Source organism: Canis aureus, chromosome 17 (assembly GCF_053574225.1).
Source record: "Canis aureus isolate CA01 chromosome 17, VMU_Caureus_v.1.0, whole genome shotgun sequence".
In the NCBI taxonomy this organism is placed as follows: domain Eukaryota; kingdom Metazoa; phylum Chordata; class Mammalia; order Carnivora; family Canidae; genus Canis; species Canis aureus.
In genome coordinates, this window is record NC_135627.1 from 37,310,813 (window position 1) to 37,599,170 (window position 288,358).

At 33.5% G+C, this 288,358-nt stretch overlaps 1 protein-coding gene, 1 long non-coding RNA gene and 1 pseudogene across 6 annotated transcripts; 2 read left to right on the top strand and 1 right to left on the bottom strand.

Annotated features, from left to right (window-relative positions):
- Positions 1-1,696: 1,696 nt before the first annotated feature.
- On the top strand, positions 1,697-153,405 carry LOC144287923 (uncharacterized). 2 transcript variants are annotated; one of them, XR_013355746.1, is made up of 6 exons: positions 1,697-2,114; positions 74,333-74,442; positions 74,977-74,994; positions 122,258-122,330; positions 129,517-129,606; positions 153,011-153,405. It is a non-coding gene; the product is annotated as an uncharacterized LOC144287923 (long non-coding RNA). The 2 variants fall into 2 exon arrangements; XR_013355745.1 differs by lacking the exon at positions 122,258-122,330 and having other exon boundaries at positions 1,702-2,114.
- Positions 80,433-90,059, bottom strand: LOC144287921 (uncharacterized). 3 transcript variants are annotated; one of them, XM_077855420.1, is made up of 2 exons: positions 89,906-90,059; positions 80,433-81,574 (listed from the first exon to the last, which is right to left on the bottom strand). In XM_077855420.1, the coding sequence occupies exon 2, from the start codon at positions 81,378-81,380 to the stop codon at positions 80,616-80,618; it is 765 nt and encodes a 254-aa protein (XP_077711546.1). In that variant the 5' UTR covers positions 81,381-81,574; positions 89,906-90,059; the 3' UTR covers positions 80,433-80,615. The 3 variants fall into 3 exon arrangements, with proteins under 3 accessions (XP_077711546.1, XP_077711547.1, XP_077711545.1); XM_077855421.1 differs by lacking the exon at positions 89,906-90,059 and adding an exon at positions 82,654-82,901; XM_077855419.1 differs by lacking the exon at positions 89,906-90,059 and adding an exon at positions 81,978-82,083.
- LOC144287922 (ferritin light chain pseudogene) lies at positions 98,339-217,993 on the top strand (annotated as a pseudogene). The gene is made up of 4 exons (XR_013355744.1): positions 98,339-99,744; positions 211,469-211,515; positions 213,630-213,921; positions 217,709-217,993. The product of XR_013355744.1 is annotated as a ferritin light chain pseudogene (transcript).
- The last annotated feature ends 70,365 nt before the right edge of the window (positions 217,994-288,358 follow it).

Below are 288,358 nucleotides of genomic sequence, written 5' to 3' on the forward strand. Positions count from 1 at the left end.
CAGGAGTCTGATAAAAGATCTGGAGAATTGTTCATATCTTATACCCAGCAAATAGACAAAGTGAGTTTGGTGAAAGTTTGGTCATAAGTTCAATTCACTTCAATAAATAATTACTGAGTAATCATGGTGGGTCAGGAATATGTGCTGTCAGTCTGTAACTAATGAGTTATTAGGGGATTGTCTATAATTCAGAATTCATAATAATGTAAGCCAAGTTTAAATGGTTCTTAATATATTGATATTAAATATAAGGTTGATATTTTCTATTTTTATTTGTATTTAGGTTTTAAATATTAATTTAGCTTCACTGATGTAGTCTTGATATTTAATGTTAATCTTTTTTTTAATTGTTATTTATTTATGATAGTCACACACACAGAGAGAGAGAGAGAGAGAGAGGCAGAGACACAGGCAGAGGGAGAAGCAGGCTCCATGCACCAGGAGGCCGACGTGGGATTCGATCCCGGGTCTCCAGGATCGCGCCCTGGGCCAAAGGCAGGCGCTAAACCACTGCGCCACCCAGGGATCCCTAATGTTAATCTTTTATTCATTAAAATGTTCTGAAATTTAGGCAGCTGGGGTGGGACCATCAGGAGCTGGGGAGTCAGCCCCTGCAGTATTTGGGCATAAAGTTTGGAGAAGGAACTGGGCTCAGCAGGGTCTTGATACAGAGTGACAGGATTATCATTTCAATCTCTTGCACTTAAATTAGGAGTTTAATAAAGAGGCTACAGAGATCAAGATGTTTTGATCAATGGATTTATTTTTGGCTATCCTGGACAAAAATGACTGGAGCAAGATGTATGTTTTTCTCTCTGTCTCAACCTGTCTCTCCCTTCCCTGCTCTGGAAATTGTCTTTGCAGCCCTATATCTTAGAAGTTAAAATGCAAATAAAAGTGAAAAGCCAAAGTGTTCATTGTTACACATTTTTATCATAGTTATAATGGAAAGTAAAACATCTTTTATTCAAACTGTAATTGAAGGCTGAGTTAAATTTGTGATTGTAGTTTACCCTGAAGTAAATGGTAATTAAACACAACAAATTAAAACAACAAAAACAAATAGTGTGTCTAAGAAATATGTAGTATGGGGGGTAAAAAAGTCACCACTATCATATTTCCGACTAATTATTAACTGTTAGTACCTATCTGAATCTGTTGCTGAAATTTGTCATCATCCAAACTTGAAATTGCCTAGGTAGAAGTAGTTTGAGAGACAATGGGAATCACAGCAATCCCAAGGAGAAAAGTTACAATTCTTGTTATCTGTTATCAAACAGATGGACAAAATGCTTGTTACACTTTGCAATAAAGCCATGTATCTAACATGATTGTACATTATGAGATTTAATAGGGAAAATTCAGGATGTCAGAGTGGATTGTTAGCTTTTCCCCTTCTTATAGATTCGGTAATATCCTGTAATATAAGGATACAGACCGGAGTTAAAACCGACTCATTGAAAAGGAAAGGCATACTTTTTGCCCCTGGCCAACCTCCAAGGATGGCTGAGAATATAATAACCTGGAGCCCTGTTTAGATATAAAAGCTAAATTATTTAACAAAAAGCCTGTTAGTGTTAGCAGAGGTAAGGAAGTCTGAACAAAAATTGTCAATAAGATTGAGTTACGTGAGAAGCCTGATTCCCACAGGCCCTTTCCATGAATCTCCTGTTATATACTACCAGGCAGACCCAAGAGACAATTATTTTTATGGTAGAAGTGCAGATAGCAGGGAGAAGTGCAGATTAACTGTGCCTCCCCATGCTGAACCATTGTCTCAAATTGTCCAAAGCAGCTACCTCAGTAGAGGTCATTAAATTAAGGGCTAGGGAAGTGAACATATAACTGAGAATTGTTGCTAGGAAACACATAACTCCAAGTTCCAGCTCTAGAATCCGGAAACATGGCTTAACACAATATCTGACTTTAAGGGAGTTGCTTTCCCAGTGTCTGGGATTAAGAGATGATGTTTGAATTTCCACTTAGGAATCAATCCTCTATTCATCACTTGCTCTTCTCACACAGAAATGAAGACATATACACCCAAACCTACAGGAAGTGAGATGATGCAGAAAATCAGGACCCAGAATAAGCACTTGCCAATTTCCTCCCAGGTGTGGTCATGGATAACACTAAATAAGGGACTCCTTTAGAGGCCCAAACCAAGAGGCAGGAGAGGCTGGGGTACAAGTAATAAACCAAGAAACTTTTTTTCTGGAAAAATATCTAGGAGGGTTGCTCATGGAGAGGTGGGGTGGGGAGATGGAGTAACTAGGTTAATGGACATTAAGGGGGGCATGTGATGTGATCAGCCCTGGGTGTTATATTATATCTTGGCAAACTGAATTAATAGAAGTTAAAAAAAAAGAAACTTAAAAAATATCTTGGAAACATCCCACTACAGGGAAAAATTCTTTCAAACAGGATATGAAGTAAGGAGCAATGACCACTTGACTTTGTTTCCAATTAATTATTTCTCCAATGATTTTTTTTTTCTGTTGTAAGATCTTTATCCTCCATTTTATCCAGAAATATCTAAACTTTGCAGTTATGTGAAATAAAATATTTCCTTAGGTTTCAGTCAAGGTAGGTTGGCTTTTCTTTTAACCAATATTAAAAACTTTCTTAGAATGGAAATTCTGTTCTCTGATCTTTATGTTCCAGAGAATATCTTTGTCTTCTAACTTAATTAAAAATTTAGTAACATCCTTTAGTCAAAATTGCATTCTTTCTGATTTTTAAAGATATTTATACTTGGTCTGGAAAGCCAGGAAGATGTCTGTTTAAAATTTAATTATTGTTGCAATATAGAGGACCTGCTTTAAAAAATCTGGAAGCCTTTTATATCTATTTTTTTCCTCCTTGAAATTCTGAAATAGTTTTCAGGAATGAATTGTTTATACTCATCTTGGTTGGCCTTCTGTACATCATTTGAAATTAAAGACCTCTGTCTTCCTTCAGTTCAGAGAAATTCTTGATTAATTTTTTTTTTCATTTTTTACCCTGGTTTTAGTCTCATTGAGACATATTTTAATTTCTGGTTTGATTTCTTGTCTTTTCTTTTTAAACCTTGCCTTTCTCTTTTTGCAACTTATTCTGGGAGATTTTTCCAGATTCATAGCCAAATCACTGTATCAACTACATTTCTTTTTTTTTTTTTTTTTTTAGGATGGTGATTAAATATTTTTATATTTCTTTAAAGTACATTTTCTATTCCAACCACATCCCCTGCTGGACAAATCACCTTGTTTCTCCTAGTATAAGATTTAGTCCATGCAACAACCTCTTCATAAAATCCTGTTTCTACCTGCATTTACATATTTCCTACTTATTCATCATATTTCAAATAATATACCACATTCTCAGGGAATTCTTCAATTCCAAGGATGTTTTGTGCTGTTGTTAAATCTGTTATTCTTATCTTCATTGCATGTATAATTCGTAACTTAAATGTTATTTAATGATTTTTCTTCAACTAATTTTACACTTCAGAAGAAAAATGATGTGTGATCACAGACCATTGTAGTATCTGTGTGGAATGTTACAAATATGTGTGGGATGAATGAATTAACAAATTATGGCATGGGAAAGGAAGTTTCTTTTTCACTCCATCCTCTTCTCCAGTTCTTATATACTTCTTAAACACTCCTTAGCGATCTCTGCCATTATTATGGTTAGTGATTAATTTCCGAAGACCTTAGCCCCACAGTTCCTGTTAAGGAAATGCTTATATATATACATATATATATATATTTTTTAAATGCTGCTGAGATATTTACCCTCTAGCTTATGACAATCTTACCTGGTTTTTCTTTATACCCTAAACTATGATTGCAGTATTATCCTTATTATCATGTATAATTTATCTCTCTCTCCTCTAAGCATGGTATTCCTGACTTTCTCTTCCACCATTGTTACAAGGAATTCTTCATTGAGTATTCTCATAGTAGCTTTATCATCCTACAGTCAGATTTCTGTCTGAGAACATTCTCTTGATCATCTGTTGTAACACAGTAGCACATCTCCTCATTTTGGACTGTGCAGCTGCCATTTTCACATTTCTGAATTCTGACTGCAGCTTGCAACTATGTGCATTTGTTGATTTCTTTTATCTTTTGATTTATTATATGTCTCATTTAAGTCTCTCAGCAATGAGGAATCTGAAATTCAGAGATTTAAGCAAACTTCTTAATATCTGTCATTAATAAATGATGGAGCTAGCTTACTCATGCAAGTCTCTTTAGTATGGAAATCTATTTTAAAATCAAAATTTGTCCGTGTCATTCACTTCCCTGTTTAAATTCTTCAATTGCTCTCTGTCACCTAAAAGATTAAGTCTAAATCCTTAAGCATGATACATAAGCCCTTCCATGAATTGGCCTCTTTTTATAGATCCTGCTTCATTTCTTGCTCTTTTACACCACAAACTTCGTACAAAGTGCTTCACACAATATATCATTTCATACGGTTCTATTCTTTTATTCATACGGTTTCTTTTGACAGAAGTGCCGGCTCCACATTTTTCTTTAACATTTATAGTTCTTTTTCTTCAAGCCTCAGCTCATTTCTGCTCTTAATGCTTTCTAAGATTATCTGGGTGGTTTAAATGTTCCTCTTCTGCTCTTTTCAGCACGCTGAGTATTTGCCTTCTTACATATATTATATTACATAGGAATCAGTGATATTTTGTCTTTGTCTCCTCCACCGGGATATAAAGTACTTGAGGGGAGCACCTCTAATTTTACTGATTTATTTTATTTTTAAATTAAGATATAATTGGCATACAATACTACAGTAGTTTCAGGTACAACATAATGATTTGATGTCTGTATACACTGCAAAATGATCACCAGGAGTCTTGTTACAATGTTACCTTACAAAGTTAGCATAAGTTATTGACTATATGCCCATGCTGCACATTACATCTCCATGACTTATTTATTTAATAACTATAAGTTTGTTTTTCTTAATCTCTTTCACCTATTTGCCCCCCTGCCAACCCCCCAGCCCCCCACACTCTGGCAATCACTAATGCGTTCTCTGTATCTATGAGTCTGGGTTTTATTTTGTTTTGTTTTTTAGATTCCACATATGAGTGAAATCGTGCAGTATTTATTTTTCTCTATCAGAATTATTTCACTTAGCATAATCTCCTTAAATTCCATCTATGTTGTTGCAAATGGCAAGACTTTTTTCTTTTTCTATATCAGAGTAGTATTCCTTTTTGCATATACCACATCCTTTTTATGCACGTATCTATTGATGAGCAATTAGATTGTTTCCATATCTTGGCTATTGTAAATAATGCAAGAATGAACATAGGGGATCATTTATCTTTTAAAATTAATGTTTTTATTATAATTATTATTATTATTATTGGCTGGATACCCAGTACTGAAATTTCTGGATCATGTTGTAGCTCTCTCTGTCTCTCCTTTTTTTTTTTTTTTTTTTTTTTTGAGGACCACCATATTGTCATAGTGGCTGCACTAATTTACATTCCTACCAAGAGTGCATGACGATTCCCTTTTCTCCACATCCTTGACAACACTTCTTGATAATAGCTGTTGTAACAGGTGTAAGGTGATATCTCATTGTAGTTTTGATTTGCATTTCCCAAATGATTAGTGATGTTGAGCATCTTTTCATGTGCTGATTGGCCATCTGTGTGTCTTTTTTGTAAAAAATGTCCTTTCAGCTCCTCTCCCCTTTTTTTAAATTGGATTTTTTTTTAAATTATTGAGTTGTGTAAAATTCTTTATATATTTTGGATATTAACCCCTTATTGGATATACTAATACCATTCAGTAGGTTGCCTTTTTGTTTGGTTGAGGGTTTCCTTCACTGTGCAGAAGATTTCTGGTTTGATGTAGTCCCAGTCATTGATTTTCACTTTTGTTGCCCTTCCTTTGGAGTCAGATACAGAATAACATAGCTAAGACTGATGTCAAGGAACTGAATGCCCAGGTTTTCTTCTGGGAATTTTTTTTAAAGTAAGCTGTAGGCCTAATGTGAAGTTTAAACTCACGACCCTGTGATAAAGAGTCACATGCGTTACTAACTGAGCCAGCCAGGAGCCCTTCTTCTAGGATTTTTATGATTTTGGCTTTTATATTCAAGTCTTTAATCCATTTTTAGTTGATTTTTTTTTTATATTGGGTAAGATAGTAGTCTAGTTTCATTCTTCTCCATAGAGTTTTTCTAACAACATTTACTGAAAAGACTATCTGTTCCCCATTATATACTCCTGTGTTGTAATTTACTTGACCATATATGGGTAGGTTTATTTATGGGCTCTCTATTCTGTTCCATTGATCAAGGTATGTATTTTTATAGTGGTACCATACTGTTTTGGTTATTATAGGTTTTGTAATAGATTATTATAGGTTAGTAATATAGTTTGAAATCAGGCAGTATGATGCCTATGGTTTTGTTCTTCTCTTTTAAGATTGTTTTGGCTATTTGGGGCCTTTTGTATCTCTGTAAAAATTTTAGAATTATTTGCTATAGTCAGTGAAAAGTGTCATTGGATTTTTTATAGGTATTACATTAAATCTGTGGACTGTTTTGGGTAGTATGGACATTTTAACAAATATGAATCTTCCCAATCCATGAGCATGGGATATCTTTCCATTTATTTGTGTCTTTTTCAATTTTTTTCATCAGTGTCATATAGTTTTCATTGTACAGGTCTTTCACCTCCTTGGTTAAATTTATTTTAAGGTATTTTGTTATTTTTGATGTAATTATAAGTGGGATTGTTTTTCTTGATTTCTATTTTTTTTAAAGATTTATTTATTCATGATAGACATAGAGAGAGAGAAAGAGAGAGAGACAGAGACACAGGCAGAGGGAGAAGCAGGCTTCATGCCAGGAGCCTGACGTGGGACCCGATCCCGGGACTCCAGGATCGCGCCCTGGGCCAAAGGCAGGCGCTAAACCACTGAGCCACCCAGGGATCACTTGATTTCTATTTTTGATGGTTACTTATTAGTGTATAGAAATGCAGCAGATTTTTAGATATTAATTTTGTATCCTGTAACTTTATTGAATTCATATCAGTTCTAACAGTGTTACTGTGGAGTCTTTAGGACTTTTATATATAATATCATGTTGTCTGCATATACTGACTGTTTTACTTTCTTTATAATTTTTATGATTTTTATTTCCTTTTCCTTCCTAATTGCTCTTGTTAGGATTTTCAATACTATATTGAATAATAGGGGTAGTAAGCATTTTGTTTTCTGATCTTAGAGAAAAAACTTTTAGCTTTATACCATTGGATATGATATTAGTTGTGAGTTTGTTATACAAGTCTTTTATTATGTTGAGATACAGTTTCTCTATAACCACTTATTAAGAGATTTTATCATAAATGGACGTTGAGCTTTGGCAGTTTTTTTTCTGCGTCTATTGAGATGATCATATGATTTTTATTTTTCATTTATTTTTATTTTCTTTTATTTTTCATTTTGCATTTCTCATTTTTATATTTTCTTTTATTTTTCATTTTGTTAATATGGTTTATCACTTTGATTATTTTGAGTTGTTGAACCATCCTTGCATCCCTGGAATTAATCCCACTTGATCATAGTGTATAATCCTTTTACTGTGTTGTTTAATTCAGTTTGCTAATATTTTGTTGAGGATTTTTGCATCTATTTTTTTTAAGATTTTATTTATTTATTCATGAGAGATGTAGAGAGAGAGAGGCAAAGACACAGATAGAGGGAGAAGCAGGCTCCCTGTCGGGAGCCCAATGCAGGACTTGATCCCAGGACACTGGGATCATGCCCTGAGCCTAAGGTAGACACTCAACCACTGAGCCATCCAGGCATCCCTGCATCTATGTTCATCAGGTATATTGACCTGTAATTTTTTGTTTGTTTGTTTGTTTTGTTTGTTTGTTTGTTTTTGGAGGGTGATCTTGTCTGGTTTTGGTATCAGGATAATATTAGCCTTGTAAAAAACGAGTTTGAAAGCTTTCCCTTTCCTTCAATATTTTGGAAGAGTTTAGAGAAGGGTAAGTATTCAAAAACGAGTTTGAAAGCTTTCCCTACCCTTCAATATTTTGGAAGAGTTTAGAGAAGGATAGGTATTACTTTGAATGTTTACTAGAACATTTCACCTAGAATGAAAAAGAGAAGTGTGTATTTTATATTATACTCTTTTCTACCCTTCTACTGAATGGAATCCAAGAAGTATTTGAAAGGAACTATTTTTGCAATCTATTCTATTAAAAACAAGCAAACAAACAAAATACAAAAATGGTTTCTCTCTTAAAGTGATGAAAAGGATGATAAAATTCTTAATGTGACTGACACTAGAGCAGATGGTATAAATCAATAATTTTCTTTTTGTTTTAAGACTCCTGGGAAGTAGAGAGCTACAGGTATGAATAGAGTAAAATTTCAGTTTCTTTCCTTATATAAGACATCTAGCTCACATTCTCAATTGCTAAATTATATGGATTCAAGGCATATTACTTTTAGTACTGAGCTAGTCTATTTGAGAATTTTTTTTTAAATTATAAAATTTAAAATGATGTATTTCCAATGAAAAACCACATGATGTTATTATTCCTTTCAGCCTCATCTTTACTTCTGGACTTAATTTCTTTTGTAAGTCCATTTTATTATTTATTTATTTAAGAGAGAGGTGAAGAGGGGAAGAGGAACAGGGGAAAAGAGACAAGCAGACTCTGCCTTGAATGTGTAACCTGACATGGGGCCCAATCTCATGACCTGGAGATCATGACCTGAGACAAAAAGAGTCAGTCACTTAACTGACTGAGCTATCCAGGTGCCCCTTGGAAGCACATTTTAAAATAACTGTTTCATAGAAGGTTTTGAATTTTTTATTGAATTATCAATATTTAATTATTGATTTTAAAAAATAATTAGAAGGATATGTAATTATTTTATCTTCATATTGAAGATATTATTTCATTTATAGTTGATCTCTGTTTCTACAAAAATATATATTTCAAATCAACTTGATCCATTTTGTGAAATGGATCTTTTCATTTCCTTTAGATTCTAAGATTTTCTCTTTGTCTTTGATATTCTGCATTTTCACTATCATATATCTAGAAATTGATTTCTTTTTTATTTATCCAGATCAGAACTTTATAAGATGCTTCCATCTCTACAATTTGAGTAGTGATAATGACTTGATGGATAAAAATGACATGATGCATTGGCTTACTCATCCTAGAATCCCCCGCCTTCATCTCACACAGAAGATAAAGAAAAATCTTTGAAAACTTCTATATGAAATTGAGGTGTTAGTATTTGATATAACTGTGAGAGATTTATAAAGTTGAGGTAAAGTCAAGATCATCTACCTGTTCATTTGTCTTTTCTACAAGAAACAAGATGAACAAGATGAAGAAAATATTAAAGTTACTACTATATTATTTGGGGTGCCTAGCTAGCTCAGTCAGTAGAGCATGCACCTCGATCTAGGGTTGAGAATTTGAGTACCATGTTGGGCATAGAGATTACTTTAAAAATTTAATACAATATTATTCAAGTGCTCCTTTCCAGTTTTCTGAATGTCAAGCAGTTCTGGCAACTGTAGCTCTTTTGTTTTGACTTTCTTATCTCTTGATTTCCACTACATAGTGTTCTTTTCCTGTAACACAGTGTTGCATAAACAGGTGTCACCAAGCCTACATCTTGTCATCCTATGTGAATTGAGGCTTGGGAAACTTCTATAAATGGCCGATGTTCCTCTATTGCTATTGTGAGTAGTAAAGTTCTTTGCCTTTGACCTAGGAGTCTTATGTCTTCTGCCACTATTCAAGAAATTGGAAGACTAATTTGTTAACCTGCAAAGCTCAGTAAAATCTCAGACCTTTCACTTTTCATATATGGATGTGTCTTGATCTTCATATTACCAGATTGCTACTTGTAATTCTAATTCCTGGTAATTAGACATAGATTTTTGGTAAAAGGATTATATGATTTCAACATTTGGCAAGACAGTCAGGCCTATTAAAACAAAACTCAACTATCCATTATAGAATACAATTATAATATCATAGATTAGTGATGGATAGATAATAGATGTGTGACAAGATCATTATTAAAATGTTTGCAATGTACACACTCTATAAGCAAACTTTATTTCATTCAATATTTGTGTTTTACTACTGTATTATTTGGGGTACATGGCTAGCACAGTCAGTATAGCATGCAACTCTTGATGTAGGGTTGAGAATTTGAGCATAAGTAACATAAGAATATATAGTTTTGAATAAGAGTCAGTCTCTCTTCGAAAAGACTGTAGAGACACGTTAGGATTGAGAAACCAAATTTGCCATGTTAATCTTTTCTCACACAAGATTTGGCTCAATTTTTCACTGCCTTCTTGAAGGGAAAGTTTTTATTCATGCCTGATTCCCTGTGTATTGATGGAGTTGTGTTGGCATGGAATAAGATCCCCATTGAGACATTTAGGAATTGATGATCAAGGTCATGTGGACCAGAAACACCTTCCTAGATGGAGATTCATCTTCTAGGGTGTGTTTGAAGTTTCTGGTGTTTTTTCAATGCAAAAATGTTGCAGCTCTTTAACTTCTGATTTATAATCCCACCCATACTCAGACTTTAAAAAAATGAGTGTCTGTGTATAATGTGAAGGAATATACTTAGTGAGAGATACCAGCGCTTCAGTAAAAATTGTCAGAGCAGATGATTTGCTCACCAGGAATTGAACACACATTAGTGAGTGGACTGAGAGCCAAAACTGAGAAGTTTTATTTATTGTCATAAGTGATTATTAACAGTTTGGGTGAGTAGAACTCACTATGACAGGCAGTAAGGGTTAAATGCAGAAATATTACTAAAATATTATTTTAGAATAATCTAGGAGTTTCTAAATGATAGTAATATATCTAGTTGACATCTTCAAAATAATGTTGGATATGGCTTAGAACTTAGCAAAAATAGACTCTGTTTCCTTGATATCCATGATCATTTTGTCTTCAAAGATCTGATTTTTTTTCTCTGTATATCAGAGTTTCTGTTTCATAAGAGAGACTTGATTACAGTAGCTCGAGCAAAAAGGCTTTGTTTACATCATTCAAAAATAAATCTACTTGTAGTACTCTAAGAATGAAATTCTGCCTCAATAATGACAGGAAATGGTCTTCTATCTCTTGCTACATTTTCCTTAGCAATGCTGTTATATTCCCAGTTATCACTGGCGTTCTAGAAAAGGAAAATGGAAAAGCCATCAAGGTAGTGCCAGTTGACTTCTCCTTCATTTCACAGTTCAGAAGTAAGTCACATGAACATTTTTTTGCCCCTAAGAGATTTGAAAGAAATGTAGGGATTTTAAAAAAGATTTCTAGCCTCTCTTTTGGAGGCAGGGTAAAAAGCCATTTTCTGTTGAGTGAGCCAAACTACAGTATCTGTCATACTTTCTTCTGAAATGTCACTATATTTTTATCATTTCAAACCTATGGTTGACTTTTCTTATTCTATATTTACTGATTTCTCTGCATTAAAATTCATTTAAATGCTTTACAGTTGCAGTCATAATGCATATCACTAAAATTCTCAATTAAATACCAATTGAGTTAAACAAACAAAGTAGACATTGAGATAAATGATAAGATGGTGTTATTTTAGAAAAAACAATTATGAATGGCAGGCCTAGGATGGTTGAGAAATTCGTTTACAACCTATATAATCTTCCATGTGGGGGAAAAAAGCAGAATTAATGTCTATAAAAGAAATTGTAAAGAATATTTTATTAATTGTTTTCCTACTATAATATTGGTTCCTTCTAATGCAGTTTCAATCTTCTGCTGAGTATGACCTAAAATGGCCATTTTTTTCACCTGTCACCGAGTTATTTTTCTGCATCTACTCATAGAGTACAATGTATATGATATATGATATGATATGATATGATATGATATGATATGATATGATATGATACATATAGAGGAAAATGGACAGTGTCAATTCTGTAATGTTATATATAGTAATTTGTCAAGAAGCATAAAGGAACTTAGGTCAGTATGATCACAGTGAGCAACAAATGCTGATGATTTATTATTTTTTATACTGTACTAGTAAACAAAACAAATCAATAAAATTATCTTTAGGCACTACCATACCCAAAGAACCTGACAGCAGAATGATCCAATCCTTTGTTTCAGAGAACCTACATTAGATAAATGCTTTCCAGGGCCTGAATATTTCCTAGGGAGTGTTCATAGTGCACTCTAGAATAGTACTACTAAAAAGTGGGATATATGTGTGGCTAAGAACTATCCATACACCGATTTTATGCTGCACACTGACCTAGAAATACAGCTTTTCAAGTGAAGTTTTATAAAATATATTTTATACAAGATATAAAGTATAAAAGATATTTTATACAAGTCATAATACTAATCTAGAACTAAAATTCCTGAGTACATTAATGGCTAGAATATAAATTCCTCATTTTATCAAGGGAGCAGTGAAAAGCTGCTTCTTAAAAAAATGTTGTGATAAAGAAGTAAAATTTTAAGTTTTAAGTCTCTATGGCAGAATAGCTGGAGAGAGAAATTAAATTACTTGTTTCTCATCTGCAAGCTTCACATAATAGAGAAATTAAATTACTTGTTTCTCATCTGCAAGCTTCACATCCTTCCTCCATCTCCGTAACATATGAGAGTTTGGTGTCTTAAATGCTTCTTCATTCCATTTGGTCAAGGGATTATTAAGAATTATTTGTTTTTGAAAGTCATAAGCTGGTCATAAATTAATAGCCAAGAGGCCACATACATGGCCTTACATTTATTTTATTTGGCTTACATAATCTGAAAAAGTGAGCCAACATTTTGATTTCAAAAGACATCAAATAAAAATACACATTTCTAATTTTCCTATCAGAATCAGTAGTTTTGATTCTTCTGGTTCCACATTTCTGCACAACAATATTAACTATAGTTGAGCAGTTCCACTCCCTTTGGTTAACTATTTCCATGATATTTTCTCCCCATCCTTTCACTTTCAACTTATTCAAATCTTTGAATGTAATCTCTTGTAGATGGTGTATAAGTTGGGTCATATGTTTTTAAAAATCTATTCTATAGTTTCTGACGTTGGATTATGTTAATTGATTTATATTCAGTGTAATTTCTAAGAAGGTAGGATTAACATCTAAAATGTAGATAAAATTTTTTATGTCTTATGTCATCTTTGTGCCAGATCCAGGCTGGGTGAAGAGAGCTATTCATTATCTAGACTTTCTTGGCTTTAAGCTATATGCAGTAACTGATGGACTATTGAAGTTACTGTTGTTTACATACTTCAGTTTAATTTAGACAGACCAGTAGGTGAAAGAAAACAATTGTAAGGATTGTAAGAAAATGTAATATGGTATAATTGGTCCTCAGTTACTTTTTAGAGTTGCTCAAGGTTGAATACATGTGAAGTAAAATAAGTTTTAAATCAGATTATAGCATTAAGATTTTCATTTTCAAATTTCTATGCATGCTTATAGAATGCAAGGTAGAAAGAATTTCAATTTTGGTCTATTTCTGTACATGGGATAATAATCAGTGGAGGCATAATCAAATCAGTTTTTAAAGGATTTTTTTTTCTACATTCATTATGATGAATTATAAAGCAGGAAAGAAAGGTGCAACTTTAATTCAGCTTTCTCATGGTTGAGCATTTTTTAATCAACATAGCCACAGGGTGTCTAATTTTCTCCTTTTGGTATGATTCTTTTCTGTATTCAATAACAATTGCAGTTGATAATGGTTATGATAATAGAGGCTACATTTATTGAATTTGTACTCTGATCCAGGCTCTAAGCTATTAGTGTCACATTCTCATATGCTTGTATACCTACTCTTTTTAATCACTGTTTTTCTGTCTCTTCCTCTTCTCTCCTTCTCATTGTCTCCCTCTTTCTAAACTCAGTCTCTTCACTCAAACATAAGAGCTGCTGGCTATAAATGTCCCTCAGTCATTGGTAATAAGATGTATTGCAAAACAATAACAAAAAAAGTTGACAGTTATAGAATATTGTGTGCTGGAGTTAGAGATTTATTCAGTATAAGCAAACTACTGTGTTCTGCCACCATGGATGTATTGATGTTCTCCACTAGTGTGTGTGTGTGTGTGTGTGTGTGAATAAATTGATCTATTTTAATAAATTGGTTCATGCTATTGTGAAGGCTGGCAAGTCCAAAATCCTCAGAGTGGGCTGGCAGGCAATAAACCAGATCAGAACTGGTACTATAGTTTGAATCCAAAAGCAGTCAGGTTGAAGACAACAGAGAAGAGCTGATGTTGCTGTTCAAGTCCCAAGACCATATGGCTGGCAGAGTTCCATCTTTATCAGGAGAGATCAGTGTGTTGTTCTACTCAGAGGTTCAACTGATCACATGACACTTACTTACATTATGCAGACCAATCTGTTTCACTCAAGTTCACCAAATTAAATGTAAATGTTATCACATCCAAGAACTTCCAGAATAATGTTTTACCACAGATTTGGGCACCATTACCCAGCATCCTTTGTTAACTTGCCACTAAATGCATCTCCTTAAACCATATTTATTCTCCAAATAAAGATAATACCAACGTCATACTTCCCCTAACGTGATACAACTATTCTACATGGAGCAAAAAACATAGTCATTGCCCAGAGGAGGATGAAAAGTTGAGCATTGTTTACTATTCTTGACAGCTCATTACTTAAATACTATGATATAAAGTCAATACTTCTTATATTACATGATTACATGATATGAGCATAAGAGGAAAGAAAACAAAGATAGCTATACTACATCTGTCACACAAACACACACATGTATATATCACACAAAGTGAAGAAGAAATATGACAATTACAGTCCTTGGTTTTATAGCAGGACTATAATATTTATCATTACCTTCTTCCACAACCAATTCTGCATTCCCTTTGCCTTCAGCAAGCATCTCTTTTGGTAATGGTTCTTTACCTGTTGAGATGACCCAAACCTTCATTCCTTAAGGTTCTGGGATATTATTATACCTGTCTGAATTGAGCTGCTGCGGTTTACCACTGACTTTATCACAGGGTATGGTAATACTAAGAGAGACCCCAGGGAATATTCTATACTTCAGACATACTCTTTTTTATTTCTGTTGTAGAGGAGTAGTATCGTTGGTCAACAGGATCATTCACCCCAGCCAATACTGTAACTCCTTTTTTTTTTTTTTTTTTTTTTTGCGTTTTGATTCAGATCCATGAAAAATTTAAAGTGGCTGGGTAGCTAAACTTCTAGTTCAATGGAATCATTGTTGTGTGCCCTGGTGGAAGTGTTCCTCCCTCTGGAACTACATTTCCAGGCCAGGCTGCATGGACAGGGAGCAGGCATTTTGCTACTCTGTCGTTATGCATAAACTATGTGATAAAACTTCCTTTCCATCCTTTCATTCCTGTACCTATGAATCCTAGCTATCTGAGAAAGCATCATTTACTGGACACTGATTCAGAACATATATAATCTTCTAGGAGAATCTTGCCTCAGTTCTGTGAGATATTGTCATGTAGCTGGCACCATAGCTGAGCTGTTGAAAGGCCATTCCACCAATGTAATATTAACTTTATCTAAAACACCCTTATAAAAGCATCTAGAATACTATTAGACTACATTATCTAGGCTCTCTGGACCAGCCATGTTGACACACAAAATTAACTATTACAATGGACAGGATGCTTTCAGGCTTTACACTGAATTAAGAGTGATCTTCCATCAGTTAAGTGATTGTAGTGTCAAGAGGAGAGAGGGTGCTATCCACCACCACATACTGAAAGTGGTATTTTAGATATCTTTGTCTACTTCCTATATTTAAAAACTTGTTCTGATGGGCCTAAATCATCATGACTTGAAACTGTTTCCTTCTTCTTCAATATATTTAAAACCACATAATTTCCACTAACCCTCACTCTTCCTTGACACCAAGTTTTGAACTGATCATGAGTTTCATCTTGTGAAAACTTCCTTTCTCTTTTGTGACTCAAGCACCGCACATTTTCCTCAAACTATCTTTTAAGAAAATTCACATTCTACATAGGGACAGTCTCATATCTAACATGTCATTGAGGCATTTTAGTTATGTATGATATTGGCTGCTGTCAGAGGTTGTTGATCTGGAATTTCTTCAACTTATTAAATGTGTTTAAATAAAAATTTCTCTCATATTTCCACATTTGTTTTCATTAGAGAATCACCACTGATTCTTGTATTGAAGTAATTATGTTTATAGAAGCAATAGTCCTAGGGAGGACAAATAACTTTGTTTAAATTTCTCCCAGTCATTCCTTTCCCCAGCTTTGGAATTTTTCTGTTCTTGCATAGCTTTCTATTTTAATTGTAGCACCTGTGTTTCCTTACAATTATTCTTTTCCTTTTATGAAAGAATATGATTCAAAGTTTCCAGTTCTGTATGATCATACATAACATCGTTGAATAATTACCGAGCACTTAGTGTGTTCAAGAACTCTTTGGAAAAAAAAAAAAGAAGTAGAAGAACTCTTTGGGCAGTTGTGGTTCATCGGTGACCAAGGTAAGTAAAGACCTCTAGCCTCGTGGTGCTCTTCAAATTCCTCCTGCTCTATTTAGATTAGTTCAGTTGAATATTTTAATCTTCTTTTTACTTGGTCACTTTTCTACTACATGTGTATCTTTTGAGAACAATGGAAATGTGAAGCCATTTTCACAAAAACAAAGGTTAAGGTTTTATTATCAACAACATAATTTCACTTCAGGAAGAAATGAAAATATCATGGAAGAAAGACCTGAAATACAAGAAGGAATGATGGGCATAAACATTAGTAACAATAACAACAAAAAAGTAAAAATTAGCTATATAAAATTTTAAAAATATGATAACAACATATAATTAATAATAATGTATCACTTGAAGGAATATAAAACTTAAGACTAAAACTCCAGACAATATTAACATGTAAATCAACAAGGGATTGATTGGCATTAACGTTCTGTAAAGTATTTACATTGTAAAGAAAATAATAAATTTAATTAGTATTAGTTTCTAAAGTCAAAATAGTGGAGTTTCAAGGATAAACATTAAAAAGAAAAACTAGAAGAAGGAAATAGGGGAGCTTTAAGGAAAGAAGAGAAATAGAAGTATCTACTTAATGAAGAATAAAAACATAAAAAAATGAAAAAAGCAAAGTAAAGCTAGATATTAAAAAATGAAAATCTCAGCAATGAAAGCAAATATGAATAGATTAAACTTACCAGTCCAAATAAATATTTTTCAGATTGGATTAAAAATCCAGCTACAAAAGGAGACTCCCATGAGTAAATGCAAAGCAGGAGTGGAAAAACGTTACAGCAATAAATGAATAACTTTAAGGAAGCTGGCATAGCTATAAAAATATGAAACAAAGTAGTGCTTGCAAATATAAGAGTGTATGATTATGAAATGGATATATAGTGATATGATATCATACTTTTAGACTGAGGAAAATATAATAAAAAATGTTCTAATCTAGAAATCCTCTCCATAAAGGTAGTATAGAAAGACAGCACTTCTTATTGAATAAGCATTAACCATGTTGTTACTCATTATAGGCAATCCAATAAAGAGATTGCACAGACAGAAAAAAGTTTTCAACCTTTTGTATAGCCACATCAGTACAACCCATTACAGACATGTTCTCAAGATAAACAGTAACTAGTAATCAAGTAAGAGGACTTGATAGTACTATTTATCACACATAGTTCATCTTAACTCTACCTTTAACCGTCAGTATTCACTAATTGTCTTTATTCAGAGGAGAAACAAACTACATAGCTTTATGACAAGGAGTAGTTTTGTAATTTGGAGCAAGGCATGCATTGAAGTTAGGCTCCAGCTCTCCCACAGAAAATACGAAAAAGGGGTTTTATTTTCTTTGATGTTCCCAGGTCATTGAGAAAGATATTTCTGGGTCCTACATATGACAAAAGGTCTATATTTTCTTCAGAGAGATTTATTAACATTTGATAGAGAGGAGAAAGTACTTAGAATTAAAAGCCTCTAAAGTAAATGCCCTGAGGAAGAGGAAAGGGAACTATCTTACTATTTTTTAATTTGTATTTGTCCTTACAATACTCATCAGGACAATACAGAAAAAAAAAAAAAAAGGAAGAAAGAAAAAGAGGAGAAAGAAATAAACCTGTATGCACCTGATAAAATAACCTCACAATATATAAAGCAATAATTGATAAAATTATAGAATAAGACTACTATACCATGGCATTAAACTATTCCAGTATACCTCTTTAATATGGACAAATAAAGTAAATAAAAATGACATTAATCAAAATGTATTCTAACAATATACAAGGTTGATTTGATGGAAATATGGAGCCTTTCTGTTCTAGCATTGGTAGACTAGAAATTTTTATTCCCCAGATTCTGGTCTATAGAATGGTGAAGATACTCTAAAAGCACTTGTAACAAGAAAATGATGGACAGTTGTGAGGTAATATTTATTATCATACTGTTTGTCCTGATTAAAGACAAGACAATACAATTAATGATTTAAAAAGTAAAAGAAAGGAGTAAACTTTCTGCATTTAAGGCAATCATAATGAAATATAGTAGATTGAGTGGCTTAAACCCAGAAATTTATTTTCTCACAGTTCTGGAGGCTGGAAGTCCCATATTAAGTCTGGTAGTGTCAATTTCTGGTGAGGATCTCTTCCTGGCTTGCTAATGACTATTTGTTGTTGTTGTTGTTATTGTTGCTTTGTCCTCACATTATCTTTCTTGGCATGAGTGCATGCTGGAGGTAGGGATAGGAAAGGAGAGAGAGAAAGATACTGGCTTCTGATCTCTCTTCTTATAAAAACACTAATCCTAATGGATCAGGGCCTGACTTTTATGATCTCATTTAATTTTAATTACTTTCTTTTGGACTTCATCTTCAAATATAGCTGTACTTGGAGCTTCAACATGTATTTTAGGAGGGCACAAATATCCAGTCTATAATTCTGTCATTATTCTCATTGTATAAAATTTGTCACATAGAAAACAGAAGATAATCTATAGATACTTTATATGGTTAATAAGACAGTTTGTAAAGGTTATTAGATAAGATATTGGTAAACAAAAATCAGTTTTATTTATGTGATCCAGTGGCCAGAGAACAGTTAATTAATACAAAACACTATTTCCAGTGACAGCAAATACATATGTGATTTATCATAACTTTAAATAAATCAAGAAAATCCCATGTTTATTTTAGAAATAAAATTTTAAATATTACTTCACAAAATTATCTATTTATTCACTATCATTCCAGCCGTAATTTCAAAGGGATTTTCTAAGTAACTTGATAAGCTTATGCTACCCAGAAAACAAAATGCTCCAAGAGAATCTCAATGCACTGAAGATTCAAGAAGAGATACAAGAAGAGATAGAATATTTTTATTTTGGGGTATCAATATTTGTTACCAATTATAGTGACTTAGAAGGCTGTACAAATTAGCAAAAAACAACATACAGACAAACCAAACAAGAATATACAAGTTGAATCTAATGGTCCAGAGCAAGGAGCCTCAAAATAGCACATAGTTAGGGAAACTTGGTATTTGGTAGAAGTTATTGAAGATCACTAAGGAAGGAAAATGTAAGATCAATGTAAGTGGAAAAATGGGAAAACAAAAAGGAATCTGGCTACTTCCCCTATCATTCACATTCACAAGAATCAGTTCTTGACAGACTAATAGCAAAAAAATGACAAAGTTAAAAATAAATAATTAAAGAAAAATATCATTATAAAATTGGAAAAGACTGAAAATTGGATTACATTAAAATGAAAACATTTTGCCTCATAAAAGAGAACAAAAGTAAAATTGAAAACTTTACAGATTAATGCTGTACTTTAAAAAATTTAATAAATTTAGTCTATGGCATTAAAGTAACACTTATATAAACAAAATTAAACAAATGTAATAAGGTCCAATATAAAAATAAGAAAAAAAAGAATATGAACATTTCATACACAAGGAAACTCAATTCTAAACTATAAAGTGTAAAAAAACTTCTCAATTTTCTTAGTAATCAATACAATGCAAATTAAGACAGCAATGGTGTTAGAGTTTACATCTAATGAGAGTAGTGTTAAAAAGCTTCATAACATAAATTGGTGAGATTATGGAACAAGAAAATTTCATATGTTAGTGGAGGATAATTTGTTACAAACAGTTTGGAGAATAATTTGGCATTATCTTATAAATTTCAACACATACACACCCTTCAATCAAGCAGGATTTTTTTTATTTTAAAGATATTTGATTATTATTATTATAGTTAACAACGATGTTGTATTTCAGTTACACAACATAGTGATTCAACACTTGTGTACATTATGCAGTGCTCCCCACAATAAAAGTAGCAATTAAACAATTTGATTTCTAGGTAAAATACCCACATCAAATCTTGAACATAGACATGAAGAAAAATATTTGAGAATGATCATAAAATTATTCATAATAGAAAAAATCTGGACTAATGTCCATCAACAACATAATGCATCAATAAATTATGAATATTAACAAAATGAAACATTATAAAAGTTGAAAATAAATTAGTTTTGTAAAGCTAACATGGATTAATTTTACAAAATTTAGTAAAACAAGTCACAGAATGGCATTTTCAGTGTGATATTTCATAAAGCTCTAAAATAAGGAAAATGCTTGATGTATTAATCAGATATGCATATATATATACATATCCACACATACTATGAAAAAGTAAAAGAAAGAAAGGAAATTACATGCAAAATCTAGGCAAAGAGATGAGGTTGAAACAGTGTACACATTTAATTTTTTTATTTGGCGATGTTTTGTTCTTAAGTGGGCAGTAAATTTAAAGATGTTCATTTTATTATCACATGACATAACTTACATGTATAATACATGTATTTTTCTGTGGTCCATGTATTACATAATTAACTGTTCCATAGGAAAACATTAAAAATGTTTTTTGGGAAACAAAAACATAAATAAATATAATAAATATAATATATTATACATAAATACATAAATATAATAAATTATATTTATTTTCTAGATTGGGAAAATAAATATAATTTGGAGGAAGGTGGTTTTCTGTTATTTCCCCATGTCTGACACTAATTATTTAAAGGCCAAAATGTGACATAAGCATCTTTTGTAACCTATACCACCTTTAACATCTTTCTGGTCTTAAACCAAGACTGCAGTCCTGGCTGAGAAAAGAAAATGAAGTAGATAAAATTGTTCAACCCACTAATACTTGAAATTCTCATACATTGAAACTGTCACTTTTAAGGTGAGCCTTGTCTTGCATTAAAGACTCTTTCTAATCAAAACGCTGCCCTGTCTGTCCCCCATACCTGCAGAACCAGCTGTGGCCAAGTGCTGAGGCTTGTTGGACGCAGAGGTCTGCACAGTTTGTTCACTGAACCCATACAGCTTGCATTGCTCAAACCTGCACCTGTTATAAACATTCACCTGCCAGCACACACCTGCTGTGACAGCTGCATCAAGAGACTGGTTCTTACCATGGAGTATTTTGGTCCCAAAATATGACTCCTTTTGCCAGTTTTTCAAGGTTTCTTGCCAAGGCCCCATGTGTTAGAGTGTGGAAGTAATGATTTTGCATATACCCCTATAATCCACATTTTGAAACAATTAGGAAGTAGATATAGAATGAGATAGAGATAAAAATATACATGATAATGTTGTATTGTTTCATGTTGTGTCATGTTACGTTATAGGAGAGCACAGGTTGTACCTGAGACCAAAATGATCTTTTTAATATTTCCTTCACTATCACTCTAGACCTTTGGACCCACTGAATCAGATGATCAGCTTCCCAGTAAGTTTTATAAAAGATTGCATTCATCCTTGGATAGGATTATTAAAGATGTGGAACAAAAGTCAGCCTTATATATTTTTTTTAAGATTTTATTTATCCATTCATAGAGACAGAGAGAGAGAGAGGCAGAGACACAGGCAGAGGGAGAAGCAGGTTCCATGCAGGGAGCCCAATGCGGGACTCAATCCCGGGTCTCTAGGATCACACCCCGGGCTGCAGGCGGTGCTAAACTGCTGCGCCACCAGGGCTGCCCAGCCTTATATTTTTTGCTGGTAGTGTAAATTGCTAGAACCATTTTGACAAAATTATTTGTCATTATCTTATAAATGTGCATACCCCCTGTATAAGGTGAGGATGTTCATAATAAAATTATACACAAACACATAAATACTTGTAAGTCTCATATATATACCCCCATTATAGTATATATGAATATATAATACATATATAATGACTCATCTAATTATATGAGTATGTAATATTCATGTATACCCCAAAATAAATATACATATTTTATGTGTGTATTTTATGTATAATTTGTGTGTGTGTGTGTGTAATTATTGTTAGGTCTATGGAGAAAGTCGATAACCTTCTAATTATAGGTTATTTATGCTCTGGTTTATTATATATTTGTGTATAAAAGTATAAAAATTATAAGATGTATTTATTTTGTACTGGGAAACATGGTATGTGTCATTCTTATGCTCAACTATATCTTTACAGTATTTTATGTGCACTGAAAATTTGCCCAATCTAGATTGGGATCATTGTGATTTACTTTCACAGTGTACTTTGACTCAAGCTCTAAATATTACTTAATGACTTGTATGTGTCCCACATGTTTAAAGGCTGTAAAAATAATTAGAGATATTGATGTTACTTTGAAGCAGCTTAATGAGAAATAAAGGAAGAAAGACATGAAAAAATACAATAAAATCTTTTATACATGCTATGATATAATCTGTAGAAGGCTATAATAGAAGTAGAAAAGATGATAAGAACAATTTATGTTTGAGAATATTGTTTCAGGGATGACTTTTAAAATACAATGTAACTTGAATGGAATCACAAACTAGAAGATGATTTTCCTGGGCAGATTAATGTGGAAAATATTTTCTAGGAAGGAAATTAGAGGAATCAAAGACTAGAAAATTTAAATAATCAAAAGCCCTTTGAAGGCCATATTTCTGGAAAGACAAAGGTATTTTACTTTTTACTTCACAGATATTTTTAGGGAAAGAACGACGAGATGTATAGCTACATTAACTCATATTTCTTTAGTATCAGAAAGGTAAAGAGCATGAGGTAGCACATTGATTTTATTTGGACTTTACATGAAAAAGATTTAAAATGTTAAATCTTATGTATTGGCAGCAAATTAAAATTTAGTTCACTTTTTCCTAGAAATACACCCTGAGGAATTTCATCATAGCTGAGAGAAAAACAATATATTTTATTCTTTTAAATCAGATACTTTTAATTTTTTTTATTTTGTTCAAGATTTTTATTTCTTTTTAAAAAATTATTTAAAATCAGTTTAGTTAACATATACGTATTATTCATTTAAGAGGTGGAATTTAGTGATTCATCGGTTGCATATAACACCCAGTGCTTATTATATTAAGTGCCCCCCTTGAAGCCCATCATGTAATACCCCTTCCACTCACCCACCTCCCCTATAGCAACCCTCAGTTTGTTTCCTAGAGTTCAGAATTTATGTTTTGCCTCACTCTCTATTCACACCTTATTTTATTTTTTCTTCCCTTCACCTATCTTCATATGTTTTATTTCTTAAGTTACACACATGAGTGAAATCATATGGTATTTGTCTTTATGTGACTGACTTATTTTGCTTGGCATAATACCTTCCACTTCCATCCACATCATTGCAAATGACAAAATTTCATTCTTTTTGATGGATTTTATATATATATATATATATATACCATTTTGAACCATTCTGAAAAGTTACTTGTCATTATTATATTATATATTATATATATTATGTATTTGTCATTGTCACATTATATATATGTATATATACATATGTACATATGTTTCATCTTCTTTATCCATTCACCTATCATTGGACATTTGGGCTCTTTTCATACTTTGGCTATTGTGGACATTGCTGCTATGAACATTGGGGTGCATGTGCCTCTTCAAATCCTTATGTTTGTATCCTGTGGATAAATTCCTAGTAGTGCAATTGCTAGGTCATAGGGTAGTTCTATTTTTAAGTTTTTGAGGAACCTCCATACTGTTTTCCTGAGTGGCTGCCCCTTTCTCTGCATTCTTGCCAACATCTGTTATTTCCTGAGTTGTTAATTTTAGCCATTCTGATCAGTGTGAGGTGGTCTTTCATTGTAGTTTTGATTTGTATTTTCATGATGCTAAATGATGTTGAGCATTTTGTGTGTGTTTGTTGGCCATCTGTAGGTCTTCTTTGGAGAAATGTCTATGTTTTCTGCCCATTTCTTGATTGGATTTTTTGTGTCTTAGATGTTGAGTTTGGTAAATTTTTTATAGATTTTGGATACTAGCCCTTTACCTGAAAAGACACTTGAAAATATCTTCTCCCATTCTGAAGGTTACATTTTAGTTTTGTTTATTTCCTTTGCTGTGCAAATGCTTTTTATTTTGATGATAAAGATTTTTATTTTTAAGTAATCTTTAAACCGCACATGGAGCTCGAACTCAAAACCCCAAGATCAAGAGTTGCATGCTCCACCCACTGAGCCAGCCAGGTGCCCCAGATACTTTATATTTTAATCTTCAAACCCACTGTGATTTTTTTGCATTAATGTCATCCATTTGTATGAATGTTTTTTCCTGGAATTAGTCTATAATAAGACCATTGAGACAGAACTTGACCCTCAATAATGAAACTTAGTTTTTAGCCTATCGAGCCATCCCTGAAAGCTAACATGTCATTTTCATGGGAACAAAATAGTAATTAAAATATTAAATGTTTTATTATTTCTATCCTAACAGGGTAAAATAGCAACCAAATACCTTCAAGTTGAGTGTGAGAAAATATACAATATCATATGCCATAATACTCGACTTACCATGTAGTGGAATATTTAACGATTTGAAACACACACACAAAAAAACATAATATGGAGAGCAAAAATAAAAATATAATCTTTGAGCAGAAAATTGGAATAGGTCTTATAAAGCCCATATACTTATGCCTCAGTGTTTCCTTTTTATCTAGCAGCTTTTGTAATATTTGTAAAGCCAATTGAAGACATTTGATTTTATGGTTCATGTTTGTATCACATGGCACCTTTCCGGATAAAAGTTAGCAACTGAGAAGGAGGATTGGGCTTATGAGACATATCAGTAGTGAGAAGTGAAAAGTCTTATTGAGAAGAAATACATACTTTAAAAATCTAAGTTATAGTGAAGAAAACCACAAATGTTGCATCAATTGTAAGAATCCTAAAGCACAAGAGTAAAACTTGAATTGTGTTAAATATTTTGTGTTTACTAAAGCAACACATTAATAAAGCACTCTGATTCTTTAATTAACTTTTCAAATTGCAACCAGAATAATTTCTTCAAAGATGAGGATTGATTATGCTACTTTACTCCTGTAAATTCTTCAGTAACTTTCCATTGCTACTAGGAGTTAATCTCTCATGTTCAGAAACTTGTGCTCTTATTGCTGGAATACTTTGCATCTAATTTCATGTAGTAAATTATGTGATCTCACTTCCTCAAGGATATCTCCGCTGAGCCTTTCCAGACCAGGTAATTTTCCCTATCCTACAATCCCAGAGTATCTCATTTCCTCCTTTGAAATATTAATTACAGATACTTATTCAACTGACTGTGTTCTTACTGAGACTATAAGTTCCATAAAGTTGGTTACAATGATTGTTTTAATCCAACTGCTCCTTAATGAGTAAATAGGTACCTAAAAGATGAGATGAATAATTTTTATACCTTTGATTTAAAATATCCTCAAACTAAAAGAAAATCTGACATGTGGTTAGCAACATGCAAAGAAAACAAATGAGACTAACATGAATGAAACTTCTACTAAAGAAAACAAAACAACTTTGTTTGAAGTATTGACATTTAAAGTGTTGGTAAACTCTTAGGACACTTTTCATTAACTAGCAGGCTAATAGAGCTGTTTTGAAACAGTGAATGGACAAACCATGCTCAGAAGCTGCATGGTGATCCTCCACACCTAAAAATTCACTCACAGGTATTCCATAACTTTCCTAGTGTTTGTTAGTTTCTTTAGCCCTGTAAAATTGGATAGATAGGAAACAAGTTTTCTTTATACTATATGAAGGCTGTGTTTCAAGACACCTGTATTAATTTCCTATTGGTGCTGCAACAAATCAGAAGCCAAGTTAGTGGTTTAAAGCAACATCAAACTGTTATAGTTCTGGAACTCTAAAATAGGTAAGGAGCACCTCTTGGAAGCTTGAAAGGGGAATCTATTACTTTTTTCATTGTATGGAAACTGCTGTCATTCCTTGGATTGTGTTTATATGTTACTTCAAATTCTGCTTTTGTGATAATTTTTTCTTCTCTCTCACTCTTTTGCCTCTTTCTTTCCATTTTAAGGACCCTTTTGATTACATTGGGTCTTTTTGGATAATCCAAAACAATCTCCCCATTTTAAGATCCTTAATTTAATCACATCAGTTAAATTCTTTTGTCATGTTAAAGTGACATATTCACATATTCTGTGGGTTGAGACATAAATATTTTTGGGAGGTCATTTTTCAGCCTCTGACAGCAGGATATTGTGTATCTCAGTAATAACCATCTTCTTTCTCCATGTATAAGAAGAATAATGTAGGGTAGGAAACGTTTTCCACTACCCATTTTAGGTCTGCATAGCAAAAGACATGAGAAAAGCATACAAATTTAAGTTTTACATGACAGGGGAGCCCTCAAAAGGAAATAACCCAAAGAAGTGGCAAAATCCAGAGTAATTGGAAATACGGTCAGAATAAAGGAAGATGAAAACTACTCTAATAGCTTTTTGAGGAGAATTCTCTTGGTCTCAACTTCTCATCCTTGATAATACTTTCTTTCTGCTGTAGGGAGGACATCTTTCACATGGAATTTCATCTCCTGTCTTTAGGAACAAAGGGGAGATGAGACATGCTTCATCCATTTGTGTTTTTTTCGAGCATCTTTAGCTCAAAATAACCCTTTGCTGAAGTGGCATATTTTGGGGTGCCGTATTCTCATAATTTAAATACTACTCTCAGAAAACAATGTGCAGGAAATAGAAAACAGTACAGAAGGCATTCTGCACTCAGATATGCACAGATTACAAATCAAAGCTCTCTAAGCAAGACTGCAGACAGAATATAGCTGTATACCAGGGGTTTAGCCATGTAGGTATAGCATCAGTTCAGAATACCAGAACACAAAATTGTAACTCTATCTGGTTTCCCATTTCAGATTAGCAGAACTGCACTAATAATACAACTACCAATACCATAATACTGTTCCTTAATTCTTGTAAGGACTTTCTTTTAGCACTATATTCATTAAGTGTGTGTGTGTATCTACAGGTATATGTATATATAGGTATATACATAAATACATGTGCATATGTATTTCTAGCCAATATTTTTGAGCATTCCCTATAGGATAAAATAAGGTAGTGGCTTTAGGCAAGAAATGAAATAAACAGTAAATTTTAAGGAGATAATTGGCTACAGATAAGTACAAATGGTAAATTTTTCAAGAAAATGTAGTAAAAGGAATGAAAATTCAGTGATAGTGAACATTCTCACTCTTACTTGAATTTTAAATAACAGATTTAGTGTGGAAAATTACATTAGAGATATAAAGAATAACCTGAAACATTCAAAGTCTCAAGTAAAAAATGACAAAAAATTGTGATGGAGATGCTGAAAAATCTAGAGAAAAGAAAATATAGATTCGACTAATGGATAATTCTTATTCCTGAGCATGTACATGTGTCTGTAGGTGTGAGTGAGTAGTGTAGATGAGGGTAAGGAAATTGATAGGAAAGCATTATCTAAAGATATAAATGGAGGATTTTCTTGATATAGAATATAATGTGACTATGTGTATTTAAATAGGCACTTTTCCATAAATAGTTTTACATATTGCTTAATATGTATAAATATGTATTGCTGTGTGTTACAAAATACTGTATATACATGTATTAAGTTATTAAGTACTATATACTTTGCGCATTTTATATTCATTCCATTCTGATATACATATATTATATATAATATATTCTATATAATTATCTTTCTTTGAAAGATTATATAGTATACATATATACATAATTAATATGTATATTTGTATTTATACATATATAATTATATGTAGTTTATAATATATGCAATTATTTTTCTTTAAAAGATTATAAAACAGGACAGCCCAGGTGGCTTAGTGGTTTAGTGCTGCCTTCAGCCCAGGGCCTGATCCTGGAGACCTGGGACCGAATCCCACGTCGGGCTCCTTGCATGGAGCCTGCTTTTCCCTTTGCCTGTGTCTCTGCCTCTCTCTCTCTCTCTGTCTCTCTCTGTGTGTTTCTTTCATGAATAAATAAAAATCTTAAAAAAAAGATTATAAAACAAACAATTGAAATATACAATGAAATTAAATATAGGCCTCCTTCAATTTAAAGGCCTTATTCTTGAGCAAAGCAATCTGTCACCAAAATAGCCTAACAAAAATGTAGGATTGTACAAAACCACTAACACATACTGTTCATTACCCTTCTATTTTGTAGTGCAGATACCATTATACATTAGTATAATAGATTCAGAGTTTTATTTTTTTTAAGATTTTTTTTTAAAACCTATTCATGAGAGACACACACACACACACACACACACACACACACACACACACAGAGGCAGAGATGCAGGCAGAGGGAGAAGCAGGCTCCATGCAGGGACCCTGACATAGGACTTGATCCCGGGTCTCCAGGATCATGCCCTGGGCTGAAGGCGGCGCTGAACTGCTGAGCCACCTGGGCTGCCCCAAGATTCAGAGTTTTAAAAGGAAGTTTGTGCTATAACCAAACATTTTTTAATCCAAATAAGTTGACTTTCATGAATGATGACGGACAACATAGAACCTTCCAAGATGTAATTTACTATCTATATTTTTGAGGAAAAACCCCAAAACACTTGATCTTTTAATTTTACTGAGAGGTTAATAAAAAAATAATAAGGGGGAAATACTGAGAAGGGAGAGGCTAGAGTTTATAGTTGTCCTCCTTTTTCTGTGGTTTCACTTTGCACAATTTCAGTTACCTGAGGTCAGCCCTGATCTGGAAAGATCAGAAGGTGAACAGTAGCCTAACTTACATCACAATGCCTTTGTTATTCACCTCACTTCATCTTATGTAGGACTTTTATCATCTCACATCATCACAAGAAAAAGAGGGATGAATACAGTATAAGATATTTTGAGGAAGAGATCACATTCACATGACTTCTATTACTGTATATTGTTATAGTTGTTCTATTTTGTTTTTATTATGAATCTCTTACCATGCCTAATTTATCAATTAATCTTTATCATAGGTATGTATGTATAGGAAAAAAAGCATAATATACATAGGTTTTACTGCTATCTGTAGTTTTAAATACCCTCTAGGGATATTGGAAGGTATCCCACATGGATAAGGGGGGGGATTTCATTTGAACCTAATTAGATTATGTTTGATTGTATGAACTATAGCCAATAGGCAAAGCTTGATTGTACTCTTAGTTTTTCTTCTCATAAACCATACAGAAATTTTCCCTTTTAATCTTAGTGGCCTTTCTCTGTAATTTATGGGGACTTCTTTTTTTTCTTGTCTCATGACCACTTAACAATCTAACCAAACAGGGACACCTGGGTGGCTCAGCAGTCGAACGGGTTTGCCTTCGTGTCTGCTTCGGCTCAGGGCCTGATCCTGGAGTTCTGGGATGGAGTCCCACATTGGGCTCCCTGCATGGAGTCTACTTCTCCCTCTGCCTATGTCTCTGCCTCTCTCTTTCTATGTCTCTCATGAGTACATAAATAAAAATCTTAAAAAAAAAAAAAAATCTAACCAAACAGCCATCTAGACAGCCAAACAGTCTCTCTCCAAACTTGATCACCTGAGGTTCTTCATTGCTGACTCTAATAAAAAACTATTTATGAGATTGAAACACTACCAGAATAATTCCAACAAAGTACTTAAATCGTTCTTCCCAAAAGTAGATTCACTTAGAATTGCATAATTAATGGTTTTCCCCAGAGGATTTTGTAACTAGTATTGGATAACTTGAATCATGTTTCCTCCACTTCATTGGAAACAATAACATATTCAGTCAATGCAAATCTCCTCTGTGAATGATACTTCTTCTTAGTCTGATTGCTTCTGTAAAGTCAATAAATTTTTAGAAAGTTTAACAAATGAGTAAATATATTGGGTTCCAGGCTTCTCATTGTTGGAGAAACAAGTTCTAAATAAGTAGTAGAGGGGGGTGAAGTAGGTGGGTGGGTAGAGAGTGTAGAATGAGCTCTGTAATACTGGATTGGAGTCAGATATCATTGTGAACTCATGTTTTAATATACTGTTGCTGATTTAATGTACATTAGATATAGAAACATAAATATGTATGCATGGGGTTAGCATACAAACTGTATTCCCTAGCTCTACCCACTGAAAGGGCTTAGAATCAGTGATAATCTCAATAATAATAGTGTTGTTTTTTTTTTTTTTTTCTATAACAGCAAGGTAAACTCTTGATCAATTATTCTAATTTTCCCCACGATTATGGCTTTTATTTCCTTGATTTCTTCACATTCTTCCATTTTATTTCTTTGCTTACAGTATTATATTCTGTTATGTTATTAACATAATTATCATATCATCTTATAATTTATTATTTTAAACTTGTATTTATTGAGGCGCCTGAGTGGGTAGGTTAGTTAAGCATCTGCTTTTGACTCAGGTCATGATCCCGAAGTTTTGGGATCCCACATAGGGCTTCTTCTCCCTCTCCCTTTGCTTGCTGCTCCCTCTACTTATGTGCTTTCTCTCTCTCTGTCAAATGAATAATAAAATCTTAAAAAAAAATTGTATTTATCCCATCATGTTTTGCTAACTTCTGTTTTCACTAATACAGAACTGCATAGTATTTCTAATTCTTTGTGTTTAAGCTTCTAAATCTTATACATAAAAAGGAAAATTATAAAAGCCCCTAGAAAATCAAGATTGCAATAATTTTCCTGAGAATATACTTCCAAAATATAATTTCATGTATCTATATTTGTATTTACTCTTATGAAACTTAGTTGTTTATGTACTTCTTTTTATGGCAGGCAGTTATCTTAAGAATATTTATTAAGTAATATTTTTCACTGACACATCACTTTTATAATCTAACTAGACTTCTTATTTTGGGTAAATTTATGGATTCTACTTATTTCTATTCAGAGGCTTCTTCCTCATAGCTTACCTCTTTAAAAGTAATTACAGCTTTATAAGAATTTCTAGTAACTGAAAGATTAAACCTTAAAGTAGAATTTTAAATAACTTTAGTGAAATTATGAACAATACACATAATATCTAATTGGCATCTTATCTGGTATGCCATTATACACTTCTCTTTTTCCTCTTACATATTCTTTTTTTCCCCTATGTATAATGAAATATTTTCTTCCTGACATATTCTGTTTTTAGCACTGTATGTGAAAATTAACAAATTTTTATCCCATAATTTTGTAGTTGATTGCTTTAAGGATAATCTTATTATTTGACTGGATTTTCAAATTATTCTCCATAAGTTTCCAGGTGTTTTATTAACTAAAAGTTTTACATTTATTTCTGTAAAGAATATCAACTGAATAATTGCCTAGCTTTTTCTTATTTATTTATTTATTTTTTTTAGCTTTTTCTTAAAGTAAATATTTCATAAAGTACTAGAAAAAACTTTCTAGGTGATCCCTGGGTGGCTCAGCAGTTTAGTGCCTGCCTTTGGCCCAGGGCGTGATTCTGGAGTCCCAGGATCGAGTCCCATGTCAGGCTCCCTGCATGGAGCATGCTTCTCCCTCTGCCTGTGTCTCTGCCTCTCTCTCTCTCTGTGTCTCTCATGAATAAATAAATAAAATCTTCAAAAAAATTTTTTTCTAATTGGTGAAAGTATTACGTTTGGTCAGAATAAAAACTTCGAATATAATATTTAGTGGCCTATGAATAAATACAGTGTAGATGATTGAATAATTATAATTTTTCAAAGAAAAGGCATTCACTTCACTTTATATTTCTTATAAGAATACCTTTTAGTAGAAGGTTTTCCTTAACTTTGCTACCACTGACTTTTCAAAGTAAAACATTTGCATGCATATACTGACATCTGGTGGATATTTCAGTTTATGATCTGGAAGATACTCAGTATAGTATTTCTAATGTAAAGTGAAGAAAAATAAAAAATATGTACCATAAGAAGAACAAAGTTCTAGTTATATATATATATATATATAAAAGTAGTAAAGACTTATTGCTTTGTCTTTATTTTCTTAGGAATCTAAATATAAGAAAAATGGAAAGAGTGTCACTAGATTCTTAATATACTTATTCTAAACTATGTTTTCAGTTTGTAGCATGTGTAGAAAATTATTTATAACCCATTGTATTCTAGTGTCTAACATGTTTTGCACATTGTAGATGTGCTGTGTTAGTAGTATTTACACAAATGGTATTTTATATGTATGGGTAGCTAAAATTGTTTCTAGGTCAAACATTTAGATAGAAGAATTGATTGACAAAATAGAGGTGCTACATGTTTAGCAGTGTTTTATTAAATTAGGAAAATCTTGAAAGGTGGAGAGAAATGGAAAATGGAGTTTCATTAAAGTGAAATATTCCAGAAGCAAGGGGAAATATATATATATATATATATATATATATATATATATATATATATATATATATAAACTTGGAGAGATAAGCTATATAAAGCAAAGCACTTTGTTTTTAAATGGCTAGTTCTGTTGCATGAAGATCTCAGATGGGCCCCAACACTGCTGAAGATAATATTCTTTAAAACTGTTGTACAACTGAATTTGGGCATATTTTCCTCAAAAATATTTTCTTTCCCTGGTTTACAAATCTGAAAATAGACATGGTGGGGTTGAGGTATTTGTAAAGTAGTGAAGTGGAGGCAAGATTGATTAACTCATAATTTTCTTAGCTTTTCCTTTTCCTTAGGAAGCATGACTAGAATCTCTATCTTTGTCAGTCATCTACTGGTCCTTACATTTGAAAAATTTTATCTAAGTTTATATCTTTACTTCCATCCCTTCTCTTCTTATTATTCATTCTATCAACTTTGTACTAAGAGTTGCTTATTTCCCAGGTCGTATGCTAAGCCCTAGCAGAACAGAGGTGAAGGGAACAACACTTACCCTTAAGAACCTCACAGTAGAATTTGGAGGATCTCTGTTCCTTAAAATTTTCCACTCCTTCCACTTTCCTGATTGAGAAAACTCTTCATTATTCTTTCAGTTTTTCAAGTTCGTAGTGCCTTTGTCTCTTTCTCTGTCTCTCTGTATCTCTCTTTTCCCTCTCAAGGATTTATTTATTCATTCTAAAATTTGTTTCCTTGAAAACTTCTTTTCTTTCTCCATATACTACCTTTGGATGCTTTCATTGATTTACATTGTTTCAACTGCTAATTATATGCCTCTTTTTTTCCAAATGTATTTGTCCTCCTAGACCTCTCTTTGCAGTCTAGGATTAATTAATCAAACTGTTTGCTCACTGTACAAACATAGGCAACACACAGGAGCTTCAAAAATGTCAAAATTGAATAAATATTCTTCCTCTCAGGGCCTATTTCTTCTATATTTTCTTTCTTTACTAGCAGCACTGTGTTTGATCTATTAACACAACCTAAGAGCTACAAGTCATTCTTGACTTTTGGTTTTTTTCCCTATCTCCTCTTGTGATTAATCATAAGTTTCCCTGATTTTACTCTCCGTGTATTTTTTTTTAAGATTTTATTTATTTATTCATAAGAGACACAGAGAGAAAATGAGAGAGGCAGAGACACAGGCAGAGGGAGAAGCAGGCTCCACTCAGGGAGCCCGACGTGGGACTTGATCCCCGGTCTCCAGGATCACACCCTGGGCTGAAGGTGGTACTAAACTGCTGAGCCACCAGGGCTGCCCCTCCATGTATTTTTACAATGAATCCCCATCTCTTCTATCCTTATTACTTTTGCTCTCTTTCAGATCCCAATTTTATCATAACTGAAAAAAAACATAACTGTTGCCTTCTTTCCTTGTTCTTACATCTGTCCTTTCACACTTCATAGAGGTGTATTAAATGAAACTTTAATTATCTAAAGACTTTAATGGTTCCCTATTTTTTTATTGCATATATCCCAATCTCCTTAATCATACAGACATAATATAGAATATTTTATAAGCCAATGCCTTACACTTTACAGTCCAGTAACATTAAATTAGATTTAGTATTATATACATATTGTCTGAATCACATGTCTATGGCTAGAGTTTCTCTTCTGTAATCTCCTAGTACCATCTGTGTATTGCTAATCTTTGACCTTCCATCATGCATCATAACCAGCTTTGAACTGCATCTTTATGCCCCCACCTCCATATCCATTTCTAATAGACTATATTTTATAATCTGTGAGGAAGGGAATATACAGTATATAGTGCTCTATGCAAGACAGGCTGTCAATTATTCCACAAGTAAAAATAAAAAATAAAAATAATTACATTATGTTTGGTAATGATTTATTATATATCCTTATTTTTTTATTTTTTATTTTTTATAAATTTATTTTTTATTGGTGTTCAATTTGCCAACCTATAGAATAACACCCAGTGCTCATCCCATCAAGTGCCCCCCTCAGTGCCCGTCACCCAGTCACCTCCACCCCCCGCCCACCTCCCCTTCCACCACCCCTAGTTCGTTTCCCAGAGTTAGGAGTCTCTCATGTTCTGTCTCCCTCCCTGATATTTCCCACTCATTTTTTCTCCTTTCTCCTTTGTTCCATTTCACTATTTTTTATATTCCCCAAATGAATGAGACCATATAATGTTTGTCCTTCTCCTATTGACTTATTTCACTCAGCATAATACCCTCCAGTTCCATCCACGTCAAAGCAAATGGTGGGTATTTGTCATTTCTAATGGCTGAGTAATATTCCATCGTATACATAAACCACATCTTCTTATATATCTTTAAAATATCAATTTGATCATGCCACTTTTCTGCTTAAAACCCTTCACTCTGGGCAGCCCAAGTGGCTCAGCGGTTTAGCGCCACCTTCAGTCCAGGGTGTGATCCTAGAGACCCAGAATCAAGTCCCACGTCAGGCTCCTTGCATGGAGCCTGCTTCTCCCCCTGCCTGTGTCTCTGCCGCTCTCTCTCTCTCTCTCTCTGTGTCTCTTGTGAATAAATAAAATCTTTAAAAAAAAAAAAAAACCTTCACCAGCTCCTTATTATACACAATTTGTGTCCCTTAAGAATCTCCTTTTTTTAAGAACCCTTATGTGTCTGTGCATAGAAATTTGTTCTCCCAGATCTGAATGATGTGCTCCCTTACTTCCTTTTGATTTTGTTTAAATTTTGCCTTATCAAGAGTCTTTACCAGTCTTTGTCACATTCTTTTTTCCCTTTGCCTTATTTGTTCATTGTTTAATGTATTCTGATACATATTAAATAAATTTATTTATTTATGCATACCCCTGAGTTTATCAGGCTACATGTTCCATAAAAACTGGAATTTTATGTATTTTGTTTACTTCTATATTCACAGCACCCAGAGTGTTAATGGACTTATTGTAACAAATGTATTACATTCTTCTTTGTTTAGTTTCTCTCCCAGGTTAAAAAAAAAAAATATATATATATATATATATATACACACACATATATATGTAATTTCTGAAAACTTTATAGAGTTTTATCTTAACCCAAAGAATTTACCTTGGTTAGGATTTCAAATTCTGTTATATATACTCAGAAAAGAATTGTTTGATACTTTTGAGATGTTGGTAATCCCTCAAAATATTTGTATGAATTTGTCTCTGTCCTAGACTTCTACATAGGATTTTTCCTACTTAATACTAAGAATCTTTGGAGCTTTGACTATAAGACTGAGGCTATTAATAAAACCAAGAGTTACCAAAGTTTCTGTGCATAGAATAATAAATACTTCATATAGTTATTAGACTTGTTATATATATATGACTAGAGTGGTAGGATGTATGTATGTATTTATATCAGAAGGGATTTAATATTTGCTAACTACTCCATGAATAATTGGGATTTACATATTAGGTACCACTATATCCATTCTAATTTTGAGTATCAAGCCAAGATTCAGAGCTTACTTAAGCTTACTCAGATTGAAAGCTTACTTAAGACCCAATGGCTCTTAAATAGCAAAGCTAAGTAAAAAAATGGGGCATACATTACAAAACTACTAACATGTTGCTTGGCATGTAGGATATATGAATTTAATTATTTTTTTGGGAATTTAGACTCAAAACATTAACTTCAAGAAACATCATGTATTATTATTATTTTTTCTGTACTAAAGCTACCCAGTTACCTCCATAAAACTGGGGTTTTATGTAATACCTCCAATTCCTTCTTCTCATAATTATTTTTAATATTCCTCTAGGAGGCATTTATAAAATAATTAAAGAAAAAACATCAACAGAGATTTAAGGAAAGGCTGAATCCCTAAAAAAGGAAGAGTTAGAGAAAAATAAACAATTATAAAGTACTATATTAAAGTTAGGCTATTATGAGTATCTGTTATTTGATATTTATGTGGATAATAAGAAGCAGATTATATCTAGATGAATGTCAACATCCATAGAATTAACTAATAAAAAATACCAACATTTATTTTAATTAATTCCCTACATACTTTTTAAGTATGGAGACACTGATTTTATGTTCTAGAATATGTGAAAATATTCTTAATTGAAACTATTTTTGAATATGAAATATACTTGGAAAATATGTAGAATTGTACATAAAAACCTTTTTTAGTCATTAAACACATTTATGGTCATTTTGGTCATTAAACATAGTTTTGCTATAGGCAAAAATAGGTATAATGCCATTTAAAGAAAGATACATTGCTTTCTTTCTTGAGGAGAGGGTATTCCCAAATAATCTGTACAGCATGGAGCTTAAAGGTTTTACAGCTATATTAATGAAGGACATATTTGGATAGCTATTTAGGACATTTGACTATTATTTAAAGATTAATAGCAACATCAATGCCATAATTTCCAGATACAATTTACCAAAGACAATATTTTCCCTGAAATAAGAGTGTTTGGGACTTACCCCAGTTAAATTGTCTATCAACAAGTACAGTGATCATATGAAGAAAATTTTGTTTTAGAATCTCAAGAGTAGTTCATTTTCAGCAGCCTGACATTGAGAACTAAACATTCTTATTATGCTGAAGCACAGATTCCTGGAATCTCCTTTGTTGAAAGTTTTAGTACTTGATTCAGAGTTGACAGTGTTAAAAAACAAAAGCATAAGTGACCCCATTTTGGGCCTTTTGTCTTCTTTTTCATAATAGGCAGAAACTGCTTTGATACTGATAATGCCTTCTTAGAGTAGGAGGATTTGAATTATCTCACTTCCTTAGGGTTAGTATTAAAATCAAACTGTAGTTGTTATTACTGCTACTTCAAGTACAAGGATGTGAAATTGCAACTGGAGGCATTAGATGATGTGCAAACAGCGATCATAGATCAATGCAATAGAAAGGTCAAAACAAATGACTAAAATTTCTTTTGTTATGCCAAATAGTGAGGTTGTTTTGAATGAACTGGTTTTGCATGCTCTGGAATAGGGCTATAAATCTGGGAAAGTGGCAAGGTGGGTGAGATACTTACTCTTGGAAAATAAGTTAGGGAAATGTGCTATTCTTTATGAACATGGCCAACTGGTTTAGTGAATCACCAAGGAATAATAGCACTTCAGCATATTTCATTATATCACACTTCACATATGTCTGTATTGTGGGGTGGACTGGAATTCTGTATCCCTCAGAAACATCATTTTCTTTGTCCTCTCCTAATTGGTCTCTGATCAACAATTCTGAATAGATATTATTAGGATTAATGCAGTTCTGCTCTGGTCAGTCACCCTTTTCATGTCCAGCTGCTTCAGTAGAATTATCAATTTTGTATGGAAGCTACATAATCAAAAGAACCAAATTTCATGATTTTTTCTTTTCTCTTTGAAATGTAGTGTAGTTAATTTGATTAATAGCAGAAAAATAAATTTTTAACATGACTCTAAAATCCTAGTCATTGTAGTTGCTGATTTGGCTATGTCAGTATGAGGCATAAATATTAGTTTCTTACAGAAAGCTAATAAATATTTTAATATTGCATTTACAATGAAACAAAAATAGGCTCAAATATCATCTATTATTTATGTTAGTTTTCAGGTGGGGGTGAGTGTAGCATAATTTCTAAAACAATTTTTAGTAAACTAATAATACAATTCACATGATTCACAGATATATTTATATAATAGAGGGACCATTTTATAACCATATGATAGGGAATCTTTTATAACCAGTTAATACATGTGCTTGCATATATGAAGCTGAAAGATAATTTATTGAGGTATGGAGACTTGTCTATATGATAGGCAAAAGCTTAGATGAGGAATCTGTATCTCAGAATCACAAAATGATAAATTCCTTCTATGAGTAAAAAAACCTAACTAACCTATTAGAGAGGACCCAATATGATCTGAATTTTTACAAAGGATTTGAGAAAAGTATTTCTCAAATGGTTACATTTCTGACATTTTTTAACTATGTGGAGATATTATAAGAAAAGAAACCTTTCTAAAACACCAGAAAACAGAAAATAGAGTGAACTCTATGTGATCTCCCCTGTTACCTTTCTCATGTCCATAATATGAGGTTAAAACTCGAGATTCACCTCCCCTATTAACATCTGATACTAGAAAATTTTGGCTATATTCATCAACCAGCATTTAATGTCAGTTTTGTGCCAAATTGTTAAGACCAAAATTTTTAGTGAATTCCTCAAGAAATTTCATTATCTGTCCATATCCTGTCAGTTAAGCCTATTCCTATTTTTCCTTCAACAAACATCTATAGACCTTCCTACTATGTACTAAGTACTTTTCTAAATGTAAGAAACAGCAATGGATGCAGTAAACAAAACTTAGTTTCATCCATTAGTCCCACTTGTCTACAATAACTATACCAAGGCTCCAGCAGTCAACATTACTTCTACATATATTCTAGAGGTTCCCTCAAGTCCTTTTCTCTTTCTTCTCTTCTTGACAAACTTCTTGATTTTCAAAATCAGGGCATACTGCTGCCATTCCTCAGGATCCTTCTTTGATTCTCCTATGTAGAGTTTATTGTTCGAATTTTTGTTTACACTCATATTTTAAAATATATGCTATGTAATTTGTGATTTTTTGGTTTATCTCTCAGTTCTCCAATATTTGGGGTTATTGACATCTTTGAGCATCAATAGATGCTATAAGTAAACACTTCCTCCTAAGAAGTGAACATGTTGGGGCAGCCCCCATGGCGCAGCGGTTTAGTGCCACCTGCAGCCCAGGGTGTGATCCTGGAGACCCTGGATCGAGTCCCACATCGGGCTCCCTGAGTGAAGCCTGCTTCTCCCTCTGCCTGTGTCTCTGCCTCTCTCTCTCTCTGTGTCTCTCATGAATAAATAAATCTTTTAAAAAAAGAAGTGAACATGTATACAATATCAAGTTGAGTATAATTTCAAAGGATTCCAAATTTCTTGAGAGTTGGTAATGTAATCCAAGATTGGCACCATATCATGATTTATTTTAATATAATAACTTCTTAAAGTTTTATTTAAATTGCAGATAGTTAACATACAGTATAATATTAGTTTCAGGTGTACAACACACTGATTCAACACTTCCATACAATACCCAGTGCTCATCACAAGTACATTCCTTAATCCTTATCACTTATTTCACCCATCCCCCCCCCCACTTCCTCTCTGGTAACCACAGTTTGTTCTCTATAATTAAGAGTCTGTTTCTTGGTTTGTCTCTATCTGTTTTGTTTCTTAAATTCCACATATGAGTGAAATCATATGGTACTTGTCTTTCTCTGACCAACTTATTTTGCTTACATAATGCTCTCTAGTTCTATCCATGTCATTGTAAATGGCAACATTTCATTTAAATGGATGAGTAGTATTCCATTTCTCTCTCTCTCTCTCTCTCTCTCACACACACACACACACACACACACACATACTATCTCTTCCTTATCCATTCATCATTTGATGGACACTTGCACTGCTTCCATAATTTGTCTATTGTAGTTAATGACGCTGATTGCATATATCCCTTTGAATTAATATGTGTGTGTTCTTTGTGTAAATACCTAGTAGAGCATTGCTGGATTGTAGGGTAGTTCTATTTTTAACTTTTTTGAGGAACCTCTGTACTCTTTTCCAAAGTGGCTGCACCAATTTGCAATCCTACCAACATTGCAAGAGGGTTCTTTTTCTCCACAACCTCCCCAACACTTGTTATTTCTTACATTTCTTAATTTTAGCCATTGTGACAGGTGGGAGGTGGTATCTTGCAGTTTTGATTTCTATTTTCCTGATCATCAGTGATTTTGAGCATCTTTTCATGTGCCAACTGTCTTCTTTGGAAAAATGTCTATTTATGTTGTCTGCCCATTTTTAAGTTGGATTATTCACTTTTGGGTGTTGAATTTTTCTAAGTTCTTTATGTATTTTAGACACTAACCTTTTATCAGATATGTCATTTACACATATATCATACATTTCTTGAGAGCATGGAATATGTTCTATTTATTTTGAAATGACATTTTATAGGGAATGTTTCTTGAAGAAACGAAAGAGTTTATCAAGTAATGGCCACTGGGACTATTGGTTGCATTAAAACAATATATTTTTTTAGGAGCAATAGTTCCCACCAAACTTTTCATCTCATACTTCTAAAATAATTATGGTATATTAGTGTTTTGCAAGTTGCATGGTAAACATTTATTGTCTTTAATTTATGAATATTTCTCAGATTTATTTTTATTATTTCAATCATAAATTTAAAAGGAAAAGTTAAATTCTAAAAGAATTTAATGGAGTTTACATCTTCATCTCTATTTTAAGGTGCATAGGTGAGTCTGCATTTGGAAACTTGCATTCCTGGTCTATGAGCTGAGTTCCTTTTGTGAATGACAGCATTTGGAATTTAAGTCCATCTGGAACACCTCAAGCATTCAATTCATTTATTAACTTATTGCCAAGCTTGGCGTATGAATCCTCAGACTATCAGTGAGGCAGAAAACTTAAATTAGATAAACAGACTTTAATAGAACAGTATGTGTATTAGAGATATTGAAAAGAGCTTCCTGTTTTTCATTTTTAGGAGTGTCCGTATATTTATCTCTTTGATGCCAGATTAGTCATAAATTAGCTTTGCCCAAACTTTGCAGCTGACTTTGACCACTGTCTATGAAAAGAAATGAAATAACTGTTATAACCAGAAGAGGGAGATCTTGTAAAAATATTTGTAGTACAGGTTTAAAAGAATTCTGAGATTTGCATTTAGATAGAAAAAAGAAAAAAAAAAGATGACAATTTCAGAAGTTAATACTTTCTATAATTTTATTATTTCATTTTGCAGAATACTTCTGGGGAAAATAGGGCATAGCAATATACTTTATCCAACTTTATACAGAGAGCATTATTTATATTAGTATTTTTTATTAATGATAATGCCTTATAATATTAAAAATGAAATTACTAGATGGTATTGGTCTTATTTATAGGAGTTTGCTTTTATTTCCTTTAAATTAATATAAATTTAAGTCATTTAGGTGCAGCCTGGTTGGCTCAGCATTATAGCGCCACCTTCAGCCCAGGGCCTGATCCTCAAGACCCAGGATCGAGTCCCACATCAGGCTCCCTGCATGGAGCATGCTCCTCCCTCTGCCTGTATGTCTGCCTCTCTCTCTCTCTCTGTGTCTCTCATGAAAAATAAATAAAATCTTTTTAAAAAATTAAGTCATTTATATAAATAATTCTCAATAAAAACACCTAAAACTGATGGAACAGCATCTAAAGAAGAGCAATTTTAACTATTAATCAATAAGAATTAATGAAATATATGATAGCTTAAATACACACACAACTATTTGAGTAGTTGTTTGGGCTACAATATACATTCTCTTTCTGTCTCTGTGTCTATCTCTTTCATACACATGTGTATATATATATATGTCTATATATTTGTAACACAATGTGAAGCCATTTGTCTTTGCCCCTTTTGATGGTATTAAAATATATGAAAACTATCACAGATGGGGCGTTGATTGTACCACCTGGAGAGCTTAATTAGATGAATTTATGACATGATACAAAGAGAAGTTTGTCACTGATCATTATTAATCTTTTTCCACAGTCAATTCATATAACTTAGGGATTGACATTTCTTTTGTCTTGACTGCCACCAATAACACTTGAAAATTTCCATAGGTACTACCGAAATTTATGCCTATTTTGTAAAAGTTACAGTGTAAAAAAGAATTGGTATTATAGCCAAATATAAGTTCAGTTGCTGTTTATGTATTTGAACACATTTAGCAAGTTCAATGATACATTTATTTGCTTGAATTATTCGCTCCAACTGTTTTGGCCTTTTATTATAGGAACAGCGTTATTGCATCCCTTTTAATCTAAAATGAATACCTGGAACTTCAGATCAAGACTAGCATATTTGCCATGGCCAAACTTCTTTATGCTCATCCACTAGAGGAAGGTTCACTTGTTGGTTTGTAGTACTGGGATCCTTTCTATGCCCAGTGTAGGAACCTGTGTTCAGCATTGGTAGATGGAATACTGATGGGAGTTTGTGTAGTTCTGGAATCTATGTGGCCTTTCCTCTTACCTACCAAATCTCAGCCTTCTCTACAGAGAAGCAGTGCATTGGAATCTTACTCAATGGGGTCTTAGGATTTGACTTTGACTTTTGTTCATATAGTATAATGTAGTCTTCACTGAATCCTCCTCAAATACACATCTGTACCTCATGTAAACATTTTGTAAACTTCCTCTAAAATGATTTGTATGTTTTTCTATCTCTGATTATCATTAAATGTAAAGAGTCCTCCATATTTTTAATTCTGTACAGTTAGTTTTCAAGGTAAAATATTAAGTATTGTTAAAACAGCAATTATTTATTTCTGTAGAAAAATTTACCAGAATACAGAACAAATATAAGAATTAGTACTTTTGATATCAAATATGGGTAACCTAACCAAAATCCACTCCTCTCTATGGTGGCTGAAGAGGTAAGTAGCTGGAGCATGCAGTAGGATGCCATTATTATAATGTTACCGTATGTAAAACAATACTGTATATTGGGTAGAGATAGATATGTATGTAATGAAAGTATAAAAGCCTAGGAGAGATTGATGAACTACCTAATCAGCAGCATACTAGTCACCCTTCTGAGAAGTGGAAAATTCTAACTCTACTTGGCATTTAATTTTTTTAAGTAGGGATGGATACAGAGGTTTTCAGAGTGCTTTATATCTAGTTTCTTAAATGTTACAGAATCAATATAATTAAGATTTTAAACTATAATTTTAAGATATTGTCTCCCCTATTTTTTGCAGTTACCCTAAATTAGCATGCAAAATTTTCTTTTACATTTTAGAGATCAATTAAAATGAGTCCCCACTAGAAAGTAATTGATCCCAATCTGTAATTTGGGAATTACATCTCCTTGTCCCCCTTGTTGAGGAAAAGAAAAGAACAATACAAATGGAAGAGTAGCAGAGTTGGTATCATACACTGTGGCAGAGAAGACACTTCTCTGTTACTTTTTAAAATGGGCTTGCTTTGTCTATAGGCATTTAAAGATGTTTATTAAAAAAAAAAAAAAAACTACTTGATCTCACTGAGCCATCTGTGATGCTACCTCTATTTAGCATTGCTAGAATAAAATTAACCACCCCATTGTCCTTAAAAGCGTGTTATCTCTTTCTTTTAAAAAAATTATCATGGAGATTCCACAGACTTTATTAGAAACTCTGATGATGGTTGGTTTCTTTTACTTAAATATTCTTTTGATGCTATGTTTGCCAGTCATGTTAATTATGATTCCAAAGACCAGCATAGTTTCTCCTGGATAAGAAACATACCTATATCAGTTTCAGAGTCTAGTGGTTGGTAAACTTTCATGTGTGCTTGAGGGGAAGAGCATGTGTCTATCTGTATAGCTTAATTTTAGAGTTTGCTAAAATAAATTCTGCTTTTTAAATGGCCTGTGTTCCTTCCCTCTTGGCTATTTTTGGCAAGCATTGTCATTTTGTCCTCTAATAACTACAAATCTGAGAGGTGACTGTAAAGTTCAGCTGTTCCTGAAGTAGCATCAGTAATGGAAATAAGTCATTCATTATTTTAATTATAACCTAGTATTGAAATCAGACGGAAAGGAGTGATCTAATTAGCTACACAAGTATAGAGCAACAATATAATATAACATACTTCTTCCTTTATCTCATACATTAGCCAAAAATCAAATCTAGTGTTTTTCTAATACAGGGCATACTTCCTAGATGGAGAGTTAAGGTATGTGACAATTGTTCAGTAAAAAGCCTCTTTGTCAGACTCTGTGTCTGTGTGCATGTGCTTTCACTTTAGCCAAGGGATTGACCTATCTAATAACTGGGTAGCTTTTTCTAAAATGAAATAGCAAGAGATTAAATGTATATCGAGTGAGAGAGAAATATATTTCATGTATAAATTCCCTTCAATATATATATATTTTTTGGATCGGGAATATCTTAACAGTTAATTATTCACTCTTAGTTTATAGCGAGTTGATTTCAGAAACAATTTTATTTTATTATTATTATTATTATTTTAGATTTTATTTATTTATTCATGAGAGACAGAGAAAGAGAGAGAGAGAGAGAGAGGCAGAGACACAGCCAGAGGGAGAAGCATGCTCCACGCAGGGAACCCGATGTGGGACTTGATCCTGGGACTCCAGGATCATGCCCTGGGCCGAAGGCAGGCACCAAACCTCTGAGCCACTCAGGGATCCCCCAAAACAATTTTAAATTCAACTTTATAAGTGATTGTTTTATGTCTCAAACTCATTTTATTTTTAGTATGGATTCACTAGAATTTCCAAATATTTTTGTCTCCACACTATATGGTCCTATCAGCTCTAGTTTTGCCATTAGTAAACTACGATTAGTTTCAGTGGAAAGAAAAATGGTCTGATCGGGCTCCCTGCATGGAGCCTGCTTCTTCCTCTGCCTGTGTCTCTGCCTCTCTCTCTGTGTGTGTCTCTAATAAATAAATAAAATGTTGCGTTTAAAAAAAAAATGGTCTGAGTGAAAACACTTAAGTTTTAGTCCTAATTTACTACCTCCTAGTCATCAGGTTTTGAAGGAGTCCATTTAGATCTTTGCCTGTCTGCTACATGATCAGAACAAGGTGGCTAACTTGACCCATAGTTCCTATTTCTACTTATTAAATGTCAAAGTATTCATGCAAGCACATTAAATAAATTTAAAAAAAACTGTGCAACTAGGCATCAGATAGTGCAAAACAACACAATTTTTTGAAAAAACTTTTGGAGCTCTAATGTAGCAGATTCTAAATAAATAGGGATGTGAACAATTTATATAACTAGTGTTACTTTGAGTAACTTCTAGAACTGAGAAGAAAAGAGCAAAAGAAAAAATGAAAACCAATGAATTCCTTAATGAATATAGTAATGTTTCTCATCTTTGTAAAGTTAAGGAAAATAGGACAGTGAATTTGACTCAGGTTGATGATTGGACTAACTATTCTCATTTCTACTTTATACACTTCTTTCTGTTTTCCCTTTTTTTTATATGATCATTTGGTTTATTTTCTATACATTATTTTTGTTGAAACTGCCTCAATTCTCAATATATTGTACTGTGGAAAATATATAGAAAGTATCATTTTTTAACTTGCTCAATTATATTTTGGATGTTTTGTTATTGACATTATAATTTACTTTAGATTTATAAGTAATAGTGGTAACCATAATGTAGCCAACCATTTGGCATAATGTTACTTAAGTTATACCATCCGCCTTTTTGTGTGCATTTATAAAAGCTTATTGTTAATGACACATTTTAATTTTCTACATTCATTATCTTTAATATATGTGCTAAATTTGGCAGATGGTATTTGTGTATCTATGGAAATTATGTATACATTCTTATTTTGAACTTGATATACAGTGAAAAACATTTTAGAAGAGAAACCAATATATAAAATAATTGTCAATGATATATCACTTTTTTTTTTGTTTTTTTCAAATTTCTTCTCTGTCAGACAATTTTCTGGTTTGGGATAATGTTCTATAAACTGTGATCATTTATTTACAGCATTGTCTATTTGAAGTTTTCATGATTAATGTCATTTAGTTGGTAGCTATAGGAAAGGAGTAAAATTTAAATCAGTGTAAAAAAAAATATGGTCACTGGGAAAGTTCTTGCTCTTTTGCTTGATGATGATACAAATCTCATTATCCATGCTTAAATCTTTAGCGACAGCTATCCATATCAATGTCCATATCAATCTAGATATTTTTAGTCTAATATCAGTTGTCATAATAAATCAGCTTTAAAGCAAAACAAAAACTTTAAAAACACAGTAGTAACCATTTATTAAACATCTATTATGTACCATCCAGTATAATCTGTCAAAAAGAAGTGACTGGTACTATTAAAAGATTTCCAGATTTCTTGTGCCCAACTAAGATTTAATGGACCTTCATTCTTTAATTAGTACTACAGATTATTCTTATGTGATTATTCTAAGACTGTACTTTAGGAAACAATAAGCTATTATATTACATACAAGACTGTACACATTCACATAAATGGCTTCATTTAATTCTGATAACAATACATCTTCAAGATGATTCTTTCTGCCCTACTTTTAACAGATAAGAATATTGAGAATACATTATTTTGAAAATTTGCCTGCAATCACAGACTCAAAAATGACTGATATTCCCAAGTAAAGTCATTTTAAATTCAAATTAGATAGTTTTAAGCCATACAAAGTGTGTATGTATATATGTGTGTACATATTTAAATTATATTTCTTTTTCTGCACAGAAAAAAATGGAAACAACTCTATTGAAATAAAAATCAGTTCCTCGACTTGCTGTTTCAGTGGTAATGTCATAAAACAAGGAAGGTAGTATATACTTGAAGGAGTGGATAGTCGGTTATTGGAGCTAAATTTATATGGCATCTTCTTCTATTTACAGAGAAAGGTTTCTTCATAGGAAGAGTTACTTAAGCACTTTTAAAAAGCAAGGTAAAGTGGTGTGAGTACGACAAGGTCAAAAGAGTTATAAGAGGAAGAATTTAGACCACACTGCTCCGTTCCTATCCATTTATTCATCCTCTGTTAACTCTCTATATTGCATCCCCCTCATTGACTATTCCAAATGATTTTCATTCTTTCAGTTAATTTCCCAAATGAATCTTTAATATAGTGATGATTCTAAGCCAATGGCCTTTATTTCTATTTCTTCTTGCTTCATTTTAAAAAATATTTCTTTTAATAACTAGTATGTTTCTTCACCATCCAAGACATGACATGTGTATTCCTGATGCTATTGAAATTTATTATCCTGTTTTTGGTATATTATTTGCATTTCTAATTCTCCCTCACGTGCTTTATTTTGTTCTAAAAATACACAGTCCCTCTTAGGATTAGGATTGCTGCAAATAGCACTGACCTCAAGGTAGAGACTTGAATAAGCCACATTCTTAAAAAAACAAAAACAAAAACAAACACAAACACAAAAATTGTAGTCCGGCAGTCATGGCCATTTATAAAGCCACTCTCATATGTCTGGGACTGAGTCTCCTTTTCTCTTGATGCTCTGTGCATGGCTTCTTTTCCCAGTGTCACATTTATTATGCTGTTTGAGACACTGCATCCACATTCCAGCAAGACAAAGAAAGAGGAGAGCAGCCACTCCCATCTTTTTAAGATGTTCCAGAGATACAAATGTCACTCAACAGTAGCATCTCATCTGGGGTACTTGGATACAAGGCCACATCTAGTTATAGGGTGTTGTGTGATACAAGGATTTAGCCAGGTTTTAGAGAGCTTGGTTTAACATCTAGGCTCCCTTACTAAAGAGAAATGGCAGAATAGATCTTGAGGGGAAAGTTATGGTGTCTAACCATACATTCTAACTTGCTAAGAAAATACTAAATCCCTTAACTAGCTATGATCTCAAATCTTTTTCTTCCATTTCCCAAGTTTATAAATACTTTCTATTCTTACTCATTGTGCATACTCTTCTTAGCCCCTTGTGATATTTTGTGAAGAAAATAACCAGTGGGACGCCTGGGTAGCTCAGCGGTTGAGTGTCTGCCTTCGGTTCAGGTCATGATCTTGGGGTCCAGGGATCGAATCCAACATTGGGCTCCCCTCAGGGACCTGCTTTTCCCTCTGCCTAGGTCTCTGCCTCTCTCTCTATGTCTCTCATGAATAAATAAAAATCTTTTTATAAAAAAGGAAATAACTGTCAAAACTATTTAGAAAATGAATAATTTTACAAAGTAATTTAAAACTGATTAATGTTTTTTATAGAATTTTTCACAATTGAAGTAAGCGTACAGAGTTAAAAGGATTATTTGAACTAAATAATTTTGATTAGTGGATTAGAATTAAAATATTTGTTCAAACATATTGAACTTATTTTCTAGTGTGAAAGAATGATTTCATGGTGCAGAAATCAGTAGTGTAACTTAATCAGTAATAGAGAACTGACCTTCGATTGATCTTCAATTGACCTTCAAACTTCCTCCTTAGTGAAACTTTGTCCATGACAGTCTGGATGAAGGAGTTTCCTTCTGGAAGTTTTACATTTACACACATAGATTCCCCCTTAGATGTACTATTAACTAGATGGAATTTTTATTTTATCAAGGTTTTCTTCATTCCAGAGTCACTTGAGATCCATTTGTTATGTTCAAGACACGTTTTTAGGGTTTGAGTATTTAGTAGTGACTGGTTAAGTCTAAGTCTAGTAGGTCACATCTAAGCTTTTAATGTTTCTTTTCTTAACTTAGTTATTTTTTATTATAGCTACAGAAAATGCTACATATTTATTTTTTAATTGGCTGAAATGTGATGTTTTCTTTATATCTTGATGAAAAACTCATAATAAGATATGGAAGGCTAAGATACAATAGAGGGCTGAATCTCAGCAGATTCAGTAACTTCATTATATAATGACATTCTTTACCCTATAAGTCAATTTTTATGCTATTTAATAACAGTGTTAGTAATTGATTACTATTAATCATGTTAATGTTAATAATAGATTGATAATTTAATTTTCAAAGATTTACAGTGATAAAGGCTACATACTTTCTGGAAAATATTTACAAAATCAGATAAAATAAATTTTCAGCTCTTTTCCTCATATTTGATTATTTTTGATAGGAAAAAAAATGACCTTACAAGTCTAGATCTTCCATTCCAAAGCTGACTTTGTGGCAGAGTGTCTGTAACTGGGAAAACTATATTTCTCCTTTGTCACTTTGTTTCTTGTTAGGCTATTCCAATAAGGTGTTTAAGGAAGAAAAATGCAAGGCTGGAGGAGAGAGGGATAGATTTCTTTCTGTTGGATTTTTCTTCCTGTTTGTGCTTTCTGTTCTCATCATTGTCACTAGCCCTTTATCACCCCCAAACCAGCAGTTTGTTACATTTAGCAGTTTTCGGCCTCCCACAGAACTAGTCTTGTACCCTCTGAGACATCAGTACCACGTGGCTAGTGTTCCTTTCTCTGATGTTTGATCTGACTCCATGGCTGTTTTCTCAGCTCAGAGATACGAGTACAGTTGAGCAACAATACTTCCTCAAAAGTGTGAGTTTCAACTTCACAAGATCCTTTGTCCAGGTCTCTGAATTTTAATAATCAGAAACCCAACCCTAGGAGTAGTAGCTGTTTCTTGAATTTGCTACATTTGTTTCAGTGGTCCCTTTTGGCCCTTTTTGTTTTCCAGTATCTAGAATCCTTTATAGTAAAATCTCTCTTTTTTTTTTTTTTTTTTTTTAAGATTTTATTTATTTGTTCATGAGAGACACAGAGAGAGGCAGAGACATAGCAGAGGGAAAAGCAGGCTCCCTACAGGGAGCCCCGTGATCATGCCCTGAGCTGAAAGCAGACACTCAGCTGCTGAGCCACCCAGGCATCCCTAAATTCTCTCTGTTAAACCAACTAATGCAAATATCTGTCTCTGGATTATATCCTGAGTTTTTTAGTATTGCATATCTTAAATTAAAAATTTAGTGGATCATATTTTCATGCTAAGGCTAGTGTTTCACATATATATAAAATTCCTATTTATTATTATTATCATTAAAGGCATAACACCCAGACCCAATTAAACTTCCTTCATTACACTTTAAGGTAAAATGTAATCAGCAAAATAAAAGAAAGAAAAGAAAGGGAAGAAAGGAAGAAAGAAAAGGAGACATAGATAGTGGGAGTTCAAAAAAGGAAGATACCATTTCCTGTTGGAAAGTTTAATGTGGTAGATTTTGATGGGTGAGTAGAATTCCTATGAGCAGAAATTCTGGAATGATGGGAAGGATATTCAAATGAAAAGAAGCAGGATGAATAAAGTATAAAATGAGAGCTATTTGGGGAGAACATCAATCAGAGCATTTTGATTACAGAAAATAGAAACTGAAAAATATGGGATGTGAGTTGTGTGAACCATAAAATAGTAGTGCCTATAAAATCACAAATTAACAGTGGAAAATAATTTCTGGATAATAGAATATTAAATATTGTAAAACAAACTGATTTTTATATATGTATTTCAAAATAACAAACTGTTCAGATAGACCCAGAATTAAGGGGAGAAATAGGTCTGAGATTTTAGTGGATTTTTTTTTTTTTTTAAGATTTTATTTGCTTGAGAGAGAGAGGAGCAGAGGGAGAAGGACAAGCCAACTCCGTGCTGAGCCTGAAGCCCGATGCAGGGCTCATTCCCTCCAGCACAGGATCATGATCCAAGCTGAAATCAAGAGTCAGATGCCCAACAGACTCAGCCACCCATGTGCCCCTTAGTTTTGAGAATCATAGACAAATTGATATTAGTCACAAATAAAACTTTGTTTTATTGAGTTTTATAATGTTGCAATAGAAGAAATGGTATAAATCAGTATACATGTATGCCCCACCGACTTTAGGCTTGATATTTTAAATTTTTTCAGCTGGTCGGGGAGGCAATGTCTTGATAGTTGAGGATGAAACATGCTTATTTGGTGTATATATTATTCTGGTGCTCGTGAGATTTGCCATAGGAAAAATATACCTGGGTAGCAGCCAGAGTAAGAAGAATATGAAGATGACACAAACCTGATCCAAAGACTGAAGCTAAAAACAACTAATCTATAGCCTGGAACACAACTGTTCTAGCTGACTTACAAACATGTCCGAAAAAAAAAATGCTATTGTATACCAGTAACTTCTGGGGTGGTTCATTATGAGAAGTAGTTGACTAATACATGCAATACTTTATGATTTTGGGGGTGAAAACAAGGCAAATGGCTTAATTAAAACTCAGTTATGCAAACTTCAACTTTCTTTAACTTAGGTTAGGCAGTAAGGTATTTCTCCAAACCTCTATACATTTCTCTAATATGGTGTCATAATAGTTTATTGTTTATAATTTATCAAAATATATAAAATTGGATAGCTACAAAAATAAGTAGGACGTACCAAAATATCTTTAGGTTAAAATAGGATTATGGACTTTTTTTTTTTTGAAGATTTTATTTATTCATGAGAGACAGAGAGAGAGGCAGAGACATAGGCAGAGGGAGAATCAGGCTCACCACAGGAAGCCAGATGTGGGACTTGATCCCCAGACCCAGGGACATGTCCTAAATCGAAGGCAAACGCTCAACCGCTGAGCCATCCAGGTGTCCCAGGATTGTAGACTTTTGTATGTACACATATTGTGCTATGTAAAAAATACTGAAAAGATGGTGTTTGTATATATATTTTTAAAAATTTTGTTTGTAATAATAGCTTCTTTTTTTCCAGCACTTTAGGTTTATTATCCAAATATAATTAATAAACATTTCATCTATTTTCCATAAGAATCTGAAATGAGTCCAAATTGGGCAGTAATTTAACTTTTTTGCCATAGGTTAGCCAATTCTATTTCCCATGTCACGTTATAAAAAGATAATTTTCTCAATATAGCTCATTTGGAATTTTCCAGTGAATATAATAAAACAATTAAAATGCTTTAAACATGTATTAACTACTTTCCCCTATATTACCTGAGGAGAAAATGTCAAAGTTAATTTCCCATTTTAATTGATTCCCCAAGTTTAATTTAAATTTTCAGTTTAATTCAATTAAAAATTCAAAAATTTTCTCCATTTTTTGTTTTGTTTTATTTTCTTTGCTTTATGGGGCAGTTACAGAGGTTTTATTTGGATGCTCATGAGATTTCTGGATACTTCTTTTGTCTTTCTAAGAATACCTCCCCAAAATTTGAATTAAACCAACCTCAAGTTCCTCATGTCTCTGACACTCCACAAATTTTTCCAAAATTAACCTCAGTGCAACCACTATTCTACATTTCCAAGAAAAAGTGATGATTCAGTGTTATTAAAAAGTGGGTATAAAAAAAAAGTGGGTATAGATGAAAAGCATAAGAAAGAAGAGAAAAATTATTAAGGCTTCAGCTTTTACAAGATGCCAGTCCATTGTTTAGAATTTACAGTCAACGTGGGAAAAATCACCCATCAAAATATCAGTTGTGACATCTTGCTTTAAAAGTTGTGCATCCATCCATACATACATCCATACGTCCGTCCATACATACATCCATAAATACTCCCTTCTCTCTTAGCATTTGAAAAGGTTCTTTTTGAAATATGAACTTTTGCAAGGGCCCCTCTGTATGTCTCCTGTATTTCCCCGAGATTCCTGCATTCCCTTAGTTTTCACCTCATGTATTTATAAACCTGTATTTCAAAACAGCCATTGAATTCAAGGCACTGCACAGTTGAAATACATATGAGGATTCTGTAGGGCAACAGACTATATTTAATTCTACTACCAGATGCCCAGCATGTTAACTTAAGACCATAGTACTCCTCCAAGTCCCAGTGCCCTCTCATACCTAGGTTTTGCTGTATTTCCTTTTCTGGGAAGATTCTGTATCACTTTTGTTTTGTCTCAATATTATTGAGTCTACCGCAGATTTCTAAAGGATAATTCCAGGTCCGTGATTTCTGCTTCCTAAGATTTTTTCTTCCTGATCTTATCATTTCTGTATTTCAGAATCACACTCAACGCTATTCCTAATTATAATTGCTTGGCTTCGAAAGCTTAAGGAAGCAATGTCTAATGAGAACCTGTGTAGACTGTGCTGTAATATGTACAACAAAATCTTTTCTTTTCCTCAATATTTTCTTTTGTAATTGACAAGAGGATTAATTTGAACTATTTCAAAGACATTAGAAACATTCCTATCTATTCCATTCTTTCCTATTATTATGGGTTGGTTTATGTCTTTTCAAAAGATGTCCAATCCTAACCCCTAGTGAATATAGCATAATTTGGAAGTAGGTTCTTTGCAAATAATCAAGATAAGATGAGGTCATTAGGATGGACTCTAATACAATATGGCTAATGTCCTTATAAAAAAGGGGAAATTTAGACACAGAGATGGACATGAGTAGAGGGAAGACCATATGTAGTCAAGGAAGAATGCTGGCCAAGGAATGTCTGAGGCTACCAGAAGAAAGAAGAGGCATGGAGCATCTCAGAAGAAACCAATCCTGCTGACACCTTAATTTCAGACTTTTAGTAGTCACCAGAACTCTAAGACAAATCTGTGTTGTATAAGCCACTGTGTTTGTAGTAGTTTGTTATGGCAGCCAAAGGAAACTTTTACACCTATGAATGAATCCTTTATGTGTTTCACTTACTATTAATTTCCCATACCTTTCAAGCAGGACCTGGAAAAACTTTTAATAATTAACTTGCTTTCAACCTTAGCTCTATTCCTTCTCTTCCTGATACAAGAAAATACCATTTGCTATTGAAGGATTATCTTTCCCTTCTCTTTCTATTTGTTTTGAGTCTAGATGTTTGTTTTGCTAATATATTCTTCCCAATCCTGTGTTACAAGTCTTCTGGAGTAAGAGATTCAATTTTTGAATTTTGACTATGAAAAAACATCTCTTCTTTCAAAAAAACCCCCAACAACTCCTTGCTTTCCCAAATAGGGTAAATTAGAAGATCATCAGTTACTTGTCCAGAATTCCAAAAATCTGGATTTAATTTACTGTTTGTTTTAACTTGAGCATCTCATTATACAGGAACTCCGATTTAGCATCTGGTATTCTCTTACAGTTTAAGAATTAGTTGGGGAACCTGGGTGGCCCAGTTTGTTAAGATACAACTCTTGGTTTCAGCCCAAGTCATGATCTCAGGATTGTGAGACAGAGCCCCACATTGGGCTCCAGGCTCAGTGCAGAGTCTGCTTGAGATTCTCTCTCCCTCCCCCTCTTCTGTTCACTCATGTGTTTGCGTGCTCTCTCTCTCTCTCCTGCTCTCTCACTCTCTGAAATGAAAATAATTACCTGCTTTCCTACTTAGGATTTTATTTTTATTTTACTTCATTTATGATTCTGTTTTTTAAATTAAGAAACTCAAAAAATACTTGAGTTTCATGCTGATGTTTTCAAACTTTCTGAAATGTGTTCAAATTTGCCTAATAAACTAGTGCAATTATTCCAATAAACAAAGGACACTGTAAGAGGATATAATATATATTTTTGTAACTCCCTTCCTTTTTATGGAAGTCTTCTGATTGTTGTTGTTAACATCTTGATTCTTGTATATTAAATCATTTTGAAGCTTGACTCAGAAGGAAAGCATAACTTTAGCTTTCCTAGTTTTGATTTCAAAAGTGGTTAAGTATGGGCACATTACCTTTCTTTATCCCTATTTTGTATATTTCTATTTAAGACCTTCACCTTTTTCTAAGCAAATATCTTTTCCTCTCTTGCTAAATCAACATGCCTTCCTTTGCTTTTTTCTTTTCACTTTCAACACAGTTCAATTTTGACTAAAAAAAAAAAAAAAGGCATAAATAAACTGCTTTTTAAACTCTTTTCATTCTTCACTATGTCTCTGTATAATCTTAAATCCAACTGACAAAGTGTTATGAGAACAGTATTTTTAAATTATCATTTAGCCCATGGGTTTATAATAATTACAATGACCTTTTTTTTTCCCTTTATCTCAGCTTAGTGATATGATATCTCCTGGTATCAAATCTCCATTCCACATTTTCTGTTCGCCTAACAAATCCATCCTACTGTGATGTTGATTTATCCACAGACTGTGGGTTCCTGAAATCTACAATTGTAATCTGGGTGGATGTCAGAGCTATCTTGAAAACAGGGTGGGAAGTGACTACAGGAGCCTCTGGGAGTGCCACAGGGATTTAAGACAGTTCTTTCCTTGGCCTTGAACATAGTTCAAAGATACCCAGGAAAACTGTAGCAGCTAAGGCCCCATGCCACTGTAGATCAATATCTTAAACTTTACATATCCCTAAAATCATGTATTAGTGCTCTTTGCTTTTTTAAAATTTACTTATTTTCATTTTAAAGTCTCATTTTGCATACCTGAGTTAGGAAAAAAAGCCTATTCCACTAATCACTGTCATAGAATCTGCCTGTATTTGGCTTTTTCTGAGATGAACTTTATTAGAATGAAAATATTTTCATCAATAATGCACCAACAGACTTTTATATCACCTCTGCCACATCCAGATCTTGAGGCTCTTCTCACAACACTTTGATTCAAAGTTAATTTCTTTTAAATTCACTGATATGGTTCCAAATCAACCTGCAATATATAATTGGTTCAAATGGAATATGATATCCTGATCTTTGTTATTTTCTTTCTTCCCTGTCAAGAGAAAAACAAAGTATGATTTTTAAAATAGCTTTGCAAACCTTTATACCATTTTCCCTCTCTTTTCCCCTCCCTGGTTCCACCCCATTTTCAGGATTCTTTGGATTGAGTTGGCCATTAGAAGACCTATTTTCACTCATTGAATCCCTGCATTTTTAACCCCCCAAATTAAAGGTAAATTTATACCACTGCAATAAATGAAAAGACCAACCTTATGTGCAGCACCAATTAAATTATATAGCAATTAAAGCATATTTTCCCTACTTTGGGTATATGTTGTCTTGGAGAACCTAGCTCCTGATCCCTGAGCCTGTTGTACTTAGCTCAGAATTTGATAGTAGCTTAGCTTACTTGTAATGTTGGAGACATTATAGCAGTGAGGAAACATCTGGGACAGAAGAAAATTGTGAAAATATAGGGTCACTTACTTGAATCAAATTTGGAAACAGGAAAGTTGAGGAACAGTGAGGAATGTTAGCGTGTCTTTACGGCAACATGGTTCTACATGTTGTCTTTGCCTTTGCATATAGACAATATTTTTGGTGACAAGGGAGTAAGAGCAGCAGAGTATGGGTAATCATGTTCGTCCTTCCTTATGAGGAGAGGGAACAAAAAGTAACTAACCACCTTGCTTTTCTAAAAGTTATTCTTGCAGACCAAAAAATAATTCATACATATCAGTGAAATTGATATTGAACATATCTGTGGAATTCATTACAGAAAAAAAGGAGGCAAACACCTATATGTTTGTTTATCAGAAGAAGCAAAAATAATTCATTTAATAAAACCCTACCTTTATTCTTGATGATATGTTATAAAAGTGGCATCTGACATATGATAGGAAAATTGCCCTTGTATTTAAGTTGAATAATTTCTTACTCTGTTACCTCATGTAAATTGCTATGTATCTGATTCTTAATTTCTTCATTGGTAAATGAGAATAATAAAATTACCTGTCTTAGAGAGTCATCATTTGGAAACAAAAAAATAGCTTATGCAAGAAAATCTAGCACGGTGCTTTGTATATATTTAGTGTTCCTTTGATAATATTTACTTTTCTTTAGCCAATGCTGCATAATGTTTCAAGCACCTGTAACTTGATAGCACCTAATCTCAGCTATAGCCTATGTCACTTGCTTCTGGATAGGAGCTTCTTTACGGCCACAACCTGGCAAGCTTATAAGAACTACTAGTCATAAGGCACCTAACTCGCTCAGTGGTTGATCATCTGCCTTTGGCTCAGGTTGTGATCCCAGGGTCTCTGGATCGAGCCCCACATCGGGCTTCCTGCAAGGCACCTGCTTCTCCCTCTGCTTAGGTCTCTGCCTCTCTGTTTCTCATGAATAAATAAAAAATATTTTTAAAAAAACTGCTAGTCATTTCTGTATTCCTTAAGTAGATTGTGAAGGTGGTAGGTTATGGGCAGGTAAATGATGCTTTTCTCCCCCCTTCAACAGATAATTTTGAGTTACCCTTTACATAGATCATTACATTAGAGGTAGAGGGTTGTATGTACTTCCACCAGGATTAGATGTTAGTTTTTTATGGTTTATTGTCCCGTATTAAAACTTGCACAAAAACATTTTCTCAGGCTCTGCTATCTGGAGAAAATAACCTAAGACACTCCAATATCTTCCTGAAATTCAGTTTTTAAGGTTTATGAGGATAAACTGAAGTGACAATGAGCATTGTTGAGCCAGCCATGCCCTAGCAACTGCTAATCTTCTTTGTCTCCCTAGGTATATGCCTATTCTGAACATTTCATATAAATGATATCAAATAATATGTGGCATTTTGTGACTGGCTTTTTTCATTTAGCATAATGTTTTCAAGGATCATTGTGTTGTAGCATGTTTCAGTATGTCATTCTTTATGGCTGAATAATATTCCATTTTATGGATATACTACATTTCGTTTATCCATTTATAAGTTGATAGACATTTGGGCTGTTGTAATTTTGTGATTGTTATGAAGACTTCTCCTATGAACATTTTTTATGTGTTTTTATGCAGGCATACATTTTTAGTGTTACTTGATATAAACTAATAGTAAAATTTTTGGTACATACATTTAACATTTTGAAGAACAGCCAATTTTTTTCAAAGTGGCTGTATCATTTGCAATCCTATTCAATGTATGATGTTTTTAAACATCTTGTCAATTCTTGGTATTTTTTTGTCTTTAAAAAACTTAGCCATCCTAGTGGCTGTGAAATGAAATTTCATTGTGATTTTGATTTCTACTCCCCTAATGATACTGAAGTTTATATGATGCCTGTATTGCTTTTTTGTATCTTCTTTGAACAAATTAGATGTGTCTTTTTCTTTTGTTTCCTGTGTGAGTATAAAAATGCATCATTTTCATAATTTTTACTGCAGTAATGGTGAAGAAAATTCTTTTTTTTCTTTCTTCTTCTTTTTTTTTCTTTAGTGGGTTTTGCAAAGCATTTGGTTATAGCCTTCAGAACAGCAGGGAAGACCTAGTGAGATTATGCAATAATAATAAGATCAATTCTAGCTCTTTATTATTTGAATATGTTTTCCATATTAAGAAGGATGATGGGACAAATTCATTACTGGCTTCTGAGAGCTAATATTCAGGCCCTATGGCTCTGTTCTTTTACAGAGAAGGCAATTAGCTGAAGATATGTGGCTTGCCTAAGATCACCCAGCAAGTTATTGGCATAGTAAGGATGTGAACACATGGACTCTCAGTTTCCCATCTGTTGCCTAGTTCATTTGGCTGCTTTGTTGGGAGTGGGTGTCTGTATGTATATTTATGTAGTGTTTCAGGAATGAGCAAAGGAAAGTAGGATGGTTTGTGCATTGTTTCAAATAGACACAGGGAAGTGGGATGATAGCAATTTCTTTATGCACTAGCAAATATATTTAAGGTGGCTCTAACACTTTGAGAAATAGGATGGCATTGTAAATTATCATGCCCTACTTTAAGCATTTTGATATGTAACTCTATATTAATTTAAATATATTTAATTAAAGTAATGAATACTGACTTTATTGCCCTAACTTTAATTCTTATGTAGATATTTGAAGTTGAAGACAGATAAACATGTAGATATTTGAAGGTAAAGACAAATAAACATGTGATATTTACAGGTGAAGATAAAGAGTAAACCCAATTCATTCCTAAAATGCTAATTTTAACTGTTAAAATAATTATTTGCCTAAGATCAATTCCTCATGAAATGCTAAAATACATATATTATGTGTTTGTTATACATTATTATAAAAGTACTTGCTAAATCTACTATAATAGGATAGAAAAAAATAGGTAGTATAGTAGTGTTATGTATAGTTAGAAGAGAAGAAATTGTGCCTGTCCTGGATGGGAAGATTGAAAATAAAATCTCTTTATTCAACAACTACAGAAACACTGTACTAAACAAAGCTGAATATCGAATGAAGGGACAGGTGGAAAGTAGGGAAAAATATGGAGGAGTTTCAGTTAAAGAGAAGGAAGATATAAAGGATGATGGAGAATAAACCAAAAGGAGGAGGAGAAAATAAGAGGGTAAAAATGGGAGAAAGAGCGATATGTTTGCATATATCAACCTTTCTGCAACTTGGAAATGGTATTCATTATTTCATTGCGTTCTTTTCCTTAACTTGTCTTGGAAAGAAAGCCTTATACAGTGATACAGAATAAGAAGACTAAGTTTTGTGAATATTGGTGAATATTGTACCATTAAGAGAATGATCAGCATATATATAGATTATGTGTATGTTGCCCATATCTCCTCATTTTTTTTACCACCCCATTCAGCACTGAGAACAAGTACACAAATAAGAAAGAGTACACAAATATGGTCATATCATCCATGCAGAATAGACTCCAACCTCTCCAAGTGATGTTTCTCTCCTTTCAGCAGTATGAAGATCACAAGTCAGGGAGTGATAATCGTTTTTTTTTTTTTTTTTTTTTTTTTTGTGATAATCGTTTTTATTATACTGTACAAATGTAGGAGAACATGACCTAAAACTGGAGCACTGAAAGAAATATTATAATTGATGTATTTTGTGTTTTTTTATTTTTTTATTTTTTTATTTATTTATGATAGACACAGAGAGAGAGAGAGAGAGAGAGGCAGAGACACAGGCAGAGGGAAAAGCAGGCTCCATGCACCGGGAGCCCGATGTGGGATTCGATCCCCGGTCTCCAGGATCGCGCCCTGGGCCAAAGGCAGGCGCTAAACCGCTGCGCCACCCAGGGATCCCCGTTTTTGTATTTTTTAAGAGAAATCATTGTATTCATTTTCTATCCTTTTTTTAGTTTTCCTTTAAATTCCAGTTAGTTAACATACAGTGTGATTTAATTTCAGGTGTACAAATTAGTGATTCAACACTTACATACTATCTTTCTTTAGAGTAAAAATATAGTCAGTGATGAAGTCAGTCATTAAGATAGAATAAAAGACTGATTCATATAAAATGTTGACAACTATATGCAGTGTTAATTAGTAGGTGCTTCCTACTTTCAAATATCCCAAATTGAGAAGTTTTAAAGAGTAAAAATCTGTTATTGATGTTGATTATTTAGAATATAATGCAATTTTGTATTAATTAACCACTTTATTTTATATGTTTTTATTACTTTTATTCGAAGTGCATTATTTTAGAAGTGAATTAAAAAGGCAAACACTATATTCTAAGTGAAATTGAAGTCTATTGGGAATTTACTAGTTAATTCATTTCTAATAGTTGTTCATAACTCGATATAAAATTAGAAATGTATCATGTGAACCTCTTTGATTTTTGAATAAAAATCAAAATACTTATCATTACATTTTAATCTAATTACTTGATGAATAAATATTGTACCAGTAATCAAAATAAAATAAAGTCTAACTAAACTAATAATGTAAGTTGGGGAAGTATGGTAAACAAACCCTACATAGAGAAGCTAGAAAAATTCAACACAGCAGCACAACTCAAAAAATAATATTTCCTATTAGACTTTAAAGGTCTGTTTAAAGATGCTATTATTTTAAAGAACTATATGCAGTTGAATTAGGAGCCCAGATTAATTTGTTGGAGGTCTTCAGCATGACCCCTGTGTATTCTCTGGCCCAACCTTGTCATTGATATGTATCCTCTAGAGAATGCCAGCTACCTAAGGTATTCCTTAACAACCTCCTTGTTATATTATGTAGTTTCTATTTTTACAATGTATGTGTCAACCTCAAGGATTTTAAAGTGATTCACAAACTTTAAATTAACAGGATGAGTACAAATTCCAAAAACATGCCAAAGGGTAGAAACGAATACTTATTTTTGTTGAGTTGTAGCATTGTGCACAAAAGAGTGATTTGGCAGCAATGACAAGTGACTTAGCATATGACACTTTGAGGGCAAACAGCTTCCAGGGAGACTAGGATTCCAGGGTTTTTTTTTTTTTCCTGCTAGATTGGGGACTATGGTGTCTCAGACAGTGACTTTCAAGCCCCAGGCAGCTAACACTCAAGGAAACAGAAGATAAGTGGATTTGGCAATGATACCAGATAAAAGAATACAGTTGGACTTCTGATAGCCTATTTTTGTATATCCTACTGTCTGCTGCTCTTCCCTGGAGATCTGTTTTCTTTTTCTCTACCATTTTCTATCCAAGAGAGTTAATGGCACACACAATATCCATAACACAACTAATCTGTGAAGTAGACATGAAAAATCTCTCCTAAAAGAGGTCTAGAATTACAACATTGTAACAGAGGAATCAAGAGTGTAGATTCCAGTCCCAACTATTTTTTTCTTGGGAAGGTCACTGAATAACATTTTCTTTAATATCATTTTTAATGGGAGAGTTGTGGCATTTGATATATGATAACTTTTATCTCTATGATCCCCTTTTTCTTTCCGCTTTCATTTTTCATAAATTTCTAGAGTTCCTGTCTTTATATATATTGTCACTTGTTTCACCTACCTTTGCCATCAGCTCTCATCTTTACATTAGTTCTTTTAAATATAACATATCCCCAAATTATACTCTGTATCTTTCCATTTACTGAAACTAGACACTTCTTTCCAGGTAACACACCAGATGCTTTTATTAAAGTATAAATTCTAATTTTCTAATTACTTATGCAAAAGATGCATTCATATGATATACTTACAAAGATTACAAACATATTTTCCCACAAACACATATAGCCTGGTAATCAAATATAAAAACTAATATTTTTGAAATTTATGGACAGCGGGATCCCTGGGTGGCGCAGTGGTTTGGCGCCTGCCTTTGGCCCAGGGCGCGATCCTGGAGACCCAGGATCGAATCCCACATCGGGCTCCCGGTGCATGGAGCCTGCTTCTCCCTCTGCCTGTGTGTCTCTGCGTCTCTCTCTCTCTCTGACTCTCATAAATAAATAAATTAATTTAAAAAAATTAGAAAAAAGAAATTTATGGAGAGCATTTACTGAGTTAATATACATCTTTATGTAAAAAAATCACTATGTAACCACTCATGGAACAAAATGTTTTTCTCAATAATCCACCTCCCCTTCCTCTAATCCTGACACTCTAATGTCCCCTACACTAAAAGTGCTGCAGAATTTTACATTGAACCATCCTGCTAGTCTACGAAATATATTTTTAAAAAAAGAAGACCACTACTCCTGTTTTGAGTTTCAAAATTATATCTTTGCTTATCTTTGTAATAAAGTTACTTTTATTTTAATGAATTTATAAGTGTATTAATTGCTTATGTGCTTCTAAATTTAACAGTCCATTATCAGTGATGCTGCTCAACAAAATTTCACATTGCTTTGATATAATAGTCTCAATTTGAGTCTAAAATTATCCTTTTACTTCAAAGCATTTATTACCATGTATTGCTTAGATAGAAAAATTTACTTTATTTTACTTTTTATTGTCCATAGAAATTAAGTGACTTTTTTAATGTTTTCATTGTCATTCATATGGCACTTTCCTGGGATCCTTCAGAAAATTTTCTTTTTTAAAGAAAGGTGATAGTAAAGTAGGATCCAAGTATTTTATGATACTAATAACTGCAAAGATTTTTAAGAGAAGTATTTAATAATATTATTTAATCTTTGTGTCTAAATTTGGAAACACTGTTGATAATAGACATATTTCAATTGTAAAATACCAAGGCTGGCAGTTGAAGTAATAGAAAACTTGAAAGTAGGAGTAACTATTATGTAAAAGAAAATGTTAGAAAAAATACTTCTGCAACCCCCAAAATCTAAGTTCTATAGGCTTTTACAGGTGAATTCTACTATACTTTGAACAAATAAACAGTATTTTATAGGAATTTTCAAAAATATACGAAAGAGGAGAAAACACTATATTTAGTAAATAAGCTAAAGGAAAGCCAAGGAAAGATAGTCCTAAGCTAATTTCGTATATTGAAAAATATGCAAAATATTTAAATGCATCAAGTCCCTTGATATAATGGGAAATTAAAACTAATTAGCTATGATCAAGTGAAGCTTATCTCCAAAATGCAAAATTATTATCAAAAGTTTTATTAACATATTTCAACAAAAATGAACTATATTATGCAAATGAGAGTAAATGGTCAAATAGCACACAAACTGGACCTGTTTGAGCATCATTTAATAATTTGTTACTTTATATTTCATTTCATAAGCTACTAAAAACTTACAAAAACAGAAGTAGTAGCAGTTGTGTGGTTCCTCTTTGTCCATTCTACAGTAGAAACCAAGAGTCTCTAATGGGACTGAATATCATATTACAGGAGAGAAACTTTAGTCCTTAAGTTATAAGGCTTTTACAATCCATGAATGAGCAGGAGGAGTCAAAGCCTTGGAGTTAACAAAAGTTTACTGCTTTAAGCATTGGGTTGTAGTTATTTTTCTTGATTCTTTTAGGAGGGCCTAACAAAACCTTTATCTGGCTGTTAGCATGCAATTAAAGAGAAGTATTAACTTTATCTTTAATGTAAATTTTTTTCTATAAATTTCAACAATTTATTACTATTATTTTAAAGATAGAAAAACAAAAACAGAAATAGACTTTTAGAGCAGCAAAATTTGAGTAGAAGGTATAGAGATTTCCCATACACTTCTTGCCCCTGCATATAAATAGCTTGCTCCATTATCAGCGCCTCCCCACCACAGTCGTGCATTTATCACAATTAATGAATCTTCATTGACGTACCATAATGCTGCAAGGTACATAATTTACATTTGGATTCACTCAGTGTACATCCAATGGGTTTCAACAAATGTGTAATGACATGGATTCACCATTATAGTATGATACAGAAAAGTTTCACTGCCCTATAAATCCTGTGCGCGGCTTGTTCATTCATACTATCTCCACCCCCAAACCCTAACAATCATTTCTACTGTCTATATAGTTTTGCTTTTTGTAGAATTGTCATATAGTTAGAATAATAAATAGTATAGTATGTAGCCTTTTCAGATTGACTTCTTTCACTTGAGAATATCATTAAGGTTCTTCTATAACTTTCCGTGGTTTGATAGTTAATTTATTTTTAGTGCTAAGCAATATTCCATTCTTTTAATGTACCACAGTTTATCCATTTACCTATCAAAAGATATTTTGGTGGTTTTCATTATTGGGCAACGATGAACAAAGCTAGCTACTATAAACAGTGATGTGCAGGATTTTGCATGGTTGTAAGTTTTTAATTCCTTTGGAAAATCTCAAGAAGCACAAATGCTGAACTGTACGGTAAGAGTATGCTTAGTTTTTTAAGCAACTGCCAAACTGTCTTTCAAAGTGACTGTACCAAAAACAAACAAACAAACAAACAAAACAAAACACAAAAACAAAAAAAACAAAGTGACTGTACCATTTCATCCATACCACCAATGAGTGAGAGTTCCTGTTGCTTCGCATGCTTGCCAACATTTGGATGTTATCAGTGTTCTGGTTTGGCAGTCTAATAGGTGTAGTATCTTTTGTTTTACTTTGCATTTCCCTGATGACATATGATCATCACATATGTGGGCTATTTTTTTACATGTTTATATTAAATCTGCTTATATTTTTTGGTGAGGTTATCTATTAAGGTCTTTGGCCCTTTTTAATTGATTGTTTCCTCATTGTTGTGTTTTAAGGGTTTTTTGTATATTATGGATAACAGTCCGGTAGCAGAAATGTCATTTGCAAATATTCGAGTTTCTGGCTTGTCTTTTCATTTTCTGAAAGTGACTTGCAGAGCAGATATTATTAATTATAATGAAGCCCACCTTATCAATTATTTTTTCACAGACATGCCTTTGGTATTATATCAAAAACATGATTGCCAAACCCAAGGTCATCTAGGTTTTCTTTCATATTATCTTCCAGGAGTTTTATAGTTTTGCATTTTACACTTGTTTATACTTCATTTTGAGTTATTTTGTATAAAAGATGTAAGATTTATGTCTACATATTTTTCCTCTTCTTGTATGTGGGTATTCAGTTCTCCCCATATCATTTGTTGGAAAGACTTTCTTTGTTCCATTGTATTGTCTTTGCTCCTTTGTCAGAGATCAACTGACTGTATTCTGAGTGGTCTATTTCTTAGCTCTCTATTCTGTTCCATTGATCTATTTGACTAGTTTTTGTGTCAGTAATACACTGTCTTCATTATTGTAGACTTATTTAAGATTTTATTTATTTATTCATGAGAGACACAGGGAGAGAGAGAGAGTGAGAGAGAGAGAGAGGCAGAGACACAGGCAGAGGGAGAAGCAGGCTCCATGCAGGGAGCCTGATGTGGGACTCGATCTCGGGACTCCAGGATCATGCCCTGGGCCAAAGGCAGGCACTAAACCACTGAGCCACCCAGGGATCCCCCTGATTATTGTAGTTTTACAGTAAGTTTTGAACTCAGGTAGTGTCAGTCCTTTGACTTTGTTTTTTTCCTGTGCTGTTATTTTGACCATTCTCGTCTTTTGCTTCTCTCTATAAACTTAAGAATAAACTTGTTGATACGCATATAACTTACTGAGATTTTTTATTGGGTTACAAAATGACGTCTTGACAACATTGAGTCTTCCTATCCATAAACATGGATCATCTCCCCATTTATTTAGTTCTTGATTTCTTTCATCACATTTGTTTTTTTCTTCATATAGATATGGTTTATATGTTAGATGTATATAAAAGTATTTCATTTGACAGGGTACTAATGTAAATGGTAATGTGTTTTTAATTTCATATGTCATTTGTTCATTACTGATATATACAAAAGCAGTTGAATTGTTTTTATATTAACCTTGTATCAGGAGGGTTTTTTTTTTTTGTGTGTGTGTGTGTGTGTATGTCAATTCTGCAATTTTTACCTAGATAATTATGTTAGCTGGGAACAAAGTTTTATTACTTCCTTCCAAATCTACATACCTTTTATTTCATTTTCTTGCCTTATTTTATTCACTAGTACTTCTAGTACAATACTGAAAATGAGTGGTGAGAGGGAACATCCTTGCCTTGTTCCTGATCTTAGCAGCACAGATTCTTGTTTCTTGGCATTAGGTATAATGTTAGCTGTAGGCTTTTATGGATAGTCTTTATCATGTCAAAGACATCCCCTTCCATTCTTAGTTTGCTGGGATTTTATCATAAATGGATGTTGGGTTTTGTAAATGCTTTTTCCATATGTATTGATATGATCATGTGATTTTTCTTCTTTAGCCTATAAATATGATGTATTACCTTAATCTATTTTTGAAAGTTGAATTGGCCTTACATACCTGGGATAAATCCTACTTAGTTATGTTGTATAATACTTTTCTTTTCTTTTTTTTTTTTTGTATAATACTTTTCATACATTGTTGGATCGAATTAGCTAATATTTTGTTGAAGATTTTTGCATTTGTGTTCACAAGAGATATTGGTTTATATCTTTTTTTCTTGTAATATTTTTGCCTGGTTTTGATTTAGGGTAATGCTGACCTCATAAAATGAGTTAGGAAGTATTCCCTTTGCTCTTACCATCTGTAAAAGATTATAGAGAATTGGTATATTTTTTTCCTTGTTTGGTAGAATTTTTTGATGAACCCATGTAAGCCTGGTATTTTCTTTTTTGAAGGTTATTAATTACTGATTGAATACCTTTATTGGATATAGTTCTACTCAAATTTTCTTTTTCTTGTATGAATCTTTTAGTTGTGTATTAACAAGAATAGGTCCATTTCATCTAGGTTATCAAATTGGTGGACATGGTGTCATTTATAATAGTCTTTTAATTTCCTTTTAATGTGCATAGAATCTGTAGTGATGTCCTCTCTTTCATTGCTGATATTAGTAATTTGTGTCTTCTCTTTTTTTTTTCCCTGATTAGACTAGTTAGCCCAATAAAGTATTGAGCATTTTAATATTTTTAAAACTCAGGAAACTAGGGTGAGAAAGTAATTTTCTTATAATTTAATAAGTGTTATTTATAAAATCTGTTTTTAATTGGTAATTTTTTGATGCTTTGTCATGAAGGTCAGAAATGAGAAAAATATTCTCTGTTATCAGTATTGTTCTTATTATACTAGATGTCTTGGTCAATTACATATAATAAAAAATAAAATTAGAGATGTAAAAATTGAAAGAGGAGACATAATTGGCCTAATGTAGACGTAGTATGATATTTGACATAGAAGCAATACACAACAATTAGAATACAAAATTCAGTTAAGGTACCAGACACAAAATGGATATCAGTAGTAAATAGAAATCAGTAGCAATGACCAACTATACCTGTTTAAAAACATTAGGCTAATAATAACAAGAATATTATCTAGAAATTACACTAACAAAGAATGCATAAGAACTTACTGCTCAAAATGTAAATAACTTACCAAGTAAGAAGGAGCAGTAGGGAAGAAAATAAAATAAAATAAAATAAAGTACTCTTTCTCTCCCTTTTTTTAAGATTTATTTATTTGAGAAAGAGAGCATAAGCATGAGGGAGTAAGAGGGAAAGAAAATCTCAAGCAGAGAGTCTGTGCGGGGCTTGATTTCACAATCCTGAGATCACAACCTGAGCTGAAGAGTTGGTCATTTAACCGACTCTGCCACCCAGGTACCCCTAAACTACTCTTATTAAAATTATTAACCATACCTGCTGTTGTTATTTTTTAGTGGAAGGATAATAGAGAGCCCTAAACTATATGGTATTTTAGCAGGATGTATCTTATCTCTCAGTATGCTAATTGTTAATAAAGCCAGAATCTGGATTATGGATTGTTAATAAAGCCGGAATCTGGATTGTGGAACTTAATACCCTGGAATACAATCATATAAATTATGGGAATATAAAAAGAAGATATTTTACAATTGAAATATCTTCCTTTTTGTAATGTATGTCCTGCTTTAATCACTTGAAACCTCATATGTGAATTCTAAGTCCTGGTGCTTTCAGATATATGAATAAAGGACCCAGGGAGCTAGAGAATTCTCAGGCGTAGCCATGTTTATGTTCTTTGTGATTGCCTGGACCTTTTAGATTGCTGGTAAGAAATCTATAATTTCTTATAAGAAAAACTATAATTACTGTGAGTCTGATTTGAGTCTTCAGCCTTTTGTATTATGTATAAATCTTATAAAGAGGACCTCAGTAAAAGCTGAAACATGTTCATGGATGGGCAAACTTAATTTTAAATATATCAATTCTGCTAAAATGTATCCATATACTCAATGAATTTCCAACAGATTTCTAGGAGATGCTTTTGGGAAACTACATCTATACTATAATTTATGTATCAAGATAAAGTTAAGGGTATCTATTATAATTCAAAAATGGAAAGTTAGGGACACCTGGGTGGCTCAGTAGTTAAGCGTCTGCCTTTGGTTCAGGGTGTAATCCTGGAGTCCCAGGGTCGAGTCCCACATTGGCTCCTGCATGGAGCCTGCTTCTCCCTCTGCCTATGTCTCTGCCTCTCTCTGTCTCTCTCAGGAATAAATAAATAAAATCTTTAAAAAAATGAAAAGTTAAATATACATACATTATATGCATATAGCTGTGTGTCATTATTAGACAAGATACTTAACAAAGATATAATAGTAAAAAAGTGTAGTTTCTGTAAAAGGCTGAAAGATGAAAGCACAGAAACAGATCCATGCACATGTGATTACTTCATATTTGATAAGTGGTTGTATGTATATTGGGCCGTGGGAAAATTACACATTTTTACACATTTCATTAGTAGATGATATATGGAAATTTGACTCAGCATATGGACTTCAAAACGTGGATTACAAAATTGGGTGAAAGATTTCTTTACATAGATTAAATACCCAAATGTCAAAAGTAAAATTAAAGTTAATGACATAAGAAAATGGAGAGTTTTGTGACCACAGAGTTAGGAAAATTTCTTTAAAAACAAATCCTTATAGTACAGAGTGTGCCAAATAATTTTTACTTTGGTTAGGTAAAAGTGAAAGATCTTTAATAAAAAACTTCATTATAGGGAAAGTTAACTGCTCTATGAGAGACTGGGTGTGATATATGTAATGTGAATATAAGCAAATGATTAATGTATATTATAAAGGAAATCATTCAGTTCAACAACCAAAGGAAATATTTGAGAAATGTGCTGAGGACATGAATAAAGATAATAGTTAGCATTTATATAGCAACTATTGTGTACTAGACACTGCACTAAGCATGTATACATATTAATTTATTTAACATTCACAGAGTTATGGCTATCCTCATTACAGATGTATAGACTGAGGCATGAACAGGTAAATAATGTATCCACACTTATTTTTGTCTAAGTAATGATGGAGGCAGGGTGTGCCCTTAGGCTGTGTTGGTCCAACATCTGTTAATTTGTTACATTGCCTTTTGAGGAAATATCCACATAGCTGATATGTTCACAATCAGCTTAATCAGTAAATATGGAAATATATATTAAAACAAAAATTGCATACCTATCTTGCAAGCAGCAGATTGGCAAAATGTAAAGGCAATATGATGAAATGTAATGTTGGGAAATTGGAAACTTTAAGCATTGCTCATGGGAATATGAAGTTTTGCAGGCATTCTGGAGATGTTAATAATGTCTAGTAAAAACATATATGCAAATATCCCATGTGTAGCAATTAGTCTCATAGTAGAGTACCCCTAAAAATATTTTCCACAAGTCTACAGGGAGATATTAATAAAGATAGTCATCGCAGTGTTGTAGTTTTGAGTAGCACAGAGGTGTAGACAAATTACAAATCCATTATTGGAGAGTAGATTTATAACTGTGAGCTCTAGCTATGTGGTGGTATGATAAATGAATATATCAAATATAATGAATTATATTTATTATAGAAGAGCCTCAATATGGTTCAAAAAACATAATGTCGAATGGAAAAAGTAAGAACATAATATAGTTTATAGGACAATACTGTTTTTTAAAAATGAAAGCACATTTCAAAACAAAACTTGATTTTTTTTTGTTAAAGATTTTATTTATCTGTTCATAAGAGACACAGAGAGAGAGGCAGAGACACAGGCAGAGGGAGAAGCAGGCTCCATGCAGGGAGCCGAATGTGGCACTTGGTCCCGGAACTCCAGGATCATGCCCTGATCTGAAGGCAGATGCTCAACCACTGAGCCACCTAGGTATCCCAAAACTACATAATTTTTAAAAGACATTGTTATACCTAATTCAACATAAGTTAGATGGATTGAAAATATATACATTAAGTACATTAGAAAAGATGCCATGGTTGTGTGTGGCAAGGGTAGAGTATGGGAATTCACATTATGTGAAAAATGCAATCAAAAGCAGTTGAAAATGTAAGAAATTTTAACTTACAAACCTGAATGTTTCTAGAATATTCATATTTATATTTGGTTGATTGGAAAGAAAATAATGAACAAATTTAATATGTAAATATCCTCAAGCCCATTATGTGTTATGAATCAAAAGATTTAATATCTTTAAATAAGCTTTTATATTTATTTACTTTTTAAAAGATTTTATTTATTTGAGAGAGAGAGTGAGAGGGAGAGCACACAGAGGGAAAAAGAGAAGCAGATTCCCTGCTGAGTAAAGAGCACAAAGTAGGGCTGGATCCCAGGACACAAAGATCATGACCTGTTTTCTCTCTCTCTCTCAAATAAATTAATTAATAGAATCTTAAAAAGAATCATATTAAAATCAACAGCAAATGTTCTTGCAACAATTTAAAACTTACATGTATTTTACACTGTCATCCTTTAGCATACCTTTAACATATCTTTAATATTTTTCAACCTAAGGCTTCCGAAGCACTGGTCTTCCTTCAATCAGCACATTCACGAAGCATACATTTATTTTAACAGGAGCCTAGTGTATTTGTTTATTTTTATTTATTTTTATTTATTTTTATTTTTTTATTTATTTATGATAGTCACACACACAGAGAGAGAGAGAGAGAGAGAGAGGCAGAGACACAGGCAGAGGGAAAAGCAGGCTCCATGCACCGGGAGCCCGACGTGGGATTCCATCCCGGGTCTCCAGGATCGCGCCCTGGGCCAAAGGCAGGCGCTAAACCGCTGCGCCACCCAGGGATCCTGAGCCTAGTGTATTTAATTCGATTAACAATCAAGAAAAAATGTTTTAAAGAAAACATTTAAAATGAGCTTTTACAAATGTTAAGATAAAAATATTGTTATAATATGGCTAAAGGTTTGACATTTTAATATAAGGCACTATGAAAATGAGATACTAAAGTATCTATAGTCTTAATACATTTGATTTTATAACTTATTTATTTTAATGTCAACTGAATATAAACAGAATGAGAGTGTTTAATTCCTGATATTGCCTCTTGAGAATTTCCCTTGATTTTAGATATGATGTGAATACTGGATGACTCATTCAATATGATTCAGTGCCCTTGAGGAAGGTTGAATAGAATAGCTCAAATAGGGAAGATGAATTCCCTATAGCATCTCAGAATGTAGCATTTTTAAAAGCTAGAAATATTTTTCCACACAATTAGCACAAAATCACATTGTCAGGGATTTGCCTTCAGGTCATTAACTAATATGTTCACTAACAACGTGCACAAAGTAGATTGAAAAAAGATTTTTCTATCTGAATCAGAACTGTGGCTGATTCGGAATTAAACCGTGCTTACTGGAATTCTATCAATAGACTCCTACTTTTGGTATCTCTGTTGTAACTGCAATGACATTCAAAAATGTACTTTCTACCTCATCTATTTCTTTAATATCTAAATATGCTTTAAACAAAATTTAATTCTTTTATATTTGATCCTTCTCTTACTAGGAAAGAAATGTGTCATTTATCATAGAATGAAAAACAATGTGTATGTTCTCTTTGTAAAGCTTTAAGGTGTGTTAATGTTGTGGTATTTAAAGTGTATATAGAAGGATGATATTAAGTAATTATATTGTGACAAAGACAAAAAATGAGTCTTTAGGAAGAAAATTGTCTACAATTCATGATAAATGATGTAAAAATGTCCTCATTATTGTGAAATTTCAAAAAGCCAAAACTTTAGGGATGCTTTTGAGTGCTAATGTATCAGTTCATCCACTCTGAGTGGGATGAAAAATTATCTAAAATCAAGTCCTAAAAGGATTATCAATAGTCCTTGGATTGACATGGTATATCACTATAGGTAGGGCATGGAACAGTTTGGAAAGGGTCCTTATAGTGGCACAATCCCATGTTACAAAATAATAACTCAGTTCCTATTCATGTTAAGGGATGGAACCTGAGATTTTTACGTATGCCAAAACTAGTATATAATGTCTTCCTAGCTCATAGGGTTTTGTGAGAATTAAAAAGAACTCCTTTATTAGGAAGGAAAAAGTGATATAGAGCTGTGATTATAAAGAATCTGTAAGACCCACTCACCAGGAGAGTAACTAACTCACTTCCGTAATTCAATCATGTGCCTGAGGCATATATTTAAGAGTGTGCCTCAACAATATTGCAGTTTAATTGCCCTGGATAGTTAAAAAGCATTATAGCTCAAAGCTGGGTCAGAAACATTCTTCACGATACTACTATATCCTAGAGATGTCATATAGATATTCTGGAGTAGGTTGGAAACTTGAATCTCCACTTTGCTCTCTTTTTGATGTATTCATACAGACCACTGATACTACTAAGACAATCATCTGAGACAGCAGGTAATGGCAAGAGGCTGTGAGTGAGTCCCCACTTCCCATAAGTGAGCTAGAGTAACCAATCCCCTGCCAACTTGGACTTTCCTCCTCTGATAGTACTATCAGCCATCATGATGATGTCAAGAGAGCTGTTTAAGCCATTGAGACCAGCTAGAATAGGGAAGTCAGCATCTCAGCTTTCTCTACAGAATGGAATATGGTAGTTGAGAAAATTTGTCTTGACCAGAGAAGCTGATCTTCACTCAGAGATGCTTGGTAGGATTAGGTACAGTATCCAAAGGGTATATATCAAGCTCAGAAAGACATGATTTGTGACGAATAGAAATCTAATATATTGATTTTCCTTCTCCATTCTGCCCTGGTCCTGATTGTATTCTTTCTCCAAGGATCTTTGTTTTCTTCATATTAATATTTAGAGCTTTTTTGAGGAGATAATATGAGGTGTGTTTTGCAACTGCTTTTCTGAATCTTTGTATATTCCTCCATTTTGCTAATCATAAATTTTACCATGGGGAGTTTTTCTTTGTTTTTTATTTTAACAAATATATAACTCTTCCTTTTTGTATAGATTCTAGACTTTCTTTTTTATGATGATATGTTTTATGTGTTATATTACAATGTCATGTATTTTGAAGTATATCTGTGTCTTATGTGTGGTGTTATGGGCTGAAGTGTATTCTACTAAAAACTGTATGCTGAGTTCCCAACCCCCAATACTTTAGAATGTAACAGCATTTGGAGATAGGGACTTGAGTGAGGTAATTAAGGTAAAATGAAGTCACACGAGTAGGTCCTAATCCAATATGCCTGATACCCATATAAGAAACATTAAAACATAGTCACACACAAAGGGAAGCCTATGTGAAGACACAGAAGATGACCATAAGAAGCCAAGAAGAGACACCTCAGATCACAATCCTGCCAACATTTTGATCTTAGACTTGTAAGCTCCAGAAGAATGAGGAAATAAATTTGTTATTTAAAACCTCCAATCTGTGATACTTCATTATAGCAGCCCATGCAAACCAATGCATATGGGTACAGATATTGATGTATAGATATTTCACATACCCATACAAAAAATGGTGTGTTTTGTTGGTAGTGATGGAAAGAAGTGGAGAATGTACTTAACTTCACTTTATCAGATAATCTATTTTGAAAACCACTAAGTGGCTAATTCATCTTTTATTCAATGTATTAGATAACACTTATCATTTATTAAATTCCTTTATATACCTGCATCAGATTTTGGACTCACTTTCTGTACTATACAGGTGGCTATATGGAAGTTTGTCTCTGGAAAACCAAATTTTTGGACATGTCATCAGTAAAGGCGACTTGGAAACACAGTGACTGTTGTTGGCTCTCATATCTGACATCTGAGGTATTTAACTTAATTACAAAGTTTACCTAGTACTGTACTGCCTACTTTAAGATTGGTTCAGGAACTGTGGGACACATGACTTGATGCTATTGTAGGAGAAAAGTGGTTGGTTGTGAAGCCATTCAAAAACATACATATTATCTCTGATTTAATAATTGGCTATGTCTATCAGAAAAATAGATGAAGCTAGTCTAAAGTAACCCAGTTTTCTAGAATTAAACTGGGGGATCTCTGGGTGGATTAACGGTTTGGCGCCTGCCTTTGGCCCAGAGTGCAATCCTGGAGTCCCAGGATAGAGTCCCAGGTCAGGCTCCCGGCATGGAGCCTGCTTCTCCCTCCTCCTGTGTCTCTGCCCCTCTCTCTCTCTGTCTCTCTCTGTCTCTCTCTATATGTGTATAATAAATAAATAAATAAATAAATAAATAAATAAATAAATAAATCTTTTTAAAAAATTTAAATTGGCCCTTTTCATATAATGTCTGTTAAATGAGTATCAAGATAATCTTACAGAATATATGTCTGATTTTTTCCTAGGTTGAATGCAGATTAGAGGTATGATTTAAATGTACTTTAAAGCACTTGTACTTTTTTAATGTCCTATATAAATAATTAGTAACACATGTCATCTTATTTTCAGTTTAAAACTTAAAATACAGTATTCTGAAATTCCATTTACTAATAGCATTATTATTTCATTTAAATTGAAGAGCTTATGAAAATTTTAAATAATATCATCACTGCAGTTTTCACTTGACCATGACATTTTTCTGATTTGATAAAATGCATATAAAACAATGAATTTATCAGTGAATTTACTATTATAATTGTATACAGCAAAACATATCATTGCTAACTGAAAATGACAATTTTTTAAATATTAGAATTTTCAAACAAATATCATAAAATAACAGAAGGAAGACAAAAATTTCAGTTTATCAGATGCTTATTGTCTTTATTGTCTCAATCAGATTTATAACAAGCCCCATATCAGTTTCTAAAATTAATAAGCATTTATTTGGCACATAGGACTGTGGTTTGGTAATTTAGACTTGGCTTTTCTGGGTTCTTTTGGTTTATTCTGGACTAGTGCACATGCCTGTGCTCAGATGGTTGTTGGTTTATGCTGGGCTAGTGCACATGCCTGTGCTCAGATGGTTGTTGGCTTCCAGTGGGATGACTGGTAGAAATTGCATCTGCTTGATGAGTCTTCTACCTCGTCTCAAAGCAAACCTCAAAGCAAACCAGCCCAGGAATGCTCTGAGAGCAATGGTAGAGATAGAAGCATATAAGTAGAAATAGGTAAGTGTTTTGTTGAGGTTCTGCTTATGTCATTTGTTCACATCTCCTTAGCTAAAGTAAATCAGGTGGTTTAGCTAGGGTTCAGAGTGGGAGAACAATTGGAAGGAACATAAGGAGTGGTGACATAATAGATCTGTTTTTGCAAACTATCACACTTGGGAAATTGAATCCTTAGTATTCATAGAAAAGATTTCTAGAGGTTCTTTTGGTCTCATTTGTTACGGCATTATGTGTTGTAGTGATTCAGATTTTACCTCTAGTTTTATATTATAATGAGCTTAAATCACAAAGGTTTGAATTTTATCAAAGATATTAAAAATTTCCACTATGCAGTGGTATTAGTGATAGCTTCTATAAGCTGAATGTTAGATATTTTTAGGAGGTGTAAAAAACATCTATAATACATATAATTTTACTGTCTCAAAGATACATCCAATGGTTTTAGAATTTAAAAATAAATTAGAGCAGAATCATGTATAATACTAAATATTCTACTTTAATATTGTTGAGTAAACATATCTTTTTAGTTAATTTTTTCAGAAGTAATACAAATATCAAAATTAGCTGAATCATTATTTGTTTCATTTTATTTTTATTTAGTAAAATAAATAGCCCTAAATACATTCTCCTTTGTTGATCCAACTGTGTGTCCTTTGGCTTTTTACTATGAATTAAATTTAGTTTATCAGATCTCATTCAGTGCAAAAATCTGTAATTTTGGACAGCCCTAATATTTTCCTAGCATCTTTAACTATACAGTGATTTCTTTTTGGAGATCCCTAGTGAGCCATTTTCTTGGGATTGCTGTCTGGCCTATTACAGTCTCTGACCATAAGGTATGGCGTCCTGCACATAAAATAGCTGGTGATATATTCTGTTTCCTACCAAATTTCTGCAATTTTCCAATTACTTTTTGCTTTTCTTTCCCCATTTCAAAATTATGTACTAATTATATTTCTTAAGAACAGTAAAATGCTAGTCATGATTCTTAAGTAGTTACATAAATATTAAAATATTTGCCTTGATAAAATTAAAATAATAATAATGCTTTAGAGGAAAAAAGGTCTTACTTCATTGTTTCAATTATCCACTTATTTTTTTCTGTTTATTTTTTTTTTTAATTTTTATTTATTTATGGTAGTCACAGAGAGAGAGAGCGAGAGAGAGAGAGAGAGAGAGAGGCAGAGACACAGGAAGAGGGAGAAACAGGCTCCATGCACTGGGAGCCCGACGTGGGATTTGATCCCGGGTCTCCAGGATCACGCCCTGGGCCAAAGACAGGCGCTAAACCGCTGCGCCACCCAGGGATCCCTATTTTTTTCTGTTTAAAATATGAATCATGGTCAACAAATTATAGATCATTAATGTCTTATGAAATTTGTTCAAAAGATAAATAACTAATGTTATCAATATCTGAAATTAATTGGACAGTATTCACTAGAGTGTACAAATTCAGGGATTATAAAACATCTAGATTTTATTGTTTTCTTTAAGCAATTTTCAAGAACTTTGACTTTGCGTTAGTCTTTAACAACTAGCTTTACTAACTAAATAATAAATAAGTAAATAAACCCTTAATTCATGGTATACAAAATTGAAGATACCAGTGTGACATCATGAATGCCAAGTTGGGAAAAGATGTGTACAGTCGACCCTTTGAGCCAATTATTAATAGTCTCTCTGAGCAGACTTCAGTACCACTCAGTCCTTGAATATCTTGTCTCACTATTTTCAAATAATATAGCAATAGCTTTGGCTTATTCTTGTAGATCTCTGCCAATGAAAAGACCTACAGGGATTGATAATAAAGGTTGTTTCTGTGGACCAGGGGCTGTGACTAAGTAGGGTACATTACAGGAACTACAGTGAACAGGAGACTAGTATTCTTGCAGGCAAATATCACTCTAAAGTAGCCAGATAATTAAGTCAGAATCAGTGTACTTGCCAATCATAAAGGTGTCGAGGTACGACAATGAGGGTGTAGACCAAGGTGATACAGAGGAAATAGTTTTTGGAAATAAGATCCGAGATGCTGAGTGGCACATTTCTGGACTAATTCTCTACATGAAGTTTGAAGTCATACAGAAGAGGTAAAAGCAGGAGGGGAGAAAAGAAATATTGTAAACCAAATTCCAAAGGTTTTAATGTCTGAATGAGATCAAACAAAAAGTCTGAATATGAAGTATTACATAACATAGAAGTGTATCTCATATGTGCTTCATTGAAACAAATTATTTTGTAGATTTTGTAGGAGGAAACAGGATAAAATTTTTGTAAATGAAGACATGAAGAAACCTACACTAGCTCCATCTTTGCTAGTGCCTAAAAGCTTCACTTGCAAGGCATACTAAGCGAGCGCTATCATTGGAGTCTTTTAGATTAAGAAGACAAAGGAACTTACAGAAAAGAAGTAAAGATATTGGAAGTTTGATAAAATATTCAAGAGGGTGAGGACGGATGTGAAATTGGGATATATTAGTGGTTATATAGAGTATCATAGAGTATAAATCAAAATGAAGAAGGATGGACCTGAGATCCTGGAACTTAAATAAATGAAGATTAGTATGTAAGTTTTGACCTGATGGTGCCTTAAAGAAAGTTGAGCTATCAGTAATCTCTAAGTAGTTATTTGGAACAGTCATGCAACTGTTCTCTTCTGTAATTAATGACTACTGGCCTGGAGGAAGGGCAATCCCATTGGGAACATTAGGTATTCAGGTGACTGTCCTTTCTGGAAACGATGAAGGAAGATCTAGAAATGAACAACAAGAAGGAAAGTTCATATACACTGAAGTTCCTGCATTGTGAGCATCAAAATGCCCTTACTTTTCATCCAAAAGTATTTCCTCTTTTTAACATAAAATACCCACGAGATTAACATCTAACAAAAAAAATATAGAAGCTTTTTAATGTACATGTAAATGCATCCAACTTATATGGGAAAATATAATTTCAATATAGTGTTTCATAAATATGGTAACGGCATTTCAGAAGAAACTTTTGATTAGTAAGGGTAAAACATCAGACATGATAAGTGATATCAACATAAGTTGTTTTAACCTATTCCCTACTTACATAATTTCTCACTTGTAGAGTGGACTATAAAGATAAATCAAAATTTCTTCATAGCAGTGCCAATTTTCAAGTTAGCATTTGAATTCAAAGAGGAGATATTGAAATTCTGATCAGTACGTAATAAGCCTACACATTAGCCTTGCTGCTGATTTAACTATGATGCAATAATGACAGCTCTCTCACTAAGAGGAGCCACTGATAACTATACCCACCCCATGGACACAACTCTTCTAACCTCATCACCAAAAGGAAAAATAGTTTATTTCCCCTAAATACTACAGAAGGGAATTTGCAGGACAAGGACTCTTCTGTGAACATTATCAAAATTAATATGTAGGCAATAAAGCTATATATTCGTAAATCCCTAGAACATGAAGTTGGCCAATCTCCTGCCTGCAGACTTCTTCCATATCTTTCAAGTTAGAAACAATGATACAGGCTTTGCATTTCTTCTCTCTCCCGATTAAAACACACATCAGTCAAGCATATATCTACAAACTTTGCTTTTTAATCTTTTCCAAGGCTGATTATTTAGATGGTGTTATGCTTGTATAAGTCACAACAGTGATCAGCAAACTGTTTTCAGGTAGATAGTCTTTCTTAAAGGATAAAGTAATAACATTTTATCTTCTTTTATACTCTGTGGAATCATTAAAATCAGGGGATATGATTGTTTCACTTTTTATACCTAAGTGTAAACATCTTAATAGCGCTAATTACAGGTATTCGATAAATGTATCTTGGTCTTTTACAGATGTGGCAATACCTAGGGAAGACAAAGAAGTGTTCCCTTCCCGTAGTTCTCTTATTCTCCCATTCCTGGATACCAGATGATAATCAGAATGAGATACAGTTATATTTAAAAAAAAATAAACATTTACCCTGAATTTAGTGCCCAAATTTGCAATGGTGAAAAATAAGATATGGCATGAACCCTCTATGCAGTTGGTACTCTAGTGTTCTGCAACTTTTTGCAAAATTATTTTTTAAGGAGCATTCGATTAGATCCATTATCAACATTAACACTTATGAAAAATCCATTTTTTCCTTTCCCAATTTGCATCCATTATGAACTGCTTCATGCATTCACATTCCAAACTCTGAAACCCCTGTTTTAAGCTTGTTCTCTCACTCCTTCTTTGCTTTCTTTAACACATTGGTTAGGTAGAACAGCCTCCCTCCCAGCAAGCAAAAGGAGGATGATAACTGAAAGGAAAAATAGAGAGTGGGAAGCTGCGGAACACAAAATTTTTGTGTTATCGACTATTTTTAGAATTCCTCTTGTTATTTGATTGACCTCCTCAACTAGATCACCAAAATAAGCATAAAGAGGCAGGATGTTCTATACTATTCATATCTATTTTTTACAATACCTATGAATGAAGTATGTAAAACTTTATATTTTGTTCTATTCATAATTCAAGAGCAAGTTTTGAGACAAATATTTCCACTGTGCTGTTAATTTCTTACAATATTCATACAATGTCTTTGAAAGTAAAGGTCAATCCCCTTGTCTATTCAGTGTCACCTTTTAAGCAATGCATCTTTGCAAATTGTTCTAGAATAATATATGCCTCTAATAGTAGTGTGAAGTCTAAGTAAACCCAAAAGAATCATTTCCTTTTTTTTTTTTTTTTAACTTTTCAGAACTTTATTTAGTTTCCAGGACCAGATACTGAGTACTGTAAATTTCCAGGCTTTTGACTTCAATCCCAACAATAGTATTTCACCTTCAAAAGTTTTAATTGTTTTTACTGGAATGTCAATGGTCTTCGTGGTTCGCTGGTTACATCTTCAAATCAATTCTTTTGCTTTGTTTTATTCTTGTGCTTTTTTCCAGCAAGTGTGAACTGAAGAATCTTATTCCACTCCTCAAGGACCTTTGCCTCTTCCAGAAGGGCTTTTTCCTCCTCTTGAAGAGCTCGGTTTTCTTCTCTAAGAGCCATGTTCTCCTCACGAAGAGCCTGTGCCTCCTCCCACAGAGCTTTTTCTTCCATCTCTATTGCTATTCCTTCTTTCATGAGGGCTTGTTCCTCCATCTTGATTGCTCTCTCCTGGTGTTTCAAGGCTTTTATCTCCTCATGGAGAGACCTTATTTCTTCCTGAAGAGCTTTTGCCTCAGTCTGAAAGGCCTTCTCCTGTTCTCTGAGAGCCTTGATCTGAGCTTTTAGGCCTCGATTCTGTTGCCAATAAAACTTTCTTTCTGTGTTCAAAGCATTGATTTTTTCCCCTGCTGGATTTTGGCTCTCTAAGATCACATTTTTAAACTTCCATAGGACCTCGTTTTGCTCTCTCAAGGACTGATTTACCTCCGGGATCAACTGGTCCATTCGGAAGGCTTTGTTTTCTCGTCGAAGAGCTTTATTTTCTCCCCAGAGGGATTTGTTTTCTTTTCTAAGAGCCTTGTTCTCATCCCTGGACACCTTATTGTCTCTCTGAAGATTTTTTTCGACCTCGTGAGACTCATGTTTGAGCTTATTTTGATCTTGGGTACAAGAGAAAACAGATGAAAACAAGTGCAATATTCTGTCTCTATTTATCCACTTTGATTGAGAGACAGCCATTATTTCTTAGTGTTTTATCTGAGCAAAATATATACACTTCGAATATTCTGGGTTCATACAAAGGTGAACTAATGATATTTACAACAAAAAAAATGGTCCTAAATTTGTTGCAAATTTCTTCATATAGAATTGGTTGTTGTATTGACTTGTACAAGTAATATAGCAGGGATCTAAACAAGGCTCAGTCAGGTCCACTGCAAGAGAAAAAAGTCAAAATATGAAGACAATTCAGTAATTTAACTATCAGGATGGTGTAACAAAGTTTAAATCTCAACACATGTAAATTGCAAATTAATAATTCTAGGTTACGTGTTGAATATTGATCAAGGTTAACATATTGAATTGTTGTGTTAAACTGAGGTAAGTTCTGAGTTCAATTACTTCTACCAAGCTATTAATTCATCCTCTAATGTATTCATTATTTATAATTATATTACCGGTTATTGATGTGGAAAAATACCATGTATTTATAAAAACACTTCTGGCTTTGTAAGAATTAGAAAACATTTTTCAAAGAAGTTATACAACATAATTTTACCATATTTACTTAGATATTTGGTAGTGTTATCAGATATTTAAACAGACATTCATGCTTACATTTCTGTTGTCTCTAAATTCCCAACAAACCTGAATCCTCTTAGTACTAGAAAATAACTAGGCAACATTTTATGTCATCTATAGTGATGTCACACAGTGTTGACACTAATGAAATAATGGGTGCTATGTATAGTGTTTGGCTGTTTATTTGGTGTATATTTTAGTAAAAATGTAAGTTAAAATATAAGGTTATATTTAATGCTTTTCCATATTATTAAATAAATGTGTATTTAGTCCTTGATCTGATGTAAATAATTACAATTAATTTCAAATTTTAAGTTTTGTTATTATAAAGTAACTTTATTTTATCCTAGAATCAACAAATATTAGGAAACACTGTACAATCAAAGGTGAAAGTATTTTAAATGATTTTACAATCACTGCTGAATACTTATTATAAAATAAATATATATGTTATACCAAGGAAATAGCACTAGTAACATTTTAATTCTAATAATCTTATCTAAGATAAATTTTATATTATTCAATATACTTCACTACTAGAATATAAAGCAAAAGAATATAATTTTTTAAAATGCAAACTTTTGATGAAATATTAAAATATTTGTATTTACATACATGTTATGTTTTAACTAAACTTCTAAGTGTGTACTTAGTTTAGGTATAAGCTTGAAAATGGAATATGTAATAGCATGTATAAGGCAAAACCACTCACCTCTGATTAAGATTTGCCAATTTATTCACTGTATCAGGTTTTTTAGTAGCTGCTCACATTATATATGTTTAACAAGGTTGAAGAAAAAGTATTTTTTTTCACACATTCCAAACTCTGTATTTAACTTAAAAATAGTAAAACATAATAGCATGGAATGAGAGTTAATGTAAAACTAAGAAGATCCATGTGAAGGTTTTCAATTTCTTTGTTTTTAACTTGATGAGAGTGAAATATCCCTTTGATCATCTCTAGCTATAATTGAACTGAGAAAGTATTTTATGTGATTATGTGCCAACTTCTTTATATTAGTGTTTCTGCTTTTTTTGCTATTGCTACCATGGTAGCTAAAGATTCAGAAAGAGTTCCAAAAGATAAATAGCTCTGGACATTCTATATTGGAATGAATAACTTTTGAGGTTTAAGGGCAAACTAGGAAGGAAGAAAAAGATCTCTGTAGCCCTGATCTATTGGATAAATTGAATTCATAATTTAAAATTTTTCCTCAAATTAACTGTAGACCCAGATGGTTTCATCAGTGAATTCTTCCAAATGTTTAAGGAAGAAATATTATTAATATATCCCTGAATTTTTTCAGATGATAGAAGAAAAAAATTAACAACTCTTTGTTTTGAAACCACATCACCTTATATAAAAATTTTACAAGGATATTACAAGAAAGAAAAACTATAGCCTAAAGTATCTCATAAACAGAGTTGTAAAAATCCTAAACAAAAGATAAGGAAACCAAGTGCAATGACACATAAAATAAATTACATATTATCACCAAATTGGTTTTAATTCATGAATGTAAGATTGAGTTAACACTGGAAAATCAATTAATGTAATTCTACACTTACAGACCAAAGCAGAAAACTTACAGCTTGTGCCCAATTGAGAAAAGTGATGTCAGGAGATTCAGAGAAAAGCATTTGATAAAGCAAAACTTAGCACAGTTTCATGATTAAAAACCAAAACTAAGCCAACAATTGTCACCACAATTGTCACCACTAACAATGTTCTCAATGTAATAGGAATAGAAAAGAACTTAATTCAATTATGATTTGAAAAAAAAAACAAAACAAACAAAAACCTACAGGGGCATACCAGATAATGAAATACCAATAGATTGCAAATACATAAGGATGCCCACTGCTACCATTTTCATTTTTAATGTTCTGGAGTTCCTTATTGCTGCAAGATAAAATATACAAGATTGGAGAAATAACAGGCTCTCATAGTTTGCAAATAATATTGCAAACATTTATAATACAATAGCTAAGCAATTAAATTTAAATATGACTTAGCAAGCTTATTGGATGTAGGTCAATCTAGAATTCAGTTCTATTTACATATATTTAACCAAGAAACAATTGGAAAATGAATTTTGTAGTTATATATCATTTATATCAGCAGATAAAACTTGTGAATATAAATCTGTGCAAGACATCTAAATAGAAACATAAAAATTATTGAGAGAAATTCTAGACATATAAGTAAAAAGGAAGAATAAACCACATTTATGATTGGAAGATTCAGTATTGGAAAGATGTAAAGTTTCCTCAAATTGATTTATATGTTCAGTGGCTCCCCTTGAAAAAGAATCCCAGGAGTTTGTGCAGATGTGCATGTATAAATTGAAAAATTGATTCTGATATTTCTACTGAAATATAAAGAGCCAGGAAAAGCCATGACATCTTGAAAACAGGTTCATCTTTTTAAAAAGCTATATGGAGGGCAGCCCGGGTGGCTCAGTGGTTTAGCACGGCCTTCAGTCCAGGGTGTGATCCTGGAGACCTGGGATTGAGTCCCACGTCCAGTTCCTTATGTGGAGCCTGCTTCTCCCTCTGCCTGTGTCTCTACCTCTCTCTCTCTCTCTGTGTCTTTCATGAATAAAATAAAATCTTTAAAAAATAAAAAAATGAAAATGAAAAAAATAAAAAGCTATATGGAAAAGTAGGTATTAAAATAGACACATGGATCAATGGAATAGAACAAAAAACCCAGAAATAAACCACAGTTATATAGTCAATCTTTAACGAAGAAAGAATGAATACACAATGGGAAAAAGTCTCTTCAACAAATGGTGTTGGGAAAACTGGACCACTTTCTTTCATCATACATAAAAATAAACTCAAAATAATTAATGACCTAAATGTGAGACCAGAAACCATAAAAAATCCTTGAAGAGAGCACAAGCAGTAATCTTTGACATAAGTAATAGCAATGTTTTTCTAGATATATCTCCTAAGGCAAGGGAAATAAAAGCAGAAATAAACTATTGTGACTACATCAAAATAAAAAACGTCTGCACAGTGAAGGAAACAATCAACAAAACTAAAATATAGTCTATTGAATGGGAAAAGATATTTGCAAATAAGATAAATCTGATAAAGGATTAGTATCTAAAATATATAAAGAATTGGTACAACTCAATACCGAAAAAACAAATATTCTAATTAAAAAATGGGCAAAAGATGTGAACAGACATTTCTCCAAAGAAGACATACAGATAGCCAACAGACACATGGAAGAGATTCTCAACATCACTCATCATCAGGGAAATGCAAATCAAAACCACAATGACAGATCATCTGATGCCTGTGAGAATGGCTAAAATCAAAAACATAAGAAATAACCAGTGTTGGTGAGGATGTGGAGTAAAAGGAGCTCTCTTACATTGTTGGTAAGAATGCAAACAGGTGCAGCCATTATGGAAAAGAGTATGGAGATTCCTCAAAAAATTAAAAATAGAACTACCCTATGATCCAGGCATTGCAATACTCAGTACTTACCCTCAGAATACAAAAACACTAGCTTAAAGGAAACATACACCCCTATATTTATTGCAGCATCATTTACAATAGCCAAACTATGAAAAGGGCCTGAATCCACTGATATGTGAATGGATAGAGAACATATGATACACACACACACACACACACACACACAACTGAAATATTATTAAAAATTAAATCTTGCCATTTGTGATGATGTGGATACAGCTAGAAAGTATAATGCTAAGCCAACTAAGTTGGTTAGAGACAAATACTATATGATCTCACTCATATGTGGAATTTAAGAAAAAAAAATGAGCAAAGGGAAAGAAAAGAGGGAGGGGGATAGACAAACCAAGAAACAGACTCTTAGCTATAGAGAATAAGTCAATGGTTACCAGAGGGGAGGTGGGTCAGGGGAATTAGGGAAATAAGGCATAGAGATTTAAGAATACATTTATGATGAAAAAAATGATATTTAAAAATCCATATACTAAAATAAATTGTATAGTGTTAAATTCAAGGAAAGATCGGTAAACCATGGTTCAGAATAGTTGCTAAGAAACAGACCCACATATTCATGAACATTTGCTCCATGGAACAATGCTGATGAATCTCACAAACAATAAAGTCAAGTGAAATAAACAATATATACCATATATGACTTCATTTAAATAAGATCCCAAATCATGCAATAATGTATGATATTATAAGTAAAAAGTAGAAGTTACTTCTGAGAGTAGGGATGTGCTACTATTGGGGTGATGGTGTGTTCAATTTTGGTTATAAGTGGGGATTCTATTAGTTTGTTCATTTTTTGATCATTCATAGAGCAGCCCACATGATTTATAAACTTTTCTGCAGGTATGATTTATTAAAATGAAAATAATAATGTAAAAAGGCAAGAGAATGAATTCATGTGCAAATTGATCTACTTTTAATTTAATTATTTTTATAGAAGTCTACCACTTAATAGCAATGTTATCTTGGACAACTTACTGATTTTTTTTCTCCATTTCATCAACTGTCTAGTAAGGGATATCTAACCATGTTCTTATGCAGATACAATGCATTAAAATACATGTAAAGAACTTAGAAGTTTGCCTAGCCCATAATGAGTGAATTACCATCATCCACTATCATCATCCTTTTGTTTTTAATTTGCTTATAGTGAAAAGAACTTTATAGAATATCTTTACAGCTGTATCAAATGACACTGTTTTTCTAGTTCTTTGATTCAGAAAATTTACTGTGTTTCAAAATTTCTCAAAATTCTTGGTCAAATTACTGTGCCCATTGTTGGCAAATATATTCTCTTAGATCTCTTCTGATAAATCATAAGCTTCAGGATGGTCTTGCTTTTGGTATGATTTAAATAAATAGGGGAAAGAGAGGCAAATAAAATGACTTCTTAGCTGTTTATTAGAAATAGAAGACACAGACTCAATTAAAGGAAAACAAATGCCATATATAATAACAACATCATTTTAGATAGTTTCCAAGCTTTCAAGCTTTTTCTAAACATCTGTTTATCAATTTGTAGTTGAATTATCTGGTTTCAGACTTTTAATTTATTTTAAACTTTGACTGGTGGCATATTTTAAATAATGTAACAATGTTCATGTAATTGCAGACTGTAGGGTAAATCAGACTGTAGTAGAGATTGGAAATCATGTCTTCAGGAAGCTTCCCTTAGCTGGTCAGGAATCATCCAGCATCATTTTGTGATTAATATGATTTATTTTCTGTGTTCTTTCAGTTGAAGGCTTAGCACATGTTGATTGCATAAAAATATTTAAACTAGGGTAGTCTAAGCCTAGCTCTGTCACTTTCCAGTTCTAAATCACCACTATCAGTGAGCAGTCTCTGCTCTGAAAATCCGTAAACTCAGGCCATCAGAAGATGAACAGCCTCAGGACTGTTCAGGAACACAAGCCCAGAGACATTTGAGATAAGGATGAAGTCCTAAAACCTTAAATTGTTTGTAAATCTTAAATTTTGTGTTCCACAAGTGATTTGAGCTCCCAAGATTGGGAAACTAGCACAAAAAGAAACAAAGTACAAGCAGGAATGAAGCATGATAAATGTGGTGTCACTGGGGTTTTGAGGAAACATTCCCAATTAGCATTGTTTTGGTCTGAACTGGGTTCCCTCCAAATTCATGTTGAACTCCTAACCTCTAGTACTTGAAAATGTGAATATATTTGGAGTTAAGTCCATAAAAAGGCAATTAAATTAAAATGAGGTTATTGTGTGGGTCCTAGTCCAATATGACTGTGCCCTTATAAGAAATGGAAATTTGAATATAAGACAGGCACAGAAGGAAAAGAGTACCATGTCTAAGCCTCAGAAGAAATGAACATCTTCACCTTGAACTTCTAGCCTCCAGAACTATAAAATATATTTCTGTTGTTTAAACCACCCAGTCAGTTGTACTTTGTTATGGCAGCCCTAGCAAACTAGTAAAAGCATCCTTCTCTGCTTAAGTTTGGCAGGGGGGGGAGGGGGGGAGGGGAGGGGAAGATATTGACCACCAACTGATTGGTTTGCACTCCTACTTTACCATTTTGCACAATTTTCTAATTTCTATTCCTCCTTTGAGTCCTTATTTCTGACACCCAGTTCTGTATTAATTTTGGTCTCTAGCTAGGAACTCAGTATTTACACTGTGAGTGGGCATGTTCCATGGTGCACCACCATGGCTCTTTTCTTCTGTTGCCTCTTAGGGAACTGTTTACACTTAAGAAACCTGCCTCCTTGGAGTGGTTTCTTTCTTATATGAAGTTAACCAATTTAAAATCAACTTGAGTTTCTGTGGTTCTTTGCACCGGCTGGAAGACTCAGAGTATGTATGCCGTTTGTAGTTTTCTTCTTGACTGGGAATTAAAAAAAAAAAAAAAATGGGACTGCTAATCTAGCTCTCCTATATAGTCTTTGCATTTACATTTTAAAACTAGAACCTCCCTAGTGCTGTGAATACACACAAAATTTAGCTGGCCCATGATATAAAGGTAGCATGTATTCTATAAATCAGATTTTAAAATATCTCTAAAGATGTAAGATTCTCTTGCTTCATCTTTGCCTACTTAGAAAATGCTGAACTTGTGAAGTAAGCAATAAACTGTGCCTGCTGAAGCCACTGAATGAACTACAAATATGGTTGTTAGCTTGCAGGATCACAAGCAATCTAGGCTTTGCAGAGGGTAGCTGTGATGTCTCCATGTCTTTTGCTCACTAAACCCCAGTAACCAGCCTTTACTTATCAGACCCCAATCATGGGTTTCTGTTTGCTGGTAAAGCCCATGATTCTGTTTTGCAGAGCACTGCAGTGCCCCAGGTGGTCCCTTGTTAGCTTTCTTTGAAGCCCAAGCTACTTTGCCAAGTCTGTAGATGTCTAGCACTTATTCTGAAGTCTAGGCGTCTTTTCTTAAGGTGTCGCCTTGACTCAAGTACTTGTGGTCACCACAGAACTGGCTTGAACATCTTGCACAAGTCTCAGAACTTTTTTAAATAAATAAATAAATAAATTAATTAATTAATTAATTAATAATAAATTTTTAAAAAAAGCTCAACTGATTCAAATGTAAAAATATCACCTGGATAAACATAAGTCTTTTCCAGGTTTAAAATACCTTCCCCACAAAGTAAAATCCATGGCCTAATGCCATATATCCTGTACACATGGGTAGTCTCAATCACATCCTTAAATTTTGTTTTTGTTTTATGTTTTAGAATGTCTAAAGCATATATCAAATGTTAAGGTCTCTGAAATTAACTGCTTAAAACTGCAAATATCCCAGGGAGGGATAGGACCTTATAAAGCATATTTTTTTTCCAGGAAATCAATTAATAGTAGGTACTTCATGTGGGTAAAAAAAAAGTTAAACAAATAGGAGTTAATCACCTCACCTAACCAAGACAGAATGAGTAAGGTGGTGTCGATGGGTCAGAAAGGTTATTAATTGAGAACCTTCCAACAGATATGAAAAAGAAATGTCCCTCCCCACCCCCAAGAAGTAATAAATGAACAGAAAACTACCGTTGAGGAAAACTGTTGATGAAAGGCTGTGCAGGAACAGGTGTGAGAGACTCCAGTTCTGTAAGAATAGGGGATTTAGGATAAATACTGTCATCGTAAGTTTAGGGTAATAGAAAATCAGGAAACCTATAAATAAGATTTAAAATTGCCAGACCAGACAACAGCAGCCTTTCATTTTGTTGTATCTGTTTGAAAAGGTCAACATTGGCTTTGATTGTGGAGATCAGTTAGGATATGTTCCAATTTAAATACCACTTTCCATCCTAAAATTCCATTATTACCTTAAAAAATGACAATCAAAGTCAATAACAACCAAAACAACTTGTTTAATTTTAACTTGCATTCAAAGAACATTTCCTGAAGTTACAAAAACAAAATACAATTACCACAATGGTTTGTTTGAGTTAAGCGACTATCTAATTACTTTATAGAAAATTACCTTTCTTCTTTAAAACACTGTGAGGCTGCCAAATCTACTCCTGTTGTAGTAGGAGCCTCATGCTATTTGGCTTCTGGGCTCCATCTGTGTTCGTCTGCATCTGCTTTCATCCTCCTCAAACTCTTCTCAAAAGGAGCACAGAGAATCTGCAATTCATGTCAGGGCAGTCAGCCAGATTAGAAGCTGCCAAATATCAACATCAGGTTTTGTGAGAAAAATTAAGTTACTTAAGCCTTCTCTCTAGCACAGCAATAATGTTGGATGAAAGGTTATGCAGTTTGAATCTCTATTTCTACCCTGCTGGGTAAAGATAATTTATAAGTGAAAATGTGAGGTTATGATGTGATTTGGACATTTTATGGTGACCTAACCTTTTCAAGTGCTATTCTTACTGTGTCTGGTTATCATGTTAGTGAATTCTTTTTTTCTGTTTTTCTGCAGTTGTCACACTACAACATGGAAAGTAGAATGTGAATAGCTTCACATATTAGATTTTTAAAGGGTTTTGTGGTTCTCTGCACATCTTCAATAATTCTTCTGAGCAGCAAAAGTGCTGATATGCATGCATTTTCATTCTGGTTATTTTCTTCCCAATAAATGATTTTGGACTGATTTCTAATAACAAAATTTAAAATTCGAGAATGAAAGCAATCAGAAACTTCAAGGGCTAGATATTGAATGGGACATTTGATTAATATTTTCAATATTAATTTTGCTCATGAGTAAATGGTAAAAATAATAATAGCATATCCTCAGGTTTACTTTGAGGTTTAAACAAATTAATATATGTAAAAAGTTAATAATATATAGTTCATGATGAATGAAATTAGTTGCAATTATTATATTAATGCATATTTTTAAAGATTTTATTTATTTATTCATGAAAGACAAAGAGAGAAAGAGGCAGAGACATAGGCAGAGGTAGAAGCAGGCTTCCAACAGGGAGCCTAATGCAGGACTCTATCCCAGGTGGGATCATGTCCTGAGCTGAAGATAGGCACTCAACCACTGAGCCACCCAGGCATCCCTCTATTAATGCATATTTTAAATTCTAAATGAAAATTAAATACTGTTAGTAACAACAGCAGAAGTATTTTAAGTGTTTGTAATAAAGGTAACAAAATGAAAATTTTAAATTTAAATATCTGTTTATCTGTAAAATCTAAAAACAAAATATTTCTATGACTTTCTCAAAGTCACTTGGTTACTATCAAAAGGCAGAACTACAGGATTTGGTCTACAAATATGTGATGTTCTGTGTTATAAATTCTCACAGATCAAATGGATATCCGAATCTTAGAAGTCTTGGGTGAACTTTTTCAGACTACACTGTATGGAGCATGATTTTTATCTTCTTGAATATTAGATATAATTAGTTGACAACTCTAAAACACTTCATCATTGTTTGAGAATACACATGACTTTTATAAAATATCCCAGAATAAAGGACTGATACAGTTTAAGATGTAATGAAGTTAGAGGATTAGATATGCAGACATGCTGTAAACCAAGTGGCCTACTTGTTGAATAAAAAAAGAAGAAAGTCCTTATTTTATTCATGAATGCAAGCAATAAATTAGTATCATAGGCAATAGTGAGCTGATTTGGTAACTATCACTCAGGATCTTCTATAGGTCCTTAGTGTGTTTATGTCTGTGAATGTGTGTGCATATTCCTTTTTCTTTACATACACCAAAGAACAATTTTCATGCCTAATTTACTTTCTAAAGAAATTTTTCAAATTTTTTGAGAGCTTAGCTACAGGAAACTCTCATCATTTATTCAGCTTTCTCTCAAAATATGTGGTTAAGAAGAGATCTTAAACTATTTTTAGGAAGGCAAATTGCCAATATTAATGTATCTCATCATTTAATGAGCCATAGATCATAGATCGAATGGCCCACAAAATTAGAAGACTGAAATTATAGAATGGGTCTCTCAAAGTCTCGATCAAAAGAGAGAAGAGACAGAGACTTTGAGATAAACTATTGCAAACATTTCTTCATATTCTTTCTTAACCATTTCTGTCCCACAAATTCTTATGATGCAAAAGGCAGAAAGACAGGTTCATTTTGCAATCTTGTTTAGGTCCCAGGTCTCCACTAATATTTCATAAAGGGCAAGAGCACCAGTTGGTACTGCACTGTGCTTTTAAAAAATCAAGTTTTCATATTTAATTTTAATGAAGCTGTAGCCTAAACGTGAGATGCACAGAATGATTGTTATTCTAAAGTATTGGTTAGGGGAATTTAAATAATAAAGGAAATTAATTATGTAAATGTCCAGCTATTCTCCCCATTCAGCCTTGATAAGCTTCAGCAGAGAATAGGAAAAGTTGTGCATCTTCTTCTTTTTCCTTCATACCCTATGAGAATAATACTCACTAGCTCAATGAAACCGATACATCTCTAAAAATTAATATGCTGTAACATACATTATATACAAAAGATTATATGAATGTAATATATTTATAAAAACAGCTTAGATATTTAAGGTTGAAAGAAGTATATTTTTAACAATAGGGGTATGGTTTATAACTCAAAGTAATAATATGAAAGTGCCTTTTTATAGCATCTAGCATAGCTTGAAGGGAATTTAGAGGTAATTGAATCCACCATCTTCACTTCAGATAGAGATGCTGATGTGGAGAAAAGACTAAGCCTCATGCCTAAGGCCATATAACTGGTTAGCAACAGACCCTTCACCAGATTCAGGTTATTTGACATGGAGAATAGATTACCTTTCATTATATCATAGCTAATTTCAATTTGAGTGTACAGTTGTTTCATTTCTTCTTAAATAGTGAAAATTCACTAAGAGCTTTTATGATTTAAGGATATATTTTTTTCTGATTCCTAGTTTTAAAGGAGCTTGAAAAAGAAAATCCTTCTATGACTTGCTTAAGCAATCCATGAATTCATTTCTCTATGTGATGTAGGGTCACAAAGTACTTGCTTGTGTTTGTAAGACTCCTGTAAAAATCCTTAGCCATGATTTACACATTCTTGTATTTCTCTAAGGGAAGTAGAAAGGAAACAAAAGTAGTAATTTTGAGTAGACTTACGCTTGAGAATGACAACTATAAGAGATGAGGGAAAAGAATGAGGCAGTTTTCTTTCGACTTTACGATGTGAGGAAACCTACTTCTTTCAGGAAGTCAAATCTATTTAATAAATATATACTCAACTTAGATCAAAGGCATATAGAATATTCTTGGGGCACCTGGGTGGCTCAGTTGGTTAAGCGTCCGACTTGTGATTTCAGCTCAGGTCATGATCTCCTGAGATCCAGCCCTGGGTGGGCTCCATGCTCAGAGCCTCAGCCTCTGCTCTTTCTCTCTTTGCTCCTCCCCTTGCACATGCCTGCTGGCTCTCTTTCTCTCTCTCTCTCTCAAAAAAAAAAAAGTGCATAGAATTTTCTGAAGTGAATCAGATGTGATCTCTGTCTTTAAGTTATGAACAATTAATCGAGAGTATCAGGAAAAACATGAAGCAGAACAAAACTGAAAGCCCTCTGAAAAAGCACTGAGAGAGTACATGGCACATAGCACTGCAGTATTCTCAACTACTAAATGAGAATGAGATAAACACTGAAGAATGCTTGTAGGATAACGCAAGGAAAGAGGCATTTATGGTAGTAGAGCTGGAATAAATAGGTTAAGATTTTAACTTCTATAACTTGACAGAATGAACACATGAAGAAAGCAGAATGAGAAAAATTAAGAAGGCTAAAAAAATAGTAGGCACTTCAGTAAGCAAGATTAAATATATTTCTGAAAGCTCTCTTTAAGAGAGAATGCAGGTGTGTCATCTCTTACCTGAAACGAACAATAAGTTGGCCTATATTCTTCAGTCTTTAGTCTGTTTTCATTTCCTCTATAAAATTGCTTTCATTTCAGAATTGTGCTTCTTTGGTAATGCAGACCTAACTATATAATAATGGCCTTTTACACATACACAGTCATTGCTTTCCTTTCTCATGTTTCTTATTTTATGTATGTTACCAATGTTTGCATTATTTATATCTTTAGAGATAAAGCATGACCTGTAAATTTCCATGTTTGCTCTGTGACAGCCTGCTGAATGAAAGTAGACTAATTGTAAGCAAAGAAAATCAGTTCCTTCTTACCAAAAGACAAATTGCCTTAAGTAGAACAACAGTTATGAAAATTGAAAATATAAAAGCCACAAACCAACAGATGTTGCTGCTTCTGCCAAATATTGCTGTCTCTAAACCTCATTTCTGAAAAAGCGTGTAAATTAATCAGCAGAATATAATTTTATTTACACAATTCATATTGATATTCCCTATCAGTGTAATTTAAATTCTTGGAAACATCTAATTGTTAATACAGTTTAACAATGTCTTGAATTCAAAAGTTTTATGTGACCTTGTCATTGCACTCATTAACAAAGAAACTTTTTTCACCCATTAAATTGATTGAAGTATTTTGTAGTGAGTGTATTGTTGCTGTTGTTTTTTGAGTAGACTTAAGTGAGTTTTTTGACATTGAAATGTCTCTTTCATGAAAAAAAGTCATAGGCCCTATGTACACCTGCCTTTCCCTTACAAACTTCTACAAGTTACCAATTCTGTTTAGATATAAGTATGGTTTAGGCATACATTAGATATAGGTTGCTATCAATTTATATATATTTGAAAATATTCCTAGATAGATAGATAGATAGATAGATAGATAGATAGATAGATTTGGTGTACATTTATTTGCATATTAAGGAGGGTCAGTTCTGTGATGCAGTGTGGTGTCAAAGGTCAATAGGATCACAGCCTTAGCAGGAGTCAGGAGTTTTATTCAAGTGTGGGTGTGTTAAGATTTTTGGAAAAGGTCATGTTTTAAATGAGCCCAGAAAAATGTGGAACTGGATACCGGGAAGGATAAAGGAGTCATAAGTAAGTTCATGTTGAGAGTCAGCATTAGTAAACTTATATACATAAAATATTTGAAATAAGGGAGGAATGAAATTGTTAAGGAAAAGGGATCAAATCATGCCTTATTGGAATATATGAATTTTTATTTTTTAAAAGATCTATGTATTTGAGAGAGAGAGAAAGCAAGGGGAGGAGCAAAGAGAGTGTGAGAGAGAGAGAATCTCAAGCAGACTCCCCACTGACCATGGAGCCCAATGTGTGGCTTGATCCCATGACCCTGAGATCATGATCTGAGCCAAAATATAAAATTGGACACTTAACCAACTGAGCCACTCAGGTTCTCCCATAGATTTTTTTTAAATGGAAAATCATAAATGTTTTAACCTGAAGCATGACAATAATAGCTTTTTAATTAGGTAACATTCCAGTAGCCAATGTATATGAAGACCTACTATATCCCAGAATTTGGAGGCATATTGTGTATGTGGGTATAATCCATAAATAAAGAACTTTTGCACTTATGGACTTAAAGCCTAATAGAGAATACAGAAATTAAGCAATTAAAATAAACCTTGATCAGTGTAATTATCAGAAAATCACAGATTTCAGTGAAAAATCAAATCCATATAGTTCTAAGTGCTGAGTTTTGAGGTGCTTATAGGCCATCTAGGAACACATGTGCTTAGTCTTTTGGATCTGTGAAGCTACAGCTGAATAAAAAAAATGGGTTCTGGATATAGCTATTAAAATGTAATATCTATGAATTGAAGTAAATAAAATAGTCCAGGGCATGTTCACAGCAAGGTCCAGGAGAACAACTTGGTGCCAAGGAACATATCAAGGATAAGCACAGATAGATCGTTTCCCAAGCAGGACTGAAAGGCAAGGCCAGAGAAGTGGGAGGATATCTACAGAACAAAGAAAAGGGGTTCAAGAAATATATTATGGTCAAATTAAGTGAGAATTTGGAAACTGTTTTCTTATGCTTTTGTTAATCTAATTGCAATGAAATAGTATTGAAAATAATTATTATACTTGGTTGAAAAGTGAATGAAAGTTTAAGAAATTGAAGCAAGAATTGTACAGAATTATTTGAAGAGCTGAGCTTTGAAAGAAAAAAGTTACTAGAGGGTGTGAGTGAATTACTGAGTGAATGAATTGTTTTAGATTAAAAATTCAACTAATTAGTTAAAAATGTTCAACCATGTGCATGAAGTAATCCCATTGTGGAGAGGGAGAACGTATTTGTGTGTGTGTGTGTGTGTGTGTGTGTGTGTGTGTGTCTGTGTGTTTATAATTATGTAGAAATATTTAGAAAGGATTCTATGTAATTCATTTTCATTATTTGAGTATCTATCTTGAAGAACTGTAAGATGTCTATTACTTTTCTGGAACCTTATTTCCCTAAGTGTCCTTCAGTCCTACTAGTTGGATTAAAAGTGTATTTATGACTTCTAAGAGTTTTCTCCTTGAATTTGGCCATTGCAAGGATAGAACAAGGCAAGCTACATCAGGGAGGGAAAGTGGTTGAAAATAGGTGCCCTACTGCCACTGCTTTTATTCAACCTAGTATCAGAAGTCCTAGTCACAGCAATCAGACAAGAAAAAGAAATAAGAGGCACCCATATTGGTAAAAAGGAAGTTAAATTGTCACTATTTATAGACAATATGATACCATACATAGAAAATCTTAAACTCTGCACAAAAAAACTACTGGAAGTAATAAATGATTTCAGTAAAGTAGCAGGATACATAATCTAATGCCCCCAAATTGGTGATTTTCTGTACCCTAACAATGAAGTTCAAGAAAGAGAAATAAAAAAAAAAAATCAACATCGTATATACACTTGCACCAAAATAGTAAAATACCTGGGAATAAACTTAATAAAAGCAGCAAAAAGACCTGTACTCTGAAAAATATAAAACATTAATGAAAGATATGAAGTGGACACAAACAAATGGAAAGATATTCCATGCTTATGGATTAGAAAAATTAATATTGTCAAAATGTCCATATTACCCAAAGCAGTCTAAGATTCAATGCAATCCCTATCAAAATAACAACAACATTTTTCATGAAACCAGAACAAATAATTATTAAAATTTGTATGGAACCACAGAAGACCCTGAATAGCCAAAGCAATCCTGAGAAAGAAGAACAAAGCTGGAGGTATCACAATTCCAGATTTCAAGTTATACTACAAAATTATAGTAATCAAACAGTATGGTACTGGCACAAAAGTAGACACACAGATCAATGGAATAGGATAGAGAACTCAGAAATAACATTTATATGGTCAATTAAGCTATGACAAAGGAGGCAAGAATCTACCATTATTTTCAATAAACGGTGCTGGAAAACTGGACAGCTACATGCAAAAGAATGAAAGTGGACTACTCTATAACACCATTCATAAAATAAACTCAAGTGGATTAAAGATCTAAATGTGAGACTTGAAGCCATAAAAATCCTAGAAGAGAACATAGGCAGTAATTTCTTTGACATTGGCCATAGCAACATTTTTCTAGATAGGTCCCCTAAAGCAAAAGAAACAAAAGCAAAAATAAACTACTGGGACTATATCAAAATAAAAAAGATTCTGCGCAGCAAGAGAAACAATAAAACAAAAAGACAACCTACTGCATGGGAGAAGATATTAGCAAATGATATATTTGATAAGGGGTTAATATCTACAATATGTAAAAAAAATCATACAACTCAACACCAAAAAACAAGTAAGCTGATTAAAAAATGAGAAGAAGACCTGAATAGACATTCTTCCAAAGAACACATATAGTTGGGTATCATACACATGAAAAGACACTCAATATCACTCACCATCCAGGAAATACAAATCAAAATCATAATGAGATACCATCTCATGCTTTTTAGAATGGCTAAAATCAAGAAGACAACAAGTGTCAGCAAGGATGTGGAGAGTAAAGGAACATTTTTGCACTCTTGGTGAGAATGTAAATTGGCATAGCCACTGTGGAAAATAGTATGGAGGTTCCTAAAAAATTTTAAAATAGAAATATTATATGATCCAGTAATTCCAATAATTGGTATTTATCCAGTGAAAATGAAAACACTACCTCAAAGAGGTATATGCACCCCTATGTTTATTGCAGCATTATTTGCAATGGCCAAAACATGGAAGCCATTTAAGTGTCCATCAATAGATGAATGGATAAGGTTTATACACAGTGGAATATTACACAATCTTAAAAAGGATGAGATCCTGCCATTTGAGATAATATGGATGGACCTAGGGGATATTATACTAAATGAAATAAGTCAGACTGAGAAAGACAAATGCCATATTATTCCACTCATAAATAGAATCTAAAAAGAAATGAAGAAACAAAAAGAATCAGAGCTATAAGGACAGAGAACAAATTGATGGTTGCCAAAGAGGAGAGGGATGGAGTCTGGGCAAATGGGTTGAGAGGAGAGAGAGATACAGGCCTCCAGTTATGAGAAGAGTAAGTCATGGGAATAAAAGGCAAAGCAGGTTTTGGATGGAACAGACCCAGGGACGCCCCTTCTACCAGCCAATGGCCACCCTCCAACCTTTTTTCCAGTCGCAACCTTCAGAGCCATCTTCCTGGCCATCTTCTGCCACCGGCAGTGAACACCCAAGTTTGAATTTAATTCCTTGTCCAGGATCAACCATGAGCTCCCAGATTCGTCAGAATTATTCTACCAAGGTGGAGGCCGCCGTAAACCGCCTGGTCAACATGCACCTGCGGGCCTCCTACACCTACCTCTCTCTGGGCTTCTATTTCGACCGTGACGATGTGGCTCTGGAGGGTGTGGGCCACTTCTTCCGCGAGTTGGCTGAGGAGAAGGGCGAGGGCGCCGAGCGTTTCTTGAAGATGCAAAACCAGCGCGGCGGCCGCGCCCTCTTCCAGGACGTGCAGAAACCGTCCCAAGATGAGTGGGGGAAGACCCTGGACGCCATGGAAGCCGCCCTGCTTCTGGAGAAGAGCCTGAACCAGGCCCTTCTGGATCTGCATGCCCTGGGTTCTGCCCACGCGGATCCCCATCTCTGTGACTTCCTGGAGAACCACTTCCTAGATGAGGAGGTAAAACTCATCAAGAAGATGGGCGACCACCTGACTAACCTCCGCAGCTGGCCACCCTCCAGGCTGGGCTGGGCGAGTATCTTTTCGAAAGGCTCACTCTCAAGCACGACTAGGAGCCCCTGGAGACCAGCAGCCTTTGAGGGGCTCCTCTGGCAACCCCCCCCCCCCTCCGGTGCCAGGGCTTGTGCCTGAACCTTTTCCCATGCAGCCACTAGGCAGCTTTTTAACCATCCTGGAGCCCTTTCCCAAAACGTGGACCAAATGGAGACAATAAAGCTTTTTTCAGAAAAAAAAAAAAAATAAGGCAAAGCATAAGAAATATGGTCAATGACTATAATAAACTGTAATAACAATGTAATGGGACAGATGGTAGCTATACTTGTGGTGAACATAGCATAGTTCTTAAGTTTGTCAAGCCACTACATTATACACCTGAAACTATGTAACACTGTGGGTCAACTATAGTCAAAAAAAAAAATAAATAAATGAATAATTTTTATGAAGTAAATAAAACAATGAAACTAAAAAAAAATAAATACCCTGCTTTGACCCAAAGGAATCAAATTAATTACCTTTGACCTCATATGAATGCAAAACAAAGCTTAAGGAATTACATAGAAATTTAAAACAATACATATTTTTTTAAAATTTCTCAGCAATCTCCAGAGGTCTTCCAGCATGATCTTGTAAATGTCTTAGGACACAGTTGCTGCAGGAGAAGACTAAGTAGGGACAAGGATGTAAAGAAATATGGCCACCAAAAGCCATTACCCTTTGAACCCGATCCAGCAAATAAGAAGAGCTTTTGGCATATGCGTCTGCCAAGAACATCTGAGAGCTACGAGAAGCAGCCACTATAAGTAAGTACCAGGAGTTGCTACAGTGAGGGGAATAAAAGCTTAGTGATTCTGCAGGTAGCCATCATCAAGACCCGTTACTAACAGCTGCAATGGGGAAATAGTGCTGCCCATGAGGGCTCTCTCTAGGATAGAAAATTAATGATTTGAATAAGGAGATATTATTGCTCAGAAATCTCTGTACCACTGGCAATAAGGAAGGAATATCTCCTAAAAGAGATGGCCCACATTTTTTTTCTTTTAACTCTTGTGGCACTTAAATGATTTATTAGTATTATTGTTATTTTGTTATTATTCTACTTTATTCTATTCATAGATAAAAACTATTCAGAGAAAAATGAAAAACTCTTTTTCCTTACAAGCCAGATATTTTGGAGTCTTAAGTATATACTCAGTGTTAAAGCAATCTGAGACAGGAGAATAAAAGACATAGACTTTGAGATTGAGTTGATAGACCACACAGTCCAAGAAAAGATTTTATGAACTGTGATACACTGATAGATAATAAAAATTTCATGTTTTTATGTCTGAAATGTACTAAAAGTACAAATATCAGATTATTTTAATTGAAATATATTTTAAAATTTATAAGAAAAATAGGACTTTTTATTTTTTAATTTATTTATTTTTTTGAAAAATATGACTTTTTAAGCATTAAAATCTTTTCTAGAGGAAATTTTTACTTCTGATTATAAAAAATAACTTAGACCAACTAATCCACCCACTAAGAACAACTGTAGAGGTTAGATAAAATTATTTTTTTTTCTTTTTTTTTAATTTATTTTTTATTGGTGTTCAATTTACTAACATGCAGAATAACCCCCAGTGCCCGTCACCCATTCACTCCCACCCCCGCCCTCCTCCCCTTCTACCACCCCTAGTTCATTTCCCAGAGTTAGCAGTCTTTACGTTCTGTCTCCCTTTCTGATATTTCCCACACATTTCTTCTCCCTTCCCTTATATTCCCTTTCACTATTATTTATATTCCCCAAATAAATGAGAACATATAATGTTTGTCTTTCTCCGACTGACTTACTTCACTCAGCATAATACCCTCCAGTTCCATCCACGTTGAAGCAAATGGTGGGTATTTGTCATTTCTAATAGCTGAGTAATATTCCATTGTATACGTAAACCACATCTTCTTTATCCATTCATCTTTCGTTGGACACCGAGGCTCCTTCCACAGTTTGGCTATCGTGGCCATTGCTGCTATAAACATCGGGGTGCAGGTGTCCCGGCGTTTCATTGCATTTGTATCTTTGGGGTAAATCCCCAACAGTGCAATTGCTGGGTTGTAGGGCAGGTATATTTTTAACTGTTTGAGGAACCTCCACACAGTTTTCCAGAGATCAGTGGAACAGAATAGAGAATCCAGAAGTGGACCCTGAACTTTATGGGCAACTAATATTCGATAAAGGAGGAAAGACTATCCATTGGAAGAAAGACAGTCTCTTCAATAAATGGTGCTGGGAAAATTGGACATCCACATGCAGAAGAATGAAACTAGACCACTCTCTTTCACCATACACAAAGATAAACTCAAAATGGATGAAAGATCTAAATGTGAGACAAGATTCCATCAAAATCCTAGAGAAGAACACAGGCAACACCCCTTTTTGAACTCGGCCATAGTAACTTCTTGCAAGATACATCCACGAAGGCAAAAGAAACAAAAGCAAAAATGAACTATTGGGACTTCATCAAGATAAGAAGCTTTTGCACAGCAAAGGATACAGTCAACAAAACTCAAAGACAACCTACAGAATGGGAGAAGATATTTGCAAATGACATATCAGATAAAGGGCTAGTTTCCAAGATCTATAAAGAACTTATTAAACTCCACACCAAAGAAACAAACAATCCAATCATGAAATGGGCAAAAGACATGAACAGAAATCTCACAGAGGAAGACATAGACATGGCCAACATGCATATGAGAAAATGCTCCACATCACTTGCCATCAGGGAAATACAAATCAAAACCACAATGAGATACCACCTCACACCGGTGAGAATGGGGAAAATTAACAAGGCAGGAAACAACAAATGTTGGAGAGGATGCGGAGAAAAGGGAACCCTCATACACTGTTGGTGGGAATGTGAACTGGTGCAGCCACTCTGGAAAACTGTGTGGAGGTTCCTCAAACAGTTAAAAATAGACCTGCCCTACAACCCAGCAATTGCACTGTTGGGGATTTACCCCAAAGATACAAATGCAATGAAACGCCGGGACACCTGCACCCCGATGTTTCTAGCAGCAATGGCCACGATAGCCAAACTGTGGAAGGAGCCTCAGTGTCCAACGAAAGATGAATGGATAAAGAAGATGTGGTTTATGTATACAATGGAATATTACTCAGCTATTAGAAATGACAAATACCCACCATTTGCTTCAACGTGGATGGAACTGGAGGGTATTATGCTGAGTGAAGTAAGTCAGTCGGAGAAGGACAAACATTGTATGTTCTCATTCATTTGGGGAATATAAATAATAGTGAAAGGGAATATAAGGGAAAAGAGAAGAAATGTGTGGGAAATATCAGAAAGGGAGACAGAACGTAAAGACTGCTAACTCTGGGAAACGAACTAGGGGTGGTAGAAGGGGAGGAGGGCGGGGGGTGGGAGTGAATGGGTGACGGGCACTGGGGGTTATTCTGTATGTTAGTAAATTGAACACCAATAAAAAATAAATTAAAAAAATAAAAATAAAAATAAAAAGCTGTTTAGAAGCTGTCGTACAATAAGCAAAACAACCAGGATTGAACAAATTTGAGTTTTAATGTCCCCATTTAGAGAATGGACTAGTAGTTTATACTTTATAGAAAGTGATGATAATGATGTTGATGATTGCTGATATTTTTGCAATACATACTACATGTCAGGTATTGAAGTGTAATGATCACTTTTGTCCAGCAGTGCCATGTTACCAACTATTATTATAATCTCTATTTTAAAAATGGGAAAACATCGAATAAGTGTCAAAACCTGGATTTAAATATTATTTTCTCGAGCTCTAGGGATTTAGTGTTTAACCAGTTTGCCATGTATCCTATCCACATATCAAAATAAAATAGGTCAAAAAAATAAAATAAAATAGGTCAATCAACTAATGAGTTGCCTGGCTCACAGAAAATGCCATATATTCACAACAAACCTCTTCCACTTACATACCTAGCTCCTGGTGTTTCTTCTGCTCATCCCTTGTCCTGGAGTGCTTTTTACTCATTGGTTTTCAAGATTTGTCTTCTCATTTTATTTAAGTTTCTACTTAAATATCACCTCCTCAAAGAGTTCATTCCTGGCTCCAGTAACTAAAATAGCATTACTATTGTTTTCATCTCCTTACTTGCTTTATTTGCTTACTACACCAACCATCCCCTAACTTTATTATTATTATCTGAAAATATACAAATAAACATTAAATATATAATATGTTTCCATCACACACTATTGGCTCTATATAGTAAGAGCATTTCTTTATTTGTTTAATGTCATAATACCTAACACAGTATTTGATTTCTAGAACATATTCAAAACATGTTTATTTTATTAAAGTAACAGTAACTACTATAAAAAATTCAGGAATAGCAAAATTATAACTCTGGATTCAGTAAAAGAGCATTTATTAAGAGCTTATTGTGCATATAAGGACAGTTAATAAACTGGGAAATTTCTAATTTAAATTTCATTGATACAAAGCTCAGAGGCATGATGTTTCAGGATGACTTTGAAGTGAAAAATGAGGAAATTGTTTAACCGTTACAGTGATTGGTTACTATAGCTGCGACTTCCAGATGACAGAGGATTGACTAAAAGTGATTATCTTTTACTATTTTTAGGAAAATGATTTAATGTTTTTTGTTGGTTTGTTTTTTATATCAGAGGCATTTACAAGGAATAACGTAAATTAAATCTCATATTCATGAAATAAGCTAGATTCAATTTTGCTTATGTGGCTTAAATAGTTTTTGCTGCTCAGAAAATTTTTAAACACAGGCTCTACTTTGTATTAACACTACTTCTTTTATTTGAGTTATTATAAGTTGAATTAAGGGCTGATGTATAAGAATAAATAATAGAAATATTTTAGCACAGAATAAAATAATGGAAATAGTGTAAAGTATAATGGTTATATTAGTCAAGGTTCTCCAGAAAATAGAACCAATAGGATATATTAATTATAGAATTTGCTTATATGATTATGGAGGCAAGAAGTTCCATGATCTACCTGTCTGTAAACTGGAGAACCAGGAAAGATGGTGGCGTAATTCAGTCTGAGTCCAAAGGCCCCAGAACTAAGAACCAATATCTGAGGGCAGAAGACAATGCATATCCCAATTTTCACAATGAGAGGAAATTTTCCTTCCTTTTTTGCTCTATTCAGGCCCTTAATGAACAGACTGGTTGATGCCTACCTGTATTGGTGAGGATGATCTTTACTCAGTCTACTGACTTGAATGCTAATTTCTTCTGGAAACATCCTCACAGACATATCCAGAAATAATGTTTTACCAGCTATCTGGGCATTCTTTAACCCAGTCAAGTTGACACGTGAAATTAACTGTCACAATGATAGTAAACACAAATAGAGAAACTGAAGATGTTAAAATAGTCTCAATCTTTCAGAGTTTTGAGTTGTTTTGTTTATTTGTTGGATACCAAATAAAATAATTCAATTATTATCATTCTTGTCTGTCATTGTATCATTTGATTATTGACTATACTAATTTATAAATGAGGAAACTGGTATTTTAAGTAACTATTATGTGTATTTTAAAAGGTTAAACTTGTACCCCTGAGTTTGAAAATTTCTTTAATTTTGAAAAGTGCTATTAAAAATAGTACCTTCGGGGGATCCCTGGGTGGCTCAGCAGTTTGGCACCTGCTTTTGGCCCAGGGCGTGACCCTGGAGTCCCGGGATCAAGTCCCGCTTCGGGCTCCTGGCATGGAGCCTGCTTCTCCCTCTGCCTATGTCTCTGCCTCTCTCTCTCTCTCTTTCTCTATCATGAATAGATAAATAAAATCTTTAAAAAGTAGTACCTTCATACAGTATATAACACATCTAAATATTTCATGACCAAAGCATATATTGTGTGTATAAATAAATATATATATATATACACACATATATATACATATATATGTGTGTGTGTGTATATATATATATATATATATATATATATATATATATTTGCTTTCTGCCTAGTCTGTGTTAGTCTATTATATATTCAAAACATATTGTGTCAATATAGCATTTTCTCTCTCCTGTGGTTACAAAATGTAGTTTGTTTTTGAAGGGGACAGAAAACCAGGATCAAGTCACAAAGGCATTTTACCTGTCACAGACTAGGAACATACCACAGAGAGCAAAACTGATGGTACTGTGCATCTGTGCATTCAACATTTCATGGCTCAAAGCCACTAGACTCTTTTCTGCATGACCAACTGACTAATTGCTGTACTTGGCCTTTTCTATTCTCTTCAATTAATGCAATGCACAATTGCACATAGCAACAGAGTCACCCATACAGAACAGAATCTGGGCCAGAATTAGGCTCTAAATCCCAGAAGCACCTGTTACAAATATAAAGCGTCCAGATGGTCCAGTCTTTGTGGGGAAGTGTCAAGCATTGACTTATCTGTCTTTCTTACTTTTGGTTTAAGGTCAAAAACATGATCTGTTGGAAGTAGGGAGCCAAATAAAAATCAGAAAAAAATACCTAGGATTAGTGTAGAAACTTCTCAATTTGTTTATCTAAATCTTTATTGCCCAGTGGAGCTCATTGTTATCATTTTCTAAGCATACAAATGGATTAGTCTATGATTATATAGCAGGCTTAAGTATAATTAGATAGATTTATTTAAACACAGCTGTAAATCATAAGAAAATGTGAAATATTTAATGATTGTAAATTCAGCAGTTTGTGTATTCAAACTTTAGTCTTCAATCAACTTGATTGTTCTGATTTTGTTTGAGATTCTGGAAAATGCTAAGTATTACCTTAGCTTAACTCAGCTTTGTATTGTCTTCATTTATCTGAAGCATACAAGCAAAAAAAAAAAAAAATATGTTTCAAGTGAATAGTAACTCTCTCATTGATATAATACTTAAATTGTACTTTATTGTACTTTTGTCACATGCATAATCCTTAGCAATAATAATTAAAACTTTAGTGAAACATCTATTTTGTATGGTAAAAAAGTTAATATGATACATAAAAATATTGTTCCTTCTCACTGTCAGATTCTACATAGTTTAACATAAACTTCTATAATTATTATTTCATGAAATTTATCTACACCCTAGAGAACAAAATTATTTTCTGGAAATAACTCTGGCCATTTGTTAAAAACTGAGTAATTTTCAAATACTGCAAGCAGCAGGGAAAGTGATTTTTATTTGTTTGTTTTTCTATTTATGCCAAAGCTCTAAGGAATTTTGTTACTAAATGATCACACTAGCTGCCTTGCACACAACTGGAACGTACATGAAACATACAATACTTTCTATAGCTTTTATTCCAGATCACAGTTACCAATGGACATCAATTTAGTTCTTTTCTCCCTTTGATCTTTATTCTTATACAGGAATACATTTAAATATTATTTTTAAAAGATTTTATTTATTCATGAGAGACACAGAGAGAGAGCCAGAGACATAGGCAGAGGGAGAAGCAGGCTCCCTGTAGGGAGCCCAATGTGGACTCGATCTCAAGGACCCTGGAACCATGACCTGAGCCAAAAACAGATGCTCAACCACTGAGCCACCCAGGTGCCCCTTAAAGATTACTTTAATATCATATTAGTTGTCACTGGATATTCAGATCCCAAATAAATGCACTTTGTTATCATTTGGAAATGTTACATATTCTGCTGAAGTATATTATAATTTTAAGCAGTTGAATTAGAAGATCTAATTGGATCTATTAGAAGATCTAAACTATTCATATGGATAATGAATAGTTTAATAGGTTTTTTAAAAGATTTATTTATTTATATGAGAGAGAGAAAGAGAGAGAGAGAACATGCAAGGGTAGGAGCCGAGGGAGAGAGAATCCCAATCAGACTCTTCACCGAATGCAGAGCCCAATGCAGGGTTCAGTTTCACAACCCTGAGATCATGACCTGAGCTAGAAACAAGAATCATACACTCAATTGACTGAGCCACACAGGCACCTGAGATTAATGGATTTTTCACTTTATAAAACCATCATGTAAGAGCTCGAATAATTAAAAAGTAATTTACTTAAAACATTTAAAATGTATACCTATATGTACATAGATGTGAAATATATTTAGAAATCTATGTATTCTAATAGAAAAAGAAAATAATAAAAAAATAAAATAAATAAAAAATACAAAAAAGAAAAAGAAAATAATTGTACTGGGAACTCAATATTTTTCAGGATAAATTTATGAGATATTCCAATTTCTAACCAGCATTTGTTTGGGCCACAATATATTGTTTAATAATTGATTATGGGATTAGCATTGTTCTTAAATATTGACATTGAAAGTCACATTAATAGTGAAACTACTTTAATATTATAGCAAAAATATAGAGCTTTTGCATTGAAAAGTTAGATTAAAATTTATGCTCAAATAAAATCAAGTTTATTTTAATCTTATTCTGAAGATAATGTGCACATAGTACTTATTAGTGAGCTGGACATCCATACTAACCTCACTCTAAAATAACAGAAATAGAAATAATTTCTTATGGTAGCTCCTGGGTGTCTCAGTCAATTAAGTGTCTGCCTTCAGCTCAGATCAGCCCCACATGGGGGGTGGTGCTGCTCAGTGGGGAGTCTGCTTTTCCCTCTTTCTCTGCCCCTCCTCCCACTTGTGTGCTCTCTTTCAGTCTCCCTCAAATAAATAAAATATTTTTTTAAAAAAAGAAATAATAGGGATCCCTGGGTGGTGCAGCGGTTTGGCGCCTGCCTTTGGCCCAGGGCGCGATCCCGGAGACCCGGGATCGAATCCCACATCGGGCTCCGGGTGCATGGAGCCTGCTTCTCCCTCTGCCTGTGTCTCTGTGCCTCTCTCTCTCTGTGACTATCATAAATAAATAAAAAATTAAAAAAAAAGAAATAATATTTTATGTGTATTGCTTGGTATTTGTCAAAACTGAAAATGGAAAAATAGAAATTTGACTTCACGAGCTAATTACCAATTAAAGAAGGAGGAAACAGCTATCCACCACTTCCATCAATGACAGTTTGTTTTATCCCCAGATTTCTGCTGGAAATAACTAGAAAAGCTACACAAAATATATTAAGGTATATTTGAAGAAATCAAGGAAGTAGAATTTAGGAAGAAGTTACAGACCAAAATCTTTGAAAGGGAACAAGGACTACATAGGAGAATGAGGCAGTTAAGACATGTCTGTTTGTGAAAGCATGGTTGAAAAGACGAAAAGCTGAGCATAACTTTAAATAGTTTTGATTTGGGGGAAATGATTTACTATGAACTTAAATAAACCAGCCTTCTTAGGAACTGAGACTAATTTTTACACAACTGTAGCCCTCAGTGGATTAAAGTGATCTGATATTGCTAGCATCCATAGCCTTAACTTGTCTGAAATCCAGTGAAATCCTTTCTGGAGAAAGATAACATTACACATAGCCTCCTCAAATTATCTCTAACATTTTCACAATATCTAGTGTTGATATAAAAAATTATTAGACACAAATTGTATGATGAAAGACAAGAGGAACAACAAATAGTAGAAAATATAAAGGCAAGTAGGGGTGAAAACAGTATCATTCACAAAATTAAAAAAAGTAATTTTGCTTGATATGTCTACGTAATTGAAAGATAATATCGAGAATTTTGGCAGAAAATTAGTAACTATAAAAAACAACAACAACAACAACAAATGAGGGATACCTGGGTAGCTCAGTGCTTGAGCATTTTCCTTTGGCTCAGTTCATGAGATAGGAGTCCTGGGATCAAGTCCGACATCAGGCTCCCTGCAGGGAGCCTGCTTCTCCCTCTGCCTTTGTCTCTGCCTCTCTCTGTCTCTGTCTCTCATGAATAAATAAATAAAATCTTTTTAAAAAATGACAGTCTAAAATAAAGTACCTAATTATGGGTTTATCAATGAATTAGCACTGATTATATATTATCATATTGGGATTTACAGTCAGTTCTCACTATCTGCGGATTCTCATATTTGTGAATTAATTTACTTGGTAAAACTTCTGGGTAACCCCAAAATCAGTACTCTCAGTGTTTTCACTGTCATGCTTGGACATATGCTCATGCAAAATGGTGGAGACTTTGAAACACCCACGCTTACATTCCCTGGTGAGACCAAACAGGACACCCCTCTGCTTTCCTGTACTGGCTCTCATACTATAAGAAAGTGTCTTTTTATGGTCTATTTAGTGCCGCATTTCTTGCATTGTTTTGCTTTCTATTGATAATTTCACGGTTTAAAATGATATTAAAGAAGAAAGGGAAGTAGAAGAAGGAGGAGGAAAAGGGGGGAGGAAGGGAGGAGGATCAAGGGAGAGAAAAAGGAGGGAGGGAGGAAAAGAAAGAACGAGAAAGGGGGAAGAAAGGGAGGAAGGAAGGGAGGGAGAAAGAAGAGAAAAGAAAGAAAAGAAGAAAAAGAAAAAGGAAGGAAGAAATTAAAAAGGAAGGAAAGAAAGAAAGATGCCTGGGTGGCTCAATTGGCTAAGCATCTGTCTTTGGGTCAGGTCATGATCTTGGGGTCCCGGTGGGATTGAGCCTTTACCTTGCTCCCTGTCCAGGCTCCATGCTCAGTGGGGAGTCTGCTTCTCCCTCTCCCTTTGCCCCTTCCCCTGCTCATGCTCTGTCTCTCTCAAATAAATAAATGAAATATTTTTTAAAAAACCCTATCAGGAAAATTAACAGAAACATTGTAAAAAAATAATAAACAGCTTACTAAAATGTTAGACTACTTAAATATTTTAAACTTTTTTTGTATATTTTTTATTGGAGTTCAATTTGCCAACATATAGCATAACACCCAGCGTTCATTCCATCAAGTGCCCCCCTCAGTGTCCATCACCCAGTCAACCCATCCCCCCCCACCCACCTTCCCTTCCACTACCCCTTGTTTTTTCCCAGAGTTAGGAGTCTCTCATGTTCTCTCACCCTCTCTGATATTTCCCTTTCATTTGTCTCTTTCCCTTTTTTTTTAATATATTTTTTTTATTTATTTATGACAGTCACACAGAGAGAGAGAGAGAGGCAGAGACACAGGCAGAGGGAGAAGCAGGCTCCATACACCGGGAGCCCGACGTGGGATTTGATCCCGGGTCTCCAGGATCGCGCCCTGGGCCAAAGGCAGGCGCCAAACCGCTGCGCCACCCAGGGATCCCCTGTCTCTTTCCCTTTTAATCCCTTTCACTATTTTTTAAATTCCCCGAATGAATGAGACCATATAATGTTTGTCCTTCTCCGATTGACTTATTTCACTCAGCATAATACCCTCCAGTTCCATCCACGTCGAAGCAAATGGTGGGTATTTGTCGTTTCTAATGGCTGAGTAATATTCCATTGTCTACATAGACCACATCATCTTTATCCATTCATCTTTCGATGGACACCGAGGCTCCTTTCACAGTTTGGCTATTGTGGACATTGCTGCTATAAACATTGGGGTGCAGGTGTCCTGGCGTTTCACTGCATCTGTATCTTTGGGGTAAATCCCCAACAGTGCAATTGCTGGGTCGTAGGGCAGGTCTATTTTTAACTCTTTGAGGACCCGCCACACAGTTTTCCAGAGTGGCTGCACCAGTTCACATTCCCACCAACAGTGCAAGAGGGTTCCCCTTTCTCCACATCCTCTCCAACATTTGTTGCTTCCTGTCTTGTTAATTTTCACCATTCTCACTGGTGTGAGGTGGTATCTCATTGTGGATTTGATTTGTATTTCTCTGATGGCAAGTGATGCGGAGCATTTTCTCATGTGCTTGTTGGCCATGCCTATGTCTTCCTCTGTGAGATTTCTGTTCATGTCTTTTGCCCATTTTATGATTGGATTCTTTGTTTCTTTGCTGTTGAATTTCATAAGTTCTTTATAGCTCTTGGATACTAGCCCTTTATCTGATAGGTCATTTGCAAATATCATCTCCCATTCTGTAGATTGTCTTTTAGTTTTGTTGACTGTTTCTTTTGCTGTGCAGAAGCTTTTTATCTTAAGTCCTAATAGTTCATTTTTGCTTTTGTTTCCCTTGCCTTCATAGATGTATCTTGCAAGAAGTTGCTGTGGCCAAGTTCAAAAAGGGTGTTGCCTGTGTTCTCCTCTAGGATTTTGATGGAATCTTGTCTCACATTTAGATCTTTCATCCATTTTGAGTTTATCTTTGTGTATGGTGTAAGAGAGTGGTCTGGTTTCATTCTTCTGCATGTGGATGTCCAATTTTCCCACCATACTTTACTGAAGAGACTGTCCTTTTTCCAGTGGATAGTCTTTCCTGCTTTGTCGAATAGTACTTGACCATAATGTTGAGGGCTCGTTTCTGTTCCATTGATTCCAATGATCAATTCTGTTCCATTGATCTATGTGTCTGTTTTTGTGCCAGTACCACACTGTCTTGATGATCACAGCTTTGCAGTACAACCTGAAATCTGGCATTGTGATGCCCCCAGCTCTTGTTTTCTTTTTTTTCAATATTCCCCCAGCTATTCGGGGTCTTTTCTGATTCCACACAAATCTTAAGGTGATTTGTTCCAACTCTCTGAAGAAAGTCCATGGTATTTTGATAGGGATTGCATTGAATGTGTAAATTGCCCTGGGTAGCATTGACATTTTCACAATATTTATTCTTCTAATCCAAGAGCATGGAATATTTTTCTATCTCTTTGTGTCTTCCTCAATTTCTTTCAGAAGTGTTCTGTGGTTTTTAGTGTCTAAATCCTTTGCCTCTTTGGTTAGGCTTATTCCCAGGTATCTTACGGTTTTTGGGTGCAATAAATATGTCAAACTTTAAAGAATGAGGTACAAATAAAAACAGCTAAAATAGAAACAAAATGAAGAAATAACTTAAACAACTAAACAAATATGATATGAAGAAATTAATTTAAAATATTAAAAAAACCTCCAGTGGATTAAATACTAAAAACTAATTTTAATACTATAATAGAAGTACATACACACTTCAAATCTTGTATACTGTATTAAATACAAATCATTAATTTTCTCCTTAGTAACTTATTCAGTTACATTTAAATAAAAGTGTATGACATGCCTTTCTGAAAGTCAGTAGGTTTAAAAAATGAAATAACATTCTAAAACCAAAACATGGATTCTAGTACCTTATTATTCTCACCCTCTGTCCAAAGTCATCCAGCCATTCTCTTGGATGTGCATATATTTATTTCACATGCTTTAAGAGTATTGACATAAACATGAATATTAGTAATACCTACATTTGAAATAAAGATGCCCTTTTGGTTCTCTAAAATCTGTCATAAAATTATCAAATCCATCAATTTCTACATGGCATGAGACCAGTGTGGTGGATGATGCATGAAGGGGTCAGTCTATCACCTTGGCTATTTTTATTTGTGGGAATCTGAATTACTCAGATGCCATTATGGTTCCAAACCCATTTGTGTGCTCTTTGGTGAAAGTGGCCATGACACAGGCATCCTTATTTCAGGAATTCCACAGAGGATATTGTAATTAGTGCACATTTGGATAAATATTAAATGAATTATGAATTTTGAAAAAAAGCCCTTTTGGCATCAATAAAATAGTCACAGCCAAAAACTAAAATTCCAGATGTCTGGAAGGACAGTGAAAAAATGATTGTGAATACATAATTAAATACATAATTAAAATTATTATTAAGATGTAGAGGTAAAGAAAGACTGTAGATAGTATTTGGATAACTTCTTGATTGTGTTTTTTTCCTTATATTTATTTTCACAATATGTTTACTATGTATTTTCTTAGCTTCTTCCCCTCAAAATATTAGAAAAGCACATATTAACCAACACTCCTCTTTGCCATTCTGGCTAATTGAACTTCCCCGTATAACTTTCAAATAGAGAATTTAGGACAGAATAACATATTTTCCCCTAGGAATTTAAAGCAGTGATAACCAGGAAACACTAACAGCTTCATAAGGCCTTGCAAGAAACCATTTAAAGGCATCTTAATATTTCAGTACTTTTACTGAAAAATTTAAAACATAATAAGTAAATAATATCTAGAATAATTTGTGGCATTAAATATTATTATAAGATCTTAGCCAAAACATATTAGATAATTATTGCTCGGTATTATTGTATATTGATATTATATATGCTGCCATTGCTAATTTACATTCTGAAAACAGAATATACATACTTTTTATTTAATTATTCATGCCAGTAAATTCAAGAAAGGTACAGTAAATCTCCTTGATAGTGAATACCCAATCTACATGTATTGTGCTGCATAATAGCAGAACATATGTAACATTTTCAAGTACGATTTGCAGATAAAATTGGTAACAACAGCTTGATATAGTAAGAATGTTCTCTTTTATGTTTTCCCAAAAATGACACTCAGTCTTTAACTTCACAGATGTGATTTTTTTCTTCTTCTTGTTCATTTATGCTATTGAATTTTATGTTTTTTTCAGTGTATATCGTCAGATGATTATAATGGTATATGCTATTTCAGACTATAGTGTGAAACTGGCTGTGTGACTAATGTCCATGTGCTTAGACAAGTGGCTCCTGTGGTTAGAAGTAAGAATATCAATTATGGTCATATATAGATTGTGTGCCCAGAAAATCAAATCTCAGTAAAATGAAATGTAAAAGTTAAATACTAATGTTAAAATTTAAAGTTTATAAAAATACTCAAATTGGTTTCTGCTTATATTTATGATTGCACATTGCAGTTCAAATGATCACCTTAAAGAAAGAGTTGGTTTAGTTTAAATTTTAAGTAAAGTATAACAATACATATTCAATGATATATGTGCCTAGTTCATTCAAAGCATATTTTTTTTTTCAGAGCTGTATTGTTTTTCCCTTTAGCACAAAGGAGTATAATGGCCAGCAAAATGTCCCAGGGTACCATTATAGCTACATAATTCTAATATCAGAAACTCCTGTGGTTAGCACATTACCAATTCAATGTATATGAATGGATAATATAATAGCAATAGCATTTATAGCCACTGTATGTATTCTCATTATTTTTAAACAGTTAATATTTCATCTTTCAAAATAATGCATATTCACTGTAGAAAATTTAGAATACTATAGACCACCAACAACAAATAAAAATAATTTATAATCTTTCCACAGGGATGAATTTTTTGGTGCTGAGCACGTTTTTAAAAAACAATTCATGTGTACACATTGTCTGACTTAATAGAATTTACAATATTGTGGAGGAAATAGATGTTTAAAAAAGACAAAATATATATATATATTTTTTAGAAAATCAATGCAAAAAATAAATTAAGTGCTAAGTAAGAATGGAAGAAGGACCTGGATTTAGAAAGAATAATCAAGGAAGGGTTTTCTGTAAAGGTGATGTTCAAGCTCATAAACACCTGATGAATAAAGATTGCCAAACAGGAGGAAGAGAGGAAGAACATTATAGTTGCAAATGTCCTGTTATATGAAAGATCCTGGCATGTTTGAAACAGTAAATCTAAATGTCAGTGTTGTTCAGCATAGTTAGCAAGTAGGAAGGAGAGTAGGAGAAGTAGGAGAGAGATTATGTAATGCATTCAAGGATGTGGTAAAGTTAGGATTTTATTTTAGATGAAACAGAACACCAGTAAATGGTTGTGAGGAGAATATTTAGTAAGCTCACAGAGTCAGGCTCAGGTTGACTATGGCCGGGACTAGAGTGGAAACAGATTTGATTTATTTACGAGGAGGAATTGGTAGAATGTGGGGTAATAGATTGGAAGCTGGTAAATAAGTGAGAAGAGAGATCATAGGTCTTCTAAATTTATCCTTTGAGCTAAAGAATGTATGCTAATCCTCTTTAGAAGTATAGGAAGACTGGAGTTTGGAAAGAGGCAGATTTTTTAAGAAACAAAGATGAAAAGTCTCATTTTAAGTATATCAAGTCTGAAATACCTGTGAGATATCCAAATGCAGGTATTAAGTGGAAAGGTTATATAGACACACACACACACACACACACACACACAAAATCAGAGGAGAGATGTGACCTGGAGATATGAATGTGTGAATCATAGCATAAAAACAGTCTTTAAACAGAGTGGAATTGATAGCTCACCTAGGGAGTGTTGAGAGGAAAAGTGGTGAATTTGATCACAGGAAAAAATTCAGTATTTCAGTGGAGGGGGATTTCTAGGCAGCAGTGTGGATAATAACCAGTCTTCTAGTTATAAGGTTGAAAAGAAAGAAGAAAGAAAAAGAGTGAAAGAGTGAAAGAAAGAAAAGGAAGGAAGGAAGGAAGGAAGGAAGGAAGGAAGGAAGGAAGGAAAAGAAAAGAAAACTATACAATAAGCCATGATTTGTTTAAAATGTTTTTCTAAATTTAATTTTTGTCTTTGAAAATATTTGAAAACTATAGGGAGGCTTAAGCAGTTCACTCATACCAAGTGACATTTATTCTCACGTCTGTAATTTTATATGATTTATCTCATGTTTGTCTTTGCCTATATTTTGTTATATTTTTCAGATATTTCTCAGAAATAAGGAATTATTTAAGATCCTTTTGATTATTTAAGACCAAGTGCTTATGGCTCATTTCTCTAATACTAAGTACAGCTCACAGGTTGGTTAGGAAAGATATAATCACGTATTTGTTGAATCCCTAAATTGTCTTAATTGTCAGTATGTTCAGAGATTCCTAATCTTAAATACATTTTCCTCTGTTAGGGAATACTGTCTTTCAAAACATGGATAAAACTTCACAAATGGTAGCATTATCCTTGTTCTTCTATTTTTAATTTTACTATTTATAGTATTAAAGTAAAATTCCTTTTAAAATAATGGACCTGTTATTTTGCTTTAATAATTACTTTCAAAATATTCTAAACTTTCTTTAAAAACCCGGAGCATGGATATTTATAATCTGCCTGGTCTTTTTTTTTTTTTTTTTTTTTTGAAGATTTTATTTATTTAGTCATGAGAGACTCAGAGAGAGAGGCAGGGACACAGGCAGAGGGAGAAGCAGGCTCCCCGTGGGGAGGCCCATGGGACTCAATCCCAGGACCCCGGGACCACTCCCTGAGCTAAAAACAAACGCTCAGCTGCTGAGCCACCCAGGGGGCCCCTGCCTGGTCTTTAATGTTGGGAGGGTTATGGGTGCTAAATATTCATGAAGAAATTGGCAATATATACAGAGGCACCTGCTGACTCTCTCTGTGGCCCACTGTAGTTGTTAGACAGTTCACTAGACATGCAAAGACATGCAATTGGAAGCTTTCTTTTTTTTTTTTTAATTTTATTTATTTATGATAGTCACAGAGAGAGAGAGGCAGAGACACAGGCAGAGGGAGAAGCAGGCTCCATGCACCGGGAGCCCGACGTGGGATTCGATCCTGGGTCTCCAGGATTGCGCCCTGGGCCAAAGGCAGGCGCCAAACCGCTGCGCCACCCACGGATCCCAATTGGAAGCTTTCAAGGAGTATAATGCACAAGAAAAACAACTATGATAATTTTTAAGGAAGAGTTTTTCAAAGTGACTCCATTTTGGAGGTTGATTGGGAGGTGAGTGGAGGACATCTATGTATATAAGGGATTAACATGAACCTTAAGAGAAATGAAAACAGGTCCCTCAAATGAAGGTTAACCAAAGTGTTTTTTAAAATTGGATAAGCTGCTTAAGAAGCAGACTTAGGTCAGTATCTTAGATTAAAACAAAAGAAGGCTCGCTGTACCTTAAATGATCGTTTAGATGATTATATAAATATGGTTTATGAAAGGTAGATTTAATATTAAACATTTAATGTTTACTGTTATCAGTTTCTGTTAGTGATCCTTTACTTATGCTTTCTTGTTGGGAGTACATGCACAAACAGGACACAAAATGCTTCATATGTTTGAGGTAGCCATATAATTTGTTGTCAAAATTGGGAAACAAATTTGGCACTGTTAATAATTATGTTGGGCAACTGACATAATCTAATCATCCTAAGTAAATAAGGATATATAACCATTTCAATTGGACATTTCTCAGGTGTACTGAGTAGAGAGTAGGCTTTTAGATATTCCTCAATGCAGTAGGTTGAATCTTCCTTGTAAGGTGTGTGTGTGTGTGTGTGTGTGTGTGTGTGTGTGTGTACATTTAAAGGGCTTTTTTTTTTTTTTTGAAAATAGAAAAGATTTGGTTTAATTGAGAATTGATCAAGAAGTTATTCTGCAAATTAAGAAAAACTAATCGATAGCTTCCTGGCCTAGCTCAATTGTGAGGGCTATAACTGTAAATTGTTTGTAATTGAGCACTTCTCCCTAAATGCATATTAAAGTTTTGCCAATTATTGAATGGAATACTGCCATAATGAATTTAATCATTACAAAATAACAAATCCATATGGATAAGCATATATCTATTTTATATCTACTTTTAAATTATTATTTTTTTAAATTTTTATTTATTTATGATAGTCAGAGAGAGAGAGAGAGAGAGAGAGAGGCAGAGACATAGGCAGAGGGAGAAGCAGGCTCCATGCACTGGGAGCCCGACGTGGAATTCGATCCTGGGTCTCCAAGATCGCGCCCTGGGCCAAAGGCAGGTGCTAAACCGCTGCGCCACCCAGGGATCCCTCTACTTTTAAATTAAAACACTGGATGCCTTTCAGAAATATTTAGAACTCAAATCATTAATTCAAAACGATGCATTTTTTTTAAAACCAGAAAATAGCACAAAGATTTGTTATGGAAGTAAATTAAAAATATAAAAAATACAAATGATTATTAATATCTCCACTGTTAATAGGCACCAATTAGAATGTTATCAGTCTTTGTCATGTTAAAGATAATCCTCTAGGCCATACCAGCCTGGAGGGGAAGTTAGGGCACAAGATAATTATGAGTCTATTTCTTTATAACTCTGCTCCAGGGACTACTTTCCTAAAAATGTAGTTTTGATCCAAATCACTTTCTTATTCAAGAATAAGAGGACAGCATGATTCCAGAGGTGTTGAAAGAACTTCCATTTCTTGGCCCATATGACTAAGAATTCTCCCACTCACCAGTGCTCTCTGTTTGCATTCAAATCTTGTTCGAGACATCATTGTTAGTGGCCTTCTCTAGCACCATTGTTAAAGGCTTTCTCCATTGGTATTCTGGGCATTTATATTTACCTGTAAAATGGACAGTATTTCTCTCCACCAGCTACCATGACCATTTTTCATAAAAGAGTGGTAATCTTTTCCCAACTTTCTTTTGTCAAAGCAAAAATTGCCCTGGGTAATCTCAAGTAGGCCGGGAAGACTATTCAAGTCTGTTGCACAGGAGAGAGATATCAGAGCCCAGTCTGAACTTGATTCTTTTGACACAAAGGGTAGGAGAGTTTTTAAGTGCTGGAGTGAGCTAGTAGAAACTATATAAGAATAATAGTGAAGAGGTTGTTCAAAGAAATGTGTTGAACATATTGAGTTATTCTTGAGTTTACAAACGTTCTTTATGATTAGGCCACCTGTGTTTGCTAATTGGCTTTGTCAGTGTTAGGCTCTTGCCTTCCCAACAGAGACTGAAATAGAAGTGCTATCTTCTTTGATGCAGTTCCTTTCCAGTAAATGGTTCCAGGTCCTTGAGAAAGGTATTACTGGATTGTAAAATTGACAAGAGGTATTTTAAATGATTTATATACATCTCAAAGGGGTAGAGAAAAAATTTATAATTACAAGTTTGTTTGTTTCAGTAAATGCTCTAAGGAAAAAAAAAAAGTCAGGAGCCTAGAGTCAAGAAGAAGCCTGTCTAAAGTCAAGTTGAGGGGAACATTAAGGTTGGTATTTTGGTCACTTATTTCATCAGATAGTGAATGCTTATCCCGGGAAGTTCAGATCAGCTTAAGGGCCTATCTTTAGCTTTTCTCTCAATTAGAATAATTGAGTCCTAGTTTTTCTTCTCAGAACCACAGGCTATTGTGCCTGATAATTGTCCTCATGCTTTATTGACCTCTTATGACTTTTCTAATCAGCTCAGCTCCTGCCACAAAACAGAACAAAACACTATTATCATTTTTATCTAAAAGAGCCAGAACATCTCTTTCCCCACCTACTAGGTCAATCCAACTAAACCTTGCACTCAAAAATATTGTCATATTTTATCCTAGTCATTAGCAAACATTCTATGGAGTAAAAATATTATAGAATATAAAGAATTTATTAAAATACATATTCAAGTATAGATCACATCAGTGTGGTATGATCAATCAACTAAATATTTAGAAAGTATTTTAAGAATTTAAAAATACTATTCTTTGATTTTCTTTAAACTAGTAGTAACCAAAATGTCCATGTAGTGCCAAATGGATAAGGATCCATTTATCCACACACAATGGAATATTATTACTCTGCCATAAAAAAGAATGAAATCTTGCATTTGCAACAGCATGGATGGAACTAGAGTGTATTATCCTAAGCGAAATAAGTCAGCCAGAGAGGGACAAATACCATATTATTTTACTCATATATGGAATTTAAGAAACAAAACAGATGTGAACATAGGGGAAGGGAAAAAAAGAGGGAGGTGAGCTATAAGAGCCTCTTAACTATAAAGAACAAACTGAGGGTTGCTGAAGGGGAGGTGCGTAGGGATAGGCTAAATGAGTGATGGATATTAAGGAAGGCATATGTTGTGATGAGCACCGGGTGTTCTATGTAAGTGATGAAACGCTAAATTCTACTCCTAAAACCAGCATTGCACTATATGTAAACTAACTAGCATTTAAATAAAAACTTGATTCCTGAAAAGAAAAAATGTGGCATAGTGGTAATAATGCATTAATTGGGGAAAAATGGTATGATGTGAAAACATAATTAAACATAAAAATATGTCGTTAATTAATAAATGAAAGCATAAGCGTTTGCTTGGGAAGGAGATATAAAACAAAAATAACTACCTGATATAATTTTTACTGTTCAATTGATAGTTGAAGGAAGGATATTCTAACCATAGAGTTGGACTAACCCAATTTAAAATAAACTCTTTATTACTTATTTTATTTTTTAAAATAAGTTTTTAATGAAAGTGAAATTACATAGGTAATTAGATCAATGTACTTATAGATTTTTCTGGATACTAGGTGGACTATTTTAGATTAACAATTTCATCTTTAAGGGTATTTATTTGATAACTTTAGCACTCACTGTATCCATAGTAGTTGCACTGTTGAATTTGGAGGTATGTTGCAACATCAAGCACTTAATTATTTATTAACTCTGAGTAAAATAATAGCAGAAGGAACATAACATTCAAATATAAAAGAGACTTAGGGTTTTGAAAAACTTGATTTTTCTCTTAGTTCCAGAAATATGAAATGGTCCATAAATATGAAAGTACTGTTTTTAAGCATTATAAAAGAAATATATGTTTAAAGAGCAATAGCCATAAAAGAACTTTTTCTAAATTGTACTGAGAATAAGGTTAAAACAGAATGATTCACTATAGTAACCAAGACAGACTTCCTGCCCCACAGAGTTTGCAATACTAGGAGTTACAAACAGGTAGGCAATTCCCATATTATATCCTGAATTTTATCATGTGGGAGTACAATGCTACCTCAGGTATACTTAGGGAAAGAAATTAAATGGAATTAGTTGGTAAGAGTCAAAGGTAAATAAAATCCTAGATGTTACAACCAAAGGAGATGATATATGAAAATAATCAGAGCAGTAAGAACTTGGGACATTCCTACAATTTATTTGGTACTTTATGTTGAAATATTTTAAACAGACAAATTATATTAATTTTGCATTTACAAAAATTAACCTCTTTTTAGTGTCGTGGGTTCTTTGGAAATGGCCAAGACAGGAAACAAAACCCAGATAAGAAGCTGTGTAATTAAGGGCAGATTTAATCTGTTGTACACTCATTCTTTTCCAAAGTATTTTTTGAAAGTCTACTATTTGAATTAGCCTACACTGAAATAGATGTAGTGGATATAAAGCAAATTGAACGAAAGAATGTAAGAGTAATTTAAGACAGAGAAATGTCTGGATTGGAGATTACATTTACCGTGTGTGTGTGTGTGTGTGTGTGTGTGTGTGTGTGTGAGTGTATGTACAGTATAAGAAAGAATGTTAATGATATTGGGAAATCCAAAGGATGCATAGTATTGAACAATTATCGTTTATGTTTTAATTCTTCAAAATTTTAACACTAAGAAGTCCTCTCTCTTGGGTATCAAGCACCTTATGGATACGAATGGGAAGGAGATCTTCTTTCTCAGATTCAGTTAATGAAAAGCACTTTCCTAACCCCTCACTGATAAAGTATTGACTACATCATTATTAAAGTCTAATCAGCCAAAGACCACCCAGTCAAACCTAAAGTCCCACAAATCCACATGTGTTGATTCACAGCAAAGGTAGATGAACCAGGGCATTGAGGAATGCACTCAAAAAATTAGAAGAACACAGATTTTTTTGTAAGGTTCAAGTTCTTGCTGAAGGATTTTGCAAAAGGTTTAGTTCTGAATTGGTTGCTTTTCTCAGAAGGATTGGGGTTGACTAGGGATTAATTATTTAGCAATTAGAGGTCTCCAGGAATGGATAGGAATAGCAAAATAGATGTGAAACATTATAGAGAAGAGAGCAATAATCAGCCAAAGAAGGATTATTATGATTTTACAGCTGCTGTGTGACCTTAGAAAAAACAATGTTTTCTATTTATTTTGTAGCTGTTTTGACCTATGTCTACATGTCTACTCCTATACAGATTAATGGCAGGGCTGCATTTTTAAAAAATCTAACTCAATTTTCACTTTTTTAATTTCCGAATGACTTTCATTCCTTTTTTGCTTTCTGAAAATTCATCTGCTCCAAATTTGATTCAGGAATCAGAGATTTCTTTTTTTTATTAAAATATTTTATTTATTTGTTCATGAGAGACACAGAGAGAGAGAGGCAGAGACAGAGACACAGGCGGGGGGAGAAGCAGGCTCCATGCAGGGAGCCCGACGTGGGACTCGATCCTTGGTCTCCAGGATCGCACCCCAGGCCGAAGGTGGAGCTAAACCGCTGAGCCATGGGGGCTGCCCAGGAATCAGAGATTTCTGTAGAAGGAGGAGGTCCAGGGAAAACTCATTCTTCTGGTATCCACCAGTAGCTGAGGTCACAACATTCATGTGAGAGATGGGGGCTGGTGGAGGCAGCTGGTGGAGGCACAATTTGTATCGTCTCTTGCTATCCCCACTCACAGGGGATCTCAGAAAAATACTGAGATTTTGACTATCAGAGCTGCTTTGGCCTCTCCCAAACTCTTAGCTCTGCCCATTTCCCATCCTGAACATTTGCCCACAATTCTATGCATTTCCTAGTGAACTTTGAACAACTATTTGCTGTTGACATACAATACAGTGTTGTGCTCCCTTCCACAGCATATCTACTACATTTGGAACAGTGCAGTGTTGTTCACAGAGTAACAAAAGAGTTATCCAGATTTATTTCCTGGTAAGTCTGACTTTAATATGGCCTGAAGCTAAGAATCCTGTTTGCTTAAGAATACACAATTATTTTGGAATTTTAAATATTACAAAAATATCTGACCATGTAAGGCATTCCTTTTCTTAAAAAAAAAGATTTTATTTATTTATTCATGAGAGACACACAGAGAGAGGCAGAGACATAGGCAGAGAGAGAAGCAGGCTCTCTGCAGGAAGTCCAATGTGGGACTCGATCCCAAGACCCAAGGATCATGACCAGAGGCAAAAGGAGATGCTCAACCACTGAGCCACCCAGGTGCCCTCCCATGTGAGGTATTTCTAAGGCCCCATTCAGTGATCTTATACCATATCCTTACAAATGGGGAGGCTGTATTTTAAGTTTTACTAACTTAAGAGTAAATCCAGCCCAGACAATTTGAAGTCAAACTTGGAGATTTAGACAACATGCCTTATTCCTTCTTGATTGTTGAACCTTTCTTTGGAATTTATATTTGCCATACATTCCTTCAAGTTACTCTTCTACTCTGGGGCTGCTCTATAGTTGAGTATCATCCAGGTCAATGGGCTTCTTTGGACTAACTTCCCTATTAGGTATAGGTAAAACTTTATTAGATCTCTTCTTGAGTAAGTATTTTTTTTAATATTTGTTATACAAATCAGTGTAAGAATAATGAAAACAAATTATGAATGAATAAAGATAGTCAAGAATAGGAAAGAAGCTCTTTTGAACGATAGTGGAGAGGCATTATTATCTTATAGATCACAAGTAAACATTGTTGATACATATATTACCTTCATTTCAGGTAAGATATAATAATATCTATTTCAATTGCATAATTTCTGACTATAATCTCTTAATAGACTATTGGCCATTTTTAAATAGTTTAAGTAAAACTTAAACTCTAATATTCTCTTAATGAGAATATTAGAACCAATTTGCAATAGGTGTCAATATACAAAAAGTAGTTACAAGAAACTCTTGTGTACTATAATATCTTAATCCAGTTTCCACAAGAAATAATCGAATTGTTGAAGATAATGGACTCTTTTTAATACAACATACAAAAATTTGCAAAACTAATGTATTATCATTTGTAATAATATTAAAAATTTATTTTCCATGGTTAATATGGTATTAATGAGGTTTCAAGGTTAAGGAAACTGGAATTATTATCTTATACGAGAATTTAACTAACTTCAGGTGTTACAGGATCCCAGGTTGTGATTTATTTCATAATCATAAAGAAATAACTTATGCATGGCTTAAACTGAGCTGTAGGCAAAGAAATAGATATTATTTCCTCCTGCTCTGTTATCCTTCTTCACTTCCAACTTCTTTCCAGTTGTCTATGCTCTTTACTGTATACACTAGGTCTATCACAGGATGGACCTCCCACTGAAATTTACTATTCCTATAATCACGACTTTGAGGCCTCTTACTTCAATAGGCGAAGTAATCCTGAGGTTTCATCTCTCAGCACTCCTTTTGAAACACTTGAATAATCCATTTACTTGTACACACTTTTGGTCTCTTAGTCTCCCTAGGGTTCATGAGAGAATACTATTGCTAATCAGTCATGTATAGTGCCTATGTGTCTTTTTTGTTTGTCTTAATTTTGTTTTGCTTCTAACCAGAACTATGGGCTTACTTACAGTAGATTACTTATACAGAAAGAGAAGGATAAGTACATAAACTATTAATGTACAAATCAATACTTCATAGAAAAATAAAATTTTTAACAATATGAATATCCATAATCCATGGGCAGGCATATAATCAACAGAAAAAATTGTGATTATTCACTTTATGTGTGTTTTTTTTTCACATATCTACAAAATGTAAAGTATACAGAACTTACATTTTTATTTTCAAACTTCATAACACACACAAAAAAAAAAACTATTAAGGGGTGTCTGGCTGGCTTATCAGAAGAGCAACACTTGATCTTAGGTTCCTGAGTTTCAGCTCCACATGGGGTATAGAGATTACTTAAATAAATAAAATCTTTAAAAGAAATTTTTTTAAAAAGAGAAAAACTAAAACTTCATTCTTTACCACTAAGTGAAAATGTGATTTTTCCCCATCTGGTTAATTAAATACATAATTACTGAGAAAGCACATGTAATATAAATGCTGCAAGATAAATTCAGATGTGTTATTATTAAATCGAATGTTAAAATGATTTTAAAAGTGAAAGAAATATAAATTAACTACTTGAAAAAAGTATTTAGAAAATTTTACCATTTTACTTATAAATGTGCATCACTTTCAGCTTAACCGTTCAGATACAGTTACTCTCTCGTGTTACACTTCAAAGATTTTATAAATAATTTCTAATTATGTCTGCTATTATTTTATTATTTTTAAATGACAAAGTGTGGTTCACTCCTTGATTACAAACATTCTTTATAATATTTATCCTTCTGTGAAAATAACTATAATTTTATTACTTTAAGGAACATTAAGGGGCTATTTGTCCAATCACTTTATTATATTTTAATAATAATAGCAATTAATAATAAAAAATGACTGATAGTTACTCAGACTCTGCTTGAGTATCTTCATTGGAAAGTAACTCATTATCTGGAAGAAAAAAGTGATACATTGGCCTTAAAATGCCACTTCCTTTTGGAGGAATGCAGACTATTCGAAATCTATAGTTGATGTAAAGCTCAAAATTGTTTTTTGGTGTGACCCATTCATTATAGATAATATTTATAAAGCTAATTCTTCTGTATAATAATAGATCTTGAAATATTCAAAACTGATGTAAATTTTCCCTTTGTAAGATTTAAATGTTTCTTGTATCTTTAAAAATTCCTCACACAACACTTCAGAAGTCTCAATATCCTCATTGTTCTTCCCCGAATAGGATTTATTTTAGTATCTTTTAAGGGATAGTATTTACGACTGAAAACAATGCCAATTTATAAGCAGAGTATCCCCTGCTTTAATACAATAAAGGAAATGTTTCATTACAATTAAGGCAAAATATTGCTCTTGTTATTACCTTGGCACTCTCAGACCATCATCAAAACAAGCCATGTGAATAGAAAGAATAATTTGGTTTGCTAATGACTTTTATATCATTTAAAAGATGTACTGTTTAGTTATTGATTCAACATTTACTCATATGAGAGGTTATGTTTTGCATGTGGGAGGATGGAGAGACAAGACATCTGGAGGTACTCCTCAGCTTCTCCAAAGCTGTCACTAACAATTTATTCATTGCTGGTGGTAATATAAAATGATATAATCAATGTCAAAGACAAAAATGCATGGGACAATTAAGGGTATGCTTTTACTCAGGTTATTGCAATAGGGATAATGTTCATTAATGAACAATGTCTCAAAGAAAAGAAGGGAGCCTGAGGTTTTAAAGAGGCAAGTAAACAAGAGAATCATCCTTGAGTCTTATGAGAGTCATTAAGGAGGGAAAAGAAATGGCTTTTATCTCAGGATACATGAGTGCAAAGTGATCTTTAAAGTTAGTCCTTCCCCTGGATTTAAGAGGGAGGTGGGAATCCTTTATCATTGTTGCTTTCCAAGAGCACAAAGCTCAGGTAAAATTCTATGTTGTCACCACTATGATAAAAAGAAAAAAAATATTAATATAAAAGATTGTATAAAAGTAAAGAGCCAGAGGTGCCCTAAGGCAACCATTCCATTGGATTTCTAGAGGTCAGTGAGAGAAAATTACTAAGTTATCAGCACTGCTCATTGAGTTTATCAAAGGTTGGATATTAATGCTCTTGGGGGTGATATTTATATTTTTGGTATAAAGTCATATATAATCTGAACATTTTACCAGAGACAAGACAATGGCTTGTGTAGGGAGAAATCCAGTGCACACATAGTCTACTGTGGTGATGAGTCTTTTGAGGTTTACATCAAGTTACATATCAGGCTTCAGATTGCAGGGCTGGGATTTTTTAGAGGCAAGTAAACAGAGAAGTCATCTGAGAATCTTATGAAAGTCATGAGGAAAAATGAAGAGTATTTATCTTGGAATATGCAATGATAAAATAATCCTTGAGGGTGGCTATTTCTCTGAAACATGAAAGGGTAGTGAAGGGGAGAGTTTGGAAAACAAAAGTGTGGAGTGACTTAACCTACCACTGTTTTTTAGGACCCTAGAGCTCAGGCAGTAACTAAGACCCTACACTTACCTTCCCAGATACTAAGTAATTAAAATATATGTTTAAAAATACTTGAATACAAATATTTATAACTGCTTTATTTTTAGTAGCCGTCAACATGTGAAAGAATTTACAAATTGTGGTATAATCATGTAATAGAATGAAGGGGACCTTAGAATCAATCTGCAACAAGATGGATTAATATCCAAACTTTAAACAGGGAAGATGAAAATAGAAAAATAATAGTGTATATTGTATGATTCCATTTATATGAATCCCTAGAACAAATCTAATCAATAGTGATGAATAGTGATAGCAGATTGGTGGTTGTCTGCTGAGAAGATTAAGTGCAAAAATGCACAAGGAAATGTTCTGGGGTGATGGAATTTACTAGATTACCCTGTGTGTGTATTTGTTTCTATGTATATAGAGAGTAATATATGATTAAATGGTTACATATCACTCTATGTATATATGCCATAAAACTATAGACAAACTATGTGTATTTTTAATGAAAATTACATCTAACTAATATTGATTTTAAAAGCATATTTGAGAAAACTAACATATTTTATTGTATTCTAAAATAATTAAAATGCCTGGGGAGAAAAAGTTTGATTTGAATTTAAATACTGACAAAAAAAAATAATTCCCTTGGTTATTCTCCCATAACCATCTTTCCTTTCATACAATGTATTTTTCAATAAACATAGATACATATTATACTGGAATGTAAGGAGGCCATTTGCAAAGCAGTAAGGAGTAGAGCTTTAGAGTGAGATTGCCTTCATCCAAATCCTATTTCCACTACTAACTAGCTATAGACTGAGGAAATCTCTCAAATTCTCTGTAAATGGCAATGATAATAGTAGAATCTATCATATATTACTAAGGTTAAATGTTTTAATATGTGAAGAGCACTTGCTTATATACTCAGAATATACTGTTATATTTGTGTTATCTATTTCTTTTTTTTGTGTTATCTATTTCTTCTTGTCTCTTCTTTTTCTTCTTTTATAATTATTGAAAGTGGTAAAAAGAAAAAAAAACACACAACTCTATCACTGCATTAAATATGTGGGCTATATAAAGAAAATAAATAGTACAAAGACTTTCTCCATAAGCACCTTAGAACAACTATTAGAAAAAAAAAAAAACATAATGAGGTAGAACCTAAGCTAATAGAGGCAAAATACTCAATTAATTCAACAGAAGTCATTTGATCCAGCAAAATTACACTCCTAGGTATTTGCCCAAGAGAAATGAAAACATATGTCCACAAAAACATTGGAGGTAAGCCAAATGTCCATCAACAGATTTTGTATAAACAAATCTTGGCATATGTATATAATCCATTACTAACCAGCAATAAAACAGAAACAAATTAATGATACTGACTTAACAAAATGATTAACCTCAAACATCTTTTGCTGGACGAATAAAGCCAGAAATTAAATATGCAAATTGTATTATTTCATTTATACGAAGTCCTCGAACAAGTAAAACAAAATCATGTTACAAATCAGATCAGTGTAGACTGGAGATTGGAGTGAGGAAAGTTTGACTGCAAGTGGATATGAGGGAATATTTTTCTGTGGTGGCTATATTTTATATTTTTTTTCAGGTATTGGTTATATGGGTGCATACATTTGTTAAAACTCAGTGAACTATTCATATAATATGTTCATTTTCTTCTATGTAACATATAGAGAATTCGTTAAAACATCAGGAGACACAGCTTATAAAAATTAGATTGTTTCACTAGTGTATGTAAGAGATGATAAAGTCAGAGTCATGGATGATATGACTTAAATTTTACTGTCTAATGAATAGATAATAATTATACTGAATTTGACTCCTATGGGACATTGAAGGTACAAGATTAAAGAGCAACCTGTGAACAAGATTCAATAGAAGCAATGGATATGATGGAAAACCAAGAAAATTGGTGTCAAAATGAAAAAAAAAGATAAAATTTTATTAAAAGTAGGTGTTGCATCTTTTACATATTGCAGAGATGTCTGCGTTTATGGTATTGCTCACTTAAATCATTGGTTGTGAATAGGTTATTAATTTAACGTTGCATCAAGATTGCAGATTGTTTTGGCTTGAAGTATGAATTAAAGGCTTAAATGAGAAGATAGTGAAGACATATTTTTAATAACAAAAAATAGTTGTGTAACTAGAGAGCTTGTTGTGCAACTAGAGAGTTATAGACAACTGAGTATATTTATATGCTCAGTGGAAGGACTCAATAAACGGTATTAAGCTAAGATACAGGAGAAAGGGGTGAATGGCTAAGCAATTGATCTACTATTTAGGGATAATATCTAGGTCAAAATAGGAAGAGTTAATATCAAATCACAGGGGTGACAATTTATTAGATGTGATATAAAGAAATAAAGTTGTCAAGGCAAAATCTTTTCATGTATCTTTATGTATATAAGACATATATGGAGAAATTTTCCATCTGTTCTCTTAAGTTTATTTTTACTTCAATAATTTCTGAAGCAAAAAGCTCAAATATACAGGGAACTATATTTTGTGTTCACTGAAGGTAATGATTTCTTTAGTATTTTACACTTTTCATGTTATTAATCAGAAAATGCATAATTTAATAAATTTCAATGTCCTTAATATTCATAAGGAAATTGGTAACACAGTTGTGGCCTGCACAAATATATACTGTTAATGCTAAATTGGGACTAGTGCCAATAAATAAGGGGAGGTTTGCCTCAGTGGAGGAACTGGAAGTTTACTCCTAAATAAAAATTAAAAAAGATTTTGTGGAAATAAATTATGTTGTTAAAGATACATAAGATGTGGAAAGGCAGAAGAAATGGGAGAGAGGAAGGGAGGGAAGGATCAGCAGAGAGAGAGAGAGAGAGAGAGATGAATGTGTTCCAAGGTCAACAATGTGGAGGCAGAAAACACAGGCATATAAGATTAATAACAGAAAATCAGTGGGTGTTTTATTTAAGACAAAACCTGATATGAATCCTATCAGTATATGACTTTGAACAAATTACCTACCTACCGCTTTTTTATTCTAGATGAAGAAATTTTGTCTAGATGAAAATTCAAATTTCCTGCCAGATGAACAGAATAGAAAACCCACAATTAACATTATGGTTATTGTTATGGTGAGTGGTGAGTGTTCTATATAAGTGAATTACTAAATTCTACTTCTGAAACTAATATTACATTATATGTTAACTAATTAAATTTTAAATAAAAACATGAAACATTAAAAAATAATAAAATGCACACACAAAATCATAAACACATCCTCATAAAAATTAATTAAATGTTAATTGTTATATGGTGAACTAATCTTCGACAAAGCAGGAAAGAATATCCAATGGGAAAAAGTCTCTTTAACAAATGGTCTTGGGAAAATTGGACAGCAACATGCAGAAGAATGAAACTGGACCACTTTCTTACACTATACACAAAGATAAATTCAAATTGGATGAAAGACCTAAATGTGAGGCAGGAAACCATCAAAACCCTAGAGGAAGACACAGGCAGCAACCTCTTTGACGTCAGCCATAGCAGCTTCTTACTAGATACATCTCAGATACCTCTCCAGAGGTAGGGGAAACAAAAGCAAAAGTGAACTATTAGGATATCATCAAGATAAAAGGCTTATTCACAGCAAAAGAAATAATCAACAAAACTAAAATCTAACCTTCAGAATGGAAGAAGATATTTGCAAATAATATATCTGATAAAGGGTTAGTATCTTAAATCTATAAAGATCTTATCAAACTCAACACCCAAAAAACAATCCAGTTAAGAAATGGATAGAAGACATGAATAGACATTTTTCCAAAGAAGACATACATGTGGCTAACAGACATAAGATGCTCAACATGATTCATCTTCAGGGAAATACAAATATAAACTACAGTGAGATGCCACTTCACACCTGTAAAAATGGCTAAAGTTAATTACCCAGAAAACAACAGATTGTTGATGAGGATGTGGAGAAAAGGGAACTCTCTTACACTGTTGATGGGTGTGCAAACTGGTGTAGCTGCTCTGGAAAACAGTATGGAGACTCCTTAAAAGTTAAGAGTAGAACTACCCTATGGAAATACAATTACTGATTCAAAGAGTCACATGCACTGTGATAGTAGCATTATCAACAATAGCTGAATAAAGAGCCCAAGTGTCCATCAACAGATGAATGGATAAAAGAAGAGATTATATATATACTGAAAAGATTATATATATATATATGTGTATATATATACTGAAATATTACTCATCTATTAAATAAATAAATAAATAAATAAATAAATAAAATCTTGCCATTTGCAATGATGTAGATGGAAATAGAGTATTATGCCAAGCAAAGTAAGTTAGAGAAAGAAAAATACCATATGATTTCACTCATATGTGGATTTCAAGAAACAAAATAGGTGAACATAGGAGAAAGGGAAAAAAAGAGAGGAAAGCAAACAATAAATGAGACTCTTATCTATAGAGAACAATTTTTTTAGAAGATTTTATTTATTCATTCATGAGAGAGACAGAGAGAGAAGCAGAGATATAGATAGAGGGAGAAGCAGTCCTCACAGGGAGCCTGATGTGGGACTTGATCCCAGGACCCCGGATCACGCCCTGAGCTGAAGGCAGACACTCAACCACTGAACTACCCACGTGTCCCTATAGAAAACAAATTGAAGATTGCTGGAGGGCAGGTGGACTGCAGGATGGGATAAATGGATGATGGATATTAAGGAGGGCACTTGTTATGGTGAGTGCTGAGTGTTCTATATAAGTGATGAATCACTAATTCTACTTCTGAAACTAATATTACATTATATGTTAACTAAATTTTAAATAAAACCATGAAACATTAAAAAATAATAAAATGCACACACAAAATCATAAACACATCCTCATAAAAATTAATTAAATGTTAAGAAAGCAACCTGATTAAAAGAGAAACCAAACACCTTACAAATACCTTGCCAAAGAAGATAACTATCAGAAAAGATGGTCCATATCTTATGTCATCAGAGAAATGCAAATTAAAAACAATGAGATACCACTACACACCTATTAGAATGGCCAAAATCTGGAATACCAAAACTGCTGAGGATATGGAGTAACAGGAACCCTCATTCATTGCTGGTGGGAAGCCACTTTGAAAGACAGTTTGGCAGTTTCTTACCAAACTAAACATACTCTTAACAAGTGACCCAGCAACTGTACTCCTTGGTATTTACCCAAAGGAGTTAGAAACCTGTCTACACAAAAAGCTGCACGCAGATGTTTATGGGAGCTTTTCTTATCATTGCCAAAACTTAGAAGCAATCAAGATATCCTTCAATAATGAAGAGACAATGGGACGCCTGGGTGGCTCAGTGGTTGAGCATCTGCCTTTGGCTTAGGGCCTGATCCTGGGGTCCTGGGATCAAGTTCTGCATCAGGCTCCCCCCTCCACAGGGTGCCTGCTTCTCCCTCTGCCCATATCTCTGCCTCTCTGTGTCTCTCATGAATAAATAAATAAAAATATTTTAAAGTAAAATAAAAAGAAGCTAGCCATGAAAACGCATGGTGGAAACTTAAATGCATATTCTTAGATGAAAGAAAACATTCAGGCTACATACTATATGATTCCAACTATATTACATTTTAGAAAAGGTAAAACTATGAAGACAGTGAAAGTATCAGTGGCTGCCAGGATTTGACAGGGCAAGAGGTGGGGAAGAAGGATTGATTAGATATAGCACAAAGGATTTTCTTTCACTTAAGAATATGGCAGATACATGTCATTATACATTTGTCAAAGCCTGTAGAATGTACAACATTAAGAGTGAACCCTAATGTAAACTATGAACTTTGGGTGATAATGACATATCAATGTAAGTTCGTCAATCAAAAAAGGTACCATTCAGTTGGGGGAAGTATATAATGGGGAGGCAGTGCATGTGTGGGGCCAAGGGTTATATGAGAAATCTCTATACTTACACCTAAAACTCTTCTAAAAATATAAATTATATTTTTAAAAAGTTTATACTTCAATAGTTAAGAAATATGTTATAGAAAATATTTCAGAATACTGAACTCTGGCTTGCTTTTACTTAAGAAGTTTCTAAAAGTATTTCCCAGTGTTTCAATGTTTTTTGCAATACATTTGCAAAAAAAAAAAAAAAAAAGTTTTATTGATCCTAGACCCCTCACAAAGTCATTTTTGTGGAGGTAAATAAGTTTATTTTTAAAAATAATAATAACAACTTTCATTTACATTTTTACTTGTGATTAACAGAGAGGAAAATGATAGTTACTCCATGCAAGTATCTTCCCTAATGTAAAGTTATGTAGCATACTTATTCTCCAGGATAATTGTAACTATATCAATCAGCCTATTCCTAACAGCTGGAATTAATTGCTGCAAGTTGATTTAAACACCTCCTTTAAAAATAATAATAATAAAAAAATAAACACCTCCTTTTAAGTCTTTAGTAAGTTTTTATGCAAATAATATGGAATGAGAATATTGTATTAAAATAGCAAGAATAAATTAAATGTTACATTCAAATATTCCAAAATCTTTTAAGAACTATTAATCTTCACTGTATTGAACATAATAATGATTGAATGACTTTTGAATCCCAAAGCTATATGTCAAAATGAGAGGAAAACCTCTTGATTTTATTTGTTTTATCATGGAATTCTCTTTATATATGTTAATATTCTGTATTACATATATTAATATTTGCCTTCTTAACTGCTTCACAATAAGTATTTCCAATAATACTCAGAATCTTTGAGACTCTACTTGTAGTTTTAGCTGACATGCAGTAATATGATTAATATAAAGAAAATTTAGTAAAAATCTAATTAGCATTTATGACCAGAAACAGTATTCAATCATCCAAACATATGATGGAAATTGATTATATTATATTTGGGGGAAGTAGTTGGAAGAATTTAATCACCGTATAACAGTTACCTCCAAGAGATTAACACCATTTTTGAGCTGGAGTAATAATCATGTCTGCCCTACATTTATTTTGATTGTTAGCATATCCAGCTAATGAAAATATGAATTCTGTAGAAATGTTTTCACTAGTGCCTTAACATGTTGAACAATTTATATAATAAATAAATTTAGTTATTGGGCTTACCCTGAGTGATAGTATAGGAATTTTTTTTTTTTAAGAAATTCTTAGACTCTACTTTCTGATAACAAAAGTTTCAGTTTGATATCCCCAGTGAAAAATATTCACCGTATAAGTAACTGAGGCTTTTAGCCTGTCAGAAATAACACTGCATTATCTTATGACTTTTATGGGCTTGTAGTTTATCACTTCATAGTTTGCCTGCTTTATATATATATGTATGCTACCTTAAGAAGATGAAAAATGATGTACTTTTGTTGTTGCCACGTAAGGGAGTCATTATGTGTCTTACTTTAATATGTGTTAGGATATTTTATATACTTCTTTTATTTTAATACCTCTACAAATGCAGAGGATACATCTGATAACAAACTTCATCTTTGTCAGAGATAGAAGGAATATAAAAGATTTTCCTTTTATAGAAAAAGGTGCTTACAGTTAAGGCACTTGAATATTACATTTAATATCCTGGAAATGTAAAAAAAATACTTTAATATAAATGTTAATATTCAATGCAAGAAGAATCTACATTACACAAGAAAGAACAATAGACATAGATGTGCACTCCATCAGATTCTCTCCTGTTTCACCACACATCTCTCTTAAGTTCCCTTACAGTCATCATTGTTGAAATTATGTTTATTACTGATACTGTTCTCACATTGCAGACATCTGAAATTTAGCTTTTCAAAACTTATGTTCCTCTTGACCAAGACTCAATGCCAAGTACCTTCCTTATAACATTGGATTAAGCAGGCCAACTTCTCCCGCATTCTAGACCCTGTCTGACTCATGACCAGAATCTAAGAGCATACTCTTAATAAATACTTGATGGACTGATTTGCCCAGCTGCTTAATAGTAAAAACATTGATTCTTTATCAGACTTTGTCATTCACCGTTTTGGGGTAAATAACAAGAAGAAAAAATGTGCAAACTTATATGTGCACACATATACACATTTGTGTGTGAATAAATAACTATAAATACATTTGGAGATTTTGTACTTATATGTAATTACATACAAACATAATTTATATACATATGGATTCTATGTTTATCTTATGGAAATACACAGAATCTGTGTGACTTCCTTGGTTTGGGTCTTGGTATTACTAATAAAAGGACATGCTAATTTACTTTAATGTTATGTTAATTATTAATATTATTAATGTTGGTTATTTATTAATTGGTTACTTAAACACCTACTACCTTTTACTACTTAAGGATGGAGGAAAAGTAATATATAAACCAGGAAGAAATGTCATTCATTAAAATAATATTTTATAAAGTGCATTTATGGTTTTATTTTTATTAGTGCCTAGAATTTTACCTTAACTGCTGTGTAGTTCTCAAAATCTACCCTGTTATCTTCCTATAACAAAATCTAAAGGATTTTTTAATAGTACTTTTATTAGAATAAAACACTGTTTTTGCTGAGACTGAATAAATTTGTTCATTTAAAATGAGTGCTAATGTAAGTACATTTTTATAATATGTTTGAAACGGATTCAGAGATAGAAAGGAGGATTGCATTAAAAATTACCAGTTCCTCCTCATGCTGAGAAATAAACAGCATTCCTTAGCTATTGAGAATTTGAGACTAGACTCTGTTCTGTTCAAGTCAGGATTCCAATATAAAATTCTATATTTGGTTTGTCCAAATGTAGTTGACTTCTTTCGCTTGCCCTGTGGTATTTTTCAACCCTGCCATCTGTGCTGGGATTATTTACATTAAATTAGAACACTTAGGTTTATTCCCTACCTGTAATCTGGCTCAAACTTCACTTTGTATGTTGCCACCATCAATAGATTTCTACTGAGATTTTCTTCCTTCAGTATCACCTGTAAAAACGTTAGTTGTATTCTTTCCTCCATCATTGGGATTTCCCCCCATTTTCTTGTCCCTTCAGCTCCACTTATAGTTTGACTGTTTTGTATTTTGTGTTTGTTTTTCCCCATAATGCCCCTTTAGTGTACGGATAGTTCTTGTCTGTTAATACTAACAACACTCTTGAGGCTGCATTTATTCCTATACAACAGTTTCTATCATTAGATCTCTATTCACACAAGTAAAAAATACAGGCTTTTAGAAATAGAAGAACAATTCACCCCACACTTTAGCCCAGAAAAAAAAAATATAAGTTTTTTAAATCTAGTTGCTCATTTCACAGAAAATTCGAAAAAGGGAAAAAAAAGGAGGAAGCTGGAACAAAGGGAAAACTGACAGCAGCCAAGAAATATGACAAAAAGTGATATAAAAGGGTGGCAGATTACAAAATATTTCCAAGTCATATAAAAATGTAGCCACTTGGTATAGTTATGTGATATTCAGAAGGTTCAAAGAACACCATTGAGTTAATGCACAGCAGTTGATGTTCCTAGTATACATATCGAACTGTCATATTTTTTTAAAGTAGGTTCCATGCCCAACATGGCATGAAACCTACAACCCTGAGATCAAGACATGAGAGCCAAGATCAGGAGTAAAATGATCAACCAATTGAGCCATCCAAGTCTCTAAACTGACATAATTTTTAAGCTTTCCATTCGTTCTTTGAGAATGCAGAATAGGATAACATATCAGACAGCGTTAAAATTCTTTTTTTAAAAAATTTATTCTTTATTGGTGTTCAATTTACCAACATACAGAATATCCCCCAGTGCCCGTCACCCATTCACCCCCCCCCCGCCCTCCTCCCCTTCTACCACCCCTAGTTCGTTTCCCAGAGTTAGCAGTCTTTACGTTCTGTCTCCCTTTCTGATATTTCCCACACATTTCTTCTCCCTTCCCTTATTTTCCCTTTCACTATTATTTATATTCCCCAAATGAATGAGAACATATAATGTTTGTCCTTCTCCGACTGACTTACTTCACTCAGCATAATACCCTCCAGTTCCATCCACGTTGAAGCAAATGGTGGGTATTTGTCATTTCTAATTGCTGAGTAATATTCCATTGTATACATAAACCACATCTTCTTTATCCACTTATCTTTCGATGGACACCGAGGCTCCTTCCACAGTTTGGCTATCGTGGTCATTGCTGCTAGAAACATCGGGGTGCAGGTGTCCCTGCGTTTCATTGCATCTGTATCTTTGGGGTAAATCCCCAACAATGCAATTGCTGGGTCGTAGGGCAGGTATATTTTTAACTGTTTGAGGAACCTCCACACAGTTTTCCAGAGTGGCTGCACCAGTTCACATTCCCACCAACAGTGTAAGAGGGTTCCCTTTTCTCCGCATCCTCTCCAACATTTGTTGTTTCCTGCCTTGTTAATTTTCCCCATTCTCACTGGTGTGAGGTGGTATCTCATTGTGGTTTTGATTTGTATTTCCCTGATGGCAAGTGATGCAGAGCATTTTCTCATGTGCTTGTTGGCCATGTCTATGTCTTCCTCTGTGAGATTTCTCTTCATGTCTTTTGCCCATTTCATGATTGGATTGTTTGTTTCTTTGGTGTGGAGTTTAATAAGTTCTTTATAGATTTTGGAAACTAGCCCTTTATCTGATATGTCATTTGCAAATATCTTCTCCCATTCTGTAGGTTGTCTTTTAGTTTTGTTGACTGTATCCTTTGCTGTGCAAAAGCTTCTTATCTTGATAAAGTCCCAATAGTTCATTTTTGCTTTTGTTTCTTTTGCCTTCGTGGATGTATCTTGCAAGAAGTTACTGTGGCCAAGTTCAAAAAGGGTGTTGCCTGTATTCTTCTCTAGGACTTTGATGGAATCTTGTCTCACATTTAGATCTTTCATCCATTTTGAGTTTATCTTTGTGTATGGTGAAAGAGAGTGGTCTAGTTGCATTCTTCTGCATGTGGATGTCCAATTTTCCCAGCACCATTTATGGAAGAGACTGTCTTTCTTCCAATGGATAGTCTTTCCTCCTTTATCGAATATTAGTTGACCATAAAGTTCAGGGTCCACTTCTGGGTTCTCTATTCTGTTCCATTGATCTATGTGTCTGTTTTTGTGCCAGTACCACACTGTCTTGATGACCACAGCTTTGTAGTACAACCTGAAATCTGGCATTGTGATGCCCCCAGATATGGTTTTCTTTTTTAAAATTCCCCTGGCTATTCGGGGTCTTTTCTGATTCCACACAAATCTTAAAATAATTTGTTCTAACTCTCTGAAAAAAGTCCATGGTATTTGACAGGGATTGCATTAAACGTGTATATTGCCCTGGGTAACATTGACATTTTCACAATATTAATTCTGCCAATCCATGAGGATGGAATATTTTTCCATCTCTTTGTGTCTTCCTCAATTTCTTTCAGAAGTGTTCTATAGTTTTGAGGGTATAGATCCTTTACCTCTTTGGTTAGGTTTATTCCTAGGTATCTTATGCTTTTGGGTGCAATTGTAAATGGGATTGACTCCTTAATTTCTCTTTCTTCAGTCTCATTGTTAGTGTATAGAAATGCCACTGATTTCTGGGCATTTTGTATCCTGCCACGCTACCAAATTGCTGTATGAGTTCTAGCAATCTTGGGGTGGAGACTTTTGGGTTTTCTATGTAGAGTATCATGTCATCGGCGAAGAGGGAGAGTTTGACTTCTTCTTTGCCAATTTGAATGCTTTTAATGTCTTTTTGTTGTCTGATTGCTGAGGCTAGGACTTCCAGTACTATGTTGAATAGTAGTGGTGAGAGTGGACATCCCTGTCTTGTTGCTGATCTTAGGGGAAAGGCTCCCAGTGTTTCCCCATTGAGAATGATATTTGCTGTGGGCTTTTCGTAGATGGCTTTTAGGATGTTGAGGAATGTTCCCTCTATCCCTACACTCTGAAGAGTTTTGATCAGAAATGGATGCTGTATTTTGTCAAATTCTTTCTCTGCATCTAATGAGAGGATCATATGATTCTTGGTTTTTCTCTTGCTGATATGAATCACATTGATTGTTTTACGAGTGTTGAACCAGCCTTGTGTCCCAGGGATAAATCCTACTTGGTCATGGTGAATAATTTTCTTAATGTATTGTTGGATCCTATTGGCCAGTATCTTGTTGAGAATTTTTGCATCCATGTTCATCAGGGATATTGGTCTGTAATTTTCCTTTTTGGTGGGGTCTTTGGTTTTGGAATTAAGGTGATGCTGGCCTCATAGAATGCATTTGGAAGTACTCCATCTCTTTCTATCTTTCCAAACAGCTTTAGGAGAATAGGTATGTTTTCTTCTTTAAACGTTTGATAGAATTCCCCTGGGAAGCCATCTGGCCCTGGACTCTTGTGTCTTGGGAGGTTTTTGATGACTGCTTCAATTTCCTCCCTGGTTATTGGCCTGTTCAGGTTTTCTATTTCTTCCTGTTCCAGTTTTGGTAGTTTGTGGCTTTCCAGGAATGCATCCATTTCTTCTAGATTGCCTAATTTATTGGCGTATAGCTGTTCATAATATGTTTTTAAAATCGTTTGTATTTCCTTGGTGTTGGTAGTGATCTCTCCTTTCTCATTCATGATTTTATTAATTTGAGTCTTCTCTCTCTTCTTTTTAATAAGGCTGGCTAATGGTTTATCTGTCTTATTAATTCTTTCAAAGAACCAACTCCTGGTTCTGTTGATCTGTTCCACAGTTTTTCTGGTCTCGATTTCATTGAGTTCTGCTCAAATCTTTATTAACTCTCGTCTTCTCCTGGGTGTAAGGTCTATCTGCTGTTTTTTCTCTAGCTCCTTTATGTGTAAGGTTAGCTTTTGTATTTGAGCTCTTTCCAGTTTTTGGATGGATGCTTGTATTGCGATGTATTTCCCCCTTAGGACTGCTTTTGCTGCATCCCAAAGATTTTGAAGGGTTGTATCTTCATTCTCATGAGTTTCCATGAATCTTTTTAATTCTTCCTTAATTTCCTGGTTGACCCTTTCATCTTTTAGCAGGATGGTCCTTAACCTCCACGTGTTTGAGGTCCTTCCAAACTTCTTGTTGTGATTTAGTTCTAATTTCAAGGCATTATGGTCTGAGAATATGCAGGGGACGATCCCAATCTTTTGGTATCGGTTCAGACCCGATTTGTGACCCAGTATGTGGTCTATTCTGGAGAAAGTTCCATGTGCACTTGAGAAGAATGTGTATTCAGTTGAGTTTGGATGTAAAGTTCTGTAGATATCTGTGAAATCCATCTGGTCCAGTGTATCATTTAAAGCTCTCGTTTCTTTGGAGATGTTGTGCTTAGAAGACCTATCGAGTATAGAAAGAGCTAGATTGAAGTCACCAAGTATAAGTGTATTATTATCTAAGTATTTCTTCACTTTGGTTATTAATTGATTTATATATTTGGCAGCTCCCACATTTGGGGCATATATATTGAGGATTGGTAAGTCCTCTTGTTGGATAGATCCTTTAAGTATGAGATAGTGTCCCTCTTCATCTCTCACTACAGTTTTTGGGGTAAATTTTAGTTTATCTGATATAAGGATGGCTACCCCTGCTTTCTTTTGAGGACCATTCGAATGGTAAATGGTTCTCCAACCTTTTATTTTCAGGCTGTAGGTGTCCTTATGTCTGAAATGAGTCTCTTGTAGACAGCAAATAGATGGGTCCTGCTTTTTTATCCAGTCTGAAACCCTGCGCCTTTTGATGGGGTCATTAAGCCCGTTCACGTTCAGAGTTACTATTGACAGATATGAGTTTAGTGTCATCATGATATCTATTCAGTCCTTGTTTTTGTGGATTGTTCCACTGGACTTCTTAAAGGGAAATTTTGAGAGTGCCCCTTAAAATTTCTTGCAGAGCTGGTTTGGAGGTCACATATTCTTTCAGTTCCTTCCTGTATTGGAAGCTCTTTATCTCTCCTTCCATTTTGAATGAGAGCCTTGCTGGATAAAGTATTCTTGGTTGCATGTTCTTCTCATTTAGGACCCTGTATATATCCTGCCAGCCCTTTCTGGCCTGCCAGGTCTCTGTGGAGAGGTCTGCTGTTACCCTAATACTCCTCCCCATAAAAGTCAGGGATTTCTTGTCTCTTGCTGCTTTAAGGATCTTCTCTTTATCTTGGAATTTGCAAGCTTCACTATTAAATGTCGAGGTGTTGAACGGTTTTTATTGATTTTAGGGGGGAATCTCTCTATTTCCTGGATCTGAATGCCTGTTTCCCTTCCCAGATTAGGAAAGTTTTCAGCTAGAATTTGTTCAAATAATATTCTGGCCCTCTGGCCCTTTTGGCGCCCTCGAGAACACCAATTAAACGTAGGTTTTTCTTCCTCAGGCTGTCGTTTATTTCCCTTAATCTATCTTCATGGTCTTTTGTTTGTCTCTTTTTTTCCTCAGTTTCCCTCTTTGCCATCAACTTGTCTTTTATGTTAGCCACTCGTTCTTCCACCTCGTTAACCCTCGTTGTTAGGACTTCTAGTTTGGATTGCATCTCATTCAATTGATTTTTAATTTCTGCCTGATTATCTCTAAATTCTGCAGTCATGAAGTCTCTTTAGTCCTTTATGCTTTTTTCTAGAACCACCAGTAGCTGTATCATAGTGCTTCTGAATTGGCTTTCTGACATTGAATTGTAATCCAGATTTTGTAGCTCTGTGGGAGAGAGGACTGTTTCTGATTCTTTCTTTTGAGGTGAGGTTTTCCTTCTAGTCATTTTGTTCAGTGCAGAGTGGCCAAAAAGCAAGTTGTATTGGGAAAAGGAGAAAAAGAGAGGAGAGAAAGAAGGAAAGAAAAGAGAAAGAGAAAAAAAGGAAGAAAAAAGAAAAAAGGAAGAAGAAAAATAGAAAAAGAAAGGGGAAAAAAAAGGGTGGGGGAAGCAAACAAATCAAAAAGCAAAACAAAACAAAAAACCCACTGGGGAGTATTTCTGATTCTGTGTTCTTTAAGTCCCTTGGCTTCCCCTGGAAGTTGTCCCTCAGTCTAGCTGGTCTTCTGGGGGAGGGGCCTGTTGTGCTGATTTTCAGGTGTTAGCACTTGGGGGAGCTGCTCTGCCCCTGCCTGGTGCAGGGCTCAGTGGGGGTTGTTTATCCCGTGAGGCCCCAGGAGGAACAACCGCAGTGGCGGGGCCAGCTCTGGAAACCTGGAGTCAGCTCCCACGGTAACTATTAGGAGCTCTCCGTCTGCAGGGCCTGGATGCTCCGGGGCAGGAGCGTCCTTGCAGTCCTGGGCCCTCCCGGCCTCTGCCTGTCCCGGGGGATGCCGGATCCTGGGCTGTGTCCCGACGCCCTGTGCTCCGAGGCCTGCGCTGTTGGATTCGCGCTCCCGCCCCGCAGCCCCCTCCGCGGAGCCGCCCCCGAGCCCCCCGAGCTGCTCCCGCCCCGCCGCCCCCTCCGCGGAGCCGCCCCCGAGCCCCCCGAGCTGCTCCCGCCCCGCAGCCCCCTCCGCGGAGCCGCCCCCGAGCCCCCCGAGCTGCTCCCGCCCCGCAGCCCCCTCCGCGGAGCCGCCCCCGAGCCCCCCGAGCTGCCCCCGCCCCGCAGCCCCCTTCCGCGGAGCCGCCCCCGAGCCCCCCGAGCTGCTCCCGCCCCGCAGCCCCCTCCGCGGAGCCGCCCCCGAGCCCCCCGAGCTGCTCCCGCCCCGCAGCCCCCTCCGCGGAGCCGCCCCCGAGCCCCCCGAGCTGCTCCGGGTCCCGCCGTGCGCGCTGCAGCCCTTAGGGAGCTCGGCGCACTCTCCCGGGGCGCAGGTGTCTGTTAGTGTCCCCGGGAGCCCCAGGGCATCCCCGCCCCCCTGGGTCCTGCTCCACCTCCCCGCGAGCCCCTTTCCGCCCGGGAAGGTCGGTGCAGCTCCTGCTCCTCCGGGACGGGGCTCTCCTGTCCTGGGGACCCTCGCCCCGGCCTCAGCCCGGCTCCTCGCGGGCCCCTCCCCCTTGGAGGCCTTTTGTGTCTTTATTTCTTTTTCCCCGTCTTCCTACCTTGATAGAAGCGCGAACTCTTCTCACTGTAGCGTTCCAGCTGGTCTCTCTTTAAATCTCAGGCCGAATTCGTAGATTTTCAGGATAATTTGAAGGTTTTCTAGGTAATTTGGTGGGGACAGGTGATTTGGGGACCCTACTCTCCCGCCATCCTGCCCCTCCTCCCTCCTAAAATTCTTTTTAAAATTTCATGCTCAGGGAAATTTAACCTTGAGTTTGAAGGAAGTCTTTTTACCAAAACTGACACATTTTTTAAGACACAGGTAATCTGTTTACTGGATATACTTGGTAGTGTATTATCATTAACATGTTTACATTCTCTGGTTTTTGGCTATAATTTCTCTACATACTATTCTCCATTCTTCAGAAGCAAGGTTGTATTTTATTTATTTTTGCACTTTCTTATGTGAGCTTCCCTCATAAATACTTTGAAATGGTACATGTTACCGTACAAAATTTCTAGTTATTTTCTAAAACTAAAGCAATAAAGCAGAAAAGGTTAGTATATACATTTGGACAGTAGTTGAAAAGAGATAAAATTGGAAGATCATTAAATAACTTTCTTTTTACAAGTATTATCTTCAAAGAATTGGAAATCAAAAGAATAAAACGTCTAAAATAGTTTGCATCATGCACACAATTGTGACTTAAAGTAGTGTAATGATAGGATCATTTGGTTATCCTTGTGTTAATATTTTTGTCTGTGGTGATTCACTTTTTTCCTCACTATCCAAGAAAAATATGGATGCCTTATATTAGTGATTTTCAGTGCTGCATACATCAGCTCACATAAAAATATATATTTATCAAGCACTTACATTAGCAGCTTTTAATGTTCTACATCTAGATTAACACTATGGAGAATTAGTCATTGAAAACTGAAAATATACAACTTATTTCTGGCTTCATGACATTCATTATATTTCTTACATTTGATTTATCAGAGTATATGCTGAAAGTGTGCAGACCCAAGGCAAATTAAAGTAAGGATAATACCATTAAAAATATAATCTCTAGGAAATAACTTCACATAAATGATGTTTACTGATATTTTGTCTCACTTAGAAAACAAAAATATCTCTATTTTTAAAGTTTGTATTTTTAGGACATTGAAAACACTAAAGCAATTCTTTTACAGAACAGGATATAGGCCACTCCAGGTCATTTTGACATCTTAAAACTTTTTTCTCTTTACTGATAATACTATTTCAATGTCAGAATCTTTCAGTAGTATCAAAGTAACTGGTAAGAGTAAAATCGTCATTTTTTAAATATTGCTTATTTAGGGAAAGTCTGCCCCAAATAAAAATGGACAAGCAACAGTGGAAAGAAAATGAAAACATTTCTCGCTTCACTCTTCTTAAAATATTTTTTTTAATTTTTATTTATTTATGATAGTCACACACAGAGAGAGAGAGAGTGAGGCAGAGACACAGGCAGAGGGAGAAGCAGGCTCCATGCACCGGGAGCCCGACGTGGGACTCGATCCCGGGTCTCCAGGATCGCGCCCTGGGCCAAAGGCAGGCGCTAAACCGCTGTGCCACCCAGGGATCCCTCACTTCACTCTTCTTGAGGAATTACTGATAGAAAAAATATGATTATCCCTTAGTTTACTAAATACACGTGGTAAAAGATACTTATTTTTTTCTCTCAAAAAACAGGCAATACCTTGTGGCTCAGCGGTTAAGCGCCTCCCTTTGGCCCAAGATGTGATCCTGGAGTCCCAGGATCAAGTCCCACATCAGGCTCCCTGCATGGAGTCTGCTTCTCCCTCTGCCTATATCTCTGCCTCTCTCTCTGTGTCTCTCATGAATAAATAAATAAAGTCTTAAAAAACAGGCAATATAGAAATTTACTTATGATATGGAATTATTCCTCCTTCTCCTCCTGCCCCTCTTCCTTTCTCCTTCTCTCCTCCTCTTTCTCTCCCTCCTCTTCCTCTTTGCAATTATCTTCTTGTTCTTCTTTGCTTCCAAACATGGGTATACTCTTTAGTCATTAATTCAATTGAAGAATTTCTAATGTGTTCCTTCTATATGCCAAACATTATCCCAGGCATCAGAAATCAGCAGTCAAGGAAATATGGTCACCAAATATCATTCTTTTTTTTTTTTTTTTTTTATGATAGTCACACAGAGAGAGACAGAGACAGAGACACAGGCAGAGGGAGAAGCAGGCTCCATGCACCGGGAGCCCGATGTGGGATTCGATCCCTGGTCTCCAGGATCGCGCCCTGGGCCAAAGGCAGGCGCCAAACCGCTGTGCCACCCAGGGATCCCCCAAATATCATTCTTAATCAAGAGAATTCCCACTGAAATATTTTAAAACTGGTAAATGGTTTGACTTATGAAACTATAGAATGGAACTATAAGTAAATTAAAATAAATTTATGAATCTAATATTTTATTCAAGCATGTAAAACAACTAGCAGGATACTTTGAAAATAGCTTGAGTTTGGATATTATAAATTAAAACAAATCATTAACTTGTGTGTTAGAGCTCTACCTAAACCATAAATGAATTTGTTAATTCCTCTTTTCTACTGCCTTTGAGATATATAGTGAAGGCCATTAGGACTGCTTATCTACTCTTCTAAGTGAATGCCCTAATGTATTAAGGTGGTAGCCAACTATGATAGTGGTTTTGGTCACTGGACTGTCTTGGAAATACAGTCTGCCAGCAGCTAAGCTTTTATTCACAACAAAACCTGCCAAGAGAAATGACCTTGCTGCATATTTATAATTTTCAAAGGAAATTTCAGAGAACTACTTCCATTTTTATCCAACGAAATTGGACTAGCCAAACAAGATGAATGAAGTCTTGACTGAATGATTTTGGCAGTGAATAAATCAAAGTTTAGAAGTTGCTGTTAAGTGATTTTAGCTGCTAAAATGCCTCTAAGGTTTTATACAAGAAGGGCAAGCTGCTATTCAGTCATCCTGCAGTACAACAAGCTATTAAATGTGAACATGCCTCTAGGGTTTGGTAGAAACAAAATCAATGAAACAATGAAATGATCAGAGTCTCATTGTATGCAAGTATCTTATGACATACCCAACTTGCTGCATAGTGTCTCTATATAATTAAATTTACATATACTATATGTAACAATATCAATGAAATTAAAGGGTTTGGAAAATTTTACACTAAGTGTAACAGTAAATTCAGATGGTAGGCTTAAATGAATTCAGTAAAATATTAAGAAGGAAATATCTTTTGATTAAAATTCTTCCTTTTAGGGTGCCTGGCTGGCTCAGTGAGTAAAGTGTATGACTTGATCTCTGCATTATGAGTTCAAGCCCCACATTGGATGTAGAGATGACTTAAATATAAAATTCTTAAAAAATAAAAATAAAAAAGTCTTCCTTTTTCCAATTTCCTAATATTTTTGAGATTAAAAATAAAACACAAACAGCAATACCAGCAAAATCGGTAAAGAGTTACTCAGAATTCTAGATAATTTTGGGGGGTCTGCTTTTTCTTTGTAATGAAATAGTCCAATATTAATATAATTAAATGACTCTTCAGTCATATAAACTGTTGAATTTTCCTGTTGAATGCAATCCAGAAACTGACATTTTTTCCTGTTCTCTACAGAACTCTTAGATTTCCTCAGTAGACAGTCCACATTCACTCATACTGGGAACTTCTCAGTAAACAAACCACTGGCTACCATTCTTCCAATACTTAATTTTTGAGTAACTTTTTAATATTGATTCTGCTTGAATTACTCCCTCAGTTAATTATGTTTTCAGAGAATTCCTTTTGATCTCATCCTTCAGTGCTTTCAAAAATAAGACAATCAATTTCTCATGAAAGGTTGCACCATGAGAAGAGCAGTAGATATGGTTAAATATGGATTGGTATCAATTATCTTCTAATCTTACATTATAAAATTAAGTATTTTGCTCTTTATTAATTTGGGGATTTATACCTAACCATCTGAAGGACAGTAGCAGAGTCCAGTGTGTAGAATTAACACTTGTGATTGGTATTGGATTATGGTCTGTAAATGAGAATCATACTTACCATGTTCATCATAATAACAACCATGTTTTCTTTCAGTGTTGTAAGGATCAATGGAGCTATAACAGACAGGGAACCATAATATATAAATTCAAACACAATTTACCTTGGTTAAAAAAGAGGTTTGCAAAGACTGCTGCTGGTTACCTTTCTTTGCTTATTGTGTGAATCAAATATCTGATTTTAATAATAACTATCATTATCCATCCCTAGCCTGGCTAGACATCTACATAGAATTCTCTTTGGAGAATTTATTTGACTCGAGAAATTACAAATAACAAAGTGTAAACTTTTTGAAAAAAAATGGATGTATAAACTATGCTAAGAATTGTAAGAAATCACTCACTGTACCTTCTTAGAGTGATCAAAAATGATATATACTAGGTTTGGATATAAGTCTCTACTTTTCCTTACTAAGTAAGCAGTGAGAAATCTGAACCAGTTAGACTAAGAGAGTATTTGTCAAAAATTCTTCACATTTTATGTGAAAAAAAAATAGTTTTAAGGCTATATACTGCATGTGGCATTCTTGGTATAACATACATTGTAAATTGCTGTACTTTCCATAGCCTCCAAAATGCAGATGTGAATGTTGAACCCTAAGGAGTTATGGCATGTGATGTATCCCTGGGACCTAGCCATTCTTAAGGGGAAGACATCAATAATTCACTCTGAAATGTGAAATTAGATGTACATATAATAGTAGGTTTACTTATACTTACGTATGTATTTGTAAAAGGCCAATATCATATCGAGGAAAATCTTTCTAATTTTAGTTTGGTGAGAATGTTTTGTTTGTTTCTTTTATTCATAAAAGAGTGTTGAATTATGTTCAGTGATTTATTTTACATCTACTTAGAATTATATTATTTTTATTCTTTATTTCTGTGAAAAACAGGTTACTCACAGAAAAATCTCTTAACAAAATTCAATATCCATACGTGGTTTCCTTTGTATTTATCTATCTTGGGGTTTGCTGGCTTCTTAAAGTTGTAAACTAATGTTCTTTCCCAAAAAAAAAAACTTGTGAAATGTTTGCCATTTTCTTTATTTTTCTGCTTTAGATCTCCCTCTGCTTTCCTTCAAAGAGTTCAGTTGTAACAAGGTTTGATACTGTCCCACAGGTCACTACAGCCCCATTCATTTTTCAATTTTTTTCCAGTGTTCTTTGTTTTGCATAATTTCTATTAATCAGTTTTTACATTCGTTAAGAATTTCTTCTGTCATCCCCAGTTTCCTCTTCAGATCATACAGGAATTCTTCATTTAAATTATTGAACTTTTCTATTGAACTTTGGCCTATTTTATTGTTTTTACTTCTCTGCTGGATTCTTTTTCTCTTCATTCATTATTTTCTGCTTTAAATAAAATAAACATTCTATTTTCTGCTTTAAGCATATTTAAAGGAAGTTCTTTAGTATCTTTGTCTGCTTACAACATAGGTGCTTGCTCATCACCGACATGCTTTAGGGATTGGCTACCCATCCCCTCAACAACCAAGCATTTTTATAGGATAATTCTGCTTACTCCTCCGGTGCCTGATTGCTCACAGAAATTGTGAAATAAAAGTTGACCACCGCAAAAGAGCACCCATGATAGCCACCCCAGGAAAAGTCTGAGGCACCATGATCTATACTCATTCCATACTAATGCTGCTTTTTGCTTGGGTCTGCTGACACATCTGTCTTTATTTGTACCTGATAAAAATTAACTATTAAGGCTTTGGTGATTCCTTTTCTATGCCTGATTGTAATAGTCTCTACCTAGAATCATGGGAATGTATTACTTTAAAGTCCCCTCTTTAGCCAGGGATCTTAGCGGATTCATGGGGCTAGGAGGGGATACTATAATTTTGTTTATTTCATTAAACATTAACTAAATACCTAAGAAAAGCATTACTCATTTGAGAAGTACAAAATGTGCTATAAGTTTCATCTTTGGAGTAGAAAATTAGTCATACACGTTTTACCACCCCTTGATAGCTGATGTCTCTCTATGGTTCATTAACCTGACTACTTCGACATTTGGAAAGTGTTTATACACCCAAGTTGTTAGAAATAGAGTCTTCTTGAAACTACAAATATTATAATTTACAAAATACTATCACCAAATAATTCCAAATAGCAATATTTATGGTCCCTACTGCTGAATTATATTTTACCTTTAATGAGTAGGTCCATAAAATCTTTATAAGCCATTAAAAAATAATGAATGCAAATACATATTTCTATCACCATATTTTCTTACTGTACTATTTATAGCTTAGGAAAAGAGGAGTTCATAGTAGCCTTGTGATCCTTCGTATTTCTGCAGTGTCAGTTGTAATGTCTCCCCTTTCATTTCTGATTTCATTTATTTGAATCTTCTGTTTTTCTTAGTCTAGCTAAAAGGTTTGCTGATTTTGTTTAAACAGAGCTCTTAATTTTGTGATTTGCTTTCGCTTTTTAGTCTCTATTTCTGCTGGTTTTTGTTATTTCCTCTCCTAGCTTTGGCCTTAATTTATTCTTCTATTTCTAGTTTCTTGAGGTGTAAAGTGAGGTCATTTTTTTTTTTCATAATGTAGGCATTTGTTTTTTTTGTTTTTGTTTTTTTTTAATTTTTATTTATTTATGATAGTCACACAGAGAGAGGGAGAGAGAGGCAGAGACACAGGCAGAGGGAGAAGCAGGCTCCATGCACCGGGAGCCCGACGTGGGATTCGATCCTGAGTCTCCAGGATCGTGCCCTGGGCCAAAGGCAGGCACCAAACCGCTGCGCCACCCAGGGATCCCAATGTAGGCATTTGTAACTATAAATTTCCCTCTTAGAACTGCTTTTTCAAGATCAAATAAGTTGCAGTATGATGTGTTTCCATTTTTGTTTATTTCAAGGTATTTTTTTTTATATCCCCTTTGACTCACTGGTTGTTCAGGAGCGTGCTAATTTCCAAATTTTATGAATTTTCCATTTTTCCTTTCGTTACTGATGTCTAGTTTAATTTCCTTAAATGAGAAGAGATATTGGATATGACTTGTCTTCTTAAATTTGTTAAGACATGTTTTGTTATCTAACATACAGTCTATCCTAGAGAGCGTTCCTTGTACTAAACAGAAAATAGTTTTTATTTATTTAATTTTTTATGCAGCTAACAATGTATATGTTTCTTCTAAGAATGAAAACATTTTATACACTGTAAAAACACATTGCACAATCAGTAGTCCCCTCCTATCTATGGGGGTATGTTCCAAGACTCCCAGTGGATGCCTGAAACCAGAGATAGTATTGAATCCTACATACTATGTTTTTTTTTTTTCTATATATACATACCTATGATAAAGTTTAATTTATAAATTTGGTATAGTAGTTAACAATGAAAACTAATGGTAAAATAGAACAATTATAATAATATATAATATACTGTAATAAAATTTTGTGAATATGGTCTGTCTTCCCCTTTCAGAATATCTTTTTGTGTTTTAGTCACCCTTGTAATGATGTGAAATGATAAAATGCCTATGTGATGGGATGAAGTGCAGTGAATGACATAGGCATTTTGATGTAGCACTGGGATACTATTGATCTTCTAACTATATGCCAGAAGGAAAATCATCTGCTTCCACACCATGGTTAACTGTGGGTAATCAGAACCCTAGAAAGTGAAACCACAGATAAGGGGGAACAGCTGACTGCTGTATGTGTACAAACACAAATATTTTATGATTGCATTTTAAGACACTATGATGACTTGGTGGGCAGAAGGTAATTTAGATTAGGTAGTTAGTGAAACCCTATCAAAAGAAGTTATACTTGAAATTAAATTTTAAAAATGTAAAAAAGTAATCATTAGGAGTCTAGAGATTTTTTATAAGAGTATACATTCTAAAGTCACTGAGACTAGAAATGGTGTGTTGTGTTATAAGTTATTATGACTGAGGCACAAAATGGGTGATGTTTCCAGATGAGAATATAAGTAAACTGCAGCTGAAAGCCATATACGTACTATACCATTATTTTGAGAATTGTATGTTTGGGTGAAAATAATTAGAATTTCTGGGTTGCAGAAAATCTAGTCCTAATGTTTTGGTAAGTTTAAATATATATAAAACTAAATTTTTATATATTTTAAAAAATCTAACATAACTTATATGTTATGTTTTATGGTATTTATGGAAAGATATCTAAATTAATGAAAATAATTGTTCCCCAAAGTCAACATGTCTTTTAATTTTAGTAGATGTTTTAATCACTTAAAAGGGTAACATAATACTGTTTTGTCATGGCCCCCAAATACTTTTTCCTCACTTTCTTTTAACAACTTTTTGTCAAAAATTAAAAGTATCTGATAACCATGGAAGTATTTGTATTTTTACTTTATATAGTGTTCAGTGGTTATTCTCAAATCACAGTATTATTTCATGATTTTGAGAAACAAATCAACATACCAAAATATCATTCCTGAAAACAACATGATTATCAACATATATGTCAATATAAGGAGATATTTCAAACTTCTGTTTTATCTACCTACTTCTCTTGATCTGCTTTATACTGAGTAAAAATTATGTAAATATATTTCCTATAAAGACAACATAGAGAGCACTCATTCAATAAAAATATATAACTTTTAAAACTAGCATGCATTGCCAAAAAATCTCACTTTTTATTATTTAGTTAAATTAAAATGAACATGAGAATTTAGCAATAGATTTAACCAGAATTCTAGATAATGATAATATCAGAGATGTGGTCATGGATGAATAAGATGGAAATAGAAAAAGTCATGGTCCTGAGAAGACAGCTTGCTGACCACCTAATTTATAAGACAATTACCATCTCTCAGGATGATGTCAGGTCTTAGAGTGAATATAATGATTTAACCTCCAGATACTAAAATCTTCAGTTAATCATGGATAGTTATCAGAATTGGAAAGGATATATAGAAAGTTATACAAACATGATGAGCTATAAGAGTCTGATAAAACTTTCCATTCAAATTTTCCATCCAGAACTATTAGGTAAACAATGAAATCAAAGCTATGTCTTATTAAACAGAATTCCGGCTAAAACTTCCATTACTTCTGTTGTTAAAATAATTTAAATATCTTAGATTATAAATATAGCTTGAAGAAGTCTGAGACTGATAGTATACCAAAGTGCCAAATAGATTAATACTAGAATAATCTGAGGGAAAGCACCTAAATTTTGGACCATATTACTCAGCCATTAGAAACAACAAATACCCACCATTTGCTTTGATGTGGATGGAACTGGAGGGTATTATGCTGAGTGAAATAAGTCAATCGGAAAAGGAAAAACATTATATGATCTCATTCATTTGGGGAATATAAAAAATAGTGAAAGGGAATAAAGGGGAAAGGAGAAAAAATGAGTGGGAAATGTCAGAAAGGGAGACAGAACATGAGAGACTCCTAACTCTGGGAAAAGAACAAGGGGTGGTGGAAAGGGAGGTGGGCAGGGGGTGGGGGTGACTGGGGGACGGGCACTGACGGGGGCATTTGATGGGATGGGCATTGTGTGTTATGCTATATGTTGGCAAATTGAATTCCAATAAAAAAATAAAAACAAATTTGGACCATAAATTATTTCCGCAAATAATTTTCAAATGAAAGTAATCAACTCAGTTTAAAAATAAAATAAAATAATCAAATATAGACAGAAATAATGTATCATAGGCAAGAAGTAACATAAGATGGATATCAGAAACAAACGAGCAAAGACTTTAAGATCAGAAATACCACACACTGATTACAAAACACATGCTCTTATTCTACTTTGTTCATAAGAAGAAATAACAAATTAGAAAATGTCTGAATGAAAAGGTATAAAACTCAAACATATTTAACAAATAATCAAATAGAGTTTACTGATTGCAAAATACAATAATTGATAAAATGTGGAGGATGAATCAAAGGTGGATTAGAAAAGGCAAAAGAGATCAACTATAAATTAGAAGACTGGTAGAAATAAGTAATCTGTAGAACATCTGAGAAGAGTGAGGCAAAAGTAAAGAGAAGTTGGAACAAGGAAAAGAAACAGTCTCAATATTATATTTATCTAATCAGAATTGGAAAATGAAAGGCAAAATAAAATTGGTTAAAAACTACAATATGTTTTAAGAAATAATAGCTGATGACATTTTCTAGTTATTTATAATAAGCAATCCACATATTGAAAATGCTCAAGGAATGTCAAGTGAGATAAATAAAAAGATACAACTAAGAGAAATAAGTCAAACAGAGAAAGACAAAAACCATATGATTTCAATTATATGTGGAATCTAAAAAACAAAACAAAAACAGAATTACACTCAAAAACAGAGAACTAGTGGTTTCCAGAAAGGGGGAGAAGAAGGAGAAAAAGACAGTGAAATAGGTGAAGAAGATTAAGAACAAACTTCGAGTTATAAAATAAACAAGCCATGGAGATGAAAAGTGAACCATAGAGAATATATTCAATAATGTTGTAAGAATATTGTATCGTGACAGATGGTAACTACATTTATCATGGTGGGCATTATCGTTATTATTTTATTATTATTATTATTATTATTTTTTAGAGAGAGAGAGAGAGAGCACTACCGGGGCAGGGAGAGCAGAAGGAGAGCAAGAGAGAGAATCCCAAGAATCCACTGGATGTGGAGCCAATCAGGGGCTCAATCCTGTGACCCCAAAATCACAACCTGAGGTGAAATCAAGAGTCAGACACTCAACTGACTGAGTCACCCATGTGTCCCTGAGCATTAAGTAATTTATAGAATTGTAAAATCACTATGTTGTACAACTGAAACTAAAATAATATTGTGTATCAACTATTTTTCAAAAATAAAAATACATGTATACATACATAAAAGATATAGTATGTAGTTCAGATATACCAAAGGATAAATGCTGAAATCAATGAAAAGATCTTAAACACAACATGAGAAAAAAAAAAAAAGGCAAATAATATCAAAATAGTTTTAGGTTAAGGGGCAATCCCTGGGTGGCTCAGCAACTTAGCGCCTGCCTTCGGCCCAGGGCGTGATCCTGGAGTCCCGGGATCGAGTCCCACATCAGGCTCCCTGCATGAGGCCTGCTTCTCCCTCTGCCTGTTTCTCTGCTTCTCTCTCTCTCTATCTCTTGTGAATAAATAAAATCTTTAAAAAAATAGTTTTAGGTAGATTGAATGATCACAATGAAACAACAAGGTAAGCAACAAGAATAAGATGAGCAACAATAAAGTAAGTGATATATTGAAAGAAATTAATTGGCACCCTAAAATTCTAAAGTAAACAAAAGGTCTTTCCAAAATGAAAATATAATAAAAACATTTTAAGACAAACCAAAATAGACTTTATATTAGCAAATTCACAACAAAAGTAATTTAAATAGATCTATTTCAGAAAGGAGAAAAATGTTCCTTTATAGAAGTCTGAGATCCAAGAGTGATTTTTGCCATGAAAGAGGTAGCATATGAAGGGAGGGAGCAAATGAAGTTCCAAATTTCAAGAATTGTCTAGAATGTGAATATGATACAGTGTAAAACTAATGATATACTTAATATGTTGTAATATTTATATTATTTATTTTATTATTTTTAAAAGATTTTATTTATTCATGAGAGACAGAGAGAGAGAGAGAGAGAGAGGGAGAGAGAGAGAGACATAGGCAGAGGGAGAAGCAGGGAGCCTGATGTAGGACTCAAACCTGGGACACTAGGACCATGCCCTGGGCCAAAGGCAGGCACTAAACCACTGAGCCACCCAGGCATCTTGTATTTATACTATTTAAAGAGAAGATTGAGAACTCATAACTTCCAAAAACAAGAGGAAATAAATGAATTTTAAAAAAAAAAATAAAAAAGAATTGAATATAGAAAAATTCAAAATTTCAAAATAAAAAGGCACATAAAATACATATATAAGCATAAATACACATAATATACTGTACATTAAAATCATTTACATTTGTATATAAACATTATGCACAGACACACACAGAATACATTTGAAAGTGCCCTAGATGAAAACTTTTCAAGACCATTAAACCCAAAGCAATATAAATTGAAATAAATTCACAACTAGGCAAAACTTAGAATATCTTCCCAGAAAAAAAAGAAATTAATGTTATGCAGAAAAAAATATATTTCCATCGATGAGTAGAAGTTAATCTGATACCTGACTTTTAAATATAAATAAATGGATTAGAAAAGAGTGTAATACCGTCTTTGTGGGTAATAAATTTCCATTTGAATTCCAAATCCAAAAAAGTATTTAACAAAAATGATAGTACAACAATAATTTTAGAACCAAAACTAAGAGAATTCATCAATAGAAGGCAGTCTCATTTTGTTCTAAAAAATATTTGATACTCTCTAAATTATTAATTACCCCTATAAGCTTCTACTATGTGGGTTATTATAATATTTGTTTCATAAATCAAAACTGAAAACAAAATATTTCTTTAATTTGTGAAAAAATAAATCTATTTCATGTTAATATGAACACTATACTTTTATGAAAAATAACAATGTCAAAACAAAAACAATTATTGAGAAAACTTGAATTGTTATATATTTTGGTAAGTATGGCTAATGCCTAACCTCATGGATAACAGCTGGAATCTCGTATTTCCTTCTTTATTCAATCTATTATATGTTTTATTTGATGCAGATGAAAATTCTTATTCACATAGTTAATACTGATTATTATTTTATAATCATAAGGCCAAATATAGTGGCTTCCTAGAAAAGGTTTATTTCTAATTGATTATTTTAGATGAATGACTTTATTACATATTAAAAGTCAAATGGTGACTTCAAAGTAAAAGAGGTTTCTTTGTGGGAGTTGTTTTGTTTTGTTTTTTTGTTTGTTTGTTTTATAATTTTTTACCAGTAATGTGTACAGCAAATATTTTCTTCTGGTATTTTATATGCATTGCTGTATTTCCCCGTACCATTCATCAATAGCATGGCAGCTATTAAAATTTGATTAATCTTTGATCACTTCTCCATAAAATATGAACAGGTGTGAGTCTATGAATTGAAACCATTGGTGAATCACTTATGCTTTGTAAAAGGAGTAACCTATTCAAGAAATATTGTCTATAATTATAGTCTGATGGCATTTAAATTCAGCAGTCTGAAATGTCCAAAGAAAAGTGAATGCTTTTTGTTCCCTTATAATCAATATATAAATAAAGCAAGATTGAAATAGACTAGCAATTTTTTTTGGAAATAATTTTTTATAATAGTGTTTTGAAATACTAAATGTCTACTAATTAAAGTTATTGTAATATTATATAAAACAGAAATATATTTGTGAGAAACTGATCTTGCCATGGTTTTCACCATTTCATTCTACTAATGCACGTTTTCTCATTTAATCTCATGCTGTTCTTTGAATTATGAAAATAATGAAAAGAAACATTCATAACATAATCTCTCCCTATTTAGATGTAGCATTAATGAGTTTAAAAGACTAAATATAAATGGGCAATATAGATGAAATAGTTTGAAATTTATTGAATTACAACAAATCCAGGGGGAAAAAAGTCACCATTCATAAATTATTACTTTTCTTTACCCCTTTAGAGTGATTCTCTCTATGGAAACAATAATTTCACATTTCTATAATCCTAATTTGATATTTTCAAAAAGTGAGTGAGACACTTGGGGAAATTTGAAAATGAATTGCAAATATTACATAGTATTGATGTGTCAATTTTGGATTTTTCAGATGCAATTGTAGCTTTGTGTTTACGTAGGGAAAAATTCCTTTTTTAAAAAATATTTTATCTATTCATGTGAGACAGAGAGAAAGGCAGAGACATAGGCAGAGGGAGAAGCAGACTACCTGCAGGGAGCCCGATGTGGGACTCAGTCCCCAGACAGGAGAGCCAAAGGCAGATACTCAGTGGCTGAGCCACCCAAGTGTCCCAGGAAAATTTTTTTTCGGGGGAAAGAGCATTGACATATTCAAGGATGAATTATCTTAGTAACTTGATGCCTGAAATTTGGTTTTCTATTTGGCAAAAAAAAAAAAAAAAAGTATATTCTATGTATTCTGTGTGTGCATGCTTGTGCATGTGTGCATGTGTGTGAAAGAAGAGAATATGAGAGAAAAAAGAGAAGGAAAGAACAAGCAAATGCTAACTGTGAACAAACGTAAAATATTAAAAATTAGCAAATTAGGCAGATGAATATATAATGTTAATTAAATTACACTTCTTTTTGTTATAATTACAAAACTGAAAATAAATAGTAAAAAATAAGTAAAGTGAAGTTTGAAAACACAAAACTGTAAATGTTTTAAGAAGTATATAGGCTGCATTTCTTTAAGGCATGTCATATTTTAGATGGTCTAAGATATCAACTCCACAATTAATTTTTAACACAGACATTTATTTGGAACTTTTTCTTATAATGTCATTATAATCTAATATTTTCACCTACTAATAGATTAACTGTCTTAAATCAAACATTCTCTAAAATGTGCTCCATGAACCAGCAGTATCACCATCCCTGTGAAATTGTTAGAAATGTCAGGAACCAACCCCAAACCTACTGAAACGGCCCACTAATCTGTGTTTTAATAGGCCATTTTTAAATGACTCTGATGTACATTAAAGTTTGCATACTATTGTCTTACATTATTGACTTAGTTTTAGATATTTTTATATTTATTCAGTCATCCATTCACATATTAATTTTTTTTCACTTTGCAAATATTGATAGAGACTTCGCTATTTTCAAAGTAAATGTTGAACAGGGATGGATAAGACAAAATCCCTTAGTTTAATGATTTCTCAGACAGAGGAGAATTCACCTAAATTATCCCAACAATTGCATATGCTAAGTGCCAAAAAGTTATATCTGGTCACAGGAGATTCGTTGTAGGATATTAAGGGTCATGTTCTCAAAGTCCATGATTATTGAGTGGATTCATGAAAAATGTATCATAGATATGTACTATGGATTTCTCCAGCCATTGTTAGCTTTGTAAGCACAGGCACATGTTAGGAGGAAATTTAGATTTAATAATGTAAAAATTTTAGGGCAACTACTATGATTAGTCAAGAGACCAGCAAAGGTTTTAAAAGTAGGCATAATGACAAATTTAAGCTAGATAAAAAGGAGGAAAGTAAGATGATATGTTAGACTAGATAAAAAGGAGGAAAGTAAGATGATGTGAGGGAAGGGGTGAGTGAGAAGCAAAACAGAGTACCAGCTGAATCAATTCATTGAAGGTTCCAGAGAGTTACATGATTCCTGCAAATGGAGTACTGTTGGTGGTAAGCAGCCAAACTAGGTAAATATGGCCAAAATGTGGAACTTCTTAACTTGAGATATTGCGGTTGCTTCAAGTCTAGGTGATGAAATACCTAGGACATAGCCATGGAAGTAGGGTAGACATCAATATCAAGAGGAGAACAGTTCTAGTAACTGAGAAACCAGTATGCTAGTTACATAGAACATTGAAAAGATTAAGTTTTGGATAATGACTGTCTCAGAATTTGTATATGATCTCTGTGCCAAAAACTAAAAAGGCTGATGAAAGAAACCAAAGAATATTAAACAAACAGAAAGATGTACATTTTGTTGTATACCTAAGTAGTATATGTATACACACACACACTGTTTTTCATTTTGTTGCCATTGAAAATGATCTTCTTTCTTACATTTGATACCATACTGTTCATTGCTAGTACACACACAAAACATTTTTGTACGTTTGACTTTGCATTCTGCAACCTTGCTGAACTATTTTTGTAGCTTCATGTAGATTATATGGAATATCCTTTATAGATAGTAATGGCGTGTGAATGCAGGCAGTTTTATTTATTTTTTTCTAATATGTATTTTAGCTGTCCATTCATTCACTCATTCATATATATATATATATATATTTTTCCTTCTGTCATTGCATAGGCTCTCTAGTACAGTGTTGTATATGACTGGTGATTGTGGGTATTCTTGAGGATCAGTTCTGCTATTTACTGAGGTTTTTGTTTCTTGATTTAATCAGGAATGGATGTTGAAGTTTGGCAAATAGCTTTTCAACATCCATTGAGATAATCTTATAGTTCCTCTTTTTAAATCATTTTTATGGAATTATATTTATTGATTTTTAAATGTTGACTCCACCTTGCATTCATATGATAAACCCTACTTATCCATGATTTTCTATCCTGTTTTATTTAAACTTCTTAAAATTTCACACCTATTTTTTGTGAATAATGTTAATCTGTGGTTTTCTTATATTTTTCTGGTTTTAGCATTATCAAGCCCTGGCCTCAAAAAAGATCAGTTGTAAAGTGTTTACTCTTCTATTTCTGGGACGTTTGCATAGAAATGGTATTTGTTGCTCAAATGTTAGGTATAATTAAAATATGTGATCTTTAATTTCCAAATATTTGTAGATTTTCTAGGTTTGGTTCTATACTAATATCTTCAGTTTCATTAAGGTGAGAGAATATGTTTTATATGACTTTAATTCTTAAAATATGTTGTTAATTTTTATGATATACGTAGGATATGATTTTTTTGGTAAAAATCCATGTACATTGAGAAGTTGTTTGGGAAGTATTTTGCAATTATCAATGAAATCCACTGGTTGATGGTATTGTGAAAGTCTACTTTATCCTGCTGATTTTCTATATACTTTTTTTTATGAATACTCACTCAGAAGTGTTGGAGTCATAAGTACAACTGTAGATTTGTCTATTTCTCTTTTCCTGTTAGTTTTTGCTCTGTGTATTTTGAAGCTCTATATAAGGTACATGTGCATTTACTGTTGTGTCTTTGGAATTGATATGTTTTTCTTATTGTCCATCTTTATTTCTAATGATGTTCCTTTGTATATTATTAAGTCTATTTTGTATTATATTACTATAGCCACTGCAGTTTTATATGAGGAAATTTTTCATGGAATATATTATTCTTTTATTTTTACTTATTATTTTATTTATCTTAAAAGTGAATTTTAATAGTGCATTGTTGGGTCTTCATTTTTTATCTGATTTGAAAATGTCTGTTTTTATTTTGTTTTTAATCTAATGTTGACATTTAGATTTATGTGTTCCATTTTTTAAATCTTTCCATGTATTTCCTTTGAGTTTTTCCTTTATTCACTTACCCTGTTTTTTTTGTAATGTTCTATTTTTTAACCTTTATAATATTCTATTTTTATAATTATTGAATTTTCCCCATATCTATATTTATTTATATATGTATCTATTATAAATTCATAGATGAATCACTTACTCTATCTACCTTTTAGGTATATCAACATACATAATTAACCTTGTACAGCTTAGTTGGTGTTAATGTTTATAACTTCAAGTGAAATGCAGAAGACTTTCAAACGTATAGAGCCTTTTGCTTAATATGTTCTAACATATCAACAATGTTTACAATTAACATTACAATTTTTACTTTAAATGATCTTACAGATTTTAAATAATTTGAAAGTTATAAAAATAGTCTTTTGTATTTACTCAGGTATTTACTATTTATTTGCTTTTCCTATTTTATCCCTTTGGGTAGTGATTCAAATGTCAGTATTACTCTCCTTGAATTTGTAACACATGTATTAGTTTGAGAGTTGAGCAGTATTTTATATCATAATATTATAATCAAGGGTTTTGCTATGTTGTTTTGGGTTCGACCCGTGGATGTGCAACAAGTTGAGATAGACACTTGTACAACATCACAGAGTAACTCATCCCCCTATTGAGTTTTCAAGTTTTGACTCCTCCTCACAATTCACTCTTTTTTGAGTATTTTCAAAATCCCCAGATATAGTTGCTTGTTGCATTTTGCCCAGTGTTTTTAGTTTGTTTTCAGCAAGAGAGATAGGTTGAAGTGAGATACCTCTATTGGGGGGTGGGGGGGGGATTAAAAAAATGACTTAGTTTTTAAAGCTATGCTTTAAGTAAAAAGTTATTTTTGCTAATCCCTCTGAATTATACTTGGCAATCTTGCTTTCTACTGGTGTTCAATTCCAAAATTAGAGTCTCCTCAATATTCATTCAATTTTCCTTAAAACTATATACATCATGGGTATTATCATAATCTTCCTTGCATTTATTTTGCTTTGCAAGTTACCAGTGATTTTATATTTTGGAAATTTTTAATTATTTTTAGAGCTTCCTAAATTTTCGGGAACATTTGTCATCATGGACAGTCCTGTTATGTTTCTTTTTTTAAATTCTTAATTGCCTGAATTTTACTTATTTATTTTTATTTTTTATTCCCAAATTTAATTTGCCAACATCTGGTATAATGCCCAGTGGATCCCATTCTTTAAACATTTTCCCACTTATCCCAAAAACTTTTCTCTCATTATTCTACTCCTTGCCTATGTAAATTTCCATGCAACATCCAAGACTAGATTTAAACCTTTAAAATCAGAAAAAAATAGATGAGATTTTGTGTCCTCTTTTGAATGTATAGTTTATTGCCTGCCACATATGAACAACAACAATGGCAACAATGCATCATTATTTTATCTTTTTCTGTGTTAAATAGCCATATTGGCCCTGGCAATTCTCTGTATTCTATACTTCTAGTTTTTTTTTTTTTTTTTTTTTAAGATTTAGTTATTTATTTGAGAAAGAGACAGAGCAAGAGCAGGGACAGAGGGAGAGAAAGAGACAAGCAGACCTCTCGTTGAATGTAGAGCCCAATGTGGGACTCAGTCTCAGGACCCTGAACCAAAATCAAGAATTGGACACTCAATGGACTGAGCCACCCAGCCATGCAATAGATATTTTAATTCTTTGTTAGATATCCAATAGTTGGTCAGTGTTTCCCTTAAGGGTAGCAGTGAATAGTAAGAACAATATATTATCACCACTGAGCAATGATTTTATATCTTCTTTTGTTATTGAATATATTTTAATGGGACATGTATTTAAAGCCAAATGTGTGCCACATATGGATCTTGTAGTTAATTAAGCCTTCTTTGTCATACTTTGTCATAAAAACCCTCATCCCCTATTCTGCACTGATTAGATTGAGTTTCTAAACTGAATATGGTACTCAATATAATCCTTTTCCAATTTCCTTTTATAAGGATGGGCTTATCTTCCCACAACATTTTATTTTCTGCATTTATGGTCTTTATAAATGTAATCTTCTATCTTACTATCCTTTTTTGATGATTATGTCATATTTGATATGCATGCCTTTTAGAATGTTTTCATGAGCATAAGTCAAAACTACTTATAATGTTGTCTAAGATATAAACTCACTTCTTAGATTACACTGGCCATTAATCAACACTTTGTGGGTTCAGTTATGTTCAGTTAATGATAATATCCTACATATATTTTAGTAGGTAGTAGTATAAAAAGGATATAAATACAATTTTACTTTCAGTTTCTTTGCCATCTATTTAAAGATTTCTTGTAGGGTCTGTCTTTATTCACACAGACAGTCTGGTAAAATTGCCTTTTTTGAAAATAAGAAACCTTTCTGTAGGCCAGATGCATAAACTACTTGACAGATGTTGTATTCCTGCTTTAGTTTCCTAATCACTCTCATAGATGGATTTACTGCTTTTTTGTGCAAGAAGTGCTGGGTTTCAGTAAAAATGCCAATAATTTCATATGCAGTGACCTTGGCATGAAGTAACTATTCCAAAATTGTGAAACAGAAGCTGTGTAAAACTTATTATTTATCTTCTTTACACAAAATGTGTTTACATTTTTTGTTTTTACCTTTTTTCCTCATAAATACAATCCAGCAATTTGGTTACCTTGAAGTTGTACATAAAGGAAAATATGTAAGAGCTCATCATACTGAAGGATATTTAACTCATCAGGATTCTAACTGCAAGCATTTGCTTTGGAAAAATGTTTAAGCATTCACTGTATAATGGGCAGAATAATCATAAAAGGCCCATTATAGTATATTCCTTGCATCCTTTTATATTGCCTCAGGGAATAGACAGCAGGTCATTAAAAACATTGTTTTATTTAAGCCTCTAACAACTTTTGTACAAGGAAAATCACAAGCATTAGTGCATGCTTTTACAAAATATTCACATAATCATTGCTGAAAATCATCTCCTTAAAAAAAGTTATCTGTGATATCTTTATAAGTACTTAGAAATGAAGGAGTAAGAAAAAAATCATCATATTTTCTTCTTGGTTAATGACATATTTCCTTAATGTAGAATAGGATTCTATTTGTTATTATTTTACTTGAATTTTTGTATTATTATTTACAGATATTTCTACAGTTTTCTATACTATATTTAACAGGTTTAAATATAAATAGTGGGTGTCATGAAAATGCTTTGAAAGTTTTCCTTCTTTTTCCATTTCCTGGGACAATTTGTGTCACTTTGGGATTATGTAGTTATTAATGATTTAATAGAATTTTCCTATAAAGTCATCAGGATTAGTAATGTAGTCTTATCATAATTTTCTCTCTTTCTTCTAAGAAAATGTGGTTGTTTTCTTTTTTACTAAAAATTTTGTTTTCCAAGGAGATTTTGCATTTTATTTGTTTTAAAATTTAATTACATGGAGTATTGCAAAGTTGTCTATATTTTTTTTCTCTAACTTACTGGCATTTTCTTCCTGTCACATTTTATTTTGTCTAATTTTGCTTTATCAACTTTTTATGCAATGGTTACCTAGCAGTTTTACATTTAATTGAATTTTTTGAATAATGAGCATTTTAATTTACTTATTAGCTGTTTTAACCTTGCTAAATTCTACTTTCATCTTTATTATTTTCTTCCATTATTTATTTGGATAAATTTATATCTTTTTTTCTAGATATTGCAGTCAGAGGTTTAATTGACCTATTTTCATCTTTTATCTTATTGTTCCATATTAGGGCATTAGGAACCAGAGTGAATGGCCTGCTATTTACTCCTTTTCTCAATAGCTTCTCCAATTCCACACACACCCCTCCCCTCAAGGAAAGGGAAGTCAGGAGATGTAATTTAATCTCCTTGTGAAATAGACTTCCAGTTAAAAGGACTATTGATATTTATTATAAAGAATACTACACAATCATTCTTATCTGAATTAACCTGATTTTATATTCTGTATATGAAAATCCTATTATATGAAATTGAGGGGGAGGGTCTTTTCCTGCTGTTTGTTTCTACTGACTCTTCTTCTATTTGATTTGTGTTTTCTACCAAGCTGTCCGTCTCTGTCTTTATCTTTGTCTCTATTTCTTTTTTTTCTTTCTTGTTTTTTGGTACTGAGTCCACAGTTTGCAAATTTTATCAGAAATTTAATTTTAGGGCAGCCTGGGTGGCTCAGCGGTTTAGCGCCTTCTTTCAGCCCAGGGCCTAATCCTGGAGACCTGGGATAGAGTCCCATGTCGGGCTCCCTGCATGGAGCCTGCTTCTCCCTCTGCCTGTGTCTCTGCCTCTCTCTCTCACTCTGTGTCTCTCATGAATAAATAAATAAATAAATAAATAACCTTAAAAAAAAGAAATTTAATTTTAACTTAAAGTGCAACTGTTCCCTAAGTATATGGGTTTGCTTCTATCAGGCATCCTCTGCTCCTTACCTATTCAGGTCTCATTTAATGTAATTTTCAAGATTTGAGTTTCCTAGTCAACATAAGTAGCATATGGAGACATCTTTATCTAATGCCATCATTCAATTCTTCAATCAGGATTTCTACATGACAAGGATTCTTAGAAGTTTATTTTTTATTAGATATTTTTTTAGCATTTTATAATGACATTTTCAAATACACAGAAAAATGAAAAGGAATTTTCCTAGAGTATCCACATTCCACTATTCTACCACCAAGATTTGACATCTTTTACTTTATTTATTTGATCATCTCTCCACATATATCCATCCATCCATCTTTTATTTTGATTAAGTCCAAAATAAGTTGCAGACATCATCATACTTCACCCACAGACATTTTAGCATGCTAGAGTTAGTTAGAATTCTATATTTGTAATGATCATTTTGAGTAAAACTTCCATAAAATGAAATCTTAGTGTATAGTTTGGAGAAATACGTACACTTATAATACAAAGTACTGTCAAAATGGAGGTAACTTTCATCACCTCAAAAAATTTATTTATATCTCTTCTCAACTTTTGCTCTCTTTAAGAAACAATAGCTGTTGTGACATTTTCTATCACCAGTGATTAATTTTGCTTGTTCTGGACTTCATAGGCTTGGAATTGTATATTATGCATTCATTAGACGTTTTATTTAGCTTAATATTTTTGATGTTTATATGTGTGGTTGCATGATTCTACATTGTTTTAAGGAGAAAAAGAAAACATAAAATATTGGACATGTTAATGCAAGACCTCCAAGAGATTTCTCTTTTTTTTTTTTTTAAGAGATTTCTGAATAGCACAACTAAAACAGAGTAAAGTGCTTATATGGAAGAATACATTATCATATTTGGGTGAGACTCTTTTAAACAATTTGACCAGTTTAGCAAGCAATTCACATGACTGTTAAACAGTTTGTTTATAGTTACTTAGTGACACCTACATACTGGATATATATATATCATCTTTGTTGATGTTTGAAATGTTTTTCCAAACATCACCATTTGATTTTGAGGTTCTACAAATTGCATTTGAAATGTAAATTTAGATTTTTTCCCACATGCTATTTATAATTTTGCAAGGAGTTTTGAAACTGCAAATGTAGGGATGCCTGGGTAGCCCAATGGTTGAATGTCTGACTTGGGCTCAGATTGTGATCCTGGGGTTTTGGTATGAAGTCCCACATTAGGCTCCTTGCAGGGAGCCAGCTTTTCCCTCTGCCTATCTCTCTGCCTCTCACTGTGTGTCTCTCATGAATAAACAAAATCTTTTTAAAAATGCACATGTAGTTTTTCCTGTAAGTACTGGCTGAAACACATTGTAGCGACATATACACCTCACAGGAGAATTAGATATTAAAAACTAAGAGATATTCTTCCAAAGAAAATACTAATTGATTAGATGTTCTGCAGAATATGCCTGTATTAGGGAACTCAAATTTGCTTTATTTTCAAACAAATCTTAGCTTAGGTAGTTTTCCTTTTCTTATCATTCTGCCAATGGATGTGTTTCTTCCATAAACTTCACTGAGAGTTTAGCCTGAGTCCCAATACCCTGTATGAATCTAAGATTCTGAGCCCCCTAGTACAGCCATCTAAACCCAAACTTCTTACTTACTTATATAAAGCAGCTATAGCTTTAGCAATAAGTTACTTATTACTCTGGTTTTTACTATCTCTTACATTTTTGTTATTCTTGTCTATTGCATAGTTCCTATAGTTTTTTCATGTGAACTAAGCTATGAATATTATGGGATTTTTTAAAACATATTTTATCCATTACTTGTGTGTTAAATCAAAGTTCTTTTTAAGATATTTAGTAAGCCATACTACAAGAAGTAGAAGTTGATCTTGAAAAGCATATTTTGTTTTTTGATTCTTTGTGAAAACCATATTTTAAAGATTATAGCAGGAGAATTTAACCTCTTTTGTTAAGTTGGTAGTATCCTGTTTTACTTGGTTTAGTTTATTAGGCATTAGGTGAAAGAGGGTATATATTAGAGTTGCGTTCTGCTATATTTACTTTCAATTCTACTCATTATTATCTTTTTTGGGTTTTGGGTTTTTTTTTTTTACAATGATTATTATGTGACTTACTGTTTTATTATTTATTCACTTTTATTTTTTTAACATTTTAAGAAGGGACTCGATCCCAGGTCTCCAGGATCATACTCTGGGCTGAAGGTGGAGCCAAACCGCTGGGCCATCAGGGCTGCCCAAGAAGATATTATTTAATTATTATTTAATTATTACAAATTATTTTCTGAATTCTTGTAGGGCATTGCTAATTTTTGATTGGGTCATTTCATAATTTGATTGTCCCAAGTATTGGTAAATAATAAAATACAAATAATTCTTCAAACTTGCTCTAACCTACATGAATCACATATTTTTATAAATAAATAAAGTACTTGTTCTCATGCAGCAATGAAATTTTAGCTAGATCGGGACTTACATGTTTTAGTCTACAAAAAGTCAAGGATCTAGCAAGCTCACAAATATTAGGCCAAATGTACTGAACCTTAGGAGAGAGTTCCATATGCTCATCTGCTCATATTCTAGTGTCCCTGTTGTGTAGCACAGTGCCTGGTACATAATAAATGCCTGGCACATTAAATATTTGGTCAATGGACTATTGCACTAGCATGATTTTGTGGCTTTCTCATGTAACATTCAGTAATTCATAGAAAGTAGTCAGTGTGGTTGCCCACAATTGAAGGTTGACTGTCCAAGGAAATCAAGTAAGGATTATATTTTATTATTGAAATGGCTGAAAACATTATTTACCATAATACTTCCTGAACTAACAGATGGGAATTGACAGCAAAATTAGCGAAAGAGTAGACAAGATATAATGACAGACATGTTCAAAAAGGACTATTTAGTGAAGAGTAAAACTATGATTGCTTTATGGTATTTTCTTCTTCCATGATAATGCAATTCATTTGTATGTAAAGATGTCAAAGACTTCTTTAGACTTCACTTAGGTAATTAAGTATCATGTATAACATCTTAGAAAAATTAGGTTCGGGATGCCTGGGTGGCTCAGCAGTTAAGCATCTGCCTTTGGCTCAGGGTGTGATCCCGAAGTGCCAGGATCAAGTCCCACATTGGGCTCTCTGCATGGAGCCTACTTCTCTCTCTGCCTGTGTCTCTACCTTCCCTCTCTCTCTGTCTCTCATGAATAAATAAATAAAATCTTAAAAAAAAAAGAAAAATTAGGTTCAATTTTTCTTTTTTTTTAGGTTCAATTTTTCAATATTTTTCCTCAAAATATTCTTTTCTGTAGGATTGTGGAATACCATAATCTTTTATTTTTCTTCTTTTGGTATCTTTTAATATTGACCCTTCCTTTTCCCTGTCATGTGTTTCACTACCAGTTCTTGGCCTTTTTCTTAGCCAGTTACCTTCCCCATGAGGACTTCATCCATACTTCATTTTCAGTTTCTACTTAGAAATACAGTTCAAAACTGTAATTGATCTACCAGTTCAATTTCTCTATCTGCTTGATATTTCCAGAAGTAAGTCCCATACAAGATTAAAATTCAATGTGTCAAGAAACTGAACTCATATGTAGTTCATTCTTGTTTACTACTCCTAACACTCCTGGCATTAAAAATTGTACCCTTCCCCTTCCCCTTATAATTAAATTAAGAAGCAAGTATTCTACCATTTGTGCAAACTAGAATCCTAGATATCATCCCAGGCTTGCCTTTTCTCTCATTCCTATGTTCCTGTCAAATCCTAACCTTCAGCATCTAAATACATTTCAAATTCTTCCTCTTGATGTCATATTCAATCACTAATTCCTGACAAGTACAAAGTCTGCTTACCCTGACCATTTTGCCATTTTTCAATTTGGGATGCTTTTGAACATGAAAAGGCTTATGTAAATAATTACATGAGGCTAAGTGACATTAACAAGAACTGACAAACCAAGAATTATTGTTTTCTCTACTTGAAGATCTTACCTTATCAACCTTTGTTCCTCCTCTCAACCATTCTTCTCACTCCAGTAAGTTAACTTTTAAAATGCAAACTTGTCAATAGCACTTTTATATTGCTCTTAAGAAACACTGCAATTCTTAGCATGGCATGTAAGGAAGGCCTTGCATGATCTGGATTTTTGTCTACATCTTCAAATATATCCTTGCTTCTCTCCATCCTGCTCACTGTGCTCCAGCTATTGGACTTCTTATCTCATTTTCTCAAATGACTGCATCCTTGAAATTCAGGATTTTGCATGAGTTGTGGCCTCTGAATGATACAATCCCCTCCTCACTTGTCGTCTAGATAATCTCTGCTGATTCAAATCTTAGCTGAAAAACAATTTTCTTAGGTAACTCTTCCACTGCAACACTGCTCAAGCCATTTCTAAGAAATTCCCACAGTAGCTTTGACATCTCCTATTTAACCCTTCCTATATATACTACCTATTCATATAATTTTTTTAACTCAAATGCCCTATTGTAATGTCAGCCCCATGCATAAAAAAAAAGAGTTCTAAATGCATCATTCCTCAATTTATCCTTAGTAATTAAAAAGTCCGTTCTTGAAAAAAAAAAGTCTTTTTATAAAAAGCAGGCTCATAAAAGACTGAAAATAGCTACTGTCCTTTTAATATTTTGTCCTTACTTACTTCAGTGTTTGATTTAGAGGAATGAGTAAGTATTTATCCTGATAAAGATCAGAAAAATAGGTCAATTACATTTTTGTGTATATGTCAGCAGTTTTAGTATCAAATTTCCATTACCTGGCATTTTAACAAAATTGTTGTCTCATAATGGACTCTTAACTGGCAAATCTAATAGATTCTCTTGAATCTTTTTCTTCGTCTTCTACAATACTGGCAACTATCTCTTTTCTATTTTTTTTTCAAAATGCTTCTGTGCCCTGTTTTATCTTCTATTCCTCTGATAACTCTTCTGTAATTTTTCTTCTTCCTTTTCTACATTTGAACTTCATGGAGATTCATTCACTCAATAAATACTTTTATGTCCACGTTTGCCTGTCATTGTTCTAGTTTGTTATTCATTTATCCATTCAAATTATATTGATCAAATGTTTCCAATGCCAAACACTTATCTATGAGCAGAATCCAACACTGAATAAAGCAAATACCATCCCTGCTGTTCTGGGATGCCTGGATGGTTCAGTAGTTGAGTGTCTGCCTTCTGCTCAAGGGTGTGGTCCCAGAGTCCCAGAGTCCCTGGATCAAGTCCCACATCAAGCTTCCAGGGAGGAGCCTGCTTCTCCCTCTGCCTGCATCTCTGCCTCTTTCTGTGTGTCTCATGAATAAATAAATAAATAAAATCTATTAAAAAATCTTTGCTTTTCTGACTTTTAGGGGTGTAATAGTGAATAAGTAACACAAGTTTCCTGCTATTATAGGGCTTGCATTTTAGTGAGGAGGAGTGAGTAGGGGAAGAAGATATATTAATAATAAAACAAACAACAACATTTTTGTAAGAGATGTTTAGTTTTGTTAAGAAGACATATTATATGTTATCTTAAATAATGCAGTCAGGGAAAGTCTCTCTTAAAAGATGTAATTGAGGCTGAGACTTAACTGATGAAAATGCTGATCATGAAATCATCATAGGACAAATGAACCTATCAGGTAGATGGAAATAGCAGGTGCAGAGGCACTTAGGAGGTACCAGAGTTGGGCTTGCTCAAGTACCAACAATACCAGTGGTGATGGAAATTAATGAGGGATAAATATTAATGGGAAAATCACTATTTTACTTTGTTTCTGCTCTTACTCCTTCATAGATCACAGTCAATACTTGGACTTGGTTGTTGCAAATTGCATCTCATTCCTAGATAACAATAAGCAAATACTTTTGGATTTCTTGTGTTGTCATGTCATTATTATTCAGGGAGTGGAATGTTATCCTAGGCAATTTTATTTGTTGCCTGCAAGGTTCTTTATTTTATTTTATTTATTTATGAGAGAGAGAGAGAGAGAGAGAGAGAGAGAGAAACTCCATGTAGGGAGCCCAACGTGGGACTCGATCCTGTGTCTCCAGGATCAGGCCCTGGGCCGAAGGCAGCACTAAACCACTAAGCCACCTGCAAGGTTCTTCTCATTAATGGCCCTAATGTTAATATTTTCCCTTAATGTGTAAATTCCACAAGATACCTCCAGTTTCAATAGTATGTAGAAAAATAGGTTCACTTCCTATTTGGATTCTGGATTATACCATTTAGCTCAATATTTTTCCCTCCAACTAACATTATTTTCCCCTGCTTTTGGCATAGGTCTCTATTGCCTAGATTTCATTTTGTTTAATTTTACTTATTTTAAGATACAGTTAAGACAAACATTCATTTCATTCATATTTTTTCTCTACATTACCCCAAAAAAACTGTACATTTAAAAAATGCTAGTTAATGCATCAAACAATTCTAAATGTCTGCTCCTTCTCAGCTTCTCACAGACCTACTAATAATTTGAATCTCTGTTGATATAACAGCAATGCCTCCATTCCAAGTATAAGTAGAAAATGCAGGTTTGGAATTTAGGTTGGATTAGAAACCTGGGAGTCATCTCATGGAGCTAATGACTGACACAAAGGAAGTGGATAATATTGCTAAGGAGGAGAGTGGCATGTGCATTATTAAGGACCAGGAATAAATTTCTGTCTTCAGCTATAACCTTTGAAGACTTCATCCTTTGTAAACCCTTATACAGAGTTCATGCCTATCATTTCACCACTGTCATGGTTGTCAGTGGAAATAATCAGTTGACTTGCCCACTCTGTCATCCCAGCTTCATGGATGGATTCTTAGACTTGGAAAATAAAACAAAGCATCTCTTGAATTACAATTGTAATGATTGTGGCACGCTGCTACCTCAACTATTCTTCATGACTCTTATCACAGTCAGAAAACATTGAGATTGCTGTAATAAAAGTTAGAGGGGTAGATGTCAACCACCTATCTCAGATTTTGTTCCACATTGCTTCCTCTAACTTCATTGAACCAAGATTTTAACCATTGCCTCCATAATCTTCTACTAGAAACTAAAGCTAAGTATATTTTTGAAGTGAGTTTAACCTCTTTTTTTTAAATTAATATGTTACTCCTAAATTTTCAGTTCCATGTTTGTACTATAATTGCATTAAGCAACTATACTAAAAATTTCTCATCTCTCACCTACCTCCTATTTTTAACCAGCTGCACAGCCTTAAAATATCTAACCTGCACTTCATTTTATTTTTATTTTTTAAGATTTTATTTAAATTTGTTACTTAACATTACTGTAATTTTAGTTTCAGTAATAAAGCCTTGTGCTTCACCACTTACATTTAACACTCAGCACTCATCACAACATAACCTGTACTGCATTTTAAATCTGTCCACTCCTTCTCATTCTCACTGCATTATCTTGTTATTCAACAGGACCTGCTAGCCATTCTTGCCTATTCCCTCATCTCTATCTTCATTTATCACATTGTGAGATACATTACCTTAAAACAACTGTGTTTCTTTGATCTACAATACATATAATGGAAAACTGCTACCAGGTACTTGCTTTAGTTAACATTTTAAATCTTAGAACAGTGAATTTCTACAATATGGTCTCATGCTACATTTTGCTCCCCTCTTTCACTACTTATATACACATGCAACTCTAAACAATTATTTTCAACACACTTGATACTTAAGCATCATATTTTGGGTACATTTCTAAAAGGCATTTCTTTGAAAAGATTTGCCTATATAAGTTATCTTCTTACTTAAGTGCCTGTCTAAACTATCACCTCCCCAAAGAACTTCCCTTATTTTTCAGGAAAGTGTTTTTATTTTTTTACTTTGATGTATAAGCAGCTATGGTATATTTTACTTATAAATTTTCATAATCAAGACACTATATTCTAGTATAATATATGCTTATTTATGGATCTGTCTTATAATTCTACTAAATTTTTAAATTCTCCAACATTAAAATATTGTTGGTTGGTTTTTTTTTTTTATCTGCAGTAGTTAGCATATTTGTATGCACCATGTTTTTGCTAAATAAATGCTAATATGATTTAAATATGTGAATCAAGGTCTTTTGCAACATATTCTTTCATGAAAAATGGTGGACTATGCTGTCCATTAAGAATATTTTTATTGCCATGTAAATTCCTTAATTAATCTTGAACTTCAATCTGTCTTCTGTAATGGTTATTTTTACAGCGCATGTGGGTAAGCAAACAATTCAAATAGGAGTACATGCCTATAACTAAATGCTTTATGAATCCACTTCTTTGTTACATTGTATGTCTTATCTTTATTAGCTTCTTGTCATATTTATAGCCAATAAAAACTCTATAGCTACTGTAAAATGAGATGTATGCCTTCATCAATGGTTTAAAAGTTTTTCTAGTTTTTAAAATAAATTTTACAGAAATGAAACCATTTAACATTTGAATGTTTTTAATGTTTCAGATAATCTTTTTATTGTTTTTATCCTTTTAATGACTAATAAAGAAACAATTGATCCTTTAAACAATGAATTCATGAAGAATAAGTTCTTATTTGGTAATATGTACTTAATTTGTAAAATTTTATGCGAGTTAGACTATGATAATTATTTAGCAGTTTCTCATCACATAATTACTTGTTATAATCACTGTTTAAATGATTTGATCTATTTATTAAACTACTGAAAAAAGTAATTTAAAAGACTTAATTGCTTTATATTTGAACGAATTATTATAGAATGTTTATATAACTAAAACATCTGCAAAGATTTTTAAATAATTGAGTTACAAAGGACTATATTGCCTAATTATCTTCTAGTTAAAAAAAAAAAAAAAAAAAGCAGTTACAACCTGGAAATCTCTAAGGAAGTAGTGGAGAGAGGACATCAATATATTAAAAAGCCCAGGTGGCTTAGCAGTTTAGTGCCACCTTTGGCCCACGGCGTGATCCTGGAGACCCGGGATTGAGTCCCATGTCAGGCTCCTGCATGGAGCCTGCTTCTCTGTGCCTGTCTCTCTCTCTCTCTCTCATGAATGGATAAATAAAATCTTTAAAAAAATAAAAAAATAAAATGAAATAAAATCCTTGATGAAAGTTTCCTTTCCCATGAAAGTATATATTAGAACAATTTGTATACTTCAAATTAAATGATGTGACTGAAGTTATGGATGTAAAAATTCTCATGTGTAATATAATCTAATGTCAATCTAATATCACAGATATTATAACGTACTTAAAGGAGTTTTGGAAGGGACAGTTTTTTATATCAGAGGCCATTCTGTTGCCTGCATATTAGATGCCAAAGAAGTCAAAGATCTTCGAAATATTTTCAACCTTTTATGTTATTTTGTTCCTGCATAAATAAAACGTTATTTTATGCCCCTGTTTATCCTATAATTTAAAAACAATGAGATTTTATAAATAATTTACTTTTAGTTTTATAATAACCTAATGGGTTAGGAAACTAGAAATTTTCATATTCCATTTTATAGAGGAAAACTCTGTTTTTCAATAAATTTGAACATAGGCCTCAAACTCAAGCATCCTCTACTTCTATTATTTTCCTGTAGATACAGAGAAAAATGGGAGAAGACATGTTGCATAATCAAGATATACATCTTTTTAAGAATGTATATCTTTAATAAAATATAGATTTTTTAAAAATATATATCTTGATAAAATTTTCTGAGTAATTTCCTTTGTGCCAAGCCATCTTCTAAGTACTTTACTGTACCTAATCTTTAAAATATTCTAGTCAGTTGGATTTAGGTATTAACTACAGTTTATAGAAAATGAGAAACAGAGTAGATTACTGTGTTAAGATTTTGACATTACTAAATTGCATAATTGGGATTCAGATCTGGCAGTCTGCCACTAAACAGATTTAATCACATCCTCACACTGCCTATTGTAGACAAAATGGACTTTTTTTTTTCTTGGACAAACAGGAAGAATTCTCTGATGAGAAGGAGCTATCTATGAAAAACAAAAACAAAAACAAACAACTCTGCTACAAACTTTCTTAGCAGATGGAATAACACATGCAAAGTATCTAGGGCAAAAATGATCAAGGTATTTTCTAGAAACAGCAAAAATAAAAATGTTGTCTGAGGCTGGAACAGAGAGCTAGTGGTATGAATTCAACAAACTTTGATCAGTGTTTTGTATTATATCCTATGTGCAATTCACCCTTAAAAGGAAGGATATAAAATTCTCCTTAAGACCTGTCCCCACCAACTTACATAGATAACTTTCAAAACATCCTGAACACCTGTGAATTTGACCTGAGATTTAAAGAGAGAACAGCTGGAATGCTACAGAGAGAAAAGTTTTCACTTCTAACAAGGTAGGAAGGCAGAAAAAATAAAAATAAAAAAGAATAAAGTAGGGGAGGGGAACTGCGAGTAGCTGGGCTAAAGTAGAGCAGCAAAAGCCTCTGGGATAGGAAAGTCCAGCCCTGGAGAAGCAGGAACTTTAAAAATCCGCACCGGAGTTTTCCGTGAACGGAAAAATGCTTAGCCAGGAAATCAGGAAGAATCACAGGAGGGGCAGTAAAGCCTCCAGATTCCTGGAGTCACTGTAAGAGGAGGGGCGCTTGGGGAAAGCTCACCGCAAACTGCAGTCCCCAGTATCAGTAAAGGGCTGGAGTGCCGCAGCCCTCGGGGCGTTTGGGAGACGCCAGGGGGTTATGTGGGCCAGCTCCGGCCAGAGGTGGCTGTGTCGCGTTCCCTTTGGGAGAGGCGGCCCCGGGAATGTAGGGCTAGTGGCACAGGGCCCTGGATCCCAGGGTGCCCAAAATGAAAAAGCGGGGATCCTGCGTTCCCGAGGGACAGGTGGAACCGAGGAGGGCACAGGAGAGTGAGAATGCTCCTGCCACTGTGCCCCGCTTGCGCCCCGCAAGCTGTGCAGATCAGTGCACCCTCGGAAGCTGTGCAGATCAGTGTGCACCCTCGCCAGCCCCCAGGAGTATCTAGGCCAGTGCGGACTGGGAGTCTGTGGTTAGTTAAGCGTGGGGAGCTCGACTGCAGAGAAATCTGGTCGCTGCTGTTGTTGTTTTTCTTCTTCATTTCACCTTGTGCCTGGGAAAGATGGGGGTCTCTAGGTAACAAAGGCCTCGAAGGATAAACAGCTCGCACTGAGCCTGGCACCTGGCAGGGGGCGGGGCATCTCCGCCCAGGCACAGGCACCTGAGAATCAGCACAGCAGGCCCCTCCCCCAGAAGAACTGATGGAAGAACAAGGGAAGAGCAAGTTTATTGACCAAGCAGTGCTGGAAAGCTCCAGGACTGAGGGAAAATAGTATATAGAACTAGAAGGTCCTTTTTTTCCTTTTTCTATTATGACTCCTTTTTATATCAGACTAAAAATTTCCAATATTTTTTCTTTTTTCTCACCTTAACTGCAATATTTTACCAGATCTTTATTTTTAAGTTTTCTTTTCCTTTTTGACTTTCATATTTTTACAATTACATGTCTTAGATATATTTTTCAGTTCTGGATCCCCTTCAATGTATTCAATTTAATTTTGGTAGATATATGAGATATGGGTTTTGGTTTTTGGTTTTTGGTTTTTCTGTGCCTCATTTTGTTTTACAATGGTGGAAGTTAGTACCTTCTAAACATGACCAACATACACCCAGAACCAACTGGAACACTGTTGGTTCATTCTGTGAGATTATATTGTCTCTTCCTTCCCATTCTGCCCTCCTCTTTTGTCCTGTTTATGTTTTTGTGGTTAATGTTGGGGCTTTATATAAGTATCGCTGGTTTATATAAATTTGGGACTGAGCATCTTCTAACATACAGAACAAAATACACTCAGAACCAAGAGGATCACCCTCTAGGAGACCTCAGATAGACTACATTGTCTCTCCACTACCACTTCCATACCACCATCATCCCCCCTCCCTGTTTCTTTTTTCTCTTTACTTTTTTCTTTTTCTTTTTTCTTCTTGTTTTTGTTTTTTGAATTTTTTATTTTTACTACTTTGTTATTCACTTTATTGGTCATTTTGTTTTATTTTGTTCTGTTCTTCTTTTTCTTTTATTTTCTGGTCTCTGACCTCTTCAGAATCATCTAGGGTGTATTTTACTTATGTTGTGGTTGATATTTTTGACTCAGCCCACTCATACAGCCACTCTGCACTGGACAAAATGACTAGAAGGAAGAATTCACCACAAAAGAAAGAACCAGAAACAGTACTCTCTGCCACAGAATTATAAAATTTGGATTTCAATATGATGTCAAAATCAATTCAGAAGTACAATTATAAAACTACTGATGGCTCTGTAAAAAAAAAAAAGCATAAAGGACTTGAGACTTTGTTACTGCAGAATTTAGATCTAATCAGGCTGAAATTAAAAATATATTAAATGAGATGCAATCTAAACGATGTTCTAACTGCTAGGGTTAATGAGGTGGAAAAGAGGGTGAGTAACATAGAAGACAAGTTGATGGAAAGGAAGGAAGCTGAGGAAAAAAGCAAAAGAAATAAGAGCCCATGCATGAGAAAAGGCTTAGGGAAATAAGTGATAGCTTGAGAAGGAGGAATTACATCTAATTGGGATTCCAGAAGAGGCTGAGAGAGAGTGAGGACCACAAAGGATATTTGAACAAATCATAACTGAGAACTTCCCAAATCTGGAAAAGGAAACAGGCATTCGGATCCAAGAGATCGAGAGGACCCTCCCCCCAAAATCAATAAAAACTGTTCAACACTTTGACATTTAATAGTGAAACTTGCAAATTTCAGAGATAAAGAGAAAATTCTTAAAGCAGTGTAAGACAAGATATTCTTAACTTATATGGGGAGAAATATCAGGTTAACAGCAGACCTCTCAACAGAGACCTGGCAGGCCAGAAAGGGCTGGCATGATATATGCAAAACAGGGTATGAAATGAGAAGAACATGCAGCCAAGAATACTTCATCCAGCAAGGCTCTCATTCAGAATAGGAGAGATAAAGAGCTTTCAGGATAGATAGAAACTGAAAGCATATGTGACCACCAAACCAGCTCTGCAAGAAATATTAGGGGGTCCCTGTAAAAGAAAGAAGGAGCCCAAAGAAATAATCCACAGAAACAGGGACTGAATAGGTAATACAATGACACTAAATTCCTATCTTTCAATATAGTTACTCTGAATGTGAACAGGCTAAATGATTCCATCAAACGACGCAGGGTATTGGACTGGATAAAAAGGCAAGAGCCATCTATATCCTGTCTACAAGAGACTCACTTTAGCCCTAAGGACACCTCCAGCCTGAAAATGAAGGGGTGGAGAACAATTTACCATTCAAATGGTCCTCAAAAGAAAGCTGGGATAGCAATCTTCATATCAGATAAATTAAAGTTGATACCAAAGACTGTAGTAAGAGATGAAGAGGGACACTATATCATACTTACAGCATCTATCCAACAAGAAGACATAACAATAATGAATATTTATGCCCCTAATGTGGGAGTTGCCAAGTATATCAATCAATTAATAACCAAAGTAAAAAAAAAGAATAAATATTGTGAAATGTCTATGCTACACAGAGCACTGTACACATTCAGTGAAACCCCTAATAAAATACCTTGGACTTTCCTTACAGAGTTGGAACAAATAATCTTAAGATTTGTGTGGAATCAGAAAAGACCCTGAATAGCCAGTGGAATATTGAAAAAGAAAACCAGAGCTGGAAGCATCACAAAGCCGGATTTCAAGTTGTACTACAACGCCGTGATCATCAAGACAGTGTGGTACTGGCACAAAACAGACATAGATCAGTGAAACAGAATAGAGAACCCAGAAATGGTCACTCAACTCGATGGTCAAGTAATATTCGAGAAAGCAGGAAAGAATATCCACTGGAAAAAGGACTGTCTCTTCAATAAATGGTATTGGAAAAATTAGACAACCATGTGCAGAAGAATGAAAGCAGACCATTCTCTTATACCATATACAAAGATAAACTCAAAATGGTTGAAAGATCTAAATGTGAGACAAGAATCAATCAAAATCCTAGAGAACACAGGCAACAACCGTTTTGAACTTAACCATAGTAACTTCTTGTAAGATACATCTATGAGGCAAGGGAAACAAAAACAAAAATGAACTATTAGGACATAATCAGAATAAAAAGCTTCTGCACAGCAAAAGAAACAGTCAACAAAACTCAAAGACAACCTACAGAATGGGAGAAGATATTTGAAAATGACATATCAGATAAAGGGATAGTATCCCAGATCTATAAAGAACTTATTAAACTCAACACTCAAGAAACAAACAATCCAATCATAAAATGGGCAGAAGACATGAACAGAAATTTCACCAAAGAAGACGTAGATATGGCCAATAAGCACATGAGAAAATGCTCTGCATCACTTGCCACCAGGGAAATACAAATCAAAACCACAATGAGATACCACCTCACAGCAGTGGGAATGGTGAAAATTAACAAAACAGGAAACAACCAATGTTGGAGAGGATGTGGAGAAGGGGGAACCCTCTTGCATTGTTGGTGGGAATGCAGACTGGTGCAGCCACTCTGGAAACTGTGTGGAGGTTCCTCAAAGAGTTAAAAATAGAGCTAACCTATGACCCAACAATTATACTACTGGGTATTTACCCCAAAGATACAGATGCAGTGAAATGCTGGGGCACCTGCACCCCAATGTTCAAAGCAGCAATGTATCAATAGCCAAACTGTGGAAGGAGCCATTATGTCCCTCAAAAGATGAATGGATAGAGAAGCTGTGGTGTATATATACAATGGAATATTACTCAGCCATCAGAAAGGACGAATACCCACCATTTGCTTTGACATAGATGGAACTGGAGAGTATAATGCTGAGTGAAGTAAGTCAATTGGAGGACAATCATCATAAGGTTTCACTCATATGGGGAATATAAGAAACAGTGAAAGGGATTATAAGTGAAAAGAAGGTAACTGAGTGGGAAAATTTAGAGAGGGAGACAAATCATGAGAGACTCCTAACTCTGGAAAATGAACAAATGGTTGCAGAAGGGGATCAAGCAGGAGGTTTAGGTAATGGGCCCTGAGGAGGGCACTTGATGGGTTAAGCACTGGGTGTGATACTATATGTTGGCAAATCGAACTTCAAAAAAACAAATTTAAAGAAAGAAAGAAAAAGAAAGAAAGAAGAAAGAAAGAAAGAAAGAAGAAAGAAAGAAAGAAAGAAAGAAAGAAAGAAAGAAAGAAAGAAAGAAAGTTGAAAAAATTCTCCTTAAAATACTTGCTTGTTCTGTATTTCACTTACAACATCTGCAACATAAGGATATAATAGTAACGCTTTCATAAGTTTTCTATCAAAGAAAGTTGAATTTATATTGCAACAGACTGTGACACATTTGAATACGCAATAAATTTTAGCAACTCTTCTTACTTTCTAGTCTGGATAAGCCTCTGAGTAAATATTATTCCATTTTTAATTAGAAAAATAGGTGGGTGTTTAGGGGCACCTAACTGGCTCACTCCATACATGCAACTCTTGATCTCAGGGGTGTGATTTCAAGTGAGTTTAAGGCCCATGTTAGACATGGAGCTAACTTTTAAAAAGAAGAGAAATAAAAGAAAAGAAACAAAAGAAAAAAAATAGAAGAAAGGAGAATAGGTGTTTATTTCCATAAAATGAAAAGGAAAATAAATGCTAGCAAAATTAAAAGTAGTATATTCTTCAAATCAATGGCATTTGAAAAGATTTAAAAATGCATTAATTTAGCAAATTTTAGAAAAACTAGAGAAAAATGAAATAAAATCAAATGTTTAATGTGATTCCATAAAATTGTCTAAATACAATAAAAAAGAGTAAAGATAAAGTTAAATAAAAAGAAGAAATCAAACATGAACACAAATCATATGTGATGTGATTGAATGAGTATTAAGTTCAATTATAATTGCAACCTGAAATACTAATTGAGTTGTCAAAAATGTATCATTCTGCAAGTGTACAAAGTTTAAAAATAAAGCAAACCGAGAGTAAATAAACATAAATATTGAAAATAATATTAATTTGAATTTTTCAAAATTAATAGATTGTATCATATTAAATAAAAGCCTCTTTTTTTAAGATTTATTTATTTATTTATTGAGACACACAGAGAGGCAGAGACACAGACAGAGGGAGAAGCAGGCTCCACCTTGGGAGCCCGAGGTGGGACTCCATCCCAGATCTCCAGGACCACACCCCTGGCTGTAGGCGGCGCTAAACAGCTGCGCCACAGGGGCTGCCCAAGTAAAAACCTCTTTAATGCAAAAATTACAGAAAGCAAAGTTAACGGTCATATTGAACATTTAGAAAAATTTTGCATTTCGTATTATAGACAAGAGTGGGACTAATATATTTGTCTATGAAGTACTGAGTATGTAGTTTGATAGCTTTGTATTATAGATGAATTTTTTAGTCCAGATTATGTGCTTATTTCTACTCCAAGTTTTTTTATTTCAGTATGAAAGCTTTTATATTAATATTATTTTTTCATAGAAACAAAATTCTTCAAATATTTACAGACTACAGGGCATCTTCTACCAGTTTACTCTTTATATTTGAGCCGTAGTATTTAAAAGAAAACATGTATAAAATACTCTTAAAAAAATAAAAATGCAAAACCAAGAACTTATTAAATGGGAATTCTCTTACTAAATTCCAGTTGCAATTGTCTTTTAAACTAAAATTTTGTAACAACAGACTATACAGAGTGAAATATTTCATTCAGTTGCATTCTTTTTGGGTGAAAGGGAGGAGTAGAGGGAAAGGGGGAGAGACATTCCCAAATAGGCTCCTTGCCCAGCATGAAAACTAATGGGTCCAACTTCACAATCCTGAGACCATGATCTGAGCCAGAATCAGGATTTGGATGCTTAACTGACTGAGCCACGAGGTGCCCCTAAGTTGTGTTCATATATGCATACTTAATGTTTCCACGTATGTTTTACCACAAGTTTTATGTAGTATTGTATACAATTTACAAAAAAATAAAAAACAAAAAACAAAATTCTAAGCATTTTCTATTGGACTGCTAAAACTGCTGTGTTTATTTACAAGGTGGTATATATGAATGTGATAATATGAACTAGTATCAGAGCATTTTTGAACTAGAATGAGGGCTATTATGAGTATTAAATAAATTGCAAATTATTTTATAATTTGCCATCAAATTAAGCAAAATAAAAACTTACTTGTTTAAAGATGAACAATGATCAAAATAATGGATTATTACAGCTTAACACTAGCTCTCAGTAGAGGAATTGTTCTAATAAAACTTATCCTGAGAGTTTCTTTTTTAATATGAGAAATTTGTAACATTCATCCCTAAAATTTGAGAAATATTCTTTTGAGTTCAAGGACATTATGAAAAGTAAAATGAACAATGAACATATTTTACTACATATTGTATGCAAAAGTATTACTTGCTTTGCTTTGTATATGAATAGTACTTGAAACCACTTGGAAATAATTAAGAAAATTAGTAACTAAATAATGAATTAGTTGCAGATTAACACTTATATTTTGACCTGTGCCAGTTCTTTCATACAAAAATAATTTTTGCTTTTATTTAAAAATAAATAAGAATCCTAGGAAAAAGTCCAACTAGAGAAGTACAGGTTTTTTTTGTAGAGTGAATTTCTATGTCTTGAATATGCATCATTATTAAATTATTAAATTCACAATGTACTACTTAGCTGGAAGTACTGTTGTTGTTTTTTTTTTTTTTTTTTTAAACTATCAGTATCATTTCCACCCTGAATGCATGACACTTAGTGGGTAAACAATATAAGTTTGTTGGATCAATCTTAGCAGTTTGTTGCAAAGAAAGGTTCCAATGGAAAGTGCCATTTAAAGCATATGTGTGTATGTGTGTGTGTGTGTTTACATGCCAGGCTATAGTATAAGGCAACAGGAGGGAGAATTGGGGGGGGGGGCTCAAAGGTCAAAATAAGAGGAATTTTAGAAAATTAGATAAAAATGTCAATTTAAAATCATAAAGAGTACAAAAATGGCAAGATCACATCTAGGATGATTTGTTTAGAACCTGGTTGAATACTATAGTAGATGGTAAGATTCCAATTCTTGGATGTTGTCTGGCTATTGGAATTACAAATTGGTACATGGGATGCCTGGGTGGCTGTGGTTGAGCGTCTGCCTTTGGCTTAGGGTGTGATCCCAGGATCTGGAATTGAGTCCTGAATCGGGTTCCTTGCATGGGGCCTGCTTCTCCCTCTGCCTAGGTCTCTGCCTCTCTCTCTCTCCGCCCCCACCCCGTGTCTCTCATAAATAAATAAACAAATAAGTAAATAAATAAATAAATAAATAAATAAATAAATAAATAAATAAAATATTTTAAAAATCCCCAAATCTTTGTACACACCAGTGTATTGCTGGTACATATAATACTTTTCCAGGATTCCTAACTCTTTTGTCTTCATCTTCTGAATATATTCCTGGTTCTTTTTGAAACTCCATTAGTATCAATTAAGATCAACTTCTTTGGCTTAATAACTTGGCTTCCTGCTATGTTCTTGGCTATATATTTTCCAAGAATTTAACATTCCCTACAGTTATAATTTTCTGGCTGTGATATTAAGCATTTTAGTGACAATACTTATGCCTGCATTCTTGCTAATAATAAAATTGTCCCTTCCTTACACCCTTCCTTCTTTTCTTTACCCCTTCTTTCCTTCCTTCCTTTCTTCTTAACCACCATAAAAAAATTACTTAATATATACCATGACAGGAAATATAAGATACAGCAATAAAGACAGTGGACAAAGTCCATGCATTCAGAGTGCCAGATATAGATGGAGAATACAGACAATAAGAGTAAATATTAATAACATGTTAATTTGTAATAAATTCTAAAAATAAACAAATGACATGACATGAATAGAGTCATTTAAAACAGACTATTTGGATCATTTGTAGTTGGACCATGTAATCACTAAATAACCTAAATAAGCCTCTTTGTAATGTTTTTAAGTTGATATAACCTTAAAAAATCAACATTCCACTTTTCTTAAGTATGAAATTATCAGTTCAGAAACAATTACATTAATCAAACATATTCCTGAATATTTAATTAAATAAATGAAATTAATTTTAAATTGCCTTTCATTTAGTTAAAGAAATAATGCTGATTAAGATGATGGTTTTTAATCTTCAATCATATTTTTCTAACTCTCAAATTCATAGTTGTAATTCATTAGTAATACTTTTTTTATATCCTAAGAAAATTGTCTATTTTTATATTTGAAGATAAATGGATTTGTGATTAGACCAATTATAACTTAAAAGGTTTGTTTTCTACATAGTTTGTGCTGATTCAACCATGATGAAAATAAATAGAAATGTGTAAAATGATAAAAGAATTATACATTTAATTCTACTTTTTCAGGTGCAACACAAAACTCGGTGATTCAATAACAAATATTCTTAAATGGAAAATTTAAATCAGTGTTTGATGTCTTTCATTTCATTCTTGAAATCCTTAATCAGAGTGAAAATTTTCTCTTTTCTTTTATCTATCACAGGTAGACACATAGTAGAAGTTTAAAAAGTAGCATTTTATTAATCAGATGGTTAAAGAATGAAAATAAATTGTCTAAAATAGGAAAAGAGAACTGAGAAAAGGATAAGAATTGTTGGCAGTAGTTAATTCATATTTTAAAAGCTTTTTAGAAATGAAATCTTATTGCTATAACATATGATCCATTTCAGAAGTTTGTTTTCCCCAAAAGTCAAAATATATGTAGTTAATACATTTCTAGTCCACATAGAAGGTAGAAGATTCCAACTTGGAGGAAAGTCCATATAAAAATCAAGTATGCATAGATTCTAAGGTATTTTCCATTCCATAGGACAAAAGCATTTTTAAAATCTAAAATTGGCTTTTTTAGAGATTAAATGATAAGATTCAAGAAATACAATCAGTAAGTCATTGGAACCCATTGTGGAGGATGAGCTAGAGTTTTTCTCATTTCTATCTGGGAAATATATAGATTAGTGCTCAAAAACCAACAAATGGTTTTGGGGGAACTGAAATGACAGAATTAAGAGCTGTGTAACAGATATATAATGTCTATAATTAAGAAACATAATTATGTATCTGTAATTACGGCAAAGTATATTTTACTCCAGCTGCATCAAGTCTCATTTAATTTTATGTTATAGTATTTATCAGTTGATATTTCAAATACATATTTGTATGTTTCACAGTGAACATGGTCATTATCTATAAGCATGTAAAATCTGGCACTTATGTTTTTGGCATATATGTGTATTTATATGTATAACACAGAATACCATTCAGCCATAAAAAAGAAAATCCTTCATTTGTAACAACATGGATATACTGGAGGGTATTATGCTAAGTGAAATAAGCCAGATAGAGAAAGACGAATATTGTATGATTTCACCTAAATGCAGAATCTAAAAAGCAAAATGAATGAGCAAACAACAACAAAAAAATCAAAACCAGTCTCATAGATACAGAGAACAAACTGATAGTTGCCAGAGGAGAGGGGACTTATGGGGGATGAAATGGGTGAAGGAGATCAAGGAGTACAAACTTAGAATTATAAAATAAGTAAGTCATGAGAATGTAATATACAGTGTTAGGAATAAAGACAATAATATCGTATTAACTTTGTACAATGACATGATAACTAGAGTTATGGTGATCATTTTCAATGTATATAAATGTCAAATCGCAATGTTGTACACATGAAACTAATATAATATTGTATGTCAATTATACTTCAATAAAAAACTAATGGGAATAAAATACCAATCAGGTAGATAGCATATGTGACAGTAATTATGGTTTTAGGGCATGTTCTACATAAGTATTAGAGTGTAGTTATTTCTTTACAGCTGTTAGAGAATAATTGGTGTCAATTTGGAATAATATAAGAAAATTATCCTAAAATAGAACTTTTTTGTAGTCCAATCTAGTGTTCAGAATGTCTATGTTAGTAATTTTTATTTAAAAGTTTTAACACTTACTAAGGAGTCAGTATTGGGAAGGTTATATGTTAAATTAATACAAACATTTATTATGTTTAATGAGTAGCCACCTTTGTTGTACTTATCATTTATCTAGCATCTTGAGAATATCTATTTACCTTTTATAACTAGAGTATGGGTAAGTATGCCTATTTGAATTGCAATGAAAATAAAACTTACAAAATAAATTAGAATCTCTCCTTTCAGACATAATGTAGTTGCTATTGTCCATGACACAAAAAGTAGGATAATAAAAAGAAAAAAAAAATACAAAATCCATGTTTGTAAAGACTTTGGAAACCTGTGACATAAAAATAACTAGAATAATTAAAATTCCATAGTAGCAAGACTCCTTCTATGATAGATTGTTTTAACAATGACCTCTAATTTGGTCACTCCTACCTTTATCCAAAAGTTAAATTACCTTTAAAGGAGTTCAGCAAGATAGATATTCATGAATTCTCAGCAGTAATAATGGAAACTGCAAAACAATTAAATGTAATTTTAAAGTGCTGTTATTAATAATTTCCAGCTTAGAAATCTATACTTAGAAATTCTTTAAAACACAAATTAAAATAAATATATTTTCATATGAATAGAATTTGATTGTTACATCTGCACTAAAACAATTGTATTTTTTTAAAAACTCTTCAAGTGCAAGTTAAATATTTGTAGGTGGAGATACAGAAAGTCTAAAGGAAATAAGCCATGATCAGGTCAAAGAAGTAATGTGTATGATTTAAATGAATGTTGACCTAATACTACCATTGTAGTATTATCACGCTATTACACTATTATTAATAATGATGATAATGATAATGTCTTCTGAAGCTTAAAATTTATGCAGGATTTAAATATATAACAATGTTATTTTTAAAAGATTTTTATTTATTTATTTAACAGAAAGCAAAAGAGCACAAACAAGGGGAGCAGCAGAAGGAAAGGGAGAAGCAGGCAGGGAGCCCATTCGGGGCTCAGTCCCAGGACCCTGGGATCATGATCTGAGCCAAAGACAGACACTTAACTGATTAAGCTACCCAGGCACCCTAACAATGTGATTTTAAAAATAGGGAAGAAGAAAATAAAACTAAAGTATGTATGATGTTTCAATGTTTGAAGATCAGAAAATAAGTAATGTATTAAGAAATAACAGTTGAATTTCAGTGACCTCAACATTCTTCTCAAAATCCTAGGAAAGAGCTGGAAATTATATTTAAAAAGCATTCATCAAGTGAAAAAGGACATACATTAAAGAAAACTTTATGAGCCCAAGTACTGGATTTTTAAGAAAATTTTATTTTTTTTTTATTTTTTTTTTTTTTCGAATAATAATTTATTTATTTATTTTTCTTCTTTTTTTTATTTTTTTTTTTTTATTTTTTTTTTATTGGTGTTCAGTGTCCAACGAAAGATGAATGGATTAAGAAAATTTTAAAATGACAGACACAAAATGATAAATGAAAAACCACGTTACTGATATCATAAATGAAATGAGTCATCACCATAGATCTTACAGACATTAAAGAGATAACAGAGGCATATTATGCATTTTTAGTAAGTTTAAAAATTTAAATGAAATGGAAAAATTTCTTGGAAATCATGATTCTTTACAAACAACACAAAAGAGATATAAAATATTTGCATAGCCCTATAGTTTTTAAAGTAATTGAATCCATAATTAAGGACTTTTTCACTAAGATATTTCTAAACAGATGGCTTATTCTGTTATCAATTTTTAATTTATATTGTAGTTAATTAACATATAGTGCAATATTGGTTTCAAGAGTAGAATTTAGTGGTTTATCACTTACATATAACACCCAGTGGTCATCACAAGTGCTCTCCTTAATAATACCCATCACCACTTAGTCCATCCCCCATCCACCTCCTATTCAGCAGTGTGCTTGTTTTCTATAGTTAAGGATCTCTTAATAATCTCTTAAGTCTCTTTCTCCCATCTCCTAAATTCGTTTTGTTTCTTAAATTTTACATATGCATGAAATCATATGGTATTTGTCTTTCTCTAACTGACTTCTTTTGTTTAGCATAATATACTCTGGCTTCATTCACATTGTTAAAAATTGCAAGATTTCATTCTTTTTGATGGCTGTAAATTTGTTAATTCTAAAACTTAAGGAAGAGATATGACATATCATACCAAGTTTTTCAGAATAGAGTAAATGAAAGAGCACTTCTCAACTCACTTTATGAGCCTGTAATAACTTCAAAATGAAAAAGTATTTTGAACATTTTATTTATTTATTTGAAAGAGAGAAAGCATGTGAGAAAGAGAGAGCACGAGCAGGAGGAGGGGCAGAGGGTGCCTACTGAGCAGGGTGCCTGCTGCTGGGCTTTATCCTAGGACCCTGGGATCATGATCACAGCCAAAGGCCCAGGCTTAATCAACTGAGCCACTCAGATGCCCCAAAATGAAAATTTTCTGAGAAAATTACAAGCGAGGATAAATAATTGAATTGATATTTGAAGAACAATGTACTTTGTATTAGTAGACAAAGGGGGAAAAATAAAATAAAAATTTATATTCATCTCATTTGATAGAAAAATATAAAATTTATATTCACTGATGTTGAAAATTCTAACTAATTAAATGTAATAGAATTTCCTTAATCTTTTAGTTAGTATTTCAAAAACAGTAAAGGAAAACAATATTTGTAAACACCATACTTAGTGTCAAAAAAATGAATGTTTTTCCTCTAATTTTGAGAACAAAATAAAAAAAAAATGTTTCTATGGCCACTCCTGTCAAACTTTGTACTACATGCCTTTACCAATGGAAAAATGTATGCATTATAGAGAAATAAATTGTATAAAGATTGGTGGAGGACATACAAAAGTAGCATCAAAGATAACATGGTTTTGTAAGATGGAAAATCAAAAAGATACAGAATTAGAATTAATAAATATAGCAAGATTACTGGTATAAATAAATACATTGTCTCTCTATATATGACCAACTATCAATTTAAAAACATATATTTACAATAATAGTGTAAAACATCAAAATTATATCAGTAAGTCTCACTGTAGATAGGAAACACATTGAATTTCAAACCATTACAGAGATTAATTAAACAAATAGAGGTTATATCATATTTATGAATGAAAGACAATATTGTTTAAATATCAATCTCCAATCTTGTTTAGAAATTTAGTGCAGTCTCAGTTAAAATGTATCATAGGATCTTCCCTTCTTTCTCTTTCATCTTTCCCTCCCTCCCTCCTTTCTTTCTTCCTTCCTTCCTTTCTCCCACCCTCCCTCTCTCTCTCCCTCCTTCCCTCTTTCTCTTTCTTTCTTTCTTTCTTTCTTTCTTTCTTTCTTTCTTTCTTTCTTTCTTTCTTTCTTCTTTCTTTCTTTTCTTTTCTTTTCTTTTCTTTTCTTTCTTTTTCTTTCTTTCTTCTTTCTTTCTTTCTTTCTTTCTTTCTTTCTTTCTTTCTTTCTTTCTTTCTTTCTTTCTTTCTTTCTTTGTGGAGACTGATAACATGATTCTAAAATGTATACAGAGGACACCTGGGTGACTTAATTGGTTAAGCATCTGCCTTTGGCTCAGGTCATGATCTCAGGGTCCTGGGATTGAGCTCCACACCAGGCTCCCTGCTCAGCAGGAGCCTGCTTCTCCCTCTGCCTGCAGCTCCTCTTGCTTGTACTCTATCTCTCTCTGTCAAATAAATAAACTCTAAAAAATTAAAAATAAAAATAAATAAGTTGTATACAGAATTGCAAAGGACACTGAAGAATCAAAATAATACTCAAGAAAAATCATAGCTGAAATATTTATATTATCAATATAAGGCCTTACTGTGAATTCACAATAATAAAAGGAATATGAAATTGGCATAAAGATGGACATGTATGTTAATGGAAATAATAGCAAATGTGGTCACCAAAGTTACAACAGCAAATGTGCTACAGCAAAATAGAGACAAAAAGATGTTCTTTTGAATAACTGGTACTTTGTTGATTAGGTAATTATCTGGTAAAAATGAATGTTGGCCCTTACCTCATAGCTCACACAAAATTTAGGTTGAGAAGAAACATTGAGCTAACCCAAAGAGCTGGATTTTCAAATTAGACTAATACGAAATAGTGATCTAATCCAGTATAGATTTACTGATAATTTCCAAAAAAAGAGACAATCAAGAAATACACAGGAAGTATGCACACCTCTGGATATTGAGGGCAACCCCCAAGATCCTTTTTTCTTTTTTTTTTTTAAGACTTCATTTATTTATTCATGAAAAACACAGAGAGAGAGACAGAAACATAGACAGAGAGAGAAACAGGCGGCTTGCAGGGAGCCCCATGTGGGGCTCGATCCCTGGACCTGGGGAGCAAAACCTGTGTGGAAGCCAGACCCTCAACTGCTGAGCCTCCCCCCCATCCCCAGGTGTCCTATCAAGGTTCTTTTTTTTTTTTTTTTAAGATAAAACATATATTCTCTTTGATTCAGAGAAAATGGCATATCAAATGTGGTCCTTAAATTATTTTCTTTTATTGGGGAGCATCCAGTTCATAAAATATCTCTTTTTATGCTCCAGAAATACATGGCATTTTTAAAACCCTGGCTCATAGGTCCATATATTTTGTATTAATTTACTAAAACTAGCCTAGAGCCAGAAATGCCTAATGACATTCCAAATAAAGGGACTTTCCTCAACCAAATATCATATCATAATTTCATTTGTGTGAGGGATGGGGTTATGTACTGAATGTTTGTGTTTCCCTGAAATCCATGTGAAACCTAATACTAAATGTGATAATATGTGGTGGTGAGGCCTTTGGGAAGTTATTAGGTCATGAAAGTAGAGCCCTCATGAAGGCGATTAGTGTGCTGATAAAAGAGACTCCAGAAAGCTTTCTACCCCCTTCAATCCTGTGAGGACATAGTGAGAGGATGCTTATTAATGAACAAGGGAACAGGCTTCTCACTAGACACTGAATCTATTAGCACCTTAATCTGGGATTTGCCAGCCTCCAGAACTGTGAGAGTAAATGTTTGCTGTTCAAGCTACCCAGTCTAGGGTACTTTTATTCTAGCCACCCAAAGACAATTAGTTAGCCTATTCAGTGTGATTAGACCAGATCACCTTGTTTCTTATACTTCTTCTGGGATATTCACTTGGTAACTCTAAGAAAAAATAGATCATGGTCCAATTGCTTTAACTTCTTTCTCCCTCCAGTTTATCTTTAAGCTCAACGTGAAAGATAAAACAAGGCTTACATAGAATATTTTCCTAAATTTCCTGTAAGCAGATTCTTAAGCAGGACATAAAAATTGCTAAGGACATTAAAAAGTACATAAAAACATGAATTAAAAGTTTATTATATTGGAGTTCATTAACATTAAGAACTTCGCTTCTTCAAAGGATAAGAAAGTGAACAGGCAAGACACTGTCTAAAAAGGATATCTGCAATATATTTACACTTCAATTTATCTATCTAGATTTTTTACATTTTTTACATAATAAAGCATAACAAAAATTATATATTGTCATATGTATAATGTTATAAAGATACCAACAGAAACTTTCTGCATCGATTATTATGCAGATTTAGTGGTAAATATTGAAAGCTTTCTCCTAAGATAGAAAGAAAACAACTGTGCCCACCATCACCACTAGAATAAGTTGTTAACCTGTGCAAAAGGTGTGAGAAAGGCATCAAGAGAAAAAGATAAAAATAAAGAGAGAGGAAAGGGAGCAAAGTAAGAATGGAGGGAAGAGAGGAGGGAAAGATGTAGAGAGGGAGAGAGGAAAAAAGAGAGGTAGAAAGGAAGGAAAGAAAGGAGGAAGGAAAGAAGGAAGAATTAGAAGGAAGGATTCGGGGGTAAGAAGAAAGAAGAATTAGAAAGAAAGAATTGGAAAGAGACAAACCTCACTGTCATAGGGGTCATGAATGTGTATGTTGGAAATCCAAAAGGCTCTACAGAAAAAAAAAATTTATATTTATGAATGAATATAGGAAGATGACAAAATATAGTTACTATTTATATTTCTAAATATTAGCAACAAAAGTAGAAGACAAATTTGATAAACAATATTATTTAAATGATGTAAAATATTATACTCTTAAGAATAAGCCTACCAAATGATCAACACAACTGCTAAACAGAAAACTGCAAAATTTTACTGAGAGAAATTTGGGTCCATATATTTTGGGAGAATATATATATATATATATATATATATATATATATATATATATATAATTCAATAGTGTAGAAGAGAATCCATTCCATCATGTATTAAAGTAAGATATGTTTTATTACAATAAATTAAGTAATTTATAAGGTCATTGGTTAAACAGAAGTGGATTCCAGGTTGAATTTCAAGCCATATCTTATGGTCCAGACACTAATAGATATGCTGTGTCTTCAACAATCAGGAAGACGCTAGCTCCAAAACCAAACACTACACTGAGCAAAAAAGTTGCTATTAAAATACCTTTGGGATCAGATATCTGTAATGATCAGAAAACTTTCACTTCTGCTTAATTCTAAACTTCTGCTATATATATGAACAATGGAATATTATTCAGTCTTAAATATGGAAGGCAATCTTGCCATTTAGAACTACATTAATGGGAGCACCTGGGTGGCTCAGTTGAATAAGTGTCTGACTTCCACTTAGGTCATGATCTCAGGGTCCTGGGATTGAGCCCTATATCTGGCTTCCCACTTAGTGGGGAACCTGCTTGTTCCTCTTCCTCTGCCCTTCCCCGTACTCATTCCCTCTTTTTCTGTCTCTCTCAAATAAATAAACTAAAAGGGGCATCTGGGAGGCTCAATCAGGTAAGCGACTGCCAACTGCTCAGGTCCTGATCCTGGAGTCCTGGGATCTACCTCTGCACCTCTGCCTTGAGCTCTCTGCTCAGCAGGGAGTCTGCTACTGTCCCTACCACCCCCCCCCCCGCTTTGTGCACGCTCTCTCTCCTGTCTCATAAATAAATAAATAAATAAATAAATAAATAAATAAATAAATAAATAAATATCTTACAAAAAAAGAACTACATTGATCAGGAGGACATTAAGCTAAATGAAATAAGCTAGACAGAGAAGGACAAATATTGTGTGATCTCACTTGTGTCAGGTCTGAAAAAAGAAACAACTGGTAACAGTGAGAAGGATGGTAGTTACAATAGGCTGGAATGGGGGGAAAAGAGGTTTGATCAAAGAGTATAAACTTTGAGTTATAGGATGAAGAAATTATGATGACCTAATGTACATCATAACAACAGTAATTAATAATAATGTGCTATATCTTTGAAGTTTGCTAAGAGAGTAGATCTCAAGTGCTCTTACCACACACATGGAAATAACTATGTGAGGTGATAGATGTGTTAAACAGGTTGCATGTGGTAATCATTTCACAATGTATATGTATATCAAATCATCGTGTCCCATACCCTACATATATGTAATTTTTATTTGTCAGGTATACCCCAATGAAGCTGGAAAAAAGCCCAAAATAATTTTAGTTTTATACAAAGCAGTACCATTTTAGTACATGGAAATCCTGCTTTAATGCTTTAAAGCATTAGCTCTCAAGTCAAAATCAGGGCAAGAATATATCATTACTATTACTTAATATTTTTTACTTTGTTATGAGCTAATATACTTAGAAAGAAATTTGCTAAAAATTACAAATATTATCATTACTTCTGTTAAGATTTTTTTTTACCTAGAAACATGTTTATATATAATAAAATAAAAAAGATTTCTGGATACAGATTAACAAAAAATGTATACCAAAGAGGCAGAAAAAGAAATTACCATTGTAAGTTTCCTGACGTAAATGCCCTAAGAAAAGGGTAGCCAGAAGCCCAGAATAAGAAGGAAGTGTAAAGTTTAGTCAAGCTGTGGGGAAAGTGAATGCCTTCTTCATTACTAGCTTAGGCAAGGAATAATCTTTTTTTCAGAGCGTTAAGTGGTCTAAAGAAATGTGGAAGGGTTGAAGCAACTAGACCTTAGTTTGGACACAAAGAATGACTTTAAACTATCCTATAAGATGGTTCTAGAACCACTTTGCAACTGTCATCAGGAAAAAACCTCCATAATCTCAAAGCCCCAGCTAACTTCGAAAACACTCAGTACCTACCATGATCCACATGTACAATATGAATGCTTGCACTGAACCTGTTGAAATCTTTCAAAATGGTATTTGGACATTACATCTTCTGATAAAGTTGCTGTGGGAACAAAGTCTCTATGAGTGGGTTTGCCAGAAAAAAAAAAAAAAAGTGAAATAGCAAAATTAACACTAATGACACCTCCACTTCACTAAACATTCCCAAACTTAAGGGTACCTAATCCCCTAAGCCAAAATCACAATTTAATGACAGTAAAATATAGGAAATACAGATTTTAGCTTTCCTGATTTTTTTTTTAAGATTTATTTATTCATGAGAGAGAGAGAAAGAGAGAGGGGCAGAGACACCACAGGCAGAGGGAGAAGAAGGCTCCATGCAGGGAGCCTGATGTGGGACTCCATCCTGGGTCTCCAGGATCATGCCCTGGGATGAAGGCAGGCGCTGAACCATGGAGCCACCCAGGGATCCCAGCTTTCCTGAATCTATAATACTTAGGCACATTACAAATGTTGAATAGAATTTAAATGCAAATCAAATATACTCATTCCCTAAAAGCAAGTGGGCATTCCTTAAATTTGATAGATGAGCAGAAATATCACTTACAATGCACTAGTTTCATTCAACCTATTTATAGGACATCTGCTGACAGAGAAAGGAGTTAACTAAAAATGGAGCATACAAGCTATGTTATGCTCAAGTACATATAAAATTTTAGGCCTGTTATGATAATATCAGAATTAGAAGGGATCAGAATTAGTACACAAATCAGAAACAGTAAAGTGATTCACATTAAGTTACATTGGGTTTACTTTCAGTATGATACACATGCAGAATACAGGTGAGAAAACATATTTGACCTGTAAACTACTAATATGCAAACTCTTGTCAAGAGACAGAAGTACTTTCCTAAAATACAACATTCTGGTCTGAGTCCTTAAGCTGCTACTATCAGGTTGTACCATTCAGGCCCACTACAACACTGACTTCATCTGTAAAATTAAGAGATTTGAGCAGGAAATCTCATATGTTGCATGTGAGAAGGTAAATGGAAGATATTTAATTTCATATACACATCCATAAAAGGCAATCATGAAGAGATGTTAGTCCTAAAAGAAGGTATTTGTATATAACAGAGAAAAGAATAGAATTCTTGGTTATTTTTAGCCATTTTGCACTTCTTAAGGCTAATTTAGTTTGGCATTGAAGGAAATTAGTGTCAAACTCTAAGTCAAGCTTTAAAAGTTTAAATCCAACCTGACATCTGGACAGAATGTTAGTTTTAGCTGAAGGGTATATCTTGTCTTATTTTCATTTTGAATATTCATTTGTAATACATTGCATTCAAAAGATATTTGGGAGGAAAAAAGGATACTTGGTATATTAATGTTATAAATAGGTGCCAAATGAGAGATTTGGGAAAATAATTTTTATAAATGGAATCACAAAAATTATCTTTATTTTTTAAATGCATTTTTATGTATGTCCTATTGACCACAAATTCAAACACAACATAAAGTGATTAGACTAAGCCATCTCTTCATTCAAGTACACCAAAAATCGTTAAGGTTTGCTAAATTTAAAAAAATCCAAAGAATTCATTATTTAAATATGTTAGTTTATATCTCCAGGTGTTTGTGTAATGACCTAGAATTATGTTAAATACTACTCTCCAAAGTATTCATTCCAAATTTTTCATTAACTTGTTCTGACTGCAATGGAAATTCAGTGAATTGGTTTCAGAATAATTTATTTTGCCCCCTACATGATACTTTGTTTTTCTTGTAAACTGAACATCCCCTAGAATGGAGACTTACTAAAAAACAACCTACAATCTCATTGCGAATCTCTAATATATTTTTTGTAAGTGAGAAAGTTTATGAACTTGAACTCTCATTAAGTTAGTCCCAAATCTGTATTCTGTGCTTTTCCTTCAGTGCTTACTATAATTTTAGAAAATTATTTCTGTAGTTCTCTGCTAAATAGTATCTCCATTACACTCATAACTCCTGGAAACTAGAACATATGGTACTGCTATTTTCACTATAGCATCTACTTATGATTAGAATAATTTTATCATTGTCTTTTTTCAGTAAATATTTGTAGAAGGAAATGTATAAATGAAAGAAAGAAAAATACAGGGAAGGAAGGAAGGAAGGAAGGAAGGAAGGAAGGAAGGAAGGAAGGAAGGAAGGAAGGAAAAAGGAAGGAAGGAAAGACTGAATGAATGAGATCCTCTTTTTATTTAGAGCTCAATTTGCAAATATTGTTCCAAGTCTGGTAGACAGATTGCCAGGCAGGCAGATTCTGATAAGGTATAGATACAGGTCTTTATTTGGGGGACTTCCAGGAGTTTGGCTTTGAATTTCAAATTATAAAAGCAGTGGCATTTATATGGATGAGTGAGGAGCTTGCCTGTATGATTTATTTAGGTCATTGGATCCTTAATTCCAGGTACTTTAGTTAGTATTATATTGACTATCACAAATCTTCTCCCTGTTTTATTCTGTTTAGAACATCCAGGGTCACAATAAGAACCATTATGGGTTGAACTTTTGTGCAACCCTATGGCCTCCTGATGATTTCTCTCAGACTCTCAATTTGGATTCAGTTTGTTGATTAGATAACCATTGATCATAGTGATGTATTTCCGAGCTGCTGAGTGTAGGTTCAAACCCAATGCTATAGCTGACCACATTAGTGAATGAAGAGAAATAGGGTCTTTACAGTATCTTCTTGAACTTGAGAGGAGGGGAAAAAAATCAGTGAAAGTGTGGCAAACAGTGGCTAAGCAGAAAGTGTAAACAGCCTGTGTGGAAAATACTCTTTTTCTAGGAATCATGTTTCCTCAGAACTAGAGGAAAACAGAAATGAGAAGTAAAACATTTTCACATTCTATTATGTTAACAAGAGATAGGGCTTGGGAATTCCAAAATGAAACATCAGAAATTTGAGAAAGAATGCCATTGGGCCTAAAGAAAGATTTGTGTCTTAGAAAACTCATTTTTTTTCTTAAAGAGAGAAACGTTTAAATTGAGTAAATATTATTGTTTCTTAATGTGGTAGAGATGGAATAAGTTAGTATTTTTTTGAAAGAATTTTTTTAAGATTTTTTATTTATTCATTTATGATAGATAGAGAGAGAGAGAGGCAGAGACACAGGCAGAGGGAGAAGCAGGCCCCATGCCGGGAGCCGGACGCCGGACTCGATCCCGGGACTCCAGGATCGCGCCCTGGGCCAAAGGCTGGCGCCAAACCGCTGAGCCACCCAGGGATCCCCAATAAGTTAGTATTTTAAGGATTGATGTTACATTTGACTGATATAAGAAGGAAAATACAGAAGTAGATGCAATATCACAGTAATTCCAGTTAAATTGTCCCACTTCGTGGAAAGAGAGGTGAACTTTCATCATAACAGAAGTAAAAGTTATTCACAACTTGAAAAAAGTCCAACTCGAGAACTAGAGGGATTTGAGAAAAAAGCAAATATTGGTGGATAGAGGGTAAAGAAACATTTTTTAAAACACCAATTTTAGTTCAACAGCCTCTTTGAGAATGTTTTCTAATTCTAAGAAATTAAGAAACATATGGGATCCATTCCTGAGATACAAGAGAGAAAGTGACAGAGTCTTTCTTATAACATTGAGAATAATCATTCAATTCAGCATTGAAGTACCAGAAGCACAGGATTCAAAAGAAAGTAAAAAGGAAGAAAGGCCCATACAATTTTTCATGAATACAGAAGTTTCCAATACTACAGTGTGAAGGGGGTTCCATCTTCCCCAGGCAAGGAGAAGACAATACCCAGATTAATCACTTGATAGAAGAGTTCTATCAATTGAAATGTTCAGTCATGTATTTTTGATTCTAAATTGTGCCACAAAGAAACACCTTCTGAATGATTATGAACCCAATAATACTTTTATTGTTTTTGCCTACATTTGTTTCTCTACTTCCTTCCCACAAACAATTATATTTCTTCTATAGTCTGTTGGTGATAAGTGTAGGCAGTTCTCAGGTGGAGATGCACATCTAAGAATCATTGTGGAACTTTAACAAATATAAAATATCAAGTTGAAGTATTGACTCACAACACAACCAAACGTGTCCATCTGCTCAGGCTAATATGATAAAATACATTAACTAAGTGGCTTATAAACATCAGAAACTTATTTTTCACAGTTCTGGAGGCTGAAAGTTATGATCAGAGTGCCAACATGATTGGGTAATGATGAGAGCCCCTCTCACCATATTACACACTATTTCCTTTTTTTGTTTCCTCACATTCAAAAAAAATGTTTCCTCACATTTTTTTGTTTCCTCACATTCCTCACATTTCTCCAGGATACCTTTTAAAAAGGCACTAATCCCATTTATGAAGACTCCTCTCATGACCTAATTACCTCCCATAGGTCCCACTTCCCAGTACCATGACATGACATTGGGGGTTAGGATTTCAGAATATGAATTGGCAATGTGGGAGGAACACAGACATTCAGTTCATAAAATATCACCTGAATGGAAAAAAAACTATGCTGGGCAAAGGTGTGTGCATGTGGGCAATTAAATAGTCAGAAGTGATTTGTATGTGAACTTCTGACTTTATACCGTAAAGCTATATTTTCTTGTATATTGATTTTGCACATTTCAATTTTGCATCAGAAATGCTATTTTCTAAGGGAATTTCTATCTCAATCATAAAAGGATATAGCTGTTTACATTTGTTTCTGGAGAACTGATTGTATTTTCTAAATATTTTAAAGTTATACAAGTGCTAAAATGCTATTGTGTATCTTATTGACCAGTTGGAACTTCAGAAAAGTAGGGACACGGGACTGACTAGAGTTAGACTGACAACTTCGCAGCTGCTAAGAAATGAACCTGATTGCTATAGAGAATGACTCGAGTGGCTACAGCTGGGAAAAACAATCTGGTTCTTTTTAGGCACAGAAGTGGGGTATCATAACCAGGACTAACTCGAATAAAGAAATTGCAGTGGGAGAAAATATTTTTGGAAACAAGTTTATTTAAAAGGGAGAAGAAATTTCATTTAGGAGACTTTAATTCCTCTGTAGGAATAAAAGATTTACTTAGAAATGGGTGTTGACATTTACTTTTGAAAGTTTTTTAATTGCTGACAAAACATTATAGTAGAAGCTTTCATAATTTACTTCCACATAATAGACATGACAGATAAACCAATGCTTTCTAATCCTTTTAAAAGTCATGGCACTTGGGCTATCTGTGTGCATGTGCATTTGTGTGCACTTACTAAGAATGAGTTGTATTAGTCCTGTGACTGCTTATGCTAATTTTGGCAGGTGTTATTTTATTTATGAGATTTAATTAAATAATATGCAAAATGATGATTCATGAGTACAGGGAAAATACATTTATTTTCTTCTATATGCACTAAGATGAATACTTTAGAGAAACTCCCTAAAGGCAAATCATTAAAAAGAAATTGCTGACAAATTGGTTTTGACAAAGAATTTTAAAAGATCCAGGGATAGAGGGAGAGTAAAATGTATGGAAGGATTTTTACATTCAGACTGATATTTCTATTCTTTAAATAAATTGGCTGAACGTATATTTATTATGGAAGTGGTATATAAGGTCTTTAATTAGACACATTATTACTGATGAATTTTCTTTTGTCTAATCAAAATATTTAAATGGCATGTTCATTATCTTGATTTCTAAGTTAATAAATTTGTATACTTTACCAGTATACCCATCAAATTAGAGAAGATGGGTTCCTTTCTCTCTGGGTTTGCTCGGACTTGCCATTCGTAAAGCTATCTGATCATCTAAGCTGGACAATATATAGATGAGTATGATTTGATATGAAAAATGACATATGAAATACATTTTTGACAAAATAAATGTTATCCTCAGGATAATTAGTTTCATATCCTAAACCACTGATTTTCTGGAGGCATTGTTAAAGAAGCATTTGGAGAGGCCTTTGATCAATATGATGCAATGACTATCCCATTCTCCCAGAATGATCAATAGAAGCTATGGCAGAGTATATAAGTAGCCTCACCACTGTGCTTGCAGAAATTCTCTGATCCTCTGCTAATCTCTCTCAAAATGGAAAGTGATGCCTCTAATTGAAAACAGGTTTGGCCAACACTATAAGAAATTGGAGAAAGGATTGAAATGATGGTTGGCCTCTAGGATAAGGTATCTATGTGTGGATAGATCTTACTATCCAATCTTACTCTTTCCCCAAAGAGAAGTGTGGATTTGACAGCTCATATTCCAAGACATTGATAGTATGCATCTTAAAGTATAGTATGTTTTAGGATGGCTCCTTCCATTCTCTCCTTCCAGTTCAGTGAGTGGATGGGTACTAAAGAACACTTGCATATTGGAGGCTTTAGACCAATTAAAATGTCTGTGTTCTAACTACGGTAGTCAGAGCACTGAGATCACTTGGGGACTGTCTTGTGATGTAATTCAGGTTTACCCCTTGCTCTCTTCAGAGACCACCAATTGGAGTTAAATATTTTATTGTTTTATGTGCAATGTATATGGTGACTATGAAGAATATGGAAATACCATCATTAAAATTTTTGATCAGGAGATACGTATAGTCCTTTAATCACAGAATTTGGTATAAAGTCATACTTATGGAAGTAAGCTTGTTTCCTGTCAGCATTTTTGGAAAAAAAATATTGGAGGTTGACATTTAATATCTTCCCCAATACCTTTCTTTAATTAAAAAAAAATCTAATATAAAGTATAATAAATACAATTATTTTTTTTAAAAATCTATCTTCACATAGATGCCTCCAAATCCTCTTCATAAGTGTCTCCCTTTTCTATATCATATTATCATTTTCTATGTCATGATGCTAAAAAGGTTAAGAAGTCCTGGCCTTAAGGGAACTTATATTCATATATATTATACATTTCTAATCCTTAGGGGAACTTCAAGAAATCATAAAGATTCCAGAATGGAGGATTAGAACTTTTCTTTGGAGTAGGAGAAGCTATGTGTTTCCTCTGATCACTCTGTATTATTGTTTTCTAAATTTCATTCACTTTCTCCATTTGTTGTTGGTATAGTCGATAGGGGCATGCAAGTATCTTTCAGTTGGGAAATGTACCAACTCATATAATTTTAAGACCAAATGAGACCTAGAAAATCTAAAACATATATTTTCCACTCAGACAAACATTTTTGTTCATTCGAACAAAAGAGTAGTTTTGTTTCAGCAGTTGGTATGTTAAAGATATAAATCATTCAAAAACGCACAAAAACAAGTCACTCATCTTGATTTTTGTATCCAGTCAAGGCATTAAAAATCTAGACTCAGATTTAATTACATCATTGCTGCATGGTAAAAGCATTTAGAATTTTTTGAGGAAAATCCCTATTTTGATCATTGTTTTGTTTTGTTGTTTTCTTGACTTGGAGACTCCCAAAGCATCTATCAAGGAATCAGGTGATGAGTACAGTCATTGAATTGCCTGAGAATGAGTCACAGCTCTGACCTCACATTTTAAGCTCAAGTACAAGTTTATAAATACTCATTGTTTCAATTATGTCAATTATGTTTATAGCCCTAACCTTAGGCCTTTTGGGGGCAATTTTCTTCTTTTCTACAGTAACAATAAACTCATCAAGAGGGATCTTTAATTAACCATGTTGCCTTACTATTATTTTAGTAACTTCAAAAAATTGAATTTTGTTCTGGAGATCTGATCACTTTTAAAGAATAGCATAACCTTTACAAATTGCCTCATGGTTTTATTTTTCCTAATGTTTTTCTACATCATTCAAGATTTACAATAATGACAACTAAACTACATTTCTTTGGTACAAAACCACACACAGCATTTTGCATATTGAAGGTAATTTAAATTCCCCAGGGGTTTACTCACATGTGCTGATGATCAGTCACCTAGACTGTATGTCAACATCTGTCTTTTCCTGCTCTTCTGTTCTCACCAGGCATTAATTAATTAATTAATATCGTTAATTAGAGCCATTGAGTCCTGATTGCTATAGAGATTTCCTTCACCATTCCAAAGGAAATTGTGTGCCATGTATTTTAACCGATAAAGAATTATCACACTTAACTGGGACAAATATGTTTCTTCTCAAATTGTGAAGCAAATTTACCGAGCTGCTTAGTATTGGGCTCTTGGCTGTTTAAGGAGACCTCAGTGATGATTTTCTTTTATTTATATGTGTATGCTTCTAGGATAGCACCACGTTCTTGAAATATTTACGGGAATCTGCAAGGCCTAGTATATGGTAATGCATAAAATGTGTCAGGCTGCAATCGCAAGCTCCCTTTATCTTCCATAGTTGACTGATCCTGCACCAAGCAAATGCTCAACTTTCATTCTCATCAGGAAGAGATTCTTATAAACAGATTTCTAAGTCCCACGTGCACACACACACACACACACACACATACACACACATGGGCCCTTAAGGGATTCACCAAGAGAATTCTCTAGGTGAGTCTGGATATATTTGGTTTATAAGATATACAAACCTGAGTCTCTGCCTATAGAACCCCCAAAGTATTCTCAATCCTCCTGCAAGACTGTTAGTTTTATATGCTAATTTATACTCTATTTCATCCTACTCAAGATATAGAGACCTCATTAAGCTAATTACTTAAACAGTATATTTATTTTGGAATATATAGAGTTGTAAAAGAAATTTCAGTTGAAATAAATCATTATGGAAAGTAACCTTGTAAAACATTCAAAGGAATTTCTTGTCCTTTTGATAGTAGGTTTAATTCCCATTAATTTTGATGGTGGTTATGTGTACATCTAAAGAGAGATTACCACATATTTTTTGAAGGTGACTGCTATTAGGCCCAAAGATCTCTAAGTTCTTAAATATAGAAAGTAAAGCACTGTTCTTAAAAAGCTGCACATGTCTTATGTACAAATTGTACTCATTTATATTTGGGACGGCTGAAGTCATTGGGAGTTGTGTGGCAGAAACTAGTGCAGGAGCCTCAAAATATGTCCTTGTTGATATATTAATAGGCTGGTAGAATTTCTTCCTCAATACTCTGATTATTTGAATTATATATAGATCTCTAAGTCATCGGCATTTAAAATCCTCTTCTATTATAATGAATTGTTCCATTATTCACTTTCATTTTGTTTCAATACACTCCATATTCCCATTAGTTGAATATGCTTTAGAAGTTATCATTTGGGGATTCAGGAGTGAATGAATAATGTTTGAAGGGTAAGAAATCTGGACAAGAATATTATCCTGTGTTTAAAATAATGTCTTATCACCATTTTACACATATAATGGAGAGGTGTCATGATTCTTGAACTCCCAATCCTCCTCCAAAGAAGAGAGAATTAGAAGTTCATTAAGAGACCTTTAGAAAATAGGTTACATAAAATTAGCATTAGCGTTAGAGTGGCTAAGAACATTTACCTTATATTATAAAATACTGTCTACCACAAAAAATAGTATATCTCTTCTGACACATTTAAGATTCTTATGCATACTTGATGTATTTATATGCAGGGTTAGTCTTATCCATGTGCAAAATAGAAAGCTTCAAATAAAGTGTAATTTTTATAGGCACAAGGAAATCTTACATGTCCCACACACTCAAAAACTTGGGAGAATGATTGAAGGAAGGAAATATGAGCAAAAGGAAAATAAATAAGGCATATTGCCCCTAACACCACCATTAGTCATTTCCCTTCCCAAAGTCTTGACATTTATTTAATAGAAAAAAGATCACCAAATTTTAGTGTATAACTAAAATTAACAATTGTAATTTATAACCATTCTAAGTAAGTTGGTAAACCATTGAAATTGATCAGATTTTAAACTGAGAGCCGAGTTCTGATTTTGGTATGTGAGGTCCTGGGTGGGGAAGGACATCATGATTCAGCTTTCTGCTGGGTCAGGGGAGCCTGATACCAATGGAGAAAAGAGGAATACTCAACAGCTGTAAATTCAAGACATATTTGCTCAATTCCCATAATGTCTGATCATTCCTGATACTGAAGTAGTAGTTGTATAATATTTATGTGTTTAATTTTGAGTTTTTAAAATTAATTTTACTACTTTTGATAGGAAACCTAGGTGTATATAAATTCAATATCAAAGTAGTGAAATCTATTAGAAAAATGTGCTTTGCCATTATATTTTGCACAAAGTTGAGAAAGTACATTTATTGCTGACTTATTACTATGTTGAAAATAAATGAATTGATTCATTTTTTTGCAAATATACATTTTAATTGCATTGTTTTCTTTTGATTTAGCTCTGTTAGTTTGCTGATATACACATTGATATATCTTTAGTAAATTTTGGAATCCACTGTATTCTCTAGAAAATATTTGTATACACACAAGAGATTCTAGGCATATTAAATGAATATGCTGCATTAAAAATAGTAGCATTAAAACAATATTTACATATGAATAGTAAAATATAGGAAAAACTAACAAGGAACATCATTAATCATAGATTTTTTTTGGAAGCTAGAACATTATAAAAAATTGTCACTTAATGTTCTAAATCCAGAAGGTGGCACTCTTATACTGTATTATGCAAACTTCTAGGTATTTCTCTTTTTCTTAGTATACATACACACACACATTTAATGTACATATTCATGTTTACAAGTATAAACATATAAAACTGCATGCATTTATATAGTGAATGCTTGTCCACATGGCAACATTATAATACAACTTATTTTATCCACATCAATTTAATATTTTGCCAGCTATATGAGTTAACAATGTATTTCAGTAATTAATTTGGAACATTTTCCTAGATACAACAAATAATAGTTTTGTTGTAAAGTTAGCACATGAATGCACTATTATATAATTATTTTGTTACATTAATTTTACAATACAGTGTTAAAACAAAATCATTTTGTTATAGGGAATTCATATTCAAAGAAAAATCTCATCCACATACACCAGTTGTTTTTATGGTTTCAGCTGAATTGTTTGCAATAGAGCACAAATGTATCAGATATGATACAAGGTAATTGCAATGTTTAAATTCATTCTTTAATGTATTTAAATGTGAAGCTAGAAATATGTAATAAAATTCCATTCTAGATCAAGGAAAAAACAATGTGAGTTATGTCAAGTACCTAAGACTTTGATAACTGGGTAACCGATTCCTAGTTAAATAAACCTTACCAAGAAATGATAATATGCAGCAACACATGAGAAATAGAGCCTCAAGGGGAAAAACATAAAATAGCTCCAGACAAATATGTAATTTGAAAAATAAAGACTAATGTAAAATATACAAAATTTCAAAATAGTGTAAAAATGTAAATGAAATTAAAGTCACTCTACAGATGTGAAACTATTGTATTTGTGACAAAGCAAAATCTATTTTTTTCTAAGTTATGGATCCTAGTTCATTCATTATTGATTTTCTGTGTTATTTTCTCTTCACATTTTCATGGAGACAACATGATACAGTGGACAGAGCATGGGGCTTTAACATTAAACCGTGCTTGATGCATGCTTTTGCCTGCCTCATACTAGTGAGGTGACCTTGAGCAAGCGACTTAACCCATCTGAGAACCCTGAAGCCCTGTGGAGAAATAAGGGCAATGTTACTTAGCTTATACAGCAGTTGTCACAGATTCATAATAAAGGTTACTTTCTTTTATCTTTTAAAGTGTTGTTCTTGAGGTAGCATTTACAATGCTAGGTAAAACATTCAGGAAGAAATTTCACATTCCTGCTTTTTTTAAGCCTGATTACAGTAAAGGAGTCTTTTTTAAGTATTTTAAGTGTCTTATTTTTCCAAAGAAAATATATAAATTAATGTGCTTATTATAAAATTTTATTTCTTGAGACATTTGATTTTCTCAAAAAAAAAAAAAAACAGGAGGAATTTTTCTTTCTTCCTGTGCAAAAATGATTAGAATTGTCATTTCTCTTTTTGCTAAATTGCTAAAGAAATCTGGCATAATTTACATTTGTATTCCTAGGAAAAGTATTTCAAATTGGGTTTATAATATGTTTTATGACCTGATTACTAGAGCTTAATGGTTGTATTTGTGATTTGTTTTTATAAGAAATAAATGTATGCTCAAACATTTATAATTGAGAAGTGAAACATTTCAGACTCAATTAGATGTAATTCCCCCAAACTACAAAGTGATATCGTTGTTTGAAATGTTTTCTGTGTGTTTCCAATCAATAGGAACGTTAAATTGCTCAGAACAAAAACCTAATAAAAGAAAGAATGGAAATACCAAAAAGAACTGTGAACCATAGCAATCGATAATGGGGAAGTAATCCTAAATTTCTGAAATTTCTTTGGTAAGGGAAAACCAGAGTTAAACATCACACCCTAGAAAGTATTATAGACATTTTAAATTAGTTTTAAATAAATTTAATGTGTTACTTTCAAGTTAAATGTTAACTCAACTTTTAGCAATTATCTCAAGCAGCCTGGGGATTTTTATATATATAAAATATAATTTCATATGCATGTATGACTAGGTAATTTTTGGCTTATATCAACATATGTATATATCAACATATAGCATACTATTATGAAGGAATCCAAAATCAGGATTTTGAAAAAAACTTGATGACATAGAAGGATATTTGCGATAATTTTTCAGCCATCATTTCAAAATACTTATCAAGCATCCCTCTCGATGGGGCCCCTACTAAGTTCTGGGTTTGGTGTCCTGTACATGGCTGACACCTAGAAATATGAAGGACAAAATACAGAGTCTTCTTTTGGGAAGTCTCTTCTTTCTTCAGGAAGAATATAAAAACATAATCCCATTCATATAATCAACATACTGGTGGGGTCAATTTGGGTGATTTTAATACTTTTATTTACAAAAATACTTTTAATTACAAATATCCCAGTGTCTGAACAATGGGAATGTATTATTTGACAAATAGAAGAAAATAGATAAGCATAGGTACACACACACACACAGGCACGCACACGGTCTATACACATGTATGCATACACACACAGAAAAGCAGCTAAAGCCATAGATTTCATCGGACTTTCAGATACCAAATGAGAAAAAGAAATGATCCTCCTCCATCAACTGTAGCATAGGCGATGCCATCAAAAACTGTAAAAATATCAAAGAAGTAGATATAAGCCCAATTACAAAATTGCTCTAATGATGTTAGTCTGATGTTAGAAAAAAAAAATTGTGAAACCAGTGATCCTGTTCACACAGTCTTATTGCTTTTTATTTGAATCCTCCCTCTTCTTGATAACTTTCTCTGCTCTCTGGATCAGCACTGATATATTCTTTAATCTACTTTCATTTCCTTCTCCATTAAAATTTCTGTTATATTGGGATCTGGAAAATATTTTGATTCCAGTTTGAATGAATACAAAGACAATTTCACAGCACTTCCGTCAATAAAAAATGTCACACAGGGGACATTTATTTGGCAGAGGATTTTAGTGAAAACACACACACACACACACACACACAAAGGGCACACAGATGAGCACAAAGCAGTGCTTATTTTATTTTATGTTGTTATGGTATATATATAACTTCATTATGTTTCATGACGTGTTAGTGTCATGATATCCACTTATTCTGAGTGCTGCTTATTAGGTTTACTCCTTTCTTCTTTAGACTTAATCTTCGAGCTTTATTTTTCTATTTTGAATTGTGCGTACCATATTACCTACAGAATGACACACAAGTAACTTAGACATTTTTAACATAATTTTTTAACATAATTTTTAATGCAGTTTTCACACTCAAGTTTTTTTTTTCTTATTTTTTTTTAATTTATTTTTTATTGGTGTTCAATTTACTAACATACAGAATAACCCCCAGTGCCCGTCACCCATTCCACACTCAAGTTTTAAAAGCTACCTAACAACAATTTTTGACATATTTTCAGTGTTAGAATGTTACACTTAGGTGCATTTGCATCAGACATTAAAAAACTCAGAGGAAAAAATAAAAAGTCCAAGGACCACAGGTTCAGAATCTTAGATCTGTATTTGAAAATTGTTTAGCATTTTCTTTTTTAAACCACTTTATTGAGGTGTGATCGATAAGGAAAGAATTATGCATACTTAATGTATACAACTCAGTAAGTTTGGGGTAAGTATACATCTATGAAACCATCACGACCATATAAGCCATAAACATATCCATTACCTCCAAGTTTCTTCTTGCTCCCTTTATTGTATTTTTTAAAATTTTTGTTTATTTATGATAGTCACAGAGAGAGAGAGAGAGAGAGAGAGAGAGAGAGGCAGAGACATAGGCAGAGGGAGAAGCAGGCTCCATGCACCGGGAGCCCGACGTGGGATTCGATCCCGGGTATCCAGGATCGCCCCTGGGCCAAAGGCAGGCGCTAAACCGCTGCACCACCCAGGGATCCCTGTATTTTTTTTTTTTTAATTTTGAGGTAAAAACAATTAAAATCTATCCTCTTAGGAAAATTTAAATATGCAATACAGTATTCTTAGATAGGCACTCCATTGTGTAGTAGATCTCTAGAACTTATTTATCTTTCATAAGTGAAATTTTATACTCTTTAACCATTAACTCCTCGTTCCCCTAGCCCCTGGCAATCACCATTCTATTCTATGTTTCTATGAGTTTGACTACTTTAGGTTCCACATAAAAATGAGATCATGCAGTTTTTGTCTTTCTGTGTTTGACTTATTTGACTCAGTATAATGTCATTTGGGTCCATCTAGGTAGTCACAAATGGCAAGATTTCCTTTATTTTTAAGACTGAATAATAATTTCATTGTTTGTATATACTATATTTTCTTTATCCATTCATCCACAAATGGACATTTAGCTTGTTTTTGTATCCTGCTATTGTGAATAATGCAGCCAGGAAATTGCTTGGTATTTTCATTCAGACATGATTTTTACTGCTTTTCAGATCTAGATGATAGTTCATAATAATATACTGTTGAAATACTACTTGTGTAATGTTCTAAAATCTGTATCCTCTCACTTATGAGAGAAAATAAATAGCTCAAAAAGTTTCAATTAGGTGGTGCTACCAATTGTACACTTTATATGATCAATAAATACTTATTGTTACTATTATTCATATAGTATTTCATATATGAAATTTATTCATATAGTAATATGAATACATTATTCATATATTGAGCATCTGTTCTGGATGAGGCTTTGCTGGTACTGGTAGGTGGATGTTCATGATCCTAATAGAAAGTTACCAGCTAATAGTGAACACTTTGTATGCACAAAGCACTTTTTATTAATATTAATAATTAATCCTCAGAGCATCTTCTTGAAATAGGTATTGTTTGTATCTCCATTTTATTTTATTAAGATTTATTTATTTATTTATAGGCAGAGACACAGGCAGAAGGAGAAGCAGGCTCCATGCAGGAAGCCCGCCACAGGACTCGATCCTGGGTCTCCAGGATCACACCCCAGGCTGCAGGCGGCGCTAAACCGCTGCGCCACCGGGGCTGCCCATGTATCTCCATTTTAGAGAAGAGAAAGTTTAGACCATGTGATCTGTCGAAGGCCCAGAAAGTATCTGGTTGTGCCAGGGTTAAAATAATTAATATTTTTTGAAAATAAAATAATTAATATTTACCCGGAGGACAAATGCTTAAGCCTTGGATTCCACAGGTAGTGAGAAATGATAGGAAATTGAGTCACTAAGCTAAAGGACATTATACATTATCTTGTCCTATTCATTTTACAAATGAAGAAAATAGAGCATAATGAATTTGTGCTTTCTCTATTGTCACAAATTTAGAGGCAGAATTGGAATATTACTCTACTCTCATTATTTAGTGTTTTGTATTTGGCATAATTTTCTAAACTAGCCTTGTGGGAAAAAAAAAAAAAAAGCCTTGTGCCAATTGGCAAACGAGATCTCATCCCTTTTCTTCCTAATATGTCCACAACTTATCCATTATGTATTTTGAATGATTATTTTAAAAACAACCAAACAAAAAATAACAACAAAAACCTGATTTAGGGGACTTTTTCCAAAATCTCTAAGTCTGGTATTTGTGAGATCTTGAATACATTTATTTCTGTGACAATGAGTTCATTTGTGTAATTTAAAAAGTTGAACCAAATATCATGAACTATAGTATCTTGTACCTTTTAAAATGCATGGCATATACTGCTATTTTTCATTCGCCTAATTGTACTCTTGGGTATTATTGAACTATCAGTTACCATTGAAAATAATATTTTACATCTGTGCAACTGAAGAACTCATTCAAATTAACACATTTATTCCTTATAAGTGAACTGCAGATGTACTATTTTTAAATTCCCTGTACAGTGGAGGAAGCAGAAATTCAAGAGGTTAATTTCAACACTACTCATCTAGTAAATGGTAAAATGGAAATTCGACCACAGTTCTGATTCAACGTCCATTAAATAGTCTGCTAAGTTCAGTAGTCTTTTGAATAAAGCACAGTTTTACAACCTATGATGTGACTAAATGAGAAATCAGAGGCATGAAACATGAACAAAAATTGAAAGGAGCAGAATCTGTAATAAATATGGGAAGGAAATTAAAAGTAAAATAACTACTAGTGGAAGGACTTGAAATGTATTAGAAAAATGGAAGTTAGCATTTCCTAATCAATCCCTCAATATTTGGACATTTTAAAGGGCGAGTAATTGACTTCGGAATTTGGAAAGTTATCACTGAAATTTAGTCATTGCATTGTTTGAGCATTATTCTATTCAAAGCAATTAATTCACCTTTTAACATAACTCCAATATTTTCTCTCTCTTGTCAGTTATTAGCTTTTGTCCTAGGTTGGATTTTAATTGCCTTTTTTTCTTTGTCATTAGATGTGATGCACACTTCAAAAATCAGTGATGATACAGCTGATGCACTTAATAAAATTTAATAATGATTCTGTGTGAAGTTATCCTTGTGTTTTTTACTTCAGTTTGAATAATTTTATAGTTTCTTTCTTGTCATAACTTATGTATTTAGGATATAGAGATCAATATGAGTGTCTGAAAGCAAAATGTATAGAATATAACAATATTTTGGCTGTTATAATGTGATTCTGCTGAGACAGTTTATTATAGTGAGACTATCCCTATAGGAAAAAAACAACATGTTTTTGCATTGCTACTCAATAATTGAGAAATTATTTTATTCTAAGTTGTTTAATTACAATTACAATCCAAATTAAGTTGTTTAATTACAGTTTAATCCAAAGACAACATACACTTATAATTTTTTTCTTATGAAAGTTTTGAATATCCAGTTATGAATTAAGTCATTTCACATGTGTATACATAATATATGTGTACATATATAATAGCACTCGGATTTATTCTTTAGGGTTCTGATGCATTTCATGTATATATGTAAGTATGGATGGATGGATATTTTCAGTATACTAAAGTTCATGAAAGTGTTGTAAAATATAATGCAATGTAGCATAAGAATTTAAGTGTCTTCTCCTGTGTCATTAACCACTCAGATGATAGAAAATATGTGGGAAAAAATAGCACATTGATACTATAATGCATTGGTGAAGGCTCTTGAACCAGAATATCAAAATTCAGTTTCAAACTTTTATACTTGAATCCGTGAATTGGGTTGAATTCTTTCTTAGTTTCCTAATCTGCAAAATAGGGATGATTTTGCAGATGAGGGGAAATTTTATGGACTTAATATATCCATCAATTTTGTTCCTATGTAAAGAGATTGCTTATAGTAGTTCCAAACAAAAGGTAATCACTCGATATGTTAGCATTATTATTATCATTATTATTATTATTATTATTATTATTATTATTATTAATTATTATGTAGCAACATTTTTATTTTTAACCTCTTTTTCCTCACTGGAGTACATGCATAAGTGATGAGGCAAACTTGGCTATGATTCTTTTTTTATTTTTTTTTATTTTTTATTTTTTTACAAGAAACTTCTTTCTTTTCTTTCTTTCTTTTTTATTTATTTATTTATGATAGTCACACAGAGAGAGAGAGAGAGAGAGAGGCAGAGACACAGGCAGAGGGAGAAGCAGGCTCCATGCACCGGGAGCCCGACGTGGGATTCGATCCCGGGTCTCCAGGATCGCGCCCTGGGCCAAAGGCAGGCGCTAAACCACTGCGCCACCCAAGGATCCCCTGATTCTTTTTTTAAAGATTTATCTATTTAGTTTAGAGAGAGAGTGTGTGTGCAAGCAGTGGGGAGGAGTAGAGGGAAAGGGACAGAGGCAGACTCCCTGCTGAGCATGGAGCTCAACAGAGGGTTCCATCTCAGGACCCTGAGATCATGACCTGAGATAAAATCAAGAGTCAGATATTCAACCAATTGAGCCACTTAAATGCCACCGGGCCATGATTCTTGAAGCATTTTTCCTGATTTTTGCCTCTGCTTTCTACCTCTAGTTTACCTTGGGATTTTCTTGGAATGCATCTGGAGCAACCCTTTTGAGGTCAGTGACACAGTTTTTACCTTTCATTATCTATGATAGGCACCAAAGAGAAGGAGGACCCCTAAGACCTAACAACATGCCATTTATATATCCTTAAATAGCAAAGCCTAAGGAGGAGCATCGTATGTGAATATTATAATTCAGTTCAGGCTGGTATGTATGCACAGACACCGAAGTGTATATGAAGAAATGGTCTTTAATTTGTAACCTCTGTTTCCCTTTTTGGCAGTTCTTTTTCAGGATTAGTAAGATCTGTTGGTTCTCTTAAAGTGGGTGATGGATTTCCAGCAGAAGCCAATCTTGTCTTATACCAAGATACTGATACTTATAATGTCATTGATGAGGATTATAAGATTTTTGTTTTTGCTCTTTCTTTTTCTTTTCCTTTTTTTTTTTTTTTTTGGCTCCAGATCAGCTCTTCAAATGACCATGAATTTCTACTGAGCCAGAAGTGCTGAAGAAAGCTTCATTACCAGTAGATAAAGTGCAATGCCATCATTCATTTTTTAATTTAGACTCTGCTTAAAGTGTTGGAGGTTGTAATCAATTACATTAACACATGATGCAATTTGACTCATTTGAGCAATTTCAATCAGGATTTCATCCTCATCATAGTGCTGAGACTGCTGTATTGAAAGTAAATAATGACCTTTTGATTGAAACAACGGATGTTGTCTTTCATGATTCTTTTGGACCTTTTGGCAGCATTTGACGCAGTTAATCATGACATTTTATTGGCTAGTTTATAGATTTTGGTAGGATTTTCTTAAATAAAAGTAAAATCAATTCAAAGTGTTATCTCTCAGTGATCTATTTAAGTGTCTGTTCGGTAAGGTCATTTGATCTCTACTATAAGGTATGACTCATAATGACTTTTTCTGCTTTCCTGCTTATATTTTGTACAAATGCACTTTCTTATAAACAAGTGTTTGATAGCTTTGTGACTTTATAAGATGTCTTTGGACAGTTTTTAACATCTCAGGTTGAAAAATTAGAGAAATGTGTTTGTTCCCAAAAGGCATTATAAAGTTGGTCCATTGTTATACTCCATTACTGTGGTATCCAATGATATAACTCTAGCTTCTAACTGTTATTTGTAGGGGGAGTAAGCTTACACAGCATATACATACACTTACATAGATACAAAGAGAATATGTTGGTAAGCTAGGAAATAAAAAACAGAGTAGCCTTCCCTAAATCAAACCATTTTCTTAGGAGTTACAGAGGTTAAATTGACCCAACTAATAGTAAGGCAGTTCTTGACATTATCTAAGACTTTACTCGCCTGAGGAGCCTAACTCTATTGGCGTTAGTTGCAAATATGCCAAAAGTAACTGGAAGCTACTTGATTATATTTTAGCTAAAAGGGACAGCTAAAATACTTATTTTTTTATATCTTATTATTCTTATCATGGGAAGATGGAAATTTAAATGAATGTTGTAGGATCACAAGTTGTCAAACACAGAAAGTATGGTTTTGAAAAAAAATGGTAAGCAGTAGGTCTAGAGATGATTCTCTAGCTTCATGGAGAAATCTAGTTAACAGTCTTTGAGAAGACTTTTCCAAACATATTAGAGTATTTGCTGGTGGAAGAGCCCTTAACCTGTGGAATTGTAAGAGTGTACCTATTCAAATTGCTTAACATAAGCATACTTAAAATGTATGGATTTATGAGCATGGCTCTCTGGTAAAAGTCCTGCATGCTATGCAAATATCAGAGTATAAAATGGAGATTTCTCATGACTGAAATGCATACACCTTTTTGGTGTAATCAATATAGCTGCAAATATTATTTAGAGGCTTCATATGCTACTCTGAACCAGAACACACTCTTATATAGCCACAGAAGACACAGCTGCAGTGGCATTCCTGGACTTCTCTCTGCTGATCATATATCATTATTATTTCTATACTTGAATTTATTTCATAGAGCTCAATCTCTGATTGTATGTCTGATTTGACAATGTATTTCTTTGTGTTATTGCACAAAGGATTAAGAAATTTGAGATTTGTTTAAGCATACCCATGGCTTTTTGCAGGTGCCAAAAGGTTGATAATCCTTAAATCTCTCTCTTTTTAAAATATTTTATTTATTTATTCATGAGAAATACAGAGAGAATGAGAGGCAGAGATACAGGCAGAGGAAGAAGCAGGCTCCATGCAGGGAGCCCAATGCAGGACTCGATGCCCAGACCTGGGATCACACCCTGAGCTGAAGGCAGACACTCAAACCGCTGAGCCACCCAGACATCCTCTTTTCTACTACTGCTTTCTCCTGAAATACACACCAAAGTTTCTAAATATATAATGAAAAAAAAAATATATAATGATTGTCTGCACTTTGATTCAACTTGTTCAAAACTTCACCCATCAGTTGTTGCTGCTGTCAAAACCTGCACTTGAAGGTACTGTCTATCATTCACTCCATTATATAACTAGAAGCCCAGATGTCATCCAAAGCAGAGTTTTCCATTGTAGTGTGCCCTGACCTGACTACTAATGTGCCTGGATATTGTTCACTTTTGCCCTATTGTCAGGTGATTATCTCTTGTCAAGGCCAAACTATCACAATGTGCTATAAAATACAATTGTTTTATTTGTGTTGCATGATGTAAAAAAAGACTTAGACTCCTTTTATATCCTAATTTCTGATACCTTAAGAAAGCATTCAATTTGGTCAAATCAATATCTGAAACACCTCTTGAAATGATTTCCTATTTCCTATCATTCCCCTCCTCCCAACTGTTCTGTTAAGAACTTTTTCATTTCTACCCTGGATTCCAGCCAGAGTCACAGAATTAGCCTTGATGAATCTAGTATACTTCCAAACCCAGTCCACTTTTCGTAGTGCTGCCAGAGTTCTTTAAACCCAGCATTCCATTTCTTTCTTTAAAAATATCCCAAAGATTATTATCGGAGTTGGTCAGATATAAAAACTATCATGTTTTGGCAGTTGGTTATTGCTGCATCCTTACCCCAATTCCCAAATATTCTATCAATATTTGCTTCATAACTCTGCTCTTCAAGGAAGACTTCACTTATTTCCCCCAACCTGGGAGAGGCATCAAACATCAGTACATAATGCCTATTGCAATAATATTCATTCTGTAGTGTTATTTATATTTTCCCATGATCCAAATATATGGTGGTTCTCCCCAAAACTGTGAACCTGTATGAATAAACAATTACATGAGCACTAAAATGGCCTTTTAGTTAAAAATTAGTAAATTCTCTAAATGTTTAAATATTTCACCATTTGTTATAGTATCAGTTTATTTTCTATCATTTCCATGCCATCAGCTATATCACTTTATTTTCCTACCAGCAATGCCAGTACATGCTCATTTCTCCTAACGTCTGTCAACTTTCATTTTCTTTTTTGTTTTCACTTACAAACCAATATAGAAATTACCATTATAGAAACTCCTAAGCAAACAGAATAACTTGGAAAGTACGATTTTAGTATAAAACTTGAACTTGGAAACAGATGAGTTTTTGTTAGAAATGAGTAAAATCAATATAGTTCATATTGGAGAACGTATCCAGGAAGAAGGAGAACATAGGCATGGCATGGGAAAATGAAGTCTTTGGGTAGAAATAAAGCACAAAGGCTTTTTGGGTAGGAGGAACAGAGTACAGAAACATACAGAAACAAGAATTAAAACGAGATTTATTTTAAAAAGTAAAATGACAAGTTTTAGTATATTTTGCTTGTCTAATAGAAATAAAGTTCATTTATTTTCATATGCCAATCTGTCACAGAGGATCTGTTTTGTTTTCTTACTATGCATAATTAATACACTATATTAATATATTAAAGTCCTTCATCTTCTAATTCTAATCCATGTTAGATTTAAATGTTTGTCCCAGGGACACCTGGGTGCCTCAGCAGTTGGGCATCTGCCTTTGGCTAAGAGCGTGATCCCATGGTCCCCGATTGAGTCCCACATCAGGCTCCCTAAATGGAGCCTGCTTCTCCCTCTGCTGTGTCTCTGCCTCTCCCTCTCTCTCTCTCTCTGTCTCTCATGAATAAATAAATAAAATCTTAAAAAATAAAAATATAGATAAAAATAAATCTTTGTCCCATTTAATTTTAGTTCCATAAAATAGAATCATTTGTTTTCTCTCACATTGTAATGAACCTAAATATCATAAAGTTTAGCTAATTTTTGCTGTTATTTAAAAATAACAAATGCTCATTATAAGAAATTAGGGAAATGTAAACAATAAAAAAATAGAAATCACATATAATCTCTTCACCCTGAAGTGTTCACCACTAGCAATTAATGTATTTCCTTTTAGACTACTTAAATAATTTTTTAAATCAATAGATTAAATGTTTCAGAGCACAGTTGAGCTTCTAGGGAAACTCATTATTTAATATTATAAGCAGTCAACCTTAGGTATAAAAATCCATTAGAAAAAGGAAGTAATTCTATTAATATTTCTGTGATAAATAAGTAAGTGATGTTAACTCATCTTCTTTGGAAATTGTGAATAAAAGAAAGCTTAAAGTCTGTAAAAGACTTTTTCAAGTCTTTAAAAGATTTGCCATTGCAAAGTTTTTAGTAGTTAACATTATTTTTGTAAAACTTTATTAATATCTTAATGTTATACTTTAGCTATATTCTACATAGAATATAGTTATATACTAAAACCTTGAGGGAATTAGATCATATAAAATATAACTAATTTCAGATAAAATTTGAACCAGAACTTATTTAGTGTCACTGAATTTTATTTTGAAATAAGACTCTACGAATTCTAAGAGAATCCCTAAATATGTATCTATTTGAGATTCTCATATTCAAATTCTAATTAAATTCATATTTGTCGTGGAAACAGTTGTTCAGGCTTAAAGGTGAGAATTTATCAGTAGCCTTTTGACATTTTAACAACTTAATTCTTAAATGCCTAATATGTGAACAAGTCATTCTCCTCACACCTCTAGAGTCAGAGTTTATTTGGCTCAGTCTTTTCACTTTTGAGTCTTCTGAATAACCCCTGGGTTTATATTTGCTTTTATCATCTCACGCTACCTCGGGCAACTCATTTTAAATCTTTGACATTTATTTTCCTTCCCTGTAGGGAGCCTGATGTGGGAACTTGATTCCAGGACCTTGGGATCACAACCTGAGTCCGAGGCAGATGTTCAATCACTGAGCCACCCATGCACCCCCAAATCTTTGAAATTTAGTATACTTATCTATAAAATGGAAACATTTGTTCAATTAATGCAATAATCAAATCAGTTTAAGAATATGAAGCTCCCTCACTAGGATAATGCATACTAAGGGTAGAAATGTATTAAGTGCAGTTTTTTTTCCCTAAAATACTCATTATAATCACACTATATCAAAAAAAGAAAATTTTAAGTCTGTGTTGGACAAGTAACAGATATTAGAGGGGCTAGAGGTAATTAAACATGAGCAGTGGGCTCAAGTTCACAATGTCCAAATAGTAACCTGCATATTGTCTGTTGTAGAGTCAGAAAGTACCAAATCCGAAGGAAACTTTGACATGAATCATATTCTGGGAAGGCTTTGAATCTAAGGAAATAATAGATTTTGCATAATTGACTATCTCACCACAGAAACAGCCTGTAGTGTCTGTGGCTCTTTTATATGGATAGACTCCAACATCACATTAAGGGATTAGATAATTCAAGTAAAAATATCCTGGAGGGCAAAATAAAGACTTGACTGAAGCTATACTCTTGAAGGTATTACCATCTTTCAACGTCATAGTTTCCTGGGTTTCCTTCTTCTTTTGTGAACATTGTTTCTGTCATCTTCACCGAATTCCCATCTTCTAGGTCACCAAAATGGCACCTTTTTGTTTCCTCCTATTTTTACTGGATCTCTTACCCTTGTGTTCCCCCAAAGTGATATAAATCTACACTGTCTTCAAATGAATGTTAAATTCGTAAACCTAAATATCCTATTTTACTTAATAATAGATTTGAAAAAAGTATCAGTAAATTCTAATTACTACAGCATAACTACTCAGAAATTAAATAATTTACATGTAGGCATATCTATTTATCTATCTAGCAAAGTGAATTTTGAGATTGAGATTTCCACTTGTGTGTTTGTTTTTTCCTTTTCACGCTGAACACTTCTTTTCTTATTTTTTTGTAAAGATTTAATTAATTAATTAATTAATTTATTTATTTATTTATTTATTTGACAGAGAGAAAGAGAGAGCCAGAGAGCACAAGCAAGGGGAATGGCAGAGGGAGTGGGAGAAGCAGGCTCCCTGCTGAGCATGGAGTGCCTTTGTGTGAACTCAATCCTAGGCCTCTGGACCATGACCTGAGCTGAAGGCAGATGTTTAACCGACTGAGCCACCCAGGCGCCTCTGAACACTTTTTCTCTTAGAAAATGAACCTGTATACAAAATTCCAGTTTCGGGACACATGCCTCTCTCTCCCTCTGTGTGTCTTTCATGAATAAATAAATAAAATATTTTTGAAAAACATTCCAGTTTCATTGTAAAGTGACCAATTATTCCATATGGGCAATAATTTGGGGAATAATTGTTAAAATAATAATCAATAAAATAATAATTAAACAATGGAACAAAGGAAAATTATCTCCAGAGATTCTACTTTTTTAATAGGAAAAAGAAAGAAAAAAAAGAAAAAAATCAAGTAACATAGAACATTGAAAGATCAATCAACAATCAATTAGGAATAAGCTATCTTTTGGATGTTACCTTTGTTCTGGTGAAGTAAAATATTCACTCTCTTAACTACCATGGGATGAGGAACATACAATTCTTAACACAAAATAATCTTCTTTTTCTCATTGTTCTTCTCCTCCTTATAGAAGCCTATCTTTTCACATTCCTTTTTTCCTCAGTATCAATCTATCTTTTTCAATTGCAATGTAACAGCTTCCTTGAACCACTCATTTGGCCTATCATAAGCTGATTTTCATTGTCAGTTTGTTTTAATGCATTTTGTTTAATCCCACTTGTTTATAGATAGAAAGTATCTTACGTGTTTGGTAACTAAGGGATGCAGATGGTTTTGTTTTATAAACTAAATATCAAGGGAAAGGGTATAGTAATTTATGGAAAAGGTATATTTAGTGCCAATTTTATGAGCCAGAAGGAATTTTATTTATCTTGTAAAAATGTAATTATTTCCCTTCACTTTCATTTTGAAAAACATTATTATTACATAGAATCAAATATCACTTTACCAAAGTTACAGATACATGGAATATTTATAATGTAGTTAACATGATTATGATATTATTTTGATTTTACAATGACTGGTGTTAGTCAGTCATCCAAACATGTTTATGAAGTGATTCTATAAGCAAGTTCAAATTTAACTTTAAAGCAAACAAGTGACTGGCTCATAGAGTGAAACATCCTCCAATTAACACCTAGGACAGGTGAAACAATACCAGTGACTATGACCAATAGGTTATCAGAGAACCTTCTATTGGTAAAAGATATTGAAAAAACAACTAATTCATACTTTGATCATGAGAAATGTAATACTGTGTTTAAAAAAAAAAAAGATTTTGTCACAAAAAACAACCTTACATTTTCCTAAGAGCATAATGTGTTTCTCTTTTTGATAGTATCTTAGTATCAAATTTTTATTATTAATGAAGAATTTAAAGTATAAGTAGATAGTGTAATTTAAATTCAGTTTTCCAAAGCCTTTACACAACATTATATCATTTCCATTGTTTAGAATTAAACATTTCAATAATCTGGTTTTTATTTCAATGCAGTAAATATTTTTTAAAAAATTCTTATTTATTTATTTATTTATTTATTTATTTATTTATTTATTTATGAGAGAGATTGAGAGAAAGAGAGAGGATGAGTAGAAGGGGAGGATCAGAGAAAGAAAGACGCAGACTCCCCAAGGGAGTGGGGAGCCCAATGTGGAGCTCAATCCCAGGACCCCGGGATCATGACCTGAGCCAAAGGCAGATACTGAACTGACTGAGGTACCCAGGTGCCTCTAAACTAGCTCTTTTCATGAAAGATCTAAAGAGAATATCTTCTTGAAAAAATTACATGTATCTTTGTAAAGAACTTTTTAAAATTTCTACTTAAGTATTTATGTTGAGGGTGCTTGGGTGGCTCAGTTGTTTAAGTGTCTTCCTTTAGGTCAGGTCATGATCCAGGATCCTGGGATTGATCCCACATCCGACTCCCTGCTCAAAGGGGAGCGGCTTCTCCTTCTCCCTCTCCGTCTGCTCATGCTCAAGATCTCTCTCTCAAATAAATAAATAAAATATTGAAAAATTATAAAAATAGCTAGTTCAGATAGAAAATTTATAGTAAAACCAAGATCAAAGTTTGTATTTAAATATGGCCAGTTTAACTGTATTTTATAAGCCACAAAATACACTCTTTTGTGCCTTGTTTTACAGGTAGAGAACTTAAAATACATGCCTGCTAATAGAGTCAATACAGTAACACTAAATGTATTAGCTGATCTTCAAATTATATCTTTAATAGATAATTATTAACTATCTTAACTATCAAACATATAGTGACAGTATAATGTCCTTAGATAGCCTACAGAAAATTTGTCCATTTTATTGTTGTGTTTCATGCATGAAAAATTCAAAAGATTAAAGAAATCCGTCTTAATACATAAATGCTTTTTTAAAAACAAAGGCAGTAAACACACACACAGAGTAGTACTGGCTAAGTTATTTGGAAGACTTCATTTTAGGGTTAATTTATGATAAGAATTTCAATTTTCTTTTGAAAAATTATAATAATGGTGTGACCCCAAAGTACAATTTATCCACAAAGATTGTTCCTCACTCAACTCCGTAGGTCAATAAAAGTCCATGTTACTCTTACTTAAAGAAAATTATAAATTATTATACTTCAAACATATGCTAAATAATGCTTTTGAATAAGCTAAGAGCTAGTATATGTATTAGGAAACAGTATGCATCTTTATTATTCACATTTATGGGGCTTTCTGCCATCACAGAATTCCCCAGAAGATGTCAATACAATGTAAGAAATTACATTCCAAATGGAAAACTAAATCAATGAAGGTCTGTGAGGACATTAAGGGTACAGTTGCAATATCAATACCAAATGACATGATCCCAGTGAATATCTGCAAATTCATTAGGTCAAAACAAAATAATTTTTTAAAATTAGTTATATATTAAAAGATATATTGGTAACAGTTAACATCACCATATAACTGAAAAATACACTGTACCCACAGTGCTGTTAAACCAATCCATAATTCTCCTTCTAAATATACCAGTGACTTTAAAATTATCAAAATAAGAGAATTGCTGGGAAAATTATTTGAAAAATAGATGATTGAAGATAATTTCTATTTCTGAAAATAAATATTATAACAATTTTAATTTTCTTTAAGCATATATACATATGTATGTTTGCATTTTTTTAAGAAACCGAAGCTTCATTTTATAATAGAGAGACATGATGGTGCAATCTAGCAATTTATGCACCCACATAATGACCTCATAAGGTCTTTTTTAAAGATCCTGGCCCAAGGGACAGCTTTATATTGTCCAGTACTTGTTGTCTCCTGCTTTTCAAAATTCCTTTCTATGCCATATTACCCTATTTTCCAAATCATAAATTAATTGGGCAGCCTGGGTGGCTCAGCGGTTTAGCACTGCCTTCAGCCCGTGGTGTGATCCTAGAGACCTGGGATCGAATCCCACCTCAGGCTCCCTGCATGGAGCCCACTTCTCTCTCTGCCTCTCTCTCTCTCTCTCCCTCTCTCTCTGTCTCTCATGAATAAATAAATAAATACAATCTATTTTAAAATTAATTAATTAATTAATTAATTATAGCAGAAAGAATGCAACTCAGAAGATTTTTTCTGTAAAGAAAACACCGCGGTAACATTACTAGCCAATGACAAGGTTAGAACTAGAAGACAGCCTAAATTACAAGCAAGAGAAAGAAATATTAGAAAGATATATATTTCTCTCAGTTATGCACTTTAAGAAAAGCTCCAAATAGGCTTATAACTCTCTGAATAAAACCAAGAATAGATAGGTATGCATATATATCTCTGGAAGGCAGCCAAGTGTAATAAAGTTTCTCAAATAGAACTCCAGTTTAATGCTATATTTGAGAAATGGGGGCATATAATGTGTTATTTACTGCCCTTTGTAAATGCCTTAGTTTACATGTTGTGTTTGTATTTTTGTATATAAAAGAAAAATTTTTTTCAATAAAACAAAACTGTTACTCAATAATTCATATCTTAGGTTTCTGGTTAAGTGTGAGATTGAGATTCCATTTATGAGTTATGAGATATAGATATTGTAGAACTGCCAGAATGTGCTCACATAGTGCAAAGCATATGATGAACATTCAAAATTTTTCTTGTATCACTTTATAGTAAATATGATTAAGTATTTTTGAAACAAAAAATCATCCACATAGGACATTTGGTTAGTGCAGAATGTGTAAATATTTTGATTATTGATTAATGCTGTTGGCAAAATTATAAAATCACAAAGTATTAAGATTCATACTTGGAAAAACAGTTGAGTTTACACTGTAAAATTCCTTCTCAAAATACACATTTTCCAATCTTCCATTTCTGTCAGTGTTAATCAGGGTCTTGGTTAATAGTTTAATTGTATGGATCTACTATGTTTGTTCTATGCTTGAAACTTCAACAATAGGTGGCACATGCTGAGCAATACCAATATTTATTGAATGTGTAGCATCAAATCACTCTGTCATTATCAATAATTAGATACATTTGAGGACTTAATTATTAGATGTTTCTTATCTATTTATAATCAAAATTCCAATAGGATATTTTGATTTTGGTGATCCTAACATATTCTATTCACTAATTGTGAATAGAATGCACTTTGAATTTGAGAACAATTATTTGATAGAAATTTGGAGTTTCCTTTAATGTATGCTGATCTGATCTGGTAAGTGTCAACATTTAAGGGCTGAATTTTACAGTGTAATACCCATTCATTTTATGTCCCCTTAGATTCTGAGATCATTTGATCTTCCAGACTCATTTTGAGAAACACCTTTTTTGATATCAAATACATGTGATTATAAATACATTGAAGCAAGGTTTTTCAATATACTGCAAGACCAGATGATATATGGCCGGTTGTATGGTCAGTTGATGCATCCCACTAAATACTTGTTTAACTAGCCATTATCTTCAGTGTAAAATATGTTCAGAGTATCTTTGTTGTGATGTGAGGTGTCTACATATCTTTTTCCTTCATCTTGTTTTTAAGCAGATTTTGATATCTACCATACATTTATTAATTTACTAATGTACCTACTCCCATAAAATAATTTCAGAAAATTTACATTAAAAGGGATACAGCACAACCAAAGATATTAAAGAGAAGATAATCAGTGTTTGCTAGAATTCTATTTTTCTTATGGCAATATGTACATATTATTTTATATAATTATAAAAAGGGAAAAAAGTAATGATGTACATATTCCATTTTATGGAAAATGGAAAATGAAAGAAATCATATGTGGTTAAGAAACATCCTCAAAGATAAAACCTCATTGGCCATTCACATTCAAATGCATAGTTCTTTAATGTGAAACTTCATGGTGATATCACTGTATCATCAACCCAACAAAAGAATAAAGGTAAAAACCAAATAATAAAAAGGTAGGGAGGTAGGAAGAGGAAGAAATGCTGTTGAGGGACCCATTAGTTATAAAAAGCAAATTTTAAGTCTGAGTGTCTGAGAATCTAAAACTAATACCTACTAGAATTGGGTACAGTAGTTAGCACTTTAGATAGTCTCTAGGTTTAGTTAATATACATATTCCTTTTAAACATTCATTTTCTCAATTAAGTTTTGTTGTTTTTAGTTTCACATTTTTATTTAAATCTCAATTAGTTAACATATAGTGTAATATTAGTTTCAGGTGTACAAGATTATGATTCAACACTTCCATACATCATCCAGGGCTCATCACAAGTGCACTCCTTATTCCCCATCACCTGTTTCATCCATCTGACCCCCATCCACCTCCCCTCTAAAACCATCAATTTGTTCTCTATAGTTAAGAGTGTTCCTTGGTTTGCCTCTCTGTCTCCCCTTTGCTCCTTTGCTTTGTTTCGTAAATTCCACATACGAGTGAAATCATATGGTATTTGTATTTCTCTGACTAATTTTGCTTAGCGAAATACTCTCTGCTCCATCCATGTGGTTGCAAATGGTAATATAAAAATGGCTGAATAGTGTGTGTGTGTGTGTGTGTGTGTGTGTGTGTATATCACATGAGTTATTTATCCATCCATCAATCAGTGGACACTTGGGCTGCTCCTGTATCTTGGCTACTATAAATAATGCTGCTATAAACATTAGGGTGCCTGTATCCCTTTGAATTAGTGTGGGTTTTTTTGTACTCTTTGGGAAAATACGTAGTAGTGTGATTACTGGATCCCAGGGTAGTTCTATTTTTAACTTTTGAGGAACACCCAGACTGTTTTCCACAGTGGCTGCACCAGTTTGCATTCTGACCAAAAGTATAAGAGGGTTTCCCTTTCTCCACATCCTCACCAACGCCTGTTGGTTCTTGTGTTTGTTGAGTTTAGTCATTCTGACAGATGTAAAATGATACCTCATTGTTTTGATTTATATTTCCCTGATGATAAGTCATGTTGAGCATCTTTTCATGTGCTTATTGGCCATCCATATGTCTTCTTTGGAAAAATATCTTTTCATGTGTTGTGCCCATTTTTAATTGGATTATTTGTCCTCTGGATGTTTAGTTTTTATAATTTCTTATGTATTTTGGATACCAGCCTTTTATATGCCATTTGCAAATATCATCTCCCATTCTATTGGTTGCCTTTTAGTTTTATTGTTTCCTTCACTATACAGAAGCGTTTTATTTTACTGTAGTCCCAATACTTTATTTTTGTTTTTATTTACCTTGCCTCAGGAGACATATCTAAGAGAAAAGTTTCTAGGGCTGATGTCAAAGAAGTTACTGCTTGTGTTCTAGAATTTTTATGGTTTCAGGTCTCATTTTTAGGTTTTTAATCTATTTTAAATATATTTTGGAGTATGGTATAAGAAAGTGGTGCAGTTTCTTTTTCTTTCTTTCTTTCTTTCTTTCTTTTTTTTTTTTTTTTTTCAAGTTGCTGTTCAGATTTCTCAGTACCATTTGTTGAAGAGATGGCCTTTCTACCATTGGATATACTTTCCTGCATTGTCAAAGATAAATTGATCATATAGCTTTAGATTCATTTCTGGATTTCTATTCTGTCCTATTGATCTATGTGTCTAGGTTTTGGAATAGTTTGAGAACAGTAGGTATTAATGCTTCTTTAATGTTTGGTAGAAGGAATGCCTGGGCGGTTCAGTTGGTTATGCAGTCAACTCCTGGTTTTGGCTCAGGTCATGATCTCAGGGTCCTGGGATCAAGCCCCTTTTTGGGCTTTCCACTCAGTGCAGAGTATGCTTCAGGAATCTCTCTCTCCCTTTCCCCCCTCTAAAATAAATATTATTATTGTTTAATTTATTTATGTTTGTTATTAATTGTTTTATACATTTGGGTACTCCCACATTGGGTGCATAAATATTTACAATTGTTATATCTTCTTGTTGGATTATCCCCATTATTATATCATGTCCTTCTTTGTCTCTTGCTACATCTTTATTTTAAATTCCAGTTTGTCTGATTAAGAATTGCTATTCTGGCTTTTTTTTAAATGTCCATTTCCATTATAAATATTTCTCCATCCTCTCACTTTCAATCTGCAGATGTCTTTAGCTTTAAAGTGAGTCTCCTGTAGGCAGCATATAGGTAGGTCTTTTTTTTTTTTTTTAATCCATCCTGATCTCCTGTGTCTTTTGATTGGAACATGTAGTCCATTTAGATTCACAGTATTATTAATAGATATGTATTGACTGCCACTTTATTACTTGTTTTGTGTTTATTTCTGGAGATTTTCTCTGATCCTTTCTTGTATTTCTATCTTTCACATTTTTGCTGATGTTCTTCTTCTTTTTTTGTGAATTCAAGAAAAATGTTACTTGAAACACACTTTATTCATAGGGTTTCATCTCAAGCACTAAAGCACATGGCTTTTCCATGACCTTCTATACCCAAGTTTCAAAATACTTATACTGTAAGGAGAGAAAGATATTACTTGAAGGATGGTTTAAGTACAATGTGTTTTCAAGGAGGTAACCTCATGGCCTTCCCACATGCTTCTAAACATTTGTTTAATAATACCTATGTATAATGCAAGAAAATATATCTGGATTTCATTTTCTTTGTTCTTTGCATGTTTCTTGGTGATAACTGCTTGTGTTCTCTTCTAGGATTTTTATCCTTTTCTAGGATATATTTAAAATAGATTAAAGACCTAAAAATGAGACCTGAAACTATAAAAAATCCTGGTGGTAGTTTTTGATAAGTGGTTTGCAGTAGCTTTGTATATAACCCTTTCTGTAAACAGCAGTCTGTAATAAGTTAAAGTTTGTTTAAATTTGAACCCATTATTTTATCCTCTCCTCCCCACAATTTAGGTATATGTTATTATATTTCATGTCCTTTTTAGGAGTGTCCCTTAACTCAATCACTTGAGTGATATTTTTATAGAAATATTCATTTTTACTACTTTTGTGCTTCCTGTGTTTATACTGTCAATTTTGGTTTCTTCTTTCCACTCAAAGAGTCCCCTTTAATAGTTCTTGCAGGGCTGGGTTAGTGGTCATGAATTCCTTTAGTTTGCTTTTTTGTTTTTGTTTTTTGGGGTTTTGTTTTGTTTTGTCTGGGAAATTCCTTATTTCTCCTTGTATTCCAAATGGCAGCCTTGCTGGATAGAGTATTCTTGGCTGCAGATTTTTCCCATTCAGCACTGTGAATATATCATACCATATCATATCTTTTATGATTACCAAGATTCTGCTGAAAGATTTCCTGCTAGCCTTATGAGTTTTCCCTTTTAAGTTAATAACTTCTTTGGTCTTGCTGCTTTCACAATTTCTTTTCTTTATCGCTATATCTTACAAATTTAATGACAATATGTCTTGTTGTCAACCTGCTTTTGTTGATTTTGATGAGAGTTTTCTGTGATTTCTGGATCTGGTTATCTGTTTCCTTCCCTAAAGTGGGGAAGTTTTCAGCTATTATTTCTGCCAATAAATTTTTACCCCGTTCTCTTCTTCTTCTGGAACTCCTGTAATATAAATGTTATTATGTTTGATGGAATCAGTGAAGTCTATTCTCATTTTGTATAATTCTTATTTCTCTCTTTTGTTCAGCTTTATTACTTTCCATCAGTTTGTCTTCTAGGTCATGCTGTTGTGTCCTGGCTGGTCTATCCTTTGGTCTGCAGAGGTTCTCCTTGCCTGTTGTAGGCAGTGTTTGGTCTCTGACCTAAATGTGGTGAGTTTCAACTGGGTTTGCTCTGATGTGCTTGTGAAATGAGACTTGCATCATCTCCACTGGAACTGAATCCCTGCAAAAATCTCTGGTCGGGAGACATGGTGTGGGCAGAGATTTGTGCTGGTATTCTGAGGGTCAGGCCCACTGGAACTGAGATAAAGGTCACTCAGAAGGGCAGGCAGTTCCACTGGAGCATAAAGAGCTGGGGCTTGGTGTAAGCAAGTTAGTCAGCTAGGGTCAGTGCTGTGCAGTTTCCACAGGTGACTCTATATTTATGCTGAAGGGAAGGAGAGACAAATGATGCTGTCTAGGTCATTTGTCCCTGGATAAGAGCCCCTATAAGCACTGCTTCTTGGGGATAGGCTCCAAGATAAAATATTCTCTCCATTGTGTGTCCCAGGTGCTCTTCAAATCACTGTCTCCACACTATCTGCCCCTGAGTTGTTTGCCTTTCCTCTCTCCAAGAGCAGTGCATTGCCCTCCAGGCTCTATCCCAGCCAAGCCTGTTACCTTTAAGACTAGCTGCAAGGGATCCCTGGGTGGCGCAGCGGTTTGGCGCCTGCCTTTGGCCCAGGGCGCGATCCTGGAGACCCGGGATCGAATCCCACGTCGGGCTCTCGGTGCATGGAGCCTGCTTCTCCCTCTGCCTGTGTCTCTGCGCCTCTCTCTCTCTCTCTCTGTGACTATCATAAATAAATAAAAATTAAAAAAAAATAAGACTAGCTGCAAGAACTCAGGAAATTCAATCCCTTTCATTTTCCAAGCCAATGGCTATGGGGAAGTGTTCTCCTTATGAGTTTCTTTATGTGCTCCTCTTTCCTTATTTCTAACTCTCTCTCTACCTATCTTGATCTCTGTCTCTATCTATCTCTATCCCTGTCTCTATCTCTATATCTTTCCATCTCTATCTCTGTCTCTGTCTCTATCTATGTCTCTATCTCTCCTTTCTCCATGACCACAGTTCCCTCCTCTTCACATCACCCATAATCCATTTCTTCCCTGAACCATTTCTCCACACATCCAACCTTTTTCAGTGTGGCTCCATCTCTGTCTTTAGTTGTGGAGTTCTGTCAGCTTTCATTCAGGTCGATTTCTGGAGTATTTCAAATGATTTGATAGTTATATTAATGGGACAAAACTAGCCTAGAGACCTCCTACTCCGATACCATCTTTCTCCCTCCTCAACTAAGCTTTGAGTACATAATTAAGTTGAAATCTTTAGGGAAAATGTATACAGGAAGAATTTTATTGGTATTAGCTAAAAATGATATCTTCTAAATGCCGAGTATATAGACAATATAAGTGATGTGTTATTGAAAATGTGAGTGCATTCAAACTATATTCTGGTGTTAAAAGAGAGCGCCAGAGATCCATATGTTTGGATATCAGCAAGACGAATCTAACCTTTTCTTTTTAAGCACAGGCTAAAAAAGCTTAAGCACCCAAATAAGTGATGGGTTAACATACTCTGCCATGAGACCTTATCCTGGAATCTCCTAAAGTTGGTTCTATGATTATGCTTTAGTATCTCTCCTTCTCTTTTTGAAGTTAAAGGGATCAGAAATAATTCCGAAGAGCAACATTAAAGTGATATAAGATGTTCAATCCAAAAGTTATGAGGAGTGAGTTCATGAGGAAAATCATAGGTACTTTATTTGTAATAGAGACTATTTCAGAACTATTAAAATATTTCTTTAGAATCAGAATTTATATTGAGTATATATAAATACAACAAATATATATATCAATATAATGAATATATATATATATAAATATCAGCTACAGGTAAAATTTAATTACATAAAAATATTACTGCAATGAAAACATGTAAAACATAGAAAACCTTATAGAAATATATTGTTTCACAGTTCACACAGAAAGTTTCTTGCTAACAGACAACTCAAAAATGATTTGTATTTTATTTTTTGTTTTATTTTTGTATTTTAAAAACAATAAAAATGACCAAAAATGGGGAAAAGGTTATATACTTTAAGGTTGATTGATATTTATGTTTTTAATTCCTTCTTATAGATATGTTTGTGTTTCAGAATGCATGACTTGCTTAAAATCATAAGATACAGGTTTTCATTCATTGAATTCTGAGTCTCAAATTCAACTTCTCTAAAATTTACTGCTGTTAATCATAATAAGAACCAACATTTGTCACTATAGATGTTTTATAAATATATACATATAAAATATGCATATATTTAACATCTGTATTTAAATTGTATATAAATAAATTTATATAAAAATATAAATATTAGAGATGCTAAGAATGTCTACCTCAAACTCTATTATGTGCATTAAATTTGTGAATACATATATTTAATACATTAAATCTGTGAATACAATATCAAAGAAGTTAAACACTCTGCTGAATATCATTTAATAGAATCATCTTTGAAATCTCACCTTTTAACTTGAGATCACATATTCTTTCTACTCTGCTGGATCAGTAGAGTCCATTCAATTGCCAAATCACTGTTAATTTCAGCACAATAGAGTAAGCTACTGGTTCCTTAAAGTTTCTTGTATTTAATTTGAATTTGAATAGCACCAGGTAATTAAAAATTTTTAAATTACACAAAACTCTTTGTGTAACCAAATGTCATTTTTAAATGATTAAAAAAAAAAAAAAAGGCAACTTTCTCCTGCGTTCACAAACAAAAATGCTCAGCCCTTAATCATCCTTCATTGCCTTCCCTTCCACACATTCCACAGACTGGGCAATTTTTGTCTCCCTCTACTATTCTATTAAAAGTGTGCTTCCTTAGGTCACTAACAACCTCTTAATGACCAAATACAGTGATCTCCTCTCAGTTTTTACCTATGTGACTTCTCGAAAGCATTTTCAGTAATGTTCACAATCTAAGTTTTTAAACTCTTTCTTTTGTTTGTTTTTCCCTTCATTTTTTTCTGATTTGAGGACTGGTCTTTTTCAAATTACTTGTATGGGTCCTTTTACTCTGTATCCCCAATCTCCCTAGTCAAACCTTCATTAGTTCAGTGAATGTTTCTCCTGGGTTTTCTTCAGAAAATTCAAACCTGTACAAAATCCAAGTTAAAATCTACCTGTAGAGTAAGAACTGTTTCTGGTTCTGCAATTCAATTAAAAGTAAGACTGACCTCACAGAAACATCTTTTATACACCTCTACTCTCTGCCCTCACCTTTCACTATTATCCTACTCATTCCCTCTGCTCCATTCAAGTAACAACATTTGCACTTGCCTGTCCCTCTGCCTGCAATGTTCTTCCCCAGGGATCTGCAAGACTCTTTCCCTCAAATTCAAATCTTAATGAAGGCTTTCCATTTAAAATTCCTACTACTCTTTTCCGATCCCCTTCCTGCCTAACTTTCTTCAGAGTTCTTATAATCATTTTTCATACTATATTTATTTTGTACACTTGTTTAATGCTTGTCTGTCCTACTCAAAATTAAGCACATTATGACCAAGAATTTTGATCACTTTTGTCTGTTGCTCTAGCCATAAAATATAGCACTATGCTTGGTACATTAAAATTCCCTGTTGAATAAATTAGCAAAAGAATACATGACCCTTTTACATACTTGCCACATAAAGAACTAAATATTATTTTTATTATATCTTTTCTAACATTTCCTAATTCAGGCTTATGGCAGCCATGGTTTATTCTCCGGCAGTGTCCTCTATGTGCTATCATTGACTCTTTGCTCTGTCTCCTCCTATCGAGCATCTGAGTTACAGCAGTGCTATTTTTCTGTAACACATATCTGATCCTTTTAATCTCACATAATAGGAGCATTTGCCAGAGGATAAAGTTCAAATCTGTTATCATTTTACACCGTTAAGTTCTTCATAGTCTTAGTCAAATACACAGTCCCATCTCATACTCTTGAGTTATGTCCACAATATCACTATATAAAACATTCTTGTTACCTAATACTCAGCTTTTTCATGCATCTCTGCATTGCTGAGTTTCCTCTTACAGCAAAGTTAACTACTGCTCTCTTAACCAAAAGGCAAATTTGCTTTCTGGACCTTAAAAGATTATCTCTTTTATGAAATCTTCTATGACCCCTTCAGGCATAATTATTATACATTCTTCTCTGCTAACTTAGCAATTATACTGTCATTACTAGCATTATCATGATGTGCTTGTGTAATTTCCTGGCCATGCTATAATATTAATGGAAGATAGTCAGTTGCTTATAGCAAGAACAGGAATGTTGGAAGGTGCAAAGAGCTAAAATTACATACATTATTGAAATAGGACACACCAGGAAAAATTGAAAGCTAAAGTATGGGAAACAGGTATCTGGCAGACTGAGGTCCAGACAAACATCAGAAGCAATGAAATGTCACAATTTCCAAATAGGTTCAGGAGATATCAGGAAAGCAATTCTTGGAAAGTTTAATCAATGTGTTAACTCAGCAATTTAAGAAATATTGAGCATTTAAGTTTTCCTAAGACCTATGCTAAATTCTGGGGCTACAAAAAATAGTTAAGAAACAAAGATTTTCTTCAATGGCTTGGTCTGGACTGCAGTGTTCTATTCTGACTAGTAACAAGGATGATATCACAAAGAACAACAGAAATGAGACCTTAGCTAGTTATACACCTTCTAATTTACCTCTGGATTACTTCTTAGAACTAACACAGTACAAGGAGTTACAAGGACTCTTTTGATGAAGAAAGAATGAATGAAAATGTCAGGAAGAAGTACAAGCCTATTTCATTCCCCTCTAGGCTGTGACTCTCTCTGTGTTAGAACAATGTCTTATTTATCTTTATATTCTCAGGATTTAGAACAACTGATAATGCATATTAAGTGCACAATAAATACTCACCTGGTGAAATAACTTGGTGACAATTAGACTCTCAATTACTGTGTTTTGCTGAATTTTACTAAAGGGACACAGTGATGGGCTATCAATCACTACAATAAGTGCGGCAAACATTCACAGAGAGTATCCCAAAGTGAAAAATGGAAAAGATAGAAAATAAAATGCCTAAACCACATATTCATTTTTGTTGGCCTTCTGGGGCCAAAATTAAGTCTATCCTAAGACTAAATTTTTTTATTACATAATTTCTATAGGAGAAAAATCCAGGCTAGAGAAAAAATAAATTGTGCAAATAAAGTATAAATCAGGAAACAACATATGTAAGGAAATTAACATATTATGATTTAATCACAGGAATTATTTTGGGGATACCTAGCTGGCTCAGTAGTTCAGCATTTGCCTTTGGCTCAGGTCATGATCCTGGAGTCCTGGTACCAAGTCCCATATGAGACTCCCTGCAGGGAGCTTGCTTCTTCCTCTGCCTATGTCGGTGCCTCTCTCTCCTTGTCTCTCATTACTAAATAAGTAAAATATTTAAAAAAAGAGTTATTTTGAAATTTTTGTTATAAATTTAAGAAACAAAAAAGTAATAGTATTTATGCAATTAAAAGTAATTTTTAGCAAAATTTGGACTTAGAATAGAGATTCTATTATTTATGAAGAATACCTTGTCTTTAATATAAATGATATTATACCACAATTATGTCATGTGATAAATATCACTACAAAAGCAATCATATTACAGGATATCAGTATATCAAAGTAACACACAGGTACACATTAAATTTAAACAATATGTCAAATCTGCTCAATAAAGCTTTCAAAAATAGAATTCTCATTCATTGAGTAGATGAGTTTTCAAAGTTCAGATGTTAAATATTAATGTATATCAACTATATTTAAAAATATTACTGTCCTACCGAGCTATATTTGTACTTTTATTTTCTATTATATAGGAGTAGATTTTCCCTGTACTTGTGTGTCCCTACCTTCTCTTTTTCCATCTGATTTTTCTTTCTATTACTTCTGGATTGTGTATGGTATATTATGTGGAAGGTTATACACTCCATTCCTTTTGTGAGTTAACTTAAAGCTTTAATCATATGGTGAGACATATCCTGCTTTGGCTGCTTAGTGTTAATACTTAACAGTTCCATGCCAATAGTCCTATAAGCCACATTATATTCTAATTCTAGGGAATGATATTAATATAGCTGGATTGCTCAAGTAATAAACTACGTTGTAAAACATGGTAATGGGATATGTGTTTTGGTCATGCTATATCAGCTAAGCCAGACTACAAAGGGCTGGATAGGGATAAAAGCCTGATTAGTATGAGAGCGTGCCTGTTTCACTTAGGTTTCCTGTAGAACCAGTTCAGTTACAACTATATTAAAGAGGCCTTATTCTAGATCATTCTGTCAGGACAAGGTAACTGAGAAAGTAGCTCTGTGCTGGTAAACCATGAAATGCAGGAACAGGGCGAAAATAAGAAGGGATCAGCTTTTAAGGTCATTGCCTTCTTCAGGAATAGTGTCAAAAATGGCATATCTAATTGGGAAAGGGTATTTTTAATGACTTAACAAAGGGAAAAAGATTGGGCAGCCTGGGTGGCTCAGTGGTTTAGCGATGCCTTCAGTCCAGGGCCTGATCCTGGGGACCCGGGATGGAGTCGCACATCGGGCTCCTTGCGTGCATGGGGCCTGCTTCTCCCTCTGCCTCTCTCTCTCTCTCTCTCTCTGTGTGTGTCTCTCATGAATAAATAAATAAAATCTTTTAAAAAAAAGGAAAAAGATTTAGAATGTTTGTATCTACAACAAAACCCACCAACATTATATTTCAACAGCAATAGTTCAGAAAGGTATTTTAACCCTATTGTTTCTTCTCCGATCTCACCCCTAGAACAACCACCAGAGAAGTAGCATAGTGATTAGAGGAGGTGGAGAAAAAAGTAGTGAGGGGGAAAAAGAAAGGAAGGATAGGGAGGTTGGGGTGAAATGAAAAAAAGGAGAGAAGGAAGGAAAGAGGCAGAGGAAGAGAAGGGTGAAAGATAAAGGGAGAAATGGTGGGAAAATACCCTTTCCTTGCTTGTTCATGGAATTTTCAGATCAGGTTGGAGAGAGTGGAAAATGTGTCCTTGGGTGAGACTTTAAAATGCACTGTAAGATCTCTGGAATGTATCATGTGAATATATGTCTTACAAAGTTTTCTTTAAGGCGGTAGAGACAAAGCAAAGCCTTTTATACTTGTACTTTTCCCAACCTAGTTTAACACATTCCACAAACATGCAACCAAAGAAGACTTTACAATATGAATAGGAAGTAGAAACTTGATCATAAGAAAGACAGGTTATTACGTTTTGACTAGCAATGTGGTCACATGCTGTGTGGTAATGCTCATGTATTTTCCTGAAAGCTTAGGAAAGAAAATGTTTCTTTAGTACAGTTTGAGCATTTCTCTCATTAAAAATAACATGCATATATAAATTAACATTTTTTTCTTTTAAAAAAGCAATTTTCCAAATGGAAATAATTTCATGTCCTATAAGCAGGAAATACATTTTTAAAATTTGTATTCACCAAAGGTGAGATTAGTATTGGCAGGAGTAAGATGGACAGAAGTAACAAAAGCACACAGCTGTGTTTTTTTTTCTACCCTTTTATTCAAGTATTATTTATTATGCATCCCTGTTTCTAATTTCTGGGATTGAAGTGAACAAAATAGTTAAAGATGAATTCACCATGGCCCCCAAAGAGAGAAGAGTGTAAGAGGAGGCATGTTCTAATTAGTTATTTGGTCAAGATATCTGAATCAGATTCCAGGAACAAAGTAAGGATTATGATAGTGCCCTTACCTCTCTGCTTCTTAATATTTATGCATAAGATAGAACAGAAAAATTAAAACTTCAGAAATATAAAGTTTTACAGGCTCATTATAAAAAATTGGAAAATATCAAATGAGAAAAATCCCTCATAATCCTATGAATAGGTGATAGTTATTTCAAAAATGATAGTGTAATATAAATAAATAATTGAAAAATAAATAAGTGAGAGAGAATAGACAAATCTCCCATACACACAAATTCCAAGTAATTTATGCAAATATTCTCCCTCAAGGAAAAGGAACATAACTCCCCATTGCTAAAGTATGGACTGTGCAGAATGTCTTCCTTCCAAAGTGCACAAAATGGAAAGATAGGAAAAAAGAGAGCAATACGGAGAGACCTGACAACTACTACCTCAACCAAATGATCAAGGTCAACAGTGATGTTCTAATGATAATATATATTCTCGATATGGTAGGGTAAAAACTGGTGCTTTATCTCTGTGGTCTACCTCTCAAGAAACCTATAACTTAAATTTAATCACAACAAAAATACTAGAAGAATCTCAATTAAGGCAGAGTCTAAACATTCCTGAGTATTATTCAAAATTGTCAAAATCGTTAAAAACAAAGAAAGTCTAAGAAACGGTCACAGCTTAGAGAATACTGAAGAGATAGAACTAAATGTAATGTGGTAGTTCAGATAGGATTCTACAACAGATAAAAATAAAATAAAAGGGAAATCTGAATCAAATATGGAGTTTATTTAATAATAAGGCATCAATATTACTTCATTAACTATGACAAATATACCATACTAATGTAAGATGTTGATAATTGGAGAAACTGGTCATGAAGTGTGTGGGACTTTTCTGTACTATCATCATAGCTTTTCTGTAAACCTAAGACTACTTTAAAATTTAAAATTGTATATTATTATTATTATTGTTATTGTTATTATTATTTTGGAGAAAGATCAATAATGAGTGTGGAGTGGGAGTGGGGACTGGGCAGGGGTGGTGGGCAGGAGGAGAAGGAGAGAGAGAATTTGAAACAGATTCCATGCCCACCATGGAGCCCAGTGTAGGGCTTGATCTCACTAAGCTGAGATCATGACCTAAGCCAAAATCAGGAGTTGGAGGCTTAATTTGCTGAGCCACCCAGGCAGCCTTTAAAGTGTATTTTAAAAGTTCACAGTACTATGCTTTCTTAGAGTTCTATTTTATTCTGTGTTTAGAATTTTCTAATTTTTTCTTAAAATCATATTCTGATAATGTTCAAATGTCATTAAATCATAATGTTTTTCTAACCTACATTTATTTTCATGTTATGGCTGCATCATATGCTATCTATTTACTGATTTCTATTGTTTATTATTTTGACTGCTTCTGTAGTTTCCATTTTTTAAAATAATAATCGTGGGGCATCTGAGTGGTTAAGCAACGGACTCTTGATTTCCGCTTAGATCATAGCAGGATAGTGAGATCAAGCCCCTCATTGAGCTCCCTGCTTAATGGGGAGTGTACTTGAGTTTCTCTCTCTCTCTTTTTCTGCTGCTGCTCCCTTCATTTGCACTCTCTCTTTCTCACTCTCTAAAATAAATAAATCTTTAAAATAATAAAATAAAATAAATAATCTTATGAGGAACATTATTACACATGAATTGTTCTGACTTTAAGTTTTATTCCTGTGTTTGGATTTTGATTTTAATTTCTCTCTTTTTTATAAAAAAATAATGAATCTGAATTAGATTTTTTAAAAGGATTTATTTATTTATTTATTTATTTATTTATTTATTTATTTATTTATTGAGACACGGAGAGGGAGAGAGTAGCAGAGACACAGGCAGAAGGAGAAGCAGGCTCCATGCAGGGAGCCTGACATGGGACTCGACCCCAGGATCACACCCTGGGCTGAAGGTGGCACTAAACCGCTGAGCCACCCAGGCTGCCCTATTTTTTAAAAATTTTAATAAAAAATTTTCCGTTTTATTTGAAAAATAATTGACATATATCTTTATATAAGTTTAAGGAGTACACCATGATGGTTCACATATATTGTGAAGTGATTACTATGATAGGTCCAGCTAACATCCATCATCTGATATAGATACTAGATAAAGAAAAAAAAAGAGAAGAAAGAAGAAAAACATTTTCTTCTGTCACAAGAACGCTTAGGATTTACATTCTTAAAGCTTTTCCTATGTATCTAATGGCAGTGTAAACTGTAGTTATAATGCTGTACATTACATCCCTAGTACTTTTTTATCGTATAACTGGAAGTTTTTACCTTTTGATCACTTTCCTCCAATTCACCCTCTCCTCACCCTTCGCCTCTGGTAACTACAAGTGTGATCTCTTTTCCATGTGTTTGAATTGTTTATTTATTTAGATTCTACATATAAATAAGATCATAAAGGATTTGACCTCTGTCGGACTTATTTCATTAGCATAATGTTTTTAAGGTCCATCCATGTTGTCTCACATGGTAGGATTTCCTAATTTTTTTATGGCTGAATAATATTTTGTCCTACATAAGTACCACAACTTCTTTATCCATTTACCCATCAATGGGCACAGGCTGTTTCCACGTCTTGATTATTGTAAGTAATGCTGAAATTAAGCATTCATTACCATCAGAAATTTTTAAAAGGGAAGAGTTCAATTTATCATCAGCATGGTAAAACCAGCTTACTTATTTTTCCTTTGTCCTACTTTTCTCATGTTCTTCAGGGTTAGATCCTTTCTCAGTCCAGAATTTTCCACCATATGGTTATGACTAGGCACAGATAAAGTGATACTGACTCCTCTAGGATTATGATTTGAGTTTTCACACGAGGACTGGGTTGGGTCTCAGGATATCATCACCTATTTATAATACTCATTTTATTCTGTCTTCCTGATGCTCCATTTTGTTCATCAGGAGCAGACCTATTTATTCAGTACCCTCAAGAGTTTGACATTTATTCATTACCCTCAAGAGTTTGATATTTGCCTTACCTTCTTCTAAAACCCTCTTTAGAAGAGTAAGGGAAATATTTACAATGTGCTTTATCCCACTTAGGGTGAAAATATTTAGTAATACCACAAGTTAAAAAGATATTATTCTAAGATGTACAATTTATATAGCCAAGTTATTCTGACCAGTGAAATAATTTTAACTTTACTCTGCATTGTACTTAACCATCTAAACTCAAATGTATTTATCATGAATTTAACTTCTTTTATTACCTAAGAAAATCATGACCTATAGTCTTTGTAGGAAATGTTCATTTAAAGACTGAAACTTGTTCTCATTTCTTCCTCCCACCAGTTCAAAATAATTAAAAGACCATTAAGACAAAAATATATATTGCTCTAGAATAATATTTTTTATCTGATGAATCAAGGATTTGGAGATGAATACAGGTAACAATACTGCTTCAAAAGCATAATCCTATAAAGGGATATTATTAGAAAAAACATCACCAAATTACTTGTCAAGTATCCATTACAGGTTAAAATATTTTAACTGAATAAAACAGATGGATGTGCCCAAACTTCAATCTAAAGCTGAATTAGAATTTTTAAAAGAAAATGAGTTTGTAGTTTTGTTTTTGGCTGGATATTTAAAAATTTCTTTTAGCATTTCTGGATGTTTCTTAAAAAAAAAAAAAAAAAAAAAAAAGGAAAGAAAAAAGAAAAGAATAATGGTCTCCAGAATGTGATGGTCATTTTCTATTGCATCACTTGTCAGAGAACAGAATAAAATCACTTAAAACTATTCATTTCCATCAGAGAAAATGAAATGCCTCCAATGAATAGCATCTTTAGAATGTTGACAGGTTTGAGAACAAACAATAGGCAAAGTGAAATCAAAAAGCAGTGTAAAGTGAACACAGTAATTTATTCAGGTAATTAGAAAGAAAATTACATTCAACTGAGTGCCATAATTGTTTTGAGGTCAGTAACTAAAATTTGTAATTAAACACACTTTATTTAGTACATGAATAATTATGCCTTCACTCTTCTATCTATTGGGCATCAAATTAATGTTGAGTAAAGGAAAATTAAAGCAAATTATCAAATAAGATTTTTTTTATTTTGGTAGTCAAATTTACTTAAAATTCCTTGAAATTAGTGAAAGATAGAAATTCAGATTTTAAAACCTAACATTATTCATTCACAAAGTACATTGCATTGAAACATTTAATCTATTTGCTGAGGTAAATAATTTGACTTATATGCACTTATTGTTTTCACAAATTTGGTATCCTTCCTATTCTTCTATTTCTTATGTCATTTCTATAATGAAATGGTATTATTCCTGTCTTTGCCTATAAGCCATAATTTCGAAATCTGTAGAATTCTAAAAATCCTGAATATTTTAGGAAGTAGACTTAACAATATAATATTCCATTTACTAACATTTAAAGTATGTCACATTATCCTATTCATGTTATAGCTAAATGTCTTTATCTATATAGGGCAATCAATATAGATAATTTATTATAGAATCCTAGAAAATTTGTAGTCTAATGCTTTTCAAACTGTTGGTTTCCACATTTAAGGGTCACCTTTAACCTACACTCTTTATAGTCTTTTCCTCTTAAATACATATTATATAATTAAATTATAAAGCTCACCCCCCCATTTTTTTTCCAGATAAAGAGGATATCCACCTTAGAAGACCAAATAAAAATTAAGGATATTTCTGATATATGGGTATAAAACTATTTTAGATATCTAAAAATTTCTGTAATTTTATAAGATTAGTAATAGATCTCTCCTCTTAGTCAAAGAAAATGTGAGTCTGTATTCCAAAAGTGGGACATACAAAAGGCAGCACTTTTTACAAGTTAGATGAACAACTGCAAAAATTATCTCAGTTTGTTCATTCTCTCTATAGATACCTATTTTTAAAAATATTTTATTTATTTTAGAGAGAAAGAAAGGGAGCACAAGTTGGGGGGAGGGGCAGAGGGAAAGGGAGGAGCAGACTCCCCTGCTGATCAGGGAGTTTGGCACGGCCTGGATCCCAGGACCCTGAGATCATCACCTGAGCCAGAGGCAGACGCTTAACCCAATGAGCCAGCCAGGCACTCCTCAATAGGTACCTGTTAAGTGACAGTAGGTGTGTAGCATTGATCAACTTAGTCCTATTTTCACAGAGCATATAAAGTCTCATACAGAACATTGATATGAAAGCTAGCAATCAGTCTGAATTAATCACTGCTAGGAATCCAGTTCCCGCATAGGCTTGGTACTTTAGGGACATTCAATGCATATGGATTAATTGGTTCGTTACTAATTGCTTAATTAATTGATTAGCAATTAGTTAAATTAATTCAATTCATATTCTTTCACTTATTTGTTCACCTATTATATGATCTTCTTGGGTCATGAAGCTGATTCAAATACCAGCAATATGCAGTCTCTCTTTTCAAGGCATTTAGAGCCCATCATATCCAGACATTTGTAACAAAATCTAATAAATACTATTGTCACTTATGGACAGAAATGCTATGGAAAAGAAAACTAACAGCCTGAGGTGCTAGAGAGATGTTGGGGATACAAATGGGTGTAGTCACTCTGGAAAATAGTGTGGAGGTTCCTCAAAAAGTTAAAAATAGAACTACCCTATGATCCAGCAGTTGCACTGCTAGGTATTTACTCGAAGGATACAAAATACTGATTCAAAGAGATCAAAAATACTTTTAATAAGAAAATAATTCCTGACTTGAGGCATTGATGCAGAATGTAAGGGTAGGTAGAATGAATAGGCAAAAAGTTGAGAAAATCAGGAGAGGGCATGTGTGGATGCCGGAGAATGAATCACATGAGTGAATAGAATTCCACAGAGTAGGACATGCAAAAGAAAACAAGAAGCCAAAATCACTCTTTTACTCTTATCACAGAATTTGAACGAATTTTAATTTGATATCAATTGCTTTTGAGTCAATGAAGAAAGTCAATTATGGTAATGTTCAGTTATATTTATGTTTCACAAATATCCTTTGGGTTGCAGTAGAAAAAAAAAATGTGTTCGAGGAAAACCCGTCTGGAAGCAGAGACACCTAGTAGTTCAAAGTAATCCATCTGATGATGAAAACTACCAGCAGTGGGAAAGGAAAAAAAATATGGCTTTTCTAATTATTAAAGGTGTAGAATAAGAAAGATCCAGTCATCAGTTATAGGTTATATAAGTAATGGAACCATCAATGAAATTTCTGGTATTTACAGCTAAGAGAATCGTGGTACTATTCATTTAGACATGATGTGTATCAGGGTAGGAAGACTTGCAGAGGTTTAATAACAAGTTCCATTTTTGTTGTATTCTGTGAGCAGTATCTCTGTGACATACAGGGAGTTTGTATGCCGAAAACAATTTGATAAATGAATTTAAAACTCATCATCCAGAGATACAGCTCTAGATATCTCTTCAGTTGAATAGTTGAAGTTATAAGCTGGGATGAGATTGCTCTGAAGAACATTCAGAGTGGGAAATACTTATAGCATGTGCAGAAACACAGAAGAAAACATGAGAAGAATCTATAGGCAGGAAGGAGTGCCAGCAGAGTGCTTTGACTGAGACCACAGAAGACATTTGCAAAAGCAACAGTTTGAGCCACAGTATCAAAAGCTGTAGTAATACATCCAGGGCAAGCAGCAAAACATAGGCAAAAGGAAGTTACTGGTAAACTTTTTCCCATAGTTGTTTCATGTACCAAGTGTGCATATTAAATCAGATGTTTGGGGTAAGAAACAAATACAATCAAAATGTGGAGAATGTGGGGATGCCTGGGTGGCTCAGCAGTTGAGCATCTGCCTTCAGCTCAGGATGTGATCCTGGAGTTCCGGAATTGAGTCTTGCATTGGGCTCCTGCATGGAGCCTGCTTCTCCTTCCTCTGCCTATGTCTCTGCCTCTCTCTGGGTCTCTCATGAATAAACAAATAAAATCTTAAAAAAAAAAAGTGGAGAATGTGGACTTGGGCAAACATCCAACTAGCACATTTGAATGGAAATAGGAGTGTAACTAAATGGTATTTGGGACTAAAAAATAATTTTTATAATAATGCAAAAATATGGTAAGTGTTTATATGTACATAGGAACCAAAGGAGGAAGGAAAGATTAATGTGATTACATGGGCACTGGATAATTGATGAAGTGAAGTCCTTCAGGAGAGTGAGATTGTGAGATACAGAACAGGAGTGATATGTTAATATTAGACTAAGAGAAGAATATGTTTTCCAAGGGAATCAGGTGAAAGGTTGAGTGCTTTACTGCCTGAATGACTGTTTTTGTTTTGTTTTGTTTTGTTTTTGGCCTAGTGGGCAAGGTTATCAATTGTAATTGAAGGGGAAAAGCCAGATATATAGGAGCCTATAGTGGTATAGCATAGAAATAAGTGAAGGTCAAACTGCCATATAGTTAGAAGGCGCTTGCAATGTGAAATGGTGAATATGTTTCTATTAGAAGGACATATGTGCATACATATGTTTTATTCATGGTCCATGAAGTACTTTATTTCAGTATTGCAATTTATTGTCTCTTGCTATAGTTCTCATGTGTCTATTGGCTCTCAGTGCTCTCCAACTCCCTTAGCACCTAGAGAATCCCAGTGTAGGCGAGGATTGAATGCAGAAGAAGTCTTCTTTGCTGGGCTTCAGGAGCACAAGCTTCTCCATGCACCTCCCTGCTGCTGCCAGAGCATGGTTTCAGGCAGAAAGAGGCTACAGCAGAAGGCATGGCATCCCTTCTCTCCCAGGGACCGAGCAGCCTCCTAACCACTGATGAATCAATCCCTCTTGCTCTTGAGGCCTAACAGCTCTGTACCTATTCCCTGCACTAAATTCCTTTCCATATGAAAACCATAGACTGATTTCTGCGTTCCAGATTGAGATTGACTGATAATGCTGTCAAGACACAAATTAGAATTTTATAAAACTTACTGCCTGAATGCAGTATAAACCAAAGATAATTAATATATTTGCTTAGTAGTTGAGCAATTACAAAAAATATATATATCTAAATTCCAAGTTCTAAGTCAGTTGAACTGAATCAAATATAAATATGGAGCAAACACCTCACTTTATGAATTGAACCATCAGAATTGAGGAATTGCATTATAAAAATATTTTTATAATGTTTAATGAGTTACATAAAATAATATCCCATCCATATTTAATGAAAAGTGAAATGCATTTTTGAATGTAGTATTTTCTCTTAAATTGTTATTGCTACTCTGTTTATCACTTTATATTGACACTTTTATAATGACACCACTTCTTAAATAAGTATTTCTAAGTTTAGCTAAGTTAAAATTTCATTTTCTTGAGGTTCAGATTAATGAGCACATTATTTCTTTCTTAATTAGCATAGTGATCACTTTATGTATTTGCCTTTTTGTGTGTGAGAGAGAACATTTAAATTCTACTCTTTTAGCAAATTTCAATTACATAATAATGTTATTAACTATAGTCTCCACATTATACATTAGATCATCAGAACTTATTTATCTTATAATTGCAAGTTTGGATCCTTTCACCAACCTTGCCCTATTTCCCCTACCCTTTAGCGCCAGGTAATCACTTTTCTACTCTGTTTCTGAGTTTGGCTTATTTTGCACATATAAGTGATAGGATTCAATATATGCCTTTGTCTTTCACTTGGCACAATGCACTCAAGGTCCATCTATATTGTTGCAAATGACAGGATTTCCTTCTCTTTAAAGTCTTAATAATATTCTAGTCTGTATGTATGTGTACGTGTGTATCTAAAAAAAAATTTATACACTATCTGCCAGTGGACACATAGATTGTTTCCATACCTTGGCTATTGTGAATAATGCTGCTACAAACATAGTGGTACAGATATCTCTTCAAGATAATTATTAAGATTTTTGTAGATATATACCCAGAAATGACATTATTGGATCATATGGTAGTTCTATTTTTAATTTCTTGAGGAACCTCTATACTGTTTTGATAGTTGCTGTACAGTTTTTATATTTCCACCAGTGTATAAGGGTTCCTTTTGCTCCATATTCTCACCAATATTTGTTATCTCTTTCTTTTTTTGAGAATAATCATTCTACAGGTAAAAGTGATGTCTTTATCATTTTCCCTACTTTATATTCCTTTCTCCTACATCATAAATGAATTGACCATATATGTGTGGGTTAATTTCTGTGCTCTCTATTGCTCTCTATTCTGTATCATTGATCTGTGTCTGTTTTTATACCAATATGATTCTGTTTTGATTACCTTAGCTTTGTATTATAATTTGAAATTATAGCTCTGTTCTTCTTTCTCAAGATTTTTTTTTTTTTTTTGCTATTTGGGGTATTTATATTTCCATAAATTTTAGGGTTTTTTTTTTTTCTTTAAACAGCTGACTGTCATACTAATAGATCAGCAATGAAATACGGGATATCTGAATATAGTTACTTTTACTGTTTAAAGCATCAGTGCTGAGAATCTGATTACATGTATGATTTTCCACACTTGGCCAGTTCCCACAGAGAAAACTCTCTTCTGTTGTTTCAACAAACATTCTTCATCCCAGCCAGTATCTTGTCAAAATACGACTGTATTAGTTATCTATTGCTGGTTTATAAAGTATACAAAACAAATCTTTATTATATCACATAGTTTCTAAGGGTTAGGAATTTGCAAGTGGCTTACCGAAGTGGTTCTGGCTTAGGGCCCCTCATGATGTATCAGTTAATTGTCAGTGCAGGCTGTTGCTCTGAATTTGGTTGGATTAAAAGTTCCTCTTCCAAGCCCAACTGGCTGTTGGTGAGAGGTTTTCAGTTCCTTGCCTGTCTGTGAGCCTCCTCATAAGGTTTCTCATGAAATGGCTTCCCTTATTGCAAGAAGTGCAAGATGGAGACAGAAAGACTACATGCTGCAGAAGCCATATTTTTTTATAGTTACAGATTCTCAAAAGTGAATAGGTACAGGGCGCTTGTTTGTTTTCTGTTTGTTTTGGTTTTATTTTTTTTTAATAACTGTCAGAGGAAAAACCAAAGCAGAACAGTAAAGAAGTGAAAACAGATTTTATTTAGGACAACTGCAACAGGGAAAAAGAGACCTTGGTACAGCCCTGGGCTCAATTCCAAACACAGCATGAGCAAGTAGGAATTTTTAGTCAAGAAGCAGGGTGGGAATAGAAAATTGCTAAGTGGATGGAAAATTGCTAAGAGGAAACATCACAGGTAAGGGGGTTCTGGCTAAACTAACCTAACAGGATTCTGGGTGAAAACAGGCAAGGGTGATCAGTTATCGTCTGAGGATAGTGGAGAATGGGGCACTTAATCAGATATCCAGAGTGATCAAGTTTTGAGGGTGGAGAGGCTCTTGCTAAACTGACTTAGCTGAATTCTTGCTAACGGTGGATTTTACAAGGAAATATACAGATTGGTCTATGAGAAGTTTCAGGAGCCTTACTAAAATTCAGTCAAGCAGAGAATCTTTATCATAACCTAACCTTAGTCACTTACCATCAATTGTGCCATATTACTGGTTACACAGACCTCCCTGGTACAGTGTGGAATTGTATTACAAAGACTACAAATACCAGGATCATTATGAGCCATGTTGGAGGATGGCTACCACAATGCTTTTTATTTAGCAGCAGACCAGTGAGGGTCAGTAATTTGGAGGAATGGGAATTGATTAAATATATACTTATAAAATATATAAAATATATTTTATAAAAATAAAACAAATTGTAAAATTAAATATAAATTGCCCACCACCATTTCCTCTTTAGCATCACTTTTACTTATGAAAAACAGTACAGTAGCCCCCTCTCCGCCATTTATCTGCAATTTCACTCTGCGATTTCACTTGCTAAGAGTCAACTGCAGTCAGGAAACACATAATCCTCATTCTGACTTATGTCAGAAGGTCAGTAGTAGCTTAACTAGATCACAGTACCTACTTCATTTTCCTCAGTTCATCTTATCACGCAGGAATTTTATCATCTCACATCACTAGAAGAAGGATGAGTATAGCACAATAAGATATTTTAAGATATATCACATAAATCTCATTTCAGAATACAGTTATAATTGTTCTATTTTATTATTATTGTTGTTAACCTCTTACTGTGCTTAAACTTTATCATAAGTATGTGTAGGAGAAAGCATAATATATATATATATATATACACACACTCAATCTATATATATATAGACTCAATACTATCCATGGTTCCAAAGATCCAATACATAGTACTCAATACATAGTGCATATATATATATATATATATATAGAGAGAGAGAGAGAGAGAGACTCAATCTATATATATATAGACTCAATATTATCCATGGTTCCAAGAATCCACTGGGGGACAACTGTGCATATACATAAAAAAATTATTCTCAAGAGTTATAAACAAATTTAAAGTAAAAAAAATTTTGTAATAAGAAAGATCATAAAGTGACTCTTGTGACTTTTTAGATAAAAATCACTAGTAGTGTGTAAGTTCAATATTTTCTGTTGATACTATGTTGTATATTTAGAAGCTCATTTAATTCACTACAATAAAAATATATCACCAAGTAAATGAAATCTAATACATTTTTACTGAGTATATAAAACCAGTGAACACAAACGATGCATCATTGTTTTTAATGTAGGAGAATTTTTCTTTTGTTTTGGGTTCCTTAAAATGGTATTCAAATAAAGCTTGCACTGAAGGTCTTTCAGTGAGGGTCTGAGAATATGTCTAATATTTCTTCACTTTTGTATTATGTTTAAGGTAAGTATATAGATATTCATTAACTGACAAGGAGTATTTTTATTTGTTTTTACTCTACACCAGGCACTTTTCTAAGCACTGAGGATAAGGCAGTTAACTAAACATGTAAAGTCTTTGCAGCCTATGTTCTTCTTGGGGAATTGATAGTTTAAAAAAAAAAATGGAATAGGAAGAGTAGAAAAGAATATCAGATAGTTATAAAATCTATAAAGGGTTATAAAAGGGAAAAATAGAGACCAAAATGGTATCTTATTTTAGATTTTATATCAAGGAAGTTTTTCTAAGAAGATTACATTAGAAAGAACAAATTAAAAAGTGAGAGAAAAAAATCTTCGTAAAGAATGTAGCAGGCAGAGGGGATTTATTACCTAAAACCTGTTCTTTTCTATGTCAAATAGAAAGGACTAATGAGATTATAGTGTTGATTAAATTAGAACAGTAATGTTAAGGTATTTTGTAAAATTTAAGGCATTACACAAATGAAAAATAAAAGTTAATATTATGGATGATACATAGAGCATTTCTTTCCCTTTTTTATTTTTTAATTTTAATTAATTTATTTATTTATGATAGTCACACAGAGAGAGAGAGAGAGAGAGAGAGGCAGAGACATAGGCAGAGGGAGAAGCAGGCTCCATGCACCGGGAGCCCGACGTGGGATTCGATTCTGGGTCTCTAGGATCGTGCCCTGGGCCAAAGGCAGGCGCTAAACCGCTGCGCCATCCAGGGATCCCTCTTTCCCTTTTTGAGTAAGAATTCAGTTTTCATTATTACACAAGGAGTAAAAGAGAAGGTAATGTGCTATTGAAAATGAAGATGGAGACTGAGTTAACAAATGTTGAAGTGCTTTTTATATATAAAGGAGTGAGGATATATAATGTATGTGTGTATAAATGCATATTTTTTATTAGGAAGCATGAAAAAGCATTAAATTAGAGAATTTATATGTGTAGGACTTTACGGGTTATCTAAGACAATAATCTAAGTCAGTGGTTCTCAAATGTTAGTGTGTATCAGAATAATCTGATTTATCTTATTTTATTTTATTTTTCTATCAGTTTCATTTTTACTAGAAGTTATATTTGTATAGTTCAAAAATCAAAATAATATTTTAATTGCATAATAAATGTCCAGCTGCCCTCAACCTAACCACTCTGACTTTTCCCCCAGATCAGTAAGCAACAACTATTCCTATTTCCTTATGTATCTTTACTGATGATCTATATTCAAATTTAATAAAATATTTTCAAATTTTTGCTCTCATTTCCTTTAATAAACATAGTATTTTATATACAGTTTTGCACACTGTTGTTTTTTACTTAATAAATCCTAGTAATCTTTCTATAATACTTGACAGATTGCTTTTTTGGCTTTTCAAGATTTTATTTTAATTCCAGTTACTTAAATTCAATATTATTTTAGTTTCAGGTGTACAATACAGTGATTCAACACTTTCATACTTGCTCATCACAAGTGCACTCCTTAATCCCCATCACCTACTTAACCCATGCCTCTACCCAGCTCCCTTCTGGTAGCCATCAGTTTGTTCTCTGCAGTTAAGAGTCTTTCTTGGTTTGCCTCTTTCATTTTTCTCCTTTGCTCCTTTGTTTTATTTCTTAAATTCCATTTATGAGGGAAATCATATGGTATTTGTCTTTCTCTGAGAATTTCTCTGTTCCATCCATGTGGTTACAAATGGCAAGATTTCATTCTTTTTATCGACTGGATAATATTCCCTTATGTATGTGTATATATCACATATTCATTATCCATTCATCAATCATGGACACTTGGGCTGCTTTCATATTTTGGCCATTAGTAAATAATGCTGCTATGCACAGTGCATGTATCCCTTTGAATTAGTATTTTTGTCTCCTTTGGGTAGATACCCAGCAATGCAATTGCTGAATCATAGAGTAGTTCTATTTTTAATTTTTTGAGGAACCTCCATACTGCTTTACATAGTGGTTGCACCAGTTTGCATTCTGACCAAAAGTGTAAGAAGGTCTCCGTTTTTCCACATCTCACCAACAATCTGTTATGTTGAGGCATATTTCCTCTAGACCTACTTTGTTGAGGGTTTTCTCATGACTGGATGTTGTACTTTGTCTTTCTCTGCATCTGTTGAAAAGATCATGTGGTTTTTTATCTTTTTCTCTTACTAGTGTGACATAACGTTGTTAAATTTGTGGATATTGAACCACCCCCACTTGATCATGGAGAATGATTTTTTAATGTATTGTTGGATTTAGTTTACTCATATTTTGTTGAGGATTTTTGCATCTATATTCAACAGGGATATTGTCTTGTAGGAGAATTGTATTGTCCTGTCCTGTAAAAATTGTACCATTTTTAGTGGTATTTATTCTCTGTCTTTTTTATAGGAGCATGGCTTTTTTTACAGTTTATAATTGTACAGTATTTTATTTATATAGGATCCTACTAGGAACACCTTGTGTCCAGATTTTTGTCCTGACCACAATTCTGATACCCCAAAAATTAATAATAATAATAATAATAATATAGAACCCGACTATTCAAATGCTGTTTTATAATTTCAAAATATATATAAGAAAAATTCTCAAGGATTAGATTGAATAGTAAAAAGGTAAATGAATCTGGAGTCTGATAGAAATTTCCAAATCACTGTCAAGTGGTAGAAATTTGCACAATGAATACACAATAATGTCCATTTCTTCATAGACTTACAGGAGGTATGAGTTTTCAAATTTGGGGAGCTTTGCCAAAAGTGTTAAATTAAAAATTTTACTCCATTTTAATTTATGTTTCTTCTATGAGTGGAGTTGAACATAACATTTATATATTCAAGGATATTTTTATTTCCTTTTATGTGTATTAAGTATTGATATACTTTGCAATTTTTCTATTATTGGTCTTTCCTTATGATTCATAAGAGATCTCATATACTTTTTATTAACTACATATATTTTGTTCCCATTCAATAGTTCATAATTTTATTTTACTTGCTATATTTTTATGCTATAGCTTTTTAAAAATTTTTTACATAGTCAAATTTATTCATTTGCCTCTTTTTTAAATGCTTCTTAGATTTTTAGGTTGAAACATTTTCCCTTCCAAGTATAAATATAAAGTCACTTGTTATTTCCTCCAGAACCTTCATGGCTTTTAAAAATAGATGAATAAATATTTATCCACTCGGAGTTTACCTTGATATAAGGGAATGCTTTTCAAAAGTACAAACTCCAAATTCCAAAAAGCACAAATTCTAAAACTTAGTGGTCAGAATATCTGGGGAATGGTCCTAATTCTGCAGTTTATCAAACAAACATCAGAGATTAGAGATGATTTATGTACAGGTGATCTATAGACCACACTTTGAGAGCATATGAATTATTCGATTTTTTATGATTTCCAAATGTCATCATTTGAATCATTCCAACATCATGGAACACACTAACTCCTGAGCAGGTCAACAAGACAACAGAATAAGATAGGACAACATAAACGCAAACACATGCACATGTGTACACACACACTACTTAATTGTGTAACAAACACAGTTATTTCATCATTTGAATTTCTAGAACTTTATTAGACAGGCTTCCTCAAAGAAGCAAAATTATTAAGAGTAATATAAAGAATTTTTTGTAAGGATTCAGCCTTATGCAACTGTGAGAGCTGGTTAAACAAGTTACGTTAGTGGAGGGAATGAAAAATCCTTCTTGTGCCCTTCAAAATCTTGCACCTGGACTAAGAATTAAATTTACACAAGACAAATTAATGGAAGGAAAAAAAACATAGTTTTATTATGTACTCACAGAGGTCCAGTGATGAAATTGATACCCAAAGAAAAGATCAAGGCAGTTTTTATACTTTTTAGACAAAAAGACAATAGAAATCAATGAGGAATGGACAGGAGAAGGAAAACTTTAGAGTAGAGTTCAATTAGTAAGGAATTCTAAACAGAATTTGAGCTAAGATGGTAAGTTAGTAAAAACTAATAAGGTGGTTTTATACAGCCTTCTTGGCTCTAAATTTCCTATCTCTGATGATAAAGGTATCTCTCACCTTCAGTTCCGGGAAGCTATCTTCCATATGTGAGATTTATTTCCTGCTTTCAGGAAGACAGAGCAGAGTCTTAGTGTTCTTGTACATGCTGTCTCTCAAGTAGCTTTTATTTAAAATTATAAAAAATTAAATAATCAGCATGCCAAAGTGGCACATTTTGGGGCAGCCTGTCCTAGGCCCCTACATGTAGACTCTGCTGGGTGCTGACTGGTAGTCTCAGGACAGGCATTCGAGGAAGGAGGAGAGAAGAGAATTTTCCTGTGAAGTAAAAAGTGTGGAGGGCCATAAAAAAACTGGAAACCTGGAATTACATTGCTCTCTGATCCCTATGAGCCTTCAAAATAATGATCTTTAGGAGAAGCTGTTGCCCCCCAACCCCCTTTTTTTAAACCTAGTCCCGGTGTTGGAAAAGCTGAAAGGGATGTGGACCAAAACACAGTTGGAAGAAAGCTGGAGCCAGATTTGCTGAGAACTGGTGAGGCAACAGATGAGCAGCAGCATGGATGCCCTAAACTAGCAACTAGTGCTCTGTGTCCAGCTTCTAAGCCTGAAAGGGATATGGGTACTGCTTCTTAGATGCTTGACTTTTATAATGAAAATTGTGTGTGAAATATTTCCTGCGGCTGAAACTAACTTGCCACCATTTTCCTTTTAGGATATGTAGTCCTAGCTTAGTGAAATTGACATACCACAATCCACTTAAAGTCTAACCATTGTCAATTTGACATCAATATATACTACTTAACCATGCTTAAATTAAAATTAAGGTAATAGCAAAATCATGAGCCTGCCTGATATAATGCAGTCTTTTTTGTGCAATTAAAAACACACCAGTCAGATGTGTACCCTCAAAAGAGGAGGCATCATTTCTCTAGCCATGTTTCTAGAAGTTCATTCTTCTTACTGACTCATTCCACTTTTGATGTTCTCAGGAATATATTTCCCGAGGTATACAATTAATTGCTATATATTATATTAATATATCAATATATTAATATATATTAATATATATTATGACAGGTGACATGGGACTGAGAGAAGGGAGAAAAAATGCAAAATATATTTACAAATATATTCATATCATAACAAGGAATAAATTACTTATAATCAATACAGTCCTGGATTCTGGAACTAGTATGCCCATAGCTGGTATTTATGACTACTTTCTTCTACTACCCATTTCATATTCTCTTTGGAATATTCTCTTTGGCATAAAAAGTCTTCTCAAATACTCATGGTTCTTTGCCTGGTGGAGTTACTGAGACTTTGAATCTGCAAGTCTTTCAAGTGCAAGTAACTTAAAGACTACTCTGAGAGTTCCTGATTCATGAATTTCCTCCACTGAATTCCTAGTAAATAGGGTTTATAAGGCCAAGGAATGCACTAACTTCTGAGAGAACCCAGCAAATTATTCAAAACAAGGAAAGAAAAAAAAAATAAAGAACAAGAACATGCCATATTAAAATATCTATATATTTTCATCTCAAATGTCATTTTCACATATAACTGTTGCCTAATTTAGAGAAAGTGTATTGTTCATTTGTATATCCCATGACATTTATTTTATATTCCTCCTGATTTGGGAGATAAATCTCCATGCAAGTCGTCATCTACCATTACTGCATAAGTGGGGGCAAATAAGATGTGTTAGGCCAAATTGACAGGTAGATATTATTTTATATCTTAAAGTTTCACTTCAAAATACCAATCTCCTTTCAACAGTCAAATTTCTGTCTCACAAAATTATAAATTTAATGTCATGGTTGTTTTCAAATAGATGAAATTGAATTTTGCATATAGCATTTACTAAGTAAAGAAATAAATCTTATGTGCTAAGTACTGAAGAAGTTACAGCAATGAGGAAATCCAGCTCTGGGGTGGGAGGGGTTGAGGGAGTCCAGGGGGGCATTTCTCCAGAAAGCAGATGATACAACTCTCTGATTCCCAACTTGTGCTATTAGTATTAAGAAGACTGCTATCAAAAAATTTTCTTTGCAAGTAATATGTTTTTTTCATCTAGTAGCCTTTAGGACTTTGTCTTTATCTTTAATGTTTCATAGTTATCATGATGTGTGTGTTTTGTATAAATATATTTTTATTTATTATACTTGGTATAATTATACCTGGTTTTTTTTGGCCTAAAGTCCTTGGGAAATCTGCATAATGACTTCAATTGTTTCATATTGTTTTATATCTTTTCTTTCAAAATTATTAACTTATTTTGGGATCTGTTAACCTACTCTAAACTCTACCTGTAAACAGAAGGATTCTTCTCATCCTCTTATGTCCTTGGGTGTAGTCTCTTGGAACTGGAACATTCTCAGTGCCCTTTAACTCGTGAGAACCAAACCTAACCGTAATTGCCAGCCTCAAAATCCAAAGTACAGCAAGTCTGGTGGCCTTGCTCTAAGTGTTATCTCAAGTTTTGTTTGTTTGTTTCTACTGTTATATGTTCTTTATCACTGTTATGTGTTGGGAACAGAGAGAATGCATCAGAGTGCTCTTACTCTGTCAACTGAGCCACAAGTCCTAATACAGCAATTTTTTAGTTTCTTCCCTTTAAAACACATTTCTGACTTAAGTTTTTCACTTTTTCTTTCTCATTTTTCCTTCTTTTAAAAGTCTTAATATGAGATCCTCGGTAGCTCAGTGGTTGAGCATCTGCCTCTGGCTCAGGTCATAATCCTGGGGTCCAGGAATCTAGTCCCAAGTTGGGGTACCCTGCAGGGAGCCTACTTATCCCTCTGCCTGTGTCTCTGCCTCTTTCTCTGTGTCTCTCATGAATAAATGAATAAAATCTTACAAAAAAATAAATAGAAAATAAAAGTCTCCTAGTAAAGTATAAACCTTTAGGGACATATTTTAAACTTACATTTTATATATATATATATCATTCTGATGCATTTCCTATATATTTATGCAATATCTCTCTATATATGATTGTTCAATTAATATATATATATATTATGTTTTATAGTTGAATAATTATATTTGCTTAGAGTAAAAATAAGAGTAGAAAGTATTTGGGGAAAAATACACAAGTTGTGTTTAGGGTAATAAACATGCTATATGAAATGGAGCACAGAGAATAGTGTAAATCATAAATATTAAAAAGATCACCACATCCCACGGTCAAATCCTAACCACATCCTCTCTGAGGAGTCAAATCCAAAGTAAAAAATAAAAAAACATCAAAGAAAAAGCTGTTTTGAACAATTTACTGGCTAATGACAGAATTATATAAACATAAATTTTGAAAGAATCAAAAACAGAGTGAAGAAGTGGAGCAAACAGAAAAACCTGTGAAAAATTAATTCCCAGGACAAGAATGTTCAAACATGATAATGGTATTAGGCAGGCAAAGAGAAATGTGTGTCATCCTGGACAAGAAAAGAAATATGCAAATGTATTCTTCACTCAAGAGTCTGCATGTTAACAAGCACAGCCTAGCAACTAATCAGTCTCCAATATCCCAATGCGTGTCTCCTGCTGTAGTAGTAATGACCTACATAGCGATGTTTCACTGAGATATAAATATGTAAATGGAAAATTGGGGGCAATTGTTTAGGACAGTGGGCTTTTTAAAAGGTCTACTAAATAATGGCTAAGAAAGTTTTGGGTTCTAATCATTTTTATTTGCCCTTAAGATATCAAAGATCCCCCTTTTTAGCCTTCTGCATTTCTTTTCCCCACACAAACAATAGGAAAAATGAGGCTGTGATGTCTTTTCTAGGAAATTCATCTCTCTGTAGGGAGAAGTAAAAGCAAACAAACAAGAATATGTTAAGCCACAGATCATGCCAATCCAGATGGAAGATAAAAATTACCACCTTTTTCATAGAAACTAGTAAAAAAATGTATTCTAAATTTCCTTGGAAATAAAATAAATGAAGTGAAAACTAAATTACTAAAGTTGACAAATATGCATTGAGTACCTAGTTTGTGCCAGATATTTGGGATAAATGAGCAGGCAAAACAAATTTAGATAACTCTCTTCAGGGAGCTTGCATTTTGGTAGGAGACAACAATTTAACAATAAACAAAATGACTATATGTCAAGTACAGATTAAGGACTATGAAAAAATAAACAAATGTACCAGGGAAGGAAAATTGGCAATAGTTTACTGATAAGACGGCATTTGGCCAAATGTTTGAAAAAGATGAGGGAGCTGGGTTTGTTGATGTCTGAGTGATAAGGGTTCTAGGCAGAGATAAGAAGTGATATAAAGGCCTGAATTAAGAAAATGTTCTCACTACAAAAATGAAATGGTAATTATATGACATAATGGAGGTGTTAGTTAATGCTATGATAATCATTTCACAGTTTATAAATATATCAAATCATCATGTTGTACACCTTAAACATACACAATGTTATATGTCTATTATATCTCAATAAAACTGAAAAAAAATAATAACACGGTGAAAAAAAGAAAATGTTCCTAGTGTGTTTGAGGAAGAGAAGAGACCAGTGTGATGAAATGCAGTGAGTAAGCAGTGGGGTGGGGAATTACTGGGACATGATCTCTGAAGTACAATGAAGTTCATATCACTTGGGTAGGGTTTCTCCATCTCCACACTATCAGACTGGTTAACGCTTTGTTGTGACAAGAACTCCTATTCATTATAAGATATTTAGCACTTTCCTGGACTCCACCTACTAGGTACCAGTGGAATCTCCTACAGATGGAATAATAATCAAATTTGTCTCTAGATATTGCCAAATGTCTCCTGGGGGGTAAAATGATCCTCACTTGAGAATCCACTGAGGTAAGGCCTTGTAGCCCATTATGAAAATATTATAAGGACTCTTTCTTTTATTCACAGCAACAAAAAGGGGGAATTATTGGAGGATTTTTGAGCCCAAGGCTTATGTTTTAAAAGATCATTTTGGCTACTGTCTTGAGAATAAACTGACGGGCAGTAAGGGAAATTTGGGGATACCGGTTAGGAGGCTAGTGCAGCGGTTCAGGCAAGGGATGCTAGTGGAGCCCATTAAGTTCTAAGTGGTGGAGTGGTGAGGATGAGTGGGACTAACATGATTTCCTAATAGTTTGGATGTGGGATGTGGGTGGAATTGAGAAGTCAAGGCTGACACTAATGCTTTGGTCCTGAACAATTGGAAGAGTAGAGATGCCATCAAATATCATGGGCAAATAGTAAAATAAAAATATGGGATCCCTGGGTGGCGCAGCGGTTTGGCGCCTGCCTTTGGCCCAGGGCGCGATCCTGGAGACCCGGGGTCGAATCCCACATCAGGCTCCCGGTGCATGGAGCCTGCTTCTCCCTCTGCCTATGTCTCTGCCTCTCTCTCTCTCTCTCTCTGTGACTATCATAAATAATAAATAAAAATTAAAAAAAAATATAACGTTAAGGCATTTTAATATTTCAGGTATTTTTCCTCAATAAACTTAAGTCAGTGATACTTAGGTTTTAGGCTAGGATCTGCTGTAGTTTTAAGGTAGTAAAATCTGTAAGTCCTGGATTCACTCTCAGTTAAGCTCTTTTATTCTCTTGAAACTTGCATTTCTATTATTTGGCATAATGAAAGTATTGTATGTCAATGGCCTTAAAAAATTGAAAGTAACCTACCTTCACATAATTTTCTTCACATTAAGTTTTACATTCGAAGTCTTCATGTTAAATAACTTGAATTAATAAAAGTAATAATTCTGTTAAACCTAAAAAGAAACATGGAGTAAATTGGACATAGGTAAAAAAAATCAGCCAAGCAAACTTCTCAGTGGAACCTGAAAATCCTCTACAGAATCCCTGATAAATGCACTGTAGGCAACTTTCCCATTTAGTAGGCTTAGAGAAAAGTACTTCTTGTGAAGCCCATATTTACAGTTTTTCTCTATTTTAGTTAAACTTTCTCTCCCAAATACCAACTTTCCATTCCTGTCCGCCTTTCACTGACACACATGGTAAAAAGAGAATCATGCTTAGAATCTTGTTTTTTTCTCACTTTTTAATGTATTCACTAATTCCACATTTGTAAAATATTCATAGGCCGTAGGTAAAAAAAAAAAAAAAAGTCTGTTGTCAAATTAATTTTGAGACATTGAATTTAAAGACACATATCATATAGTTTCTCAACCTCTGAGCTTTGCAAAGCCTTGACATATTGGGGAACTCCAAGTATATAAATTATAACTTTTCTCGAACCAATTTAAATGTGGATATATTTTTACTTGTTAATGTTTGTGTGACATCTTGTGGGTCTAAATATTCTAATAAGTACACTTGGAGAAAGACTATGTTAATAGTGCTGACAAATATATTGTATTTTACAACCTAGACAATTTAAATCTACATGTCTGGGCATCTGGGTGGCTCAGTGGTTCATCATCTGCTTTTGGCTCAGGTTGTGATCCCTGGGTCCTGGGAACAAATCCCGCATCAGGCTCCCCGAAGTGAGCCTAATTCTCCCTCTGCCTATGTCTCTGCCTCTCTCTCCATGTCTCTCATGAATAAATAAAATCTTAAAAAAAAGTTGTGTCTTCATAGTATTTGTTCCTTTGAGAAAACAATTGTTCTGCTTAGAAAACCTTCCTTTCTTGCTTCTGAGCACTCTACTTATGCTCTCCCTCATTCAATCATATTTTCCTAAATCAGTCTTCTGCATCCCTGATCCTCAAACAGAAATTTTGTAAAATTCTGTTTTTGGCACCTTTAAAAAAATGCTCTACATTTTTTTTTTTTATCTTCATCACCACAGTCATCTTCTCTATGCATTTCTAAGTCTGCACTTTTGTTCTGACCTCCTGATCTTGTGATCTAAAAAGTCTGGCTTGTTTGCTGTATCTCCACATGCATAAGCAAACTGCAATGTCTCAAATTGTATTTTTTCTACCTGTTCTCCAAATCTTTCATTCTGCTGTCTCTATAAGTATTGAGATACTTTCAGTCTATCGTACAAAAAATAGCTGAAATGATTTTAGTTTCCCTTTTTGTTTACACATAATACTCAGTTTGACTGCAAGTTTTTCTGGGTCTAACTTTAGGTCTTTTCAGACGTTAATTTTGGTTCAGTCTTATTTCTGCCCTAATTCCTTTAATCAACCTTCACACGAACTGTTAATAGGCTTTTAGCTAGAGCTTCTGTTTCAAGCTTTTTCTGAATGAATCTTTCTAGTGATGACATGTTGTATGCATCACCCACTGTTATGAGTGGAATTATGCTCACACTTTTCTCCAAATTTCTACTTATTGAAAGTGATCTAATACTTCATAATCACCAATTCCTATCATGAACTCTTTTTTATCTTTCCATTCAAAATGGAGCACTCTCTAGCCATCCAAAATACTTTGTATTTCTACTGATACGCTTATCATTCTAGGCAGCATAAAAAAAAAAGTAGTGCTTCGTATTTCTGCTTGTCCTTTTAGATTGCAAGCAATATGTTGCTATATAAAATATTCGAATTTTTGAGATAACACACGTTCTCAGTGTGACTTTGTAAATATAGTAACTTCCTTGAGCCTTCGTTTTTCATCATTAAATTGGTAAAGATTGTCCCTTAATCTGAATAACATGACATACTAAGAATTAATAGCACAGTGCCTATAAAGTCTACTGTGTTTAAACTCTGGGAACATCTCCAATCTCCTGTATATACTCCTCAGGATCTTTACAAATACCAGCCACATACTAGGTACTTAATAAGTTTTGTTGAACAAGAGTGCAGTTATATATCTGTTCTATTTGGTTTCCATGAGAATGAAAATCAATCAATATTTATTCTATATGACTGGTTTTGTTCTTTTTAGCACAGTATCCTCTGAAAAAGAGATACAAATTGTCTATCAAATCATAAACAAAGTTTTTCCCAATAAAAGTAACAAATTCAGTTGACATTTCTAATCAGTTATTCCAAAATGACTTAGGTTTTTTTTTCCTATAAAATCATTTTTTTAAGAATTCTGTTCATAGCTTTAAGGCCAGATAACAATCATTAGCATTTATTGACCTTTTGCAGTAGTAATTTAATCTTTTGGGGAACAAAGTTGATTAATCACAGCTTGACATATTGAAATTTGGCATAATTCTTTTCCAAAAGTGTTTATAGGGCAGAAAGTTCTAGGGCTTTCAGTGTAATAACTAAACACATATTACAAATAAAATGTGTTCGAGAAGTCTTCCAGAAATTTAAGGTCACCAGTTTTTGGCAAAGTCTTTCAATCTGGGAACGGTCTTGCAAAAGTCCAGTAAATTGAGTACGTGCTTTGATCTCACCTCCATCCAGAAAATCCAGGAGAATTATGGTTAATAATTTAAAATAAGGAATAGGGGATCCCTGGGTAGCTCAACGGTTTAGTGCCTGCCTTCGGCCCAGGGCATGATCCTAGAGTCTTGGGATGGAGTCCCACATCAGGCTTCCTGTGTGGAGCCTGCTTCTCCATCTGCCTGTGTCTCTGTCTCTCTCTCTCTCTCTCTCTCTGTGTGTGTCTCATGAATAAATAAATAAAATCTTTAAAAAAATAAAATAAAATAAGAAATAAAGGATGAATTTAAAATAATGATGAGAATGCAAAAGACTCTATTTGTCAGTGAAAGGTTTTTAAAATATGCTTGATATGGAGAATTATGTCATTTAACAAAATCCAATATCATGAAGAGGCTGGAGCACTATAAACTATATTCTTCAGATCCCATTAGAGAATCTTATAAGACCTCACCAATTAGGTATATTCATAATAAACTTAAATTTAGAACTGAGACAAATGGGGAAAAAAAAGACAATACTGGAGATTACAAATTATGCCAGAGGAAGTAACTTTCTTGCAGCTCGCCAAATAAACAGAAAACCATCTGATTTTAACCAAAAAAAAAAAAAAAAAAAGCCACAAAACTAGAACTGGTATTTGTAGCATGAACATCCTGGTTTGATAGGTTGATTATTTTTTTCTTTCTTTTTTTTTAAAGATTTATTTATTTGAGAGACGGAGAACACATGTGCTCAGTGGAGAATGGATCAGGCGAGAGGGGCAGCAGGAGAGGGAGAGAGAGTATCTTCAAGCAAACTCCTGCTGAGCAGGAGGCATGGAGCTCCTGCAGCATGGGGCTCCATCCAGAACCCTGAGATCATGACCTGAGCCAAAATCAAGAATCAGATGCCTGAAACACTCAGGCACCCCTGGTAGGCTGATTCTGAATTCTTCAGTTTCTGAATGTAACAGGGAACAGCTTCTAAGGAAGCCCATTTCAATACTGTGGCTTTAGAGGCCAGGTCAGTCTAGAATAAGTTTCTTCACACATTCAAACAATTCAGTAAGCTATTTAACACAATTGGATCAATCCTCCATTCTTATGTTAGCTAAAGTAAATTTTATTTTCACTTGTATTCAGACCAATAGAAAATTACATCAGAGATTTCTTTAACTAACAACAATCAACAATAAGGTTTTTAATGATCTAGATAGACAAGTTGGAAGAGATTCAAGCATGCTTTTGTATAGAGTATTGGCTATTCACATTATAGAGGATAAAGCAATCAAGTTATTATCTTTAGAGGTGAAAATGAAGTTTCTACGGTAGGCCAGGCTTTAAAAGATGTGGCAACTGCTATAATAAAACCTTATGGTGTGAATGTAGCTTATCCTACAGGTTGTTAAATTATTTTCAGTGTGAAAGTTAGTTGGGAAAGAGCTGGACCCTGTGATATGTAATGAGGACACTTGGCTAAAATTAAATAATACTGAATACTGCAGTCCTCTCTGAGCCTCTGGGCCTGCCTTGTCCATATAAGGTGCCTCTCTGCCTGTGTTTTCGAAGGCTTGTCCCTGCTTATTTTGAAATGGTCTCACTTAAGGTCAAGGCTTCCCTAGATAATTCAAGGGATACCAATTCTCCTTATCTCCCAATTCTGTGGTTTCTTACTGCCTCTAAACTCCAAACTGCCACTCAGTGGGCAAGAAAATATATGACCAGAAAAAAAAAGAAGTTTTACAGAGGAATAACACAAGATTTTACTTATCTTTAGAAGCACGAAAAAAATGTATGGAAATGTTTGTGAAACTAGTTGAAAAGAAGCACACTATTAGATTGAGCTGCTTTACAGAGATGAGAGTTTGAGAAGAATTAACAGAGATTATGCATTATCCTAGTTTATGCCTTTACTTGTTTACTGAATTGAACCAAGAATCAAATTTAAAATTATGATGCCTGCAATTCCTTGTTACAATAAAATGAAAGGCACTCCAAAACCTGAGGGGATATAAATTTAGAATTCACTATATGTAACATTTTATTATATAATTATGCATCCAGTGGGCTAAGGAACTGTTTAAATCTCAGTAACATTGAAGAGCATATTTTATAAGTATCATTGAAAGCACGACAGTGGTTGTTCCCTATATGACAGGAATAAATATGGAAGATGCTTGAAATTAGCTAATTGATTTCCATGGGTTGATGGAATCCTAAAATGTCAGGGGCAAAGAACCATCACCTGACATCTATAGGAAAAGTGGACGCGCTTACCGTAATAGGCAACAAGTTTAAAATTGGAATAGTTGGCACACTGGATTATTGTTGATGACTAATTACTATTCTTGGTACAGAAAGAAGTGGCCAGCCATATAAGACCATACTTTTTTACATAATCAAAATATAAATCTAAGTTTAATTAAAAGTAGAGCAGATATTGATCATCACGATGGAGAGTCATGAACTTTGATCCAATTCTCAGACCTGGTTAAATTCAGAAAGGCAATGTCACTCACTTGAAGTATTGAAGAGCAAGCAGAGATTTACAATTTAATAAAGAACCTATGTTAATATTTTAATTATGTATGTAAACGTTTCTTTTAGCCTTCCACCCTAAAAGAGACTCTGCCATTTACCAGTGTAAACATTCATTCAAGGAATAAACATTTCCAGTTGTTTGATTGATTTACTGAGCTATTAGTAATTTGTTGTGATCCAGAAGTGATCTATTAGTGAAAGTAGATACGGAAACTGATTCCATCTCATCATGGGTTTTCTGTATGTGTCAACTCAATCAATGAATATTTTCCTAGATCTTGAATATATTAAAATAAACATATTCAGCAATTAATAGAAATACCACCATGGTCCCCTGACCTTAAAAGTAAGAGTAATTATTATAAGATGGGCGAAGTGTAATCTCTGAAACCAAATTTTCTTAGCGAAGTGATAATGCACTATATTACTGAGTGAACTACATTAATAAGTAAACACTCGAAAAGTATAGATAGCATATCGACATTTAAGTCACCTGATTGGTCTGTATAGGAGACAGATTTATCTTGAAAAATGGCATTGGAGAAAATGAATGCATCGCCTGGTATGAAACTGTCCATCTGCTAAAGGTTTTCCCTCTGTTTTCTAAAAGAAAACACCAGATATAATTTGATTCAATCTATTGGGAAACAGCAATGCATCTTCATTTTCCTACTTCTGAGTTGCATGAACTCTCCTGTTATAGGTTCTAATTAACCCACAAGGATGTTGATCATTTCACTACCCCATAGCATATCATATCAGTCTATGACATTTATAGTGCCAAGATCTGGTGGAAAGAGAGAAGCAGGTATCCCGAATGAGTTGGTAAGATACATGCATTCTGGACACTGAGAAATAAGCCTCATGAAAACTCAGGACTCTGTGTCCTGAGTAAAGTTTTCAGGACTCATAGCAGGTATGAGGCAATGTGTCAGGGTATTCCTTCCACAGGGAATAAATTATAATTTTATTCATACAATATCAGTAAAACAGAAGCACAACATTGAATTTTTTCAACTTTTGGCAACCAAATGTATTGTAGACAAGTGTTTTGTTCTGATCCAATTTACTGAGTTGAAGGACTATTGGCTTTTATAAGAACCCAAAGCAAGAAGATGCTCTCCACCTTGTCCAGGGTTCACTTAACCAGTACAATCACTAGTCCTCAGGACCTGATGGACAAAGTTAGAAGACAAGTGGTATACATCACAAGCAGCAGGCAGGCTGCAAGGCAAACACACAAAAGTTTATTGAACTCAAAACACAACTTACATACTCTGTATTGTTTTAGAAAATAAGCTGAAAATTGATGTTGCAAGATTAGACATACAGAGAATATAAAATAGAGAAATGGTACCTAATGTGTGTCAATTATGATAGATCTAGATAAAAAATGCTGTAGAGATTATCCACAAAATTTTCAATCCTTGTATAGAGATTGATACGGAATACTTGTATCTACTTATGGGTTTATTTGGAAGGCTTATTGACATTTGTATTTGTCAACAACTTTTTGAAGTTTTACTTGCTGGAGATCTTTCCTTCTCACTTTACCTTTGCTTAGCTCAGTCCAACTACCTGTGCACAATATTCCCACCACTATACTGGTGGGGGAGGGGAAGGTTCTCCTTTGGTTTCTCTGTTGTCCTTGAGAGACAATTCAGAGGTAGGTTTTTATATTATATGTAGGTAATGATAAACCATAAATTATATATCATGCGAGGCAATGATTATTACTTTCATATGAAGGCAAGGAAATTTAGTGATGCAAATCTTGGGTAGAAGTGGTAAAATTTTTTTCACTAGGGCAAAGTCTAGTAACTTAGCTCTGTGAGAAATGAGCCACCATGGCTCTGTGTTCTGAATCAGGTTCTTAAAATTTTATTCTCTCTTGGCCAGATTGCTCAACATATCTTTCAAAGGAGGCTTATTCTAGATCATTCTCTCATCTTTGAGTTTTATTATATTTCAATCACACTCATTCCTGTCCTGCCACATATGTCTTTTTCACTTTATTCACAATAATTTGTGATGGCAAGTGTAGTACAAAAAAAGGTGGATTGCTCTGTTTAAGTAGAAATTATATCATTAAGGAACGCTAATGCTGCCTTACACAAAGATAGGGAAGTTTTATTCTTCCTAAAGAAAATTATCCAGGCATCAAACCCAGGAGACACAATAAGGGAGTTATTTTCTTCTATCTAGGGAATTCAAGTTTTCTGTGAGAAACGCCCAAAATATTCCTTCTAACATACCAAAGTATAGATAAACATATTTTCCTTCACAAAAAAATTAAACATTCATATTCTGCTACAAATTTAAAAGTTTGTTTGTTTTCCTGAAAAAAGCTTTATTGTCTGCATTTGGTCCACGTTTTGGGAAAGGGCTCCAGGATGGTTAAAAAGCTGCCTAGTGGCTGCATGGGAAAAGGTTCAGGCACAAGCCCTGGCACCGGAGGGGGGGGGGTTGCCAGAGGAGCCCCTCAAAGGCTGCTGGTCTCCAGGGGCTCCTAGTCGTGCTTGAGAGTGAGCCTTTCGAAAAGATACTCGCCCAGCCCAGCCTGGAGGGTGGCCAGCTGCGGAGGTTAGTCAGGTGGTCGCCCATCTTCTTGATGAGTTTTACCTCCTCTTCTAGAAAGTGGTTCTCCAGGAAGTCAAAGAGATGGGGATCCACGCAGGCAGAACCCAGGGCATGCAGATCACTTAAGAAAGGGGTTTTGGATGATTAAAAATTGTTGTTTATATAAATATTATTTACTGGAATCATTTTTTGACCTAGAACATAAATGAATAGTACAGAATTGTGTTAGAATTTTCTTTTTTCTTTCTTTCTTTCTTTCTTCTTTCTTTCTTTCTTTCTTTCTTTCTTTCTTTCTTTCTTTCTTTCTTTCTTTCTTTCTTCTTTCTTTTTTTTTTTTTTTTTTACCAAGCATAAGTGATAAGTGGGAAAAGGGAAAGAGGATTTTTTAAGATCATTCTTGTAACAATCACTAGGTGGTTATGTCAGTAAAGGCCAAGTGGTTATACTTATCCAAGAGTCTGGTGTAAAACTATTTGGAACAATATTGGTATGTAACATGTTATACATCATTGAAATAGATTGTTATAAGAAAACTGATTAAAAATCACAAATAATAATTGTTAAAGCAAAATTGTGGGAAATAAAGGAGCATGTTAGTGTGGTAAAATTTATTTTATGAAATAGAAACACATGGATTATATTTAATGAAATAGAAGAACAAAAATTGAAATGACTTCTCTCTTTTTAATATAAAACAATACTAAGCCAAAAACAAAAATATAAAGAAATCATTATGCTTTAAATCAGCTAAATGTCTCAGATTATCCAAAACTAATCTATATCCATGCATATGTATGTTCTGCGCCTATATATGTGTGCACATATACTTGTATGTGTTCACATACACATGTATATAGATTATGTACACACATATACAACCATTCAATTGTTTTGTTTAATATACTGACTGCTGTGGTTGCTTAGACATTAGAATTTTCCTTAATCAATTGATTGTGTGGTTTTCTTGGCATCATTTCTAGGCATTGATATATTGAAGATTTACTGCATGAGAGGATTTATTGTATCTTGCTTTAAATAGAGTTAGCTTGTATAATTTTACTTCAGACAATGCAATAATCAAATTATTTTGGGATGGGGTGCTAATTAATCATTAACTTTGATCAAAGCATGTGTGAAATTCCCATGAACGGATAACTGACGGGTCTTTGAGACACATGTAATTTGTGGAAGTAATATGCAGATTATTTGCTGATATATTTGTTTTCTTTTTGTTGACTATCACATATCTTTACAATTATTTAATTGTAGTCTTTAAAATCTGCTCCTTATATTTTTCTGAAGTTATGCCTCTTTCATAATATTTGTCTTTAACCTTAAGTATCCCTTTTGCTCTTTATTTTTGTGTATTTAGTGAAGTATACATATAATTTCTAATAGAGTCATCTATATCACTTCTAAATCACTTCTATTTGGTTGTAATCAGTGTGCCTCAATTTATCGAGGACTCCATAAGGTATGATAAAATTCTCTAAAACATATTGTGCTTTATATGTGAAAACTGTAGAAGAGAACTGAACACTCAAGTGGATAAAATAAAGTGTTCAGTTGATGGTAACCAAATTTGGTTATCGGCTATCCTAGAATTAGCATAAAAAGCGCAAAAATGATGTAATTATTGGACAGGTATGGTGTCTCTATGCATTGGCTTAACAATATGGATGCCCATTTACCAAGTTTAGTGAAGCTATTATCACTTTAATGTTCAACTATGAGCAATGAGATCAAAATTGAGCTCCCAAGCCATGAAGAGAACACCTGGACACTCAGTAGAAAGTTGACTACTTGGGCCTCTTTTGCCTTAGGGGGCAGCAATTCATTTTTGATGGGAATAAAAACATATTCCAAAATACAGGTTACTTTTTTGCACTCAGAACCTCAGGAATCACTGTTCTCCAGATAATACTTTCAGAATGATTCATTTGCTTAAGATTTCATGCAACAACAACAACAACAAAAATAAACCAAAAACAAAAAAAGATTTCATGCAACAACTCAGACCAATGGGCACATTTTACACAAAGAAGATGCAAATGGGGCACCTGGGTTCCTCAGTGCAGCCAATTCTGGATTTCAGCTCAGGTCATGACCTCAAGGTCTTGGGATCTAGATCCATGTAGGCCTCCCCACTCAACAGTAAGCCTGTTTGGGGATTCTTTGCCTCCTTCTCCAGCTGCCCCTCCCCCTGCTCTCTCTCTCTCAAATAAATAAATAAATCTTTTTTTTTTTTTTTTTTTTAAGAGGAAGATGCAGAAATGAATTCAAGACCATGGTATCCACTGATTGCTTCAAAACCGCAGTACATGGGATCTAGAGGAATGATGGAGCAGTTAAATAATGTACCAAACTCACAGCTAATGCACCTCCTCAGTGGTAATGTCTTCTAAGAGTGAGGTGTCAGAGGCACTTGGGTGGCTCAGTGGTTGAGACTCTGCTTTGTCTCAGGTCATGATCCTGGGGTCCTGGGATAGAGGTCCGCATCAGGTTCCCCACAGGGAGCCTGCTTCTCCCTCTGCCTGTGTCTCTGCCTTTCTCTCTGTGTCTCTCATGAATAGATAAATAAAATTAAAAAAAAAAAAAAAAGGAGAGTGAGGTGTTAGGATACAGTATACCAAAGACCCTTATAAGGTGATGTTGTCCCACTAGAAGAATACTTGGTTCAAAAATCCCTGGAAGCAGGAGTAATCCCATCTACCTCAATCTAGAGAGTACTCCTGGGATCAATATTGACAAGAGCAGTAGTAAGGACATGGGATTTGGCAGAAGAAAAAAATTAAGCCATGTTACACATTTAACTATAGCTTTGGTGGCCCAATGGAATGATCCTTCCAGAATTTTCTTGTTTGGGGTGTGGAGAATCATGGGGTGCCAAGAGAAAGGCTTGATCCTAGGTAAGGCAATTCACTGACTCATTTGGAAATCTGTACTTCATGTTCCTGCAGCTCTTAGTCTTACAGGCAGATGGAATTTATCATGAAATATATAGCATGAGATATTTCCACCATGAAACACATAGCAAAAGTCTCACTTAGTCATAAGTACTGCTATTACTGAAGCACTTTAAGGCCTTCATGCCAGTGTTCCAGCAGGCAGGAAAGGAATTGATCATCTTGTCAGGGAAAATTGAACCTGATTTTCAAGAGAATGTAGGAAGGTAGTAGAAATGCATTTGGGATCTAAGCATCTCATGTTGGTGCCTTTTTTGGCATTCCCTTGACTAATTTTGATGTTTAATGGATGAATCCAGCAACCGTAAACTAAGATGATGTGACCCATGGCTCAGCTCTCTCAGGAAGAAGGTCAAGTCATACAACCAGGAATGCCACCAAGACCATCAGAAATTCTGTCTGGCTTTAGTGGTTGGGCATCCAATTATTGATTTCAGCTCAGGTTTTTAAAGCTTGTGAATTCACTCTACACTGAGTGTGGAGCCTACAAAAATAAAAAAAGGTAAAGGGAAAGAGAGGAAAGAAAAGAAAAAATAATTCTGGATCATCAATGTAAAATAAACAGTAAAGGGGACACCTATGAGTACCAGCTGTAATCCCAAGATCAGCTGCAATGCTAGAGTTTCTAGTTCATCATCTAACCTCTCTTAAGTTTCACTCAAGAAATGGTCCATCACAATGCTAAAGGAACTGTTATAGAAACCATTATGAAGAATAGATCTGAGTAATACAAAAGGTGGAAAGTAGAGGCAGCTTTGGTGTCCTTATTCCTCCAGCCACTGAGAGTACAACAGGAAATTGCTCTTAGCTGTCAAGCTTCTTTTGGACTTTTCTTAAAAACTACCTAATGCCTCTTTCTTTGGACAGCCTCTATTCAATAACTAGTCAACACAGGGTATAAAGATCTGGTTCCCTCGCCCAAATTGGAACAACTCCAAAGGACCTCACCACTGAGCTACATTAGTATTGAGCTTATACCACAAGTCTACCCAACCCTACTTCCTCATTCTTTCTTTCACAGATAAATGCATCCAGCAAATCTTCTGGGTGATAACTTCCATTTCATTGTCTGCTTCCTGAGAAACCCAACTTAAAGAACTTATAAGAAAATTTATTTTATGTCCAATAATTTTCTAAATATTTTACATAGATTAATTCATTTTATTAATAGAGATATGTTATGAACATGCTGTTTAATAGTTTCCAACTAGATATAAATGCATACACCTAATGATTAGGTCATTATTATGACTAAAATAATATTTTTAAATTATCAGAAAAAACTATAGGCAGTCTGTTTCCAAATTTACTGTGAATATTCATTATCATACACTCTTCAGCTATGATCATGTAATATAATAAAACTGCTTTTTGACTATTTTTGCTAGGAATTTGGTTTTGTAGATATCAAAAATGTGTACAAAATGTAAAATAATCTTATTATTTCAGTACCTAAAATATTTGTTGTACGTGTACAAGTTATTGATTGTAAAATCAGCTTGATTCTCATCATCTATGATAAAAAAATAAAACAGACTATCAAGTGATCTAAAGACTAACCAGCTTTTTACATTATTTGCTCTTAATCATAGCTGCTAATGCTTACTCCACCATTTCCATCAAGGGAAACATTGTTTTAAATAAATGAATACTTTTTAATGAAGTGTTAATTTATACAAACATGAAAGTGAAAATAAGCTATGACAGAAACTCATTAAGGATTCTTCTAGGGGGATAAAGAAACTAGAAACTAACAGTTTTATTTTAAAATTAAAATGCATTCAACTTAGAAAGATTTAGAAAAAAAATCCACTTTGTTTCAGTAACAAGTTTTCTAGAATAAAGTGTTCCAATTTACAATTTTCTTTTGTTATGACAGCAAGTAGAGAAAACTGCCATGGGTAATAAATGCATGAGACTTAGATAAAGATCACTGCTTGCCTATTTAACCTTTTCTTTTCTCTCCAAGGTGATGTGCATTGGTTAGTTTTACTTGTAGGCAAAAATAGCTTTTGTGGATGGAAAATATATCTGATTACTATTTTTATTCTTTGGCCTTAAATATTCTCTAGTATTTAAAGAACTTAAGCTTTATTTTACATTTTTTTGCTTCCAAAAAAAACTACCCACACTTTTTAAAATTACTTTCAAATTAAAAAGTAATAGTGCAGAGCTTGGTAGATAATTTAACAGTGATTTGAATGACATAATTTGTTAGTCCACATAAAGATGTTCTCTTGTTAAATTGCTTAAATTTTTACTATAGAGAAACATTCTGAAAACATTCTTCATACTATGGAGAACCAAAAAGAAAAAAAAGTCTATATAAAGTCCTCTGTGATTTAATTGAAGCACATGCAATTATATATAATTGTGTATGAATTCTTCCTATTGTTCACTGCCCTACAAATTGATAGAAATTTACTTGAATTTAAGTAAATGTTACCCCTGGGAAGGAGATTTCTTTGGACAAGAGACAGTAATAATCTTGTCATTCAACACTTTGAAAGTGTAAACCTGTGAAAAGGTGTAGGGAATAGCAGAGGATGCTGTTCTAGGGTGTATTCAACAAACTCTGAGCCCGGTAGGCAATTTGAAAATAGTATACATTGGGGCATCTTTGTGGCTCAGTCAGATAAATGTCTGTTTCTGGCTCCAGTCATGATCCCAGCTCTCTTTCTCTCTAAAATAAATAAATAAATTGTTAATAAATAAGTAGATGAATAAATAAATAAGTAGATGAATAAATAAAAAAATAATCCACTCACCTTTTACTCTATTGAAACTTCATAAGCATTTCTGCTATTCAATAAAATAATACTTTAATTTAAAAAAACTAGTATCACTTATTAATATAGTAATAAATTCACGTAAATACAGTCACATTTGTAAAACATTAGTATTCTATGACAAACAAAATATGCAAATTATATAAGCCTATGCAAATGACAGATGTCCACCATTTACAAGCAAAAATTCTCTCATATACTAGTTTCATAAATTGATAATTATTCAGAGATTGTAGGTATTGTGACTATTAAATAAAGATGATATTCATATAAAATTACTAATTAGAGGGACAATTAATTAATTTGCATTAGCCCAGCTATATATGATACATTTAGGAAGTTGAATGTGATATTATTATAAATAAAATAAAATTTAATCTTTCTTAGGTTTCTTTTTAAGATTTTATTTATTTATTCATTACAGACACAGAAAGAGAGAGGCAGAGACACAGACAGAGCGAGGAGCAGGCTCCAAACAGGGAGCCTGATGTGGGACTGGATCCCAGGTCTCCAGGATCACACCCTAAGCTGAAGGCGGGCTAACCTGCTGGGCCACCAGGGCTGCCCTAAGTTCTTATTTACATTCCAGTTACTTAACATACACTGAAATATTAGTTTCAGGTGTACAATATAGTGATTCAGCACTTCCATGCAACACCCAGTGCTCATCACAAGTGCACTCCTTAATTTAACCCATCTTACCACCCATTTCTCCTCTCATAACCATCAGTTTGTTCTCTATAGTTAAGAGTCTGTTTCTTGGTTTTCCTCTTTTTTCTTTTCCCCCACGAACATTTGTTTTGCTTCTTAAATTCCACATATGAGTGAAATCATATGTGAAAATGTGATCAATTTTTAAGGCAATTTACCATATTTCTAGGTTGAAAGATTACACATATTCAACACTAAATTATATCCTTCGTCATAAAAGATATTAAGACAAAGACTCACTAAAGTGAAAGCATCAAGTAATATTATAATCCTATATACTGAAAAAGTAAACATAAAACAACAGAGAATTTTTAGTATTGCCCCTTACATGATTATGTGATTACTTATGGAAATGATGGGTATATAAGAGTTGTCAAAACAAAAAATTATAAGAAATATCATGTGAAAAATTATTTAACATATATTTATCTTATGATTTAGAAAGCATATCAGTACTCTAAATACTGAAAAGTTGAAGGAAAAAAGAATGAAATGTGATCTCTTGTTTTTAGTAAACATACATGAGAAAACACAATTTATATTAGTATTGAAATGATATGAAGTGAAAATGTGAGATCTTATGCATGTATGTTACTAATATTAAATGATCAGTACATATTTGATTAATTAGATGTAATATAAAAATGCTCTGGGATTTTGGGAAACTTCAAATAATTTATTTTGAATATATGGAACATGAGTCTTGAGTGTTTAGTATTTGCTAAAAATTGTACAAGTTATTTTGATTATTATTTCATAAAACAATATATTGAATAGATGGATAAAGTTGGCCAAGGTTGGTCTATTAAGAGATGGACCTTGTAAGACAGGAGATAGTATCAGTTGATATGTGTGGTGTCATACACTAGAATTAAATGGAATACCAGAACTGAGGACTACAATTGGAAAGATTTGCTAAAGATTATTGTGGAGGGCTCTGGATATTAGAAGAGATAGATCTATAATAACAACTGTTTTATTATGTAATTACTTTGTGTTTTAACATTTATTTCTATAAAAACTGCATAATCATTAGCATTTTCTCTGTGTTATAAACAATAAAATTAAAAAAATTAAATGAATTAACTTAGTCTGGTTACATAGCTATTAAGTATTATAAATAAAATTCATGCCCAACAAGTCTGACAACAGAGCTTCTATTTTTTTTTCAGAGCTTCTATTTCGAATCAGACTGTACATGGCCATTACACTAGATTAACTCATCTTGACTGTTTTATTATTAATTTTAGACAGAATGTCTTAGCTATTCTAAGGACAGATTAATTTGGTTATTGATTTTAAATTCATAATTCATAAAATCTCTTCTCAGTTCATGTTTAGAGTTCACAAATAAAATTGAAATTTTAAAAATAGTTAGAATTTATTCATATATTTGCATTTTTCTATTAGTAATTAATGATATAGTTATAATTTTTCTCTATTATAAAAGTTACATATCATAAAAGGAAACGTATCTATATATTTATAATTTGTTTCATTAAAGTAATATGTATTATATAAAAGATACTTATTTAAAGAATCAAAAGTTTCACCAATTATACTTTATAGTATTAAGTTTTCTATATATAAGCCAGTCAAATTAAACCATTTTTATTCATGTACATTCTCATTTTCCACTTATTTCCGGATTACAGGTGCATTCTACTTGTTAAAATCTTAGTTATTGTAGAAATACTAGACTGAAAGCAAAAAGCTCACTTTGAAAATAACTCAGTCTCCAAAGTCAAGTCTGGTTCCCTTTCTCAGACATACTTTTGCTACTAATTTGGTATGTGTCATTCTAGAAATGATTGTGTGAAACTATGTGTATTAATGCATTCATTTATATGCATATGAGGTTTCTTTTTTATGTAGATGGAGCATACTATCCAGTTTTCAATTTGAAGTTCTTTCAACTTAATTTTATTGTAATTAGGTTGATATCAATATGTATAAATATACAGAAATTTTGTAAAGAATGTATTGTGTTTCATATGATACGCTAAAATCTTTTTTTAGAAGATGTTATTTATTTATTCATGAGAGACACACAGAGAGAGGCAGAGACATAGGCAGAGGGAGAAGTAGACTCCCTGTAAGAAGCCTGTGGTAGGACTCAATCCCAGACCCCAAGATCACTCCCTGAGTCGAAGGCAGACAACTGCTGAGCCATCCAGGCATCCCATCATATGATACATTAAAATCTTTTTAACAATTTATTAGTATTCATTAACATTGCAACCAGATGCAGGATATTTTTTGTCTATGTAACACTGAAAAAAAATAAAAATTTTTGCCAAATGTGTATACTACTGAAGTGATAGTAATAGTAATAGTAATAGAACTAATGAAATCAAAATTTTCCTTAAGGATTATTTTTTAAAAAGCACAGTAAACAAATAAGAAAGGCAAATAATATTATAAGAAAGATTGTAATAAATATAATTGACTACAGAATAATATTAACAATATATAAAGATCTCCTTGAATCAACTAAGAACACTGTAACCCAGTTGGGAAAGATGCAAATTTTATGAGAATGCAAATTCTGAAAAGAATAAATACAAAATATTAGTAAATACATGAAAAAACATATTGTAAGAAATTGGAGAAATGTAAATATGTGTACTTGTGTTTATGTGTATGTGGGTCCTTTATGTATAGTTTAACTTGCTTACTCTGCTTTTCCCATTTACCACACAAGCATTTGTTTTCTTTGTTACTCCGTTTGTTTAATGACTGGTTAATTAAGTATAAAATATGACTATAATCGTATAAATCCGAGATATAAAGAGATTCAAAAATGACCCCAATTGAAATACACTGTCAGAAAAATTATCAACATTTTCTATTGATTCATCTTTTAGGTACTTTTACAATTATGTTTTTGTTGGAAATAAAAACATTTCTTCCATTACATGATCTACTCAGTAAGTGATACATGTTGAAAATAAATGGATTTTTATAAAACTTTGCAAATATTAACACGATATCTGGTAGTTTTTCAACTGAATATCTTGAAATGTTTAGGAATATAATACCAGATAATAATTTTGAATCTTCCTTGCCAAACTTAGCCTTTTAACATCTCTTTTCACATTAGTATCTAATATCATTGTTAAGCGTCTACAAAAATAGGCTTAGGGTAGTTTTATTTATCCTATGTTGGGCTTTATTTTATTTTTATTTTTTATTTTTTTTAAAAATTTTATTTATTTATTCATGGGAGACACAGAGAGAGACAGAGATACAGGCAGAGGGAGAAGCAGGCTCCATGCAGGGAGCCCGATGTGGGATTCAATCCCAGAATCTGGGATTACGCCCTGAGACGAAGGCAGACGCTCAACCGCTGAGCCACCCAGGCGTCCCTAATGTTGGGCTTTAAAGCTTGTTTCTGACTGTTAATTTGACATATATTTTATCTCTCAAATTTAAATACATATCTATTTTATCAAATGGCATTCTCCCATTCTTAAAGATTATTTTTTCTATTGACATGAATATTTTGAAATATAGAAATAGATTTTCTCTGACTGAACCATGAAATAAAGCCCTATTTGCTATGCTGCATAATCCTTTGAAAGTTCTTCTGTCTTCTACTTTATAATATTTTATTTAAGATATTTGCTTCAGTATTCACAAGTGAGATTGTTCTGTACTTTTAGATTTTGGCATCAATATCATACTGACTCTGTTAAAGGAATTTCAAAGCTCCTCTTTTCTTGCTGGGCTCTGAAACCGTTTAAATAACATTTGGCATTATCTATTCTTGAAGTTTTCAAAGAATTGGCTGTGGAGCTCGATGCTCTTTGGGAAAAGGCTGTCTTTGACAACTCTCCCAAATAGCCTCCAGAGTAATTGATCTGTCTGGATTTTCCATCTCTTTTATTGCTTGTCAATCTTAGTAATTAGAATAAATAAAATAATTCACTAAATTAGGCCTGTTCTCTAATACCCCACCAATATAAAAGCCTTTTCTGAGAATAAGCATTAACTATTTAGAAAAGAGTAATTTAAAAAAATCTCACTCACAAACATAAAAACATTTTACTTCTTAAAATAAATTTAAGAAGAACTGTGTAGTACCTATAAATATAAAAAAATATAAAATATTACTAAGAAACAAAGAGAACATAACCGGGAAGACATACTGTTTATTTTCTGGATGGAATTACTCAAAGATGTTAATTATTCCCAAAATAATGTAACTGTTAAATCTAAGGGAAGTTAGAACATCACAAGATTTTATTTTTTTGAAGATCTTATGTATTTATTTGAGAGAGAGAGAGAGAGAGTATGTATGTATGTGCAGGGGGAGGGACAGAGGGTGAGAATCTCAAGCAGACTCCATGCTGAAGGCAGAGCCCAAGGGAGGGCTCAGTCTCAGGAACCTGAGCTTATGACATGAGCAGAAACCAAGAACGACGCTTAAAATGACTGAGCCACCCAAGTGCTCCTCAAAAGATTATTTTCAAGTATATCAGAAAAAAAGTGTGTGCAGGGATAGACCATGGCAGTATGTAAAAAGAACAATGAGAAGGAACTTGCCTTGTGTAATACCAAAACATATACTATGGCAATATTAATTTAAATAGTGTTAGACTGAAAGTGAAATCATCTTATAGGGTAGTAACAGAATGTTTTTCAGAAACAGGCAGATTTTGTGATTAAGATAGTATTTTTAACTAGTGGATACTGGATATTCGCATTAAAAATATTTAAAAATAAATGTATTAGAAAGCCAGTTAGATGTATATAATACATCATTCAGAAATGAATAACAATGGGGATGCCTGGGTGTCTCAGTTGGTTAAGCATCTTTCTTCCCTTTGGCTCGGTTGTGATCCCTGGGTCCTGGGATTGAGCCCACTTGGGCCTGCTCAGCAGGGAGCCTGCTTCTCCCTTTCCCTCTGCCTGCTGCTCCCCTTGCTTATGTTCTCTCTCTCTCTCTCTCTCAAATAAATAAATAAAATCTTAGAAATAAGTGAAAAATATTTTTAAAAAAAGAAATAAGAAGTGAATAACAATGTTATAAATTAAAGGGTAGAAATAAGCACAGAAATATAAATAACATGTATTTTTATAAATTAACTAATACCTACTATAGAATAGCACCAGCCAAAAAAAGCTTCCACACTTGCCCATCACACCGAATAGAATAAACACAGCCACAACTACTACAGAAGATACACAACTAGATAGTAACCATTCTGGTTCTTATGTTGTTCACTGGCTCAATACTAGCCCCAGTTTCAATCATACATAAACTTGTGCTATGTGTTACATTTTCTGGACTGTGTTCAATTTTGTATCTGATGTATTTCTGCATACTAATGAGTTGAGATTTTGAAATTATGTTCTGGATCTCGGAAATATTTAAATAATAAAATTATTCTATCTCACTTTTTAATAAAACTCATCTATAAACTCTACAACTCATTTTATAATTTACTCAGTATTTCTTCAGCCCTTATAGGTGAATTTTGCAATTCATTTCCCACTAAATATCTATTTATTTAGTTATTCAGTAAATAGTTATGGACTCCTTCAGGTTAGAGTGTAGGAATTTGCAGTTTTTCACTCTTTCCTAACATTGTAAAAAATTAGATAAGTTCCAAAATAATAGCTACTTTTGCAGAGGAATAAGCACTTGTTGGAGAAAACAGACCAGGTAACACACATTACTGACTCATGATGAGAAGAGGTGCAGACCCACAGTGATGGAAGATATTTGCTGCAGTAAGGGCAAAATTTCTCAACTTTTAGTAGCAAGCATTGGCTAGTGTTATAGAAAGATTAGAGTTCCAATGACTCTCAGACCTGGAGTGAACCTACAATTTTTGTCAATTCATTTCCATGGGACATACACCAGGTTCATGTATTTTCCCCAGCTGAAGGCTGGGGAAATAAAGGGTTGCCAATAGGACAGTTATAGTTATTTGAATAATGGAAAATTGTTAATAAGGAATGTCTAAAAGTTAACCTTATCTCATATCTCACAGCATATACAAAATTTAATTTGAAATGGATCATCAATTTAAATATAAAGTTTAAAACAATTAAGCTTCTAGAGTAAAGCCAAGAAAAATAGTTTTGTTACCCAAGTTTGGGTGGAGATGTCTTGAATAGGTTTCAAAACTCATAAAAGTTAGGCATTATAATATTTTAAAAATACTGTTCGTGGAGGACTCCTAGGTGGCTTAGTTGGTTAAGCAACTAACTCTTGATTTTGTCTCAGGTCATGATCTCAGGGTTGTGGATTGAGCCCTTCAGTGAGCATGGAGCCTGCTTAGGATTCTCTTTCTCCCTCTCCCTCTGCCTCTCTGCTTCCACTCTCACATACACCCTCTCTCCCACTCTCTCTCAAATCAGACAAACAAGCAAGCAAATAAACAAAAACTGTTTGTGGAAGATATCATTAAGAAAACTAAAGGACACTGGGGATGGCTCAGTCAGTTAAGCATCTGCTTTCAGCTCAGATCATGATCTCAGGGTCCTGGGATGGAGCATCAGGTTCTCTGCTCAGCAGGAAGTCTGCTTCTCCCTCTCCCCCTGGGATTTCTCTTGCTCTTGTTCTCTCTCAAATAAATAAATAAAATCTTAAAAAAAAAAAAAAGGAAAAGGAAAATGAAAAAAGAAAACTGAAAGGCAGGGGTGCCCGGGTAGCACAGTTGGTTAAGCATCTGACTCTTGGTTTCAGCTCAAGTCATGATCTCAGGGTCCTGATCTAAGGGTCCATGGGATTGAGCCCCACATTTGGCTCAATTGGAGTCTGCTTTGGATTTTCTCTCCCTCTCCCTCTGCCCCTCTTCCTGTCCAAGATAAATATATAAATCTTTAGAAAAAAGAAAGAAAACTAAAAGACCAATCAAAGAGTGGAAGAAAATAAGTTCAATATATTTATCTCATAAAAGCCTTATACTTAAAATATTTAAGGAAATTCTACAGATTAATAAGAAAAATTTAAATAATCCAGTTTCAAAACATGGTGAGAGCTTTCAATATTCATTTCCCTAAAATAGTCCAACACCATTAGTTGACAGGATTAGTAGAATAAAAGTTTAAGTCACATTGCATTGCCACTATGCCCCAGCAGAATGATGAGAATTCAAATAACTACCAACTGACTGAATGGATATGGAGTATCTTATTTGCTCATATGTGTTTATTAAGAGTATAAACAACAAAGAATGTAATAATCTTTTTTCTGAGTTTCCAATAAATTTGAGCATATACCTAATGGACCCGGCAGTTCCACTCCAAAAACATACATTCAAGAAATGAGAACGTAAATTCACACGCATACACACACACACACACACACACACACACACAATCTTAAGGGTTATTCATAGCAGTTTTATTTATAATAAGTGAAAACTGGAAACATCATCAGTTAAATAAATTGTAAATTGATTCTATTGAATGCTATACAGAAATAAAAGTGATGCATGCAACTACATGGAATTGCGTTAAAGAAATCACAAGGAAGTTAATGTTTATATTATACTATTACATTTATATGAAGTTCTGGAATAAGCAAAACTAATTTGTGTTAATAGAATTCTAAGGAATGGTTATGAAGACACATGGAAGAATTGAATGTCAGGAACAAGAGGAACTCCTTGGGTGAATGGAATTTCCTTTTTGTTTCCATCTAGGTGGTGATTACCCAGAAATAGACATCGGTTAATATTCTCCACGCTCCGCACTAAACTACCCATTTTACTTTACTTTGTGTAAAATTCACTTAATGTACAGGAGGAAGGAAGGAAAGAAGGAAGGAAAGAAGACAGAACAGACCAAAACAGAACTGACCCTCCTTTCAGAGAAGTACTGTATAGATGAGAGGTGGAGAAGAAAGGAAGGAAAACAACAATGAAGATCATATTTAAAAAGCCTTGGACACCTGGGATTAAATATTAGCTACTTGTATCTACAAGACCAAAGAGGATATATGCTTCTAGAAAAGAGAACATGGCTGATTTTATAAGAAGAATGTAAGTATGGTTAAGCTCACTATATTTCTCTTGTTTCCTCCCAGCATACCTCAACAAAAAACTGTTTACTCCCAAGGGAGTATAATAACTGTAAAAGAATCAACATAAACATTGCTACATTAGGCGATGTTATGCTGTATTAAGATGCTATAAATGAGTAAAGTGTCAGGAGAAAAGGATATTTAAGAATATCAGAAAAATACACCCAGAAAACTGGAAAATTGCCAACAAATAGTTCTATGGAGTTTCACAGAAACTAATGATGAGACAATTCCCTTAAAAAACTTTTTTTTTTTAAATGAAAGTAGAGATAACAAACAAATAGAAGCCAGGGAAGAAATATGTAAATGAAATTTTATAGAGTTAATACTATTTTGAAGCATCTTCAAGAAACAAAAAATATAATGGAAAGCCTTGCTAGGGAAATTGAAGTTAAGCTTAAAAAAAAGAAAAAATAAATGAAAATTGAATCAAACTATCAAAAGTAGATATGAAAGAAATCCTCCTTTACAAGGATTACCACATGCATGAGAGTTGATCAGTCTTCCATTTATCATGTTTCGTATACTTCCATAATTTGCCTTCTGAATGTGATCACCCAAGGCTTCTGAAAAGCACTCAAACTGGATTGACTACCAGGACTTTATTAGAGGGCATGCCTGCCTAAGAGAAACATAAAAGGAGTCAGGAAGGATGGGAAAAAGGCAGACTACCACTCAAGTCTGATTCTAAATGAAAGGAAGAAGCGCAGGAGTTTGGAAGAACATGTGCTCAAGTGCCATGCAGTCAAAGAATGGTTTGGCAGGAAAACCAGAGGCTTGGAATAAAAGACAACAGGCAGGGGATCCCTGGGTGGCTCACCGGTTTAGTGCCTGCCTTCTGCCCAGGGTGTGATCCTGTAGTCCCAGGATCAAGTCCCACATCAGGCTTCCTGCATGGAACCTGCTTCTCTCTTCTCTCTCTCTCTCTCTCTCTCTCTCTCTGTGTGTGTGTGTGTGTCTCATGAATGAATAAATAAAATCTTTAAAAAAATAAAATAAAAGACAACAGGCAGAGGAATTGTGCATCTCGAGAGGTAGACCTACCTTAATCAGGCCCCTGCGTTCTGTAGTTAGCTGAAAGCACCCTGGGGACAGCATGGTTGTTGCATAAACAGTGGAGAAATTGCAGAGAGAGCTACCTCTGGGAACTTGGGTAAGATGCTTCCTGTAGATGGGAAGACAGAGAGAAGTACATTCTGACGGCTATCAAATGAGGCCAATGTGTGTAGGATGTGTGTTTGTTATTGAGCTCTACTTTCACCAGTCCCTGTCCTTCCATGAATTATACCTTTCTGTGTTTCAGACTGTAATAACTGATTCATCACCAAATGTGACTAGCCCAGGAAAGTGCACATAATGCAAGCCAATTAATGTGCCTCTTATTTTAATGATATATCTTAAAACTATTTTCATGGCAGTACTTCTTTACTTATCTCATCATTTATAACAACTGAATAGTATTCTATTAGATAAATTTTCCAAAATACCTCTACTGTTGAATTGATAGGCATTAACTTTGTTTCTACTTGTTTGCTATTAACATACTGGTTTGAAGGCATGCACACATGCACACACACACACACTTTGAATCTCACTAAAGGTAAATCTAAAAATTGCTGAGTATAAGAGGATATGCCATTTTATTTTTAATATGTTCAAGTTTAAAATAAGGTTGATGAAGAAATATTTTTTTATGTATAACAAATCCAACTTATATAATGCAACTGGTGATACTTTAAATTATTTGCACAATTTGGCTAATAATTATAAAAAGTTAAACATATTTTTATATTTTTATACCCTGAAGGAATTTATTGGGTTTAATATGTGTGTGTGTATTTTTTCTTAGTATGTGTGTGTATATATATCAGATGTTTTTGTCATAAAAGTGACATGAAATTGACATCAGACACTTCACATATATGTATTAAAACACTTTTTTGAAATGATTATGCTTAATGGGTAAAGTATTTTTCACAGTTGTACAAAATCAATAAAACCATTAAAATTATTGTTAGAATGCATGAATGTCATTTATTATATTTAATATAATTGATAATATGATATATTTAGTAGCATATGTAAATTAAGAGATGTACAGAAACATCTCAACTTCCCGCATGAATGGAAATAGACTTATATTTGCACTTTCAAGTTTGGTGTGACAAGATAAATTTAGATACATTTTCCATTGGATATTGAGCAGTATTTAGCTTCAGTCTTCACAAAGCTTTAAAAAATTATTTGATAAGTTATTTAAGAAGGCTTACAAATAATATATCTGTTATCTCCAACTCTACAGTGTAATAAACTCAGCTATAACTGTATCATTTAGGTTTACACGTTGTAAACTAGTTTCACCATTTCTACTTAAAGTGGAATTTTTAATGTTTCTAATGAAATGTGGATGAAAATATTTTGATCTATATTTCATACATTTTTCTAATTTTCCAAAAAAATCAAAAACAAACCATAGGACTAACGTCATATCAAAATGTCATTTAAACATCATACATTACAGGTTATATTTCAAAACCTTACCTGCTTGATGCATGAATTAATGTAAAATCAGAATTAATAACTATAAGGTGTACACTTATTATTGTTTTCAAGATGGCTATAAAATTTATAGTACAAAAAGGTGGTACAAAATATAATATGGGACTATTAACAAAAAAAATAAAAAATAAAAAATAAAAAAAAATAATATGGGACTATTTGCTGAAATTCTTTAGGAATCTAAAACTGGAAACATAAGATTTTAGAATTTAAATTTATCATTATTTTGATGTATTAAATACTCTTGTTTTTTATGATAAAGATATCAGTTAAATTGAAGGGAAAATTTTTATGAGGGAGGAGATTTCTTTAAACATGATGTGTTGCATGATAGACTTCAGAATTATTTGAAACCTTTTTGAATTATTTGATTTTTACATTTTTGTGTGATTTTGACTTTTGAATACAAGATCTGGGTAATATTCTGTGAAGGTGCAAGTAAAGATGAGAATTTTTTTATCCTATTACAAAAGAAAGAGGGGAAAAGGCAATAAAGAAATCACTCTTTGTATTTTGAAAGAATCCTTTGTCATTTATTTTATGTGTTTTCAATGGATTTTTTTCTTTTAGGTACTCAAGAATTTGAAATTCAGTGAGATCTATTATTAGATCTATTATTAGATCTCACTGGAGTTTTTTGTCATTGTCCTCTATCTTATTTTGGATCACTTTTATTTTAAAAACTATTCTATTTGCTAGTTACATTTATTTTCCTCACATGTGTTAATGTGTTAATACGGATACTTTTATTAATATGTGTTCTTCTAAAATATTCCAAAATTTTTAATGTTTATATATATATTCTGTGTTTATATTTATTTCTCGTCCATTGCTTCTAAGCAATACACAGTACTACATGGTGTATTTGTACTTACCACTGAAGGTTACCCCATTTTGTTGGTATCATATTTAGTTTGGGTTTAACAGATATTTTTATATGGATCATAGTTATTTCTGGAGTCATATGTGGGAGTTGTTACATGAGGAGGTCTTAGTTATTCCTAAGTATTGTTCAGTTATTGCTGGTCATCCAGTTACAGAAATGTCTTCCCACTGTGCAGTATCATCTGGCATCATGATATAGATGAGTGGGATGTATTGAGATGACTGTGACCTATATCATTCAGCCCTGCATGATCTGAAATGTACAGAGCCAGAAAATCTAGACCAATTTATTTTTTTCTCCTAAGAGGAGTATATGATTTCTATTCAAAATGGAAGTTCTCTTTTTTGTCAGAAATGTATTTGGTAATGCAATACATGAAGTACATACAATACAAATAAACTTTTTTTTTTTTTTTTGTAACAGAAATCATGGGAAGTAGACTGTACTTTTATTTGGAGAGGACAGGGAATATAAACATACAGTATGTCTGTAGGTGAAATATAATGAATATGAATCTAAATGTATCAGATACAATTTAGCATAACTGACACAACTTATTGTAATTCATCAGCTCCCCATGAAGTGCTATGTGAGGTTGTTACTGACACAGAAGACTGCCTGAAGATAAAAGTGTTCATTGATGTGCCAACAAATATTTATTAATAAGTAAATGCATGCTATAAAACAATAATTTGATTACACAATATGTAGCAATATATAAGATGTAATATAGGGAATTTTTAAATATTTGATATATATATTTAGAAGATTTGTGAATTTTTATATAAATTATTGGCGTCATGATGAAATATAAACATAATGGTGAATAGTGGAAGTCTTAGAGGAAGTCAACAACAGAACCTGAAAGAAAGTGTGGTGTTTTTCAGCTTTTTCAAATTTGTGATTATTTTGATTTCTGTTATCATTAAAAATAATTTATTTTCACATATGTATTTTTTTTTCCCAAAAGGACACCCACAAGTTGCATATGCCTCAAACTTCATAAAATCTGGATCGCCACCTGAAATGATATTTCTGTAATATTGCACTGTTGAATTACTTTAATGTACAACTTACACATTGGTCATATATCAAATAGACAACTAATAAGTTATTTTTTTTTTCATTCGTGATAGTCATATGTAGTTGAGTAAATCAAGATTAATCCAGGCTTTAAAACAAAACTGGCCCCTTGTTTTGTTTTGTTGTATATATTCAGAAATATCTCACATAAGATAGAAATAATGTTTTACTCAAAAGGTGGATACCATTTCCTGTTAAACTATTTAAGTTGTCAACCTAAAAAAAATGTAAATGGAAGCACATTCAAATTACCAGAGACGGAGTTTATTTGGGAACAGCAGAGGATCTGAAATTTGGGGAAATAAATGCATGCTGTAGCTAGCTACAGGTCAGTTGGTTGAGGATTTAGAACAGGCTGTACTTAATGGTCAAAGAATGCAAACTGGGAAAGTCTAGCCAGAGTCCAAGCAGTAAATTCATTGGCTTGAAGATAAGGAGAGATTCTTGGCAGATATTCCCTGTTTGGGAGATAAGTCTTAGGTCTTCTGTAAATCAGGCACTTCATGAAAATCAATCTCTCAGTTCTTAAGTTGCGTTTTGATGGGGGCACATGGGTGAAATTTTCTATTTCATATTCTCTGGTTTCATTTTAGATTGAAATTCTTTCACAGAATGTATTTTTTTTTGTTTTTTTTTTTTTTTTTTTTACAGAATGTATTTTTAAGAGATTGTGTACTATCAATTCATTTTTAATAGTTACTTCCAATTTCTCTAATTTTTACATTGATTTTGCATATATCTAGGAGTTTAGCGATTTTATCCAGATTTTCAAAAATATTAGTGAAGGCAGTTCAAAACGTACTAACGGGTACAATTTCACATCTTATCTTTTATTTCTGTACTTTTAGCTAGATATATACATAAATGTAGAAAAACTCTAATGTTAGGAAATCATTAGTGTTGTCAGAGTTCTATCTTGTTTATTTTTAAATATCACTTTGGTTATGTCTAAATTTTGTTTGGTTTTATTATTCTCAAGTTTATTGATTTTTGTCGTTTATATTTTATGTGAATTTTGCCCTTTTTTCTGTGGATTAAGCTATCACTTTATTCCATTTTTTTGGTTAAATTCTGAACACTTCTGTTTTTTAGCTTTTTTCCCTTAATACGTAAATCTAAAGTTAATTCATGTTTTTGCCTTAGCTAGATTACACAAGCTTTGCAGCAGGCTACTATTAATCAGCTCTAAGGTTTTCTTAATTTACTTTTTAACTATCACCATGCCCTCTTCTTTAACTCAAATATCACATTACTGTATAATTTAATTTTCACAAATATGGGGCATTTTCAGGTATTTTTAGATTATTAATTTATTATTACAACTCATTATTCTAAGGTAATGTAGTCTAGATAGTAGATGTTGTTTGAAATTTTTGAGCTATTTTCATAGCTTAATATATACCCTATATGTTTTATTTGTATAAAAATAATCTATATGCTATAAGGGCAAATGAAAAGCAAGCATAGAAGGCTAATTCTCAGGGTGCTTGTGTGGCTCAGTTGTTTAAGTGTCTGCCTTCAGCTCAAGTCATGATCCTGGAGTTCTGGGCTAGAGCCACATGGCAAGCTCCTTGCTTAGCAGGGAGTCCGCTTCTCCCTTGCCCTCCGCTCCTACATGGACTCCTGCTCTCTCTCAAATAAATTAAAATCTTTAAAACAAAACAAAACTTAATTCTCCCTGTGGAAAAATAAGGTAAGAAATCTCTTCTCTCCCTCTTTTAGAATATTCACTTAGAAAACAAGGATTTTTAAGTACTTTTTCCACTCTTTGTTATGTATATAAATCCTTTGAAAACTAGATAGGTCTTCAATCCCTAAAACCAGAATACCTTTCTCAAGACCCTGGTGGCATCTCATTGAAATGTAAACATCAAGGAAGATAGTACCCAAATTTCTCTGTTTCCGTGAAAGGGTAGGAGCCTTTGGTGGGCACCAAACTCCAAAAAGCGAAACTACTTCCTGTCACCAACAATTGTGAAGTTTGTTTCTCCTTTGGATAAAGCCAATTAGCTAATATAGGTGGTTGCTCCAATTACCAAGTAAATTTCAGGTGTGAGAAATGGTGTCAAATCTCTTACTTGAGGACTAGTTATTGTTTATCTAGAAATATGTCTGTAATGGATTGTATCTGCTTGGCTATCTATAAAAGGGTGAGATTTCTTTCTGCCTTTGCAGTCTCTTGGAGGATTACCTATGATACATATCACATTCTGGCTTAATGCTTATTTATAATAAAAGCTGTTTTCTTTCTCTCTTTGTGAAGAGGATTTCTGGTTTGAGAAATTATGATTTTAGCTATATTTCCCCACAGTGCTTAAGAAGAAAATATTCTCTGTTGGATATTTTATTTTATTTTATTTTATTTTATTTTTATTTTTTTATTATTATTTTTTTCTCTGTTGGATATTTATTTTCAATTTATAATGTTACTTTTCAAGCTTTAAAATTATATTATCTAGTATTTTAATATTGCTACTCACTGGTTTTTGTCAGTGAATCTATTAGTTTCTGAGTTGGGCAAATTAAAAAATTCTGCTACAAATGTTGATACACTATTTCTCCAATTTTGGTAATTGATTCACTTATCTTTTTATATATTTTCAGTCACCTACAAATATATGATGGTTAGATATTCTTTCTCTATTCTTTATTTTACCAGTATATGACTATTTTCTACATCTTTATTTTTGCTATAAATTACGTTTATACATATCAGATGTTACTATTGACATCCAAGATTTTTTTAGTTCATAAATTTTTCATACATCTCTTTAAATAAAGTTATTTCAAATATTAAGATCTAGTTTTGGTTTGTTTTTTTGCATATTTATAATACCATTTGTGATTGGAATTTGGGAGCTCAACCTATTGATACTAATGTACCACCTGTTTTATTGGCAGTTATATTTTCAGTTTTATTATTTTTTAAATCTACATTATATCATTCTGTGTTTGATATTTCTTTTTTCTCCTTTACAGTTTTCAGCTATGTTATCTTCTGCATGTTAGAAGTTATACATAATATATTTGTTTTAAAGTACAAGCCTTAAGAACCCATGTCATTATTTTTAACTGATCTTCATGTCTTATTTGTAATCATATATATTATCATATAATATGTGTGTGTGTATTTCAGACCAAATAGTGTTTTAGCAAACTCATATCCTCTTCTTCATTGTCCATCCACTTTATGTTAACACTGATTAGATTTTATAGGATTCATTTTTTAGAGATTTGCCTTCTTATTTTTTGTTTCAGTGTAGGACTTTGTTTAGCACAACAATGCTCTTATATCTCTGAAAATACTTCTATTACTTAAAATATAGGAAGAGATAAAAGCTGATTTTGAATTACTTTCCTTAAAGAGTAAAATTATTATACCCTTTTTTATCTTTCTTTATTTAGAATTTTAAAAATCTTCATCTAATCAGACATTTTTTGTATGTCCACTCTTTTTCTCTGGAAGAATTAAAAAGTTCTTACTATTATTCGTTTTTTAAAGTTTTATTTTATCATACCTAGAGCAGATATTTCATACATAAATAAGGACCTTCTTTTTCTTAAACATTCTTATTTCACACATAAATAAGAATATTCTTTCTTTCTTTCTTTCTTTCTTTCTTTCTTTCTTTCTTTCTTTCTTTCCTTTCTTTCTTTCTTTCTTTCTTTCTTTCTTTCTTTCTTCTTTTTAAAGATTTTATTTATTTATTCATGAGAGACACAGAGAGAGAGAGAGAGAGAGAGAGAGGCAGAGACACAGGCAGAGGGAGAAGCAGGCTCCATGAAGGGAGCCTGATGTGGGACTCGATCCTGGGTTTCCAGGTGCCCTGGGCCAAAGGGGGCACTAAATCACTGGGCCACCAGGGCTGCCCTGCTTCTTTATTTAATGCCAATTCCATGTTCCTCTATTTTTTTTTTTAAATGTGACTTTAAATATTCTGATAGTAGTCTTTCCTTTTGTCTTACTCTTTCATTAATCTTGCAAAATATAATTCCTATCAATTTTTTATTCTGTCTTATAGAATTAGATTTCCAACTCAGTAATTCATTCTTCATCTATATCTATAGTGTTATTTATCACATCTATTTCTTTCTCATTATATATTTTTATGTGATATTTTCTCTATATTATTTTTTATCATTTCCTATTTCATTGCACATTGTTCACAATTACTCCAATTTTCTTAAGTATATTTAATATCTTTATTTTTAGCCTATCCGCTCCAACAATTTCAGTTTAGACAACATAACTATTGATTATTTGCACATTTTTATTTGAAGGTATTTTATTATTTTGGTCTTTGAGTGCATATTCTACTAAAGAAATCAGCTGGGTTTTCTGACAAATATCTCAGAGAAGGCAGAAAGGCAGGTTCTAGTCTAATTCACTTCAAATGATATTTTAGGTGAGTGAAGACATGAGTTAGTTCCTGGGCAGAGATCCCAGGTACCACAGAATCTTGTTTACTGACTATTAAAGCTCGCAGTTTAACTTTCATTTCTTTAAGAAAACGTACATTTGAAAAAGACATTACCCTTGGTAGTCATCGATCTGTCCTGGATGTTTTGAGAATTAATATCAAAGGAGTGAAGTGCAAGAATAAACTCATTGGCTGGCACATATTTTCATCAGTTCTCAATAGTAGCCAAAACTTTTGTGACCCTGATATCACCTATGAAGTCTGGCGATATAATACTTCTGGCAAAAATTTTATATCCTGTCCCTGGGCCCTTATGCTCTATTGATTTAGAGGTCTTAGTTCCAAAGAGAAGGATGCTAATACCAGAAAATACAACAGTGATTCTATTAAATCAAATTAAGACTGTCATCCATCTGCTCACTCATAGACCTTCTGAAATTACAGGCAAACAAGGGAGTTACTGTATTGGTTGGGGTGAATGATCTTGATTATCATAGAGAAATTTAGCTGCCACTACACAGTAGAGGTAAGGAAGATTATGGTTGGAATATAAAAGACACTTTATGTTGTTTCTTAGTATACCATGACCTATGATTAAAGTCAATGGAAAACTACAATCCAGTTCAGGCAGGACAACTAATGAAGGTTGGGGTGTCCCCACCACGTAAAGAACCACCTCTGAGGTTTGCTGGGGATGAAAGGAATATGAAGTGAGTAGTAGAGAAAGGTTGTTATAAACCTAATTACAATCTTGTGACCAGTTCCAAAAGGAAGAATTTAATTACTGTATTTTCCTCTTTTTTTATGTTTGTGTGTATATAAATATATGCGTATGTTAAGCAAATAATTTTGTTTTCTTCTTTCTCTTATCCCTTTATCATCTAACATGAAATATATTAATTAGAGTTAACTTTATTTATTTATTTATTTATTTATTTTTAGAGTTAACTTTTTTTTTTTTTAATTTTTATTTATTTATGATAGTCACACACAGAGAGAGAGAGAGAGAGAGGCAGAGACATAGGCAGAGGGAGAAGCAGGCTCCATGCACCGGGAGCCCGACATGGGATTCGATCCTGGGTCTCCAGGATCACGCCCCGGGCCAAAGGCAGGCGCTAAACCACTGAGCCACCCAGGGATCCCTAGAGTTAACTTTAAAGCACGATTTTGTCACAGTATCAAGAAGAGTAAAGAGTATC

Excerpts from the sequence above, each read along its gene's own strand:
- LOC144287921 (XM_077855420.1), bottom strand. The coding sequence starts at position 81,380 with ATGGCTGTCTCTCAATCAAAGTGGATAAATAGAGACAGAATATTGCAC.